The sequence below is a fragment of the Pan troglodytes genome, chromosome 6 (genome assembly GCF_028858775.2).
Source record: "Pan troglodytes isolate AG18354 chromosome 6, NHGRI_mPanTro3-v2.0_pri, whole genome shotgun sequence".
Classification (NCBI taxonomy): domain Eukaryota; kingdom Metazoa; phylum Chordata; class Mammalia; order Primates; family Hominidae; genus Pan; species Pan troglodytes.
The window spans coordinates 102,808,109-103,096,466 of record NC_072404.2 but is presented as its reverse complement, the minus strand read 5'-3'; the positions used below and the strand labels follow the sequence as shown (position 1 = coordinate 103,096,466).

Sequence of the window (288,358 nt, the reverse complement as noted above, 5' to 3'; positions counted from 1 at the left end):
TAATTTCAATATTGTTTCTCAGGGAATAAGGAGGCCTGGGAAGAAGGAGAGAGATGGAGGAATGGCTGCTCAGTGGAACAGTCAGAACACACACAACATTTATAGATTGTGTGCCATCATTATGGACACAATTTGTGCTGTCCCAAAACAATTACAAGAGTAACATCAAACATCATTAATCATGGATCATCATAGCAGATATAATAATAATAATAAAGTTTGAAATGTGTGAGAATTAACAAATGTGACACAGACACAAAGTGAGCACATGCTGTTGAAAAAACAGCACCTATAGGCATGCTTGACACAGTGTTACCACAGACCTTCAATTTGTGAAAAATGCAATATCTGCAAAGTACAATAAAGCAAAGGACAATGAAAAAAGGTATGCTTGCATTTTTCTCTAGATCTATCCACTGGAAATATTTCAGGATATTTTCTTCTAGATTTCTTTTAAAATATGTATAAATAACTTTCAATACACAATTAGAATTATGCTACTTTTTTTGTTCTTTTTAACCAGAAAATTTTCACCTAACACTTTACACTTTAAATTCTAAGTATTTTCTAATGTTAGCATTGCTTTAAGTCTTTATCTAATAACTCAAGTCTAATAAAAATAATAACACTTATCTAGCAATTACTATGTGCCTAGCACTATTCTAAGCACTTCACATCGGTTATCCCATTAAATCCTCAAAATCCAGGTGACGTGGACACTGTGTTTTTCCATATTTAAAATCTTAGAAATGGAAGGAGAGAGCTGTTAACTAACTTGTTCAGGATAACACCACTAGCAAATTCTAAAGTTGGGATTTGAGTCCAGAAGACCAGCTTCAGAGTTTGTGCAACGAATTATTACATAAGCCCCGCTTTGTTTATGTTTCCCATGGTTTCTACGTCAGAAATTTCCTCTCATAAAGATAAATTCAACACATAGCTTGTAGATTTGTACGCTATTCTTTAAAAATTAATCCCTTAATGCATCTGGAATTTATTTTGTTGTAAGGCATGAGATTAAGTATTTCCTTCAAACCATTTGGTAACTAATTTATTCATTCCACATTAAGTTGTTGCCATAAGTCAACATGTGTCTGTTTATTAATTTCCCTGCCCAGAATTGTGTAAAGCTCATATTCTTTTAAAACTTTTAATTCTACAAATGTTTAAATCTATTGTCGAGGAAGTTGACTAATCATTCTTCATTTTTAACATTTTCTTAGGTCTTTTCATCACTTTATTCTACAAAATAGATTTGGAATTATGTTGTCTACATCCAAAATAGGTCTTTGATTATAATTTCATTAAAACTATGAATTACTTGGGAAGAATTAATACCTTTAGACTATTCAGTGTTTTTACTAAAGAAGATGCCATAATTTATTTATTTACATCTCTAATTTTTCCAATAGGACTTTAGTAGATTTTAACAACTCACAAATTATAAAATCTTCAATATGTAGATGAAGAAAATAGGGTAAGAGGAGAAAATAAAACATAAACTATAATTATAAATGAGGTCAATACACAAAATGCACTCCAACTGATTCTGCATACTTAGTGGAAGGACCCACAAATCTGTATGTAAGCATTGACAAACATGTCACAGAGAGGAGCTCAACAGTTTCCCTAAGATTTTTTAAAGTATCTAAAGTGAGAGAGCAATTTCTCCCATAGCAGGACTGAAGAGGTCCCTGAGTTGTAATGAACAGCATCTTCAAAGACATCTTTAGTACACTTTTGCACAATATTTGATTGGCTATTGACTGTAGTGGAAACAATTCTGAAGCCTCACTGAAGCTTAATGAAAAGGGGTCTGAGATCACTTAATGATATCCAGTTCAGGGGTGAGTAAGTGAGCCCTTACTTTACCTGATAAGAGGAATAAATTTATGCACAGTTTTTTTAAAAACTCTTCCATAGAAATTATTTTATAAAATATAAAAATTTACAGACTCAAGAAGCTAGGCAAACCCCAAACAAGATAATTCCAAGAAAACCAAACGTAGACAGTTCACAATCAAAATAAGACCAAAAAAGTATGGAAAGTAGCCATGGGGGAGGTGTTGGAAGAAAGAAAGAGATATTCTCAGATGAAGAAAATTATGAGAATTTGTCTCCATGGTTCTTCCCTAAAAGAAATACTAAATAAAAATTTTCAAGTGAAGAAAATAATACCAGAGGAAAACACGGAACTTCAGGTATGATGGAGGAGCAACACACGTGGTAAACATATTGGAAAATGTAATATATTTTTCCTTACATTTAAAAAAATATATTTCATGGTTATAATGAAAAATTATAACATTATCTAGGGAGAGGGTTTCATGTACATAGATATAACAAACTTGGAAATTATAGGACAAAAGAGAAGTTAAGAGGCCTATGAGGTTGTAAGACCTCTATGTTTTAGATGAAGTGGTAAAATATTAATTCTAAGAAGACTATTAAAACTTAGGCATGTATATTTTAATTCCTAGAGAAACCATTAGAAAGCAATACAAAGTGGTATTAGCCAAAAATCAATTAATAAGTAAAATGTAATGCTTCTAAAAATTCAAATACCCAAAAGAAGAGTGGGAAGGGGAGAACAGAGAAATAAAAATCCTAGAAACAAAAATGGAAAAGTAATAAAATGGTTGATTTAACCTGACAATAAAATAATTACATTAATGTAAGTAGTCTAAACACACCAATTACAATACAGATTGTCAAAATGAATTTTAAAAATTCAACCACAAGCTACCTACAAAAAGATATCTTAAATAAAATGACATAGATTGATTAAAAGTAAAAAAGAAAAGATACAGGCCGGGCATTGTGGCTCACGCCTGTAATCCCAGCACTTTGGGAGGCCGAGGCAGGCGGATCACGAGGTCAGGAGATCGAGACCATCCTGGCTAACACGGTGAAACCCCGTCTCTACTAAAAACACAAAAAATTAGCCGGGCGTGGTGGTGGGCACCTGTAGTCCCAGCTACTCGGGAGGCTGAGGCAGGAGAATGGCGTGAAGCCCGGAGGCAGAGCTTGCAGTGAGCCAAGATCATGCCACTGCACTCCAGCCTGAGCGACAGAGGAAGACTCCGTCTCAAAAAAAAAAAGAAAGAAAAAAGAAAAAGAAGAAAAAGAAAAGATATAAAATTTATATGGACAATTAAAGGAACTAGAATAGTCAGTAATTAGAAAAGAAAGACAAATTCAGAGAATTCACAGTATCTGATTTAAATTTCATTATGAAACTACAGTAATGAAGACAGTGTGGAATTACCAAAAGAATGGGCACATAAATCAATGGAACAGACTAGAGAGTCAAGTTATAGACCTATACACAAAAGTGCAACTGATTTTTTAGAAAAATGCAAAACCAATTCAATAGAGAAAGAAGAATCTTTTCCGCAAATGGTACTGGGTCATTTATTCATCCATATTCAAAAGATTAAACCTTAACATGCGCTGTGTACTTTATACAAAAGTTGACTCAAAAGGGACCACCTAAATGTAAAATGTAAAACTAATGCAAAACGATAGGACAAAATCTTTGAGATCTTGGATTAAGCGATGACTGCTTAGACACAATACTAAACACATAATGCATAAAAGAAAAATAGGATTAAATGGCTTTATGAAAGTTAAAAATATTTGGTTTATGGAAAACATTAAGAAAATAAAAAGACAAGCCACAACAAACTCAGAGAAAAGGTTTGCAAATGAAGAAGCCGCAAAACTTAACAATAAGAAAACCCAATAAAAATAAGCAAAAGATTTGAATAAACACTCCACCAAGGAAAATATACAGATGGGAAATACACACGTGAAAATATGCTCAACATCATTAGTCATTAAGGAAATACAAATTAAAAGCAGAATAGTATTCCACTACTCATCTATTAGAATGATGAAAACACACACAACAACAAAAATATATGTGTTAATACCAAGTGTTGACAATGATGCAGAAGAACAGCTAGGACTGTCATATATGACCAGTGTAAATGCAAAGTGGTATCGCCACTAAGAAAAATGTCTTGACAGTTTCTTACAAAGTTAACATATAATTACTTTCTACCCAGAAATTCACTCAGAGGTATTTCAGTGAAATAAAAATGTATGTTCACAGAACAACATTTTGACAAATGTATGTTCACAGAACAACATTTTGACAAATGTATGTTCACAGAACAACATTTTGACAAATGTATGTTCACAGAACAACATTTTGACAAATGTATGTTCACAGAACAACATTTTGACAAATGTATGTTCACAGAACAACATTTTGACAAATGTATGTTCACAGAACAACATTTTGACAAATGTATGTTCACAGAACAACATTTTGACAAATGTATGTTCACAGAACAACATTTTGACAAATGTATGTTCACAGAACAACATTTTGACAAATGTATGTTCACAGAACAACATTTTGACAAATGTATGTTCACAGAACAACATTTTGACAAATGTATGTTCACAGAACAACATTTTGACAAATGTATGTTCACAGAACAACATTTTGACAAATGTATGTTCACAGAACAACATTTTGACAAATGTATGTTCACAGAACAACATTTTGACAAATGTTTATACAGCTTCACTTACCGAAAATTAGAAGCTATCCAAACATTCCTCATCTGTGGAATGAATAATCAAATTGTGTCGATTTTATTTTTAATTTTATTTTAGGTTCCAGTATACATGTGCAGGATGTGCAGGTTGTTTGCATAGGTAAACGTATGTCATGATGGTTTGCTGCACCTATCAACCTACCACCTAGATATTAAGTCCTGCATGCATTAGCTATTTATCCTGATGCTCTCCCTTCCCCCCGCACCCCAACACAGGCCCCAGAGTGTGTTGTTCTTCTCCCTGTGTCCATGTGTTCTCATTGTTCAGCTCCTACTTATAAGTGAGAACCTGCGGTGTTTGGTTTTCTGTTGCTGTGTTAGTTTGCTGAGGATAATGGCTTCAGCTCCATTCATGTCCGTATAAAGGACATGATCTCACTCCTTTTTATGGCTGCATAGTATTCCATGGCGTATGTGTGTATTTTTTTATCTAGTCTGTCATTGATAGGCATTTGGGTTGATTCCATGTCTTTGCTATTGTGAATAGTGCTGCAATGAACACACATATGCATGTATCTTTATAATAGAATGATTTATATTCCTTTGAGTATATACCCAGTAAAGGGATTGCTGGGTCAAATGATATTTCTGCTTCTAGGTTTTTGAGGAATCGCCACACTGTCTTCTACAATGGTCGAACTGATTTACATTCCCACAACAGTGTAAAGGCATTCCAAAAAGGTATGAACTACTTATGCCCACCACAACATGCAAGTATTTCAGTACATTATGCTGGCTAAAGGAAGTCAGACTCAAAAGTCTACATGTGTGTAATTTCTTTTATTTGATATTCTAGAAAAGGCAACACCATAGGGATGGAAAACAGTTCAGTGATACCAAGCGTTAAGGAAGTTGGCCTGACAATTAAGTGGCAGCCATGGACAACTTTTTGAAGTGGGGGAGATTTGATGAAACTGTTCTGTACCTTGCTTATGGTAGTCATTACATGACTCTGCATATTTGTCAAATCTCACATAACTACGCAACAAAAAGATTGAATTTTATCGTATATAACTTAAAAATGTATGTTTTAAAATTTAAAATATCCCCCAAACTTTCTATTTGAGTTAGGAAACTGAAGGCAGATTAATATGTAGTGCTTTTTACTTAAAAGAGAATGAAAAATTCACTATCTTTAGCTCTCTTCATTATCCTAACATTTCATCTTACCAAAGTAAAGGAATAGAATTGTTGCCTTCCTATTATAAGGACATCAATATACTCAGTAGTGTTGCTAAAATGCTCTGTCAAAGGGATGGGAGGTAAAAAGGAAGAGAAAATATGCTCTTTGACAGATAATTGCTCCTACATCTGTGGTTGTTCTATAAGTAAGGGAGTTGCTATCTTGGTAGTTTTCCAAATAGAATTGTCTGACAGCAAGAATCCATGAAGCCACTGACTGATTAATGAGCATGAAAACACAGGAGGCTACTGTCTTTATTAATAGTGAAAAATATAGGCTCTATGAATAAACTGAGCAAAAGACACATATTGTGTGACTCATTTTCTCTATCTCCACTTTATTGTTTGCAACAACTGCATAGTAATGAAAAATAAACTTTCACAAATAACATATAGGTTTTTGTGTTTGTTTTTGTTTATTTGTTTTGGTGGGAAATATGGATGTAGCGTTGTGGGATCAGCTTGATTCAATCCTATAAAACCATTTATAAATCATTTAACTCAAGATGGATTAAAGACTTAAATGTAAAACCTAAAACCATAAAAACCCTAGAAGAAAACCTAGGCAATACCATTCAGGATATAGGGATGGCAAATACTTCATGACTAAAACACAAAAAGCAACGGCAACAAAAGCCAAAATAGAAACATGGCATCTAATTAAACTAAAGAGCTTCTGCACAGCAAAAGAAACTACCAGCAGAGTGAACAGGCAATGTACAGAAGGGGGGAAAATTTTTGCAATCTACCCATCTGACAAAGGGCTAATATCCAGAATCTATAAAGAACTTAAACAAATTTACAAGAAAAAAACAACCCCATCAAAAAGTGGGCAAAGGATATGAACAGACACTTTACAAAAGAAGACATTTATGCAGCCAACAGACACATGAAAAAATGCTCATCATCACTGGTCATCAGAGAAATGCAAATCAAAACCACAGCGAGATACCATCTCACGCCAGTTAGAATGGTGATCATTAAAAAGTCAGGAAACAACAGATGCTGGATTACACTGTTGGTGGGAGTGAAAACTAGTTCAACCATTGTGGAGGACAGTGTGGCGATTACTCAAGGATCTAGAACCAGAAATACCATTTGACCCAGCAATCCCATTACTGGGTATACACCCAAAGGATTATAAATCATGCTACTATAAAGACACGTGCACATGTATGTTTATTGCAGCACTATTCACAATAGCAAAGACTTGGAACCAACCTAAATGTCCATCAATGATAGACTGGATTAAGAAAATGTAGCACATATACGCCATAGAATACTATGCAGCCATAAAAAAGAATGAGTTCATGTCCTTTGTAGGGACATGGATGAAGCTGGAAACCATCATTCTGAGCAAACTATCACAAGGGCAGAAAACCAAACACCGCATGTTCTCACTCATAGGTGGGAACTGAACAATGAGAACACTTGGACACAGGGCGGGGAACATCACATACTGGGGTGTGTCATGGTGTTGGGGGCGGGGTGTAGGGATAGCATTAGGAGAAATACCTAATGTAAATGACGAGTTAATGGGGGCAGCAAACCGACATAGCATATGTATACTTATGTAACAAACCTGCATGTTGTGCACATGTACCCTAGAACTTAAAGTATAATAAAATAAACAAATAAAAAATCCTATAAACAATATCTGAAGTAGTTAACGTCAGTCTTTAACTTCTCAGCATTTCTTTTCCTGAACCGTCGTTACTTACCTTACTCCACATCTGCCTCTCTTTATTCTGTCCATTAGAAGAAAATAAAATGTTTTTTACTCTAGATGTGTTATGGATTTTGCCAATTCCTCCCTAACACTTTTAGTCTTAGTGGAACTGGCAACTCCACCAGGTTCTTAACCACATTGACAGCTGTTCCTAAAACTAGCTAGTCAAATGGAAAAAATATCCAAGTAGATATATAGAAATTATATGCAACTGTTTTCTTATAATTAATTTTCAGTCCTCAATCTTTGCTGCTCTTATTCCCCCATGCCCAGGTTACATTGTTCTGGTGGTCATGGAAATAGTAGAGACCAAGAGAGTTAATAGAACAATACTTAAAACATAGAACTTATATGTAAATATAGGTTCAGATGCATAATTATTTTACTCTGTATCAGATCATTCTTTGTTAATTTCACATCTCTCCATTTAAACAGAAGTTCTCTAAAGAAAAAAGACAAATGTTCTAATTTGAATAATTTTCTGAGTGTCTAAGTGTTGATCTCTAAATTAACTGTTGATGAATAAATACGAGGATTTATTAAAACTTAAAAAACATACCACTTTCTTCCTCTGCTCAATTTACTGAGATGTGCCCCAGATATATTAAAAAACCAATGTTTACAATGAGTGTCAGTGTTTAGGATCCAGAGATCAGGAATGAAAGGTGTGTGGACAACACAGGAGGGAAATATAAGAGACAATGACCATGAAATGGGAAAACAGGTCAATCCTTGAGACCTTTAGAAAAAAATAAATGGGGAGATTGAGTGGCCAGTGTTTTCTACAGTGTCACCCTAGTAGGAAACTCCAGTAAACAACTCCTTTGTCTCTACTTCTGGAATTTCCCCAGCCTCCTGCTTATTCCATAGTAGCCATCTCCTCCCCTCATGTCCCGTAATCTTGTCCCCATCCCCTATCAAGTTCAATTTCCCTGTATCAGATCATTATCAGAGGCTTAGATCTCAAGGAGTCTCTGCTTTAACTACTCAGAACGTGGTTTGTTAATGGAAAGGAGTCTAATATTTCTCTAATAGAATAAAATGTTTCTTTGAAATACAACTATAAATATATGTCTCCCAGACAAACACTATAGTATAGTTATATTAATACAATACTATACCTCAGGTATATTTGGATTTGATGGAATCACCAAGAGACACAAGATCCTATATAATATTTTATCCCAAAGGAAAATGTCTTCCAGCTTCTGAACAACTGATTTATAATCAAACTTTTGGAACAAATACCAATGGGCAGCAATTTCAGATAGATGTATTTGTATCTGCTTTGCCTTCTTCATTACTAAAACTTTCTGGACACTAGGAACAAGGCTAAATCATTTACTAGATTAATAAGGAAGATAGGCAATCTACTTTGTTCCATAAGCCAGGCTCTAGATAAGAGGAAATTAATCACCATCAGTGTGTCTTTTATATAGAAATTTGGCTGTGCTCTATGCTTGGCCATTTCAAAAGAAACTAAACAGATCTACTTTCTTCCCTCTGGGATCTTAAAATCAAATATAGGCCATTTTAATGAAGCCATAGAGATCCAGGAAACACATAAATGAAATGAGAAGTATTTATCAGTCAAGAAATAAATTGACTTAAATGAAAGCTAATCTTCTTAAAAGGATAATCCTCGAAGCACTCTGAATGACTACAATGCATCCCTTTGCAACAGAGTGATGGGCTGCAGCATCGGTGTTGGTCTCGCTGAAGCACCTTGCTTTCCCATCTCTCAAACTATGGAGGCCTTTTCCCTGCATCCAGAGCATCATTGTCACCAGGGATCCACTCTCAGACTTAACACTGCACCTGTAAGGAGATATTTTTTTTGAGACGGAGTCTTGCTCCGTCGCCAGGCTGGAGTGCAGTGGCCTGTAAGGAGACTTTAAAAACTAATCAGACTCTCTTGAGTCCCTCTAGTCATTCCAGACCTGAAGCTTTATCTTCCATTTTGAAAATAATGAATTCCTTTATTGTGGTATGTTGATTTGGTTAAAGAACATTAAGAAAATCTGGCCTCATATAAATTGGAAAATGGAGGAGTGTTTTAATAACCTTTTTAAGATAATGTGATACTGTGCTAGAACCTGATAAATGGTAGTTTCTCATAGGTTATGTGCAATATGAAATCTGAAATCAATAAACTTTATATACTCTCACATTAAGTTGATTTGTCTATTTTGAAATTTTGAATAAAACTTTTATTTATGAAGATTTGGAAACATCGCGCATTGGTCATTTAGAAAATACTGGATCACTGAGTTATACAGAGCTTCTAAATGTTGATATATTTTATTATACAATATAAAAACTTACACTTGTTAATATATCTAGTAATCTTTTTAGAAAAGTCTTTATGTATTAGGAAGCTGAGAGGCTCATGCTCGTGGATACAGGTTTTCTTACATTCTAATTTTTACTTTTGCTTTCTAGCTGCATGCAGTGGCTCATGCCTGTAATCCTAGCACTTTGGGAGGCTGAAGCAGGAGGATCAGTTAAGCCTAGGAGGTCAAGGCTGAATTAGCCATGATCATACCACTGCACTCCAGCCTGGATGACAGAGTAAGACCCGACTTCAAAGAATAAAAAAAAAGATTTCTAATTGCAGTATTTTCAGAAGTGTGCTATGGTTGATTTGCAATGACTTATGCAACCTTATTATTTTTTCCCTGCTCTGTGTTTAATGACATTAAATGTTTGATAGCTTGAAATAGTCAGGCCAGGAGTATTTACACCACAACAATTGGCTACAAATCTACAAATTACGCTTTTTTTCCCCCCATAGAGCTAGTTGTTAAACATTTTTCAGCATAGAACTGTTTGTTTCCTTGAAATGACAGGCTTACATGTTATTGAAAAGATATTTTCTACCAAATACCCTATATTTGAATAAATATGTTTGTCTGAAAGCTGTCTTTAAAAAATGAAAATATTTTATGAAAAAGCAGTTAATTAATATTACAATTCAAACTATTAGACAAGTGCTTCTCCTCAGGAAAATCAATATACTTTTTAGTATACAGTATGCTTTATGTATATTTCCCTTTCCTTGAAATAGAATAATAAGAAAGACATTTCAAATGTCAAAATGTAATAAAATTCATAATTTTTTACTCTTTCATCAAAACATTCCTAAAGAGCTCAAAGTTTTACCCACCATTTCTTTTCAAAACTAGCATAAATGTCAATATGGTGGAAAATGCAAATGGCATTTTAGCATATATATGCAAATATTTTTTTGAATCCTCTGAAAGTATCTCAGGATCTCCAAGTTTCTATAGTCTACACTTTGAAAATCACTGTTTTAGACAGCAAATACCTAAAAAAAATGTTACCACAATACTCTCACTTAAAGAGTCTTAAAAAATGCCTAAATAAGGACAATGTTATCAGCAGGAGAATTTGAGATGCAATTCAAGAAAGAATAATGAAAAAGTGGGCGTGAAATAAATGAAAATTCATATGAAATAATTAGTGTGAAATAACAAGAATGGATATATTGAGGGGTTAAATAAGCAAGAGGGAACTAAAACAGTAAGCAATAAAAGCTTTTAATTCAGGAGATAAGACAATTAAAAACAAGATATTTGAAATTCTTGATTTGTTTCAGAAGAGAGACAATATATTAACTTTTAACTATGGTAAATCTAATATGAATGCTAAAATTTTCCATGGAACCAGTAAAATATTTTTAAAATCTATATATCCTACATTATCTTATGCATAGACAGAAGAAAAATTAAAAGAAAAGTGTAAAGAGGGAAAAAGTACTGAAAAAGGTCAAAACAATGTTCCTAAATATATATGTAATTAAAACTAACAAAAGATCAATTAACTTACTTCGTTGAAAGGAAAGATTGAGGATTTCCACCTTTGTGTGTGATAACGGTAGTTTGTAAAAGACTAGCCTTCCATTGAGAATAATTGCTGGTTGTACAAAAATGAATCAACAAACACCTGAATACATCAAAGAGCAGCAGATGCAAGCAGAGCTTGAGAAGCCTAGATTCCTGAGAGAATGAAAATTCAGTGAGGTGACCATGTCATTCTCTGCCCCTTTTTTCCTTGAAGCATTTGCTAATAACATTGTTATTAACCTAGAGATGTAGCAGAAAGCAGCAGTCTTGATTCTCATTCTCACAACACTGTGGAAAGAAATATCAGAGTTAAAAGCTATCAAGAGAGCAAAATCTGTGACAGAGTGAGACTCCATCTGGAAAAAAAAAAAAAAAAAAGAGAGAGAGAGAGAGCAAGAGCTGGAGGGACCAAGATCCACAGAGAATAAGTCCAATAGTCTGAATTGCTTTTTCTCTTGACACATTTTCTAAGTCGTATGTGGGGTGAGATAAGAGATTTAAAAGCTGAGAAACAGTTCTCTTGTGAAATTCTATACTTTGACATTGATTTTCTTGACCCTATGAATAACAATTGTTTTAATGTCCACATATGATGCTTCCAAAATCTAGTTCATCTGTGGACCTGTTTCTATTATCTGCTTTCTGCTTTGTTTTTGATCATTTTTGTATTTTTATTTGAATACTGAAAACAATGTATGTGATGTAGTAGATTATCTGTTTGTTGCCATCTTTGCCCAGAAGTGATTTAATTTTCTTCTGCCTGTCAGTTAGAATAGGACAGTACCTTACTTGTGCGATAGGAACATTTGCATATTGACTTTTTTTTTTTTTTTTTTTTTTTTTGAGAAGGAGTCTCACTCTGTCGCCAGGCTGAAGTGCAGTGGCGCAACCTCGGCTCCCTGCAACCTCCGCCTCCTGGGTTCAAGCGATTGTCCTGCCTCAGCCTCCCGAGTAGCTGGGACTACAGGTGTGCGCCACCATGCCCAGCTAATTTTTATATTTTTAGTAGAGATGGAGTTTCACGAGGTTGGCCAGGATGGTCTCCATCTCTTGATCTCGTGATCTGCCAGCCTTGGCCTCCCAAACTGCTGCAATTACAGGTGTGAACCACCTCACCCAGGCAATAAACTTTTTAATCAAAAGAAATATATCATAATTCTAAACTTATTTATACTCAATGGCATAGTTTTAAAATTTATCAAGCAGAAAATAAGCAGAACAACAAATAAAATAAACAATTCCACCATTTAACACATCTTTTTCAGTAATCTATAAATCCAAAACACAATCCCCAGTAAAGGCATATATTGAACAATAAGATGGATAAATTTGAACTAATGAAATGTGAACACTACGTTAATAATTAAGTTGTATACATTTTTAAGTTAACCAAGAATGTTTACTAAAATTGGCCAGGCATTAGGCCATTAATCAAGTCAATATATTTTAATCTAACAGATTATTTTCTCTGACCAAAGTGTAATTTAAATAGAAATCAATCACAAAATATATCTTTAAAAACAATATATATTTGGCTATTTAAACACTCTCATAAATAATTCATAGACAAATATTATATCAAAAATTAGAAAATATCCAGAATTAAATAATAAGGAAACTAGAGCATCTCAAAACATGTAGGATGTATCCAAAAAAATATAAGGAGGAAATTTTATACACTTAAAATATCATGTTTAGAAAAAGAAGACTAAAAGTGAATGAGCTAAGCTTTCAATTTAAGTTTGGAAAAGTCTAGCAGAATAAACCTAGGGAATGTAGAAGGAATAAATATAAATGACCTAAGCAAGCATTACACACCTATTAAAATGGTCAAAGCTGAGAACACTGACACTAAGTGCTGGAAAAGATAAGAAGCAACAGAAACTCTCATTCATTGCAGTATATTGGAGGTGTTAGAAAGTTCAAAATTATAAGAGGGCAGACATGGAAAAGAAATAGAAGAGCAGCAAGACTAAATTATTTACAGTTTATATGAGTTGTCTATATATAAAATCCAAAAGAATGCATAAACAAATATCAGGATGAATAAACCAAGTCAGCAGTGTCACTGGATATAAGATCAATATGTGAAAATCAATTGCATTCCTGTACACCAATATCAAGGAGTTAGAAGATGTAATTACAATGAAAGATATCATGTTCAATAGCAGCAAAGGCTACAAGGTGTCTCAAGTACCTAGTAGTAAACCTAACAATGATATTATAAAACACTTCTGGAAGACATTCCAAAAGAGCTACGTAAAATAACAGCCAGCATAAACAAGGAGCTGACAAAAGATGAGGCTGGAAATGTAGTTAGGGTCAGATCATGATGGGTATTTGAGGTCCTATTAAGTGGTTAGAAATACTTCTGAGAGCAATGAGTAGCTATTGACGGGGTTTAAGTAGTGTATAAACATGAACTACATTAAACCGTGATCATTCTGCCAATGGTATGGTAAATAAAGAGGGGCAACATTTGAGATAAAGTAACAAACTAGGAGGTTATTTGAGTTTTCCTGGTGTGATTGAAGGTGACCTGAACTACAGTGGATGCCCAAAATGTTATTTGTGGTCTGATCCCTGTCTACCTCTCCAGCCCCATCCTTTATCAATCCCACCTTGTACTCTATGTCCTGGATATTCTTGTAATTCAGTGAAATCTACATGGCTTCTTATACCTCCAGACCTGTTGTGTAACTGTCTGGTGGGACATCTCCAGGCTCCTCTTCCCTGATTTTGCTCTGGATAGTATATATATCAAAATAGTTTTTATGAATCCTCTGAAAGTACCTCAGGACCCCCCAAGGTTCTATAGTCTATCTATACTTTGAGAACCACTGCTTTAGACAGCGAAAACCTAAAAAAAAAATTACTGCCATTATACTCTCACTTAAAGAGTCTAAAAAATATTGCCTGAAGAAGGAAGATGTTATCAGCAGAAGAATTTGAGATGCAATTCAAAAAGAATAATGAAAAAGTAAACATTAATTAAATGAAAATTCATATGAAATAATTAGTATAATTTGTATAATATTTTTAAATCCTAAGTATGGGATTTTAAAATATTGGTTAAGAAATAGAAAGGAGAGGGGAGGAGAGGGAAGATAATTTTACCCATTGTTTAATATTTCAAAGCCTTTTCAGATTCCAAACATAAGACCAATGATCACTTGTTTAGTGTCACTGTGAAGCTTTAGTCTGTCTGGAAAACGTAGCTCATTAAGATTTCTACTTGCATAACCTTAACTTTGAGTGGAGGAAGTGGTGATTGTTGCCCTCAACAAGGGTATAAAGCAGGAGCTGGTCAACTGTGGCTTGTAGGCCAGGCATGGTGGTACACGCCTGCAATCCCAGCACTTTGGGAGGCCAAGGCAGGCGGATCACCTGAGGTTGGGAATTCGAGACCAGTCTGACCAACATGGAGAAACCCTGTCTCTAATAAAAATATAAAATTAGCCTGGCGTGGTGATGCATGCCTGTAATCCCAGCTACTCGGGAGGCTGAGGTGGGAGAATCACTTGAACCCAGGAGGCGGAGGTTGCTGTGAGCAGAGATCTTGCATTGCACTCCAGCCTGGGCAACGAGGACGAAACTCCATCTCAAAAACAAAACAAAAGAAAAAACAAAAAAACAAAAACTATGGCCTGTAGAACATATCTGGCCTTTTATTCTGTTTTGTAAAGATATATTGGAACACAATGGTGTTTATTCATTACATAGTATCTATGACTGCTTTCATTCTACAACATGAGAGCTAAATAGTTGTGATGTAGACGATATGGCCCATAATGTCCAAAATACTGACTACCTGGCCTTTTATCAAAAAACTTTGACAACTCCTGGTATAAGAAGCCAGAGCTCTCATGATCAGCTGGGAGTGCAATCAAGGCTATCTCCTGAGGACAGAATAACACAATGGAACCTCTGTTTATTCCTTGGTGTAGTAGATTGTGTTAGGCAAGATAACAAGGCACCTTGGGGCAATAGAATCATTGTGCACACACACACACAAAACAAAGTAAAAGTGACAGACTAAAAGAGAGAAGGAAAGAGAGAGAGAGCCACTCACAAGAGTTAATGGCTGAATAGTGTCAGACATAATCATCATACCAAGCCTAGGCTTTTCCCTTGTTATTTTAAAATTAAATCTCATGCTTATGAAAGATATGAGGCTGATAGTCTCGGAGGCTGCTCTGTTTTTATTTTAAGAAATAAATAGCTTATCTGAGGCTATGAAGCTCTTATTATCAATGTGTTTCCTTTTACAAAGATGAAGTTAAAACCACTATGAAATATTACCTCATATCTGTCAGAATGGCTATTATCAAAAAGATAAAAGATAACAAGTGTTGGTGAGGGTGTGGAGAAAAGGGAAACCTTGGACACCATTGGTTGGGAAAGTTAATATAGTCATTGTAGAAAACAATATGGAGGTTCCTCAGAAAATTAAAATGAGAGCTACCATATGATCTAGCAATCCCACTTCTGGAGATATATCCAAAGGAAATGAAATCAGTATGTTGAGGAGATATTTGCACTCACAGGTTTATTGCAGTATTATTCATAATAGGCAAGATACGAAATCAAAGATTTTTTACCTTTTGGGGCAATGACACATTTGTATCAACTACAGTTATTTCTTCAGGAGGGCTTTTTTGTTGTTTTTTGTTTTGTTTAGAGACCAGGTCTCACTCTGTCACCCAGGCTGAAATGTAGTGGCACAGTCAAAGTTTACTGCAGCCTCAAACTCTGGGGAGCAAGTAATCTGCCTCTAGACTCAGCCTCCTGATTATCTAGGACTACAGGCGTGCACCACCATGCCTGGCTAATTTTTATTTTTTAATTTTTATAAAGAGGTGTGGTTGCCCAGGCTGGTCCAGGAAAGCTTCATTATGTAGATTATTTTTAGGGATCTTGATTTAATCTAAACCAAAGGGCACACCGATAATTTACATAATTTATTATGGCTATGTTATCATTTTCAAGAATTCATATAAAAGCCTAAGACCATTTTAATATTGGAAAAATCATACTTAGTACCCATTTGTCAAAGAATGAAAAGTGATGACTCTTAAAATATCATACTGATTAGTTTTACTTGGATGCTTCAAAGAATAATTAAACAAACCATCAATTAATCATTTTGCAATTACATAAAAAATAACTCCCTGAGACAAATGTTAACATAGTTTTGTGACAAGCTATTTTTTTATCTGCTCTTATAGGGCGGCAAAATTATGTCTTTCAGTATTTCAAGCAAATATTGGTACATTTGTTCTTTATCGAGCAGTGTTTACTTCACTACACATTTATCTTTTATATGTCTTAAGATCTTCTTAAAAAGGTGTGTGTTAACATAAGTCCTAGTAACATATGTCAAGAACATGTGTTTTTTTAATAGTACAAATCCAGATAAAACCCTAGCCCTTTAATTGTATTTTCTTTTTAAATTACTTTATCTCTCTAAATTTTAGTTTTTTACCTAAAAAATGAAGATAATGACAGTACTTATCTCACAGGTTTATTGTGAGGATTAAATGAGTTAATAAATGTAAAGCTATATCACATTTTCTGACATATCGTAAGTACTCAAAAATATTAGTTATTATTTTAATGCTACCGATATTGGAGAAGCTAACTATGGGTTTTACCACACGTAACAGCTTTTTGGTGAAATCAGTTGTTATACTAATAAGCTTTCCTCTAATTGATTTGAGTTTTGGTTTTTGTGTTTGTATTTGCGGGTTTTGTCTCTTTTGTTTTCTTGTTTTTAGTAAATTGGTTTTTCTTCAATGTATTTTCTTAAAGTAGTCTAGCTTTACCCAGTTTCCTTGGCAAATTGAAATTTGGACCACAATTACTTGGCAATATCTTTTAATAGACATGGCAAACCTATAGCACACATGCCACCACTTCACTCTCCCACTCCAGGAAAAACATCATTAATCAATGACAGCACTTCTTTTCCAACAGTTCTAATGCAGGCTCAGAATCCTTCTCAATATATCACTTCTGGAAGGCAAGAGCAGCAGATCAAAGATAATATATGAGCTGAAATCTGGTTGGCATCCCCGATTTAGGGGTTCGTGCCTGTTGAATTCTCATTCTCTAATCTTTTCTCTTTCAGTACCTTCCATTCCTTTTAGTTCTTCTATTCAACACATACCTTTTTATCTGCCTGAGTTTATCAGTGATTTTTATCTACCAGCGATTGCCACCCACCCATCATATCTAAGATCCACTACTAACACAGACACTAAGATGTTCCTTATAAAATTTCTACACTACAAGGAGCTGTTCTTACGGAGTTTACAGTCTAGTAGATTATATACACATTAACATAGGGTCACACTTAAACTTTTTAAATTATAGTTAAATTAAATGCTGTGAAAAGAAAGTATATAATGGGGGTCCTGACTAAATCTAGTGAATCAGAAAAGGCTTCCTTAAAGTAGTGGTGTTTTTGCTGAAATGTAAAAGATGAATAGCACTCAAATAGATGCAGGAGTCAGTGAGAGGTAAGAGTACTCCAGACAGAGAGGTCAGTCTGACTGATGGCTGAGAGATGAAGGGAGTTCAGTATGAGCAGGTCAGTGGTAGGAACTTAGATTGAGGGTAGTAAGACATGTGGCCAAATCAGCTAAGGGCATTGTGAGCACATTAAATATTTGTGATTTTATCATAAGAACTAGTTGAAACCTTTAAAAGGATTAAGCAAGAGAGTGAAATAATCAGATTTGTGTTTTTAAAGATTATTCTGGGCACCATATGATAGACCGATTAAAGAGGAATAAGAATTGTATACACAAAATCTAAATGGGAAGTTATTAGAGTAGTCAAGTAAGAAATGATAGTAACAGATAACGGAGAGAAGTAGAGAAAGGAAAGTTATTTAAGAGATAAAATCAACAAAACATTACAATGTATTGCATATGATAGCTAAGGAAAAGGGAGGTCATGGATGATTTCTGGATTTTGGCTTGTAAAATTGGGGGCATGTGATGCTACTCACTGAGTTAAGAAATGCTGTATAAGGATCGTGCTTGAGTGGAAGAACATGTGCTCAGTGTTAGCCAATCTTAGGTGGCTACATATTTGAAATATCCACACAGTGACAAGTATGCAGTTCAATACATAGCTCTGAAACTCAACTAAATTTATTTAGAAGGCCCCACTCCTCCAGAAACACAAAAGCATTTCCTCTTTCTCCATAATAGATTATCTAGGGCAATTTTGGAAAGAGGTGATAGGAAAATTGGAGAATAAGTTACAGGCAATATGCAGATGCCCATGACCACTTAGCCAGGATGTCAGCTAGAGTGACTACTAGAGCTCAAAGGGGAGCTCTGACACAGACACATAAATTTGGTATTCATTGATGTATAGTGATCACTTAAGTTATGTGTGTGGATAATAGTATACAAAGAGATAGATAGTTAAAATAGTGATGAGAAATGGCCCTAGAACTCAAGTTTGAGATCTCTGATATTTAGAGGTCAGGTAGATAAAAAGAAACCTACAGAAGAGGAGAAGTGCTTAAGGAATAGAAAGACAAATAGGAAAGAAACCAGAAAAAAACAATATAGTGTCATGGAAACCAAGAAGAGAACGTATTTAAGAAAACAGGGCAAAGTAAAGAGCATCAAGTGTTGCTGATCAAGTCAAGGTGAGGTTTACATTTCAACATAGAGGTCACTGGGAGATCCTACATGGGAGCTAATGGTGGGGTTTGAAACTAGATGAGAACTAACTGAAGACTGATGTGAGAGGGGATGGCAACTGGAAGCACAAAGGAGAGGAAAATCACTGGGAGGAGGAAGATACCAGGGAAGCTTGGTTTGTTGTTTTAGATGGGAAAGATTTGAGCATATTCATATTCATTAAATAGACCCTGTGTAAAAGGAACATTGGAAAAGAAGCAGAAATAAGAGGTATTGGATAGCTAAAGGCTCCTGGGAAGGACAAGGTGATGTGGAAGTCAGAGCACAAGTGATGGCGTTAGTCACAGGTACCTCCTCTCACGTGACGGGAGAGGAGAAGCAGAGAATAGGGCAGGCGGAGGTACGTGTGGGAGTCACATTTTGAGAGAGTTACTCAAAAGTCAGATAGTGTACACATGTGGGATTGTCCTCACATGAACAGCTTGAGGCTTATGTGAAATAAGTCTAAATTTCTGCTCTAGAGATGATTAATATCCAACACTCCTCCCCTGACCTCTATATATTTTTAAATAATCAGCAGACTCTTTCTAATGTGCTCTTAAGAAATTAGAAGAAAGCAGGAGTCACAGGGTTCTAAAATGTTCTGGTCACTTTAAAACATCCACAAGGTGCTCTTTTAAAATCATAAAGAAACTGAATCCTCTTCAAATTGGCAGAAACAGGAAAACCGTTGGTGTAACTCTGCCTTCCCTTGTCAGTGGGCATAAAAAGTTTTGCTCCTTCAAGCAATATGGCTTGGCCTCAAAGATTTTCTTGTTACAGTAGGTAGCTAGTCAGACATGAGCAGGGCAGGAGAGGTCCCTGGACCTCACTACCACCAGAAATGTCGGGCAACCATCAGGTGATGGTCAGGCAGTTATTAAACTATCTCTCTAAAATAATAATGCTCACAATAAAATAATAATAATTAGTCACAGCTGGCTTCAGGGGAAGGCGGTCCCCCAACAGATAGAAGCACCTGAAACTGGTGATCAGCATCTTCCCAATTAGATCTCAGGAGCTGGGTGAGTAGCATGTGTACTAAGAGACAAAAGGGCAGAATCAGGCTGGTGGATCACTTGAGGTCAGGAGTTTGAGATCAACCTGGCCAATGTAGCTAGAAATACTAAAATGTCTCTGCTAAAAATACAAAAATTTAGCCAGGAGTGTTGGTGCACGCCTGTAAGCCCAGCTACTGGGGAGGCTGTGATATGAGAATCACTTGGCAGCGATTGCAATGAGCTGAGATCATGCTACTGCACTTTGGCCCAGGCAACAGAGGGAGACTCCATCTCAAAAAAAGTAATGTAGGGAAACTGAGTCATAACACCACTCTTTAGCTGTTGTGCCAATGCAGTACTGGCCTTGATGAGAAGCTTCTGCACCAACTGGGATTTCACCAGCTCCTTCATGTCCTGTTTCCTATCTCATCTCAAAATAACGACCACAGTGAGTTCCAACTAGAACTAACTTCGGTGATCTCACTAACAACCCATTTTCTGTAATAAAAATAGCCAGAAATTGTGTAAAAGAACAATAGGTACTAAATGTGGGCAAATAGTTCAATATATTTTCTGGGTCAAACAGACTCATGCATGAATTTGGGTCACAAGTTTCTGCTTTGTTGCCTCTGGTCATGGTGTTTTTGAAGAAGAGCCAATTCTGACACTGGGTGGCTGAGGCTTGGAGGCATTTAGGACAAAGCCATACTGGCGCAATTATATTTCTGAGAAACGCAACTGAGCACAGAGATAACCAAAAGGGTTGCAATTCATCCTGCACATGGTAGGACCAGCAAGGGCCTCACCACACCGTGGAAAAGTGTCCATTGGGCTTTATAGGTTCAAGCTTCAACAGGGGCTCTGCATGGTTACAATATGAAGCATGAGAGTAAATTGGTCAGTCTTTCTGTCTTTGATTTACTTGGTCCTGGGAAAGAGGTCTGATTACTCCTTCACTTCCTGCTTTTGGTGCCCTGAATTATCCTCTCATGTGTCTGGGAAATTGAGGAAGATTGTTATCTTCAAGAGAGTAATACTAGGCTAGTACTCTAAGATGGGATTTTTAAATTTTTTTTAGAAACTAAGTTTGACTGTATTTGTACCCAAATTAGTGAAAATAAATCAATAGTAAAAACCAAATTACTGTCACCAGATTACTGTCAAACTCATAAATTCAGGGTCTTTTGTTAGCCATATGTTGTGCAAGTCAGGACCTTTCAGAACACCACTATGATGTTAGAACCCACGTGAAGCTCCACTTTTATCATGTGTTAATGTTTAGAATGAATTCCTTAATATTTTGCAACTCAGGTAAGAGATAGACTTTAATAAGTAAAGGAGAATTTACAAAACTAAGGTCACATACATACTTCAACCACCCATCGCCATCTTACAGAGGGGCAAATGGGAGCCTGAGCAATCTGCTGGAACTCCAGATGAATCCAAGTTAGAGCAGAGAAGAAATGTCTCCTGGCCATCTCTCTCATTTCTTGTAGGGCAAGCATGAGAACAACCTTCCCAGCCAGTCGAGACTAGAGTGCCAAGTATTTACAGCAGCCATCTGGGAATAGTATCTGCCCAGCATTTTTATAGGACTGCACAAATCTCCACTGCAGGGCAAAGAAATCCAATGTCCCAGCTAGCTCATTTTCAGGAAACTCAGACTGAGAGCCTGAGGTCATTTTTGGACATAATGCTCCTTGCATCACACCAGAGAAGTGTCACCTTCCTTCACTATAATCGGCCCTCTGAAAAGCAAATACATATATCTTATAGAAGTATGCAGACATTGGGCACTGTATGCATCCAAATTTCATAACAAGAGATGAGAAGTGCCAAGGTAATTAAAACACACATGCAATCTCAAAACTCCACTTATGATTTACAAACGTTTTTTTTACTACACCTGCTAAAAGATGTATAGTTCATTTGTTTGATCTAAGTTTTAGGTATTTTACCCCCATGAGTCTGCCTTGGAAGTGGAAATGTGTCATGGGATAGTTCAAGTGCAGAGAGATCCTGGATAGTGCCTGGGTAACTAGTGGACTTACCATGCGGAGGGAGCACCCAGCATGCCTCTCCAAGAAAACACTCAAGACCTTAAAAGAGAAGTGGGGATATTCCTTTGGCAAAAGTGTATGGAACTAGCTTTCTTTTGGTTAACATAGAAATTATCATGGGTTAAACTTAGAAAATCCAAAGATGATTTCTGAATTGATGTCTCTGTCCTGTGATGATACTGGAGTAGGCTCTATACGAGGTTCTTATGTGACTTAAACACGCTACTGTCCTGAGCCTGCTTTGTGGAACTATTGAGCTCTGGACCAATTCATCAGAAGGTGTATTCTTCAGCCCCACAAGCATCTGTCTCTCTGCAGCTTCCTGCCCCAGCCTTGAGACCTCAAGAGGGTGTGATATTCCTTTAGCCATCTGCCAGGACCAATAACTTTTCACATAAAATTGGAAGAACCCAATGTTGATTCTCTTTATATTCTAGTGCATCATAATGGCGGTGATAAGCTAAGTAAATGTGCAGAATTCTATGCTGGCTGATTTTTCTTAGACTCATGTTACCAGTCAGGGATGCAGGAGAAAACAAATGGCATAGTGGAATTATACTAATTTAGGATCACTTGATGAGTTTAATAAAAGGACTTTTTCATAAATATAGCCAGTATATAGAGAAATGAGACGGTATAGTCCAAGACCTTGGGGCTAGAAAGGGGGAGGAAGATTTACCACCCTAAATCTGAAAAGAGATAGAGAGAGAACATGACTCAGATTTGGACGGAGCTAAGAAATGACAGCCACTTGTCAGAAGCTGAAGCTTTAGATGGAAGGCCTCACCCAGCCCTCACAAACCTCACAGGAAAGAGCAAAGGGGACAAATATCCTGACCTCCCTTTATGCCCTCTCCTCCTTCCTTCTGACCTCCTGCTGGTGTTTCTGAATGGCCCAATCCAATGCTTAATCTGAGTCTAGAAGACAATGGCATATTGGAGAGGCAAGAAAAGATATTCAGCACACTCACTTACTAAGAGGAAGGGATGCAAGGCACCTTACTCCTGAGGGTCAGAGAAAAGCAAGAAAGCAAGACCAAAATTATAATGCTTGAAGTGCCTCAGAGCATTGACAGTCAAATCAAAACTGTCAAGCAAGATGAAACCACATGTGATCTGCTTGTGCTTTCTCCGTAGAAAAGCCTCCCGAAAACTGAGGTTTTCCTTTTGCTTTTGCCAAATGACTCTTTTAATTGATATTGGACACTGATATTATCTGAACCTCATTAATCAGCACACAATGGTGACATGTTGGATGGTACTTGGCAATAAGAGGAATACTCAAAGGAAGCTATGGTACTTGACAATAAGAGGAATACTTATTTTCCTCACATGGATAATCAGAAAAAGAAAGAAAGAAAGAAAGAAAAAAATCAGGTTGACAGCCAGTGTGTGACTTCATGACTATGGGTAGTCACATATGTTCTAACTTACCTGTTTCTTTCACTCATCATTCCATTGCTTATGATTACTAATAAGTTTCACAACTTTATTCTTTTATAAATAATTATCTAATTTTGAGGATGCTGGTTATTTTCAAAACGTTTTATCTTTCCTTTATTCTTTATCTCCTGTATATCTGGGGTAAACAACAACAACAAAAAAGTTCCCTCAATTTCTCTCTTCAGATAAAATAGTGCAGGCCAGGGCTGCCTGACCTTAGAAATTCTGAGAGTGTTCCTTTTCCATCTCATAATACTCTCTTACCTAACCTCTCAGAGTTCTTAAAGAATACAATAACATATGAATCATTTTTAAAAATATTCTGTTTTACCCTTGTGCTTCTTTTTGAAGGTTTCTGTATCTTCTCACTATTTCTTCAGTGAATTGACTAATTCCTATTTGATTTGTATCTGTAGGTGAAGAACTAATTTCTTGTATTATCTCATCTATTTTCATTGTTATAAAAGACCCACACACATAAGTGTGTGCTAACACACATACAGACATAAGTGCATATATACATTCCCAGAGAAAAATGTGCAGCCTTTTCTATTCTTTCTGAATGTTCAGGCTTGAAATTTATTGGAAACAAAGCCAATGAATTCACACCTAGAAACTGTGTTGAGAAATATGGCCAATGCCACCTTTAAGAAAAAAAAATGTAGCTTGGTAGTAAGTTCTCCTTAGGAAAGTAGTGCTTTCCTTGCATTATTTCACTAATGTTATTCATGAAGAGTCTAAGAGTGTTTTTCTAAGTGTTGCTTTTCCTCCCTACTATAAAAAGTATAGCTATTTTAGAGAATTTGAAATTAATTATCTATAATCCCATTTAAAAATATAAGTAGCTTTTAAATATATCATTTCACTGCGTGTGTTATCTGTGTAGTAATAGAAGGGGATAATATACACTGAGTTCACATTAATGGGATTGTTAACTATACTATTGTCATGTCATTCACCCAGACAAATTAACATTTATTAAGGGATGACACTTACACTTTATGCCTAATATGAGCACCTATGCCTAATTTTGACCTACAGTGGCAGAATTTATCTGCCAAATTCGGAAATCTCCCTATATAATAATATATGGAGAGGCTCTTTCCCTGGAATTCTTACAGTCTGCATCACTGAACCCACACTCTGAAAAAAGACTTATAATTACTTTTCTCTACATTTTGCACAACTATATTTTGTATTTAAAATGATGTTTTGATATAAACTTTCTATTCTTTCTTACCAGGGAATGGTAAAACCCCTGTATTTTAAAAGTATAGTAACTTTTCTGAAAAATTAAGAATTCTTGTTCATGTAGACACTACTGATACCCCCCCCCCCATTTTCTCTGCTGAGTTTTTCTTAGAATATTGTCTTTTTATATCTGATACCAATACCATCTGAATTAAGTTTTTAATCATTGCTTAGGTACTTCCCCAAAGCCCTCTTTCAGTACAGAAACTTCACAACTTAACTATTAAGGAGGTATTACTTTCTTCCATTGCATTCAAAACTTATGCTTCTTATCACCTATTACCCTAGGAATGACTAGTGCCTTTGTGACACACTAGTGCTGTCTTTCTCTTTTTCCCTTTGAACAATTTGCATCCTAATCTATTTGAATTTTCAAATATGGCTGGGCATGGTGGCACACACCTGTAATTTCAGCACTTTGGGAGACCAAGGCAGGCAGATCTTTTGAGGCCAGGAGTTTGAGACCAGACTGGCCAACATGGTGAAACTCCATCTCTACTAAAAATACAAAAAATTTGCTGGGCGTGGTGGCATACATATGTTGTCCCAGCTACTGGGGAGACTGAGGCACAAGAATCGCTTGAATCTGGGAGGCGAAGGTTGCAGTGAGCCGAGATTACACCATTGTACTCCCTCCTGGGCGACAGAGTGAGACTCTGTCTAAAGAAATAAAAATAAATAAATAAAATCAAATATTCTGTTGAAATATCTAATTAAAAATGGATCTTCACCTCACCTTTATCCTTGTGTAATTGGTCAGAATTGTGGATATGTCCAGCACTTGACACACAAACTCTTGCTATAGTGTTTCTGAGAGGTGTTAGAGTTTAAAATTTATACATCTAATATTAAATAAGTGAAATTTTAAAAATACGTGAAATAACTGTATTTTCTCTTCTGTATCCAAGGCACACATTTCCAATTGACCACAGCATTTTTTCTGTTGGACTCAAATGTCAACTGATCAGAGCTAGTGTGAGATGAAACCCACCTGCCTCCCACATATAAAGGATACATTATCTGCCATGAGAATATCATGTATATGGCAAAGTATAAAACAGAAAGATAATCCATGTTGCTGAAAATAGTATCATAAGGAAAATAATTCATCTGAAATAAAAGTATTGGGAAGGATAAAGGCAGGAAAAAAGATTCACTTCTATCATCCCAATATGTCTGATACTGAAGGACACCATTTCCTTCAGGCTAAAAGTGTTACTGTAATTTAACTTGATGGGTCACTAATTTTTGTCTAAAAATTGTTTTACTATAAGGTACCTAAAGAAATCTTATAACTCACAACTCTTTATGTCCAGCACGTAGCATAGTACCTTATGGAGTATATTTGTCAACCATTATCATCACCTATGAAGTGACTGTCTTTCCATGTCCCTGATTATCTCATGTTGTAAACTGTAATCCTCTCCTATCTCAAGCCTCTTCTGATTAAAACATGGCTTCTCCTGGAATTTAGAAACACATTAAAGATACAGGAGTTATAGGTTGGCCCAGAGACCTGCTATGTCACAATTTTTTCTTCAGGAGGTTTTAGAGGACAAGGTAGAGGAAGCATATTTTTCATTTTAAAATATTTTATTGATAGCATCATTAAATTAAGAAATTATAAATTTTATTTTATTTATTTGATTTTTGGCACCATTTAAGCTACTTAAATGAAGTAGCTTGTGGTTGGCAGAGCAGTAATTATCAGAAACAGCTAGAAGAGAAAGACAAAATACAAAAACTATCCATGTGAAGCTATGAGTAACCTGCTAGAACTGAAGGAATATAGATCTAGGATAGAAAAAAAAATTAAATGTAAACTGATATCTTAAGATCTACTTTTCTACATGATCTTAAAAAGCAAGACCCAAATGATCAGTTAACTTCACTCCAGAAAACAATTTTAAGAATATTTATAGGAATACAAAAATTATCTAGCATTCATGATCGTAGTTCAAATTATCTGCATTCAACCAAATGAAAATAATAAACCCATAGATTCAAGTAGCTCAACAAACCCAAAGCCCAAGAAACATAGAGAAAATTAACCCCAATATATCATAAATAAATTTCTCAAAACTGGTGGTAAAGAAAAAAAGCTATAACAATGAGGATAAATGGATACCACATTTACCCTGATGTGATTATTACACACTGTATGCCTATATCAAAATATCACATGTGCCCCATAAATAGATATACCTACTATGTACCCATAGAAATTAAAAATAAAATTTGTAAATGGAAAAAAAGACATGTTAGTAGGGAGGAGTAAAGGTAGGGAGAGTAGTAGATTTCTCAATGGTAGAAATGCAAACAAGAAGTCAGTGGAAGAATGTCCATAACAATTGAAAGGAAAATAAAACACTGCCAATCTAGAATTTTTTACCTGCTTAGCACATTTTTCAAATATAAAAGGCAAAATTAAATACCTTTTCAGACAATGACGGTTAAAAGAATGTACTCTTAGTAGAACTACACTGCAAGAAATATTAAAGGTAATCCTTTAGGGAGAAAATAAAAGATACCAGATGAGAAAAAGGGAAAAAGAGCACCGCACCAGAGATGTCATACTCATAAGTAAATATATAATGTTATTTCTAATTTTTATTTATTTATTTATTTAGATGGAGTCTCGCTCTGTTGCCCAGGCTGGAGTGAAGTGGCGCGATCTTGGCTCACTGCAACCTCTGCCTTCCAGGTTCAAAGAATCCTTTCTCCTTAGCCTCTCGAGTAGCTGAGACTACAGGAGTATGCCACCACGCCCTGCTAATTTTTTGTATTTTATAGTTGCAATGGGTATATTTTGTGGTATGTAAATTATATCTCATCAAAATTGTTCTTTTTTTAAAAGAAAGCAACAAGTGGTCAGGACTGAGAATTTGGATGAAACAAACTTGGTACTGTATTTATAATTGTTGGTGCTGAGTGATTGGTAACATGTGTCTATTGTACTACTCCTTTTACTTTTCTGTGTGTTTTAAAGTTCTCAGAATAAAAAGTAAAAACAAAAAGACAATAAAAGATCCATATTTTGATCTAATGTGTAACTTATTTCACACAGGCTGCCTGGTGCACTATTAGCAAATGCTATTCATTCCCCCAAGCACCTACATTCATTTCCAACCAATAACTATGTTGATTTAAACTTCCTAATATTTTTTATCTCAGTCATTTATCATTCTTAATAAGTCTAGAGAACCACTTTCAATTCAAATTCTCTCTTCAATTATGAATGAACCAAATGCCTGATTTTCATGTATCTCCACATTTCAGCAATCTCATTCAATACACTATGAGATTACTGAGAGTGCTCTGTGCCAGTGAGGGACTGGAAGGCAGGAAACTGCTTCTAATAATGCCTTGGTGTTCTCTTACTCTTATTTTAGCCATTGATTAATAGCTCCCTATGAAATAGTCATATGCCTTAAATTATTTTATAAGTTTTCCCAGAAGGAAAGTTTGAACACTTGAAGTTAATGCCATTTTCCCAGCTGCTACATTGGGAGTTTCTGTGAAAAAGTGGTTTGTTTCTTTCTCAGTTCTGCCAACACCATGAGCATCTTGGACAAGAAACAATTTAACTTCTCTTTATCTGAGTTATCTCTAATATTAGGACCACAGTTCTTCCACTATACTTTCCTTGCCTTAGGGATGGAACCCCAATCAATTTTTCTGGAGATCTGACATGCATATTCAGGCTAATTGTCACCTCCCTTTTGAAGCCCTGTTTCTTCCCCTGCTATTGGAATTCATTTTTTTCTGAGTTTTAATATTACTTTGATTATTATGCACCCTCAACATTTATCATAGTGTAACTTGTATTACTGGAAGATGATTTCATGCCTGTCTCTCCACAAAGGGTGTGAACTCTTTGAAATATGTGACTTTGGACAAACTATATTCAATTAATCTTTGTATCCCAGAGGCTAGTGCAGTTATCTCTCAACATGTTTGTTGATTTGAATTGAATTAGAGGTTGTCTTGTCCTATGTCTACATTTTATAGGTAAAGAAACTCAAGCCTAGATTGATCAATGTCTCCTCATCCTTTTAACTTCATGGAACACACAGAAAATATTAACATTTGTAGAGTACACTAAAGCAATTGAGTGAGACTGTTCCGAGGGACATGCTACTTCCCTGAAAGCTCCAGCAGACCAAAGAATGTCCTCTCCCAGTCCTTCCCTGACCAACTCAAAGGCTAAGTGGATCATTATCCCAACCTAGCTATCAACAGGCATTCCATGAGAGACAGGTATACCTTGACATAAAAGCATACCATGAGAGATGAAAGTTCTGGCAGTGTATCTGTCTCAGGGTCATCCAGCTTTCTGGCTTCAAATACTTTCCTTGTACAATTGTGATTAAATTTATATGGCAAAAAAAACTTATTACTGATAAAACACTCTGTCCTTCAGTTCCACAGATGGTAGCCAACTCCTCCTGGCTTATTTTTATACAAAAGTCTATAAGCAAAATTATCTTAAGAGCATTATTTATGCTCTCACATGCAAGTGGGATATTTTGAATGAATATTGGTTTTGTTTTCTGCATTCCCAGATGCAACAGTTCTAATTATCCTAGTTTCCAGGGCCCCATAATGACTTCTATGAACCCTGAACAGTTTTGCCTTCATGGGCCCTTTCCTTCCTTTAAAAAACAAATAAAATTTATATTTTATGGCTCTGTTGCCATAAAGATGAATAGAGTCCAAAGCTAGATTCATGATCACATATTATTATTATATGAGTTTTCTCATTTAAAAGATTAATAATAAAATATTCTCTTGGGCCCTGGGCACTGTGCCTACTAAAAAATTGATTCTGCCTCATCCATTATTGATTTCTGGCTTTGAAGTTGACCCACATAGGACCCTTAGTTAATCGTCCCATGGACTAAATTTCTGGATATCTTCAGTGGCAGAACAATTGGTCTTATTAATGGTTGCATAGAAAGGTAGCAAGAGTCTAATGTATAAGCAAAGACTGAAAACAGTATATTCTAATCCCTACTCTAGAGCACATTAATAAGTGACCTTGGGCAAGTCCATCAAACTTAGCTTAATTATCATTCTTCACTAAAAAATAACTCATGGGGGGCTAAATTAGAACACTTGAATCATTATATAAGACTTAATATGGTGAATGAAAAGTTGCCTACCTGACCATTACTGGGTAATTTATTCCTGCCACAAAAACTGAATACAAAATCTGAACTCACAGAATGCATAGAACATGATCAATCTCTCATGCTTCCTAGGTCCTGATTACCTTCAACTGAAAAAGGCTGTTTTGTTTTCCAGAGAGCAAGTGGTCCTGAATTAGTGTAAGACACAATAGATAAAGAAGAACAGAGTAAGTGGCTGAAGAGATTATATAATTCATAAAAGCATCATGAAAGATCAATTGTTCTTAGTTCCTACTCTTTGTGTAACATGAAGGCAGAAGGACGTTCCATGCATTTTCCTTTCCTATGGATTTTATTGAGAACTCTTTCTCACTAGTGTGGCCAAGTAAAAGCTGATGTTAGGTGAGGATTTTTTTTTTTTTTTTTACCTTCACTTAAATTCCAGTCTGAAATGAATCATTTCCAGGTGAGCTCAGATCTGGTCAAGAAAATAAATCTGGGCCCATGATAGCTCTCTTTTCTGCAGTCTTTGATATGTATAATAAAATAAGTCCCAAACTACTGCTGCTAGTTTCATAAAGCACCAACTACCACGAGGAATCTGATAACTGCCAACCCTCATTCTGGGAAGACTTAGGCATTTTATACCAACTCTTATCCCATTCATTTCATTTATCGCAGACAACAAAACTGCTTTCCTCAGAGAACTTGGAACCACATCACTGTTGAGACCTCAGATTAGGGGCTGACTACCAGGAAGGGATCTTTCTCCCTTAAGGCTCCTCAGGAACTTTGTATTTACTTTCTTTACAATGGCTACATTAGGTTGTTCAGGTAGCATATCTGCATTCAGACCATCATTAGAACTGCAATCTCCTCTCACTGATCTAGCATCTGAGAGTGGAAGTGGGGGTAGAATTGGTAAGAGAGAAGCATCTATTGTATTTGTGGATTTTAATTTGTTCACTCAAAACATATTTACCAAATGACAAGTACCAGATTCTAATAGGCAAAGATGGAAGACAGCATCTGTTCTAAGAGGGTTCACACAATCTGAGGGAAGAGATGGTAAGAAACAACCCTCACATTGGAGATAAACACTATGATTGATATAATTAGAAAAATATCTCATATATTCCCTACAATAAAAAAGTATTAATATTAAGATGGTGACAGCTTATGGTTAACACCAGATACATTCAGATTATTTCTTTTTTTAAAAAAATTTATTATTATACTTTAAATTTTAGGGTACATGTGCACAACGTGCAGGTTTGTTACATATGTATACATGTGCCATGTTGGTGTGCTGCACCCATTACCTCGTCATTTAGCATTAGGTATATCTCCTAATGCTATCCCTCTCCCTTCCCCCCACCCCACAACAGTCCCCGGTATGTGATGTTCCCCTTCCTGTGTCCATGTGTTCTCATTGTTCAATTCCCACCTATGAGTGAGAACATGCGGTGTTTGGTTTTTTGTCCTTGCGATAGTTTGCTGAGAATGATGATTTCCAGCTTCATCCACGTCCCTACAAAGGACATGAACTAATCATTTTTTATGGCTGCATAGTATTCCGTGGTGTATATGTTTCTTTATTTAAGTTTACTGTGTTTTCTCTACCTCATGGTTTCTACAGGGGTAGGTACTATTCTCTGTTTCCTGCTATTTTATTCTTTTTTTTTTTTTTTTTTTTTTGAGACGGCGTCTGGCTCTGTTGCCCCGGCTGGAGTGCAGTGGTGCGATCTCAGCTCACTGCAAGCTCCGCCTTCCGGGTTCACGCCATTCTCCTGCCTCAGGCTCCCGAGTAGCTGGGACTACAGGCGCCCATCGCCATGCCCGGCTAATTTTTTGTATTTTTAGTAGAGACAGGGTTTCACCGTGTTAACCAGGATGGTCTCAATCTCCTACCTCGTGATCAGCCCGCCTTGGCCTCTCAAAGTGCTGGGATTAACAGGCGTGAGCTACCATGCCTGGCCTATTTTATTCTTAATATTACCTGGGCTTCTGAATTCTTTTCATGTTAAAATTCATCTTTCTCCAACACTATTTTCTTTCTTTTTTTTTTTTTTTTTTTTTTTTTGAGTGGGAGTCTTGCTCTGTCACCCAGGCTGGAGTACAGTGGCGCGATCTCCGCTCTCTGCAAGCTCTGCCTCCCGGGTTCACGCCATTCTGCCTCAGCCTCCCGAGTAGCTGGGACTATAGGCACCTGCCACCACACCCGGCTAATTTTTTGTATTTTCAGTAGAGATGGGATTTCACCGTGTTAGCCAGGATGGTCTCTATCTCCTGACCTCGTGATCCGCCCACCTCAGCCTCCCAAAGTGCTGGGATTACAGGCATAAGCCACCGTGCCCGGCCCTCCAACATTATTTTCTTGTATTTCTCCCAGATTTTCCTCCAAAGAGACAAAACATTCACTTTTAAAATTAAACAGAAAAAAATAAACTTTCAAAATGCAGATACAGGATATTGTATTAGTTTACTAAGGCTACTATAACAAACTACCACAAATTTGATGGCTTAAAACAACACAGATATGTATTCTCTACAGTTCTGAAGCCTAGAAATCTAAAATCAGATTCACTGGGTTAAAGTAAAGGTGTCAATAGGGCGGTGCTCCTCTGTAGACTCTAGGGGAGAATTTCTTTCCTTGTCTTTCACAGCTGCTAGATGCCATCTCGATCCTTGCTTATGGTCTCTTCCTCTATGGTCAAAGTTCATCACTCGAACCTCTACTTCCAATGTCCCACTACCTTCTCTCTGACTCTGATTCATCCTTCACCCTTCTTTTTATGATATATGCTTCACTCTGGATAGTCTGATGACCCTTACTTACATCAACAAATTTCCACTTACAAAATAAGATATTTATAGGTTTCAGAGATTAGGATATGGGCATATTTGGGGACCATTATTCAGCCTACCACAGGTATTTTGAGCCCCAGTGAATTCACGAATACACTCCCAGCTTATATTTCTGGGTGGCACATTCTATGCCATCACCATATATTTCTTCACTCCTCAGTCCACTCTTGGGCCTCAATTATATATGCAAAAATCAATCACCCACTTAAAAGTGGTTATTCTTGTTAATGTTTCCCAATGTGAACATATGGCAACTTTTTTCCCCATTAAAAAAAAATGTTCATGAACATTTTTTTAAAATGCAATTGGGTAATTCTGGCTTATTGACATTTAACTTATCTAAAAATTTTACTTGGGAAAGTGCTCAGGCTTACAAAAAACTGAAGATGTTTCTCCCTCATTTCATGGTCTTAAAAAGAAACATACAGTTCCCAGTGTTTTGTTTCTGTGAGACTGGCTTTTGTTCTAATTTTACATTTAGCTAGTCCTCAGTGAGGAATTTTTTTTCTGAATCAAAATTCTCTCAGAGTCAGTAAAAGAAGAGGGTTTGGTTTCGTCTTGTTCAAATGAAGACAAAACACCTCTCAGGTTTTCACTGAGCAGTTGCCCATGAGGATATGACTTTCACCTGCATTGATAGCACCAACAGTGCTAGACTATTTCAGCTTTCTCCCTCCAGCCTCAAAGTAGCCTTGCAATGGAGAGATCAAGTTATGCAAAACAGTTCAGCTCTCGGACATTTGCTTCATTCTCATTTTGATATCATTTCTTATTTATTGATAAGAACAATCAAAAGTGCTGAGTACTTTTGGAAACCAAACTGTTTATTTCATACCACAGATTATAGAGAAATCTTAGTGATTTTTATAATCAGTATATTTGTAAAGATTGAGATAATCAAATGCAGACAAAAGCACCTAATAATTAGAGTTAAAAATGACAAATACGTTGTGATTCCTTTGGAAAAATCTGTTCCTTATACTGCATATACTTAGCGTTTCTGTTAGGAGATCCATCAATATCCACTGTTTATCAAATATTGATAGTTTTTGGAAATTTTTGGGCTTTAATCAAAATTGTTGCTATGAAAATCTTAATTTTGGTCATTTTCCTTCTTATATTTCAAATCTAATTTTTAGGAAGGCAAGACTGGAAGGCTGCAAAAGCAAAAATTAGGAGACTGGATGCTGTCCTCAGCTTACCTGACAGCATTTGGCAAATTGTTCAGTACACACACTACAAATCCTTTTTGCTTCCAACATCACAATGCCTCGTGAGATACTAGTCCCAGCAGGCTTTGAATACTTGGTGATAAAGGCCCTACATAAATACCAAGTGCCTGTATTTGTACCTAATTATCATACTTACTTTATTTAACGTTTATTCTATTTTACATTCATATAAATATATATGAGTGATTTGTATAGGCCTTGTATATTTTGAAAAGAAATACAGCCAGCAAAGGTTGTATGGGTCACATTTGGCTTCATATTTGACTCATCAAATCCTCAATTGAATTGATACCAGGCTTTACTTTATTTTATGTAATCAATTTTAGATGAAAAACAATAAAATCACCTTGATTTCAGATATGAAGCCACAATTACCATTTCCATCCTCAGTATAATTTCACTATAGCTATCTGTATCCTAGAAAACTATCAACACAACATTAAAATGCTGTAAAAGAGATTATGAGTCCTCTGTTTTCATACAAGTCTTATCAGTTCTATGGCCACCCCTACATCCCACAAATCCTGTTGATAGGGTGATTTCTCCATCATTAATTTCACTGGTCAGGTGAAAATAATTATCATATATATCTGTCTTTCATTTTTCTAGTTTCTTGGTTAATTCTAGTTTTAACATAGATTTTATAATTGATTAAGATGTTTATTCAAACATACAACTAAGGCTTCTTTCTTGTTTGGAGAGAAAAATCTCATCCCATTCAATTCCCTCCTTAAGCAAATATCTTTATATTATTAATGTGAATATTAAAATATGCTAAGATATAAGACTAATTTAATCATGAGAGAAACTTATGTTCACAGAATCAAACATACATAATGCAGAAAGTTACTTAATTTCTGAGATTTGGTTTTTCATATATAGCATGGGAATGATATCTAACTTATAGAATTGCTTTGAAGATGAGATAAAATATATTTAATGTCTTATTATAGTGCCTGGCACAGAGCCAATCCCTCAAGAATGATAACTCTGGTTATTAATAGTAGCAGCTGTATTATCAAAATCATTGTTATGTCACAGTCCTTCTTAAGTAAATGAGTAAAATGAATCCTATAGAGATTGAAATGTGTTCTCTTCAAGTCTTTAGAGAATAATTCTGATTTGCAATAAAATGTCTTGAAGTCAGAAATCTACATAACTACATGTACCACTGCTCCTTGCTCCTGTAAAAATTCAGACAGTTTCCTCCAGATGCTGGGTACAATGGACTCAGAACCCTAAATACACTAGTGTCTAAATAATTAAAGTGAACACTATGTTATAATACCTCTACTAAGGGAACTGCAAGCCAGTGTGTCATTTTGTCTTTTGTGGCTGTTTTGTCTCCTTTGTTTTTTACGTAGTGCCTGGAGAAGGGTACTTTCAATTTCAATCACTTATAATTCTGCAGTAATTACTGACACATTAATAGAAACATGTTCCAGGAATTAAAATACAAGTGTGACTGAAGAAAGCAAATAAGGGCATGTTAAAACTCTTTTGGTTATGAGTGACAGAAACTCAAATCAAACAAGTTCGTTTTTGTTTTTGTTTTTTTTGTTTCTTTTGTTTGTTTGTTTGTTTTTAGATAATTTATTGGCTTTCTTAACTGGAAAATTTAACAACTGAGTTTTGCAGGTGAGGTTGTTATGGAAGAGAGAAAATTCTTATCAGGATTAAAAATGTGTATGAGAACCTGCATTAATATTGAAAAATAATTATAAGCTAGTAAAAGTTTTCTGCTAAAGCAAGTAGGGTGCTCAAATTTGCAGGATATTTTCCACTAAGGAAACAGTGCATTTATTCAACAAATTTTTATTATGCACATGGAAAGAGTGCATTTATTCGACAAATTTTTATTATGCACATGGATAGACATTATCTGGTTGCCTGTCCAGACAGACCTTCTGCCTTCTTCACCCTGCTATGTACTTCAAGACTGACACATGAACTGGGCTCCCTTATCCTGTCTTCCAGCTTCTGATTTCTTCAGACAAGTTTAGGCACTGTCTGAAAGCTTAAGGGCAGGATGAAAGAGTTCAGGGTACTTACTCTTTCTGTTCATGTTTGCTATGCCTTGAGTTGGCTAAAGCTATGTTCCTCTACCAAAACTACAGCTTCTTTCAGATGGGTCTCTCTTGTAGCCAGAAGTTTTCCAGTAAATAATCTCCTTGTCCTTTCAAGCCTATAGATGACGGCAACTTTCTGGTTTTGCCAGCCCTTGGGTGTTTTGCCACCTATTGAGTATCCTGAAACCTGGCCACAACTTTGTAATAACTGATTTAGTAAAATGTTTTCAAAAACCCTTTATGACTTTGCTATCTTTTTCTTGCTGATTTTCTGTCTGATACAGTAATTTATATTAGGTCTAGTCCCTGAAAAAGACCTTCAAAAGGTAATTCTGTAATTGGGTTGCTCTCATGTTGGATGAGTATGCTAACCTTTTTACAGGGGTGGGAAAATGTAGCACTGTTATCCTATGGCTTCCAGTGGCATCCTAATTACTCCAATGAACACCAAGGAGGCATGGGATGAAATCCTGATGAAGTGCAAAGCAATGAGAGATCAAGTGGTTATTGCATTTAAACACTACAGTGATGATGGCGCTTACAAAGATTTTGGCACCGGGTGGTTTGCTTCTGCTGGCCTCTGAGATCTTATACAAAGATCTCTGGTATATTGCAAGAATTCTTCTCGTTTTAGTACCCATACAATTTCAATGTGCCTTTATAGCACTTCCACCACAGAGGTGATCTATTACTCCTCTGTTTAACTCTGGGCTTGTCTTGTGGCTTTCTCTGCCCAATGGAATGCCGTAGATGTAATGTTATGGCACTTCTAAGCCCAGTCTTTAGAGACTCTGCACACATCTATTGTGTTCTCATAACCCGGCCAGTCTTCAAGCAATTTGGCCTGGGCCAGCCTAAATTTTGAAAAGAAAACCTCTTTCCCTCATCTTAGCTAACAGCCAATCAGTTGCCAAACATGTGAATAAATTCACTCCACTTGTCAACTGGCTGCAAAAAGCATCCACCATAAAGAGTGACCAATAAATTTAACTCCATTAAAATTAAAAATGTCTAGCTCTAAATATTATAAAGGGAAAACAAGTCATTTTAGAAAAAAATATAAGAATAGATTAAAAGCAATGGCCTTTATTTGGAAATACAAGAAAACTCTTACATATTAAAAAAATGTTGGCCAGGCGTGGTGGCTCACGCCTGTAATCCCAGCACTTTGGGAGGCCAAGGCGGGCAGATCACGAGATCAGGAGTTCAAGACAAGCCTGGCCAACATGGTGAAACCACGTCTCTACTAAAAATACAAAAAAATTAGCTGGACATGGTGGAGCGTGCCTATAATCCCAGCTACTTGGGAGGCTGAGGCAGGAGAATTGCTTGAAATGAGACCTGGGAGGCGGAGGTTGCAGTGAGCCGAGATCATGCCACTGCACTCCAGCCTGGGCTATAGAGCGAGACTCTGCCTCAAAAAAAAAAAAAAAAAAAAAAAAAATTTTAAATGTAGGTGACTCAATAGGAAAATAGGCTGATTACTTCAACAGGCACATTATAAAAAGAAATGTACCTGAATCATACACATATAAAAATGTGCTTAATCTCTTTAGAATTGAAAATGTGCAAAATAATAATATAACAGGATATCATAACTCACTCAAAATATTGCCAAATATATAAAAGTTAGAAAATACCAACTGTGTTAAATTGAGTGATTGGTTTCAATTCTTCATCTCCCTATAAAAAGATTATGCAGCTATACCCCTGCTTGTCATGGACTCAAGGCAGGCAGAGTGAAATCCTTCACCCCTTTATGAAAGCAGATTATGCTTCAAAGCACAGACTGATCACTGCTGAAAGCACAGACTGATCACTGCTGGAACCACAGTGGTTTTGTGATTACATGTTTATAATTTTAGATCAAAGTTAGTAGTATCACAGATCCTGCCTACCCCCCTCAACCTTCAGTAAGGCTTTAAACTCTATGAGATACTAATAGAATAATTATTCTTAGCAATCAGTTTCACAAACAAGAAATAAAGAATTAAATAACTGCCTTTTCGCTTTGAGGAGAGTACTAAGTACTCAAAGCAAGAAGAAATTTTTCAATAATCAATTTTATAGGAAAATTGAATAAACTGAGTTAGCAAGTGTCTCATGAAATTTTTTTTATTATTATACTTGAAGTTCTAGGGTATATGTGCACAACGTGCAGGTTTGTTACATACATATACATGTGCCATGTTGGTGTGCTGCACCTGTTAACTCGACATTTACTTTAGGTATATCTCCTAATGCTATCCCTCCCCCTTCCCCCCACCCCATGACAGGTACTGGTGTGTGATGTTCCCCACCCTGTGTCCAAGTGTTCTTATTGTTCAATTCCCACCTATGAGTGAGAACATGCGGTGTTTGGTTTTCTGTCCTTGTGATAGTTTGCTGAGAATGATGGTTTCCAGCTACTTCCATGTCCCTACAAAGGACATGAACTCATCCTTTTTATGGCTGCATAGTATTCCATGGTGTATATATGCCACATTTTCTTAATCCAGTCTATCATTGATGGACATTTGGGTTGGTTCCAAGTCTTTGCTATTTTGAACAGTGCCTCAATGAACATACGTGTGCATGTGTCTTCATAGTAGCATGATTTATAATCCCTTGGGTATATACCCAGCAAGGGAATCACTGGGTCAAATGGTATTTCTAGTTCTAGATCCTTGAGGAATTGCCACACTGTCTTCCACAATGGTTGAACTAGTTTACAGTCCCACTAACAGTGTAAAAGTGTTCGTATTTCTCCACATCCTCTCCAGCACCTGTTGTTTCCTGACTTTTTAATGATCGCCATTCTAACTGGTGTGAGATGGTATCTCACTGTGGTTTTGATTTGCATTTCTCTGATGGCCAGTGATAATAAGCATTTTTTCATGTGGCTGTTGGCTACATAAATGTCTTCTTTTGAAAAGTGTCTGTTCATATCCTTTACCCACTTTTTGATGGGGTCGTTTGATTTTTTCTTGTAAATTTGTTTAAGTTCTTTATAGATTCTGGATATTAGCCCTTTGTCAGATGGGTAGATTGTAAAAATTTTCTCCCATTCTGTAGGTTGCCTGTTCACTCTGATGGTAGTTTCTTTTGCTATGCAGAAGATCTTTAGTTTAATTAGATCCCATTTGTCAATTTTGGATTTTGTTGCCATTGCTTTTGGTGTTTTAGTCATGACATGCTTGCCCGTGCCTATGTCCTGAATGGTATTGCCTAGATTTTCCTCTAGGGTTTTTATGGTTTTAGGTCTAACATGTAAGTCTTTAATCCATCTTGAATTAATTTTTGTATAAGGTGTAAGGAAGTTTCAGCTTTGTACATATGACTAGCCAGTTTTCCCAGCACCATTTATTAAATAGGGAATCCTTTCCCCATTTCTTGTTTTTGTGAGGTTTGTCAAAGATCAGCTAGTTGTAGATGTGTGGTATTATTTCCAATGGCTCTGTTCTGTTCCATTGGTCTATATCTCTGTTTTGTTACCAGTACCATGCTGTTTTGGTTACAGAAAAGAGAGAAGAACCAAATTGATGCAATAAAAAATGATAAAGGGGATATCACCACCGATCCCACAGAAATACAAACTACTATCAGAGAGTACTATAAACACCTCTATGCAAATAAACTAGAAAATCTAGAAGAAATTTTAGACCAATATCCCTGATGAACATTGATGCAAAAATCCTCAATAAAATACTGGCAAACCAAAATCAGCAGCACATCAAAAAGCTTAACCACCAAGATCAAGTTGGCTTCATCCCTGGGATGCAAGGCTGGTTCAACATAGGCAAATCAATAAACGTAATGCATCACATAAACAGAACCAAAGACAAAAACCACATGATCATCTCAATAGATGCAGAAAAGGCCTTTGACAAAATTCGACAGCCCTTCATGCTAAAAACTCTTAATAAACTAGATATTGATGGAATGTATCTCAAAATAATAAGAGCTATCTATGACAAACCCACAGCCAATATCATACTGAATGGGTAAAAACTGGAAGCATTCCCTTTGAAAACTGGCACAAGACGGGGATGCCCTCTCTCACCACTCCTATTCAACATAGTGTTGGAAGTTCTGGCCAGGGCAATCAGGCAGGAGAAAGAAATAAAGGGTATTCAATTAGGAAAAGAGGAAGTCAAATTGTCCCTGTTTGCAGATGACATGATTGCGTATTTAGAAAACCCCATCGTCTCAGCCCAAAATCTCCTTAAGCTGATAAACAACTTCAGCAAAGTCTCAGGATACAAAATCAAGTGCAAAAATCACAAGCATTTCTACACTCCAATAACAGAGAGCCAAATCACGAGTGAACTCCCATTCACAATTGCTTCAAAGAGAATAAAATATCTAGGAATCCAACTTACAAGGGATGTGAAGGACCTCTTCAAGGAGAACTACAAACCACTGCTCAACGAAATAAAAGAGGACACAAACAAATGGAAGAACATTCCATGCTCATGGATAGGAAGAATCAATATCATGAAAATGGCCATACTTCCCAAGGTAATTTATAGATTCAATGCCATTCCCATCAAGCTACCAATGACTTTCTTCACATAATTGGAAAAAATTACTTTAAAGTTCGCATGGAACCAAAAACGAGCCCGCATTGCCAAGACTATCCTAAGCAAAAAGAACAAAGCTGGAGGCATCACGCTGTCTGACGAAATATTTATACACTTTTCTGGTAATGAGAGAACAGTGATGTGAAGTGGGGAAATATCCCTAAATCAAGCATAATGTCAACTTTGTTAGAATCCTCACCTTAACATTTAATAACATTTCTATGGGCAAATCACTTAATCTGTCTCATATCAATTTATCTTTTTAAACTGAGATTTTAAGGGACCTAGAGTTTCCTTCTACATTTCACATTTCAAATCTCTAAGACAATTGTTAATTTTTTTGAAATTTCTGCCTTCTCAGTGATGAGGTCTTCCAGACCTCAGTAACTTGGTCAAGTCAATCAGAACTTTAAACACAATGTTCCAAGTAGGAAATGATATATAAACACCGGCTGAGTATTTCAGTGACCTTTGAAATAGTGGCACCATGCTGGTTACAAAGTAATATCATATCACAGCACTGTCAAAACCATAAACAAGACATTTTAAACTAAATACCAACAAACACAAAAAGAAGAAGAAGAGGAAGCATACCAATGAATAGTATCCTGAATTGCATTCCACTCAGAATCTAAATAGAAACTTTTGGTAATTCCAACCTTCTCTCAAGCAATTTCAATCTCATGCACAGAGGAAGTATAAACAATGTTTTGGTAGGATCAGAGAAAAGTAAAACATTTCCTTCAGCATCCAAGTAGCTCCCAACATCATTGGAAAACTTATCTGGGCTAACAGAGACAAGGCTGCAAAAACATAGGAAAGGCTAAGAGAACTATGACCAGGCAGGAGTGCTGACCTTCATTTGCAACAGGATGTGCCAACCTCCCTTTATCAATGGGATGGCTTGTTAGGGCAAGTGCATTGACCATCTGGGAAGGTGTTTTCTTCCCAAAAGTTAAAATGCATGGAGCTGAGCGACCAAACGGATTATAATGGCAAAGGGGGCTTGAATTGAACATCAGGTGCCAAGATACAGGCAAAAATGGAGGCCAGAGAATCAGGAAAACAGGAATGAGAAATACTGGGCTAAAATGGAGGAAAGAGCAGGAAATGTGAACAGATTCTGGTGCTAGAAGGCCATTGTTTATTGTTTTTGCTGGAAATTTTAGACACTGCCAGCATGTGTGTGCAGAACTCAGGGGTGGAGGAAAGCAAAAAGCAATAACGATCACACCTCTTCACTTTTCAGGTTCTGAAGTAGTTGATAAATAAAATAAACAGTAATTATCGAGGGTAAACAATCACTTCACTAACCAGTGGCTAGGTTGGAGGACCTAGCTTTAGGTGCCATAGAAAAGTAGGATTGCCAGTATTGGACCCCTGGATCAGACAGACTCAGGCACCCAATTGTAGGTTGTGCCACACCAAGGAAGGCCTCTGTGCATCAAGGAAGTCTACGCAGGCAGGACTTACAGTGCAAACAAGTAGAGGAGAGCTTGTCTTGTAAGCCAGCTTGATCTCAGAGCCAAGTGGTGCTAAGCCAAGCCTGTCCAGTTATCCTACCCAAGTTAACCACTCAGATAAATTATTCTGCTTCCTCAGCACAGAACCAGTAAAGCAGAGAAGAAAGATTTAGGTTATAGGTTATATAGATTGAATTCCACTCATAGAAAGGAAACATAAGGAAGAGGAAAGGCACCTGACCCGCTACTAGGAAATGGCCTATCTTGGACAGGTAGGCTGAGACCAGGGTGGAAGGTGTCAGATAGGTATAGAAGTGTCAGCCATGGAAGGCAGAAGTTACAGTGCTGTACTTTAGGAGCTGAAATTAAGCAGTGGCCATTCCAATCCAACCTCTATGTAACTGATTCTTTTTAAGAGCTTTGAATACTGAATGAAGGTGAAAGGAAAAAGGAATTCATTAGCCAGCACTTTCATCACTATATTCCAATTATCTGTTTGTGTTCCAACATTTCCCTACAGCTGCTTGGCACTTTATGTTTTTCAAGATACTTCCACATATTATCATTTTATTTATTGTTATAATCATCATCTTTAAAAAGACAAAACTGTCATTATCATTTCTATTTTATAGAAAATTATAGAGAGCCAAAATATCATTTTCTTAGAAGCTGTTTAGTAGAAGAACTAAAACAAAAGCATAGGTTTCCTAAAACTTTTACTACTAAAATATGAAACTTAATTTATTTGGTGGTAGAAGCAGAAACTAGCAAAGAAAGCTAAGATATGTTTCTTAACATATTGGCATTATTTTCAGAATATAAAATTCAAATATCTGGCAAAGTTATCATTAACCATCTTATGTTGAAATCTTTGGCCTATTTAGTCTATAAGCTAAAGCTTTAAGTATTACCATGTAGAGGAAAATCTGTTTTGTTTTCTTTAAACACGTCTATTAAAGGTAGGCCTACAGATATTTTGTTTGTTGTTGGTTTATTTTTTTGTTTGGTTTTTGGTTTTTGCTAAACTCACAGTAATACAGGAAAACTACTCTAACTATTCTAACCATTGTGCACAAGCTATTCACTCATTTACTTATGCTGAGTGAACAACAAGTGCTGACCTTTATGCTTTGTACTGTAAAGAAGTAAAAGATCCTTTCCGGCAGTGACGACCTACCCACACGAGAACATGCCTCTCGCAAAGGATCTCCTTCATCCCTCTCCAGAAGAGGAGAAGAGGAAACACAAGAAGAAACGCCTGGTGCAGAGCCCCAATTCCTACTTCATGGATGTGAAATGCCCAGGATGCTATAAAATCACCACGGTCTTTAGCCATGCACAAACGGTAGTTTCGTGTGTTGGCTGCTCCACTGTCCTCTGCCAGCCTACAGGAGGAAAAGCAAGGCTTACAGAAGGATGTTCCTTCAGGAGAAAGCAGCACTAAAAGCACTCTGAGTCAAGATGAGTGGGAAACCATCTCAATAAACACATTTTGGACAAAAAAAAAAAAAAAAAGAAGTAAAAGATTTGGTCCTTGTTTATGTGAGTATATTCAAGCCAGGGAAACGGATACATAATGCATGTAATAAACTACTGCTCTGAAATGATGGGACATATAGCCTGCAATGAGATCACAAAGGATAAAATAAAGTGAATTTGTTTTAAAGTTTAAACTTTTAGAACTTTTCTTGGAGATTTTATAAAATATCATTTTACTTTATAACCTTATGGAGCTGGGTTAACTCAGCGCAGCTTGTAAATAAAAATGATTTATCTTTGCTATTCATAATATTCTATTAAAAAGAAAGTATAAGTGATAGGTATTAATTATCATTACAGGAATGATCACTTTAGAATTTCTCTGGTTATCACAGTATCTTGAGGTGGGGATTAGGAAAGAACAACTCTTGGATCCCAGAGCAGTAGAATAATATAAGGACTGAATGCTGTGTTTCTAAAAGATAACATGTTCCATTATCCTAGCTGAGAAGCGAATGACAAGTCTCTATAGAATCTCTGGACTGACCTGGCAATAAGCTAATAATTTAATGAATCCACAGAAAGGACCTACTTTTATGATTTTCTTGGTGCCTACTGGGGCATTTTCAATGAAATACAATATGTCCCCAATCACATAGGATTCCATGAAAACGACTGATGCTGTGACTGAAATATTGAGCTATAGTTTTATAAAGTGAAAATATTTCTGGTAGTATTTACAAGAAGCTTCATCTGTGAAAAGTTATTTAGAAAAGCTTGTTCTGGATGGGAAAATGGGCCTGTGTTAGTTTTTCTGATGAAGCATTCTAAATCTCCCCTGTCAATTGAACAATTCACTCCATTAAAGTGGAGAAGATCCCATGGGGTCTTGTGTGTTCCTATCATGGGAACATAAACCATAGTTACAACACAAATGCCCAATTTTGAAGCACTCAGTTCTAAAAATATTCACCTTTTTAAATAGGGGACCCACCTGAGAGGGCACAACTGGTGCAAGGGTCCACACTTCTCAAAGGGCTTTCTTATTATGATTGATTTTCCTTGTCCCAAATGGGTTTTTACTCCATCTTTTTCTTCTTGAAATGAGAAGACTACCTAATTATGTGTTTCTCAGAGACAACTGATATAGAAACAGCAATTAATTCATCTATTTGATTTCCTGAGTTGGGTAAATTTCTTGAGACAGCCTCTGGCCTTTGAGCTAACAAATATCCTACAATATAGAGCATGAGATTGCAGCAAGCCCCAGTGAGGTCATGGGTGGCCTCACAAAGCCTGTTTGGGAAATATCTGTGCTACAAAGTCATAAGACAGCATTTCTAGAAATGACAGGCCATTTGTCATTTAGTAAAGAATAAACAGCCTCAGTCTATAGACATAAAACTGGGGGCTGAAATGCAGAAGTCCAAGAAAGGGTAGATGAAGAGGTAAGAAGGAATTGAGCTCAAGGTTTGACTTTGGGCATTCACTAACAGTCAATCTGATAAGGGCAAGCTGCATAGTACCCAAATAAGGGAATTTAAAATAAGTAGATACTTAATCAATGTGAGTTGATGATGATAATAAGCTTTGAGGACAGAACCAGCCACAAGGCTGAACTACATGGCTCAAATTAAAGCATTATATACTATAGAGAGTAATGAGGTTAATTCTGAAGGTCCCAGAAATGGAATCTCTAAGTCAAGAAGAGGGTCAAGAGCAAGATCAGCACGTGTTATGGACAAGATTCATGTGTCTCCCCCAAAATGTATACGTTGAAGTCCTAACCCCCAGTGTGGCTGTATTTGGAATAAGGAGGTAATTAAGGTCATAAAAGTTGGTACCTGATCTAACAGGATTAGTGTCCTTATAAGAGACACCAAAGAGTTCACTCTCTCTCTCCAAGTACACACAGCACACCAAGAAAAGGCCATTGATAACACAGTGAGAAAGTGGCCATCTGCAACCCAAGAGAGGGGCCCTCACCAGACACGAAACCTGCTGGCACTTTGATCTTGACTTCCAGCCTCCAGAACTATGAGAAAACGAGTGTATGTTATTTAAGCCACCCAGTCAGGAGTATTTTGTTATGGCAGCCCTAGCAGACTAATACAGCAAGCATTGGCAAACAGAGAACTTGGAAAGGGAGTTATATGATTTTAGGTTTTCGTAAGACCCATGAATTGATAAATTTGATGTTACAGCATTAGATTTTATATTTCACAATACAGTGTAAGCTGCAGGAGATCAGGTACTTAGTCATTCACTGCTATATCCTCAATTCATAGAACTTAGCAGTTGCTCAATAAATATTGGTTGAATGAATTCTATCCTAGAAAGACTGGCCAGAGACCTGCAGGGAGGGCAACTGGAAACAAAAGCAGAGAGGAAAACAGCTCCCACAGCAGCATTTTGCATACAAAAGACACTGGACTGATATTATATCCCAAAACAGAGAAAATTGCAGAAGCAATCACAATAGGCTTTCCAACATTTCAGAGTGAAGTCATTTCTCTAGACTACTATACAAATGCTCAATGAGCCAACTTGGTTGTCTTTCAAAAGGCAAGAGGTAGAAAATGCTGTTAATAAAAAGGCAACTAATTCAGGTTGAACATAATGGAATTCCTTACTTTTCTAAGAAAATAGCCATTGAGTGTCATGACCCAAAATTGAAAATAAACTTGGAAACAAGATGCAAGGGCCAAAAGTGTGTGCGTGTGTGTGTGTGTGTATATATATGTATATTTATGAAACATCTCATAATTTTCAGATTACTCACCAACAAAGAAAATTCAATCAATACAAAGATCATTAATATTGTGAATATTATATGCTGTAAGTACATGTATAGGAATTTTATACGTAATGATATACGAGAGTTTAGGAGAAAGCCCCATGGTAAAAAAATAATCTAAGCCACTGCTTCTTTCATGTACACTTATATTCCATCAGCCAAAGCAAATCCTAAATAACAAGCCCAAAGTCAAGAGGAATGATGTTCATTTTATACACCAGGGGACCACAACAAGGATACGCATACATAATTTTGTTATAGAGAAATAAAGTATTGGAACTAATAATTTAATCTAACACATTGGTATTTTCTTACTTTTAAAACTTGAAATTCTTTAGTGTTTATAGTGTTATGTTATTATGTTATTATTTTGCATATCTTGATATTAAAGAGGTGAAACACATTTTCATGCATTTTTTTTGCCAGATGAATTTTATTTAAAAAGTATGTGGGAGTGTTATGTATATATTCCAAATTTAAGTCAATTGTCTATTATCTTTTGCACATATCTTCTTTCGCATCTTTCGAAGTCTCTTGTCTTCACTTTCTTCTAATACTCTGAGGACCTGAATATTTCACTTTAATATAGTTAAATTATCTATTACTTTAATGGTGAATGCTTTTTAGTATTTTTTAAAGAAGTTTTCCCTACTTCAAAAATCACAAAATCATTTTGCTATATTAATTTCTTTAAATGAGTAGTTTTCCCTTAAACAATTAGGTCTTTAATACACCTGGGATTTAGGGAAGGAGTAGAGTATGACGTAGTGGTGGTCTGATTTCGTTTTTTTAAACATGAATTACAATTGTCTCCTCACCTTTAGTTGAAAACCCTGCATTTCTCCACTTATCTGTTATGCCATCTCTCTCATATGTCAAACACCCATTTAGACATTATTTTTTGAGGGGTGCTATTTTTCCTGCCCATTGTTCTATATTTCTCTTACTGAAGCATGGTGTTTTATTTACTAAAAAATAATAATAATCTTGATATCTAGTAGGAAAAGTCCACCCACCTCAAGAGTAGGGAAAGTTAAAATGCCACAAAATGTACTCTTCTTGCTTCAGTAAGATTTGTTTGTTTTTCTTTTCTTCCTAGATAAATGCACCCCAGATCATTGCAAGCCTTTAGTTAATTTTCAGACTTCTGGAAAACTTGATTATAAGACTATATGCCAGCATTCTATTGTTTTTATAAATGAAATGATTTGTAGAGGTACTTATTGTGCCATTCCTGCTGACATTGCTCTGATAAGTAATTTTTTAATATTGAATTTTTTGTCTCTTTTTTTTTTTTTTTTGGAGACAGAGTCTCCCTCTGTCACCTAGGCTGGAGTGCAGTGGCGCAATCTTGGCTCACTGCAAGCTCTACCTCCCGGGTTCATGTCATTCTCCTGCCTCAGCCTCCCGAGTAGCTGGGACTACAGGCACCCACCACCACACCTGGCAAAATTTTTTTTTTGCATTTTTAGTAGAGACCAGGGTTTCACTGTGTTAGCCAGGATGGTCTCAATCTCCTGACCTCGTGATCCACCCACCTGGCCTCCCAAAGTGCTGGAATTATAGGCGTGAGCCACCGCGCCTGGCCTTATTTTTTGTGTTATTAGCATTGTCTACAATGCTTAGTAGAAGTAGTAAAAATAAACTTAAACTTTCTTTTCTTATTGGTAATCTCAAAGCAAAGGTTTCTATGTTGTCATTGTTGAGTATAGTGCTGCTATAGATATTTTATATGACCTCTACCAGATTAAGAAACCATGTTTGTCAGTTTTCTAAGATTTCTGTCTAATTGGAATGTTACATTTTCTGCACATATTGAATAATATAATTATTCTCCTCTAAACCCTTAATGTCATAAATTACATTAATTGCTTTTGTAATATTAAACTGAACTTGGTTTTCTTAGATAAGTTCAACATGGCCATAATTTCTTATCCTTTTATGTTTTGTTGGAGCATATTTGTTAATATTTTGTTTAGGATTTTTCACCACAATTCATGACTGAAATTGGCCTGTAATATTCTTCTTCATACTATACTTTTCAGATATTGGTGATGTCAATATCATACCAGACTCATAACGACTTAAGAAGTTATTTCATATTAACTGTGAGATGTTGTGTAAGACTAGAATGAATTCTACCCTGAGAGTTTCATAATACTCACTTGTGAACCATGGATTTCCCCTAATACCTAGTGGTATTTTTAATTTAAATATTTTTCCTCAATGCATTTAAAATGTGTTTATATTTTATTCAATATTTTAAGTATTTTTCAAGCACAGATTTAATATAAATAACTTGGCCCAACATTTTGCCAGAAGTAGAAGTCAATATTTCTCTTCTATTGCTAGAAATATCGATGTGTTCTTGCCTTATCCTACCTTATAATTGTTAAAATTATAGAGTTTTATATCTTTCTCCAACTTGTCTTTATTTTCCCAATGCCTCCTTGGTTTCAGTAACACTATTTTCTCTCTCTGAAATGTAAACCTATTGTTCTTCTCTTATCCTGTACGGTAGACTTTTCTTCTGATAAATTTTATTCAGTAGCATGACTCTTTAAGATTATTGCATAAAGGTCAGAAGGTAGTTTCAGATTTCCTTGTACACTCAAATTAATTTAATATGTACAAATACTTTCTAATTCTTACATCTCATTTTATTAATTCACATCATCTTTACTATGAGACTTATTTAATTTGATATATAGAGCTTCCTAGTTTCTTCTTATTATTCAGATTTATCAAGTCACATGAGACTATAATGCTTACCATAACACTTAACATCAACACAAAATGAACGGGACAAGTTTTAAAATCATACAGAGTTAAAGAAACACAAATGGGCTTCTGGTTCCAAGACCAGAACAGCTCCAGTCTGCGGCTCCCAGCGTGATCGACGCAGAAGATGGGTGATTTCTGCATTTCCAACTGAGGTACCTGGTTCACCTCACTGGGACTGGTCAGAAAGTGGGGGCAGCCCACAGCCCACAGAGGGCAAGCTGAAGCAGGGCGGGGCATCACCTCACTGGGGAAACACAAGGGGTTGGGGGATTTCCCTTTCCTAGCCAAGGGAAGCCATGACAGATTGTACTGGAAAAATCGGGACACTGCCACCTAAACACTGTGCTTTTCCAATGGTCTTAGCAAATAGCACACCAGGAGATTATATCCCACACATGGCTCAGTGGATCCCACGTCCACGGAGCCTTGCTCACTGCTGTCCAAGATCGAACTGCGAGGTGGCAAGCCTGGCTGGGGGAGGGGCGTCCACCATTGCTGGGGCTTGAGTAGGTAAACAAAGTGTCCTGGAAGCTTGAACTCAGTGGAGCCCACCGCAGCTCAACAAGGCCTGCCTACCACTGTAGACTCCACCTCTGGAGGCAGGACATGGCTCAACAAAAGGCAGCAGAAACATCTGCAGACTTAAACTTCCCTGTCTGACAACTCTGAAGAGAGCAGTGGTTCTCCCAGCATGGTATTTGAGCTCTGAGAACAGACAGACTGCCTCCTCAAGTGAGTCCCTGACCCCCATGTAGCCTAACTTGGAGACACCGCACAGTAGGGACTGATGGACACCTCATATAGGCAGGTGCCCCTCTGAGACGAAGCTTCCAGAGGAAGGATGAGGCAGCAATATTTGCTGTTCTGCAATATTTGCTGTTCTGCAGCCTCTGCTGGTGATACCCAGGCAAACAGCGTCTGGAATGGACCTCCAGCAAACTCCAACAGACCTGCATCTGAGGGACCTGTTAGAAGAAAAACTAACGAACAGAAAGGAATAGCATCAACATCAACAAAAAGGACATCCATACCAAAACCCCATCTGTAGGTCACCATCATCAAAGACCAAAGGTAAATAAAACCACAAAGATGGGGAGAAACCCGAGCAGAAAAGCTGAAAATTCTAAAAACCAGAATGCCCCTTCTCCTCCAAAGGATCGTAGCTCCTCGCCAGCAACGGAACAAAGCAGGACAGAGAACGACTTTGATGAGTTGACAGAAGTAGGCTTCAGAAAGTTGGTAATAACAAACGTCTCCGAGCTAAAGGAGGATATTTGAACTCATCGCAAGGAAGCTAAAAACCTTGAAAAAAAGATTAGACAAAAGTCTAACTAGAATAAACAGTGTAGAGAAGAACTTAAATGACCTGATAAAGCTGAAAACCATGGCACGAGAACTATGTGATGAATGCACAAGCTTCTGTAGCTGATTCAATCAACTAGAAGAAAGGGTATCAGTGATTGAAGATCAAATTAATGAAATGAAGCAAGAAGAGAAGTTTAGAGAAAAAAGAGTAAAAAGAAATGAACAAAGCCTCCAAGAAATATGGGACTATGTGAAAAGACCAAATATAGGTATGATTGGTGTACCTGAAAGTGATGGGGAGAATGGAACCAAGCTGGAAAACACTCTGCAGGATATTATCCAAGAGAACCTCCCCAACATAGCAAGGCAGGCCAACATTCAAATTCAGGAAATACAGAAAACAACACAAAGATATGCCCCGAGAAGAGGAACTCCAAGACACATAATTGTCAGATTCACCAAGGTTGAAATGAAGGAAAAAATGCTAAGCGCAGCCAGAGAGAAAGGTCGGGTTACCCACAAAGGAAAGCCCATCAGACTAACAGCAGATCTCTCAGCAGAAACCCTGCAAGCCAGAAGAGAGTGGGGGCCAATATTCAACATTCTTAAGGAAAAGAATTTTCAACCCAGAGTTTCATATCCAGCCAAATTAAGCTTCATAAGTGAAGGAGAAATAAAATCCTTTAGAGACAAGGAAACACAGAGATTTTGTCACCACCAGGCCTGCCTTACAAGAGCTCCTAAAGGAAGCACTAAACATGGAAAGGAACAGTCGGTACCAGCCACTGCAAAAACATGCCAAATTGTAAAGACCATCGACGCTAGGAAGAAACTGCATCAACTAATGGGCAAAATAACCAGCTAACATCATAATGACAGGATCAAATTCACACATAACAATATTAACCTTAAATGTAAATGGGCTAAATGCCCCAATTAAAAGACACAGACTGGCAAATTGGATAAAGAGTCAAGACCCATCAGTGTGCTGTACCCATCTCACATGCAGAGACACACGTAGGCTCAAAATAAAGGGATGGAGGAAGATCTACCAAGCTAAAGGAAAGCAAAAAAAAAGCAGGGGTTGCAATCCTAGTCTCTGATAAAACAGACTTTAAACCAACAAAGATCAAAAGAGACAAAAAAGGCCATCACAAAATAGTAAAGGGATCAATTCAACGAGAAGAGCTAACTATCCTAAATATATATGCAGCCAATGCAGGAGCACCCAGATTCATAAAGCAAGTCCCGAAAGACCTAAAAAGAGACATAGACCCCCACACAATAATAATGGGACACTTTAACACTCCACTGTCAATATTAGACAGATCAATAAGAGAGAAGGATATCCAGGACTTGAACTCAGCTCTGCACCAAGCAGACCTAATAGACATCTACAGAACTGTCCACCACAAATCAACAGAATATACATTCTTCTAAGCACCACATCACACTTATTCCAAAATTGACCACATAGCTGGAAGTAAAGCCCCCCTCAGCAAATGTAAAAGAACAGAAATCACAACAAACTGTCTTTCAGACCATAGTGCAATCAAATTACAACTCAGGATTAAGAAACTCACTCAAAACTGCACAACTGCATGGAAACTGAACAACCTGCTCCTGAATGACTACTGAGTACATAACGAAATGAAGGCAGAAATAAAGATGTTCTTTGAAAACAATGAGAACAAAGACACGACATACCAGAATCTCTGGGACACATTCAAAGCAGTGTGTAGAGGAAAATTTATAGCACTAAATGCCCACAAGAGAAAGCAGTAAGATCTAAAATCGACACCCTACCATCACAATTAAAAGAACTAGAGAAGCAAGAGCAAACACATTCAAAAGCTAGCAGAAGACAAGAAATAACTAAGATCAGAGCAGAACTGAAGGAGATAGAGACACAAAAATCCCTTCAAAAAATCAATCAATCCAGGAGCTGGTTTTTTGAAAAGATCAACAAAATTGATAGAGCACTAGCAAGACTAATAAAGAAGGAAAGAGAGAAGAATCAAATAGATGCAATAAAAAATGATAAAGGGGATATTACCACTGATCCCACAGAAATACAAACTACCATCAGAGAATAGTATAAACACCTCTACGCAAACAAACTAGAAAGTCTAGAAGAAATGGAAAAATTCCTGGACACATACACCCTTCCAAGACTAAACCAGGAACAAGTTGAATTGCTGAATAGACCAATAACAGGCTCTGAAATTGAGGCAATAATTAATAGCCTACCAACCAAAAAAAGTCCAGGACCAGATGGATTCACAGCCGAATTCTGTAACAGGTACAAAGAGAAGCTGGTACCATTCCTTCTGAAACTATTCCAATCAATAGAAAAAGAGGGAATCCTCCCTAACTCATTTTATGAGGCCAGCATCATCCTGATACCAAAGCCTGGCAGAGACACAACAAAAAAAAAAGAGAATTTTAGACCAATATCCCTGATGAACATTGATGCAAAAATCCTCAATAAAATACTGGCAAACCAAAATCAGCAGCACATCAAAAAGCTTATCCACCAAGATCAAGTTGGCTTCATCCCTGGGATGCAAGGCTGGTTCAACATAGGCAAAACAATAAACATAATCCACCATGTAAACAGAACCAAAGACAAAAACCACATGATCATCTCAATAGATGCAGAAAAGGCCTTTGACAAAATTCAACAGCCCTTCATGCTAAAAACTCTCAATAAACAAAGTATTGATGTAACGTATCTCAAAATAATAAGAGCTATTTATGACAAACCCACAGCCAATATCATACTGAATGGGCAAAACCTGGAAGCATTCCCTTTGAAAACTGGCACAAGACAGGGATGCCCTCTCTCACCACTCTTATTCAACATAGTGTTGGAAGTTCTGGCCAGGGCAATCAGGCATGAGAAAGAAATAAAGGCTATTCAATTAGGAAAAGAGGAAGTCAAATTGCCCCTGTTTGCAGATGACATTATTGTATATTTAGAAAACCCCATCATTTCAGCCCAAAATCTCCTTAAGCTGATAAGCAACTTCAGCAAAGTCTCAGGATGCAAAATCAATGTGCAAAAATCACAAGTATTCTTATACACCAACAACAGACAAACTGAGAGCCAAATCATGAGTGAACTCCCATTCACAACTGCTTCAAAGAGAATAAAATACCTAGGAATCCAACATACGAAGGATGTGAAGGACCTCTTCAAGGAGAGCTACAAACCACTGCTCAACGAAATAAAAGACGACACAAACAAATGGAAGAACATTCCATGCTCATGGATAGGAAGAATCAATATCATGAAAATAACCATACTGCCCAAGGTAATTTATAGATTCAATGCCATCCCCATCAAGCTACCAATGACTTTCTTCACAGAATTGGAAAAAAACTACTTTAAAGTTCATATGGAACCAAAAAAGAGCCCACATTGCCAAGACAATCCTCAGCAAAAAGAACAAAGCTGGAGGCATCACGCTACCTGACTTCAAACTATACTGCAAGGCTGCAGTAACCAAAACAGCATGTTACTGGTACCAAAGCAGAGATATAAACCAATGGAACAGAACAGAGGCCTCAGAAATAACGCCACACATCTACAACCATCTGATTTTTGACAAATCTGACAAAAACAAGAAATGGGGAAAGGATTCCCTATTTAACAAATGGTGCTGGGAAAACTGGCTAGCCATATGTAGAGGGCTCAAACTGGATCCGTTCCTTATACCTTATACAAAAATTAATTCAAGATGGATTAAAGACTTAAATATTAGACCTAAAACCATAAAAACCCTAGAAGAAAACCTAGGCAATACTATTCAGGACATAGGCATGGGCAATGACTTCATGACTAAAACACCAAAAGCAATGGCAACAAAAGCCAAAATAGAAACACATGATCTAATTAAACTAAAGAGCTTCTGCACAGCAAAAGAAACTACCATCAGAGTGAACAGGCAACCTACAGAATGGGAGAAAATTTTTGCAATCTACCCATCTGGCAAAGGTCTAATATCCAGAATCTACAAAGAACTTAAACAAATTTACAAGAAAAAAATCAAACAACCCCATCAAAAAGTGGGCAAAGAATATGAACAGACACTTTTCAAAAGAAGACATTTATGCAGCCAACAGACACATGAAAAAGTGCTCATCATCACTGGTCATCAGAGAAATGCAAATCAAAACCACAGTGAGATACCATCTCACACCAGTTAGAATGGCAATCATTAAAAAATCAGGTAACAACAGGTGCTGGAGAGGCTGTGGAGAAATAGGAACACTTTTACACTATTAGTGGGAGTGTAAACTAGTTCAACCATTGTGGAAGACATTGTGGCAATTCCTGAAGGATCTAGAACTAGAAATACCATTTGACCCAGCAATCCCATTGCTGGGTATATACCCAAAGGATTATAAATCATGCTACTATAAGGACACATGCACACGTATGTTTATTGTGGCACTATTCACAATAGCAAAGACTTGGAACCAACCCAAATGTCCGTCAGTGATAGACTGGATTAAGAAAATTTGGCACATATATACCATGGAATACTATGCAGCCATAAAAAAGGATGAGTTCATGTCCTTTGCAGCAACATGGATGTAGCTGGAAGCCATCATTCTCAGCAAACTATCGCAAGGATAGAAAACCAAACACCGCTTGTTCTCACTCATAGGTGGGAACTGAACAATGAGAACACTTGGACACAGGGCGGGGATGAACACATCACACACTGGGGTCTGTTGTGGGGTGGGGGGATGGGGGAGGGATAGCATTAGGAGAAATACCTAGTGTAAATGACAAGTTAATGGGTACAGCAAACCAACATGGCACATGTATACATATGAAACAAACCTGCATGTTGTGCACATGTACCCTAGAACTGAAAGTATAATAAAAAAAAGAAAAAAAAAGAAACACAAATGAATTAAACTATGACAAGTGACAAGACATTTATATTCTTAGAATACTAATGAGAGGATGAAGAATATGCCATAAAAGAGATAAGGAAAACAACTGAAATTGTCCTAAAAAAAAAAGCTGGGCTATAGATGTTACCACCTGCCAGTTATTCCCCTGAGCTCTTCACCAAATATTCAGCAATATTACACTAATCTCCAGAGTCAGAGAAGGAAGTTCAGGGAAATTCTCCCTCAGGTGTGAAGGGTTTCCTGTATATTCAAGGCAGCAACATTAGCAGGTGGGACATCAAGAAAAGAAAGCTAAAAAAAAAAAAAATGTTATCAGTAACTTTAGGCTTTCAAACATGAAAGACTGTGAACACACTAGTAGAATTGAAAGAAACACATCCGGGGCATTCTAGACCTTCATACAGTGAAGAGCATTTGCTCTCTGAATGCCTTGAGGAGACCTCAGCGCTCAAAAAAGATATACTATGGCCCAGTAAGCAAGGGGTAGGACTGGAAAGCAAAAACAAAACAAAAAACTCCACAGCTGCTCCAAATTCTAGCAGCTCGGATAGAAAGTAGAAAAATATTTCTCACATTTACAAAAATTGGTAGCGTGACTATAAACTAGGTAAACTTCCAGAATGTTGTTAGTGCACATATCCTAGATCTCACTAAAAGGAATGTCCTGTTCCCAACCTAAAAGTGCTTAAAGTCAGTGGTAAAATAAATTAAAGCCACAACAAACTTCAGATCCAATACATCTGCACATTAGAATAACTTCGACACCTCTCCAGCAGTCTGAAAAAGGTGGTGTGCCCTTTCTGAAGGTAAGCATTATTTACTTCTATCTCTACTGATATTTATACAAACTTATCAGTATACAATAAAACATTGTAGGACACATGTAAAAGTAACAAAATGAGACCCTTGCTCAGAAGAAACAGTTAACAAATGCAGACCCAGATATTTTCAAGACAATGAAATTATTGATGTGGGCTTTAAAACGATTGTGACTAAAATACTAGAGGTTCCAGAAGAAAAGTTTAATGAAATGTGTAAAGAGGTGGGGAAATTTATCAGAGAGATAAAAGCTATAGCAAAAAAATAGGACAGACCCAGTGGCTTATGCCTATAATCCCAGCACTTCGGGAGACCGAATGGGTGCATTGCTTAAGCCCAGGAGTTTGAGACCAGCCTGGGACACATGGCAAAACGCCATCTCTACAAAAAAAAAAAAAAAAAAAATACAAAAATTAGCCAAGTGTGGTGGTGCACGCCTGTGTTCCCAGCTACTCAGGAAGCTAAGGTGGGAGGGTTGTTTGAGCCCAGGAGGCAGAGGTTGCAGTGAGCCATGATGGAACCATTGCACTCCAGCCTGGGTGACAGAGTGAGACCCTGTCTCAAACAAAAAGGAAATAAAATGAAAAGTGCCAAGTCCAAAATAAAAAATTGATTTAATGACTTAACAGTAAACTATCAGAAAACTTGAACAGCAGTTAAATAGGAAGAATCCCAACTAAAACTCAGAATGAAAAAAGTGAACATAACAAAACAGTCATGTGTATTGTAGTCCCCTCAAAAAGAGAGAGGATGAGGCAGAATGATGAGATAATGAATAACATGTTAAAAAACTAGGAACAGACATCAACCCACTGGTCCAAAATGCTCAGCAACGAAAACAGGATAAATACCAAGAAAACTATGCCTATCTGCAGAATAATCAAGTTCCTGGAAATCAAGATAAATAGCAATTTGTAAAAATAGCCAGAGAACAAAAGACTCATTACATACAGGAAAAAAATAATATAAATGGTGGCTACCATTTTATCAGAATAATAAAAGCCAGATGCATATAGAATAACTTTAAAGTGCTAAGCATAAATAAATAAATACTGTCAAATCTAGCATGCTATCTCCAGTGAAAATATCTTTAAACTATGGAAGCAGTAGAGATATTATCAGATAGCCAAAAGTTAAGAGTTTGTCTCCAACAAATCTACACTTCAATAAATTAATACAGAGTAAATAAATAAATAGAAAAATAAGTTATTTAAGTTGAAAGAAAGGTGGACAAGAGGAAACCAAATTCTTTGCAAATGCACGAAGCTATCAGAAAAAGTAAATAACTAAGTAAACATAAAAGACTTAAAATTACCTTGATTATGTTTTTTATATTTTGTTACATTTATAAATTTTAAGGGACTTGTTTTTTATTTAAAAAATAGTAAAAAAAAGAGAGCATATCTGTAAGTAAATTATGATAACCCAAGAAACAAAGAATAGGGAAAATAAATGGAATTATAGTGTTATAACTTTTATAAGGTTCTTATGCAGACTGTGAGGTCATATGTTATTTTTATTTAAAGGTAGACTGTAATGACTTCATAATTTTTATTGTAATTTCTAAAGCAACCAATTTAAAAAGAGATATAACTAAAATGTCAATACAAGAGATAAAATAAAATACTCCCCACCCCCTGCAAAAAAATGTGATTTACCAAACAGAAGACATGAAAGGAAGAACAGGAAAAAAAAAAAGTATAAAGAGGACAAATAATTAATACCAAAATGGAACACCGAAACAAACATGTCAATAATTACGTACTATGTAAATGGGATAACCATTCCAATTAAAAGAGCTTACTATACCGAATAACAAAACAAGACCCAAATATATGCTGTTTACAAAAAGCATCCTTGATATAAAGACACAGATGGATTCAAATTAAAAGTGTAGAAAATATTCTTGTGAAAACAGTAAGCATAAGAAAACTTGCATAGCTATACTAATGTCAGACAAAGAAGATTTCAAGACAAGAGTACTACTAGAAAGAAAAGAGCGTGTGTTATGTCAAAACAAACAAGTCATCAAGAAAACATAAAATCCCAAGCATGTATGTGCTTAATTATTACAGAGTTTGAAAAGACATTAATCAAATTTGACAAAACTAATGGAAAAAACAGATAAATCCATAATTGTAGTTGGAGATTTTAGCAAACCTTTCTAACTAACTATTAGAATAAGTAGACAAAATTCAGTGAAAATATAGATTTTAAATACACTATCAATCTGACCCAATTGGCACACGTAGGATATTACTTCTAACTGCAGAATATATATTTTTTTGAAGTGACCTAAAATATTCACTAAGATAGACCACATCGTGGGTCTTAAACAAATTGCAATACATATCAAATAATCATAATCATACAGAATTATTCTCAGGCTGCAATGATATCATATTAGAAATTAATAAATATATCTAGCAATATACTTAGCATGTATAGAAATTATAGAAGTTTTAATATATATTTGAATAAATATAAAATAGATACATAAAATGAATATAGTAACTATATATGTATAAGTATAGAGAAATTGTAAATATGTAGAAAATCTAGAAATTAAAGTATGCCCAAATAGCTCATAGTTCAAAGAAAATATACAGGAAAATTAGAGAATACATTGGAGTAAATAATAAAAACACAGTGCATAAAAATAAAGGATGCAGTTATGCCAAAAGAAAAATTTTTAGCTTGAAATGAAAGTTTTTAAAAAGAATAAAAGTCTAAAATAATAACCTAAGAGTCCACTTGAACATGCTAGAAAAAGAATAGCAAATTATATGCAAATGAGAAGAAACAATTAAAAATAAAAGTAGAAACCAGTGAAATAGAAGTTGAACAAAAAATTGAGAAAATGAAGAGGTGAATAATTGATTTTTTTGAAAAGATTAATCTAGCTAAAATGATCAAAAAATATAGAGGAAACACAAATTAACATCATGAATAAAGCTTTTAAATGATAAGGTATGTTATAACAAATAAATTTTATTATAAATGTTATTTTTGAACAATATAGATCTCCTAAAATATAGATCATTATACAAGACCCAGCAAATGGATCAATTTCAAAAATAATGTGTTAAATAAGACAGACATGGAAGAATATTTATTCAATAATTCCATTTATAGGAAGTCCAAGAACAGATAAATAGTTACAGATATTAAAAAGTCATAGAAGCTGTGATGGGGAGGAAAATAAATTTTTGAAAATGTGCATGAGGGAAATTTCTGGTGTGTTGGAAAAGGTCTATATTTTGCTTTCTTTGGTGTTTAGACAGGAGCTATACAATTGTTACCCGAACGATTAAGATGTGTATTTTATTTCATGTTACTTACTTCTCAATTATTTAAAAAAAAAACTTGTAAAGTTTCATTCTATGCTTGGAAGAGAGGCTGAACCCTATCATTGCCTTATTTTTGACATCTTCAATGACCTGATAGTCGTCTTTTTACTTAGCTTTCTCTCAATCCACTGGCCCCATACATCTCTTGCGAGTGTTTTTCCCTCCTTGTAAGCCTTTCTCACGACTATTTGTACTTTCTAGAATAATACCCTCCTTAACCTATCCAAATTCTACTGATCCTTCAAAGCCCAGTTCTAGTCTCCCCTGTCTTGCCCATCTATTCTTGCAATTATTAGTAGTAACATTAATATTATTATGAATAATAACTACCATTCATTGACGATAGTACATTCTGTACCCTGTATTGCTTCATGTGTTTAATCACTTCTTATAACCACTCCATGAAATAGATAATATCTCTATCCCTATTACAATAAACAAAGACTCCTAAAGCAATTTGCAAAACATTGCAAAACTAAATATAAACAGTTAACATTGTCTGACTATGAAAACTGTGCTCTTAAGCCCATATTATTACATTTAATCTTATTCTTTCTTTTGGCCAGTACAACTAAATAATTTAATATATTCGTTTTTGTTGTTACTCTCTCTTAAAGATGAAAACCAGGGCTGTCATTTCTCTCACTCCTCCTAAAATTCTTAACATATTTGTAGTCACATAGACAGGAAAATTGTTGTTGACTGACTGAAAATAAGGTTATTGTCTCCATGTCTCTGGGTCTAGATCTTTGCCTAAGTAAATAAAGGCAACAGCCACATAATTATGGCTAAAATAATGGGAGTTTTGTTGATTTATGACTAAATTGTTGTGAATACTATCACTTGTCTGACATGCCCTACATAGATTATACTGTAATAATGTTTACAGCAAATCTCTTAAACATTGACATGAATACACACAGTATGTTTACTGCAGCACTATTTACAATAGGAAAGACTTGGAACCAGCCCAAATGCCCATCAATGATAGACTGGATAAAGATAATGTGGCACATATGCACCCTGGAATACTTTGCAGCCATGAAACAGGATGAGTTCATGTCCTTTGCAGGGACATGGATGAAGCTGGAAACCATCATTCTCAGCAAACTAACACAGGAACAGAAAACTAAACACCGCATGTTCTCACTCATATGTGGGAGTTGAACAATGAGAACACAGGGACACAGGGAGGGAAACATCATACACTGGGGCCTGTCAGGGGGTGGGGGGCTAGGGGAGGGATAGCATTAGGAGAGATACCTAATGTACATGATGGGTTCATGGGTGCAGTAAACCACCATGGCACGTGTATACCTATGTAACAAACCTGCATGTTCTGCACATGTATCCCAGAACTTAAATTGTAATAAATAAATAAAATAAAATAAAAATAAAACATTGGCATGAATATAGAGACATAGTTATTATGTGTACAAATATTTAGTATTCAACAGATATATAATGAAAGCAAGGTTAAGTCATTTGTATAAAACCTTTTAACACAAAATTAAAGCTAGAGATGTTTTATTTTACCCCCTTGTTTTTCTAAAAGACCAAGTGACAAATGTTGCATGTTGTAATTTGAGTTGTCATTGTTAAGTTTTGGAAATTTCCTGTCATCCTTTGTTTCTTTTATGAAAATATAAATATTATCCTTTTGAATATATCAAGGTATTCTTATTTTATATCAATGAATACTCATTGTGAAAGTGTTCTCCACCCTTACCACTTCTCTTGCTCTTCTGAATATCACAGGTAATGACATTTATTTGTCTCCCTTGTCTTCTGACTTTCAACTAGACATGACCATTAGTAGCCATGGCAAAATTTGGAGGGTGAGAGCAGGGTAAAAAAATTCAATGTATTTCTATCCTTCTCTTTCTACTTCTGGTGACATCTCTGGCAGGGATCAAGTATCCTGCTGGTCCAAACTTCCATCATGCAGCTTCCCAACTGCCCCCACAATTGTAACTCCCATAGGAGGACCTACCTTCTGGTCTCTGATAACACCATCCCTTTATCTCAACTCTCCAGCCCTCATATATGGTGCTGTCCTGCTGCTGCTAAGCTGTAGGTTGCTTCACCTTCTGCTTTTTTTATGCCTCAGCTGTTCTCTCTTTTAAAATAAAATAGATAGCAATTTCCAGTAATTGCCCTTTGTAGTAAATCTCGCCTCTTTGAAAGACCTGAAAAGGTGTCTATTTTCTTATTTGGACCTTGACTGATATACCCATTAACTATCCTCTTTTAAATTAATCAGCAAGTACAACCCAATGTTCATATGTTACAGTAATGTACTTTCAAAAGCTTCAAATCCAGTAGTAAAACCTTCTCAGAAAACAAGTAAGCAATTTATGAAAATCCTTTTATTATCCTTTATTATTATCTCATTGAAGTTGTGATGACAACAATTGTAGCACAATGGAAGTTACATTGCCCTATTCTTGTTGATAATATAAAGCTGCAAGTCACACTGATGATCATGAACACTAATTTCTGTTTTGGTCAGTGTTTCCTCCTTATTTAAATTTGTAAGTCATGTTTTGATTTCTGATTGGATTTGTCAGGAAATTGAACTGGAATGCCTAGCATAAATTATCAGTTAATTAGTAGCCCGTGGAAAACTTCCACTAAATAAAATGAAATAGACATATGTTCCCACCTAAAGATGACAAGCATCTCAAGTAGCATTTCAAAAGAGGAGTAGTCATACTTTTGAAAGGTAAGAAGACTAAGGCAACATATTTTATTCCTATGGATTTATTACTGAATTAGCAAATTCTGCAAATTTATCTCATTTTTTACATCATGAATATATAATATTAAAATTTAATGCCTTTCTAAAATACTGTGTAATTGCTCTGTCTTGAGATAAATCAGAACATACTCTGTTAAACCCATTGAAACTCAGGATTCAATAGGTTTACTCTAGAGCCTCACACCGAGATGAGCCCCTAAGCCCCTGACACAGCCATCTGAAACTGCATTACGTGATGTTGTTGACTGTGCCCTAGATATACATCTGGGAAACTCAAAATTAGAGCTTCCTATATCAGGAATAGCAAACTAAAATGTGTTCTTTGTTTCTACTGTCCTGATATGCATAAAGACAGGAATAACTTCATGCTCTACCAAGGCAGGCACATTCTTTGATAATCTGCCAATGTTTTGCAGTGTTGTTAATCCAATAACAAATTAAATGTCTACAACTTGGGTCAGTGGAAAAAAGGCCTGAATCCACTGCTGCTATCACTTACTGCCATCAATGTCCTCTACTAATACCACCACCAACAAAGAGTAGATAGTCTACTGTATATGTAAGTGATGATTTGGAAACAGGATTTAATGTCACTTAATGATGTGCAATCTTGGGAGGCATGCTTCATCCTTTGGATTTTAGCTTACTCATCTATAAAGCAAAGAGTCCATATGACTGACCTCCAAATCTCTTTTACCTCTAATATTCCTTGACTTGGAATCTCAATCTCCCTTTGTTTTGGCAATATTGTCTCCTTCTTAACTTGGCTAGATGTGCAAGGGAACACTGGAAACAAGACTCCCAAAGAACTGTGATATGGATAAATAAAATTATAGAAAAGCTAGCACTCATATTATTTTTTTTAAACCTATAGAAAAAATGCTAAACTATGTAGAAAAGCTACTGACCATCAACAAGTAAGACTGACTGATGTGAAAGTCAAAGTTGGATAACTCAACTAGAGCAGAAATAAAAAGAAAGTACCGAAGAGAGAAAAATTCAGTAGAAGAAATCATAATTTTCTTGTGCATTCCCTAAAGTTCGAGGGACAGTAAAGCCACTTACTTCATATTCACTCTTCTGAGATAATTAGAAATACATGTACATAAAACAATGATCTTTTAAACCAAAACTTACAGTAGCACAAACAATGTGGAAATGCTCCCTTTCCAATTTGATAGGTATATACCCTGAGCTAGGAAGCATTTTCTTTTCGGCCTAGAAGAAAGGAATTACTTAAGCATCTGACAAAGAGAATCTCTAAAAAAATTTCTAACTTCTTTTTCTTTCCTTTTTCATTTTACCTCATTCTCAGGCAACTGGAAATTAAACAAAAGGAAAGTCCATTCTGTGATGCAGTTTCATTTAAAAACAGAAAACAGTTTATCAAGTCAAGTAGGTATCTTTGTGCATTTTTACTCTATGAACAATTTATTCTTGAGTATTTGAGATGTAACGGGTGAAAGAATATCACATAATAGAGACATATTTCTGTGTTTGGAGAAGAATTTGCTTTGCAGTAGTGAAGGAAAATTGAGTTGCTCAATATGGTTGTCAATGCATATAATCACAAGGAGTGTAATGAAAAAAATCAAATAGCTCCCCAATTTTCCAATATAAACTCAAAGTTTAATCTGTAAAATCTTTTGTGTGTTTTCAGAACTGGTTGCCCACAGAGTTTGGAGGTTTTATAACTCATCATAGGTTAAGACAGGTAATCCAGGTTTTTTTTTTTTTTTTGTACACAAATGGAGAGCTCAGTACTTTGATAATAAAACAGAGCTTCAAGGTTTCATTAGTAAATTGTGTGCCCTCACCGCATATGATCACAAAGACCATATGAGCACTATATAGAATCATGTATGTTCTTCCCACCACAGACTCCCCTATCTCCTGACCAATCTACCAACTCCGAATAAAGAAGGGAAAAAAACTCATCCTTTTAGAATCTGCTTCCGAAAGTTTACAGCACTAGATAGTCTTTTGGGGTCAGGAATTATTAATCCTAGACATGATCATCAAAATAATAAAAATAGCAACAAAAGCATTAATAATAATAATAATAGTTGTCATAATATTGAATACTTACGTAAGGATTTACATACATTGCCTAATTTGATTTTCACAACCCTGCTAAAGTATGTATTATTATGTTATGCATTTTATAAATGAAGAAGGCAAGACTTGGAGAAGTTATATCAGCTAACTAATATATATACAGCTAATTAATGAAAGATTTGAGATGTGTCTGCTCTATGATGGACCGCTTTCAGGAGCCAGCGGATTCTGCTTTTCTTCTTCCCATTTCTCACAACTGGAATCCCTCAGTACCTATTCCTGGAGATCAAAAGCAGTAAAGCAGAAACTATTGCAAGCCATTTTTTAAATATAAAAAACTATTATTTTTAAAAAATAAGCTTTATCAATTTATCACAGAGTGACCTCTCTTGAACTAGAAAGGAAAAAGTTCACTAAGAAATATCGAGGTATAGTTGCTAGTTAATTCCTTTCAGGTCTTATCCACTAGTATTGCTAGATATTTTATCAATTATATTATCCTGAAAATTATTTCATATGCTTAATTTAATGTTGTCTCTTAGAGGAGAAGTTTCTAAGCCTATGCAGCAAATTCTTGATTGATGTTAGAATGGTTCACAAAGGTTTTTGTGAGTGTTTGTGATGTTAAAACAATGCAGTATTTTCATTTTTTAATATGAGTAGTATTTAAACTTTGTTTTAAGAGGTTGCAAGTTGTGTTGAGCACATATAAGTAGAGATAGGCTGAATATATTAATAACTTAGTTAACATTTGTTTTAAAATTCAACTGCAAGTTACCAGCCTCCATAGTGCTTGTTTTTTTTAAACAGCTTCATTGAGCTACAATTCACATATCACACAGTATACCCATTTGAAGTGTATAATTCAATGTTTTTAGTATATTCACTGGGCTGTGAAATGAGCATCTCAATTTATTTCAAAATGTTTTGTCTCTTCTAAAAGAAATGTCATGCCCCACAGTAAATACCCATCCCACTCCACCCCTCTCCCCAACCACCGTCAGCCCTGAGAAACCACAAATCTGCTTCTTGTCTCTGAGTTTTCCTATACTAGGCATTTTATATAAATGTGACTATTTAATCTATCCCTTTTTGTGACTAGATTTTTTTCACTGAGAATATTGTTTTAAAGATCCAACCATCTTGTAACTTGTATCAGTATTTCATTTCTTTTTATTGCAGAATAATATTCTATTTAATGCATATACAATACTATATTTATCCATTCATCAGTTGATGAATATTTGGGTTGTTTTCACTATTTGGCTATTATGAATAATGCTACGGTGAACATTGTGCATTGGGCTCAAGTGGACACAAAAATTTTATTTCTCTGAGGCAAATACCTAGGAGCAGAATTGCTGGGGTTTCTGGTTAACTTTATTTTTAACTTTTTGAGGAAGTGTCAAATTGACCTCCTCAGCAACTGCCCTATTTTATATTCCACCAGCAATGCATAAGGGTTGCAAATTATTTACATCCCCTCCAACCGTTATTATCTGTCTTTTTTATTGTAGATACCCTAGTGTGTGTAAAGTAGTATCACATTCTGTTTTTGATTTGCATTCCCCTAATGACTACTGATGCTGATAATATCTTTTAATATGCTTAGCCATTTATACATCTTCTTTGGAGAAACGTCTATTCAAATCCTTTTCTTTTCTTTTTTTTTTTTTTTTTTTTTTTTTTTTGACACGGAGTTTCGCTTTTGTTGCCCAGGCTGGAGTGCACTGGCACAATCTCAGCTCACTGCAACCTCCGTCTCCTGGGTTCAAGTGATTCTCCTGCTTCAGCCTCCTTTCAGCCTCCTGAGTAGCTGGGAATATAGACGCCCACCACCATGCCCAGCTAATTATTTTATTTTTAGTAGAGATGGGGTTTCACTATGTTGGCCAGGCTGGTCTTGAACTCCTGACCTCAGGCAATCCACCCGCCTCGGCCTCCCAAAGTGCTGGGATTATAGGCATGAGCCAACATGCCCGGCCCCCTTTTCTGATTTTTAAAATTGTTACTGTTTTTTATTAAGGTAAAACTCATATAACACGAAATTAATCATTTTAAAGTGTACAACACAGTAAAATCATTTTAAAGCATTTAGTACTTTCACAATGTAACACCACTATTTCCTCTATCTGATTTCAAAATTACCTGTTGGTGCTCAATATAAATCACATTATTTGTGAGAAATCTAGACAAACTGTTAAAGTATGGTGCAAAGCCCCTAAGCATGCAAAACACTCTTAACAGTCAGAGCATTCCATGAGTTCAATTCCCAGTAGCTGGTCAAAAGCTTGTGATGAAAACAGGCCCTTCTTGGGAATACACAAGGTTTGAGCAACTCAAGACTGCTAGGTTAACCCTTTTCCCTACAACCTGTATTGAGAATATATAAATAGCTTTTAAAACTCAATAATAAGGCAAGCAAAGAAATAAAAATGGTAGAAATACTTTTTTAAAAAACTTCACTAAAGAAGATATATAAATGGCCAAAAAGCACTTAGAAAAGATTCTCAACATCTTTCCTCATCAGGGAAATGAAAATTAAACAATGAGATACCACTAGACATAAGTATAATAGGATAGAATTAAGAAGATTGACAATACCATATGTTGGCTTCAATGTAGAGCAACTTGAAGTCTCATATATTGTTGGTGAGGTTGTGAAATGGCATAGACACTTTGGAAAATAAACATACACTTACCATAAAATTCAGCAATGCCCAAGAAAATGAAAATATATGCCAACACAGACTTATATTCAAATGTTCATAACAGTTCTATTAATAATAGCCCAAATTGGAAACAATCCAAATTCCCTCAACAGGTGAATGGATTTACAAACTGTGGTGTATTCTTGCAATGTAATACTACTTGGAAATGTAAAAGCATGAACTTCAAATACACACACTACTGATACATACAATCACCTAAATATGTCTCAAAAATGTGATGCTGAGCAAAAGAAGCCAGACGTGACTGACGATTTATGGAATTCTGCAAAAAGAAAACTAGTTTGTAAAGTTGGAAATCAGATAAGTGACTGCCAAGGGATACAGATGGGGGTGGGGGGGGAGGGTTGACCACAAAAATCACAGAAGAATTTGGGGGAGTGAAGAAAATGTTTAATCTTAATTAGGATTGTGGTTGCATATGTTTGTCAGAACTCATCAAACAGAACTATTAAAACAGGTGTATTTGTTGTGTGAAAATTATCCCTCACAGAGGAAGATGTGTAAAAAGTGAAGCTGGGGGCACCACATTAATACTCAACTGCATTTTATCACTTATCTTCCAGTTATGTGAGTAAATAAAGCTCCTTTCCATTAAATCAATTTTGATTGATTTTTTGTTACTTGCTTACAAAAGCATCCACACTGATGTATCTCATAAATCATAAACAATCTGTAATATATACAGACAAACCAGTTGATTATTTTATGCATAAAATTCATGTATTGCAAATAATTAGGTTTTCACTCGCGTCCCTGTGAAGAGACCACCAAACAGGCTTTGTGTGAGCAATAAAGCTGTTTATTTCACCTGGGTGCAGGTGGGCTGAGTCCCAAAAGAGAGTCAGTGAAGGGAGATAAGGGTGGGGCCATTTCATAGGATTTGGGTAAAGGAAAATTACAGTCAAAGGGGGGTTGTTCTCTGGCGGGCAGAGTGGGGGGTCACAAGGTGCTCAGTAGGGGAGCTTTTGAGCCAGGATGAGCCAGCAGAAGGAATTTCACAAGACAATGTCATCAGTTAAGGCAGGAACAGGCCATTTTCACTTCTTTTGTGGTGGAATGTCAGCCGTTAAGGCAGGAACCGGCCATCTGGATGTGTACGTGCAGGTCACAGGGGATATGATGGCTTAGCTTGGGCTCAGAGGCCTGACATTCCTGTCTTCTTATATTAATAAGAAAAATAAAACAAAATAGTGGTAAAGTGTTGGGACGGTGAAAATTTTTGGGGGTGGTATGGAGAGACAATGGGCAATGTTTCTCAGGGCTGCTTCTAGCAGGATTAGGGGCAGCATGGGAACCTAGAGTGGGAGAGATTAAGCTGAAGGAAGATTTTGTGGTAAGGGGTGATATTGTGGGACTGTTAGAAGAAACATTTGTCATTTAGAATTATTGGTGATGGCCTGGATACGGTTTTGTATGAATTGAAAAACTAAACCGAGTAAGAGAAGGAGAAAAACAGGTATAAAAGGTCTAAGAATTGGGAGGACCTAGGACATCTATAAGAGTGCCTAAGGAAATTCAGCATAGTCCTGTCAGCAAAGATTATTTATTTACTTCAAGAGTTAAGAGTGGCAGTTTGGGGATAGCACCAGGAGATATCAGCTGTGATGGCTTGGAGAAACAGTGTAAACTGGCAGTGTAAACAAGAGCACGGCATGTATGAGTAGTTGAGAACGGTGAATAAGAGTATGACTAGACAGAGATAGTAGGGATGACAAGTTTTTTGGGGCACAGTCTAAGTTGGTCTGGTGTCGAATGAGACTGGGGCCTAATAAAAAGGAGCATCTATTCAGGAGCTCAAATGGGCTGTACCCTGTAGCATTCTGAGGACAGGTCTGACTTCTGAGAAGGGAAAGTGGTAAAATATTGTCCAGTCCTTTTTAAGTTGGTGGCTGAGCTTGGTGAGGTGTGTTTTTAAAAGACCTTTAGTCCGTTCTACTTTTCCTGAAGATGGAGGACCGTAAGGGATATAAAGGTTTCACTGAATACTAAGAGCCTGAAAAACTGCTTGGCTGATTTCACTAATAAAGGCTGGTCTGTTATCAGACTGTATAGAGGTGGGAAGGCTAAACTGAGGAATTATGTCTGACAGAAGGGAAGAAATGACTGCGGTGGCCTTCTCAGACCCTGTAGGAAAGGCCTCTACCTGTCTAGTGAAAATGTCTACATAGACTAAGAGGTATTTTAGTTTTTGTGACTTGGGGCATGTTGAGTAAAGCTAATTTGCCAGTCCTGGGCAGGGGCAAATCCTTGAGCTTGATGTGTAGAGAAGGGAGGGGGCCTGAATAATCCCTGAGGAGTAGTAGAATAGCAGATGGACAACTGAGAAGTTATTTCCTTGAGGACAGATTTCCAGGATGGAAAGGAAATGAGAGGTTCTAAGAGGCGGGCTAGTGGCTTGTACTATAGCATAGCCTGGCTTTGCTGGTGTGTGGCAATTAGGCCGGGTGGAACTGCCATCAATAAATCAAGCGTGATCAGGGTGAGGAACAGGAAAGAAGGAAATATAGGGAAATGGGGTGAATGTCAGATGGATCAGAGAGATACAGTCATGGAGGTCAGATGTGGTATCAGGAATAACGTGGGAGGCGAGATTGAAGTACGGGCCAGGAACAATGGTAATAGTGGGACTTAACAAAGAGTAGGTACAGCTGAAGGAGCCGGGGAACAGAAAGTATATGCATCAGGTATGAGGAAGAAAATAGATTTTGGAAGTTATGAGAAATGTAGAGAGTGAGTTGAGCATAGTTTGTGATTTTGAGGGCCTCTAAAAGTATTAGGGTGGCAGCAGCCGCTGCACGGAGACACGATGGCTAGGCTAAAACAGTAAGGTCAAGTTGTTTACAGAAAGGCTACAGGGTGCAGTCCTGGCTCTTGTGTAAGAATTCTGACCACACTAACCATGCCTAGGAAGGAAAGGAGTTGTTGTTTTGTAAGGGATTGAGGTTTGGGAGATTAATCGGACACGATCAGCAGGGAGAGCACGTGTGTTCTTATGAGAATTACGCTGAGATAGGTAACAGATGAGGATGAAATTTGGGCTTGACTGAAGTAATGGGGGCTGTCTGTGAAGCCTTGCAGCAGTACAGCCCAGGTAATTTGCTGAGCCTAATGGGTGTCAGGGTCAGTCTAAGTGAAAGCAAAGAGAGGCTGGGATGAAGGGTGCAAAGGAATAGTAAAGAAAGTATGTTTGAAATCCAGTACAGAATAATGGTTTGTAGAGGGAGGTATTAAGGATAGGAGAGTATATGGGTTTGGCACCACGGGGTGGATAGGCAAAACAATTTGGTTGATAAGGTGCAGATCCTGAACTAACCTGTAAGCCTTGTCTGGTTTTAGGACAGGTAAAATGGGGGAATTGTAAGGAGAGTTTATAGGCTTTAAAAGGCCATGCTCTAGCAGGCAAGTGATAATAGGCTTTAATCCTTTCAAAGTATGCAGTGGGATGGGATCTTGGCACTGAGCAGGGTAAGGGTGATTAGATTTTAATGAGATGGTAAGGGGTGCATGATTGGCCACCAAGGAGGGAGTAGAGGTGTCTTATACTTGTGGGTTAAGGTGGGGAGATACAAAGGGAGGATGTGAAGGAGGCTTTGAACTGGAGAAAAAGGTGGCAATGAGGTGTGGCTGTAGCCTAGGAATAGTCAGGGAAGCAGATAATTTAGTTAAAGTGTCTCGGCCTAATAAGGGAACTGGGCAGGTGGGGATAACTAAAAAGGAGTGCTTAAAAGAGTATTGTCTAAGTTGGCACCAGAGTTGGGGAGTTTTAAGAGGTTTAGAAGCCTGGCCGTCAATACCTACAACAGTTACGGAAGCAAGGGAAACAGGCCCTTGAAAAGAAGGTAATGTGGAGTGAGTAGCCTCCGTATTGATTAAGAAGGGGACAGACTTACCCTCCACTGTAAGAGTTACCTAGAGCATCTGTGATGGTCCTGTAGGCTTCTAAGGCGATCGGGCAGTGTCAGTCTTCAGCTGCTAAGCCGCGAAGATCTGGGAAGGAGTCAGTCAGAGAGCCTTGGACCGGAGTTCCAGGGGCTCTGGAAGTGGCTGCCAGGTGAGTTGAACAGTCCAATTTTCAGTGGGGTCCCACACAGATGGGACACGGCTTAGGAGGAATCCTGGGCTGTGGGCATTCCTTAGCCCAGTGGCCAGATTTCTGGCACTTGCAGCAAGCTCCTGGGGGAGGAGGTTCTGGAGGAATGCCTGGCCACTGCGATTCAGGCGTTTGGAAGTTCTTATGTGCTGGAGATGTGGCTGGGGTTTGTCTCACAGTGGAGGCAAGGAATTGCAACTTTTTTCTATTATTGTACACCTTGAAGGCAAGGTTAATTAAATCCTGTTGTGGGGTTTGAGGGTCAGAATTTAATTTTTGGAGTTTTATTTAATGTCGGGAGCAGATTGGGTAATAAAATATATTTTGAGAATAAGACGGCCTTTTGAACTTTTAGGGTCTAGGGCTGTAAAGTGCCTCAGGGTTGCTGCCAAACGAGTCATGAACTGGGCTGGATTTTTATATTTGATGAAAAAGAGCCTAAACGCTATCTGATTTGGGATAAAGAAAAAGGACTATTAACCTTGACTATGCCTTTAGCTCCAGCCACCTTTTCAAGAGTAAATTCCTGGCCAGGTGGGGGAGGGCTAGTCACGGAACGAAACTGTAAGCCGGACCAGGTGTGAGGAGGGGAGGTGATAAAAAGATTATAGGGTGGAGACAGGCTGAGGAAGAATTGGAACCTAGCTCGGCCTGGCGAGGAGCAGCCTGGGGAGGAGGGGAGAGGTTAGGTGGGTCTGTAGAAAAGGAAGATTAGAAAGACTCAGTGACGCTTGGGGTTGGGACTGAGGGGACAGGCAGGAGGGAAAGAAGGAAGATTTGGGACGAGTCCCACTGGGCACAGAGACTAGGGAGGGACCGATTTGTAAAAGAATGCCTGGACGTCAGGCACCTCAGACCATTTGCCTATTTTTCAACAAAAAATTATTTAGGTCTTGTAGGATGGAGAAATTGAAAGTGCCGTTTTCTGGCCATTTAGAACAACTGTCGAGTTTGCATTGGGGTCAAGCGGCATTGCAGAAGAAAATAAGATGCTTAGATTTTAGGTCAGGTGAGAGTTGAAGAGGTTTTAAGTTCTTAAGAATACAGGCTAAGGGAGAAGGAGGAGGAATGGAGGATGGAAGGTTGCCCATAGTGAAGGAGGCAAGCCCAGAGAAAAGAGAGAGTAGAGACACGGAGGGAAGGGGTTCACGGGTTCTTACCCTCCAGAAAAGTGGGAAAGGGGTCAGGGCACAGAGATACGAGGTTGGGGCATGGAAATAAGGGATTGGGGCACAGAGATATAAGAGACTGGGGTACTTGCCCCTTCCCTAGAAAAGTGGGACTTGCTGCTAAGGGTGAAGGAGAAGGGGTTGGGGGTTCCTTGCCCCCTAGAAAGGTGGAGAAGGGGTAGAAACATGGAGAGAAGGGGTTGGGGTACTTTCCCCTCCCACAGAAAAGCGGGACTTGCTGCTAAGGGTGAAGGACGGAGGCAGGCATCCCTGAGTGGTGTGACACCTCTGAAATGTGGGTAAATAATCAGAGAGGTGTCCCTGCAATGATTAAACACCAAGGGAAGTCTGTCTTCCCAGTCTGTGACCGGCGCCGGAGTTTTGGGTCCACGGATAGAACGTGTCTCCTTTGTCTCTACCAGAAAATGAAAGGAATTGAAATTAAAAGAAGGGAGAGATTGAAGTGTGGCGCCAAGATTGAAAGGAGAAAGATGTTGAAGGATAGTGAGGGAGGTTGGAGAAGAGAGTAAAAAGAGGCTGCTTACCGGATTTGAAATTGGGGAGATGTTTCTTGGCTGGTTGGTCTGAGGACCTGAGGTTGTAGGTGGATCTTTCTCATGGAGCAAAGAGCAGGAGGACAGGGGATTGATCTCCCAAGGGAGGTCCCCCGATCCAAGTCACGGCACCAAATTTCACTTGCGTTCGTGTGAAGAGACCATCAAACAGGCTTTGAGTCAGCAATAAAACTGTTTATTTCACCTGGGTGCAGGTGGACTGAGTCCGAAAAGAGAGTCAGCGAAGGGACATAGGGGTGGGGCCATTTTATAGGATTTGGGTAGGTAAAGGAAAATTACATTTAAAGGGGGTTCTCTGGCGGGCAGAGTGGGGGTCACAAGGTGCTCAGTAGGGGAGCTTTTGAGCCAGAATGAGCCAGGAGAAGGAATTTCACAAGACAATGTCATCAGTTAAGGCAGGAACGGCCATTTTCACTTCTTGTGTGGTGGAATGTCATCAGTTAAGGCAGGAACCGACCATGTGGATGTGTATGTGCAGGTCACAGGGGATATGATGGCATAGCTTGGGCTCAGAGGCCTGACATAGGTTATAAAACTAGTTTTCATATATTTTCATAGTTTCTACTATAGTTATCTTTTAATCTACATTTGAACATATATTTAGTTCCCTACCAAAAATCATACATGTCAGTATTATGTTTTTCCCCCAAAATGAAATTTAAGCTAAACTAAAATTCATAGTTGTTACATGATACATATGAAATTTGCTTTTAAGTAAATATTACTAAATGTTTCATTCAAATATACATACATATAAAAATATGTCATGAATTTTATGACATTTAGATCTGAAATTATATAACACAGAGTAGATTAAAATATAAATTTTAAAATACATTTTTAAAAAATTTCCAATATGTAAGATATTTGGGGTAAATAAATGACATAGAGATGGACAGATATTTACAGTAAGTTCATTCTAAATTTGAGAAGTGCTAATTTATCATATTAGAAATTAGAAAAGTCACATTCATGGGTTACTAAATATCATTATAGTTTTTTTCTCTTCCTTGGTTGTTAGTAAGTGACAAAATGTAATTACTAAAGCTCTCTAACTTTTCAGACTTTTGTGTATTCTTTTCTATCAATGGACAGCTTAAAAAAATATATAAAATGGACCATAAAACACAGATTGCATAAGTATTCCAGAAATGATTAACACATAAAGGATTTCCATTTATTTCTAAATTGTGCACATTATCCTTGCCTTTCTTTCTCTGCATGTTTTCCTAAAAAAACCATACTCTGGGGGATAGTAAAAAGGCTTCTGTTTTGTTATTTCTTTTGGATTGGATACCCGCTTACATTTTAGCAATGTGTTAAATCACTTTTCAAACTAATCTTAGAACCGCTTTCTGAGGTGACCCTATTTTTATCTGGCCAACTTTGGGATCATTTTATGTCCTGAAACCAAAGTTGATTATTTATTAATGAATAGACTTTTTTATTAATGAATAGACTAAGCAGATACTCATGCCTGTCTAAACTAAGTTGCTGTATAGTCTTCTTGCATGATGTAGCAATGATGATGTTGAGTTCTAATTCAGTTGATGAGGATATTTGCACATGAATTTCCTTTTGCAGTACCTTTATGATAGCGCTATCTACATAAATTCCGTCTATGCAAAATAAATAATTGATTTTGCTCTGTGGCCTCATTCTTTCTTCAATAGAATAAGGAAGAAAATTTTGAAATATTGAGTAAAAACTTCTGAAAGATGAATTCTGATGAGAATCTTGCTAAATAAATATTTAATTAGTATTACATAGAGAAGACAGTGGTCAAAACAACTTTCATCTTTCAGAAGAAGTTTTTACTCAATATTTCAAAATTTTCTTCCTTATTCTATTGAAGAAAGAATGAGGCCACAGAGCAAAAAAAGTTTCCAGTTAGTAGTAGTGTCATCAGTTCAAAAAAAGTTTCCAGTTAGTAGTAGTGTCACCATGGAGATATTTCATCCCTTTAAGCTTTAGTTTCCTAATCTATTAAATAAACAAATTAGGATGGACAAAATTAAATTACAAATAAGAAAGTAAAAATATACTTAGCAAAGTGAATGACACAAATAAATGGTCAATAACTTTTATTTTTAAAAACTGTTACTGTTATTTTTATCATTATTTTTGCCTAATAATTACATTTTTTTCTTTATTTGCTAAACTATTGAAGTACAAAGATAAATGAAGGCATCAGAAATGGTCTTGTTCATTTCATAGTCTATCATTACGAACAAGACATGCTAACAGATGGTTTAATACAGCGAGATGATCTCTATCATGATATGAAAAATGTGCTGTGGTATTTCAAGGGAAGAAGACATTAAAGATTAGTTCTACCTCAGAGTGGGAGAAGGTAAAGGCTGACAGCTGCTGGAAAGATGACAAGAAAATCTTCATTAATGTTATGACATTTAGGCTTCCTCATAGCCTGTCTAGGTCAATTCAGTTGAGTCCCCCATTTTCCACAAGGACTATTTCAGACTTTATCCACCCCTCTTCACATTTATAATGCCCACTCTCCTCCCCATACTCTTAACAGATGACAGTGCTTTTCAAACAAGTTTTGGAAGAAAAAGAAGCCATCAGACTGGACCTCTATTAATTTCATTTTTTCCTAATATGTAAACCTATTTGTACAAGATAGGTATACCCATCAATGTCCTTTTGTTCCTGTTATACTAAAGGAACTTAAATCTCTATGTGTACTTTGGATCTTATCTCCTTCACCTTCTCAGAAAACTTTATTTCTTCCTCCTCCTCTCTTGTATATTTAACAACTTCTGAACTGATTCCTTCTAGTTGGCTTTTAAATATGTTGTCTCCCACAGAAAATAAAATAAAAAAAAACACTTTGATATGGTTTGGCTCTGTGTCCGCACCCAAATCTCATCTTGAATTGTAGTTCCCATAATCCCCATGTGTCATGAGAGGAACCTGGTGGGAGATAATTGAATCATAAAGGCAGTTTCCACCAGACTGTTCTCATGATAGTGAGTGAGTACTCACAAGATGTGATGGTTTTATAAGGGCTTTCCCCCTTCACTTGGCACTCATTCTCTCTCCTGCTGCCCTGCAAAGAGGTGCCTTTCACCATGATTATAAGTTTCCTGAGGCCTCCCCAGCCATGCTGAACTGTGTGTCAATTAAACCTCTTTCCTTTATGAATTACCCAATTTCAGGCAGTTCTTTACAGCAGTATGAGAACAGACTAATATACATCTCCAGCTACTTCCTGGTCTTCTCCTCTTTATAAGCAAACTTCTTTAGAGTTGTCTGTACTTAAGTATTTTGTTTTCATTTCCTCACCTTCACTCTTTATCTCATTCCAGTCTGGTTTCTGTCCACATCCCTTCATGGAAACGACTTTTACTAAGGTAACCAGTAAACACCATTTTACTAACCCCCCTGCCAAAATATTTCTTACTTGACATCTCAGGAGCACCTGTTACATTGCCCATGTTCTTTTTCTTGAAATACTGTTCTCTTGACTTCCATGACACAACACAGTTTTTACTTACACACTAATTGCTTGTTTACTTACACACTAATAAGCCCATAAGAGATTATGGGCTTATTTGCCTCCACCTGGCTACTAAATATTAAGAATCTTAAAGTTCTGTTCTCTTCTCATGCCACATCCTTCATCAGTGATGTCATCTATGCCAAGGACTTCAATTATCACCAGCATGCTATAAAATAAAAATAAAATTCTAAGCTCCCCAACCAATTGAACAGGCCCCTCCTCTCAGCCAAGGGCATTCCTAAGTTAACCTGAAAAACTAGTTCAGGCCATGATGGGAAGAGAAGGTCAGACATGCCTTCTTATACTCTATTCCCTTTGGAATTCAGGCATACTGGCCATCATTTAACATTAAAACAGACTGACAAAGCAGACTCTTCACAGCAATAAGATACCAACATGACAGATAGCAGGCCCTAAATGGAAATGGCCTTCAAAGCTGTATCTCCTGATCCAGGAGAGAATTAACTAAGAGTCTGGCACATTTTAAAGTCTGATAAGAACATTTACAATGTATTCTCTCAAGCCTGCAACCTGGAGGACTCATCTGCATAATAAAAACCTTGGTCCCCACAACCCCTTATCTCAACTCAAACATTACCTCCTAATGATTTCAGGTCTTCCTATAAATTCTTTCAACCAATTGCCAATAAGGAAATCTTTGAATCCACCTACTACCTGGAAGTTTTCCACTTCAAGTTGTCCTGCCTTTATGGACTGAATCAGTGTCCATCTTACATGTATTGACTGATGTCTTCTGTCTCCCTAAAACATATAAAACCAAGCTGTAGTCCAGCCACCTTGGGGACATATTCTCAGGACCTCCTGAGGCTGTGTCACAGGCAGGTCCCTAACCTTGGTGAAATAAACTTCTAAATTAATTGAGACTTCTCCCAGATATTTTTTGATTTATAATACCAATGACTCATATCCAACTGCCAATTGATGGCTCCTGTTAAGTGTCTCAAGGCACTTCAATCTCTACGTATCTAAACCCAATTAATATTCTCCAACTCTTACCACTACCCAATAATTCACTTAGCACAGTAGTCTTCTGATGTGAAAAACTATGCATGGTGAAAAACCAGACACATGTTTTAACTAATCTGTCTCCTTTATCCCCCCATCTGTCACATAGTCATATCAATTTTATCCCTGAATATCTCAGTTCTGTTTTTTTTCTATTTCCATATCCATAGCCATAGTCCAAGCTGCCATTGTCCCTCATTCCAATAACTGCAGTGTCCTCTGTATTAGTTTTCTACTACCAAGTAACAAATTGCCACAAACTTAGTGGCTTAAAACAACACCAGTGTATTATCTCACAGTTCTGAAAGTTAAAAGTCTTGCATGGAGCATGGCATAGCTAGATTCTCTACTCAGGGCATCACAAAGCTAAAACCAAGTTTTCACATAAACTGAGTTCTTATCAGTAGGCTCTGAAGAAAAATTCATTTGTAAGGTCATCCTTGCTGTTGGACAAATTAAGTTTCTTGCAGCTGTAGGACTGAGATCCCCATTTCCTTGCTGTCTGCCAGCCAGGAATTGCTCTCAGCTCCCAGAGGCTGCCCGCATTCCTTTCCATGTATCTCCCCTCACTCAAGCCATCATTGGTGCAACAAATCCTTCTTGTGCTTCAGATTTCTAACCTCCTCTTCTGTGATATGCTAAAGTGGGAGTTCAACAATGAGAACATATGGGCACAGGGATGGGAACATCACACAATGGGGCTTGTCAGTGGGTGGAGGGCAAGGGGAGGGATAGCATTAGGAGAAACACCTAACGTAGATGACAGGTTGATGGGTGCAGCAAACCACCATGGCACATATATACCTATGTAACAAACCTGCAAGTTCTGCACATGTATCCCAGAACTTAAAGTATAATTTAAAAAAAAAGAAAAGAAAATTCTCTACTCTTAAGTGGCTCATGTGATTAGGTCAAGTCAGATCCACATAAATTATCTGCCTATGTTTACATTAACAGATTTGCCACCTTAATCTCATCTGCAAATTATTTTCACAGGAGACCTAGATTAATATTTGATTGAACAACTGTGCAAAGGTGTGTGTACACCTGAGAAAAGGAGTGTTGGGGGCCATCTTAAAATTCTGCCTACCACAGTCTCTATGCTTATTCTTATCCCCTACTACAGTTAATTCATGCTTCAGCCCAAGCAATCATCCCACACCCCATCCTAATACTGAACATACTCTCTGACTTTTTTGTTAGTGTATATATTGGACACAATGGAAAGTAAACATCTGAGTATTTGTATAATTTTGATCAAAGAAGCGTAATACAATTTACACATAGTTAGAAGATAATCATTTAGCATAAATGTTATCAGTAAGGAAGAATGATATATCACCCAAATAAAATGGCCCCAAATACTCACATATTAGGCTACTTTTATAATGACATAATAGTTCAATTATCTGAATTATTTAAGCATCTAATTTGAGCATCTAAATTGACAATTCTGGAGGTCACCTTGGGGGACAGTTTGTGTAGACAACCCAGTGAAAATTGAATCAAACCCTGGTGGAATAATAATAATAGTAAATCAAACAAAGAAAGGGTTGGAGTTTGGTATAAATATGCAAATTCTAATATGCATATTTAGAACTCTGTTATACTAAAGACCTATTTCTTCTCCCACTGACACAGTTGTCCATGTCAGTGTAAGTAAATTATGTTTTCATATTTTTATTGGTTGAACCACTAACAAACTGGTATGCTACAAAGATAGCTTTTTAGAGGAGGAAGTTTGCTTCCTTGGGAGAAAAATGAATTGAAACGGGACGGTTGTGTTGCAGATAGCTAAAAGCTCTACAGAACTGTTCTATCTAATTATTATGATGACCAGTGAGGATATAACTATTTAGCATATGAGCTAGAGAAGATATTGTCAAGAGAAGTCATGAAGGTATAGATGTGCAGAGGATGGGAGGAATAGCAAAAAGCTTGGGATACAATGGAACAAAGCATGAAAATTGGGAGGCTAGAAAGCCAGATATAAAGTATATGGTGAAGAATCTTATTTTCCTGAAATACTGCAAAGGGTTTGGTACAGGCTGAAACTCATGGGCAGGAAGGCAATGACTTTAAGAATTTCCTGTCTTCCAGCATCCTATGGCATCCCTGGGGAGAGGATACAGCCAGACACGCCATGTGGCTGTGCTTCAGCAGAGAAACCACACCACCCCCTCCCTGCTTACTTTCAAAATGACTTTCATTTTTTATGGAGCAACCTTGAGCTAGTCTTCATAGGGTTATGGGCTTAAATAAACTGCTTTATTGTCAAAAAGTCTGAGCTTAAGTGGCAGCTGCTCAAAAGGGTACTAGTAAAGCCAGGTGCCATTCAACTGAAGATATTGTCTGTCTCTCCCATTTAATGTAGGAGACCTTAGTTGGGCAACCCAGAAAAATTATCTGACATTATTTATCCGAGAAATTCTAACTGAATTTCTCTAGGCCGTGCTAACAAGATTGCACTTTGTTCTCCATGGAGGGGGAACCATCGGAGATTTCCAAACAGGTGACAGACATGATCAGTGTTTAAAAGGATTGACCAACAATATGGGGGATAGAGTTGGTAAAAGAATATTCAGAAAAAGGTGGAAAGACCATTAATAAAGCTATAAAATAGACCATGCTATGCAAAGTAGGCAAGTGTTCTGGAAGAAGAGGAATAGATTTCAGCAACATTCTGGATATCTGACAAAACTTTAACTCAATCACCTTGATTTTCATTAAGCTATCACTCAGTCGTTCAATAGGTATCTCATTATACACTCTTTTTGGAATTACATTTAAAGCTTTTTCCTAGGATACTGTCATCATCAAAGACCCCAGTAATCTGAAATTCTTCCACTCTTAATTTCTTAGATATCAGCCTAGCCAAGAAATATGAATACAATAGAGGTTTGGTTTCATATAAAATCAACACCTAACCAAAATATATAAGGTAAAGCATTCTGAAAACTATAAAGTATTGAAAAATGTAACAAATTTCTGATGCCTAATGTTCCCTAGGGGAGATTCAACTCCACTCTCATCTGGTCCCTGGACCTTGCAAATCCTAGGGAATAAGATTAGTCTACTCAGGGTCTGTCGACTTTCATGAGTATCAGGATGGTCTTTGAGATAGCTCAGTATTTTTATTTGAATGATACTCTAATCAGAAATCTTATCTTGTTCACTTCTACTTTCTCAGTAACAAAGATCTTACCACTCTTTCAGATCTATTGGCAGCCTCTCATGCACCTGGTAGAATTACAGAAACATTTGATTCAATTCAAATAATTTTTACTAAGATTCTATTATCTATGCAGCATGAGAGTAGACACCATAAGAGAAGTCAATGCTGAGTAAGCAATTGTTATAATCCTCAAGTAATCCATAATCCAGTAGATGGGATAAACATGTAATCAATTAAAATATATTACTGAAAGTTAAATATATGTTATCAAAAGTACATATAATATGCCATAGCATAGGTGCCCCATAGGGCAGAGCTGGTATCAAATTGTTACTCTATTTTTTCCTATAGTAATTTTCCAAGAAGCCTTGCTAAAACTTGATATCTGGATTTATTTTCAAAGGGATCTTATACTGAAATGAAAGAAATGGAAATAAACAGCTTAAGGTTAGTTATTCCTAATATTATCAAAAGTCAAAATTTCCAGGTATTTCTATTTAAGAGTAGTTAGACTTTAATTGTACATTGATTGGAAAACTCAGAATGACAAAATCTTTTCTGAACTTAAAAACATTAAAAATTAATTATTTTAATTTTGCTGATCACAGGAGCATTAACATATATTTGAAAAAGTGAAGTGCATACATATGAATCACTTTTAGTCTCCAGAAAATATTTGATATATATATAAGAATTTACAGTGTCTTTATAACTGCAACAACTCCATGGGTTCTCAAAGGTTTGAAGTACATAATTTGAGAGTCACTGGGCGAAGTGGCCCACAGCTCAGAAAAAGAATAAGCACAGTTTGGATCTCTGGGGCATTGAGAAAGAATTAGAAAGTGTGTGGGGAGCTAGACTGGAGCTGAGAAAAATGGTAAGTGTTTTACAATCAGTAGGTCTGAGTAGGTGTCCAATACAATGTTAAAATTAGTGGAGATGCTAGCGATTTTCTATTTATATTAGTGATTCTTCTCTTTGCATGAGAAATCAAAACCAGAGAAGTTAAAATAAGGGTTACCAAGCAATATAACTGAAAGTATGACCCAGGTATCTTAAATCTTAGTACATAGCTTTATCCAATCCATTAAATTAAAGGAAATCTCATTAAAAAGATTTTTCACAGTGCATTTTTTTCTAATACATATATGAAAATTTTAATTGGTGATTTATTGAATAAGTTAAAGGCAAGTTTTGATGTTAATTGTACAGAAAAGACAAATTATAAAGAATATAAAGCCTATATTGATTGTAATTTATATACAGATAAGTTCGATTTGAAACTTAAAAATACAAATTGAAATATTTTCCTTTCCAAGACTGGGAGCCCAAATAAAAAACAAGCAAATTAAAATTGTTTTCTTCAATAAGTATTTGTGCTTGTAGCATATTGATCATTCTAGGTCAGAATAATTATACAGAAGAAGAACTATTGGACAATACAGGACAGGCACTTCATCCTTATTCCCACAATAATTACTTGGCTTCATTTCCTAAAGTCTTAGATGAGGAGTTAGTTTCCTTTCTCTTGCTCTGGCTATCAATGAGATTGTCATTTGCTTCTGTTAAACTCTGATTAAAAGTAATAATCACTTAAGTATGACTATTTAGTCTAGATTTGATCAAAGCATCTGTCACTACCAGTAATATAATGTAAAACATGTACTATATGTATATTATATTTATCCTTGATTGTATGTGTGGTTAAAACAAGGAAAGTCCTACTTTGCGTCTCTTTAAGATTACTCATATTCTTTTACAAAAAGGACCGATGCTGCATTTTGTTACCAAGAGGCTTGTGGTTCAAAACCTCATGAGGGATAAGGCTTTTGCACCATGCAAAAATGGACATTAGAAATGAGGGCCCTGAATACACAAGTCATGTGTCACAAAAACATTGAGATAAGATCCTCCCTACCTAGTCCATCAGACATTGTAACTGTTTAGTTGAGATTACAAAAATAAATATTTAAGGTATACTAAAGGTAGAAAATAGAAATTGAAACAGGGAAAGAGAAAAAAAGTAACAAAAGTTAAAAATATAATGTAAAGTTAAACCACCAATACATACAACTGAAATAAGAGTTATTAAATTGGAAGCTAAATATTAAATTAGTCACAAAAATAGAAAAGAAGAATTAAGAAATATAGAATATATTTTAAAAACCATTGTAAGTTAATAGGCATTCCGGAGAGACAAAGATGTGAAGAAAAAATACTTGAAAAGAATAACTTAGAATTTCCAGAATTTATAAAAACCACGAGTACTCAGAATCAGCTTCAGAAATCATGAACAGGTTCTGAACAGAATAAATTGTAATTAATCTACAATATAGTAAATCTATAATATAGTAAATATTACAATATAGTAAAAAAAAAGAGCACATTATACAGAATGCTAAAGAAGAGAACTTAAAAGCAACCAGAGCTATACTACCTAAAGAAAATAACAGTCAACCTAAAATCCTATATTGACCTAACTTTACCATTCAATGTGACAACAAAATAGTAACATTTTAAGAAAAAAAGTAAGAGATTGTAATAATAATAAATCCTCACTGAAGGAACTACTAGAAGATACAAGTCAGAAAAAAACAGATGTAAATTCTAAGGAGGTAAGAACAAAAACGATTATATAAAATAATAAGAAAAATATTTAATAATTTGGGGGTACAAAAAGCAAGTTTAGAAAAGTCGAGACCTAACTTCCAGTACCTATAAAGGATAATTTTCGTTGCACACTAATTTCCCACAGTTAACAATGATAACAATTGTATAATTGAAAAAATATTTAAAGACATTGGAAAATATCCAAAAGTAGACAGAAGCTGGGGGAGCATTTAATCTAAAAATCCTGTAACTGGAAGACATAGAAATTCTGAGTTTGGAAATAGCTGATCTAAAGACATTGCCCAGTGCCAGTGGCTAGAACTATGAAAAATGGCAGTGGGAAAAACATCCACAGCCCTACCATGTAAAAGTTCCAAAAATTAGAGTTCAGATCTGAGAAAAAAGCTGGTAATATAAGGGAGAAGTTGTGGCAGTGCAAGAAACAAAAGAAAAAAAACAAGAGTGACCAAAATTCAGAGTATGAACAGCTCAACTCACTGCTGACAACTACATGATAAATGTATGAGGGAGATCCCAGTGAACAAAAAGGAAAGGCTAACAGAGACCACGAGGAAATCTACTCTTGCAAGATAGAGTAATATGGAACCAGATCTGTGAGTTGGATGCTCTTCTTGGCTGAGTGCCAGATCCAAGAACATCAACAAACTCCAACCAAGATAAAAATAAAAAATAACTCTTCTAGACACATCATACTAAAATTGCTGAAAGTCAAAGATAGACAGAAAATCTGAAAAGCAGCTAGAGAAAAATGGCATGTGATATACAGAATAACAATGATTAAATAACAGATGACTTCTTATCAGAAACTCTGCAAACCAGAAGATAAGAAATGATGTATTTATAAGGCTAAAAGAAAAAAGTTGTCAACTAAGAATTCTACATCCAGTGAAGAAAACTCCAAAGATAAAAGTGAAATGAATAAATTTTTATATAAACAAAAACTGAGAAATTGTATTGTCCAAAGATCTGCACTACAAGAAATGTTAAAGAAAAAAAAACACTCTAGAGGGAAATTTCGATCTACAGAAAGAAATATAAAACAGTAAAAAATGGCAAAGGTGTAAATATATGTAAGTAAAGATATAGACGATTGGACTGACATTAATTACATTAACCTAATTGCCAATTATATCAGCACTACACCCAACAAGTGAAGAAGCATATGTTTTTCAAGTGATCATAAAAGGTACATGAAGATAGAACATAGGATGGAAAATAAATCTTAAAAATTTGAAATGAAATTTTACATAATATGTTATGGAATTTAAAAGGGAATTTAATTACAAATAGCAAAAATAATATGTCTAGAAAAGACCCATATATCTGGGAATTAAACAACTTACATTTAAATAAGTCATGGGCCAAATAAAAAAAAATCACCAAATAAATATAGAAAATATTTTGAACTAATGATAATAAGCAAAAGACATCAACATTTTCTGTATACAATTAAAGCAAAATTTAGAAGGAAATTTTAGTTTTTAAGTGCTAATATAGAAAAAGAATCTCTAAAATCAATGATCTAATTGTCTCCATTAGAAACTAGAAAAAGAACAGCTAATTACACTCAAAGCAAACAGAAAGAAGGAAATACTACATATAAAGGCAGAAATCAATGAAAATGGAATCCAAAAACTAACAAATGTAAATCTATGAAACTAAAGTCTGTTTTTTTAAAAGACCAATAAAATAAAAAATCATTAGTAAGACTGGTCAAAAAAAAACATGAATTATCAGTACAAGGCATGCAAAATAAAAATCATTACGGATCTTACAGAAATTGTAAACAGCTTAATGCCATAATTTATAAAACTTAGATTAAATTAACAAATCCATTGAAAGACCCAAATTACCAAAGCTCACTAAAAAATACTGCATAACCTGAATAAATCTCTACCTATAAGAGAATAGATCCATACTTGAAAATCTTCTTACAAAAATCCTTCAGACCCGAATAGCTTCATTGGTTAATTATAGAATATACTTAAGAAAGAAAAACCAATTTTGCATACAATCTACCAGAAACAAGTATCAACTTATTTTATGAGGCTGGCCTTGTTGTGATACCAAAAAACAGGCAAACACATCACAGTAAAAGAGAACTAAAGAACAGTATTACTCAAAAATACACATGTGAAAAATAAATATGAGATATAAAGGTTCTTGAGAAAATATACCATCAGACACATAGCCAGTGTATTAGTCAGGGGTCTCTAGAGGGACAGAACTAATAGGATAGATGATTATATGAAGGGGAGTTTATTAAGGAGTATTGACTCACACAATCACAAGGTGAAGTCTCACAGTAGACAGTCTGCAAGCTGAGGAACAAGAAAACCAGTCCGAGACCCGAAACCTCAAAAGTAGGGAAGCCAACAGTGCAGCCTTCAGTCAGTGGCCAAAGACCCAAGAGCCTCTGGCAAACCACTGGTGGAAGTCTAAGAGTCCAAAAGCTGAAGAACCTGGAGTCTGATGTTTGAGGGCAGGAAGCATCCAGCATGGGAGAAAGATGAAAGCCAGAAGACTCAGCAAGTCTGTTCTTTCCAACTTCTGCTGCTTTATTCTAGCTGTGCTGGCAGCACATTAGATGGTGCCCACCCAGATTGAGAGTGGGTCTGCCTCTCCCAGTCCACTGACTCAAATGTTAATCTCCTTTGGCAACACTCAGGAACGATACTTTGCCTCCTTCAATCCAATCAAGTTGACACTCAATATTAACCATCACAGTTAGCTTGGATTAAAACGATCAGAGAGAATACAACATGACAAAGAAGGTTGCTAGATGTACATTATACTTTTGAAAGGAAGCATGTTGATAAAATTACTCAAGTGTATGCACATATTATCTTTCATGAAAAAGAAAAGGAAACATGACTAAAGGAGAATGAAACCAAGAGCAGAAAGATCATAGCCAAGACCTATCAGGGCTCAAATGAGAGCTCAGAGACAGAGAAAAGAGCCATAAAAGATTATCCTCAAGCTTTGAAACCTAATCAAGCAATTCAGGTTAGATTCAGCCTGGCTAAATTTCAGAATTGCTTTGGACCAGTTATTCCTTTTTACCACCCATTTTTACCTTTTTTGAATTGGAATGCCTATAACTATTAGCCAATGCTTGTTCTGCCCTTGTGTGTAGGAAGTACTGAGGTCATGTAAATCGTCTCTTTAGTTTCACAGATCCATACGTAAACAGTAATTGTGCCCTAGGAGTTGCACTTAATGAATTATACCCAGGAACATTCTCTGCATGTGATTTTGATGATTTAAATGTTGACAGTCCAAACTCTGAGCTAATGAGATTTAAATAAGAACCTGCATTTGAGCCAATACTGTAATGTGGTACATAAGACCCTGGAAATGCTTGAGAGGGAGAGAATGGGATGTCCATTTGGCAGGGACTTGAACCTTTGAGGGCCAAATAGCAGACTGTGGTAGGAAGAATTCTAAGATAGCCCCCAAGAATTACCATACCCCTCATGCACACCCTGCATCATTCCTGGGACCTTTAAAATGATATATTTTATTTCAGTGGTTAGGATATGTTGTAGGCAGAGTTGACCTTAAGATAAGAAGATAATCCAGGTGGGTCTTACCAAATTGCATGAGCCTTTAAAAGTAGAGATTTTTCCCCAGCTGGTCATAGATGCAATCAGATTTCTAGGATATAAGAAGAATTTGACATGTTATTGCTAGCTTGAAGATTGAGGGGACTATGTATAAAGAAATGAGTGTAGCTTCTAATTGCTGAAACCATCCACACACTGATAGTCAGCAAGGAAACAAGGATCTCAACCTTACAAATGTAAGGAACAAAATTTTTCTAACAACCTGAAAGAAATCTGAAGCAGATTTTTCTTCAGAGCCTTTCAACAAGAACTTAGTTAATTTCTTACAAAAAGACAAAGAAAATTCAATGAAGTATTTTCAAGAAATTATAATGTTTCTCTATATTAAACATAAACCTCAACTTTTAACTCACACTACACTCAAGAGGTTAATTTAAAATTGTTAATTAACCTAAATGTAAAGGCTAATACTAAAATACTTTTAGAAGAAAACAAAGAAAAAATGTTCGTGGCCTTGGGATGGATAAAGAATTTGTAGGCAGACTATGAAAAGCACAAACCACAAAGAAAAATGACAAACTGGACTTAACCAAAATTAACTTCTGCTCCTGAAAGACACCATTAAGAAAATGAAAAGGCAAGCCACAGACTAGAAGAAAACATTCTCAATACATATATTGAACAAGAACTTGAATCCAGAAGATATAAAGAATTACTTAAACTCAATAGTAAGAAAGCAAACTGGATGCCCAGTTTACCTTGGTGTGATTCTTACACATTGTATACCTGTTATCTAAATATCCCATATACCCCATAAATATATATATGTGCTAAGTACCCACAAAAGTTAAAAATGAAAAAAAATTAAAATAAAATATAATTGGACAAAAGATTTAAACTGACACTTTACAAAGGAAAACATGTAACTATCTAAGAAGTACATAAAATATGTTCAATATCATTATTCATCAGGAGTTTGCAAATTAATACTAAAATAAGATACTTGTACTCACTAGCAGAATGGCTGAAAGGAGACACAGGAAATATTTTGGGGTAAAGGAAATGTTCTATATTATAATTTTGGTGATTGTTACACAGTATTTTTATATTGGTCAAAACTCATCAACTCTACTTTTAAAATGGATGCATTTACTGTAGATATAATTCAATAATATAAATAAAAATAAAATATAACAAAATAATTAGCATATAACATATATAATAATTTAATATAGTAAAAGAATTAATAAAAGTTAATGAAAAAGGGCATATGGAATTATATTTAGTACAGAGTCAAATATTTAAATACATTTGAGGTTATTAACATGCCTTACCTTGAGTGATAGAAGATAGAAACGGAAGTGATGAGGAAGTAGGAGAAGAGGGAAAATTGTCTATGATACAATTACATGTAAAATTATTAATATGTGTATATGAGTGGGTGAATGCCCAAGAATTGCACTGAAAGATGCACTGAAATGTTAGTGGCAGTTATTTACGAATAGTGAAATTACAAGAGATCTTAATTTTAATATCTGTTTATGTATCATTAAACTATTTTAATGGAGAGGTGTATTATTTATTTAATACAGAATAAAATAAAGCTGTTTTCATGTAAGAAAAATACATTTTAAATACACTTGTTTAAAAAAATACAACAAAGCACACACAAATAAAATAACTTTGATATCAGAAATAACAAGGTAATATTAGAGGATTAGGGTGGTTAAGGTTGGGGGAGAAATATTCTTCAAATCAAAGAAACAAGGTTGTGCAACCAAAGATTAAAAATTAGCAAATAATAGCAACAAAAATTTTTAAAAAGTAAAACCCAATAGCAAATAAGCATAGGGAAACACACTGGTAATAATATAAATGTAAATTAAACCACAAAAAAATACCATCTCATTCTCCTAGACTGGCAAATAAAATAAAGTTGAATAATACTAAGTGTTGATGACATTGTGGAATAATACAAACTGTCTTATAAATGAATAGAGGAAGTGTAAATTGAAGAATGACTTGGGGATATCTGATAAATTTGAAGACACTTTTTTTATCTACTGTTAGGGACTCTTTCACACACTGCACAAGAAGACATGTACACAAATGTTCATTGCAGCACTGTTTGTAATAGAAACAGATTGTAAACAACCTAAATGCTCTTCAACTGAAGGATGGATAAATAATTTCCACTACTCTCATCTATATAATAGCTGTATCAACATAGATATATCTCACAAAATTTAAATTAAATGAAAATCAACTTGAAGGAAACAATGAGTATGAGACCATTTATTATAAAACAAGACAGGATAAAAACTTTCATGGCAAGCTAAACACCAAATTCTGGAGGATGATTGAAAAAGGATAAATAGAAATGTGATCAGGATGATACATGTAGGGATTTCCAGCAACGATTTCTTCTGAAAAATAACAAGGATCAAAGCAATATGACAAAATGTGACGATCAACAAACCTGAGGGAAGAATGTATGTGGTGATAGATAGATAGATAGATAGATAGATAGATAGATAGATAGATAGATAGATAGATAGATAATAGATAGATGAATGCAGCACAAATTTTTCATAATGTAAAAAAAAGGTGAAATGTTATGCAAATATATCTTCCCAACTTCTACTAATAATAATTCTTCAATAGAAATGTATCTAAAATTATCTGTTACATATTGAGTAATAAAGCCTCACCTTATTTTACTGATTTAGGATAATCTATTACTAAGCTGTCAAAGTTCTATTTGGGGTAATTTGTTTGATCAAATTTTCATGAGGACCAGAACTTTTAGACTGGATCTATACCCAAGAATTGATCAAACGGTGGAACCAGTCATGCTAACTCTCTTAAAGATCAATACAGATCACTACAATATTGATTGGTCTACAAGGCCAGATATGGATTGTGACGCTCCAGGAAAGGATTGGCTGTACCTAATTCTATAGCCAGTATAGAAGTGGCCCAGGGAAAGTGAAACAGCAAAAGCCTTCCGATGTATCAGATGAATTAAACTAATTTAGAATTCTACCCTTCAACTTTGCTTTGGTTATCGGTTCTCAACTTTACTTCCTGAAAGGGGCTCAGAAATGACTACATTATTTCTGAAGATTTCCTGTACCCATTTTCCAAAGAGCTGTTTTCAATATTTTGACAAAACAATAGTGGGGCTAGGGCTCCCCCTATGCCAAATTAAAAGTCAGAATGTAAAATCCAGAGAAGGAAAACTGGTAAACTCAGATTGCTGCATGAGAAGAGACAAGACTGTAATATATTGAAATTTGTTGAAATTTTATAAATTATAATATTATTATCTAATATACATCTTCCTGAAACGTGAAATAATGAATGGATGCCTTTAAATACCATGTGGCATATGAAATGTTTATTTATTTTCATATGATTATGATTCATTACTAGAGTTGGAACCCATCAAAAGCATAACTGTGATATACTAATGGGAAGACTCTGCATTTGTGGGCATTTAAAATGCAGTAGGCAAATGTATTATTCAGGTGTCTTTTATTATCTGTAAGCCAGTTTCCACATTGACACATGGAATTGTGGGATGTAGTCATTGGTAGTCAGCTAAGATGAGTGAAATAATATAATCTGGGTACTCAATGTAGCCGAATTCTGAATATTCAGCAAAGCAAATGACTCTAATCGTCTGCTTACAAGTAATGCCATTGGACTCATGTAGAGTTATATATAATATCTGCTGCTAGATACAAAGTGTTGGAGGAAGCCCTCAGAATTACGAAGGCAAAATTATATTTGAAAACTTTTTGTTTCTCCTAAGTAAGGGAAAGATGCCGATTATTTCTATAGAACTCTCAGCATCTAAGCCACGACACAGCAGCGTGGGAGAGGTGATCTGATGACGCTTGCAAGGGAAAAGATGTAGATCACATTATTCATGGATACCACCTGCTGGTAGCCATGCGGCGTTGCTACACAGAGAAGGGCACAGAGGGGAAATACACAAAGAAACAGAAAAGCCAGAGTACATGGAATAGAGAAACACAATATTTAGAAACGAGTGAATGAAAACGAGTAGACTTGAGAGCAAGCTGACGACATCTCATTCTTCCAAGAACTTTGCTAACACATTTCTTATTTTGATTTTGAAATGTCTGTGGTAGTAGTGACATGAAGCAATTAGCTCCACTTTATAAGCTTGAAGCAAATAATAATTGCACATAAATCCAAGCTTTATAAGCAGAAGAGGTACAATTTTGCCCCAACCCGAGCGGAAATTTGGCTTTGTCTGGAGACATTTTTAGTTGTCACAACTGGGGAGGTGCTACTGACATCTAGTGGGTAGAGACCAGGGGTGCTGCTAAACATCCTACAGTGTACAGTACAGCCTTCATAATGAAGTACAGTATGGCCCAAAATGAAAATCGTGTCAAACCTGAGAAATGCTGGCCTAAAGGAAACAATTCAAAGCTAAAAATACACAATACTAAAGTTAAGCTACAACACTTATACCTTCTGGCACTTATGTATTTGATAAAGGGTTATGTAATGCTTACTATATGTTCATTGCTCTTCTAAGAGCTTTAAAAACATTAACACATGTGATTCTCATAACAGCTCTAAGAGGTCTATATTATTAATAGGCCCATTTTTAAAATGGTGAACAAAGAGGTTAAATAGCTTAGGCAAGATGTCAAAACTAGCAAGTGGAGAAGCTGTAATTTGAACCCAGGAAAACTAGCTCCATGGTTTATTCCATAAACTATGGAACTATACAATTTGCCTTTTAGTATACCTATTCTTTTAATCCAGGGAAACATCCAAAGTAGGATTGACATTTCAATAATTTCCTTGCCCATATTGGTGTCTTCTGCCAGAAATCCAGGAAGTCAACGTATTGCCAATCACTGCTTGCCTTGGTCTCCCTGTTTCAAGTGGCTAGATTAGCTTAGCGGGGAAAAATAAACCTGTTTTGGAATTCAAATAATTTGAGTACAAACTCTACCCTTCCCCTTTAACTCTGTGGTTTTCACCAACTTTTTGAGCTTAAAGTTTCCTTCTTGTAAAAAAGTTATTAGTACTTGTAGACTTGTTACAAGGAATGAAAATAAGGCACGAGGCATGCCTAGCACATAGAAGGCATTAAAGGCCATAATAGCCAATAAAAATGGCCACCATTATTATTATATTTAATAGACTGGAATTTCTTACCAATATCCAACTGGGTCCACATTCCCTTTTCCTTGTATTTCTCTACCTCACTGCCCACTGAAGTCTGAATAGCTAGCTCTAAAAGATCCTTCCCCTTCCAGTCTGCCCCAGTAAATGAAATTCATTCTTCCATTTATCTGTGAAATGAGTAAAGTCACCAGAATAGTATATATAGAAATATATCTTTTTGTGGTTGTGGTTTGGGTCTCTTGAAAAAATATTTTCCTATTCACCTTGTTGCTATGTTGATGCCTTTATCTTATCAGTTCAGATGTAAATTCCTGTCTTCCTGTCTCCTATATTAAGCTTTTATCTAAAGCAAGGCAATTTCCTGGTCTCAGATAGAATAACATTGTAAATGATTTGATTTGTGTTTACAACATCAAATTTAGCTCATTAGATTGCCAGTAGTAGAAGACCAACTCATGTTACCTTGGAAAGAAAAGTGGATTATGTATTAATTCACACCAATGGGAAGTTTGGAAATACAGTCAGGCTCTGGGGTTTGAAGCATGGCTAGATAGAGGACATTGCCTCTCTGGCCACCTCTTAGAAACCTCTGTCCCCTGCAGCTTTCTTTTTGACTACTTCAGAATAGACAAGATGATCAGTGGTTACCCCAGCAAATCCAAACACCTATGTCACCCTTACTCAGCTCTTCTTTTTTTATACATATCATGGCACCTACAATGGCTAGATTAATAAAGGAAAACCTACAATATAGAGACCAAGATTATGAAGAGGGTCTTTTGTAATGTAGCCCAGGATGGACTAGGAGTCATTCTTTTAACATAAGAGGACACAAGAGAATAACTTCTTAGGGGAACATAAATTTGTAAATGCTGTATTACCAGCTCTTTTATTGATCAACATAGTGAATTTATAAATATTCTAGAATAAATTTAAAAATTAATAAAAATCATCTTTTGCAATAATAAAAGAACACTGGTTTTTCAGATTCTCTACTTCAAGATAATGCCATCCTGGGAGCTTCTACTCCTCCCTATTTTACTTTCAAGATCCTACTCTTGTATTCAATAACAGAATAAGAAGTGACTAATAATGACTAACAACACAGGAGAGAAGACTGACTTTTCTAGGGACTGGCAGAAAGAAAGGGTGGGATAAAGAGAGTATGGAACTAAGAATTGAAGCCCCAGGACAAAAACATGAGAAAAAGTAGAATGAGTGAGAGAAACCAGTCATTCATCCATTACCCTGTGGACTATGTGTGTGCTGGAATATAACATTTGAAGCTGAATTCAAAGACTACTTGGACATTCTAAGGATCCCTTGAGTGTGCTTAGCCAAGAGTAAGTAAGATGGTTTTGTGGTGGATTTCACCGTGCTTCCTTCTATAATTAGGGAACATAGAGCTAGGTTGACACATTCATTTGAAAAAGTTTATTGAAAACTTTCTATATGCTAGAATCTGTGTCATCATCTCTAAGAATATACAATTAGTAGAGTATATTCCCTGACAGAAGATAGTGATAAGTTCTGTAACAGTAAAATGAACAAAATTGTATGGGAATAAAGAAAGAGAAGATGAGACAGCAGAGAGAAATATATTAGTTAAAGATCCTGGACAAGAAGAGAAAGGCAATTGGAAAGGAAAATACACGGGCCCTGTCTTTTAGGAGCTGGGAAACTGGGAAGGAATTAAAGTAAGAACTTAAGCAATTGGAAATAAGAATTTATTATAAACAGATGTTCAATATCTAAGAACAAAGCAGAGGCCCGGGTATTAGAACTATGGAACCAAAGTCAAATCAAATTGACTTGATCTTTAGTGTTCTAGGCAAAGATCTGTATTTCCTGAAATCTCTTTCCTGATAAGATTAGGCAGGTCTCAGAACCAAGAGGTCGGGAATGGATTCATAGGAGATGATGGTACCAGATGCAGGAGGAATACAGTTGTAGAGTTACTAAGCAGTCTTTTATGACTGAAGAGTAAATAAATGTACACTCATTTGGGTTCTTCTCCTCTGATCCTCTCTATCTAGGATATCAGCAATTTTTAAATATTGGCGCTAGTGAGCATTGGGCTGAAATGAATCAAATTCTTAAACAAATTCCTTTTTTCCTTAGAACATCACTTCTAAAGTGTTTCAATGGAATTAATACAAATGGCAGAGGATATATAGGTGCCCTTTGTTGGTTCTGATGGCCCAGCCCAAAGCAGCTCTTCTTAGCCATGAGAATTTTGTATCCCAGTTATTTATTTATTCACATTTGTCTTGTATCATTATTAAAATGTTTACCCCAAAACATTTTACTAACAGATAATATAAAATGTACAGTTTATTAAGCAGCTTTGGAGCCAAGGAAATTGGCTCAATTTGAAAAGCTCCTTTTTAGAGCAAGAGAAAATAATGATTTGATCTCCAAGGAAGTGGTGCAATGGCTAAAGTTGGATAAAATTACTCCATTATTCTCCCTCTCACCCCTCCTCCTCCACATCCTATGAGCATTCTGACTATTTTTTGGAAATTCATGTCATGTATACATGTCCAATGTAGTGGACATTGATTCCACTGCTTTCAACTGGTTCCTTCTCAACGGGCCTTTGAATCTATCCTGAAAAATTAGAAAACTTTTTCTCTTAGAGTCATTCTGCAAATTTAAAGTATAATTTCCAGTGTTTAAAAAAACAGCTTTCTTATATTTTTTGAAAGACATACAGTTCTTTTCAGACAAATCTGAGGAAGCTTTTGAGGGAAAAATGTCAAATTTGTTCTTGCCAATTATTAATTCACAGAATTGACTTCCATCTTGTATGCCAGACTATGTAAGGAGGACTGTGATACATACTGGCTAATCAAGGCACCCTGCCTTCAAACTCTGAATACATCATAATGCTTGGCTTTTACTGTCATGTTTATAATCAAGTTTCCTTAAAGCCAAAACATGAGAACTATTTTGACAGATGCTGGACTTTGTTGTAAAAAATGTTGAATGGAACATTCTCTCAAGGTGGTCCTACCTTTTGCAAAATCTGTCCTTCACTTTCTTGACTCTTCCAAATTGGAGACTAAGATACAACAATAGATCCTAAGTAATTCCCATTAATGGAAGTTTTGAACAATTATGAAAATATATTATGCATGTAGCCATACTCTTAGCAGCTTACTGATTTCACTTACTAAATTTGTTTCTCTGAGCAAAGATTCATGGAGTTGGTATAATGGACTCCTTTAATAATGTAATCATTTTATTACAAGCCCTGGTCATGAGAAACACTAGGACATGGGATTCATAATATGACGAACTTCTCAAGGATAGTCGAGGCATTTCTCTTCTTATATTTGCTTTAGAAATATAGACCCTTCTGTCACAGAGCCATGAAAAGCAAGGATGAAAATTTTAATTTTCATCATTGTACAGTATGCTCCAGTTCCAGATAGAGAATGTCTTCAATTAAGATATTTGCATTGCCAATTGTTTTTCAGTTCTTATTTTCTTAAAGAATTCTGTTAAGCTCAACACAAAATGGAGATGCAGGAGCAGTTGTAGCAGTAGAGGCTGAGGCCAGTTTTAACTCTGAAGTTTTACTTTAGCTATAAGTGTTCTGCCACCTACTCTCTCATTCCAGTGTCAGAAGCATACAGTGATCCTGTGGCCTGGTACCAGATACTCAAGCCTGCTATCATTAAAGTGTTCTCTCATAACTACCTTTGGCATTTTGTATGTTTAATTAAACAACATTTTAAGAGGTATTGTATGAACTGTTAAGGAACTCTGGATTTATGTCATGTAGGTTTAAGTCTAGCTCTGTCACTTACTACCTATATGCGTTGTTCCAGCAAATTACTACATAACTTCCCTTCCATTTTTTGGCCTGTAGAGTAAGTATAATAACTTTTTCTACTAATAGAAAATTGTGAGTATAAAATTAGATAATGCTTGTGGAGCCTCAGTAATAGCAACTGCCATTTCATAAGAAAATGTTAGTTTTACATAAATACCTTGCATTTCATTGTAATTTATTCTTACTTTTATGTCACTTGAGCCTGGGGGAAATATTTTATTTTCCCCACTAGGTTTGTTTATTCTCTTTAGCTAATATTGACAGTCCATTTTACTTTTTATTAAAATAAGTTAATATGTTTGGCAGAATGACAAAATCGAGAATCGTGACTGCTAAGATTCTTATGAAAGTGTAAAACACATTTAATAGGCAAAGGTCTCTTTATCTCTTTATCCCACACAGATACATCTTTGTTTTTTGTTTTCATTTGCATTTGATTTTGTTATGTTTTAATTAAATAGTACAACTATAAATTGGGATTAATCCAATAACTACAATTTAAATAGCGGTAATTGTCCATTCTTTAGTGATCCTAAGATCTCAGTGGACCTCAATGAGCAGAGTCATTGTGTATTATTGTAGCAGTTGTGCTGTACATTATGTCAAGAGAGTTATTCATATTGTAATCTAAGTGAATGGCACCCCTGGAATAGTGCAATGCACAACGTGTGAAGCTGTACATGACAAGTTTAACACAGCCATAAACATTTATACATCTTCTTGTCCTTCCAACATGGGGATGAAAGTAGTTATGATAGAGAAATCTCATGAACTGAATGTTCTTTTGTATACACCAGAGATATTTTCTTTTCCTGTTTTAAGTTATAAGTAAAACAAAATATTTTATTTTAAAAAATTTTTACAAATACATAATAGTTATACATATTTATGGAGTACATGGCGATATCTTGACACAGGCGTATTATGTGTAATGATAAAATCCGGGAAATTGGGATATCATCACCTCAAACATTTATCATACTTGGTGTTGGGAACATTCCAAACCTACTCTTCTAAGTACTTTGAAATATACAATAAATTATTGTTGGCTATAGTTGCTCTATTGTGCTGTGGAGCTTATAATAAGTAGGATGTTTTTAACAGACATTAATTTCTGTGAGAGTCACCTGAGGAGACTCCTAGAAATTACAGTAAAGAGTTCCAACCCTCAGAAGCCACTTAAAGGCTTAACCATGTGAATCTCTGAAATAGCCATTTCTCTGATTTATGGAAAAACTACATTGAAGAGTTGCAATTGCTAATGCTTTATTTTCCTTGTACCATGATAAGACTTATGAATACAAGCTTTAGAATTAGATTTTTCCAGCGCTTTTTTATTATGAAAAATAGACACTTTTCAAATAGAAGGAAATATCAATAAACACATTGATTCAGGTTATTGAGCTTTCAGAAACATGAAATAGGCTGTTCATACGAAGAAATAAGTTTTTGTTTGTGAATAACTTCCATTTTTATAGCCATCATACATCCACATATTGTCAATTTGGCTTTGTTAATTCTAAAAAATAAAGTTGATCTTTTTTTTTTTAATTTTCAAAGGCAGAAATCAGGAAGTTCTTTGAAACTAATGAGAACAAAGATAGACTGTACCAGAAACTCTGGCACACAGCTAAGGCAGTATTATGAGGGAAATTTATAGCACTAAATGCCCACATTAAAAAGATAGAAAAATCTCAAGTTAACAACCTAACATCACATCTAGCTCTCTAAAAATAAAACTGGGGAACCAAAAGCAAACAGCAAGGCCAGCATAAGACAAGAAACAACCAAAATCAGAGCTGAACCAAAGGAGATGACACAAAAAAACTATTCAAAAGATCAACGAATCCAGGAGCTGTTTGTTTTTTGTTTTTTGTTTTTTGAAAAAATAAATAAATAAAATAGACTACTAGCTAGACTAATAAAGAAAAAAGGGGGATATTACCACTGACCTCACGCTGGTCATTCAACTTCAGAAGTATTGTAGAAGATCAAGGGGATTGTTGAAGTAAAAAATAGTATTTTCTCAGTTACTTACAGCCCTATTACATGGTACAGTAGACTAGAAGTTAGAAGTCAGAAGACCCAGCTCTGGTCTTGGCACTGCCCGTAGATAGCTGTATTTGTTTAAATGAGCCACTTTCTCTTTAAAATAGTTTCTTCCTCTAATAAAATATTCTTTTCTGAACAAAAATATAAGTTTTGCTCACCTCACTCATTTGTTCTATACATAAATGAGATAATGTTTTGGGAGCACCTTATAAATTGTTACATACAATGCCATTACAACATAAGTTATTATAGAATATGGTTAAGTGCAGCCTCTCATGTCTTTTTCATATAGCTACTTCCTAGCTATATGACCTTGGACAAATTTTTTAACTGCTCTAACATTTAATTTCCTCCCTGTAAAAGGTTTAAAAAGAGTTTAATAATAGAACTGACTTCCTAGAATTTTTGCTCACTTTATATGAGATAACATTTGTATTGTTTGAGTTTCCTCAAAGGCAGATCTTGAGAGCATTCGAGTGCAAGTAACTTAATGGGAGATAGGGAAGGGAGACACAGAAGGGAAAGAAGCAATAAAAGGTGCATTAACAGGCAAATTACCACTCTGGGTTACTGGAGCATACTTTTGAGGAACTCTAAGAAGTGCCATAGAAATTATATCTCAGGGGTGTGTGTGTGTGTGTGTGTGAAAGAGTGCGTGTGTGTGTGAAAGAGTGTGTGTGTGTGAAAGAGAGAGAGTGTGTGTGTGTGTATATTTGCTCCATTTGGACAATTTCTATTAACCATCTTCAAGTTCACTCTCATTTCTCTTGTTCAGTCAAACGATCACTGAGTTCTTATTTCTGATATTCTATTTTTCACTTCTAGAATTTCCACCTGATTCTTTTTTATAGTTTAATTTCTGTGCTGAAATCCACCATCTGTTCTCTACTTGTTCTGGTTACCATTGAGGCACAATAAATTACTCACATTCTTAACAGTTGAAAATAGCCATTCTATTGCTCATGATTTTGTGGTAATTCAGGAAAGACTCGCACTTTGTTGTCTTTCATGTCGTTGCAGTAAGATGTAAGCTGGGGCTACAGTCATCTGAAGGCTTAACTCATCTGAATATCAAGTTGTCTCAACCCATAGTAGACCATTGACACTGGCTGTCACCTGGAAACTCAGCTAGGGCTATTGGTCCAAGTAGCTACATATGTCCTCTCCAGAATGGCAATCTGAAAGGAGTCAAACTTCTTATCTGACATCTGGCTTCTCTCAGAGGAAACATCCCAATAAGACAAGAAAAAAAGCTGCATGTTATCTTTAAATAAAGGCCCAGAAGACATATAGGATCACAGATGAAAGTCATATTAGATTGCAGATAAAAGCCTATCTATATTTAAGGGGAGGTAAAATAAATATCACCTCTCAACAAAGAGTGTCAAGGAATTGGAGGACTATGTTTCCAAATAACCATACCACTTTTAACTTTAAATTATGTAATATATTTATCATAGTTCTTTTAAAGATCTTTTCAGCTAATTCCAACATCTATGTTATCTGTAAGTCTGCTTCCACTAACTCTTTCTTCTCTGAATGTGGGTGACTTATCCGGCATCTTTATATGCTCTGCAATTACCCTGCAAAATGACAAATACTGTGTCTAAAAGAACAGCAGAGAGTAAATTAATGTAGATAAAATTACCCTAGGAAATAACATGCTTCTTCCTCAGACCACTAGATTGGGCTGCTGAGTGAGTATTACCTAGAGTTGTATACTCTGTCTTGGCTTTATTGAATTTTTAGTTGGATCCAATTCCCCACTGGATTTACTATTTTGATGGTGAGATTAGGTCTTTCCTGAATACGGAAAGATGTCTAAGATCTCTTTCTACCATCCAACTGGCAGCGTTATGGATCAATTTTCTTTGGAGCATTTTCTTTGCTTTCTAACTCTCTACCCTTCTTTGTAGGCCCTAGTTTTCCAAGGTACAAACTTATTTTCCAAGTATAAACTTGGTGAAGGTTGTATCCACCTCAAGGTGATCTCTCTGAGCTCTCCTGCTCCACCCTCAGCCTATAGCAGCTGGCTGCCTTGCACTTAATAAGGGCTCTGTACACCTTGGGGGTATGCCCCTTAACTTTATTTCCCTCTACCTATCCTTTACAAAGTGCTGTTGTGCATTCAGTGAAAATACCATGAAATAGAATTTTTCGGCTGTGCGTACTTGCTTTATGACTAGGATTATCAGGAATCTAATCATTCATTGTCCTCTAGGTATAGCTATTCAAAGTTCATTAAAAAGTTGCAACTTTCTCCTTGCCCCTATCTATTCAAAGGTTTTTCCCTTCTTCCATCATGCCCCATGATGACAGAAGGTATGGGTATCTTCTCTCCTAAAAAGGGCTAATTCCTTTTTGGAATTTAGCTTGCTTGGATTCCTTTATATTGTCAGCTCTTTGAAGAGTTTCTGAGAGACTATAACTTTATAGTAGCTTATATGACCTATTTTTGTTGTTAGGATTGGAGATGATGGTCTTTTTCATTGCTCTATATCAGGAACTGATTTTGAATGAAAAACAGCTCCCTGCTAGTATAGCATGACCTTACTCCACAATGCTAAGATTCTGCAATGAAGTGGTTCTATTGAGGTTCTCTAGAGACTCTATACATTATATAACTTGACAACATATTCCTGGCACAACGCCATGAATGTCTGCTTTTTGTCATCCCAAATGAAGGTGAACTGCTTCTTACCTCCTTTTCTGATGAGAATTGAAAGAAACACTCATGTCATATCAATAGCCTCATGCCATGTGCCAGAAACTATATTATCTGTTCTAGTAAAGATATCACATATGGCACAGAAGTTGTAACTGGAGCTACCAATTTTTAAAATTTTCAGAAGTGCACCATTACCCACCATGGTACATCTTGTTTTTGCAGGGGCAATATCAACATTCTTTAGTTTTTGAATGTAGCCATTCAATCTCTACCATTCTACCTATGATGCCTCTGATGTACTATCTTGCATGGTGCAATGAAGCTTGAGGGGCTTTCTGATGGCCTTTCCCACTGTAATGGCTATTATTCCAAAGGTCAAGGAATCTACGTGAGTTCCATTACTGGCTAAATATATCCATCCTTTTAAGCACATAGGTATTAAAGAAATAAGCTCATTAATCCATAGACCCACTGAATCTACTGTCAGCTAGGCTTGACCATATGACTCTATTTTGCACCTGGCTTCAGTACACCTTCATGCTAACAAGAGAGTTATCATACCACTGATGTGTCAGAGATAATCTCCAGACAATGTGAATTGGTTATCTACTTCAGTAAAACAAATTATTCCAAAATATTAGCCATTTTAAACAGCAAACATTTGTTATCTCACATAACTTCTGAGAGTCAGAAATCCAGAAGCAGCTTAACTATTTGATTCTGAATTAGGGCCTCTTTGAGGTTTCAGCCAAAGTGTTGGTTGAGATAGAGTCATTTGAAGTTATGATTGGGGCAGGTAATCTGCTTCCATGGTGGCTGACTCACATGGCTGTTGGTAGGAGGCCACAGTTCCTTGCCACGTAGACTTCTCTACAGAGCTACTTGAGCATTTACACAACATGGCAGCTAGCATCCTGTAGAACAAGTGACCCAAGAGAGACAGCAAGGAGTAACCCACGATGTCTGTTAATCCCAAACACAAATTATAATTTCCACCATATTCTATTGATTAGAAACTAGTCACTAAGTCTCAGTGAATTAAAGCAGGGAATTTTTCCTGAAACAGAGGATAACTAATAGTGGTGAACATAGCTAATGATGATTACAGCTCTTAAGAATTAAAGCCTAGCCCTGAAGGAAGCAGGGCCTAGGGGTTTTGCCACAACAATAGATTGGTGAATTAATGACAGACAGTGAGAGTCCTCTGGGGCTGGTCTTGAGGGAAAAGGGGTGATAAAGTGTAAACTTGGAGGTCACAGGGCCTGAGAGGAAAACAGTAGACCTAGGGGTTTCCCTATCCCTTTGTCACCTTTACCAGTGAGTCAAGAAGGCCTGATCCAACACCTATAGATTGATCACCATGCTAGAACTCATTTCATATTTCCCATATGATTAGCCACATTATCTATTCATATCACCAATTTGTAAGGCCCTTCATCCACAGCTGCCTGCACTTTTCCTATAGAAGAAGCAATGCCTAAAACCCTGCCCAGTCTTTTCTGAGATCTCCATGAATGTATCAATTTTCTATCACCAAGGGTGAATCCTTGATACTTGTAAAGGAAGTGATAGTGAGGAAAGGAAGAGCCCCCAGCCATTGTTCTTGGAAAGGATCAGGCAGTGATTAAAAAATTGTCCCTCTTATTCACTACCATTTTGTTTATTGGTTACCCTTCTGTTAACCAAAACTGGTTAATGAAATTATCAGTTTCCCCTGTCATGCTAGATATTTGAAAATATATTAGATTGAAGAAATAAGTGTGTTAAGCTTCTAATAACTCCATTTTTATCAGTACCAGTAGAATATCTTTCAAATGAAATGTGAAGGGAATCTCCAGACCTTCTGTGATCATTAGAGATTTCATTAAACTTCCCATGAGATTGACATTGCTAACCCTACTACCTTGTTCATTCAAATAAAAGTAATTATATTCCATCTTAGTCAACTTTTTGAATTTATAGCCTCAGAGGGAAAACTATTTTTTTCGACATATGGGGCTATAATTTTATGCATTTTTAGAGAGTTTCTAAGTTTATCAAACACTTCAAATTTTACATGGAAGTTTTGATTTTTAACCAAGAACCAAAAAAGATGGAAAACATTTTTTTCAAGAAACCATCATTAACAGTGTTGCCAAATTACATCAGCATACCTGGCATTGAGTTTCTGTGGGAATAGATGGATGCTACCAGTCTCCACATTCCCATAGAAATAATCAAAATTCAGTGAAATATTCAAGCTTCTTGGAATATTATTTAAAGACCTGCAATGTCCAGGGAAGATATTCCTCTAATAAAAATAGAATAAACTTTTTAAGACAGAGTAATGGGACCAGGCAGAAAACAGGTGCTTTTTAACTGATTCTACTTCTGGACTTACCTCAGAGTTTTTAGATTTTATCTAAACAAAAATTTTCTACTAAGAGAAAGTTTCTTTCTGAGAAAGTAAAATTCACATCAATCCCAACTCTCCCTGTTATTCTTCACACTATTATTAAATTTTTCAATATTATTCATCACATTTAGCGGTGGTATTCTATGTCTTAGTTCATGGTGTATGGCACAGAAGGAAGAGATATTGAAAGTATGGATATTAGATATTAACCACAGAAAATTTTCCCTCATATGTCATTAAATTCACCTTTTATCTACATTTCATTAATAAGGCATCTCTTTTCTTTGTGTTTCCTGCAAGCCTTCTGGAGAGTATAACTGTTTAGAAAGGTAATTTGGTGACATGTGTCTAAAATTGACTCTAGAGCCCCTGCTGAAAGTATTGTGAATATTCTTTGCATGGGTCAACATACTTTTCAAAAAGTTAGTAGTGAGAGTGAAAGTATAAGAAGAGAAGATACTGAAAATATATGGTAAACAACATAGCCTTGGCTCCAACCAATCAGAATGGATATTATGACTAATAAGAACACTGTCCACAATTAGCACATCTTTATCTGTGCCTAATGCAGGACTGTGCAACCTGAAGATGGAGATCACCAGGATAGATTTTAGAATGTAGGAATAATGATGAAAGCATGTGTGTATTTCTTTAAACATAACAGAAAAGTTAGCATAATGTAAAATTTTAAAGTATGGTAACTGATTTTACCATCCTCATTCTCCTGCCCCCCCACACACAAAAAAAATGAAAATGAAAACAGAGAAACAATGTTAAGCTATTAATATACATGACTTATTTGAATGTAGAAAAATGTTATATAAATGCTAACATGGAAAATAGAAGCCTTTTTTATTTTTCTTTAAATTTATATTAAAATATTTTATATGCAATGCATACACGAATAAATTCATGCCCCACACTAGTAATCATTTCTCTATCAGATAACAGAATTTGCATAAAGATGAGTTTCATGTGAAAACTGTTTTTGGCATATTGTTAGCAATAGATAATTTGGTGAAGTCTCCAACTGTGCAAAGGAGCCACCCATGATGAAAGGGGCTCATTAATGCCCCCTGACAGTGCATGGGATGCTGAGCAATTCTAAGAAACTGTCCAAATTTCAAAATAAAAAAAAATTAGGGTGACCATGGAGGAAGAAGATGTATTTTGAAGTTATTTCAGAAGGGTAAATGCCTAAGCTTTCTTTTGTGTCCTCAAAATAAAAAGAATTCTATAGAATTTTTAAAGCTTTCATTGCATGAAAACAAGATTGCAAAGGAAAAATGGACAAGACATGAAAATAATCACTCAGTGAACCACTGACAGTTTAAATTCTTGTTTGAGAAAGTAGAAAACTTTTTTGACTGTCTGTCACTCCTGGTCACTCTTTAGATGCCTACAAGAGAACGTGTTTTATCTAAAACAAACTTTCTCTTTCTGAGATCCTAAACAACACTTTTGTAACCAATAGGCCTTTAGGAGACTGAGGAGTATGTATTCAGAATAATGCATATTTTCTTTTCCCCTTACTGTTAACTTTGATAACACTCTTTGGTGTATCAAACTCTTTCCAAATAGGAAATTAATATTTACAACTCTCTTGCTACATAGATGTGCTTCTATCCATAAAGATGGCAATTTCCTTGAGTTGAATCATTGAACCTTTTGTAAAGCATAACATTTATGAAATTATATTGTTATACATGACTACTTTTTTCAAGTATTTTTCATCAAAATTCAGTTTAAAAATACATTTTTTTCCACCATGGCCCAGTAAACATATTCATATGCTTACATATATATGTAATTGAAATGAAGACCTTTACTATGCAGTGAAGGCTGATATCCTCTATTCTGACATAGTTGCGTCACTCTTAACCCGCTATATTTTGTGTTTTAATCATAATTGGTTGTCTAGGCCTATTAAATCAATATCACAACCGATTTATAAGTTGTATTTTTCAACTTGGAAAACACTGCTGTAAAGATCTCAAAATATTATTCTCTGATCCAAATGGGAAGAAATTCAAGAAATGGGGCTTTCTCCTAGAGACAATAAATTGTCTACAAACAAACAAACAAACCCTCCTTCCTCTGGAAGACGAAGACAAGTGAGATAGGAAACTGTTTCAGGCATAAGGATCTGTCTTACTAAATGCGTTTAAACAATCGCTAAAGCTTGATGGTAAAAGCCCAAAATCTCACAACATTGTGGGAAATCTACAGTACTACGTTTGAATTCACCCTGTAGCTCCCCGTCATTGCTTCCAGAGATGGAGTTATGCATTAAATGTGGAAGCACCAAAGGAGCGAGTTGTCTCTTTGTTTGGAATAAGGTCATGAGGGAGAACAAGAGGGCATCTTAAGGACTGTGAGAAGTCAGTGTGAACCTGATATTGCAACATTATTTTCAGCATAGTGATAGTATATCAATGTCAAATAGGGTAGGCATTACGATAGATGGCTAATGAAGGTAAATACCACACAAAATGGTCCCACAGTTCTATAAGCCTACCAGGATATATTTAGTATCTTTATTACAAAAAAAGTGTTGAGGCATTTTCCTAATGCCTAAAATTAGTTAGCGTTTATTTCATTTAAATTTGCATTTGCTTTTAAAAAATGTTCTGCAGTTTTCTTAAATCACAAGTTCCCAGGCACACTTCTTCTGTTTTAATCATATACATATATGATTTTATATATATATATATATATATATATATTCTTTTTAATTACACATTAAAGTGTATGGCCCCTGAAGCTCGTTAAAAGAAAAAACCTACACAGCAGACAATGTTATTGTTCTCTTACTAAACAAAAGGCAACAAAACAGCACGACTAGAAGATTTTTCCTCATTTAAAATATTTTTTCTGGGAAAATATTATTTGTAGGGTCAGTGTAAGAACCTAGTGGCATGCCTTACTCGATAGAGTCCATTATCTGGCATTATTCATTATCTCTGACTATGGATTATATTCTAGTAAAAAGGTGGTAAATCACTTTTTAGAACCACATTATCTTATTCAGGCTTTTGAAGTGTCTATGCATATTGAAGAGCTTAGGATCCCCAAAGATTTAATGCACCCATATTAAATAAAGAAGAGAGTCTCTTTTTCCCAGTCAACCTAATATGGGAAGAAGAAAGACCAAGAGACAAGAAAAAAAATTCAATAAACAGGCTACACTAAATTTAATACAAACAAGTCCAGTTATTCCAAACAAATACATTTGATACACCTTAAAATTCTAATCTACTGAAAACATTTACACAAACAACGGTCATCTTATTGCATGAAGTTTTATGTTCTCTTTGGCACAAAATGGGAAAGTATAAAAAAAAGACATACATAGAGATAGGGTATAAATCTACCCTCATTTCTCAACAAGATGCAAAAAAAAGCTCATTTTGCTGTTTTTAAAAGAATTGTAAAAGACTACCTCAGCTAGAAGTGTGATTTATTTGTGACTAAAATTTTATGTTCAATAGAGTATAATTTGGTCAAATCTGCCCACAACACATTTTCAATAATTACTTATTCAACAAGTAACACGATATTTATCTTATATCCTCTTACATTCAAATGTTTATTACATATTTAAATAAAAGCTACTTGATAGTCTAATAATATTGGGTTTGTTTAGGTATGTAAGTATTTCTTCTAGCAACAAATACTTATGTAAAATTAACCTGAATAGGAAAAATATGTATTTGATGTGAATGGAACTCTAAATATATATTCTATTGTAATGTGTGTATGTGTATGCTTATGGTGGCACTATTATTTTTCTTTTTAGCATAAAATAAGCAATATTTATTTAAATATAGCATTAGCAATTCTAATATTGCTGAAGTTAAATCTTCACAATAGTAATATTAAGAGTCTTAAAATTAGCTAGATATTGAAAAAAACTTAATTACTTTAGTCTTAAAAGAGACTCTACATAATTTCTCACAAAGACACATCATGTCATGTGTGACTTGGTTCCAAATACTATAGGTCTATATTATTAATCTTTGAGTGCTAGACCAAAAATGAGGATTAAAAGCCTTCCAACTGAAAATCTTTATCTTTAATCATTAGCAAATATTTGCATTACAAGCTTGTTAGAAAACCTGAGTTTGCTCTTTGTTGTTACAACAGGTTTTTTTTTTTTAATTTAACTATGGAATTTCTGCTCACTTTCATAGACTATATAAACCATACTGTTTTAGTGTCATGAGAAGGCATCCACTGAGTGGACAGGAAGCATTAATAAAAATATGTCATTTGCTGGGAGAAAATTTTTGCAAACTATGCATCTGACAAAGGTCTAATATACAACATTTATAAGGAACTTAAACAAATATTCAAGTAAACAACAACCCCATTAAAAAGCAGGGAAAAGGACATGAGTAGACACTTCTCAAAAGATGACATACATATGGCCAACAACTATTTGAGAAAAAGCTCAACATCACTGATAATTAGAGAAATGCAAATCAAAACCACAATGAGATACCATCTCACACCAGTCAGAACAGCTATTAATTTAAAAAGTCATAAAGTAACAACTACTGTTGAGGTTGCAGAGAAAAAGGAATGCTTATGCACTGTTGGTGGGAGCGTAAATTAGTTTAACCATTGTGGAAGACAGAAATACCATTTGACCCAGCAATCCTATTACTGAGTATATACTCAAAGGAATATAAATTGTTCTATCATAAAGTCACATGCACACATATGTTCACTGCAGCACTTTTTATAATACCAAACACGTTAGGTTGATTAAGAATCAACCTAAATGTCCATCAATGATAGACTGGATAAAGAAAATATGTTACATATATACCATGGAATACTATGCAGCCATAAAAAAAAAAGATTATGTCCTTTACAGGAACATGGATGGAGCTGGAGGACATTATCTTTAGCAAACTAATACAGGAACAGAAAACCAAATATCACATGTTCTCACTTATGAGTAGGAGCTAAATGATGAGAACACATGGACACATAGAGGGGAAAAACACACACTGGGGCCCATCAGAGGGTCATATCTCACTGGAATCATTAACATAATATGTCACAGTTGTGGTGAGAATAATCCCTCTGTAGTAATACCAAAATCTATATTAGTTCTGTACAAAATAGCATGGGCTAAACACACACATGCACACACAAAGGCACTCTGTCACTGAGTGAAACTTTTTAGGTAGGGCCAAACAGAATAAGAAGAAATGTTAAAGAGTAAACTTTTGAATTTTAATTCCACTATAAGGAAAAAAGAGTGACCCATTTGTGAGCCAGTAATTAAGAAAAGTAAGTTGCCTTTTTCAGTGGAAATAAACATTTTATTGATAATTAAAGGGGTTTAATTGCATTAATTGGTCTATAGGGTTTTTTTGGGGTTTTTTTGTTTTTTTTCTTGAGACGGAGTCTCGCTCTGTCACCCAGGATGGAGTGCAGTGGCACGATGTCGGCTCACTGCAAGCTACGCCTCCTGGGTTCACGCCATTCTCCTGCCTCAGCCTCCGGAGTAGCTGGGACTACAGGTGCCCGCCACCACTCCCGGCTAATTTTTTGTATTTTTAGTAGAGACGGGGTTTCACTGTGGTCTCGATCTCCTGACCTCGTGATCCACCCGCCTCGGCCTCCCAAAGTGCTGGGATTACAGGCGTGAGCCACCACGCCCGGCCTAATTGGTCTATAGTTCTATCCATTTCAGTGTATAACACTGTTTGGTGAGTGCAATTGGATAAAAAGAAGGAGGAGTATTTAAGATAGGGAATAAAAGAGATGGCAAATCGTTGACTTGGTGTGGCCTTAGATAGCATTAATTAATGTTTTATCTCGACCGTTTGTGGAAGCTCCTAGTGGGTTTATAAAAGATTTGAGGATGGCACAGCTTTTAAATACATCCACAAATTCTTTGATACCCTTTCTTTCAAGTGGCAATGTTTTATTTCCTGCCTCTTGAGTGTGGGCTGGATTTAACAACTCACTTCTAATGAATAGTGTGTCACAGAAGTGATAGTTATGGCAAACAAGATTAGGACATAAAAGATATTTCGCCCTTCTCCTTGGTCTCTCCTCTTGGATTGCACTCTCCCAAGGAAGCAGCTCCAATGTCATAAGGACACTCAAGGAGCTCCAGAGAGAGGTCCATTGGAAGGACTGAGGCTTCCAGACAACAGCCTTGTGAGTGAGCCATCATGGAAGCAAATTCTCCAATCCAATCAAACCTTCCAACAATTGGAGTACCAGCTGACACCTTATGGACCACCTCATGAGAAACTCAGAACCAGAACCACCCAGAATAGCCATTTCTAGATAATAAACATTTGTTGTTTTAAGTTGCTAAGTTTTAGAGTAATGTGTTACCCTGTAATAGATAGCAAGAACAGAGGAGCTGAACTGCTTGTGTCATTAATACCAGATGTACAAAACAGAGTGCTGAAAGTGCCCAAGAAAACCACTCCAGTGGTGCAGGGAGGACTTACTGATGTCTGCAGACATCTTCCCTCAGAAGGAACAGCCTCACCCTTAGCTGATCATAGACCTGACATTTCACTCCATTTAATCAAGAGAAGAAAGAACAAAATTAGTCCAATTTTGGTCTATGGAGAAAGAAACTAAAACTCCTTCCTTCAACTCCTCTCCCTCTTACTGTACCTCAAGGAGGAACAAGAATCTGGTGAAAAACATTCTAACACCAAGGAAGAGCATACACTACATTAAATTTCTTGGGGAGGAGCTATGGGTTAACAAGTCTGGTCACATTTAGCAACTCTCATGAAGCCTAGATGGTAAAGACTCTGAGGTTCCCACTATAAAGTAAGTCTATACAATCTTCTTTTTTCCTACCTTTTTCCTCTTCTATCCACAAGTCTGCTAGAAAAGCCCAGAATTTGTTTTCTCAAAAAAACACTGGCTGTTTCTTTCTCTCTTCTCTTCTCCTTCCTGGGAGCTAGGACTAGACTTTTGGAGCATACAACTTAATACAGTTCCATTTTGGGCAACAGAGGCAAATTCTCTCTCTCTCTCTCTCTCTCTGATAGATAGTTAGATCTGTATCTATATCTGTATCTTTATCTCTTTCTGATAGATGTAGATAGATATAGATAAATAGATCTGTATCTTTATCTCTCTATCTCTCTCCTTCTTTTACTACTTTTTCTCAAACATTAGCACAGGTGTCGCCATCCCGCCATCCATAGTTTAGATTCTAGATTCACATAGGGGTCTTGAAGGGAAGTAGCCTACCACATACACAGAAAAAGAGCCTTTCCTTGAAGATCAGCCTACCTGTTAGAGCTTTATACTGGGTTCCAGAGCAAAAATTCAATCCCAAAATGAAATGTCCTTTGCCTTCTTTGTGCTTCTTCGTGTGTGTGTGTGCATGTGTGTATGTATGTGTATGTGTATGTGTATGTGTGTGTGTATGTCTTTGGAGCTTTCAGGAAAAGAGGGCAACTGGGCTAAAACAGTGTTCAGATGTTTGTTCTAAGTGTCCACTGTTTATTTGTTGTTGTTCTTTTTAATATTCAATTATTATGGGAATTGTCTGCTTGTGTTAATTGTTAACAAAGTTATTAAATAGATACAATGGCATCAGCCTAGGCTATCTGATTGTCAAATTGTCAGTCAAGCCATGCTCTGTAAAATGCGAGGAAATGCAAAATTATTCCAAGCAATAATTGGGTACTGTAATACCAGGCAAAATTCCATAGTATCAGGCTCAAAATAAGGCACATTGGAAGTATCAATTTAACATCCTTTGCCCTGGTTTTGTAGCTTCTGTACCAAACTCCCGTTATTTGAGAAGGCAGTTTTGCCTGAGTATGAACTGTGGAATTGGATCATAGCTGATATACTGTGAAATAATTTAACCACCATGAGAAGGAAGAAAAAAAATTTCCAAGAGTCATCATTGTCATGACAGATTAACAAATTCCGTTTGGTGTGAAAAGAACCTTACAAAGCAAAACTTTAGTTAGTCTAAATAAGTGAATATTATATATTAAAAACATGCATTGAGTGCTGGTATACACCAAATTTATCATATGATTATCTTAATTTTTCTTAAAAATGCCTGTCAGGGCAGTGCTATTATCATCTCTATTTTACAGATAGGGAAACTGAGGCTTAAGGAAGTTAAATGTGTTGTTCATGATCATACAAAGAGTCAGGAGGCAAACACAGGTAGGCTGGCCTCACAATGTCCATTTATAACCACCTCACTGTAGTATCCCTAACAGGAAAGGACCCTGAAAATAGTGAAGTATTATTAAATACCATCATATTCTGATACAGGATTATGAGCTCTCACTCATATAAACATGTGAACCCTGATTATTGCAAAGGCGAAAAATGAAAAATGTTTACCTATTATGTCTTTTCCTGGCTATCACTGTCAGCCTAGTAATATTATAGTTTCTCTTTCTTCATATCCCCTTTCTTTCTCTTCCTTTATTATTTCTGTCTCTCTCTCTCTCTCTCATTTGAATATCACAGGAATTTCCAGTTCTATCTCTCCAACTCATATCTGGGTATCTAGAAGATATTCTTTATATAGCTCAAAATTGCCACCTTCTTCCATACTCTAAACACAGCCTAATCAGTCCCGGGTCACTGTACCAAACAGTGCCCAGCATCCTAAAGAAAAATCTATGTGCTGCTCCCTCACTGTTGCCCAGTGAAGCCATTGTAAAATGTTCCTCTGTTACCTGCATCATTGAACAGATGGCTTTCCTATCCACCTCAACTCTCCTGATGCCGTATCCACAGAGAGCACTGCTCTGAGCCCTCGGCTTTGTACAGGAATATTGGCGACACCTGCTGTTTGACTCTGTATTGTCTCCCCCTCACTTTAGAACTCTGGCATTGAGCCTAAGGGAGCTGAGCTGGACAATCTGAGTATCAGTTTACCATGACTAAATGAAAGTGTGCTCTCCTCATGACATAAATAAAATGTCATGAAGACATTTCTCCCCCCGGGCCTTTTGCTAACCAGGGTTAGTTGAGCAGGACTAGCTGTCAGCCCCAAGACCTGCCCTTGTTTTCTCTCCGTCGGGCTCCAATGGCTCCTCATAAAAATGGCTCCTGGCAGCTCTGCTAGTCAACCTTCAAAACAGGACCAGATGAATCTGAATCTACAAGACACAGGGTTTAGGCATCATTTTAGCATTCTGTATACATTGTCAGAAACCCATCATCACTTAGCATTAGGATATCCGACATATTAAAACCTACTCAAACAAGTATCAATTTTTTTTTTTTTTTTTTGAGATGGAGTCTTGCTCTTGTTGCCCAGGCTGGAGTACAATGGCACGATCTCGGCTCACTGCAACCTCTGCCTCCCAAGTTCAAGCAATTCTCCTGCCTCACCCTCCCAAGTAGCTGGGATTACAGGCGCGTGCCACCACGCCCAGCTAATTTTTGTATTTTTAGTAGAGATGGGGTTTTGCCATGTTGGCCAGGCTGGTCTCGAATTCCTGACCTCAGGTGATCCACCTGCCTCAGCCTCCCAAAGTGCTGGGATAACAGGCATGAGCCACTGTGCCCAGCCTAAGTATCAATTTTTGAAATGCATGCTCTAGCTGGAGCTTAAATAGTTTGTGAAAACATTGGTAAGTACTTTATTTATAATTAAACTAGAAACTCAACAATTCTATGTAACTTACAATCCTTAGATTTTGGAAAACTTCCAATTTCAATGCACTATCAATATGTTATAAAATATATTTCAATATATCTGTTTGTCAATTGAGGTATAAAAGCATGTCTAATAATAGAGGCAGCATTGATAAGGTCCTGATAAGTTCTTGGTTCAGAAAAAAAAAAAGCCGCTAGAATAAACTTTTGTTACGAAAATTAAGATAACAATTAGGCTTAATTTTTCAGGGCAAGTTCTTGTGACAATACTGTAAAATAACCTTTTGTGAATCAATCCAGGCTGTCTTTTCTGACATCCATTGTATGTAAAGCTCATCATGGGAAGAATGGACAAAAAGCCTAAGAAACCTAACACCTTTCGGGAAAAAACTTGAGAGCCTAACCTCTGCTTTCCAAAGCTCTAAATTAAGGAAACATTGTAGAACAGACTGATTTGCACTCTCTAAGGTCTACTGGCAGAAGTGGATTCTAAGATTGGAACCATGATATCTTGATACCAGTGTCATGTCTTGATCTACTAACTTAGATATGCCCCTAGGTACAAGCATGCACATTGCAATGAGATGTAACAATAGGAAGTTCCTTCATACATCATTTGTGAAGACCCCACTCTGTTTCCAGAAAATCTCCCAGAGAGTCATTACATAGACATTGTACCTGCTCTGAAGACAATTATAGTGATAGTTGGGATAGAGTAATATTGGACAACTAAATTTTCATGTGGTATCCTGGTTAATTTTCTCAGCAACCCAATGAAGTAGACATGTTCTTTATAATTTTCCAGATGAGGAAAACTAGGCTGAAAGAAATTAATCTACTTATCTGTAGTCACAGGAGTAAATGATAAAGCTGAGATTTGGACCTAGATCTGCCTGATACTAAATTTCATACTTCTCCAGAGTTTGAGATGTTGGAAATGAGATCACAAATTCTAAAACACATTCAGGTGAATACAAACCTCTGTAGAGTGAAGATTGAGAACTTCGGAACTGAAGAGATAAGAAACTGATAATAGCAGGAGATTAGGAAATAGATAATGAAAATCCAGAGGATAAAGGCCGCAGTTGTCATGTAAGTCAGCAGAGGTGGGTCAAGTACTAGTTATTAAAAGCACAGAGATCAGGGATGGGTCTGTGTGAAAGAAGGTGGAGTATGTAATCAGGAAAAATTAATTAGGTTGGGAGGAGGGTGAAAAGTGAAGAATTACCTATTGGGTACAATGTCCACTATTCAGGCGATGGGTACAATAAAGCCCAGACTTCATCACTACATAATGTATCATGTAATAAAAATGCACTTGTACCCCCTAAATCTATTTTAAAAATTAAAATTTTTAAAAAGAAAAAATCAATACAGGCAGTCAGGCTTAGCAGATGGTTTCATAAGTTAATAGTGAGATTTGAAAGAGGAATTAATTTTCTCAACGTCTGACATCAAAAGAGTTAGAGATTTCTCACCACATGACATTTAATAAATGCCCTATTTTCTGAATTAAATGGCCTTATAGATTATACTACACTGAGTTTCTGCCATTGGGAAACCAGAATCTATGTTATTTTATAAATTTAAATCTAAAAGGATGAGTTGGAAAAGAGAATGTTATAAATTTCCATCACTGGGCTTAGATATTAACCTAGTAAGTTTTAAAATATTTTATATTAAAACAACATTGTGACATTGTACTGACTGTAATAGGATAACTTACTGTCTTCCCCCAAATCCATTCTTCATTCACCATCATAATAAAACTCAATTTTATTTGGGTGAGGGATGCCAGCTAAAAGACTACATTTCGCAGATTTTCTTGTGTAATGGCACAGCTTCAGTCAATGAGATGTGAGCAGAAGATTTGTGTAAGAGTTCTAAGAAAGGATAGGTTGCCTTTGAAAACTCTAAAGATGGTAGAGCAGCAAGATAAAGGGAGATGGCATCTCTGATAACCCTGGAGCCATCAACACCAAAGACTGCCTACCTCTGGACTTCCCTAGGAGTGAGTGAAGACTTTCCTTGTGTGTTAACACATTACTTGGGTTTTCCCATTTTATTTGGTCAAATCTGATCCTACCTCTAGGAGTGAGTGAAGACTTTCCTTGTGTGTTAACCTTTTACTTTGGGTTTTCCCATTTTATTTAGTCAAATCTGATCCTAACCAATACAGGACTATTTGGATTGAATGATCATTGCCTTAGGATGTTGTTAAATGCTAGATATTCTTAAATTAAAATAGATGTAAATTTATCTATTTATCAAATAAATAATTCAAATAATTTAAAATTTATACATGAAGTTTTAGCTAAGTTAGGTCCATAAGTATCAAATATGATAATTATTTGAACACTGATTTAGGAGGAATTAGTCAGAGTTAGATGGTAACAGGTAAAAATTGTCGAATTTTTCCCACATTTCTAGTATTTCACAGAAAGTAGGCAACTAAGACAACAAAGTTGTTGAACCATTTCCATACATAATTAATGTCCTATAATAAAAAGGAAAATGTTAAAATGCAACAGAAATGCAGGAATTGATTTTAATCTCCCATTTCACTGAAATATATATACTTTTCTACTGTTATATTGTTAAAGAAAATGTGCTATTTAAAAGTAACATGATTCTTATGTCTAAATCTTATGATACTCTGTTACACATAAAATTAGTAATAAAAGAAATAACAGATTGTGGAAGGGTCATGCTAGAAGGTCTTCCCAAAAGTTTGCTATAATTTGGCTTCCTTACCTACCTGGCTAACTATAGGCCAATAAAAGCCATTGGGAAATTAATCACAGGATTGGGGGTTTCCAGAAGTAAGGAAAGAAAGGAAGGGCCATGAAACAGTACTAAGTAGGGCACCATGCATCCTTTAAAAATCTTCTTGTTAATTGGAAAATTTTTAGAAAAATAATAATTAATGAGAGATAAAATGTCAATAATCAAGCCAAATTTCTGTCAGGGAATGAAAAGAAAAACTTCAAATAGCAATTTTCTTGCTTCAAAAAGGAAAATACGTTTAAGGTATCACACCAATCAGAAAGTTTTACATATATGCTCATTTTATCTCGTTTTATGCTTTATTATTGAATAATTTACCTAACTCCACAGCCTCAGTCATCACTTATTTACAAATGAATCACAAATGTCCATCTCTTGGCCTCACTTCTGCCCTGAATTCTAGACCTGAATGCTGTTATCCTCACATGAATGTCAAATCAGCATGAATAACCCAAAGACATCAAACATGAAAAATAAATACCTGTATCTTCCCCTTACCTGTTCCTAATTCACATGCTCTCTACCTTGGTAATGTCAATACCCATTCTCTCTCTCTCTCTCTCTCTCTCTCTGTCTCTCTCTCTCTCTCTCTCTCCTTTCTCTCTCTCTCTCTGCGTGTGTGTGTATGTGTGTTTGTGTGTGTGTGTGTATGTGTCTTTCTCTCTTTCTGTCTTTCTCCTGGTCATCACCAAATGGATTTACTTCTGCAAGTTTCCTTTTATGTATACCCTCTTTTTCATTGTCTTTGCTAATGATTTAAATCAGCCATCCTGACTCCCATCTCTCACCCTGACCATTGGATATCCTTATAAAGGTCTTCACCCTTTTCATCCTTCCCTTTTACTTCCCCTTCAACTGATGATGATCTGTTTTCAAAAACCCAGATCTGACCATACTTAACTTCTTCCTTAAAAGCCTTCGATGAAAATCTGTCCCTAACCACCTTTATATTTTCACCTCTGGTCATTTATTTCCCATAAACTTGCATTCTGGCAAGATGAAGAAATTCACATTTCTTCAAACAAGGTATGCACTTTGTGCCTGTGACTTTCCTGATGTTCTTTCCTCTGCATGAGATGCCTTCTCTACTTCCCTCTCTGCCTGTTTATGTTATCTATATGTGTACATCTGTGGTACCATCTGTGTCCTTCCTATCAGAATGAATTCTCTCTCTCCTTGGTACTCTTAAAGCATTTGTAGCACACCTCTATTAAAACATTTATCTACTGTATGGTACTTACATTTCTAATCCTCATTCTACCACTAGTCAGTTAGTTCTCAGAGAGACCATATTTTACCCATTTTTTATATCTTCAGTATGTAACACTCTGCCTTGTACAAAGTAAGTGCTTGCTTTTTGAGAATTGATGTAAAATGTACTGTCATGTTATCCAAATAAAGGTTGTTTCTTGTTTTATACATTTTTTCCTTTTCCTTAAAAATTATCCATTGCTTTAGTTTTATTCTCAAAAGATAATGACTTAAAATGAGTAGGAAATCAAACTTGGAAGATATTCGCACTAGTGTTTACACAACACATTTTAAGTGCACCATAATGCTTAATAATCACCCTAATTATTTATTAAAATTTAATTTTTTTCCAGTTAATTAAACTTGCATTTGGTAAAGCTGTCCAATTTTTGGCAGATGAGCAGCTTTCTTATGATTATGTATGTTGCTCAAGGCTGACTGGATACAATTTTACAGTACTAACGGTTTTTAAATTTCTCTTCTTACTTAAATACATGGCAACATTACTTCTTTAATATAGAAAGGTTCAATCTATTGTAAGATAATCTATTGTCTCTAAGGAGCAAATCTTAAATAATTGAGAGTTGTTATTTTTTCTTATATATCTACATGCTTATAGGTTACAAGTACCCATTTAAAAAAACTTAAATATTAAATGAGTCTATATAATGGCTTTTGGTCTTCCTAAATACTTTATCCTACTATGAGTAAATGATCTAGATTTTATGCCAACAAAAAATAGAGAGCTCTTAGTACTTCAAACCTTCCCATCTCAGAAATGTACTAATTCTAACACAGTCTGTTACTTTTCTAGGAGACATTTGCCTTCTTTTCTGGTTTTGTATGCAGGTGCTCTTTTTGTAGTACACAAGCAGAGGTGTAAAATGTGTAGCACACATTTTACAGATGTGAAGAGTCTCAGGAACTGCTGATATGATTCTGGAGGTTCAATCACAAAAAATATCACACTCCAGGCACATGTATACATATGTAGCAAATCTGCATGTTGTGCACACGTACCCTAGAACTTAAAGTATAATAAAATACATATATATATATATATATATATCACACTCCAATGGGAGTCAACCTTCTCCACACACCATTCTGTAAGGAGCTTCCTCTGGACATCCAAACTGGAATGGCCTTGAAACTTAACTACAGCTCTTTTTTTGTTTTTAAGGGAACCATAATCATCTCTCTTTTAAACTTTTTTAAATTATTTAATTATAGAAGTTTTAAACATACCAAAGAAATACAGAAATAACAGACTTCCACATGCCCCATCACCAATATTTAACAGGTGCTAATATTTTGCCACAATTTACTTCAGAATTTTTTAAGAAATAAATCTGTATTATTTTAAGTCTCACTCCCCATCCTTTCTTCCTCTTTCTTATCCGAGTAATAATATACAAAATAGTATTAAATCTTATTTTTTGATGCATCCAAATGTAATACAAATTTATAGAAATCATTTTTTTCAAACTAGAAACCTGACAATTACAAAAAAATGGATTAATTCAAAATTTGTGAAACCATATTCTCAATTTCAGAGCATGAGTTGGCAAATTTTTTCTGTAAAAGATGAGATAGCGAATATTTGAGGTCTTTGTTGCAACTACTCAATGCTGCTTTCACACTACGAAAGCAATGAGAAATTGCTTTCCTGCTGCTGGAAATGTGGTTTCAGTCACTGGAACTCTATCTTTTTTCATGAGGACTCGGGCCTCACCCAAAAAATGGAGGAGCAGTGAGCTGGAAGGAGTCCAGGTCTTCAGGGACTCAGTAGAGATAGACCCTATTAGCCATATTATCTCTCAAATATCTACCTCCATCAACTTTTTGAAAAGAGAAATAAACTTCCATATTATTAAACTGCAATGGGCTTTTTAGTTCCTCTGTTACTGTCAGTCATACCTAATTCATACTGACATAACTCTTAGGCCTCACTCAGTAGGCAATAGGCAAACACTCAGGTCCACCCAACATCAATATTCTGGTCTAGTAGAATCTCCTCCCTCCTCATCCACATTCTGCATTGCTCACTTGTGTTCATCATGGGACCTTCTGGGGAATTAACTATTATTTACTTTCATTAGGAAGGTTATACAAAATGTAAAGAAGTATCAATCTTCTGTCTACAACTGTTCAAAGTATAAACCTAAAATACTATACAGAGACTTTATCCCGTGCATTCCCCTAATTCTAGTTGAAAAGTTCAATGTGCTTTGTTCTAAATGCTGATGCCTATTACCCTGGAGAATGGATTCTCTTTAGCTATACTGCCAAATGTTGTCTCTACACAGGTGCCACCACAATAGCAGTTTCAGTTGTTATTTGTGCTGCTATAGTTGCAGCTAGAAGTAAACAGATTTCAGACTGGGAAATATCTGAAAAGAGTTACCCCAATGCATGGAAACGAAGTATTCTATATTTCTTTGAACTTCTTACCTTATATGCCCTTAGATATAACATCTTGGGTTTGAAGTAATTCATTTCACACTGTTTTTATGTATAGCACTTTTATTAATTAGATTCTAGATGATTAATAGAAAAGGTAAGTTGTAAAAGAAATTACAATCTCAATTTAAATCTTATTTAAAATAAGAGAAAGAGAAGCAGATACAATTAATATTTCCAACATGACAAAATTACCAGGAACAGCCAGAATGTTAATGTTGCTTATCTCTAAGTTATGAGTGATTTCTTTCTTTCATTTTCTAAATATTCTACAACAAACATTTATTACTTTTGAAAACAGAAAAAAAAATGTATAACTCAAGTTCCTGAAACACTTGATTGAATAAAGAAAACACATATGAGAATAAAAAATATTAGGAAAATCGACATGGTGTTGAAATTAAGAGCAAATAATAGACCAAAAGTTCTTATTTATCTGTGCTCACAGAAGCCAACAAAGGCATAGCTATCCCAAAGAGCAAATGACTCAATGATCCATTTTGCTTTGGTTGGTTTTGAAACACCTGTGTAATTAACCTTCCAGTCATTTCCTCTCTGAACCTTTAAACCTCATTTGCCTCCTCTGTAAAATTGTACCCATCCCTTAGAGCTGCCGAGAAGACTGAAAATTGATGTGAAAGCACCTCAATTTCAATTTCTAGCAGATGAATAATCAGTTCATATTATTGTAATAGCAGATGTTCAATCAATTCATGAAATTCTATGTGAGTGCACATTTGTGGGCATCAATATTGTGTAGAAAACAAAGATGAATGAGAAAGCCACCCTGCATGTAAGGACCTCACAATTGAGTTTGAGTGATAAGACACATATTCAAATAGTTATAATGCAATGTTCCTCGTAAGAGAGAAACAAAGAACAAGAATGTTCAGAGGCAAGATAGAAAGGTTTTACAAGGCAGAATAGTGTAGTGTAAAAATGTAAAGAAACATTCTGTTACAGGAAGTGAAAATTCTGAATTCCAGAGTTGGCTGTCCCACCAAATATGTGACCTAGGACAGGTTTACAAACCTTCTCTGAGTTTCAGATTTATCATTTTTCCAATTAAGAGGATTTTCTCAGATATCTAAGATAACTTCTGCTTTTATAACAAACACTGACATAATACTTGGTACATGAACTGTTCTAAATTCTTCATAGGTACAGCTATAGATAAAGATTGAATGTATATATGTGTGTGTGCACACGTGTTTACATGTGTATAGCATCTATTATAAGAATCTGTGTATATTTATTCCTTATATCAACTCTATCATACAAATACAATTATTATCATTTCTAACTTTTAGCCAAGAAATTGAAGCACATAGAGATAAAGTTCTCCAAAATATCACAACTAGAATTCAAACCCAAGCAGTCAGTACTATTTGACTGGACCCTTAAAAGATTTTTAGTATTTTACAGAACAAATAGAGGAAGGAGTGCTTTCCAGAATGGAAGCTCACCATGAGCAAAGGCACAGAAGTAGGTGAGCAAGAGAGCTCTAAAGAGACAGCACATGATCCTGGAAAGAGTAAACTCTAAATACTGGAGTTGGAATCCTTATTTATTTTGTGACTGTAATAAAATTACTTAAGTACTCTAAGCTTTAATTGTCTATAAAGTGAGGATAACAACACGATCCTTGCTAGGTTGAAAACCAAATAAGACACTGCATGAAAATGTTAAACACAGCATCTAGCACATGGTAGGTACCTCATAAATTAAAGTTATTTCTACTTATGGGGGAAAAGCCTAGTTTGGCCAAAACATAAGTTAGGATAAAGAGAAAACTGGGCAGAAACTAGCTACAGAGATTGTCAGAATACATCTTGGGAAGGTCTTGAATGTCTAGCCAGCAAGTTTGGATTTTCTATGGAGTCACTGAAAGTTTTCAAGGAGGGGATTTTACATGGCTTTTTTGAATTTCTTGAGCACTCACTTGGTGAGCAGGAGGAAGATGGAACTGTGGGAGGATCACAGGCAATATAAAAATGTAGGGAAAGTCACCCACATTCATTTACAAAGACACTGTCTCTGACCTCCCAGTTCATGGGATTGCTGAAATTTCTGGATAGAAAAAAAATACATTATTAAATTCTGGAAGTATCAATTTCTAAAAGGCTGAAGTTACATAAAGAAATCTTAAAATAGGATAGTGATTGAACTGCCTTTATTCATTTTACCATCAAAGGTCAATATGAAATCTATGACTTCTCATTCTGAGCAAATGAGAATGTGTCCAGAAAAAAAAGAAAGAAAGCATAAACTAAATCAAAAGAAAAACATCCGAATCCACACTTGTTGGACACTTACAAGTTAAGAATGATGAGTCATAGAAGGCCCAATCCACGAGAGAAATGAGCAGTCTGGTTTATGGGAAGAATCCAGTGCAAGAAGGCATTTACATGTAGCTAAATCACTGATCTTGAGAGGTCAAGGAAGATAGAAACCTTATTTAATGACAAGGTAACGAAAACAGAAATAATACTTTTTAAATTATTTTTAAAATCTTACTTGTGGAGGAGCCAAGATGGCCGAATGGGAACAGCTCCGGTCTACAGCTCCCAGCGCGAGCGACGCAGAAGACGGTGATTTCTGCATTTCCATCTGAGGTACCGAGTTCATCTCACTAGGGAGTGCCAGACAGTGGGCGCAGGTCAGTGGGTGCGCGCACCGTGCGCGCGAGCTGAAGCAAGGCGAGGCATTGCCTCACTGGGGAAGCGCAAGGGGTCAGGGAGTTCCCTTTATGAGTCAAAGAAAGGGGTGACAGACGACACCTGGAAAATCGGGTCACTCCCACCCGAATACTGCGCTTTTCCGACGGGCTTGAAAAACGGCGCATCACGAGATTATATCTCTCACCTGGCTCGGAGGGTCCTACGCCCACGGAGTCTCACTGATTGCTAGCACAGCAGTCTGAGATCAAACTGCAACGCGGCAGCGAGGCTGGGGGAGGGGCGCCCGCCATTGCCCAGGCTTGCGTAGGTAAACAAAGCAGCCGGGAAGCTCCAACTGGGTGGAGCCCACCACAGCTCAAGGAGGCCTACCTGCCTCTGTAGGCTCCACCTCTGGGGGCAGGGCACAGACAAACAAAAAGACAGCAGTAACCTCTGCAGACTTAAATGTCCCTGTCTGACAGCTTTGAAGAGAGCAGTGGTTCTCCCAGCACGCAGCTGGAGATCTGAGAACGGGCAGACTGCCTCCTCAAGTGGGTCCCTGACCCCTGATCCCCGAGCAGCCTAACTGGGAGGCACCCCCCAGCAGGGGCACACTGACACCTCACACGGCAGGGTATTCCAACAGACCTGCAGCTGAGGGTCCTGTCTGTTAGAAGGAAAACTAACAAACAGAAAGGACATCCACACCAAAAACCCATCTCTACATCACCATCATCAAAGACCAAAAGTAGATAAAACCACAAAGATGGGGAAAAAACAGAACAGAAAAACTGGAAACTCTGAAAAGCAGAGCGCCTCTCCTCCTCCAAAGGAACGCAGTTCCTCACCAGCAACGGAACAAAGCTGGATGGAGCATGATTTTGACAAGCTGAGAGAAGAAGGCTTCAGACGATCAAATTACTCTGAGCTACAGGAGGACATTCAAACAAAAGTCAAAGAAGTTGAAAACTTTGAAAAAAATTTAGAAGAATGTATAACTAGAATAACCAATACAGAGAAGTGCTTAAAGGAGCTGATGGAGCTGAAAACCAAGGCTCGAGAACTACGTGAAGAATGCAGAGGCCTCAGGAGCCGATGCGATCAACTGGAAGAAAGGGTATCACCGATGGAAGATGAAATGAATGAAATGAAGGGAGAAGGGAAGTTTAGAGAAAAAAGAATAAAAAGAAATGAGCAAAGCCTCCAAGAAATATGGGACTATGTGAAAAGACCAAATCTACGTCTGATTGGGGTACCTGAAAGCGATGGGGAGAATGGAACCAAGTTGGAAAACACTCTGCAGGATATTATCCAGGAGAACTTCCCCAATCTAGCAATGCAGGCCAACATTCAGATTCAGGAAATACAGAGAATGCCACAAAGATACTCCTCGAGAAGAGCAACTCCAAGACACATAATTGTCAGATTCACCAAAGTTGAAATGAAGGAAAAAATGTTAAGGGCAGCCAGAGAGAAAGGTCGGGTTACCCTCAAAGGGAAGCCCATCAGACTAACAGCGGATCTCTCGGCAGAAACCCTACAAGCCAGAAGAGAGTGGGGGCCAATATTCAACATTCTTAAAGAAAAGAATTTTCAACCCAGAATTTCATATCCAGCCAAACTAAGCTTCATTAGCGAAGGAGAAATAAAATACTTTACAGAAAAGCAAATGCTGAGAGATTTTGACACCACCAGGCCTGCCCTAAAAGAGCTCCTGAAGGAAGGGCTAAACATGGAAAGGAACAACCGGTACCAGCCGCTGCAAAATCATGCCAAATTGTAAAGACCATCAAGACTAGGAAGAAACTGCATCAACTAACGAGCAAAATAACCAGCCAACATCATAATGACAGGATCAAATTCACACATAACAATATTAACTTTAAATGTAAATGGACTAAATGCTCCAATTAAAAGACACAGACTGGCAAATTGGATAAAGAGTCAAGACACATCAGTGTGCTGTATTCAGGAAACCCATCTCATGTGCAGAGACACACATAGGCTCAAAATAAAAGGATGGAGGAAGATCTACCAAGCAAATGGAAAGCAAAAAAAGGCAGGGGTTGCAATCCTAGTCTCTGATAAAACAGACTTTAAACCAACAAAGATCAAAAGAGACGAAGAAGGCCATTACCTAATGGTAAAGGGATCAATTCAACAAGAAGAGCTAACTATCCTAAATATATATGCACCCAATACAGGAGCACCCAGATTCATAAAGCAAGTCCTGAGTGACCTACAAAGAGACTTACACTCCCACACATTAATAATGGGAGACTTTAACACCCCACTGTCAACATTAGACAGATCAACGAGACAGAAAGTCAACAAGGATACCCAGGAATTGAACTCAGCTCTGCACCAAGCGGACCTAATAGACATCTACAGAACTCTCCACCCCAAATCAACACAATATACATTTTTTTCAGCACCACACCACACCTATTCCAAAATTGACCACATACTTGGAAGTAAAGCTCTCCTCAGCAAATGTAAAAAACAGAAATTATAACAAACTATCTCTCAGACCACAGTGCAATCAAACTAGAACTCAGGATTAAGAATCTCACTCAAAACCGCTCAACTACATGGAAACTGAACAACCTGCTCCTGAATGACTACTGGGTACATAATGAAATGAAGGCATAAATAAAGATGTTCTTTGAAACTGATGAGAACAAAGACACAGCATACCAGAATCTCTGGAATGCATTCAAAGCAGTGTGTAGAGGGAAATTTATAGCACTAAATGCCCACAAGAGAAAGCAGGAAAGATCCAAAATTGACACCCTAACATCACAATTAAAACAACTAGAAAAGCAAGAGCAAACACATTCAAAAGCTAGCAGAAGGCAAGAACTAACTAAAATCAGAGCAGAACTGAAGGAAATAGAGACACAAAAAACCCTTCAAAAAATTAATGAATCCAGGAGCTGGTTTTTTGAAAGGATCAACAAAATTGATAGACCGCTGGCAAGACTAATAAAGAAAAAAAGAAGAATCAAATAGATGCAATAAAAAATGATAAAGGGGATATCACCACCGATCCCACAGAAATACAAACTACCATCAGAGAATACTACAAACACCTCTACGCAAATAAACTAGAAAATCTAGAAGAAATGGATACATTCCTCGACACATACACTCTCCCAAGACTAAACCAGGAAGAAGTTGAATCTCTGAATAGACTAATAACAGGCTCTGAAATTGTGGCAATAATCAATAGCTTACCAACCAAAAAGAGTCCAGGAGCAGATGGATTGACAGCCAAATTCTACCAGAGGTACAAGGAGGAACTGGTACCATTCCTTCTGAAACTATTCCAATCAATAGAAAAAGAGGGAATCCTCCCTAACTCTTTTTATGAGGCCAGCATCATTCTGATACCAAAGCCAGGCAGAGACACAACCAAAAAAGAGAATTTTCGACCAATATCCTTGATGAACATTGATGCAAAAATCCTCAATAAAATACGGCAAAACGAATCCAGCAGCACATCAAAAAGCTTATCCACCATGATCAAGTGGGCTTCATCCCTGGGATGCAAGGCTGGTTCAATATACGCAAATCAATAAATGTAATCCAGCATATAAACAGAGCCAAAGACAAAAACCACACGATTCCCTCAATAGATGCAGAAAAGGCCTTTGACAAAATTCAACAACCCTTCATGCTAAAAACTCTCAATAAATTAGGTATTGATGGGACGTATCTCAAAATAATAAGAGCTATCTATGATAAACCCACAGCCAATATCATACTGAATGGGCAAAAACTGGAAGCATTCCCTTTGAAAACTGGCACAAGACAGGGATGCCCTCTCTCACCACTCCTATTCAACATAGTGTTGGAAGTTCTGGCCAGGGCAATTAGGCAGGAGAAGGAAATAAAGAGTATTCAATTAGGAAAAGAGGAAGTCAAATTGTCCCTGTTTGCAGACGACATGATTGTATATCTAGAAAACCCCATTGTCTCAGCCCAAAATCTCCTTAAGCTGATGAGCAACTTCAGCAAAGTCTCAGGATACAAAATCAATGTACAAAAATCACAAGCATTCTTATACACCAACAACAGACAAACAGAGAGCCAAATCATGAGTGAACTCCCATTCACAATTGCTTCAAAGAGAATAAAATACCTAGGAATCCAACTTACAAGGGATGTGAAGCACCTCTTCAAGGAGAACTACAAACCACTGCTCAATGAAATAAAAGAGGGTACAAACAAATGGAAGAACATTCCACGCTCATGGGTAGGAAGAATCAATATTGTGAAAATGGCCATACTGCCCAAGGTAATTTACAGATTCAATGCCATCCCCATCAAGCTACCAATGCCTTTCTTCACAGAATTGGAAAAAACTACTTTAAAGTTCATATGGAACCAAAAATTAGCCCGCATCGCCAAGTCAATCCTAAGCCAAAAGAACAAAGCTGGAGGCATCACACTACCTGACTGCAAACTATACTACAAGGCTACAGTAACCAAAACAGCATGGTACTGGTACCAAAACAGACATATAGATCAATGGAACAGAACAGAGCCCTCAGAAATAACGCCGCGTATCTACAACTATCTGATCTTTGACAAACCTGAGAAAAACAAGCAATGGGGAAAGGATTCCCTATTTAATAAATGGTGCTGGGAAAACTGGCCAGCCATAAGTAGAAAGCTGAAACTGGATCCCTTCCTTACACCTTATACAAAAATCAATTCAAGATGGATTAAAGACTTAAACATTAGACCTAAAACCATAAAAACCCTAGAAGAAAACCTAGGCTTTACCATTCAGGACATAGGCATGGGCAAGGACTTCATGTCTAAAACACCAAAAGCAATGGCAACAAAAGACAAAATTGACAAATGGGATCTAATTAAACTAAAGAGCTTCTGCACAGCAAAAGAAACTGCCATCAGAGTGAACAGGCAACCTACAAAATGGGAGAAAATTTTCGCAACCTACTCATCTGACAAAGGGCTAATATCCAGAATCTGCAATGAACTCAAACAAATTTACAAGAAAAAAAACAAACAACCCCATCAAAAAGTGGGCAAAGGACATGAACAGACACTTCTCAAAAGAAGACATTTATGCAGCCAAAAAACACATGAAAAAATGCTCATCATCACTGGCCATCAGAGAAATGCAAATCAAAACCACAATGAGATACCATCTCACACCAGTTAGAATGGCAATCATTAAAAAGTCAGGAAACAGCGGGTGCTGGAGAAGATGTGGAGAAATAGGAACACTTTTACACCGTTGGTGGGACTGTAAACTAGTTCAACCATTGTGGAAGTCAGTGTGGTGATTCCTCAGGGATCTAGAACTGGAAGTACCATTTGACCCAGCCATCCCATTACTGGGTATATACCCAAAGGACTATAAATCATGCTGCTATAAAGACACATGCACACGTATGTTTATTGCAGCATTATTCACAATAGCAAAGACTTGGAACCAACCCAAATGTCCAACAATGATAGACTGGATTAAGAAAATGTGGCACATATACACCATGGAATACTACGCAGCCATAAAAAAGGATGAGTTCATGTCCTTTGTAGGGACATGGATGAAATTGGAAGTCATCATTCTCAGTAAACTATAGCAAGAACAAAAAACCAAACACCACATATTCTCACTCATAGGTGGGAATTGAACAATGAAATCACATGGACACAGGAAGGGGAATATCACACTCTGGGGACTGTTGTGGGGTGGGGGGAGGGGGGAGGGATAGCATTGGGAGATATACCTAATGCTAGATGACGAGTTGGTGGGTGCAGCGCATCAGCATGGCACATGTATACATATGTAACTAACCTGCACAATGTGCACATGTACCCTAAAACTTTAATAAAAAATAATATTAAATAAAATAAAATAAAACCTTACTTGTGATGCAAAAAAAAAAAAAAAGAATGATAGGCCAGGAGCAGTGGCTCATGCCTGTAATTCTAGCAATCGGGGAGGCCAAGGCAGGTGGATCCCTTGAGCTTACTTGTTCAAGATCAGTCTAGGAAAAATGGTGAAACCCCGTCTCTACTAAAAAAATACAAAAATTATCCAGGCATAGTGGCATGCTCCTGTAATCCCAGCTACTCCAGAGGCTGAGGTGGAAGGATCTCTTGAGCCCAGGAGGCTGAGGTTGCAGTGAGCTGAAATGGCACCACTGCACTCCAGCCTGGGTGACACAGTGAGACGCTGTCTCCAAAAAAAAAGTGAATATGGAGTCAGGCAATTTCACCAATAAATAATCATCATTTATTGATAGGACTTTTTTTAACTTTGCTAAGAGCTTCACATACTTTATTTCATTTAATCCCCATAGCATACTCATAGTTGTGTGTGTGTGTGTGTGTGTGTGTGTGTGTGTGTTTAGACTGGGTCTCATTCTGTCACCCAGGCTTGAGTGCAGTTTAATCCCCATAGCATACTCATAGTTAAGGTGTGTGTGTGTGTGTGTGTGTGTGTGTGTGTGTGTGTGTGTTTAGACTAGGTCTCATTCTGTCACCCAGGCTTGAGTGCAGTGGTATGAACATGGCTCATTGCAGCCTTGACTTCCTGGGCTCAGGTGATACTCACAACTGATAATTTTCCTCACCTTGGAGACAGAGTCCCACTCTGTTGCCCAGGCTGGAGTGCCATGACACCATCTCAGCTCACTACAACTTCCGCCTTCGTGGGCTCAAGCGATCCTCCTGCTTCAGCCTCCCGAGTAGCTGGGATTACAGGCATGCGCCACCATGCCCAGTTACTTTTTGTATTTTTAGTAGAGAAAGAGTTTTGCCATGTTGGCTAGGCTTGTCTCGAACTCCTAACCTCAGGTCATCCACTTGCCTTGGCCACACAAAGTGCTGGGATTACAGGCGTGAGCCACCACACCAGGCCCCACCTCAGAATTTTTAGCAGTATTTTTTTAGATGAGAAAACTGAGGCTCAGAGACAAACAATTTGCCAAAGTATAGAAAAATGGGAGATGACTCACAGCAGGATTGAAAACCCATCTGCTCTATTATTTAGTGTAAATTGATAATACCACTATCACTACCACTAATGCCACAACTACCACCTCTACCCACATCTCAAGAATCACTGCCACCATCACAACCATTAGCACTACCACCATTACTTTATGATTAGTACAACCACAGTCTCCAACACTATTACCCCTACCATGACTATCAGCATGACCACCACCAGCACCATCAAATCACCGCAAACATCAATACTACCACCTGCAGCTTCATCACTATCACTATCACCACCACTGCTACCATTATGTCTGCTACCACCACTGTCATCATCCCACCAACAGCAATACCAGAACAACCACACGACCACCACCATCACTATCTTACTAGGAACAATCACCATCAAATCATCACTACTTCCACTACCGGTACTGCCATTGCTGCCAGCACCACAACCATCTCCACTGCCACCATTGCACCACCACCATCACCATAACTAACACCACAACCACCATCACCACCACACCACTTTTTCCACTACTACCACCACCACCATCAACATTACCACCTGTGCACCACTACCACCAATCTCACCACTAATGCCAACCATCTCCACCACCAATACTCCCTTCTGTCTCTCAGGGATATTAGTTCTTTTAAAATCAAATCTCCTTCCAGGAAAAATAAAGCACACCCATAAAATCCCCCACAAATTAATTTATTTCCCAACTTCATACATCACAAGGGGCATGTCCACCTCTCTCCCAGTACATGGAATGTCCCAGTACATGTCCACCATATTCCCAGTACAGATAGTTGAGAAGATATTTCTGAGAGAAAGAAAACCAGAATTAGTCCTACTTTCCATGGTCATGCAGTAACGTATTTTATAGACTAAAGTATATTTCCAAATTTTAAAAGAATAAAGTTTAAAAGATGATATGCATATTTGCAGAGAATGATTCTAAAGCCTTGTTACTTAAAAGAGGACCCATGAACATTTCACCAGCATGACAGCTCATTAGAAATGCGGAATCTCAGGCCCCACTCTTGACATGAAAATCAGAATCTGCATTTTAGCAAGATCCCTAGGTCATTTGCAGCACATTAAAACATCACCTTAAATCCCTTAACCAAATCTATCATTCTGCATATCACAGTGGGTGATTTTGGTTTGGCCATTTTTATGAAGATTTCAACTCAGACTCATGATAAAGATAAAAATATTTCCTTTTAAATAATATTTTACTATAGAGCTGCTTTCAAAAAGCTGAGAATCTAGGTGGCTCATCACTGAGTAATAAAAAAGAAAACAGGTATTTTTTAGAAGGGTGAAGGCAGGCTGCATCAAGTATGAGGACAGATTTTGAGTATATGGGAAAAGAATATCAGAAAGGGTTAAATGACAACGTAAAATATGAAGAGATATTTGAAAGAAACAATAACAGAGAGAAAACATTCTTTAAATAGAGCAGGAATACAGAGGACATGGGAAAATGCTGCCCCCCTTTGAAGTAGAGAAGAGAAAGCTGGTAAAAGCTGAAGCTAAAGTGATAGAGGCAGTTAGTGAGCTTCTGAAGATATGATTTTCACTTCCTTCCCCACAATATATATAGTAATCTGTAATCAATTTAGTGCTTTGTAATCAACTTTTAAGAATGACAACCTCAGTGACCAGGGGAGTTTAAGAATCACCCCAGGGATAAAATACAGCATCTCTTCCACTTCCTTTCTGCTCTCCAACCCTTCCCTCGTTCCTGGTCATTTCTTTCTTTTTATGGTGAAAGATTCCTTTTCTCTTTTCAGTTTCTATCTTTGAAACATTTGTGCACCCTCATCGTCTTCCTTTCTGAGTAATATATGCAATTAAACTTAATTTCTGAAGTATTTATAAATGCCTATCATGGGCCTATTCTTCAGTCATTTAGAATCATAGGATTTTTGAAAACTAGAGAAGCCTACAAAAAGTAGAGCAGCTCATCTGATTTCATAGCCTTTAAGGGCTTAAACTTAATCGCTGTGTTCTCTCTTTCCTTCTTCTCCTGCCAGCCAGGACTGGTGTTGATGGGACAGCAGATCCCAAATTCTGCAGCATTTTCATCTGTTTTCGGCCTCCAATTTAGCAATTGGGTTGTTAAACTTCCTGTTTTCTTTTGCCTTAAAAGTATCTTTTCTCAGTGTTTTGTACTGATTTCATTTTCTTTTCTATGCAATAAATGCCCCAGCCATGCAAATTGTCACCCAAATAACATTTCTGTTTCAACTAAGGAGTGGAAAGAATCTGTGATAAACGTTTAAATGCAATATCCAAAGAAAAGTTGGGTGGACAACATATTCCACTGTTACACAATTTCATTCACATATATTTACTATGTAATTTTAAATGTCACCTCTTATAGTAAAAAAGGAAAAGTCCATTTCTGGAGCATGTGTAGCTCTGTGTTCCTAACACTCACTCACACCAGAATCTGTTAGTGCTGGTGTATTAGATTTCAGAGAGACGATAACTAGTGAAAGCAAATATCTTCCCGGCAGAATTAATCCCCTCCGTTTTGAGCTCCCAGGGCACTGGGAAATACTTCTGCTGCAGATGTTTGAATTTTATTTATTAATTGTCTAAATGGCTTGCCTTCTCCATTAGCCTATACTCAGGTGAAAAGACAAAACTCTCTGCTATTCAGATGGCTAGGTGTTCAGTTTGTGACTGAATTGGAAATTATTTGTTTGAAAGATTTGTGTTTGGTTGTCATTTAAAAATATGTGAATACGTATAGAATTGCCTAGTAAAATAATCTTATGCCTGGCTATTTTTTACCTATAAGTAGACTTACATCTGTTAGTAACTGAACAAGGATTAGCTGAATATGTATTAATATATATGTTAGACTGCCTGTGTTAGAATCTTGAATCCTTTGTCAAATCATTTATTGTGCTGTCTTTGCATCTGTACAATGCAAAATAATAATTGTGCCTACCTCATAGAGTTAAAATAAGAAAATGCATTAAGATGCTTAATAAAATGCTCAGCACATAGTAGATGTTCAGTAAGGTAAAATTAATAGAACTGTTGATTTGTAATCAGAAAACAGAAAAGTAAGACTTGTAGCCATTAAAGACAAGTTTTGCTTTAGGTCTGGGGGAAGTTCCATATTTCTTTGCATTTTAGCATGTTGCAAACATATCCTGAGACAATCTAAGCTAAAAAGTTAGTGCCATGTGAGGGTTCTTTCCTAATTTAACTTTATGTAGACCAACACAGAAGTACAGAAAAATTATCATTAACTATCTCATGCCTCTCATCTAGATTCCTGAGCACTGACTAAATAGAAATAAATTACAAAGAGCGTTTTACAAAGACACACGTGTGCATACACACACACACAATATCACAATCCCAAAAGAGTAGATTCCTGACCCAAATGTTATTTATTTTTATTTAAAGGGAGGTGAAGCAGCACTTTATGAGAATTTTACTATGGAACTCATGATGACTGGCTTCTCATTTACATCTCAGCTCAAATAGAGCTTTTCCTGGCCATCCTAGAATAGCATTACCCCATGCCTGCCTCTCAGTTCCCTGTTAATGATCTTTTAACATTGTCAGTATCTGAAATTAACAATTTACTTCTTATTTTGTTTGTTACCTAACTCCCTCTTCCCACTAGAATATAAGCTTTGAGGCCGCAATTTTTCATTATTTGTTGAATGAATTAATGAATGAATGTCTGCGTACATTTGCTTCTGCAGTATTTTTTCTGGCTCCTGGGTTTCCCTTTAGAATTTTATTTAAAATATAAGAAAGGGATATTTCTGAACTTCATCAGAGATGGAGCAATTAGTTTCCACTGCTGCTTTATGGTGTAAGTCCCTGCCATCTCCTCCTACTCTGAGTTATTTACACATTAAGTTAACAGTTAACCAAAGTGAAGTTTATATAAGTACAATCTGGAAAGACACTTCCTAGTTCAAGTGGAATTTGTTTTTTCCATGCCAAAAGACACGTTCTCTAGAGAAACACAACCGTGTCACACCCTTGGAAAGATGAGGAGAGAAGAGAGACTTACAAGTACCCCAGCTCCTGTTTCTGAAAGACAGGTGGAAAATCGAAGCAGGACACTTCCTTCAAGAGAGCATGATTTATCAGGTCGAAGTTCGAATTGTTTTCAAAGGAAAACATTTATTTTTCACTAAGGCAAATTATTATTTGCCCTGTCATGATGAGGCCTGTAAATCTAGGAAGAGTAATTATATAAAGAATAATTACCAGCTGTTGTCTATTTGGAAGGAGACTACAAGAGGAAGAAACAAATGTTCTTGAATAGACTGTGGGCTTCTTGAGGGTAGGAGCTGCATATTGTGCTTTTTGGGTCCCCCATAAGTGGCTAGCCAAGGGTGTTGTGACATTATGTGGTGTTAAATATGTACTAAATTACCAACACATAAGCATAACAGATTGAGCTGGATTTCAATGTAAGGAAAACTTTGCTGATAGGGAGCTATTCAAGTTAACCATTGGATTCCTGACAGAGTCCAGAAATTTTTTCTCTAAATTCCTGTTAAAAAAAGAATAAACTCTATTTAACCTTATAACAATTTTTTTCCAAGAAGAACTAAATGACTTTTTTCAGTCTCTACAAAGTGTGACCTCCCTCACATTAACCATATTTAACAGGAATAGGTATTAATAGAGCTAGTCTTTAATAATGGGCAATCTTCCCTCCATTCACTGAAATTCAAAACTTTAGTGATTTTTAAGGAAAAGTCACTGAATTCTCGAACCATAAGTGTCCAGAAAGTGGTATGTATGGTTCAAACTCTGGCAAACCTTGCTTGGAAAGACAGAGTTGAGAGGTCAGATAATCCTTTGCTAGTGGCAGAACTTCACACCCTCAGCAATGTAGACGGAGGGTTTCATAATTGAAGTGGAGTTTGCATTGAAAAGTCTGTAGACAAGATCCACAGAATACTTCTCCCTAAATTAGTAACTGTCCAAAGGGGAAATTTTCTAAAGAGGAAGAGGGACAGAGAGAAAGGGGCAAAGTATCATAAAGACAGGGGATTTTAAAATAAATAATCAATAAAAGTACCAGGAATGTGTGACTACCACATTTTAAGATGCTTATTTTATGAATGCCCCTTTGATGAACTAATTTCATTTGAAAGCTTATTTGCAAATATAAGGTATTCCACTTGAAGAATAGCTTATTCTAACCAAGTGTCTTTAGGTATTTTTGTGATCTACAGAAAGAAATACATTTTACTTTGCAATTTCATACACAGAGATAGAGAGAGAGAAATACGACAAGTTTCAAGAAACCACTCTTGTGCTTTCAAATGGCGATGAACTCTGATATTTTCTATCCTATTCCACTTCATTTTTTAAATGTTACTTATGCCCACTAACTTGATTTCAAGATCCAGTAATGGGTCTCATAACATTTTCAAAACAATGCCAATTCCCCTTATCAGACCATCCCCATGTTAACATCCACCCTCCAAAAACTTACCACACTGTGTCCATGTAGGAAATACTGTGATAATATAAAGAAAGCAGTAGACTTAAATTTCTGTAAAATCCAAGTGTTTCCAACAGGTACATAACCCCTTTGGTGTTCAATAAATATCTGTTACTGACAAAGTCAATTTAATCTTCTTAGGGGACAAGAGAGCTTCATCCCTGATCTTGCTTCTGCTGTGTCACCTTCCCTGAAATATTCTGCCTACAGAGAACTCTCATTGTTTCCCCCAATATTGTATCTAACACAGTTCACACTTTAATCAGCTGAGGTTGCTTATGCTTAGACCACAAACAGTTTAAAGTTTTATGATACACCCATGCCATTTTTCTCAATAACTTTTAGACTTTGTTTACATTATGGTTAAGGGCTGCATCCTACATATGTTCATTAGATTTATAGAATCAAGCCCATCCTGCTCTCAGAATACTGGTTATCAATATCAGGTAGGCTGCCCTAGGATTTAACCTCCAGCAGAAAAATCTCCTTGTACTTGTTCTATCACACAATGCCGAGGGCGGCAACACTTTCTACTCAGCAATAGTCTCCCTGAATCATTGTTATTTCAGTGACTTGGGCTACAACCTGAGAAATTCTCAATGTTTGGCCCCAGCAGTTGACCATAGGAGACTCTCAAACAACTTTAATATTTCTCTGCTGTTTGCACCAAAAGAAGGTAATTAATATTCCAAACGAGAATTCTTAAAGGAGGTCATGGTCAAGTGTTGGCTGGTCAGGAGCAGTTGGAAAGCAGGGAGCTATTGAACTCAAGACAGATTGAACCCAACCCAGCACGGAGTGAAGATTCCTATCTAAGTTCTGAATTCGGAAGGGTTTCTTATACAGGCTTTGTTTAAGTTACTGTGTGTGTGTGTGTGTGTGTGTGTGTGTGTGTGTGTGTGTTCCTTTCAAAGCCTCCTTGTCTCCCAGTTGCCCAGCCTCCTTTCCTAGTCACATTTCTTACTGCTAACAACATCATTCTCACTTATCCTGGGAATGAAGGGACTGTACAATCTTCCTCTGCAGTGAGGCAGTGCCTTAGGGTTTGAATGCACAGTGAGTCACACACAGCCCTCTGGGTCACCAGACTGGAGGTGACAGGGAAGGGGGGAGTATATAGAGGAGGGAGCCTGGAAAAACAAAATCCCTGGAATGTTGGGTGGGAGAGCTGATCTGATCCTTGAGTCTGTCCTCCACTGGATCTCCTGAAAGCCTCAACCACACAAATTAGGGGTCCCTGTTGTCTCTCTGGGGTGGGGTATGAGGATTCAAAATAAAACAGGAGCATGCAAAATAAAACGGGCACATCTTTTGCCTACAGTCACTGATGTTTCCATGGAAGAGCTCCAAGGATGGTTGGGTGAGGGCTGCAGTTCCATTCACAGGACACCTCCTTCTCTGTCACCCGGTGTTGTCCCGTGTGCTTATGAGAACCTAAGATCACCAGGGAAAGTGTGCTGTTGCCGTCTGGCTTTCTTCCCCTCCCATTAAATGATTGCTATTATTTCTTTTGCCAAGGAGACAGTGTTTAGTAACCTCGACGGTGCACGGCCACCTTGTGGTCCCGGGACGCACCGGATGCTGTTTTCTTAGTCCAACACCGCCTAAACAGAGTTAGGGAAAAAAGTGTTGGCTCCTGCCTTGCTCCACCCAGCTGTGGGCTAAAAGAGGTTGAGGGTGACTCGTCCTTGGAATCAACTTGCCTGCCTCCCAGGGCGTGCCTGCCAGCCTCCGCTGCCCCCCGCCTGGTATTGGATTGTCCCGGACTCCTGCTGACATCGAGGGCTTTAGGGGGAAAGAAGAGGAGTCGCAGTGTCCGGCACCAAGTCAGGCACCCCATATCCCCGTCTTCCCTCGCCGTCCTCTCTGTTTTCATTCACCCTAAAACACTGTGCCCACCAGCAGTCCCCTACACGGAGGGCACTCTTTCTCCAAATCCAAGTTATGCCTCCAGCCTACAGCTGCCCAACTCCGGACGCTTTCCCAGGGCTTGCCTGACCCCCAAGGTGTCTCTTCTCATCTCCTTCCTCTCAGCACTTTTTTCCTTTTAGCACCCCAGCTCTTAGCCAGCCGTCTTCCCACGTCCTCACCCCACTTTCACTACCTAGCCCACTACCGACCCTCCCTCCACAGGCTCCCTGGTGCTGTCCCCGGAGTGGCGGCTGAAGAAGCCAGGGTCACAATGTCTCTGGGATAAGGTTCTTGTGGAAACTCACCTCCCTCCGGAATTTGCATTCTCCGGGGAGGGGACAGGGCTCCCAGAAAGCTGTCTCCCAGTCCAGACTGTCGCCCCCCTCTCCCTCCCTACTCAAGGTCTAACTCGGGTCCCTCGCCTGCTTCCTGTGTTTACGCGGCGCTTTAGTCTCCCGGACTCGCAGGGTGAGCCCCAGCCCTGACTGGAGCGAGACAGCAGCCGCGAGCGCAGCCCCACTCGCGGGCCGGGGCGACTGGGGCTGGCGCGAGGCGCACGGAGCTCACCAGCTCGCCCCTCCCTCTCCTGGGACAGGAGGGGGCTGACTGGGGTGGCGGGGTCCGGGAAGGGGGGCTGGCTCTCATCAATTCTGCTGCCACCTCGTCTGCCGCCTGTCGGGAGGCGGGCGGGGGTGGGGCGGGAGCGCAGGCTAGGATTGAGACTCTTAAGTCAGGAGAAGTTTGCGCACAGCTTCACAGCTGGGAGAGCGCAGGAAGGCGCCGGGAAGGTGAGCCTCCTGGACTCTGGGGAGATGGAAAGCAAGCCAGGGGAAAGAACAGTTGTCTTTTAGCTGATAATACAACCTAGACTTGGGTCTGAACCACCTAAGACAGATTTAAAGTGTCAGAAAACCAGGAGAGGGGCGGAGAGGGAGGACTGAGACTAACGCAGTTTGCTCTCGCATCAAACTAGGAAAGCCAGCCCACCAGCGTCTGGGTGGGCTGCGCCGCGCGGCTGGCGGACCTTCCCGGGTTGGAGAAGTGCGCACGTCCGCACCTCACCCTGCGGCTGACATCTCCTGCCCAGGAGATGGGCGCTGAAGCTTGAGCGCCTGAGTCCCTGGAGCCACACCTGCGAACACCCTTTGCTTCTATTGAGCTGTGCCCAGCCGCCCAGTGACAGAATTCCAGGTAAGGAGCGTTTGGAAATGAGCGGGACTTAACGATTTGGGGTGTCCAAGGGATGTTTAACAGTGCAGGTGCTATAGGCACCTTGCTTTTTGATTATAGAAATGTGGTTCGATTGCGGTGCTTGTGGTTCTCATGTAGGGTCAGCTAGGTCTTAGATGCTTTACTTTACCCTTGTCAAAGAAAAAAGAAAAATAGGTGTCCTGGGAAGAGCCAACAACTTATGGTTTCGTATTGAAGAGTCGTTTGATTTCTTGTGACTTTTACTATGTTGTTCATATCAATTTTCCCTCAAAAGTTTTATTCTCCAACTTATTGGGTAGGAAAATTACGGAGGTTAAAGTTGTGAATTTTCCCAAAGGGTGTTTATTAACTGACAAACATATAATATCGGCATCTATAAGATGTGTCATGGTTGTTCTGGATATTGGAAATGAGCACAGTAGTGAATGGAGTTGCTTGTTAAGTCATGTTTTACAGAGAATAGTTTTCCAACAATCATTTATGCATAGCAGCCATTCTTCACACCTATTAGGAAAAATATGTTGTGTGCATAGTTTCCAAAAGAGTACTCTTTTTCATGATGCTCTTCCCAAGCCTGGGTGAAAGACATCAAGAAAAGCTGTAACAAATTAATTCCTTTTCTCAAAACATTCATTTTCCTTGAGGTCCAAGTCAAAAATCAACAATACAATTGAGATTAGTAAACTATCATACAGACTTTATTTAGCAAATCTACCTAAGAAAAGTTTCATATGAAAGCTTTAACCTAATACTATGTGATATATGCAAGAAGAGAACGCAGGGTTTCACTTGCCGATCTTAAGGAGACCCTGACTATTTCCAGGCTGTGGTTAACCGGAATCAAGTTATCTATGTAAGGCTATTTGTTGAAATTATTCGGTGATTGAAGGTGAAATGTTCAAAATAAGTCAAAGTTTTACAATGTAGTTCTTAAAGCTAATCTTTAAATTACAGAGTGTCCGAGTTTGAGTCTGTCTTAAATGATCATAGAAAGCAAATATTTTATGTATTTGGGCCAGTTGACTTACCATTAAGGACAAAGTAGGAATGCTTTTAGTATTATGGAATTTATAAAGTGTAATTTCTAATAGGATATTGCTAGCCTATGAGTTCAGTAGTAAAATAACTCAGCTTTAAAAAGTTGAGATTGCTGGTTATACACCAGTATTATGAGAGAAACTAAGATGATTAGATTTGTAAAACCTTTACAGTTTAAGTTGGTATTCTCAGTGGATACTCATTTCTACTCAATATTTTAACATAACTCAAAACATCCATCAGCCAGGATTTGTTCTGGTTCAATGCCTCCAACCTGTAGTTTATTTTATGAACTATAGCCCAAGAATAATATCTGGTCATATTATAAAATGTTCTAAGTTTATTCATTGGCTACATCAACACAATAAGTAAACAAGAAATCTTCATTATAACCAGTTTATAAGAACACATAGATAATCTTGGAGTTGTTTTGTTTCATGATTCTCAAAGTTAAAAAGAAATAGCTGATATAAATACGTCTTCTGTTTCTCATTTTGAAACTGGAGGTAATGATTGATGGTGGATGGAGAGCATTTGCTCTAATCAGTTGAAGAAAGGGAGCTAACTATTAGTTTAGTTGTGCCATGGCAATTCTGTTCTTGATGAACCTCTCAGACTCTGTCAATGTTAACATGAATGAAAATATTATCTACTGTTGGTTTTTATTAGAGTCCTAGTGAAATGGAAATAGGAGACCGGTAATGGTTTCAATGATAATCTAAACCAGTATTCTCAACTCGGGCTGCAAATTAGGGTTAATAGGAGAACTTTCAAAAAATACGGATGCTCAGCCTTACCCCAATTCAGTCAAATCAGAATATCTGTGGAAAGGGTCTGCAATTTGATGTATTTCTTTAGGTGATTGTAATATGCAACCAGGATTGAGAGCCACTGACCAAGAGGGTTTCCACCAGACTTGGTAGAACTCATTGATGTGGGAGGCTTTTGATAAAAATAAATGTTGTTTGTTATATTGCTGGTCAAATAGTTTTTTCTTTAAAAAAAAGAAACATATATGTATAAACATACATATATATGTATAACTTGATCTTACAATTAGAAGAAAAATATTTTAATATTTGATGTTAGATATTTAGACCATAACAGCTTCTCGGAAAAACATTTTTTATCCAGAAAACAAGCTATTGAGTTTGAAATTGATCTGCCCATCCAGAAAATGCTTTAGTAAATGAACTCCAGCTTTAAGAGATGTTGAAAATAATACTTGATGAAACATACAATTTCATCTCCTTTTGCTTAAGACCTGTATAATGTGTAAAGTACAAATACGTACCCTTTTGAAAGAGGAGAAAGAGGAAAATAGCATCATTCCCCTTGGCACACTAACTACCATATACCTGGTGCCAATGATAATCTAGTACTTTTACAAAAAATATGTTTTAAGCTAAGAGTAGCCTTGTGAGTTACAAGCTATTATCATTATTTTATGTATGAGGAAATTGAGGACCCATTAGATTAATGAACTCGCTCAAAGCCACGAACCAAGTAAATTAAAAATATATTTGAACCCAGGTCTTTTTAAGTTCAATGATGGATTACATTATATATTTATTTACATATTTGTATTTTTTACAACTTAACAGCAGCATTTATTTAGAGATAATATAAGTTAAGAGTACAAATTCTGGCACAGCTCTACTTGAGTTTGACTTCTGGCTCCATAACTTTCTATCTGTGTGATTTGGGCACATAATGTAACTTCTCGGTACCTTAATTTTCTTTGTAGAATAAGAATTAAATGAGTTAATATTTGTAAAGCATTTGGGTAGGTGTCTGGTACATGGTAAGTTCTATGTGTTATATATTTTTAAATGTCATTCATTCAAAAAAAATTTTATTGTTCTATGCCAAGCATTGCACTAAGCCTGAATTTACATAGACAAATAAGTCATATCCCTATCCTCAAGGATGTCGTGTCTAGTAGAGAATGACAAGTACATAAGTAATCATCCCAATCAGGTATGGATCTTTTACTTAATTAAAAGCATCATTTCTTGACAACTGTGTGCTTTTCCATGTGAATGTGATCTTCCAGAGCTTCATATAATGAGTGTTATAAAACCAAGTGATAAGATTTTGTGTTTTCATAATGATACTAACTTGTTTTCAATTCTAGTATCAAAACACAGAAAATCATATTAACATATGTTTCTGGCTTCCCTTATACATTTAGAAAACCAGCAATATAGAGAGGTTTGAGATCTTTAAAATTTTATATTAAAAGTGAATCATGAAGATAGAACATTGGAGAAGAATCAGTAGAAAAAATGTTATCAGTATCTGTTCCTCAATACTTCTAACAGTAATTTTCTTGAATTGGCTTTTCAAAAACAGTTTTGTCTGATTAGAATGTAGTTTTGGTTTTGTTTTTAAGAAAAAAAATGTTTCAGGGAAGAAAGAGTGGATCACAGGATACAGAAAAATGTCCCTAATACAAGTTGGCAAGGCAACATATACCTCATTGAAGCTGGCAGCACTTCCTAGTCTATGCCTGCAGCTCTGCACAGCTGCCTGGTACCTCCAGGGTACCAGTGGATACCTGAGGTATAAGATTCTGTCTTTGTTAAAAATTAAAGTCCCTGTTTATTTTTTTAAAATAGCATATAAATTGGTATTCTTTGTACCAGAATAACACAGATAATCTAAACTCAAGGAGTTATTTCTCAAAGAAATAAAGTACCTGGTTCAGTGAAATATTTAACTATTCCATTTCACTAAAATTTATGTTTAACTATTTCAGTAAAATTTATGTCTTTCCTCTCTCTTATCAAGTCTCAGACTACCTCCAGTTTTTCCCACGGATGCTACATTTTTCTTCCTCTAAGTATCGCTGCCACACCTCTAGTTTAAATTTTTATTATCATTAATAAAATATTTATTCTCCTAATATTCAGTCACATTAAGTTTCTACGTGCTGAATTCAGTGTTATAGAACATGGTTAGACTTGTTTTCTAATCTCTAATTTCTCCCCCTCTGTTCATAATTATTCAGTAATGGTCCAAGGACTGCAAGACTTAGAACCCCTCTTCAGCCTGGTATTTAAGATGTTTCATGGTATAATCCTAGTTTAGCTTTCCTATCCAAGTCAGGTAGAAAACCTCCACAGCTCCTTAATTTTAGTTCTGAAGCTGTAGTTACACCAGAAAAATTGACTCCTGATTTGGAGTCCATTCTTCACTTTTAACCCTGTGCCCTTGCATGTCAACCTCAGTCTATATTCTTCTGCCTCAAAATTGAAGTGTGTGTGTGTGTGTGTGTGTGTGTGTGTGTGTGTCCCTTTACATCAATGGTTCCATTGTAGAGCTGCTTTTCTTTGGTTTTCATGTCTCGATGCAACCCTAGTCTCACTCCCTGCCCTTTATTTGTCCGGTGGTTCAGAATTCAACATTTCAAATCTTACCTTCCTTCATCCTTAAAATGTATTAATCATTCTCCCATAACACATCTAACAAATTTCCATCCTATAGCTTTGCTCATATTTTAAAACTGAATAAATATGTACTAAGTGCCTATTATGTCCTAGTCAGGGGATATTGTGACAGATTACAGATCCTGATTTCATGGGGAATGGAAAAGACAGACAAACCAACAAACATTATACAGCCCTGTGGTATGTATTCCAATAGAGAAATGCCATGAGGGTGCCTAGCCGGACAACTAACCCGGACATCAGGGAAATTTTCTAGGGAGGTTACCCTAAAGGGCATATGATTCAGCATTGAAATGACAGAACAGAATGAGCTAGATAAAGAGGGGAAGAAATGAAGTGTTACAGGCAGGACACCAGATTGTGGCTTGAAACAACATGGTGACTTGGGGAAACCACAGGTATTTTTGTTGCCCCAGCAGGGTTAAAGGACACAGATTATACACAAAGAAGCTTGCATGCCTACCATACTAAAGGGTTTGCATTTTATCAGGAAGATAGTGGGGGGTCCTTGAAGGAGTTAATATAGGTTACTGAAATAATCAGATTTGCCATTTTGGTAGATCTCTCTGGTGGAAAATAAGAGGCATATTAGATAGAAAAAAAGGATGGATACAGATTAACTGGACACACGCAGCCTTACTGCAGTGACAGAGGGAAGAATCAATTAGGGCCTCCTTGTTGGAGACAGAAAAGAAAAAAAAAAACAAGAAATTATTTTAAAGGTAGATTTTGTAGGATTTGGTGAACGATAGAAATTAGAGGTGAGATGAAAGAGAAAAATTGTATGATGAATTCCAGGCCTCTTTCATGGATAATAAGAGAGATGTGATGTCATTCACCAAGTCGGGACAAGGAATATTTTGGACAGGCAAGATAAATAGTTGAATTTGGAGGAAAAAAAAATAATGTCTTTGGCTCATCCATGTGATGATGTTAAGTAGAAGTGCATATAGAAATTAGTGCCTCAAGAGAGAATTTGGTACTAGAAATATAAATTTAAGAGACATAGTGAATCTATTTCAGCTGACAGCATAGGAATAAAGCATATTATCTCTGGAGAAGTAAAAACAGGGAATAAAGAAAGAAAACATAGAGGAAAAAATTAAAGGTAGAAAATTAAAAGAAAAGTAAAACATCTTAGAATCCTGGAAAACACCAATATTTAAAGGGAAATGGAAAACAATCCTGCAAAAAAAAGACAGAGATGAAAGACTACAGGAGAGAGACAGAGACAGAGAGAGAGAGAGAGAGAGAGAGAGAGAGAAAGTAATTTTATGGAAACCAGGAAGGAGAAAGCGAGCACTCATGCAGGATGTTACCAGTAGATCAAGTGGGATAAGGATTGAGAGCTCGCAATTGGATTTAATTGAGAGCAATTTTAGTCGTGAGTTGGGTGTGGGTTGAGAAATAAATGTGAAATGAGGAAATGGAGACACTGATTGTACACAATAATTTCAATCAGTTTGAGACGCCTGCCTTACTTTATTTTCCCTTTTTGAAAGGTGCAGTCTCCTAAAGCTTAACTTACATGCTGCTTCCTTCTTTTTAGCCTTTCCTGGACAGCGTTTAATCCCCCCAACAAAGATGTCATATCACATCATGATTGATATCCCTTGTTTTAGAGTTTCCAGAGGTCCCATGCATGTGAGCTGTGTGCGTTTGCGTGTGTATGAATATATAGGTATATATTAAATACCCATGTAGTATGTAAAGTATTTTTCTCTGTTGCCATGCATTCATTGAAATAATTTTCTTAATCTCTTTATTATGATAGTGTATGGGGAGAAAAATGAGTTTATAAGCCCCTGCCCTCAATAATAATGATCTGGAAATTCTAGGATTTCTGCATATACCAAATATTTTCCAGACTGCTTGTGTACTTAATAGTTGCATAGAGCAGGATGAGTTCATGGCCTTTGCAGGGACATGGATGAAGCTGGAAACCGTCATTCTCAGCAAACTATCACAAGGACAGTGGCATGTTCTCACTCATAGGTGGGAATTGAACAATGAGAACACTTGGACACAGGGCAGGGAACATCACACACTGGGGCCTGTTGGGGGGCAGGGGGCTGGGGGAGGGATAGCATCAGAAGAAATACCTAATGTAAATGACGAGTTGATGAGTGCAGCAAACCAACATGGCACATGTATACCTATGTAACAAACCTGCACGTTGTGCACATGTACCCTAGAACTTAAAGTATAATTTTAAAAAAAAACTTTTTATAAAAAAAATTTGCATAGATAAATTTTTCAGGCCAAATATAGCAATTTTTGAATCACAAATTATACCATTTTATACTTGTTTTATGGTGGTTTAATCTCCCTTTTGTATTATTTTCTTATTTCTCTATCAGATTACAAAAGACAGGGTCATCATTATTTCTTTGTCCCAGCACATCCAGGAGACCCTCTCTTCTCTTAGAGAAATTAGTTAAGACTTCCCTAAATGTGTCCATAAATAAAGTGTTTTTTATTTCTCCTGCACACTGAGGCTTAAAGTTTTCTTGTTTTAAGTTATCAACTAGCTGTTTCCCCAGAGCTTTCAGCTATTCATCTGTAGTACTTCCTCCAAACCAATAATTCATTCATATTCTTAACATCCATTCTTCTATTTTGGGTTTGAGTTGGTTTTCTTTAGTGAGCATTTAAAACATAGCACACATATTCAGAACATAGCATTCAGTTTAATCATGCAGAACTGTTTCCCAACAGCCCTCTGCCCTCTTAATCACAAAGTCATACCTCTATTTCTCCTCTGCTTCTTGCACTAGGCTGGAGCTACTTAGGTGGTATTTATACCTCTTATAGGCAAGAAAAACAAAACTAAACTAAACATTTTTCCTTCTCATTTTCCTAATGTGGATCCAAGCCCTGAAAGCAATTAATCCTAAATTGTTTGAGTAGCTGATTTTCCGCAAGTTAATATTAATACCTCCTAGATTTCCCAGGTATAACTAAAAATAGAAAACAAAAACAAAAACAAAAAACAGCTACTATTCATTGAGCCCTTACTGTGTGCAGGATACAATGATACTCAGTGACTTCCTAAGACAATCATATGGTATATTATCAAGCCCATTCCACAGGTAAGGAAATAGGGCAGAAAACTTACAGGGACCCAGCAAGGTTCATACATCTCTGAGTGGCAGAGCTGGAACTCAAACCTAAGTTCGCCTAAAACCAAAAGACTATGCTCTCTCTGCTGCTGTACTCAAATGGAATTTTGAAGGCGACTTAGACATCTCTTTATTTTAATATAATTGGTATATTAATTGTCTTAGATGATCAGAGCCTGTAAGTAACAGAATTAGGAGCCTCTCTCAATGGATATTTCAGCCGATCTCTTATAGGCTTTAAACTCAGCTCTCCAACTCAATCAGGCCACCGGAACTGTGACTATACCTATAACCAAATTCCAGCCTTTTGGTATAACCTGGAATAGTTCAGGATCACACTTCATATTAAGTTTACATTCCAGATAGCTAAGTATACAAACATAACATTACTGCACAGAAAAAAAAAGTGAAATGTGATATAGTTCTTCTAGGATTTCATAGGTTTTTATTGTCTGTCCCAAATCTGTCTATTAAGTAGGCAGACATCAAGTAAATTTAATTGCAAATGGATTTTAGTTTGGTGTCAGCTCTTAATAAATATGAAAATTATATTTATTGTATTATAGGAAAAAAATCTCTTTAATAATAATAATTTTTAAAGAAAAGCTTTGCTTTTTGAGATTTCCTCTCTAGTGAGGTGTTCATAAAGTCAATGCAGGCAACAAGGGAAAAAGAAAGGAAAATTGTACTGCTGCCAAATTTAAATTTTAAATTGACTTGACTCATCCATTAATTAACCCAACTTCCAGCATAATTATTTGTTTCTAACCTTAAGTCTGACAGATAGAATTCTTTCAAGTATGAGGATGTATCATAGAAAACATTGGTGTTTATGGACATTGGAATGGAATTTCTTTAGCCCAAGATTCACAGAAGTTCATGGCACAGGGTACATAATAATGCAAATTGCTTTAGCACCTTCTTCACTGGGCCTTCTACAAGACTGAAAGGTCAGGGTATTAGACCACTTTTTCATTACTAACATCACATAGACTGCAAAGGTGGCACTAAGGCAAAATCCCAGCAAAGTGGTGAATGATCCTTGCTCGAGGGCCAATTTAGAAAAAAATAAAAATTTACTGGGTGGCTTCTTTTCCCATTCAAAATGAAAACAATTGTATTGCATCCCATGAGGAAAATATATATTCTTCAAATTAGATGTGTTATTTTAGTGAATACAAGGTCAATGAGAAACTTAGCATTTCTTCTCAGCTACTAAAATATTAATATCTGGGCATATTTGAAGAGTAGCAATGTGGAGTCCACAAATATCGAAACTGGAAGTTATGGTCTGCATTTTAATTTGTTAAAGAGGCATCTCTAGCATTTGAAGTAATGCTATATATCTTCTTGATAACTAATATTTTACCCTTATTATTATTTAGGAGCCCAGTGCATTCTTTAAAGAGGAGACCATAGCAGAGATGACATATTTTCCAACCAGGAGGTAATAGTTCTGCCATGAAAACTCCAGCCTTCTGACTCCACATCTAGTGCTCTCCCTAAAGGAACTGCAAAGTTGCAGGGAACCATAAGCAAATGCAGAAAAATATGTGCATTAATGTACTTATAGATGACCTCAAAGACAGTTAAACACATGAATAAGAGTGGCTCTGCATTACATTGTATAAGAGGCAGAACCTGTCTCTCATGTCCCCTCCCCTTCTGCTAGTTTGTCCCGCACCTACCATTCATATAGTATTCTCATTTATTCTAGAAGCCGGCCTTCCTAAGGAAAAGCCTCACTGTTTGAGTCTTTCCACAATATCTCTCTAAACTCCCTTTGTCCCTACTTCAAAATTAATTACTATTATTTTGCCCTATTCCTACAACGCCTGCTTTCTGCAAAGTATGACAGTGAAGTAAACACGGGCTACCTTCAGGAAAAAAAAAAAATTGGCTGGGTGCGGTGGCCCACTCCTGTAATCCCAGTATTTTGGGAGGCTGAGGCAGGTGGATCACATGAGGTCAGGAATTCAAGGCCAGCCTGGCCAACATAGCGAAACCCCGTCTCTACTAAAAATACAAAAAATTAGCTGAGGGTAGTGGTGTGCGCCTGTAATCCCAGCTACTTGGGAGGCTGAGGCAGGAGAATCACTTGAACCCGGGAGGCAGAGGTTGCAGTGAGCCGAGATAGTGCCATTGCACTCCAGCCTGGGCAACAAGAGCAAAACTCCATTTTTTTTTTTAAAAAAGTGTAGTATCAATGTTAATGATGTGTTCTTTGATCAAATGTGTTTGAGTCTTTATTCCCAACCTTGAAGAGGCTTTATACTAAACTTAAGCATGTTAAAAGCTTAATATCCACTGCCTCTAAGGTAGCCAGACCAGTGTCATCTATCACTTGGACCACTCCAACAACCTTCCATCTGACCTGCCCACCAGAACTCTGTCCCTCCCCACACATTCACCACTTCGTTCCCAAAGTACTCTCTTTCTGGTAGATTCTTGGAAATTAAATGATAGTGTTGGCACTGATTGGATTATAATCTAAACAGAGACAAGTGTGAAACTTTGATCAATCCCTGATTCCCAGAAATGTGTAATTTCTACTTTCTAAAAAAAAAGTAGGCTGTGAAAACTTTCAAGAAAACTGGGATATGAAATAGACATTGAAATATTTCAATAATAACAATAATGGTAATAATAGCTAACACATAGTACTTACTATGAGCCAGTAATTTTCTATGCCTTTTATCGATTTTAATGTATTTAAATTTCGCAGCCACCCTCTAAGGTAGGTACTATTTCACACTCTTACTCATAAGGAAACTGAAGAACAGAGAGGTAAGTATCCTACTGAAGAACACACAGCTAATATGATGGATTCGGAAATGAACCAAGGAGGTCTAGCTCCAGTATGTAAGTAAATCAGAAAAGGGAAGTGTGCTCGTTATAAATGCATGACAGCCAAAGCTCTGTCGTTAGGATATAAAATGTCTTTCAGTTTTACATTTTGTGTGCCTTTGAGCAGCAGATCCATGGGTAGAAAGTCAAGAGAATTAAATAGTGATTTTTCTTATTTATTCTAAATATTAACCTCTACAGCTGTCATGGGATGTACTCAGGCTTATAGTATTCCACTCTGCATTGTGATTTACACAAAAGGGAAATTGTGCTTTGCCAGGTTGACATCTCATTCATAAAAATTAGAATCAAATGCAAAAACCTAATCTGCTTTACTCTTTTAAAGGTGTGATTTCTACTAACAAAATGCAAAATACAACTCTTAGCAAAACATGGCTCTAAATAGAATTTCAAAACTATACATTGATTACTTACATGAAAATTAGTCAGAAACCCATGGTATGTATGGTTTTAATGATGTGGAGAGAAAAAGAGTGGTCTAAAAATGGCAAGTAAAAAATACATTGAATTTTAATTAGGCTAAAAATAGTCAAGTTTCCTATTCACTCACTTGGAAATGATAAACTTTCCAAGATCTATTTTGGAGCATGGCAACTCTTTTCCATGTGTTCTAAATGGTCTCATTTCCCTATATGATGACTACCTTGGCACTCTGTGTACTTGTGCAATGGGAGGGATTTGTTCTGATACTGAAAGGAAACTGTGTGTGTACTTCCATGTTCAGGCTACACAGCCTTTTGCAAGTGACTTTTATTTACTATTTCTGATATTTTTAAATTTATTTACCATATTTGAGGTTATTTTCTTTTCTAATGTAATTTTAGCTCTTTTATTTACTGTTTTTAAATTTTTCATACGTTCTATATTTGAACATGCTTTAGTCCAAAGCTTTTTCCCTTTCATTGCTCCAGCTCATTTTAAAAATAATAAAAGAGAGAATATTGATCTCAAACCTTAACTGCTTACATTAGATTATCCAATTTCCCCATGAATTAGAAAATTGTTAGGATATTCTTTATTGAAGAGCCAAGATTATAGTAATGCAGGCTGATTTTATCTGTTTGTTTTACTCCATCACTGTCCAGAATCTTCCAGCTGGCCAGATTTTGCCCCACATTAAATAAAAGAAAGGGTTAGGTTCCAGATATAATCACAATGATGACTAGTGGGCAACAGGTGTGGGAGATAAATGCACCATGGGTGATTCCTTGAGTTGTCCAGGACACCTGAAAATATAAGCTTATGCAGGAAAGAAAGCAAGTATGTCTGGTCTTACCATCATACTCATCTTACTCATATCCAAGCTGGAGGTGTTTTATTAATTATAATGTCTTCATTGTTTTTTTTTTTGTTGTTGTTGTTGTTGTTCCTTTTTATAATACTTGTTAAGTAGAGCTCCTGAATAGATATTGCTCAGTCTTTAAGTGAAAATCATGCATATGTTTTGCTTTTAACACTATTATCAGGCTTGTTGATACATACCAAGCTATGTACAAACATGCATTACCTCATTTAGGCTCCACAGCAACTCTGAAAACTAGGGACTTTATCTCTCCAATTTACAGATACGAAGACTGAAAATCAAAGAAGCTAAATAAATTAATAATCATAAGAAATAAGAATAAAAATAATTACTATTATTACTAATAATAGTGTTAATAAGTTAAATTTAAAACTAACATTTATTGAGGGCTTAATATAAAGATTCTTGGATGAATCATTCCATTTAATTCTCATAATAATCATATTATTATGAGACTTACATGATTTATTGTTATACCCATTTTAACTCCAGGAAATGATGAGGCTTAGAGACATAGAGATCGTATAACCAGAAGCAGAGGCAGGATTTAAACCTAAAATACCTAACTACAGAGCTCACGGTCTGAATCGCCGTCCTGTACTCCTACTGAAGGCAGAGCACACATTTTTACCCAGGGCCTGTTTGCTGAACAGCCTGTGATTTTTCAGGGTCTCACACAGCTTTTAATCTAAAACAGTGTTTCTCAAATGTGGTCTAATGATCCATGCTGATCCATGACAGGGTTTCAGGGTTTCACTGTCTGGCAGCAAAATAAAAAGATAGAAGATAATTTTAAGAGTTTTTCTTACCATTAAGTATGTTCAATTTAAAGAATCACACTTTGTTCTGGGATTATATCCTTTCTCTTCTGGATCAAAAATATCCCTCCTTTTTATCTAATGATGGTGATAGTTGATGATAGTATTTTTTTAAACTCTTTTAATTAAAAATTATAAATTTCTTAACCCTATGTCCCCTGCCTCACACTGGAAAAGGAATTGTATTTATTTATCTGGAAAATTTTAAAATCTGGGCTCTTTTGAAAAAGCAAAAATGCTATTAGGGAATGAAGGGTGGTACCCAAAGCAACTTCTGTAAGAGTGTCCAAGATTAAGCCTTATGCTAGGCAGTAGCATTTTATGGTTTTTAAAGAATTTTCAAGGATGCAGGCTACACTTGAAAAAAAATGATGTTATTAGTGTGTGAATATATTTTTATAGAATAGCACTGTTCAGATACAAAACACTTAAACTTTGACTGAGTCATGTGCATGCAACCTACTAAGTGCTTACACATTCAGCGTCTCATTTGATCTGCACCCAACACTCCGTGACACAGTGCTACTGTAACAGGAAATACAACAGGATATACTTCTTATTTGTATTATTCAGCCTCTCTTAGCCTCAGTTTCCTTTTAGGAAGGAACTGTTTCTATCTTAAAGGATTATTTCGTGGATTGTAAATAATGTAGGAAAAAATTTGGTCATGGCACAAGGCATATAGCAGTCAATAACTGCTATCTATTGTTGTAATGATTATGATCCTCATTTTACAACTGAGAAAACTACAACTCAGATTAAAGCATGAGTTAAAGTAGTTCATCGGGTTAAGTGATGAAGTTGGAGCTTGAGACAAATTCTATCTGCATCCCCCAAGTTTCTTTTGGTTATCCCTCACCCACAATTCTATATGCATCCCAAACCTTATCTTCACTATCCCACACCACAATTTTAGTAATGGTTAGAAGCTGAGAAATGCCACTGATTTAAATGTGCCTCCACCATTCTGTAGATATGTGTCTTTGATGTCTTTGTCCACATGGTCACAGCAAATAAACTTTTCAGTAGAAAAATCAAATAAAATTTAAAATGATTCATTGTACATATCAAGCCAATAAAAGTTGTATTAGAACAAATAGTATAAATTAAAATTGTGAAGATTTTCAGATGATCTGAAAAGTAGGATCCTACAGTGCATAAAGGAGGCTGTGGCTGAAGGTCACCAGTTTAAGGGGAAGGTAAAATTTGAAGGTATCTGTAAAAGATACCTCATTGTATAATAGGTGCATACCAGCAGATATATTTTTCAAAATTATAGATACCAATAGTCAGTGTGCTTATTTATGTTTATTTTGTTTTTGGTTTAAATTACCTAGAGAGTGACATCATCTCTCTAGGGTAGAGCATTGTTTTAATTGTCAATGGAATATTAGAAAAAGTGGGTGTGTCACTGATTCCTTAGTAAAAAGCTTTATTTTCATCATAATTCTAAAGAATAAAGAGTTTCTGTCTTTTTAAAGAGAAAGCAGAAGTATGACATAGTTCAGTCCTCAAAGGGAGAAAATGAGGAAGGAAAAACAGTTTCTTTTCCTTTCTTTCAGAGGGCTTTGTTTTTCTCTTACTGTAACATACTCATTAGGGTCCCATCTCTTGTTTTGAGCTCATCAGAGAGTTGGATTTTAAATAGCTGTTTCTAATATATTCAGAGACAAGTAAATACTGAATATACACTGTGTTGTGAGAATGAGTATCACAAACTTAAAAGATTTAACAGTTATTAAGTTTCATATCTTCCTGTGATTTAGGGTGGAAATTTGCAGCAGAGAGATTATTACATGTTATGTAAGCCACCAGACAGAAAGGACAACAAAGTCCCAATCTCCAAAGGGAAGTTGAGTTATAAGAGACAGGAATACCAGTGAGAAGTATGAGAGAGTGGGTGGGAGATAATGTTTAGAATCTCTTTTGCTGCCCGCAATTTATGAAAATGGCTTGAAAATATTTATGGTCAAAGACCGAAATATTTCTTCAAAGAAGATTAGCTTTGCTCCATTAAAAGTAATGAGTAGAAATGTTAAAAAAAAAAAAAAGTTTTAAGTACCTGAGTATCTTGCCAGCAACTGACCACCACTGCTAAAAGTGAGGAGAGACACAGCTTTCATCATTGGGACTGCAGTTTATTTCAGGTAATGGAAATATTTTGGATGAAATAATAGATTGACTAATGACACAAATAAATCATTCTGCTAAGCCACAAAAGGACAAAGGTCTTGGTACATAACCCAGGAGGGTGTGAAAGTCACTTTTTAATAGGCAAGCTGCAGAAAACCAGATTGGCCTGGTTCTGCTGAACAGCAATCATGGAAACTGATTTGTTGTGTCTTAGGGACTGAGGGGAGGGGGTGGAAAAGTTTTGGCTCCTCAGTATCTAATTAAGCAGGACTGTGCTTTGGACAGCCTGGTTTGTGTGTATGAATCTGGGTAAGAAAGAGGTGTGGTAGAAGCTTGCCTAATGTGCCTACTAATTTTTAAAGTTACAATTTGCTGCCAGTCTTACCATATTTTCTCAAATAATTTTTCAAACTTCCCTTTTATCCTCATGACATGGAAGTTGATGACAGGGACAAGGATTTTTTTTTTGTTGTTATTTGACAGATTTTTAAACCTCCCATGTCATCCCAACACACTGCTCTCCTTGCTGCACTCAAGTGGTGATTTTCTCACTTTAATCAGCAATTGAATCACCCGAAGGGCTTGTCAAAACAGATTGCTGGCCCCACTCCCAGAGTTTCTGATTCAGTCTAAGGTGAGGCCCAAGGATTTGCATTTCTAGTAAGTTCTCAGGTCATTTTGTTGCTGTTGGTCAAGCTATCAAGCTCACATTCCTTCCCAGGGATCTCATTTGACATACTCTCTTCCCCATCGTTTCCACAGTTCAAGAGGTTTTGAGTGAAGCATTTCAGATTCTTTGCTTCATCACTACCCATGTTTCTAATATTTTCTTTTCTTCCAGTAATTTCTTTCCAATATTCCAAATTTATATGAGAAAGAACTGTGTAAATAAGAAAAAAAAGGTTTTTTTAATTCCAGTTAAATGATGATAAATATAATAAGAGTATTTAAAAGACTATCAAGAACAGCAAGACATGTGAAACCTACCTTTTTCCTCTCAATATCTCTACTGATTCTTTGAGAAATACAGAGAAACAATGAATCTCTGTTTACTTCAAATGGCATTCTTCTAACTCACTAAAGGTGAAAGTTCCAGGAAATATTTTTTCTTTCTAAAACAAATAGCAGAGTAAATAATGTCATTTTAAGTAGTATAAATAAATAAACATTATCAAACCATGGTATACAAAGAAATAAAGATTCTACCAATATAACTTCTTTGAAAGCTACTGCTACTGGAAGAATAATTTTATAAAGCACAAGAATTGTTTTATTTCTTTCTAAAAATTGTATACAAGGCAGTAGGTAGAAGGATATTTATATTTTTGTTTTATATTGTTTTCTGTATTCATGATTAATTTCATCAGTAAGAATTTTTAAGAAACAGTAAAAAAAAAGGTGTTAAAAAAGACTACGAGATTTAAGTTTGTTTATTCAACTCACCTATATTGAGTGCCTAGTCTGAGCTAAGTATTATTTTAGGCAATTATAATAAAGACAAGGCGACATTTCCCTGAAAGCCTCTAAATCACAAACTAGGTAATAAGCAAATAAACAAATATAACTAAAAGATTAAAAAGAGTTAGGGTCTTGCTTTTTCAAGGGTCAAAACATACCATGAAGCTGAAATAGCTAAAGTACTACAGTACTGACACAGAAAAGGATAAATAGATTAAGGAAACAAAATGGAGTCTAGGAACATATTGGAATTTAGTATATGATAACATTGGCATTTTAAATCAGTGGCAAAATGACAGAAAATCCAAAGCAGATATCTACCTTCTATCATACTCAGAAACAAATATTGATACACTAGGAGAAACACAAGATGATACATTTGTTATAATCTAGGTGTTATAATCATAAACATAACACAAAACCCAAAAGCCAAAAGATAAAGAGAGAATGAAAGACTTGACTATATCTAAATATAAAATTTCTATATGGTGATAATTTCTGAAAATAATAATATGTCAACTAACAGCATGGAAAAAGTATTCACAATCAACTAACAGCATGGAAAAAGTATTCACAATGTATAGAACAAATAATATTCATTGAACATATATTCTGTACCAAGCACCATACTAAAAATTTACAATCACCATGTTATTTTTAAGACTTAAAAACTATCATTTTTTTCTTGTATATGTTAATTAGCTTGATTTAGCCATTCCACAATGTATACATATATCAAAACATAAAGTTGCATACCATAAATATATATATAATATTAATTTGTCAATTTTTAAATTTTTTAAAGAAATAAAAACTATCAGATGTGTACTCTTACTATCTTCATTTTATACATAAGCAGTCTGAGATTGGAGACATTTGGTAAAGTGCCAGTCATCTAGCAAGAAAGAGGCAAAACTGGGATTCAAATTCAGATGTCTCTGACTCCAAAGTTATTAAACACTGAGGTAAAAAGAGTTTCTATAAATTCAAAATAAAAAGGACAAAATGTAGGAAGTCATGGGAGATGAACCAAATGGCCAAGGTAGTTATGATAAGACATTTAGCCTCACTAATAATCAAAGAGAAGCAGAAAATTTAGTATTACTTGTGAAAATTACAAATCCCATATGCTTTGGCCCAGCATTTCTACATATTTTCTACCCTACAGAAATGCGAGTCTTTCTGTACATATCTTTAGGTGCATCTAGAATGTTCTTTGCAATATCATTTGTAGTATTTCAAAGACGGATATTGCCTAAATGCCAATCAATAGGGAAATACTCAAATGTATTATGCCATACACCTATTTCAAAAGAATGAGGCAGATCTATATGTACTGACATGAAAATATGGTCATCATATATTAAGTAAAAAGAAAGTTTCAGGAAAATATATATATAGATAGATAAAAAAGATCCTGTTGTGTAAAATTATACATTCTTCACATGCCTATGTGCACAGAAAAATGTCTAGAATGGTAAACCTGAAATTATTAACTGTTTCTACTTCTGAGAAGTTATGTTGGAGAAGTAGAATGGGTATGAGGGAAAACTTTTACACATAAAATAAATTACAAAACAAAAGTTATCTCCAGTTTAGATTTCATAATTTAAAATATGTATTTTGTTAAAGGCAATCAGAAAAAAATATAATGGAAAATATTTTAGAGCAAATTTTAATGAAAAATTGAAAGACATTTAAAGACATTTGAACTCAAACAGTGTAGACCAGTTGTTCTTGAAGAGGATCTCAGAAATCCAGGAAAATACTTCTCACTTATATCTGACTGAAGAATATCAGTGCCCTTTAGTGTCAGGCTTTGCTTTCATGCCGATATCAGGCCACTGATAATAAGGTCTGTCCAAATTCCATTTCTGTTTTCATCCTCCATCCCTAGTCTACTGTTTTAAAGCAAACAGTTGCCCTGGAGAAAAAAATTCAAGTATCCCCAAGTATCTTGATGACTTAAGGATAACCTCAATGGATTCAGAAATAATTCCATGGCCATGTTCATTTAGGAACTCTTTGCAGGATGCAGTATTTGGTTAAGGGAAGCCCTACAGTGTGAAATATCTGTCCCAAGCAATTGCTATTTGAGTCACCTCTGTATTACAGAAGAGTTTTACTCTTTTCATTATTGTTCTAAAAGATCTCAATGGACATGACTGTTTTCATTAAAATAAAAATAGAGCAGAAAAACTTGTTCATTCATAAATGCGATAAATATCTCTCCACTGATCAGCCCAAGTCTAGTTTCCTTCCTATCAAGTTCTTGTTTATTAAGACCTGTTTTTAAAAATATGATTTCAGATTATATGTTAGCTTTATGCTTCTACCCGTTTTAATAAACATATGATAAACTCAGTGCTGTGCTTAATCTATGCCACTTTGATATAATTACTGGACTGTACCAATAAACTATTTACCAAGTTTGGAATTCAATGTTTCCCATTTGATAAATGTTTGAAATGGTAAATCCTTTCAAAACAACTGGAAGGTAGACATCATTCAAAATGCTTAGGGTTTTTGTTGTTGTTGTTGTTTCCTTCTCCATAAATGACTTTTTGCAGTTTAAACCACTATCAAATTTATTTGGGCTGCTAACCCTAGTCCTTTCCTGTCTATTCCAGATGACCCCAGGAGTATGCAGGCTTGTTATTTCTTCCCCATAGCTAGTTTGAGAGTAATGAGTCAGCCTTTTTCTAGCACATCCATAGTCCCTCAGGACCCTGCATTAACTGTATCCACACTGTTTTCAAGCACAGAAATGATGGGGCATTGCTGGAGCATGATCAGATAAAAGTCCCCTTCCAACTATCAAACCCTGACCTCCTTTTATTCATCCGAGGAGTTCTCCAGTGCTCTGCAGAGTACTGACACATGATTAGTATGCCTGTTTGACATCCCCTCTCATCTGGCTGGGACCTGCTTACACAGAAGTTCCCAGCAGCCCTCAAGCCCAAGGGAGATGGAACCTAGCAATTCCCTGTAACCAGCACTGCCTGTCCCCTCAGTGGGGTCAGTACCCAGACTCTGGAGTCAGAGATTCTAAGATCAAGTCTTGGTCTTGCTAGTTACTGCCAATATGGCCTACAAAAAACAATTTAATTTTCTCATGCTTCAATTTTCTCACATAATCAATAGGGATGATCCTAGCTCTCAGATTTACTGTGTCAATAAAGACTGAATGATTAAGGTTCTCAGCACATGACTAGTGCAGAATAAGTGCTCAAGTAGTGATATTGTGTACTTTCTAAAATGACATGTACATATAATATATATATACATGGCCTGGCAATTTGAACATCTATCATCTTTGCTTTCAGAATTCTGCATTTATCCTAACCTGGGAAATGGGACTTCCCTTTGGAACGTAGTGCTTAGATTAAACTGGAAATAAGCCTGCTAATGGGTCTTAAACTTTCTGCTCTTCCCAATGTGCTATTGCTGGACTCTGTATTGCTATAGTCCTTTCTCATCCCTGCCTCCCGTAGGTTTAGCTACCTTGTTCTCATGACCAGAAAGGGTAAAAGATCAGTATAAATCCCTTGTTGGAAATGAATTATGACAGGGTTAACTTTAATCATTGAGGTCACTTGTGCTGTCTAACTTCTATCTTCTTTGATCTCTTTCCTTTCTTTAAGGAAAATTTGCATATGTAAGATGGTTCTTATTCTATAAGGAATAGAAACAGATATATTCTAGCAAGTGTTGAAAACCTTACTTGCCAAACTCTAGGAAATAGAATTTCGTGAGAAATAAATATATTGTCTAACACATGACTTGTAATAGAAATGATGTTTCCAACAAAGCATATTTTATACACTAATTTTCATGATGGCTTATTAAAAATGTACAACTTCTCATATAAAAAACAAACAGATAAAAGCAGTCTTGTGGTAATTTGACAAATCCATGTGAAAATGTCACACTAAAGCAAAAACTGGAGTACATATAGCAATGGAAGGTTTAATCTCTGACCCTGACAAGTTTTACAGTTAAAGTATAAATCCAGATTTCTTAAACAAACTAACAAAAGCAGAAATGACAAATAGGTTTCTTTTCATTTGTCTGCTCTAGATCTCTGCTTTGAGAAGGATGCTGAGGTCACATCTAGGTGCAGTGGGATTTAGTGACGTGTTAGAAGGCAATATCTATCATGGCAATAGAGTGGGATAGCATAGGATTTGTACCATGTAGTTACCATCCCTGCTTGCTTTTGGATCACACAGACATCCTTTTGTATAGTCAAATATGATATAATTTTGTGGAGAAGAAGACACTAACATTTGGTGGAAGAGTACAGAAGATTAATCTGAACCAAGTGCTTTTCAAAGCACTTCGCATGTACTCACTCATAGAATCATCATAACAACACTATAAATATATGCTGTTATTAGCCCCATTTTCCAAATGAGGACATTGAGGCACAGAAACCGTCAGTAACTTGCCCAAGCGATACAGCTAATAATGAGTAGAGCTTATTGACAGAGCTGTCAGGAAGTCTGACCCCACTCTGTGTCTTTACCATTTGTATTAATCTGCCTCCAAAATTTGTTGTGCAAAAAAAAAGGGTAAGTTTTCATTAACATCTTTCTATGGCATGCATTTTGTAAACCTAGCACCACAGAACGTTCATGTAACAAGTGATCTTGATCATTATCTGGACCAAACTTCTGTCTGTTAAAGGATCCTATCCTTAATACCCAGTACCTCCTCAGGATCTCCCAGCTCTTCCCTTGTTGAGCAGCTCTGGAAACTCTTTGACATATTGAACCAAAATCTCCCTACCTCTGATTTGCACCTTTGATGGAGCAACACAAACCAATCTACACTGTCTTCCACAGAATGACAATCAACATCTTGTCGGTGAAATATCTCCACCATGGGTGAAATTCGATGAGAAAAGAGATAGCAGATTTTTAAAATAACCCATAATTGGATAAAAGTCATTTTATTTGAAAACTTTTTCCCTCTAAAATAACGTGATATATTTTGAAAGAAGAAGGTGTGAGGTCAGGTGTCCATTATGTAGCCAGACAGATGGATACGTTGTTGTTTTACCATTGCCATAGAAACAAGTGCTATGTTTATCTCATTCAGTGAGGAAGAATTTCTCGGGTCTTTCCCAAAAGCTGTGATGTGTGCTACACTGAATATGGCCCACCATGTCTATCTGGACAAAATAAATCCCCTTTTTAACGGGGAGGAGTGCTACACAGGGAAGAGGGGAACTCTACTTGAGCATTTCTTCCTATGAGCTCTGTCAATTTCTTGTTATTTGAGATTCACAAATTCTCTTTAATATAACAATCTATTAATGTGCTATATTCATGTTTGGAGATAATGCTAATTGTCAAAGAAATTAGGCTTCTAGTTCTAACCTCTAGAGAACATGGGAAAAGACCAAAGAGGAGTAATTACAGAGATGTGGTTTAATATAAAGGTTTTATATCAAACCGGATTCAGCCATACTCTAGGCCATGAAAGTGGCTTTTGTAAAGACGGTGCTGAATAAAATATAGCCTATCAATGGGTTCACAAAGATCAGTATTTAACCTTAGTTTTAGTTGAAATCATATTTGTAGGCCCATTCATTTGCATACCAATAAAGCTGAATCTTAGCTTTAAATGACTTAGTGTAAGACCTGAAACAGTGTGGCCTTGGAAGGGGCATCACATAAACTATTAGGACACCCGAGTTCCATCTCCAGCTCTGCCAACAGGTTTTGTGACTTTGGTAAGCTCATAATATTTACTGAGCAACTGTTTGGTTTTGAGAACTTGAGCTGGGCATTTTACCTTATTTAATTTTCATAGCCACTTTGTAAGTTAGGTAATACATTTACCTTGTACAGATGAGAAAATTTAGTCTGAAGGGCTAATGAACAATGCCCAAGATCACTCAGCTGATAAATGGCAAGGCTAGAATGTGATGACTCAAGCTTTTCTCTGCATTAAACTATTCCTATCACTTCACCTCCTGAGTTTTAGTGTGTATCTTTGTAGCCACGAGGTCGACATGCTCTGCACATTCTTTGCCACATTGACATCCTTTGATTTCAGGGTAAATATTTCAGTATAATGTCCTGTTCTTTTTATTATGATTATCCATTTCACTGACTGCTGACAGACCTTTTTCTTAATTTGTGTCATCTATATTGAAAATATATCTCAATCATATTTACCAAAATATGAAATCTCTACTTAAATGGGCTTAACACACTGTATCAGCAGGATATAATTTCACATTTGTGTTATCTGTAAAATAAAGCAAAATACTGCAGAATTTGACTCCTACAGTCCAAAACTACAGATACCTTTGCTGACAGTAGAGGTCACTGGCACCTTCCATCCTCTCCATCCAGGAGATGCTCCCCACAAAGGGTGGTTCTTAAATTTGTTTCCCAAAGGGTCAGGGAATGGTAGACCAGAAGCTCCTACAAGATTTTACCAAATTCCTCTTTACTTTTCCTGTCACTTTTGACCTGGTGCCTACAAATAAAGTTACTATCGTATTTGTGGAAATGGATCCCAAAATAACTGGCACTAAAAAAACCTGTAAAGAAGTTGTTGTTATGGTTGTTTGAACATTTAAGAATTGATTATGAGCATGTGAATCATGTAATCAAAAAGTCCTCGGTAATAAATAGGGACATCGCTTGTCAAATGAGTTGGAAAAGTTTTGCCTGCATATATCCAGAGCTTCATCCCTGACAAAGGCTCTTAGAACCCTCCCTGATGAAATACACGTTTCAAGTTCTTGAGCGCATTTCTTAGGAGTTGACAAGTTCTCCATTAGGTGGCGCAGTGTTAACACTCTGTTAATGGCTTTTTGCCTTTTTTAAAAAGAATTTTCTTCAACTTGTTTGAAAAATCTCAGGATGGACTTGCTTTTATACATAGTGTTTTCACATACACTCAGCATATTTACTCCATTTGTAGAAATATATTTTGAAATTAAGTAATTTTCAAGCTTTTATATCTTATTTTGTGTTGGTTTGCTAATTTTAGACTCACTCATAATGGCTTCTTCCTTCAAATATTTAAATTATACATGTCTAATCATTTTTTCCTCCTCAGAGATAAGTAGAAGCAGGTATAAATTAAAAATTTACCTTTAAATATTACAGATGTTTTTAGTAAACTTCTTGGAAGTGAAAATTTGCAGAATCAAGATTATTGGTGTTGGATTGCTAGGAGCTGGTATCACAGGTGCACTCTTTGCAGCTGAACCATAGTAGTAGCTAAGTAAACAACAAGAAGGTCACATGTGCAAATTATGCAGATGATTCAGACAAAAACATCAATGCATTTTAGTTATTTGAATATATCAAGTAGGTGTTTTGCCATCGCATTCAGATATTGTTCTTGTCTGATACCCTTTAGCAATTGTCACAAAACTCTGTCTCTCGTGTGTGTGTGTGTGTGTGTGTGTGTGTGTGTGTGTGTGTTTAGCCCAAATGGAAATGCTTGGTTATAATTATTGTGAATTCTAAAAATACTGAAGTGGCCAACATTGACCAAATTGACAAGACCTTTTTTTTTTTTTTTTTTTTGAGACGGAGTTTTACTCTTGTTGCCCAGGCTGGAGTGCAATGGCATGATCTCGGCTCACTGCAATCTCTGCCTCCCGGGTTCAAGCGATTCTGCCTCAGCTTCCTGAGTAGCTGGGATTATAGGCATGCGCCACCAGGCCCGGCTAATTTTTTGTATTTTTAGCAGAGACGGGATTTCACCATGTTGGCCAGGCTGCTCTTGAACTCCTGACCTCAGGTGATTTACCTGCCTCAGCCTCCCAACTTGCTGGGATTACAGGCGTGAGCCACCACACCTGGCCTAAATTGACAATTCTTTTCACTAATTTTTCTTTAAAGGGAAAACAAAACCATATACATAGAATATGTAGTAAATGCTGTCTAACCAAGTCATTATTTTTCAAAATAAAGCTGATTAAATATTCTATTCTAAATAAAAAAAGATTCCACCTCATATTTTGATATATTGTTGTATTTAGCTAAAGTGCAACAAATGATGAACTCTATCATTTATGTTCTGAAGCAAATTATTGCATTTAATTATATTGCCAGTCTGATCTCTTCAGAAGATGAGATTTTTAGTGATTGAAACTGAATTGCCTATTTGTGCTGTTTAAAGCACTGCTCTATCAGCAGCATGTGGTCATTTTGGATAGGTTAGTTCCTGGATAGCATCTCTTGAATGTACTTATCATGGTAATATTTAAACACTGTTCATGGTGTTTACATCTCAATTAGGTTATAAAGATACATAGCTGCATTGGCTTTGCATTTTCCATTAACTTTATTTAATAAGGTCTTCGTCAAGCCCTAAACCCTAATAGAGGAGGTTTATCTGGTCAGATTGTCTGAATGAATTTTAAAATCAAAGTCTCAATTTTTTGCTTTGATGTTTTCATTTTTGATACCTTAACCACAAATCCTAACCTAAAATTATTCTCCTAGAAAACTTTCTATGGAAAATAATGATTAACTTCATCTCTTAGTCTCCAGGGTAATTGTCTTTGTTATTTAACAACTTCCTAAGCTGAGTATTTTAAATGGTTTACAAATTCAGAATGCTCAGGAAACTGGAAAATTCAGTAGTTGAGAGGACCTCATTCTCCCTTTTCTATCAGATATCCCTTTTTTCTCTCTACCTTCCCTAGTTGAGAAAAGGGAATAGACTTTAGAACTAAGATAGTCATTTGAAAAATATGTTATTGCCCTTAGTTACAAAAAAAATTGGTCTAAGAATACTTTCTCATCATTCAGATTTTAAGATTCCATCTGAATAAAGAGTTCAGCAGCTAAAATAATAAATGGTGATTATCCAACCCCTCCACTGTAAACATGAGAACATGAAGTCACAAAAAGCTAAATGATCAACTAGACATCCTTCATTGAATAATTGGCAGAAATGTAACAATTAGAAATTCTGTATCTTTTTTGTCATATGCTTTAACTATATTTCCATTTCCCTTCCCAAAAATAAGGAAATAACTTAAATCCAACGTAATACCTCTTTACTTGAGAATTTTTATAATCACAGCATTACAATTCTCAGGGGAAAAAAATGGTATAAAAATGTAAATCTTAATAAAAGTCCCAGGGAGTAAAACTTGAAATTCATACACACACACAGACACAGACACACACACACACACACACACACACACACTTCTTCTGGATTGAATTATTGCAATTATTATCAACTCACAATTGGCCAAGACAACATAACTACATTATGAATTCTAATAATTCCTAAGTAGTTAAAGTAAAGCTTTTTTTTTTGGCAAATGCTTCTCTTAATGAGATGAATGAAGTATTTTGTTTTGGGTTTTTTTTTTTCTGTTTTTCTTTATTTTAACTAGTTCATGTATCCATGCTCAAAGATTCTATTTTGCAAGAAATACACAACTATCACCCTCACTTCTATTCATAATTTTGTTTTTTCTGACCTCATTGCTGAAAAAACATGTTTATATTTAAAAGTAGGTGAAATTGGAGTTTTATTATAGTTATTTCCCTCGGTTCTATAAATTCCTCCCTAGTTATATGTCAAAAATCACATGATGATTGATCATTAAGAATTATGTGTAATTTTTCAGCTTAACAACTTATTTAGATCCTCCTACAATGTTGTTGAAAGCAAAGAACTGGAAACCACCAGACTTGCAAAAAGCTTTGTTAACTGGTCATTAGAGTCATTTGCTTTGCCAACAAGTCCTAGTGTTTGGAGCCAAGAGGTTCTTTATATCCCCAAAAGATGCTCTATCCAAGATGAGTGAGAGGTGGGCTTTTGTTTTGTTTGTTCTTTTGTAAAGTGGGAGAAGGGTGTTTATGAACAGGAGTTAGAGAAAAGAGAGCTCCGCATACCTCAGACAAGTTGTAAGACAGATCAGTCTTAGAAAAGAGAATATACAGAGATTAAGAACTCGATAATTGACACTCAAAACTACTTATATGCCCATCCCTTAGAAAGTATTTCCATAGACAAGGTTATGTGTACACCCACTTGAAAACCACTGTCTTAGGGAAGTCTCAGGGAAGCAATGTTCTGAAGCATGAGGAATGTGGCCTTGAAATAAACATCTGTTCTCATGCTTAAGCAATCAGCACAGTCCCATAAGCTCCTTTTTTAGGGGCAAACTACCACCCGTACAATGTTCTGAGGCCTTTGATGAGATGGCACAGCTGAAAGTCCATGATACAGAGGTCAAGTGAATTCAGAAACAGCCCATTAAGTTACTGGGAAAGTAAGTTACTGGGACCAATTACTTGCTTTGAATACTCAGGTGTGACTTTCCAAATGTGAGGAAACATAATTGCGTGGGATTATCTATTGCTGTGATTGAGCTGGGAGCACCTGCATTCTAATTCAAACCCCACATGGTTGACCTGTGTGGACTTCTAGTAGATCACCCATATCTCTGCTTTCCTGTCCATAAAACAGAGGAGCAAATTAGGTATGGCCTGCTTCAAATTCTCTGTTGAATGAGTATTAGTACAAATGTGGTTTTCATGGACAAAGCCACCTACAAAAATTATTCACATTAAATAGTATGCTTCTAATTTTTAAGGCATCGGAAATTTTAAGTAACAAAAAAGTAAATTTGTTAGCATGATAATAACTGACACTTGAAGTGCAATTTCAAGTACTTTTCATTATTTGTTTATATATCCCCCAAAGTTTTCTGCATTCAGAAATTAGAAATCAATAAACTGCAGTGCTATCTATAGCATTATGTATAACATAAACTATAAAGGGGACTGTGATCTATAAATTAACATAATGTTTTTTGTGACCCTAACTACCAGCTAAAATATGCACTCTCTAGCTTTGATCCAGATCTACCAAGAGTAGAGTTCCCACAAGTCAGATAACCTGTCCTAAGAGGTCCGTACCATGAGATCAAGGGTCTTTTTCCTTGCTTTTTGGCATTTGCTAGAGTCAGGTGAGAAAATTTCTGTCTCCATTCTGCACTTTGATCTCAGTGCCTTCTGAGAGCTTGTCCCTTCATATACTCACATAATTCCTTTACCCGACTGTGGGAGGATAAAGATGAGAATGAAGGCATACACAGCAGTTTATCTTGAGGAAGAGAACCCAAGTCTGCATCCAGTTTCTCCTCCAATCTAATAACATCCTTTGAATTAGAAGTCATGCAGGGTGTGGTGGCTCACGCCTGTAATCCCAGCACTTTGGGAGGCCAAGGCAGGTGGATCACTTGAGCCCAGGAGTTCAAGACCAGCCTGGGCAACATGGCAAAACCACATCTCTACCAAAAAAAAAAATACAAAAATTATCCAAGTGTGGTCATGCGTGCCTGTTGTCTCAAGCTACTCAGGAGGCTGAGGTGGGAGGATCACTTGAGCCAGAAAGGTCGAGGCTGCAGTGAGCTGTGATCCCACCACTGCACTCCACCCTGTCTAAAAAAAAAAAGAAAAGAAAAGAAAAAGAAAACAAAAAGTCACTCACTCATGGGCCCAGCTTCAGGACAAATGTTGGGAAGCCACCATTTCAGGCTCTGCAGCCAGACGGTCTGGGTTTGACTTCCAGCTACTGCCACTTAAAAACTGTGTGGCTTTAAATACATTATTTAACCTTTATGTAAATCAGTTTCTCAATGAGGATCATAATAATAGCGTCTTTGTCACAGTTCTCTTTAAGATAAAGGGTAATCAGTCACATAAAAATAGTATAACCATACAAATTGTCATTCAAACTGGTATGCTTCTGTGAGTGAACAGGGATGTTATTAAAATTATATCAGGACAACAGGTGTGAGCTAGTACTTTCTTGGGAAATACAGGATGTAGGGGTTTGCTCTATAATAAAACACCTGGCATGATACCTGGACTTTGCATGATACCTGGACCTTGTTAGAGTTAATGGGCTATTAACATCCTATTAATAAAATACTAATATTGCCTATGGGATTATGGTAAAAAAAATTTCTTAGAATATGGCATTCTCTTTCATATTAGCATTTTCTGAATTTGTTAATTTGCAACAGTATTTTTTTTTGTTATTTTCTTTCAGTAAGGGGAGAGAGTACTCAAATATATATGTGTAGGAGAGCTTCTTACCACTATTTCACTTGTTTAGCCCCTACTTTAATCCCTAATTAGGCTTAGTTGCTAGAGAAAACTCACTTTGTCCAACAGAAACCTAAGCATGGAGTGTAGTGAGGAGATTCCTTGCTTTTGCTCCAATCTCCACCCTTGTCAGATGATGAAAAAGGGGTGATATGAGGTCGATCCCATGGTAGTAGCAGGACTAAAGTTTAACTTCAGGAAGTTGACAACTATTTTTGTTTAGATTAAAAAAATTTAATACTGTGTCAAAAATCCAGCAAAAATAATTGGTAATTCAGAAGTCCCATGAAGTAATCTCTATACTTCTTGCCAGCATAGGGTCTTTTTAAAACATGTTCTCAGGGTCCTGGCTAGCCTAGCATCAGCTGCCCCAAAAATGGGGCTTCCATCATTTTTTGGCAAAATATCATCAAAGTCCAGCAGGCAAGGTCGTTTGACCTGGATCTTTTAATTCAACATAATCCTAATATGAGGACATACCACGTTAAATTTCTGTTAAATACAACTTCTTAACCAGAATTCACTTTGTTTGAGCCTGTCTATCTAGAGGCAGAAATTACACTGGATAGTTGAAATTCTTTTAATATTTATTGCCCTTCTAAGTCTAAATTTAACAAAACCAGCACTCTACAGCCAGAGGACAGGATTTTTAATCTATGTAACATGAAAAGCAACAGCATATGTGAAAGTCATATTTTATTCAGGAGCCGACTAAGTTCCTTTATTCCTGATAATAATATCAACTGGAATAGCATTTGTGTAAGGCCTCTGTGTTTACAAAGTAGGCCAAGATACATATATCACATGAGTACCTTATCCTTCCCATCCCACCAACTTAACATGCAGCAGGCCCAACCTTATCCATGAAGCAGCCTAACGAAAAAGTCCAAGCAGTAGTACCATAGAGCATGTTTTCTGCCCTTCTCCACAGTCTGGGGAAAGCGTGAGACAGCTCCAGAAAAGATGAGTTCATATTTAGCCTGGGAAAGCTGCACAGTGGCCTTTCCTGCTGCTCAGCATGAAATGAGCCATGAGCAGCATGAAATCACTGACCACAGGTGTAGAGATTCACAGTGACATAAATATCTTTGCTGTTGAGCAGTTGGAGGAAAGCTGTGGGAAGATTTGCCATAAGCTCCTCCTGGCCAAATCTGCCTTTATAAAGAAATGGTCATTTAGGTCACACTGTTGCTGAGAAGCTTGGTAAGTCCCATTCCAACTTCCAATTAAAAGACCTACGGAGAATTAGAAAAACATGTAGATGAGTCTATATCTCAGACCATTTGAAGGAGAAAAGCAAAATACCACACAGTGAAAAACTAAAATCTTTTATGTGTGAAAAAAAACCTTCATAAACAAAATTTACGAAGAAAAATAAAGGCAAAATCACAATCTATATAATAGATGTTATTAAAAATACATCTAAGATGTTTTAAAATTCTTTCAAAAATGACAAACTAATATGAAAATATGCAAAGAAAATAGAAAGCAAATACCAAGGGGAGCAAAAACATATGAAAAATGTTCAAATTTACTAATGATGAGAGATGTAAATTAATGTAATTAGTACCATATTTGCCTACAAACTGGAAGACTTTTTAAAAAATTGTGAACACCCAGCCTTAGCTAGTATATGGAAACTCTATCCCTCTTGATTTTAATTTTTTAACCCTTCTTCCATTTTATTAATATTTGGTATCAGAAGAAATTTTGTTTTTCTTTTATTCATTAATTTTGGCATTATTTGTTTTAGTTTCTTATCAATGTAAGCAGGATATAGTTTTTTTAAACAAAATTAAAAGTTACTATCTCTTAATGGAAGAGTGTATTCCAACTACATTTATGGTCATAATTGTCGTGATTGGTCTTAAGTTATGCTGCAAATTTTTCAATTTCTATTCTGCTTTTTTATTTTGTTTGTATGTTAAGCAGTTTATGTCTTGTTTACTTTTAATTTCTACTGAAATATAAAAGGCAGAAGTACTGTAGCAATTATTATCACATACAAATATACCCTAAGTACTAATTGTAATAATTACTGAGGCCAGTAACAGAAGAAAAAATACAATTAAACAATAATTTAAAATATTAAATGTGATAGCTTTAACAATTTGATAGACTAATGTGTGTTATAATTTTGGTTTAAAAAAAATTGGACCTGAAAAAAAACTCATTGGAAAAAAATCTTAGCCAAAAAAACTAGTTACAGTATGATCCCAAATGCACAATAACTGTACATTCTTAGGTGTGTGTGTGTGTGTGTATATATATATATAATCATGGGCCATACAATGACATTTAAGTCAAATATGGACTGCATATACAACAGTGGTCCCATAAGATTATAATGGAGCTGAAGAATTCTTATCATCTAGTGATGCCATTGCCATGCTCACATCGTAGCCTTACTTTCCATGCTTGTGGTGATGCTGGTGTAAATGAACCTACTGCACTGCCAGTTGTATAAAAGTGTAACATACACAGGCCACGCACGGTGACTCATGCCTGTAATCCCAGCACTTTGGGAGGCTGAGGTGGGCAGATCACTTAAGATCAGGAGTTCGAGACCAGCCTGACCAGCACGGTGAAACCCGGTCTCTACTAAAAGTACAAAAATTAGCCAGTTGCCATGGTGGGCACCTGTAATCTCAGCTGCTCTGGAGGCTGAGGCATGAGAATCACTTGAACCTGAGAGGTGGAGGTTGCACTGAACAGAGATCGTGCGACTGCACACCAGCCTGGTATGTATAACTATAGTCCTATATACAACTATAACTATAGCCCCAGAGCAAGACCCTATCTCAAAACAAAAAACAAAAACAAAAAACAAACAAAAAATGTGGCATATACAATTATGTGCATTACATAATATGTAACAATAAATGAATATGTTACTGGTTTATGTATTACTATACCATACCTTTTATTATTATTTTAGAATGTACTCCTCCTACTTACTTAAAAAAAAAATCAGTGAACTGCAAAACCATCTCAGGCAGGTCCTTCAGGAAGTATTCCAGAGACAACATTGTTATCATTGGAGATGACAACTCCATGTGTTTTATTGCCCCTGACGACTTTCCAGTGGAATAAGATATGAAGGTAGAAAACAGTGTATTGATGATCCTGACCCTGTGGGCTTAGGCTAATGTGTGGGTTTGTGTCTTAGTTTTTAACAAAAAAGTTTAAAAAGAAAAAGATTAATTTAAAAAATCTTATAAAAGAAAGAAATAAAATATTTTTGTACAAATGTACAATTTGTGTTTTAAGCTGTTTTGTTAAAAAAGAGCCAAAAAGTTCAAAAGATTTAAAAGTTCATAAATTTTAAAAGTTACAGTTAGCTAAATATAAATTATTGGAGAAAGAAAAATTTTTTTCATAAGTTTTGTGTAGGCTAAGTGTACAGTGTTTATAAAGTCTACATAGTGTGCAGTAATGTCCTAGGCCTTCACATTCACTCACCACTCACTCATTGACTCACCCAGAGCAACTTCCAGTCCTGTAAGCTCCATTTATAAGTGCCCTACACAGGTATACCATTTTAAAAATCTTTTAAACTATATTTCTACTGTATCTTTTCTATGCTGTGATATGTTTAGATACACAAACACTTGCCATCATGTTACAGTTGTCTACAGTACCCATTATAGTAACATGCTGTATAGGTTTGTAGCCTAGGAGCAATAGGGTATCCCATCCAACCAAGGTGTGTAGTAAGCTATATCACCTAGGTTTGTGTAAGTACACTGTGTGATATTTGCACAATGACAAAATCACCCAAGGATGCATTTCTCAGAACTTATCTTTGTTGTTAAGCAACATATCACTGTATATATTTGTATTCATAGAAAAACAGACTGAGAGGTAAATATATCAAAATGGCAGCAAAGATTGTCACTTATTTATTAGTTTTTGGTGACTTTTTCTCTATGTATTTTTTTCTAATCTTCCAAATTTTATGTAATCAGCCATACTGTGTTTATATCCAAAAAAAAACCAGCTACTAATATGAATTTTAACATAATGCTTATCAATTAGTTTCTCAGAAAGTAAAAACAACACAGATTTGTCTAATGCCCTACAGCAGACTGTAGGGATTATTTAGAAGTCTGGAGATCCAGTTTACCGTGGATAGCCACAGACCAAACTCTTTAAGAAGGGTGAATAGTTCCAGCCACATAGCTCTTGAAATTTGCACATGGACAAATGGATAGGATGGAACTTGAATTGCACTCAGCAAAACTTTCTTTGTACGTTAGCACATAAGTCACAATCTTGTGGTGTCCTCTAGCCCATAGAATCATATGCCAAGAGAACATAAAACACCTCAGCAGCTGATTTTTTTAATAATAAAAGTATTCGGTATATTTTTCTGAAGTCAATAGGAATTTAATGCAAATATAGAAGTGAATGTATCTTCTCCCAGTTTCTAGCACTTAACTTCAATTATGTTGCTCTTTTACCATAAAGATAAAGGCCGGGTGCGGTGGCTCACTCCTGTAATCCCAGCACTTTGGGAGGCCGAGGCAGGCGGATCACCAGGTCAAGAGATAGAGACAACATAGTGAAACCGCATCTCTAATGAAAATACAAAAAAATAGCCAGGAGTGATGGTGGGTGCCTGTAATCCCAGCTACTCGGGAGGTTGAGGTGGGAGAATCGCTTGAACTTGGGAGGCAGAGGTTGCAGTGAGCCGAAATCGTGCCACTGCACTCCAGCCTGGCGACACAGTGAGACTCCATCTCAAATAATAATAATAATAAGTTTAGTGTTTCATTTACAAAGTCATAATTTGACTTTGATGCTTTGGGATTTATAATCCAATTTGTATGTCTTGTTCAGCCCAGTGGAGTGCATTTGCGTGGCAATCATATTTTACAAATTATAAACCAAAACATATCAGAATATTTTCAGTCTTTGTAAGGCTATAGTGAGTTCTCATGCCAAATCACTCATTTGTCATTTTTCTTAATGAAATTTAATTTTTTGCTATTAATATTGAACTATTTTCTACTGAATCCTGATTGATTATGAGTGGGCAAAGAGAGATGCTGAATTAAGTTGATTTACAGAGAAATGTTAATGTTTATATACTCCCATTCTCTGTTTCTACCACTTAAATATAATAAAGATGTATAACTTTTTCCTTAGAGCTGTCATAAAGTTTGAGCATATTTTAAAATTAGGACAGTTAGAGATAAAACAAATACAAATTATTTAAAAGGAATAAGAAAAGATAGAGTTTATTAGCCATTTAAAATATACTGATTACCATTGGGCACTAAATTTGTCTCCAATTTTGCTGTAAGTAAATGCAAATAAAGAAACACAGGGAGTTACATAAAGATCAAAATAGTTGGAAATTGTATAAATAAATGTAAACGTTTTATTGGATCTCAATTCAAACAAAATTTTATTACATGGTACCATGTATTTAAAATGTTGAGCATCAGCACAAAATAGTTTCAACTACAATTTTACCAAAAACAGAGTGACTGTATTCAAATGGGCCAATGTATTTACCTGCCATACATACGGAAAGAGTAGTATCCTACCCATTGACTGCTGTCTTCCTACTTAATATACACATGCAACTGTTTCACAGGCACTGAAAACTCACCAGGTCCAATATTGAATTACCTGCTTTTCAAGTCCTGCTGAATTAATCGGAGTTTTTGATTGCACATAAAAATTAATTCACAGTCATCGGGGCAACAAGTGTTCTGTTGGAAGAATCCTAGGGTGGCGAACAGAATCTGAAAGCAGCTACTCTCTTTCTTCTCCCCACAATTCCCCCAAGGGAATGGGACTAGGCATTAAAAGCCTAGTGGGAAACCAGGAAGTACTTTCTTATTCTCATCTCTGCTGCTGTATGCTCCTCTGCTTCATTTCACTGCAGACCTGGAGTATCTTCAACAGTGGACGGGGGCCCCACAAATCCCTACTTTGATGTGGGTTCTCCAGTTCAGGTCATACAAAGGCGTGAACTGCTTCTTTCTTCTTACTCTCTAGAATTGCATCAGAGGGAAGCGTCTTTAACTTCTTGGGGCACACCATGCTCTTTCCATCACAGCCTTTGCCATAGAATGCTCTGCCTTTCCCCATTCAGCAACCACCTTTTACATATGGAAAAACCAAGCCTTTCAGAGGCGTTAGGTAACTTGCACAAGAACACACAATAAATATCAGAGCTGGGATATAACCCTAGGTCATATATGCCTGATTCCAGGGACCTATACCATCTAGAAACGACTCTTTGGGTGTAATTGACCAAAGAATACATTGTCAGAGACTCATAAGGAGAGTCACTGATTTCAGAGGAACACTTCCTTGTAGAGCCATGCATTCATCAACCAACAATGATTTAGGTTTCTCAGTATTACTAGAACACTGGGCTGAGCAACTGGTAACTAAACAGATATATAATACTAGATCCTAAAAGCCCCTGATTGAAATGGCAGAAATGAGATAATCATCATACACCTACTCTAAATGGCAACCAAGATTTTGAATACATAAAACATGATATATTTACCAAACAAGTGATACAGTCAATAAATGTAGATCATCATATGCTACAAAATTCACAAGAAGCCTCAGAGGAGAGATGAGCCTTTGATTTAAGTGATTGGGATTTCATAAATCCTTACCCCAGGGATTTTAATGGACTTTATATATAAAAAGAAGGAGAGTGAGAATAAAACTTCCTGGGGAGCTATTGTAACATATCAACATATTATAATGTCATATACCGAATAAAGCATATAAGATCTATGAGTTTAGATTCTTCTAAGAGATGAAAAATACAAAATCTGGAAGAAGAATAGAGTGGAAATTCTTCATCTGAGACTCTTAAACCCTAGAGGAGTCTGTTTCAGAATATAATACCATCCCCATATATCAGTGTCACCTAGAGTTTGTTAAAATACAGATTCTAGATCCTCCTCAGTTGTATTCAACTAATATCTCAGGGGATTGGTCTCAGGAATCCACTGTTTAAATAATCATCTGAGCAGATTATTTTATTTTGACAACCTCTATTCCAGAGGGTGCATGTACAAGCTCTAGGAGGTACAGCACACATGAAAAGGTTCATGAAGTCTTGAGCATGTACACCTATCTGTCTAGAGAAAGGTCAGTGACTTTCATCAGATGCACAAAAGGGGTCTGCAATCCAAAACAAAAACAAAAACAAAAACAAAAAACAGGTTAAGTATCACCAGAATATAGGAAAGAAGGCCAAGGTATTTTAAAGATTGAGAAACAGAATGATTTCAGTATTAAGGGAATAAAAATTACCTAGCCCAGGATAGAAGCCCCAACCTGAGGGAAGATCTGAGCATGCAGTGATATTAAAAAGATGATAATTCCAAAAACTAAAAATAAGTATTTACCATCTCCACTGAAGGTGGAAGAAGAATAACTATCATAAAACTATAGCAGAAGAAATTGAGACAGGAAATAAATACTTCTTCACACTAAAAATGCTAGGAATACCCCAGAGGGTAGGAATAAACTAGATAATCATCTATCCAGGAAGTCAGACACACGAAAAGATATGTTATCCAGGCCTATCTGCTTTTTCAGCAGAACACATACTATGCATTCTTGGCTATTTTTGTTATTGTAATAACCACAAAGGTCCCAATAAAGATAGAGACTTTATGATATTTAAGGTATTTTGAGTGTGTAGCTTTATTAACAATTTAAGTTAGTCTCTTGTTATATGTTCTATGTTCTTCATTAATTTTCCATTATTTTAGCAAGATGATCACTACTACAGTTTAGTGATTTCTTTTAAAAGGCACATGTTGAACACATTATTTGGCTAATTTTCTACTGGAAAAATATGATAAATGTTTTATTTAGTAATACCCATTTTAAATAAACTAAGTTTGCATTTATGAATGGGATACCATAAAATACATTGTCTTGGGACCCGACTAAAACGACCCCATATAAACTAGTCAATTTCATTGATTTGGTCAGGAAAATACAAACATATCAAATATGTTGTTTAACTTTTTATAGGAAATTAAAATGTTGACTTTTCATCCAGATGGTTTATATATATATATGTATGTATGTATGTATGTGTGTGTGTGTGTGTGTGTGTGTGTGTATACACATGTATAATCAAAACAAGGATAGGAAGTTTGTAAAATGTGTTTCATGGAAAGCACTGTAACAAGCTAGTTAAGTAATTGACATAAAAATTATTTTTGTTAATTTTTGAAATACAATTGCAAAAACTGATTAAATAAGAAGCTAATTACTAAGGGCTAAATTTAAACTAATAATAACCATAAAAAACTGTATATTGAAGAGTTGAAAATGTATACTATAGAACTAAACTAATAAAAACATCTAATGCAACGTAGTGAAAGAAAAATAACATCGGGAGACATCAGTTCAGTTCCCATTTCAGCCACCAATATTTGTCTTAATCTGTTCTGATATACTGCAGTTCCATGGGGTAACCTAGCAAATGATACCTTCACTACCCAAAATATTGAACTATATTCTTCTCATCTGAAGTACTAAATTCACATTAGAAGATGGTGGCAATGAGGGAATTTCACTATAACCTAAAACTTGGAACATTGTATAAGAGAAAAAGACTTTATTACTTCACTAAACAATTTAATAAATGTTATATGAATGCTTATTTAAAATGAGGAAAATTGTCTCACAACTTTTTCTTTACATTGGTTTTTTTTCTTTTTGTTTTCATAGAATTTCAAGCTCACAAAAAAGTCACAAGAATAGTAACAAAAAATCCTGTATGTTCTTTATCCAGATTTACCAATCCATGTTCTTTATAATTTTTGATATTTATGTTTTTTCTAAATCACTTAATGGTAAGTTGGAAACATTGTGCTACTTTACCCTAAAATATTTTGTGTGTATTTTCTAAGAACAAGCATATTCTTTTACGTAACTACAGCTGAGTTCTCAAAATCAGGAAATTTAACAGTGATATAATACCATTATTTAATGCACAATTCATACTTAAGTTCCACCACTAATTTCTTATGTCAAGAATGACCCAAAAGAAAAAAAGCCAACAAGAGAAAAAATAAACTTCATGAGAAAATACAAAAAAATTCAGAAGTTACTGAACATATGAAAGAAACAAAAAGTTAGGGATAGCATTAGGAGATATACCTAATGCTAAATGATGAGTTAATGGGTGCAGCACACCAACATGGCACATGTATACATATGTAACAAACTTGCACGTTGTGCACATGTACCCTAAACTTAAAGTATAATAATGATAAAATTAAAAAATAAAATAAAAAGGTTTCCTCTTGGGGGAAAAGAAAAAGATGATGCAGTCCACTATTCTCTATAATTCTTAGAGGTTTTACTCTTTATATAAAATCAAAATAATTCAGAGTTTTCTGCAAAGTCTCTGGTTTTTCTTTCCAAAATTAGTCAATAGGACACATTAACATTTCTTAAACAGAAGTGAATGGCACTATGAGACAGATTTCTCTAAGCGGATCATTAGAGCACAAACACAATTAATGGCTAGGCCTAGTGACAAAGTATGCCATTCACTTCCATGAAATAGTGTGTGTCTGTCTAGGGGCAAGAGGCAGTTAGCATAGAAAACAGCTATCAGGATTTATTTCCCACTTTAAAAATGCTCTTACACTTGCTGCACACACAACTTAAAATCAATGACTGGAAGCAGGAAAGAACTGGACAGCTTCACCAGTTAAGTTACTCCTTTTCCTCCAAGACAGTAGCAAACTATTAACCTGAATGTATTATCTACACTAGTATAGACATACATACAGATAATAACATTAAGTAAATACATAAAGTTATTCAATGTGATACAGGTTAAGAAGGCTGAGATTTGAGTGGATGCAAAAAACTATTTCAAATATATTTTTAAATTGAAAATTCTGTTTTTAACTAGAGAACTTTACATATTATAGCATTAGCTGAGAGAGTTCAGTTTTGTTTGGTAATTCCAAAGGTCCCACAATATGGCTTAGTCAGCATCTAACTTCATAATGTGGTCACAGAAGTCATCACCATCTCTTAGGCCAAGGACAAGTCCATAAAGAGCATACACAGCCCTTGGTAAATAAGTTGAGGTTATTTATTTCTGGTTTTAAATATGAAATTATTTCAATTTTGACATTCTGTTGTAATTTTCTTTATCTCTCAAGTGAAAACTAGTGGACCAAGGAGAGATGCCCTATGGTCTCTATGAAAACATTATTCACTCATGCATTCAAAAACTGTGAGTTTATTCATAGAAGTAATAGTGTCATAACAATCATTATCTGTGTGTCCATTTTCAGTTCATAAGACTTTAGCATACATAATGTTATGTCATCCTCATACTTACTGGTGAAAGGTGTGCTTAAGTGCTAAAGAATAAAAAGTGAAGCAAGACAGGCCCATGTACTTAAGAAATTTAAGCTTACATGGAGAAATACCCAGCTAGGTGTAATTATTTTAGTGGGAAGAATAATATTTGCCCTTCAGCTTGTTTAGAATATATTATCCCATAGATTTCAGTTGTGTAATTACCTATGTCTCATATAAACTATGTCTTATTATTATAGGAAATGCTGATTGTACTTGGAGAACTAGAGCATAAGTATAAAACGAAAAATCGTAGGTCAGCAAGATTCAATAATAGTGAGTTTTACTTTCATTTTTCTGAGTATTCAAGTGAAGAATTATGGAAAGATTATTAATAGCCATGAAACAATTTGTAAATAATGTTGAGAGGCAATAGAGTTTACTGAGCTGGGAAGATTAGCATCACAGCTTAATTACTGACTAATTTAATTATCTTGGGCAAGTTTTTAATTCTCTAAACCTTAGTTTTCTCATCTGTAAGATGAAGGTAAGAATCAGTCTCTCTACTGGATTCTATATAGATTGAACACTACATAAAACACCTAGTATAACTCAATAAATGTTGTCTTTTGTATTTGAATAATTCCATATGGGATTATCTATATATTTCTAAACACTAGCTCTCTGGACTAGGATTAGAATAAATATTTCTTGTAACAGCTGTGTGTTTCTTCAGTAAAGCCTTGTGCTGCAATGATTTGACTGGAAAATGAAGGAGGAAGAGAAAAATGTAATGAAACTCCAGTTTCAGAAGAATATTTGTTGTCTTCAGTTCTATAATCACTGTTAGGTATGAGTTTAATACTCCCTCATTATCACTATTAGAAATAAAAATGCTTCCTAAGAATGGCCTCTTTTGATATTGTAATTAGTAAAAGTGGAATTTTGTTGGAAAGGGCACTGACATAGTTGAGATAATGTCTACTTACATTTATATCTTTATTCAAAAGCGTGACAATTATTTTTGAAGGAGTCAGGCTTACCATCTTGAGCAATTCTATGCACTCGTGACCAGAGAGACTATATCTTAAGAGGCAGCATTGTGTACAGGGAAATGAATGAGCTCTGGAGCAGGCTCTCCTACTTTACAAATCTCAGCTCATCCATTTACTTTCTGTGTGATTTTGGACTTGCTCCTTAATCATACTCAGCTTTACTTTCTACTTTTTAAACTGGAGATAATAATACATATCTTGTATTATATGTATAAGTACAATACATACTTCTTAGGGCTATTGTAAATATTAGACTGTTATGCAATTGTTGTCAAACACTTGATACATGGATAGTAAATCATGTTTCTTAGCTTTATATTTAGCTATTTGGATACAGAACTTTATGACATTGACAAAACCTTTATAGTCATATTTCTACTTTAGATCATTCTTTTTATAGTGGTATTTTCAAAATTATACTTCTGTTAGATAAAGGCATTGATCCTTTATTAACCAATGGTGGTCTGTTTTCTACTTTAAAATGTGGGATAAAGAGATGGTCTCTAGAGCAATAAGAGTTTCTATACAACTGCTAAACATTACGAAGGTAAAAGCAGGCTGCTACCAAACCCATGAGCAGTGACCTCCAGATTTACTTCCCAAAGAAATAACATTTATAGCAGAAGAAAACTGAGTACTTTTTTAATTTACTGGGAAAGGAGAAAAAAAAGCTTCTAAAACATTGATACTTTTTAGGTTTTAGATCTACTTACCTACTAACTTTCATGAGCTAAGAACCCCATCTGTATACTTCCTTTGAATCAGAGTAAATCCAGCCTTTCAGAGTGCTTCCCCACCTAAACCTTCCAGTACCTGTCTAAGCATCTAACAATGCCACATTTTTTTTTAAAAGTCTTTCCTTCAACCTCCTCTCCCATTGGAACCTTATCTCAATGCTTCATTAACACAGAAACCAATAGCAGTTTAGTGCTTCATCCCTCCTATTGGTCTTTGCACTTCAACAGAGGTCAAAGGCTGATAATTACATTGAAAAAATGAAGCGTAATTTGTAAAAAGTGTCAGGCTTCTGGAGGAAAGAGTTCTAGAACTTTTTGCAAAAATAAAATCATACTGGATGATTGGCGCCAAGCCATTTTGGGGGCATTTTAGCCAATACAGAAAAAATGAAAGTGTCTATCAGACATGCTTTTGGCTTATTCAAAATAAAAACCACATTAATTGAGTCCCATGAAAAAGGGAGTACAGTTAGTCCTCGCCTAATATTGTCGACATGTTCTTGGTAACTGTGACTTTAAGCAAAATGATGTATAATGAAACCATTATTACATATTTCAAATGTAATAATAAAATGAAGTTGAACAAAACTATGTTATTAGAGTATTTTTCAATTTAGATTACCAATTTCATTGAATAACAAGGATAAAAATGAGAAAATTGGCATCACCTTTATCCTCTAAAATGTTAGTCTTCAGGTTATTTTTAGAGAATTACCATCTTTAATCCCTCAAATGTGTTTCTAGGTATTTTCCCACTTCATACTTGTCACAATCCTGGAAGGCAAGTACTATTATCACCCTCATTTTGTGAAAGCTCATGAAAGAAAAGTAGTTAGGGTTGAGTAAGTATTTTTTTTTTTTTTTTTTTTTTTTTTTTTTTTTTTTGCTTTGGACATGAGGAATCAAGGCTATTATATGAGGTAGATTTGTATTGAATTCCTGCAGAAGTCCTCTTGGGTCTTTTGGCAAAGGATCACCCCTGCCATTTGTATTGTAAAGAATTGATTCCATAGGCCACAATCTGTCCACTCTTCCGAAACCTAACCAGGTGGGCTGTTAGTAAGTCTCTTCTAATTTAGGGAACCATTCCAGTGTCTGATATAAAGTGCTTTAATAATTTTGTTTCATGTATATCAGCCATTGACTGAGCTTTTGGCACACCATGAAGAGCAATTATGTAGCTTTCTCATTACTCTTATTATCCATCTGTAAAGAACCCTGTCAATAAACTACATTCCCTGCTGGTTGGGGTCTTTTTTAACCTAACCTCCTGAACTTTACTCTCCTCTGCCTAAGGCAAAAAGAGGAGCAGCAAACATCAGCACAAATATCAGGAGGACTTATAAAGTAGTGATAGAAGACAGTAGAAAAGACTGAATAACTAGCAAGAGTTCCCTTCCTGTCTTCAGCACTGTTACACTCTTGGAGCTAAACCTTTCAACACCAGATATACTGAAGATAGATTTTTATCATAGAGGTTGCACTTGCCTTTAGACAGACTTCATCATCTTTAGCAGTCTCTCTCCCAAAATTGAAAAAGAGGGAACTTTTGAAATGGTGAAAACTGATTTATTTTACCACTACTTTATTTTATTCATGTCATATATTTAGGAAAATTATTTCTTCATGGCTATCAATAGATAGTACTTTAGGGTATTTGATAGTGTTCATACTAGCAAAACACATATTCATCTTGCATTATAGTTGTTTTTTAAAATATCAGAAAGAATTACATTTTGACTTTGAGTATATGTTAATCACATTCATGATCATTGTTAATTTATTTATCTGGTATATGTACTAAGTATTTTTCAGATCAATGAATTTTAAAAAACCTTTATGATAATTCATTGATGATGACTTCATCATATTAAAATTTTAGTTGCTGCACATTGAATTTTGATTAAGATTTAGTTAACCCAATCTTTGGGTTATTTCAAGTATCCTAAGCTAGGGGACTTTTCTTTTTGTTTGTTTTTAAGCTTGCATTACAAGTAGCGTTCACAGTTGGCATTGTTGACATGGAAACTAGTATAAGGATGAACACAATTAAAGAAATCAGGGGTTAGAGAATGTAAATATAATTGCAAGATCACATATATCCATATTCCCATGGAATTGTGAAATTGCTTTGAGGAGTATATAAAAATAAATTCAAGCAAAAGAAATATATTCCATGTTAGCTCTCTAGATTGACAATTTGCTGATTTCTCCATCTTCCAATATGGCGTGTGATTTTCTGCTCTGTTTTGTAATATGTAAAGTTAATGTGTGATGCAAGGATACATTTCTGAAGTCACAGGGCATGGAGGATGGACATATGAGAAACCAAAGGTAGTAATTTAGTATCTCAAATCCCTGCCGGTATGCAAAGACTTTAGTAACAACTCAGCCCAGGTTCCGACTCAATAATTTCCATTCCCCCATTGCCTAGAGCAAATTCTTCTCCACCGAGTGAAGGCACATTTAGCATCCATATAGCGTTATGTTGAGAAATTCGTAATTAAATTACATTAATTCTAATGAATTCAAAATACAGACATTTCAAAAAGAATTTAACATCCTGTTTATGGTCAAATAATATTTTATAATTTAAATATAATAAAACTATAATAATAATTTAACTTGTACATTCCATTATAATCTCTGTGGAGAGCCTTTTCCCCAGGCACCTCCAAATAACTTATAGCAAAGATTCTCAAATTTTTGTTTACATGGGAATCATCTGGAAGGCTTATCAAAATTCTGATTGCTAGGCCTCACTACCAAAGTTTCTGGTTCAGTAGGTCTGGAGTGATGCCAGGGAATTTGCATTTCTGGCAAGCTCTCCAGTGATGCCTGTGCTGCTGGTCCAGGGACCACACTTGGAGAACTAGTAGCTTAAAGGACCCTCCATCCTGCTAGGATTGGATTTTCCAACAACCAGCCATTTTGAAAGTTTAAAAATGAGCAAAGAATTTATATAAGGATGTAATAAGGCTGGAGTATTGACAGGAAATGCTTTGAATGGCATTTAATATTACTCTTTGTTTCCAGAGACTTGAAAGTTCTTTTCATGGGTAATGCTGCTCTCCTCAGTCAAAGGAGTTAACCACCAGCATCTGTGTGACTAATTGCCATCTGTGCTCTCTGAAACCTTGCTAATAGAAGAGCATGTCAAAGATCTCTAATGAATTTTAAAATGTACCACTTGTGGATGATTTGAGATTATTTTTATGTAAAGGAAATTATAGACCTCCTGTCTAATATATTAATCAAAAAAATTGAGTGTTATGATTGAGTGATGCGGCATTAAAGTTAGATTAAAAGGTGGAAATAGTCACATAATCAATATAGCTTGTAGCATGTAAAACAAAACAAAACAAACGAAAACTGGTCCACCTGCTCAGTACCCACATAATCTATTGATGGTAGTTGGGAAAGGACTGGGCAGTCTGAATATTTCGATTTATAAATCAAATAAATTGTGATTTATAAATCAAAAAAATCACAACTTCTGACACTGACTTTCTGTGATGATCACTTAACTTCTCAAACACTATTTTCTCATTGCCACAATAAGGGTCAATTATGTTGACCTGCCCCATAAGTAAGTGAGAACAGTAATAATTGGAAGGAGCTCTTTTTAGAACTTGATTTTTAAAAATAATAGTCAAAATAGCTTTTAGTATACCTTTGTTCAATTTGGTTAACCAATTTACCTGAGAGATCATGCTATGAAACTGGAGTACAATAAAGAGCAATGAAAAAAGAGCTGTGTTTTACATATAGAAATGTAGAAATAGTGATATTTGTAAGGCTTTTGCTATTACAGGGAGGATATAAATTGGATTGTTACTCTAAACACAGACTTAAATTTTGCCTTCACATATATTAACATTCGTTTGATTTTCCAGTGACTATTCTAAGTATTTTAGAGTGGTAATCACTGACTTCATCCAAACCTTCATCATCTTTTCCTTTATTTATTTCTTCATTGAGTAAATACTAGTATCTGGTGTTCTTTTAAACTGTGCCTTGACCCAATATTTTAATCAAAGTTGTATGTCTCAGACACAAGATGTCCAAATATGAAATTAGAAGAAATAAAGACAAATGAAAAGCTACCTGACGTCTATAGGATACCTGATTTAAAAATAAATGACAAATAATAAAAATAAATACGTAGTTCTTGTGGTTCTTCACATTGTTGCTTTGCTTTGCAATTACATGAAATATATATGTATTAGTCTATTCTTACATTGCTGTAAAGAAATAACTGAGACTGAGTAATTCATAAAGAAAAGAGGTTTAATTAACTCATGGTTCTGCAGACTGTACAAGAAGCATGGTGGCTCCTGCTTCTGGGGAAGCCTCAGGAAGTTTCCAAGCATGGCAGAAGGCAAAGGGGGTGCAGGTATCTTACACGGTGGGAGCAGAAACAAGGAGAGAGTGGGGAGGTGCCACACACTTTTAAACAACCGGATCTCACAAGAACTCATCACTATCACTAGAACAGCACCGAGAGGATAGTGCTAAGCCAGAGAAATCTACACCCATGATCCAGTCACCTCCCACTAGGCCCCACCTTCAGCATTGGGGATTACAGTTCAACATAAGATTTGGGTGGAGACAAATATACAAACTATATCAACATCTTTGTTATGTATTTATCCTATGTCCAGATGTCATTCATTCATCCATGCATGAATGCATGCAATATGCATTCATATAAACTCATTTTCATGTAATCATATGCCTACAGCTATAGAGCACACCATTACTACAAAATAAATTGAAGACCAAGATTTCTTACAGAAATAAAGCCAAATTCCTGTCTCACAAAATTTTCGATAAAGTTGGTTAAATATTATCAGTATCAGGCTAAATTAGCAACTTGAATGGGGGTACATCAGAAGCCTTAATCAGGCCAAGTATCTTGTGGTCAAATAGAATATTAGTATTATGGAACTTCAACTTTAGGAAATTATAGTATGACCTTTCTTTAGTGTTTAACTTATTCTTTAAAGGCTACATGATGAATAACATATATTGCCAATTATCTATCAAAGTCCTTTAAGATTATATTACATTTTTGAATAAAATCTATTTTGATAAATTAGAGAATGATGCCTTAGGGCTTATTTATATTATACCGTAAAATTTTTAGAAACCATCATCCTCAGCAAACTATCGCAAGGACAAAAAACCAAACACGGCATGTTCTCACTCATAGGTGGGAATTGAACAATGAGAACACTTGGACACAGGATGGGGAACATCACACACCGGGGCCTGTTGTGGGCTGGGGGAAGAGGGGAGGGATAGCATTAGGAGATATACCTAATGTAAATGACGAGTTAATGGGTGCAGCACACCATCACGGCACATGTATACATATGTAACAAACCTGCACGTTGTGCACATGTACCCTAGAATTTAAAGTATAATAAAAAAATTTTAAATTTCTCAGAAATATTCCAAATACTTATTGAGCATGTACTTTGAACAGACATTGTTCTAGGCACTGGTAATGCATAAATGAGTGTAGTAAGCAATGGGCCTGAAAGTGTTCAGGCAGCATCAATCTTTGTTAGAAGTGTATGAAATTTATTTAAACATGCACTTACCTTTTGGACTAATCAAAGGTACCAGAACATTTTCTGAGCAGTTTTAGACTCTGAGGAAAAAATACAAATATTTCAGAGCTGTAGATAATGATATCTTACATTCTGAAACCTCAGATAAACCATTAGGTTACAATGCTTCTTGAATATACTTACCAATTAAATTTTTTGAGGCAAAAAATAACAAAAGTGTTCTTCCCTGTTATTAAAACTGAACAGGTCTGTGTCTTCTAAAGATGCTACAGCTTTAATCATTTTAACTCTGAAGATAATGTTTGCTTTCCCACTAAATCAAGCCTGCATAATGGAGCACAGAATTCTGCCCTGATGAAATGGGCCTCCATTGAGTAAAGTGCTTCTGTTGTTTATATTCATCTTTTATAATAGATTTGGACTACTGTTTTGTCTTAGAAGCTTATATGCAAGGCTATCCCTAGACAGCATTTTGAAGTGGGCAAAATTTATGTTGATTGTGCTGTTTCTAGAACCAGTCAGTTATTTGCTAAAATGGCTGCTAACTCGTAATTTGTCATTTACTCAGAGGTCCTAAAGCAAACTGAAATTTAAAAATTATTACTCAAAAATCACAAAACTAGTACAAAATAATTTAAGCAATTAAATTTCAAGCATTATTTTTATAAGTTTGTAGCAATTATAGTACGGAAGTAATTAAAGCTTAAAACTGTACTAAGCTTTTTGGGACAACTTGCATTATAGAAATATAGACAATATTTAGATATACCATTTAAATATACATTTATGCTTTTCAGTGAATAACATATAATATGTATTACATATTAAAAGTTATATGTCATATATACATTTGTATAAATATATTTTATGTTTATTTTAGTATAATGATATGTACATATTTCATAAACATAAATATACTATATATATATACAATTCCCTGAAATTCTTCCATTTGCCAAGACACCTATTAGAAAAATGAGAGAAAAAAGAAGATATGTTATTGAGTGAATCTGAAGTTCTACTAAAAACTTTAAAGCTACTTTTCATATATAAACATACCTTATAAAGAAAAATACATTTCATAATACAAATCCAAATTTGAGAGAAAGAGATCAGGTATGAAGAAAAAAATAGACTTTTCCCCAAAAAACTATTTTACTTTATAGTTTTATGTTCTTTGGAACAATTTGGTTCACTTTATATTATGATATAACTAACTTAATGCCATGTATTCATGGAATGCAGTGACCCAAAGCTAGAATTTTATTTTTAATTGGTCACAATCTCATGCTGTCAAACATAGACTCTCCTTTAAAAGAAAATGTTGAAGTCATAAGTAACTATGTTGTTGAATAAGCTTCTAAAATTTTTGTAGTTAAAAGTATGAATTAACATATTGGACTATCTGTCTATTGAATAAACACAGGATGTCATTTATTTCTTCTTGCAACAATTTGCTGTTTAAATGTTATGACCTGCCTTAATGGAATAAAATTTCATATATTATCACTTTACATTATTTCATATTCTCTAGCTTATCTCAAAAGTCTTATTAACATTCTTTATGACCACACTTAAATAAGTAACCCATATACAATTCTATATGAATCATAATATACATTATAAATTGCAATCTATATTTTTTCCTTTACCATATCTCTGAATCAGTATTGGTTATTCTCTGCCTTTTCCCCCCTTCTTTGCTATACTGTTTGAGTCAGTATTGGTAATTCTCTGCCTTTTCCCTCCTTCTTTGCTATACTATTCTAGAGAGAATATTGGCCATTTATCTCCAAAGGACAAGTAACAGTGTGATGTATTGGTAAGATAAAAGAATAGATGCCAAAGGAAATGGTATCTCATCCATGCTGTGTTACTGTTTAGCAGTGTCATCTTGGAGAAAATCACTTTATCACTTAGGGTCCAAGTTTCCTCACTTAAACAAACATACAAACAAAAATGATCCAGTTCACAAAGATGGACTCTAAAGCCCCTTTCTATATCTTACTGCCCATGAATCACTTTGATATAGTGGTTTCTAATCTTTATGTTGACTTCCTATCAGAACAGTTTATTGAGAAGTCTTGCAATATCCATTGATTCCAATCACATCTCATCTGTCCATGTCTATTTACTATTTTGCATCTCATGACTTTATAAAAATTAAATGTCTACAAGTGATAGTGAAAGCAAAAAGGTTAATAGCAAAGGTTAATAGTGCTCACGTGTTCCACTAGAATTAAACAATGATTCCCATGCCTCCTCCCCACAAAAGAAATTTTTTCCCAAAGTCAGTCACTTTTAAATTAACTTAATATAAAACAAATCTCTAAACTGCATAAAGAACATTAACTGAAGAAAAATATTTGAAGCCATTATTGAAATATTTTATATTCAAGGAAATCACAATTTAAGAATTAATCCTGACTGACTATTGTCAATCTGGTTTCTAACTGACTGTTAAACTTTTAAATTGACAAATTGACTGACTTAAATCTCTAGACTAACTCTCCATCCTTGATCTCAGTAAATATATGAACTGCAGTACTGTTAGCCAGAAAGAATACATTGTCCTCTGACAAAGTAGGTTTGAATTGAGTTCAAGGCCCCTTTGCTGTGTTCGACATACACACCATGACCTGCTCTGCTTCATATTTTGCTCTCTTCCTTAACCTCAACAATTCTCTGCCATTGATGGGATAAGTATTTCATGCTGTTAGTTTGAACATAGTACTGAGAAATCCAACCAGGTCACTTCTGAGATAGCCTGCAAGCCCCTAGTAGCCTAGCAACTTCTGTTACACCAAAGCCAGACTCTGTCAAAAAAATCTTTTTAATAATTGGAAAAAGTATAGCAGGGAGCTAGTATTAAAAGGTAATGTTTCCTAACATTTTTTTGCATTTGTCAAGTGGAAAGATAGGAATGTATAGAACCAAGGGAAGATAGGAATGTTTAAGTGACTTCTAAAATATTATTATGAAAAAGAAACTATTATCATTTTTTGTTTCCCTGAGTCTAGGAAAAGAAAAAATTTTAAGCCTCAAAATTTGGAATTAATGTTTTTGATCATAAGACTTTCCCAGTAAGAATAATTATAATTATGAAGTATTTTGTATCAATTAGATATTTTCTAAGCATGTTGCAGGCATGGATTCTTTTAATACTCCAAACAACCCAAAAAGGTAAATATTTATATGAGCCCTTTATTTTTAAAAATGAAGATACTGATGCTTAGAGGTTATGTGACTTGCCCTAAAAACTTTAGTTTTGTAGTAGAAACCAGTAGGGACACAACATTCACTTTATAGCATGCTTTATGATAAGTATCTTTGGGATTAATTTTCTGGAAAAGGTTGTGGAGTCTCATTATCTACTTGAGACAAAGGATTATAGATACAGATATTTATAAAAATTACACACATATACACATATGTACATTATTTTCATCTGTGAGAGCAATTACATATGTGAGCCTTCTGTGGGAAGAGAACATAATCAATAAGTATGGGACAACTTGGAGTTACATTCACTTACTTAGTACTAGAAAGCATTTTTCTCCTCAAGCAGAAATTAAGCTAATAATAAAATATATGAGATATAAGAATACTGTTACAATTTGAATATATATAACTTGGAAAAGAAAACCAGAAATGTATGTTTTAAAAAAACCAGGCTGGGCACGGTGTTTCACGCCTGTAATCCCAGCACTTTGGGAGGCTGAGGTGGGCGGATCACGAGGTCAGGAGATCAAGACCATCCTGGCTAACACGGTGAAACCCCGTCTCTACTAAAAATACCAAAAAATTAGCCAGGCGTGGTGGCAGGCGCCAGTAGTCCCAGCTACTCGGGAGGCTGAGGCAGGAGAATGGCGTGAACCAGGGAGGCGGAGCTTGCAGTGAGCTGAGATCATGCCACTGCACTCCAGCCTGGGCAACAGAGCGAAACCCTGTCTCAAAAAAAAAAAAAGAAAAGAAAAGAAATAGTAAATAAATTGACCAAAAATTAAGGGCATTTGGGGGTGGTAAGACTCTAGCCAACTTTTTATTTCTTTATATATTTTTCATTTTACTTAATGAGTAACATTACTACTAATATGATGAAACATATTTAAGGATGAAAGTAGGAAATGTAATTATATAGTGTTATAGTCAGAGTCTTAGAGTTATAAATACATTATCTGTAATTATTTCTAGGAAGTATGAGCACCCATTAGAGAAATTATTAGGCAGTAATATGCACATTTGTTAGATTTTGGATCTTAGAAAATCAGTGACTTCAAAAGGCAACTTATCTCATTATCAAAATATTAGATATTGGAATTAGATATCAAATGAATAATATAAAAATATTAGAAACTTTTTTATATTGACCCGAATTTTATTTCAATAGCATAGTTTATACTTATAAAAATAGAAAAAAATCCTAGACTTGAAAAAGCAATCCAAGGTGATGTTTGGCTTATTTACTAGTGCTTTTGAAGTGCTACTTTATTCATAGGATAATAAGAACTTATTTGAAGCTTACAGAGATCAATAGAATATGAGTTATTTTCTCAAAGAACTCTCAGACTAGGTAAAGACATTAGACATATACCTAAATAAAAGTCAGAAGAAATCATTGATTCATTCTTCAAGCAGTACTGAATATCTAGTAGATGACAGGAATACACTAGCGAATAAGACACAGTCTCTGCCCTCGATAACCTCACAGTCCAGGAGAGGAACTAAATAACAAATGTAGTGATTACAAGAACAATGTATATATGGATTCATTCTTTTATCACTAGTCTATTTCAAGGCTTTTATTAAGCACCTTCTGTGTTTCTACCAAAAAACGGGAGGAGACCGTGAGGGGTACAGAAGCATGTCAAAATTAAGTCCTTATGGAAAGGAATATACTATCCAGAATGAAGTAGGCAACTGTTTGTATTTGAAACTATTGCAGAGAAAATTCAAAGCAATTTTTCTAGATTCTAAGTGGTAAGGAAGGGAACAAATTAGCAACCTGATTAATCCAGGAACACATTCATGGATGAAGTGTTCTTGAGCATTCATTTTAACAAATAAATTTTAATTTACCATATTCTATTCTATTTCAAAGTGATCAGTATTGCTTCAAATGCTAATTTAAAACATTAACTTTAATAATGTAGTAGTAGAATCATCTCAATTTTCCTAACCTATTTTCAACAAACTGAAAAAAAGCAGGAAGTAATAAGCTAATTAAAAATAAATTGATTGTGCTTCATTCCTTGATTTTTGCTTCCAAAAGGTTTGCCAGTGGCATAACAGAACATGACTTTAAAAAATAATTAACTTAAATACTGGTCTTTTTTCTTAATTATATATATCTTCATGCTAACATGAGAGGAACTGTACAAAACAAGACAGCATGATGGAATTGAAGGAAGCCTGGAGCACAGATGGCATGCTGGGCTTTTCCTGACTGTGCCTTGAACTGGCTTTGTGATCTTGCAAAGACTACGAAGCTCTTTTTGACTCACTTAGATTCAAAATGGGAAGATTTGAAGGAAATTGTAGAAATAAATTATTGTAGAAATAATTTTACCCTGCAAGGCTGAAATACTTCATTTTTATAAGGTAAATCCTTGACACCTAAAAATTTGCATGAAAAGGACATGGTAGGTAGATGGATAGGTAGACAGGTAGGTACGTGAACACACCTATGTGCAAGTGCACTCAACCTCCAGTTCTGAAAGCCGTTGAAGGACCTAGAGGGCCAAAAACGAAGGAGATGGAGACATACTTCCTGTCCACAGAGCATCTAAAGCAAACAATCACATAATATTCAATTCAATGAATGATGATAAATCTTGAATATAAAAGAGAAATAGTTTCAAATGTCTTACAAATTGATAAATCAGTATCAGCACTGAGATATTTAAAGCCATTTTCTTTATATCTTTGCTAGATTTATCATCTAAAATATTGGATACTCAATTTTTAAGTTGATAAACTTAAAAATGGCTTTTTCTATGATGTGAGTGATATGCCTCATGCTGTGTTTAAAAAAATAATAAATCCCCGCTCAGACACTCATGCAAACATACACAAATTGTTTCATTTACATACTTATAATTATGGAAGTTATCTTTGAACTATTGTTCAAAAAAACAAAACAAAATATTGGGGAAAGGGAAACGGAATTCACTGAAGTTAAGAGCATTCAGAAATTTGTTGGTAGTTTTCTGATTTCTCCAAAATGATACTATAAAGCCATAGCTTGACCACATAACAAAAGTTAGCAATCAAAATGTTGTACCCCTTGGGATTTTGATAAAGAGAAATAATTATTTAATTCTTAATGCAGATTTGAATTATTTAATAAAGTATTTAATAGATATGTAATGGAATAAAATAGTATTAATAGATATGTAATACATATGGCAATATCTATGCATCTTCATATCATTAATTCTGCACAGTTCTGAATGGAAAGAGTCCCTAGCAATGAATTATATGGATACAAACGAATGGTTTGGAATTATGTGGCTACAAAAAGAATGGTTTAGAAAAATAAAATCTAGAATCTAGGATGAAAATTAAAGGGATCTTATAGCTCTGTAATTTTTACTTGTCAGCAGTAGATTCTCTTCCTAGCTTCCTGATTAGAGGATGTACTTTCTTGGTACCTTTGTTTTTTGTGCTTAGGGAAAAATATCTATTTGGGAAATATGAATGTACACACTTTAATATATGGCTTATTCCTTTGTATCTATAAAAATGAGGTTGTTCCTACTTGCCAGTAGGGTCTGGACAGTATACTATTTCTCATGCATAGAAGAGGTGGCCAACTGCTGCTATACCAGACATATCTTCCTACCAAGTGCCTTTGTATCCAGTGACCTCTGTGATCTGGGCCACTGAACAGAGGTACGGTCCACCCAGGCTGGCCCCAACTTTAGCCTTACTGGCAACAAATCAATCAATTGGAACTCTGAAGTACTAGAACTTATAGTCCCTAGAGCTATTTACTAAATATGATCTTAATGTGACAAATTGTTGGATTTGTTTTGAATAACATTAGATGTACCAGGGGAAGGGTTTGGACCTTTCACTGGCTGTGAAACATAGGGAAGGAAATATGCCACCTACACAGGGAGCCAACTGAGAAACACCAAATGTTTTATAGCTGTGGTTTCCTAATAAAACCCCTAATTTGCAGGAAGTCATGGTGACCTTTCTCGAATTGCATGTATTTGTTGCTAATGGTCTCCAACACCATTTAAAGTGGCCCTATAAAAAGTATAAATCTAAAAATCTCACCAAAATTTGGTCTTTGTTTCTTTAAATTCAATAGAACTCAAAGTAAAAGAGTTCATAAAAAAAATTGACCCCACTTTCAGGTAGGAAGTGCACCATGTACCATTTAAAATAAATAAAAATCAGACAATTTCTATAGAAGAAACCTGCATTTCTTGTCAGAATATTTGTAGCTATAGTTAGCTCTCTCCAAGGTAAATAAGCTAATTTTTGTAGAGTTGATATTTTTCTCTTTTTTATAGCTATACATGGAATTATTACAAATTAAGTAGGGTGGGAGGAATGCTATATCTTTGCTAGAAATAAAATAAATTTTCTAAATTCAGCAACATTTACTTATACAAATAAAAATGGCACAATAAGGAACAATGAGGACTGTAAAAAATAGTCAATAATGCTTCTTCCGATGCAACAAATTGAAAATATTCCATTTACTTTCTTAATGATTAAATCGTGGTATAAGTGAAATGTAGGGAAAACAGCTGGGTAAAATGCCACACATGTTGTTTACACATTACCTGTCAAGAAAGTAAAAATTAACTAATTGAACTAAGTTCTCATACACTGGTAATCTCATTCCCCACCATCAGGTTGAATGGCATTTACTTCCTCTTTGTGAACTCATTTGGCAATTTCAATTCAGGGTCTATCTTCATCTCACTTTCCTTCATTAATATCTACCAGCTATTTTCCATCTTTTTTTCATATTCCATTATTTCTGCTTGAGAAACTGAAAGTAATATTTGCAACTCTGATATTTTTCAACAAATGAAAAATAGTTGCTTCTTCTTCAAAAATAACAGCAATTTATTCTATATTTATGAACACATTTTGAAAAATGTTTATATTTGAAGATAGACTGTATCAGTTTATTTTCATACTGCTATAAAGAATTTCCCAAGACTGGGTAATTTATAAAGGAAAGAGGTTTAATTGACTCACCATTCCACATGGCTAGGGAGGCCTCAGGAAACCTACAATCATAGTCAAAGGTGAAGGAGAAGCAAGGAACTCCTTCACATGGCAGCAGGAGAGAAAAGAGTGAGCGAGCAGAGGGGAACTGCTCTTTAACCATCAGCTCTTATGAGACTTATTCACTGTCATGAGAATAGCATGGGGAGTATCGCCCCCATGATTTAATCACCTCCCACCAGGTCTCTCCCTTAACCTGGGGATAATAATTCAAAATAAGATTTGGGTGGGGACGCAGAGCCTAACCATATCACAGACTATATTGTAACAGAATTGAATTTGGAAATGTCTTTCAAAGGTATTTTAATAATAATATAGATAATGAAAATGCTCAACATATTTATTGAATACTATGTGCTGAGGACTGCTAAACATTTTATATGTATTAATCTATCTAATTCCCCAACTTCCCTATAATATAAAGACAGACTATCATTTACCTAATTGTACAAATGAGTAAACTGAGGCTAAGAGTGGTTAAGTAACTTTCCTAGGGTCACCCTACTAATAAATGAGAGAGCCAGTATGTAAATTTAGAAAGTCAAATCCTAGAATCACTACTCTATAAAATTATTGTAATTAAAACTATCATATTGATGCCACATATCAGTTTTCATTTAAGTTATGTTAAGCTAACCAGATAATTACAGCAATATAAGGAATTCTAGATATATGACAAACAAGTTTATAGAATTTAAATTCACACAACAGAAAAAAACAGGAGAAAACATTAGTATGTACGAGTGAAGACTGAACATCTTTGAGGTCTATAAGTTTAAAAAAGTGTTCATATAAGAACTCTTAAAAAATAGAAGATTATATACAGCAGTGTTAATAAGCATAATTCACTACTCAGTTAGCATGGCTTAAGCTTTTTATTACATAATTAACATGATCATTATGTAAGAGTTAAATAATACAAAAGATTTAGATAAAAAATTTTTTCTCTCAATCCTACAACTCATCTCCTCAGAGGAAACCACTTTAAACTGTTCCTTTTTTTTTATCATTCCAGATATATCTTGGTAAATGTAAATGTATGTTTATTAGAAACACGAATGGCCTAAAACTATAAATATTAATGTACAGTTTATTTTTAACTTAACAATGCTCCTTGAAGGTCTTTCCATATCATCCCATAGAGATTGATCTCATTCTTTTTAATAGTTACATAATATTCTATTTCATTTATGAAAAATCAGTATTCTAGATTGTTTCTAGTTTTTTGCTGTTTCTAAAACTGCTCCAATAAACATCTTTGTATACTCTCCACCTAATTGGTTGGGTTTAATTATTTTGTAGATATTGCCCTTCAAAAAGATTGATCTCTATGCTCCCACCAATAATGCAGAAGTACATTTTTCTTCGTATAAATACCAATGCTGGACAATAGAAGACAGTTTAGTCTTTGCTAAGCTAACAGGTGGGAAAACTCATGACATTAATTTGCACATATTTAAATATGAATAGAATTAGTTATAATAAAGTCAAGTATTTATGAGTAGAGTTTTTTCATATTTGAATAGGTCATTTGTGTTTTTTGTTCATTTTTATTGAGTTTTCATTTCATTGATTTGTTATTTGTTTTCATAGGAATTTAACTACTTTCTGTCACATATGTTGTGAATATTTTTCCCAGTTCTTGATTTTTTTATGTTTTGGAGTGTGTGTGTATGTGTGTGTGGTCTTGTAAATAAATTTTAAATTCCTATCTTGCCAGAATTATCAATCTTGGCTTTTATGCCTCCTAAATTTGATGTCACCCTTGGAAGTTCTTTTTCTATTCTGTGATTACAAAAATACACATATTTTTATCTACTGTTCTCAATGTTTCATGTTTTTACATTTACTTATTTTATCCACCTGAAATTTATTTAGATGTAGGGACTGAAGAAGGAACCCATTTTTTCCCAAAGGCTCTGCAGTTGTTCCAGTGCCATTTATTAAATAACCCATCTTGTCCCTACCAATATAAAATGTCACCTTTCCCTATAATAAATTCCTAAGGGGTGTTGGACTTATTTCTGGATTTTCTGTTTAGTTATATTGAACTAATCTCTTTCAAAGTTCTCCTTGTGTCAATATTTTACTCAACGAGATTTCCTTATCTTGGATTGCAAATGTATCCTCATTACAACCATGAGTTAGAAAGAAATGCTAAGAGGTCAATGAGCCACACTGTCTTCACAGTAACTATACACAAAGAAGTTCAGTGTGTTTTGTTTCATTTTTAATATTTCAGATCCTTAAAGTTTTGATAGCTTCAATGTAAGAATAATTAAAGTTTTGTTTTTCTTTCCATATAATTCACCTGCTTTTAGTTTTCAGTTATGTAATCTTCAAGAATTCTAAAAAGATAGCAGCGCTGTTATGGATTGTAATGCTATATTTAAAAGGCCTTTTGCAAAAATAGGTGTAGTAATAATTTATGGAAACAAATCATTGCTAGTTTATAATATATGATTATTTAATCTTTCCAACTATGTGAAGGAGCATTATTAATATCATCTAAATTTATAGGGTGGAAATCTGTCTCAGAAATGCAAGTCATTAGCCCAAGGCCATATGGCTAGCAAATTAAAAAAAAAAGTTCTCAAATCAAATTCTGACTTTTTTATAGTAATCCAAAGATCTTTCCACTACTTCAGATTTCCTGAGGTTAGAAGCATTTTCAAAGTTTGGACTTTGTGCCTGGCAGCATGATAAGTATTGGGTAGTAAAAACAGCTTCTGTTCTCACTCCCTATATTAAGATGGAATTACTTGTGAAGTCCATAATAGACTAGGCAGAAGCAAAACTGAAATTAGTGGTGAATCATGACATCCTCCTTGCAACCTTATGATACCTGCTTCTCAATGCCCAGCCATTTTATACTCTCATGGTTCTAATGTGCAAAAAGCCACCGCAATGTCCTACCCAAGTCTGTCTTCCTTTGACTTACTCTTATGCTCTAAACCGTAATTTCTTTTCACTTTCAACACTGTAAATTTACAGCTCTGGATCTTAAAGTGGTCTCCTAAAAACCCGTGATAATTTAAGAGTGATGCAACATCATCCTCTATTCTGGGCCATTTATATTTTATGGAGGACTTCTGACACTCTATTATTACTTTTTAATTATTAAAGAAATATATCGATCATTTTGGAAAATAAGTAGCATTATGGGAAAACTTCATCCATCATCTTATAATTAGAGATAATCTTTATGTATATACATGTAACATACTTCTCGACTCTCTTTGACATGCATGTATTTATTCTTTGAAGGGTTCTCCTGGCCATAATGGTTCCTAGCCTCCTTTTTGTTTGTTTTTTATTCTAGGATATGTTTACAACATCTTTTCATGATACTGAATTCTCTTCCAACATAATTTTAAATTGCTGCATAGCAATCCACAATATGTCCATCTCCCTGTTATGAGGCATTAGGCTGTTTTCATTGTTTGGTGTAATGATACTAGCCCCAAGGTTAGTATCCTTGCAGCAAAATCTTTATCCACATATGATTATTTTCTTAGAATAAATTCTGAGCAGTGAATTCATGAATCAAGGTGACACAAAATTTTGAAGCTTTATGAAATAACTTAGCCTAAAGAAACAACTTCCTAGTGGGGCATTCTGGTTCATCCAACTGTGCCATCTACTTATGCCAAATATTTGCTTATAAGTTTGGGATTATCATGGTTTTGAAGAGCCAAATTAAAACCATTTTATATGTGTAACAGAGGGTGATGTTAAACCTTTTACATTTTTTGAGGAAAATTTTAAGGTGAGACTTGTAAAAGAAAGGATAGGACTCTGGGATATGGTCACACTGGTTTTGAATAATAATGGAAATTATGCACACACATTATTTTATGTATCATTAAAAAGAAAATAAAATTCAGTTATACTATGACTCAATGCTTTCTTATATTTTTAATTTTTATTTTATGATTATTGAAAGAATTCTTTTAGATCCATTTATACATAGATTTTTACAATATATCAGTCTTGTGGAAACATTGAAATAAAAATAAAGAGATAAAAGCAAAATTGTTTAATGCAACCTAAAACTTTGCATTCAGATTTTGACATTTCTTAAATCACTTTTTGACTCAAAATTGTCCATGTCCATATTTTTCTACTCAGCTTTGAATTCTGATGCTCATTCTACAAATTTGAATGTGCATTGGTAAGAAAGGACAGACAGCTTTGTCATGACTACCTTCTGGCTGACAGCAATTATAAGATCCAAATCTACTTTTGAGATACTCGATTGTGAAAAATGTGCAAATGGTGTACGTGTATATATTTCATTAGAATCAATCAAACAAGAGTGTAGCAAAGGAAACATATATAAGCAGATATATTTGAGAAACATAAACACCAAAATAATAACAGCTAAAGTAATACTATTCATAATAATCACAATGATTTATTTTATTTGTGCCATTAATCATTACTAATCAGATGAGATTTTCCAAGCATGCATGCATTTTTGGTCAAAACGAAAGGTCCCTGCTTTGACATACCTCCTTTGCCACAAACATAATGAGTCAGGGAGATAGCAACTGATGATGCCTAGGAGTTCATCTCCCATAGGGTAATAACTTCATGCTGTTTGCTTCAGAACTCCTACAAATTTTCTGCTTATAAGTATTTTTTCCACACACAGGAATTCATATGTTAGAAATTTTTTTAGTCTTCCTTATAGCCATCCTTGAGAAAGGCTTGAAAGAAAGTGATTTACAATTATAAGAATCATGAATTGATCAGTGTAATTCAGTTTGCCAAAATGTATTTATCTAGAGGGTATGAAGAAAAAGGATTTTCTACTGATATCAGAAACACTTGAAGATGTATTTGAATCCAGAAGAAAAACATGTTAATGTTTTTAGAAAGGACATAGATGTTGCTGGAATCCACATGGCCTTGGAATATAATTAAGTGAGTGGTACAGTTTCAAGTTGCATGAGCATGAGATTACCTTTTCCATTAGATTTCTAAAAGTATTTCTAAATAACCTAGATTCACTACTTATTTGCTCTGCTACCATTTTTAATGGCTCATAATGCAGAGGCAAGCTATTGTCTCTGAATAATAGAACTTTTAGGATTATCTATTCGTCAATTGGTTGCATTCTTACAGAAAGAGAAAATAAAGTTTATTGGGAAAATGACATAGTACCTTTAAAATATGCACATGAAATCAAGTACCCCAAATCAGAACATTCTTAATGTTTTCAATAAGTAATTACTCTGAGTGCATTAGTACATTCACAGACATGATGCTGAATATAAGAAATTAAATTACCTTAGATTTGGTAGCAGCAATAGAGTGGCGTCAACTTTAGTGAGCTGCCATAATTCAGATTAGATTATTATATTAATAATATTGTATTATTATATTGAAAGTTTTACTTGTTTCTGATAACTTTATATGATATTCATAACAACAAATTATTTATCTTGAAGTATTGAAGCACTGACTGGAATTCCTCAGCATGGATCCTTCATATTTAGAGCTCAATATTAGCCCTTTACAAAAGTATTATAGCTACAAATGTTTAAAGACTCTAAATATGTGGCCAACCTCAGATTTAAAGGTGTCAATTATTACATATTATATAGTATTTTTTCTTTTCTGCTATAGCATATAGTAACCAAAATTGAACATGCAAAAACAAATTATTTTCTATTTCTTTGATGGTAAGCTTATCTCTTAATTGAGCATAGGAGTTATATTCAGCCTATGTCAGCACATAGACTACAAATTCACCACCTTAGCTCACCTTGTCCTTTGCTTTCTGCAGAGTATAGTAAGTGCTCTGAGGGTGAATGAAATTGTGATAAGCAAAGTTCTAATGATTGATTCAAACATAGAATGTCACCCTCTATGTTTCCTTATCTTGGATTGCAAATGTATCCTCATTACAGTTTATGCTGAATGAGAAAAGGAGCAGGCCCAGGTCACAATAAAATAAATATCTATATAATTTTTGGAAATGAAATAAATATTTATTTGTAAATGAAGTAAGTATCTATATATTTATTTGTAAATGAAATAAATATCTATATGTTTATTTGTAAATAAAAACAAATATCTATATATTTATTTATAAATAAAAACAAATATCTACATATTAAATACTTATTGCATGTCAACTGTTTTATGGACCTAACCTCCTTGAAGATCACATTAACACTGCAAGAGGGGCATTACAATCTCCATTTTTCAAATGAGAAAATGAAGTCTCAAAAAATTAACTTTTCCAAGGTCACACAACTTGTAAAGACCATAACAGAAATTCAGCTGTAGCTTACTCATTCCACGATGCCATCTGCAAAGTTTAAGTGGTTTTACTGAAAAGCCAACCTTCTAGAAAACATTACATTTTATAATACATACAGAAATATTAAGAATGAAACATGGGACTACTACTCAAATAAATGGAAATATAAAAAGAGAAGAAATAGCTTTTAAAACCAGCTATTCTGTGAGAAAGCAGTGGTTCTATACTGTAGTATTTAATAAGGTGTCCTAGTAAATAAACCTATATATACTTCTTTTAATAGCAGATATTATTAGAAAGATCTTTTTCATTTAAAACATTTATTACATAAATGATCTTCCTTTAAAATAATTTTTTTCACATTTTATGTGGAACATTTGGGGCTGCCAATTGTCATTTGAGATTACTCATAGGTACCCCAATTTCCTCTGAAACCAGTATTACGTGAAGACCATGCTAGAAGTGCACTGAGAGGCAAAGCAGTCAGGAATCACAAGGAAGTGGCGTTTCCAGGCTTTCTAGAGTGCAGAACAGTGTGGAGGCAGCAGCTCTGTGTCTGTATTTGGGCAATGGACATGTATTAGGAGAATGTTAATAGTTATTCCTAGCCTTCATGGGGTCTCTGGTTTACCTTAAATATTCTGTTTTGTTATATAACAGGCTTTACTGTCTTACTAATTAGATGCCAGCTCCTAAATACGATAATCATTTGTTGGAAGGAAAACAGTTATCATAAGTTATGTCAGTATTGCTGTTTATCAAGGAAAAAATTTTATGAGTGCTATTTAGAACCATAAAATTTTCCTTGGAATTATATGATACCCCTGCATGTGTAAGGGGCAGATGCAGCCAAATTGCATGGAGCTCTTCAAGAACTGCTGAAGAGCATCTTCCACTCTGCAAGAGAAATTGCCTTTTAATTAGCCTTTTCAGATTGTCTGTACAAGCCATAATAATTCATTTCATCAAAAAATATAATTATCTTAAATATTTTAGGATACTCAGCTGGATTTAATTAAGCAAGAGGATGTCCCTGTGTTTATACTCTTCAAATGGTTGCTGATTCCACGTAAACTTTACAAAAGTCTCATCTTATGTGCATTTTTTAAGGCCCTGAATTACTTTTATTACAAATTGTGATGCCATAAAAGAAAAGAAAGCCTTTTCTAAAAGAAGAAACCAGCCTGAGGCACTGGGAGAATGAAAACATGAGCTGTACAGTCAGAAAGACTTGGGTTTGAATTTAGATTCCACCTCTTGCTAAATGAAAGACCATGGGCAAGTATCTTAATCTCTCTGGGATGCACTTGAGTTGCTTCCTCAATAAAATGAAGATGCAACGTACCATACAGGGCTGTTATGTAAAGTAAATAGCATGATGCCTGGTCACTCCAGGTCTCCAAACGTTTTGAGGTCCTTTCTGTAATAGTCACAAAGCATACTCTGCCAGACATGTAGTAAGAAGATTGAACATTATTCTGCCTACCTTTCAGCCACCACTGAAGAGGCCATAGTTAATGGGAACTGCATTTTAGCTGGGGCTTAGTTGGCTCCTAAGGAAGAGCATTAAGCTTGGCTGGTTCTAAGTGAAAGAAGTATTCCAACTGGAGGAAATTAAAACTGGGCAGATTTATGGCTGGATTTAACTGTGGGATCTGATAATAACCTCCACCTCTCTACATTTACTTGTATGCCAATAGCGCATGCCTACCCAGAAAAGAAGATTCTTTCTTTTGCTGGGTCCAATCTGCTGCTAAGCCCATCCATTGCATTTTTATTTCAGATATAGGACTTTTTTATTGCTAGAATTTCCATTTGCTTCTTTATTAAATTTTTAAAATGTCTCCTGAAATTCCCTACTACTTCATCCACAATGGCCATCATTCACTACAGTTTCATCCACTGTGTTCATCATTTTCTGTAACTATTTAGTGTATGTTTAATAACTGTTTTAAAGTATTGGTCTGAAAAGTCCAACAACTGTATTGTCTAAGAATCTGCTATTTTTTTTTCCTATTCAAAAGGAATTACATTTTCCCACTTTTCACATATCTAGTAATTTTTTTATTGTGGATGATTCTCACCTCTGAGCATATACCAATATGTTCAATAAATTGTTGATAAAGTGATTATTATAAAACTCCATGTAAGCCTAGAGTTAGATCTCTCAACAATGGGAGATTTGTCTTAAACTCTCCCACATAACAATTTACTAAATTATATATTACTTAATTGTTTTTAAGGAATTTAGATTAAATTTTGAGTAGTTATGAAATATATATGACATAAAAATAATTGTATAATGAACACCCGTGTACTAGTTTAAGAAGATCTTTAGCAGTACGTGTGAATTCTTCTCCAATCTCATCCACCATTCACTCCTTCCCACTCAGAAGTAACTTGTTATTCTAGAATTTTTAGTTACTGTGTTTATGATTTATTTTCTTAATTACATATGTTTGTTTCCCTATGCTATATAGATATAGCATATATATGCATATGTGAATATATATATATAGAGAGAGAGAGAGAGAGGTTTTTTTTCACTAAGCATGTTTTTACACTTCTCTTTCTGCTCTCAATTCAAGGTCACCTTCTCTATGAAGTCTTCCCTAATCCCCCAGGCTCCATTCCCTAACTAGCTTTGCTTCCCGGCTTGCTCTTCCCCAACCCATTCTTCAAATAGAATTTCATCACTCTCCTAAATAATTTTTGTTTGTTTGTTTGTTGTTTGTTTGTTTGTTTTTGTAGAGACAAGGTCTCGCTCTGTTGTCCAGGCTGGATGGAGTGGCAGTGGTGCTATCATAGCTCACTGCAGCTTTGAACTCCTGGACTCAAGCAATCCTCCCACCTTGGCCTCTCCGGTAGCTGGGACTACAGACATGTGCCACTACACCTAGCTAATTTTAAAAAACTTTTATTTTGTAGAGACAGTGTGTCTTTATGTTGCCCAGGCTGGTCTCCAACTCCTGGCCTCAAGCAATTCTCCCAATTTAGCCTCCCAAAGCACTAGGATTATAAGCTTGAGCCACCTTACCCCACCCTCTTTAGAGACCCCTCATCTCTTTTTGTCCAGGCTTAGAAGTGAAGAATTTGGGGGATATACATGTGCAAGCTGCAGTGCTATTTGTAGTTTTAAATGTTCTCAAGTAACTAAAACTCCTTTGGGAAAGCTTTGCTACTCACTGATGGGTGCCTCCCTGGCCCACCAGATCAGATAGGAGTCTTCACCGGGCTGTCACAGAGAGACTTGGAGACTTTCTGACCTCCAGTGAAAGATGAACTCAGTGTCAATATTAACGAGGGACCTTTCCCCCATGGACATTGGACGGGTCCTAAGTAGCTCCTGATGTTACTCTGAACCAGAAAAACATGGAGTAGAGAAATGCCAGCCTACTCTGATTTTTAATAACAGCTTTTAGGAGAAGTCATAGTTTTATATAATCAATGTAAATAATTATCGAGTACCCACCACTCTACTCTGAGTTCTGCTTTGATCAATGAAATAATAAATAAATGTCCTTGCTCGTGACAAAGAAATTTATACAAAGAAAAAAAATCTCAAAAGTCTTTAGTAAGAGTTGTTTATTCTTTATAAAGATATAGATCACTCCAAATCATCTCTGAAAAATCCCTTCTAAATTAAAAAAGTATTAAAAGCATTATAAATGTAATGCCCAACTAACTTGATTGGAGGGAAGTTTTAGGTCAAACAAATGATGTAAGTAAATGGTATTTTATGTATTAATCCTATAAATATCCACTTTTTGGGATTCAACTTAAATATTCCTAATTTTACCATAGGAATTTTTCAGTTCTGTATTTAGATTTTCATAATATAGTATTGTCATATATATAATTTATTTGATTCTAAGTTCGTAGTCAGGGACACAGTCTACAAATGCAACATTATTCCTGGAATAAATAAGATTAGCCTGAGTGAATGATTTTATTGAGTAAATAAACTGGAAACTTCTATATTTGGCAGAAAGTTAATCTCCACATATGTGAATATTCCAAATGTTGCTTTGGCCAGAGATTTAGAAAGAAAATAAAGCTAGTTTCTGCTTTGAAAGCAGTTGGCCTCTAGAGTATTAGATTGATTCTAAATTGGAATTTTTTTGCTGAGTTGTCTTAAAAGTTTTTTCATTTTGTTTTGTTTTTGTCCTGTGTACTAAAGGGTCCAAAAAGATTTTGGGCTTCTGTTTATTTATATCATTTGACTTAGGAAGCCTATTAGTTCTTAAATGTCCTATTAGGATCTTTTCCTTTCCAGATAATATATTTCTAATACTTGAATTTTAGCGTTGCCTGCAACTCTAGGAGAAGGTGGCTCCTTAAATTAGATTTTCAGTAGTGAAAGGTAAGACTTCATCATTTCCTGTCTAAAACCCCATATTGTTGGGGGCAATTTAAAGAAATCTGGAGAAAAGAATTTTGCCTGGGAATCTTACGGGATCCCTCTCTGCCATGCTTTTACCTGAGCCAATATGGCACCATGCTTTTACCTGAGCCAATATGGCACCACAGTGTCTTGCTCTACTCAAATTCAAGAGGAGGGAACATACACCCCACCTCTCAATGGAAGAGTGTCCATTTCATCTTATAAGCAAATCACATGAGATGAGATAGAATAGCTAGGTAATTTAGTTTTAGTGCGGGAGTAGGAAAGAGAAACCCAAATTCTCAATTTTTAACACAGCGCTACAGAAATTACTCCTCTGAAATCAGGGAGACATTACTACAGGGGTACATTACTGCATGTACCTAGGGTCACTAGGTACATGGACAGTAAGATCTTACAGACCAAGTATAAATTCCAAATCTCCCACTTCCTCATCTGCAAACCTGCTTTTCTCTGAGGGTTGTTGAGAGTTAATTTAGGTAATGAAAGTAAAGGCCTTACACCACTCTTGGCACACAGCTATTATAACAAACAGATCACTACATGGATTTGCCAGAAATCTTAGCCTTCTACCTGTAATGCCTTGACTAATCTTCATTTCAAACAGGGTTAGTTAAAAATAATTCAATGACCCTACCCATTAGACCATTCAACTACTTTTTAAATTTGTAACTCTGCTTATTTGCTACATGAGAGTTCAACAATGGTAATAGAAGCAGAATTAGAATTAAGGCTTAAATTCAATAAAACTGCATATAAAAGTAATTCTATTTAATAGTTTGATTGAATTTTGTTAAAAATTTTTTAAAAATTTGTTTAAAAAAGAAGATCCACCCTCCTTTGTGAGTCCACATGCTCTCTGATAGCCACAGTTTTGAGAGTGTAGTATGCCCAACTGGAAAATATACTACTTTTTGCTTTGATTCATTTTCCCCTTTTCTTGACTAAGCACATTGAGGGGTTTTCTTTTGTTTTTGTTTTTGTTTGGTAAAATATCCAGTATATACATTAGAATTATCTTATGTCAACATTTGTGAAATAAGTGCACACTTATTTTTCTTTGGCTATATGCCAAATGGCAATATATGTGTGAATTGTATTTACTGCATATGTTTTCATATTCTCTGAGCATATCTTATGAAATATCATAAATTGGTTCTAGAACTTGTAAGTTAATCAGAAATTCTAGGTTTCAGGAAATTGGGTATATTAATTCTTAAAATGAAAATCAAAGAAAGGTTGTCTTCATCTTGGTCCATGTGAACAATTTTTTCTTTTTTTTTTTTCTTTTTTTTGAGATGGAGTCTCACTCTGTCACCCAGGATGGAGTGTAGTGGCGCGATCTCGGCTCACCGCAAGCTCTGCCTCCCGGGTTCATGCCATTCTCCTGCCTCAGCCTCCCAAGTAGCTGGGACTACAGGCGCCCGCCACCATGCCTGGCTAAATTTTTTTTTTTTTTTTTTTTTTTTGTATTTTTAGTAGAGACAGGGTTTCACCATGTTAGCCAGGATGGTCTCGATCTCCTGACCTCGTGATCCACCCACCTCGGCCTCCCAAAGTGTTGGGATTACAGGCATGAGACACTGCGCCTGACCTTCTTTTTTTTTTTTTAATGCAGACTTCATCAGCTTGATTTTAGTTCTGCACAAACAGTGGTGGAGGGAAAGGTTTCTTTGGTTTCTTCTGCTTTTCTTAGTCACTTTCTTTCCTTGGCACCTGATTCAACATCTAGGCTGTCTCGAAAACCCTACACTGAGGGTCCCTCATGGCAGCACCACTATTCTTTTCTGTCCTGGCTCCTTACCCTCCTCACTGCTCATTGCCCTGACAGCTGGCTCTCCCTTTGAAGTACTGCTCCTAAACTAATGTTTTCTCCATCAGGCATTAACTGACATATAACACTTGACTTGTCCTCCTGACCCCACTTCTTTTTAACCACTTTCTCACCTTATTAGTCTATTTACTCGTGTGTGTGTGTGTGTGTGTGTGTGTGTGTGTGTGTCTGTGTGTTCAACAAGGAAGTATTCTGGGCCTCCTTGTTACATTAAGGCTGCTTACTCTTCACTGACCCTAAATTAATTCTAATTTGGCCCTTTGGGACTTTATTCTTTCCTGATGTATTAGTCCATTCTCACACTGCTAATGAAGACATACCTGAGACTGGGTAATTTATAAAGAAAAAGATGCTTAATGAACTCACAGTTCCACATGGCTGGGGAGGCCTCACAATCATGGCGAAGCAGGAGCAAAGGCATGTCTTACATGGTGGCAGACAAGAGAGCATGTGCAAGGTAACTGCCCTTTATAAAACCATCAGATCTCATGAGACTTATTCACTATTATGAGAATCGCATGAGAAAAACCCACCCGCATGATTCAGTTACCTTTCACTGGCTCCTTCTCATAACAGGTGAGGATTGTGGGAACTACAATTCAAGATGAGATTTGGGTGGGGACACAGTCAAACCACATCACCTGATTATTAAGCCAACTTCCCAGAGGAAAAGTTCATGCATAGGAAAATAAGCTAGGAAGCTGAGAATCTGCTGGTCTTATGCCCCACAACCACCAAGTGAAGCCAAAAAAAAAAAAAAAAATCACAATCAACAACTGTTTGACCAAATAGTTCAACAAACAATTGAGCCATCTGGATATTTGGTAGCGTGTTATAACAACAGAATCCTGTTTGTTTTCTACAGGGCCATTTAGTAATTTTTGTCTGTAGTGAGGAGATTGTTGCTTTTTGCTTGTTTGAAGGACATTAAGGAAATACACTAAGTAGCATTAAACACTACCTCTGTGACTGCTCTTAAAGTCACTGTGAGTTGGTTATGAGGCCTCAAGTGTGCAAATGAGAAACACACCTGCAGGAGAATATGGATGAGAAACCATGAAATTGGTCTTTAATAAAAACAATGTCCTAAACTTATGAACCTCCCCAAAAAACCTAATCCTCCTTCAGTGTGCCCTATCTCAGCCAATCCCATCTGCATCAGTCATATTGTAAAAGCCAGAAACCTAGTGAAGCGGCATCATTTTCTGGGGTAAATAACTGGGGTTCGTCATCTCATACCAAGAAAACTAAGGACACAGACACACACAGAGAGTGAGTTTAGGAGTGATAGTTTAATAGGCAAAAGAAAGAGAAAGAACAGCTTTCTGTCTTTTGAGAGAGAGGGACACCTGAGTGGGACATTTGGCCTGAGGTGGAGTACACCGGATTTTAGAGACAGGCTTGACAAAGCAATATCTGATTTACATAGGGCCCAAAGATTGGTTGGACCAGGTGTGATGTTTACATAATATGTGGGGCCCCTAATCTTATTATGCAAATAGAGTCTTTGCCTAGCTGGCACCTTGTTACCTGCTCCTTCCTGTACACGGGGCTGGCAAAGAGAAGGGAAGGTGGAGCCGCCATTTTGAACATACCTAGTCCCAGGTGGCCTTTTAACCTGTATAAACTTCTAGCTAGAATGGGATGGTAAAAAGAAGTGTGTGCGCGTGATTTTGCCTCCTATTTTGCACGAGAGAGGTTCTCTTTTTATCCTATTTTGTAGACATGGCTTATCTACTTCTCTCTTGATTTAGTCTTTCTAACGTATTATAGTGGAGATAAGAAGTTTAGCAAAGTTCCCTGAAGGAAGGAGACAGGGTTGAGAAGACGGGAGAGAAAGACATAGTGAAATGTTCACAGAAGACCATCCAGCACATACCTGATTCCCATTGCTGTGTATACACTTTGTAAATTTGGACAAGTTCTTTCTCCTCCCTGAGTCTTGGTTTCTTCATTTTCAAATGAGGGTTTCATATTAGATAATCTCTAATGTCTGATTGTCTGACTCAAACATCTTTCGTGACTAAACTTTCCCGAATCTATCACACTAATTCATATCCTTCCACATGTCCCAAGTTAAAGTACAACTATTTTCACAACCAATGTATCAAACTCTTCCTGCTTTGACAAAAACAGATGCAACTGGATGTGCCAACTGATTCTTTGAAAAGGAAACTCAAACTATTTTTGGGGGGGAGTTCTGCAAAGAACATTGTGACGACTGAGTTTTTATAGGCTTTTTTTTTTCACTTAGCTATATCTAGTCTTATCTAGACATCAATGAAAATATGCTTGAATTGCAGGCCTTTTTCAGGTGTCCTTGAAATTACTCAGAACCGGTACCTTCCTTGACACTTCTTTTTATTAAATAGTACAGGTGGTGGGACTATATCAGGAGTGGCAGACATAAATTTCCATAGGGGCCCCACTGCTTATACTATAAAAGCTCTTTTTGCAGCAGCATCTTCAGAGAGGAGGTGAGATACCACATGGAAATATTGCTGCACCCCTAAGATTCTTGCATAAGTCTTGTATGGGTGCGTCTGCTTTAGAAAGAACTTGGAGATGTCAGTCACAATTATTACCAAAGTGAATAGATAACACTAACTCAGTCTTCCTAAGAGAATACCAGAAAAGATTAACTGGACAGATTTTACCTCATTCTTATGGCATGAAGTTATTTTATTTCAGGAAACTTAAATTCTTTGTTGTACTAAATTAAAAAAAAATACAGTTTTGCTTAGGGGGAAAAAGGAAAGAAAAGGAATAGTAGTTGAGGATATTGAACATTTTGAACACGTATCTCTCTTAGGTCTTAAAAACTTATGGATCATGGTAGACATATTTATGAGTACTATTTGAATGTCTGCCCAAGATGGCAGATCACAGGTTTTACATACGGTGGGAGAAAGAAAAAGACGCTGTTGAGCAGAGGAAATAATACATGGTTAAAGAATTTCTACCGGAATTCATTGAGCACCAAATATTGCTGAAGTTAGATATTGAAACTATCTCATGGTCTATTACTTTGCAGTCAGGGGTTTCCTTATTTCCAGCACAGAAATAACTATTTTTAGCTATACTTAAACAATATTACAATGATAGTGTTTTTAGGGAAGGCAAGTGTGAAATGTAAGATAGAATTTGTTGGTTTTTTTCCCTGTTGGGGGGAATTTCCAAAGAAGCCAAACAACAATAAGAATTAAAATGGGAAATGTGGACAATTTTCTATAATATCACTGAATGCTTTCTGTCTTTGTTTGTATATTGTTGGAAGCTGTATTTATGGGTCTATTATGACTATTCTTCATTGGCCACTGAGATTAATTTCCCTTTATAATTTTGTAATTACATTTGTGAAATACATTTTTTAACACCTAATCACCACCAGGGCACTCTTAAGAGATGTAATTAGAAAGCCCATCAGACATTCTGTCTTCAGTGTATTGCTAATTAGTGTTAATTCATTTTTTTATTGCAACTTGCTGTTGATATCATGAATGAAGCCTTCATTATAGAGAATAGTTCTCAGTGAAATGGCATTCCCATTGGTTTAAGAGCCTTCTTTTAATTTGAGGGTTGTTCCTTATTGGGGATTATTGTCAAACTTTTTAAAAAGTATATTTCCAGTTATCTGAAGACAGATTGAAAGCAGACCCAAGCAATTAAGGTGAGACAAGTATAACCTCCCTCTTTCCCCTACTATTTTCTTATTCTGTACTCCAAAGCTACACCATAGGGAACATTCCTATCAGCAACAGTGCACAAAACACAGAACAAGAACAAGACAGTTCATTTCCTCTTTTCTTTTTTTTCAAAAGCAATTCCCATCAATGTTGCAAAAATTAGAAAATGCAGGCAAGCAAAATCAAATCAAATCAAATCAATCACTTTCAATCCCACCATCTGGAGAGGTTCTAGTACCATCTTTGTCACCTTGCTGTGGAAACTTGTGCAATTTTCCTCTGTGTCATGTGTATGTGTATGTGTGTGTGTGTGTGTGTGTGTTTCTAATTATTTGCTTTCTCCTTCCTCAGAAAAAGCATATGTATTCATGATATGTTAACTTTGGCCTTAATGTTATAACTTGCTTAGGGCAATAGGGTGTGAGTAGTTATGTCTTACCTCTTCTGAGCAAAGCGTTGCTCCCCTAGCAGGACCATCCTCTGCCCTGAGAACAGCATATTCCAGACTGTTGCTCCATCAGCCCTGGTCACAGAGAGAAAATCATGTGGAGCAGATCCACAGAGGGTGCTTCAGCTGCCCCATAGTTATCATGTAACTTGAGGAAAAGAAAAAATCATTTCTTTTAAAAAACTGAGATTTGGAGGTTATTTTTTAAATAGCAAATCTAGTATTTTACCTAGCCTCTCTAAGACTCAGTTTTCATGGCTGCAAAATTACAGTAACAATAATAGTATCTACATGCGAAGGCTATTAAAAAGATTAAAGGAGGTAATACATGTATACTCATAGTGCCTGCTGCATAATATTATATTCTTCAAGCCTTTTTTCTATTCATATATAAATATATATTTACAAAAATCAGATTATGTCATACATTCAGTTTGTAGTCCCTTTTTAAAGTAATAACATACCAAAAACATCTATCTAGATAATTAAATATTCTAGTACACAATTTTTAATGGCTGCAGAGTATTCCATTAGTATAGGTGTGCCAAAGATTAACAAATTCATTATTTTGGACATTTAGATTACTTTCAAATTCCACTGCATTAGACAAAGTTATGATGGACATTTCTACAATCAAATCTGGACCAATTTATAATATCAGGAGGAAAAAAACCTTAGTCAAAGGGTCTGGATGTTTTAAGAATTTTGGCATGTAGAGTTGTTTACAGCTTACAAACTTATAATGTTAATACAGCGAAACTTAGCCAGAAGATAGTTATATAATCTTTAAGAGTAGATCAATTAAAGAAAAAAATCATTGACAACTTATTTTCAAACTTCATTATTTTCAATGGGCATGTTTATTTAAATACGTATGTTTCTAGAATCAGTGTGAAATGTGGAAAGAAAATAGATTTTGAAGTAAGAACTGTTTTCAAGTTCTGTCTCTGCCGCTTATTGACTGTGAGATCTTAATCAAGTTGCTTAACTTCTGTGAACCTTTATTTCCTTATATATAAAGTGGAGATTTAAATGCCTATTTGCATTTCATAGGAGGATAATGTAATGTGTATAAATTGCCTGGCTCCTATATGCATTCAGTTCATTTTAGTTCCTTCCTTCCTTTCCCACTAGTTATCCCCTACTCCCAACCCCTCTTCAAAAAAGGAGTCCATTTTAATGTTTTAATTTGACCAAAGACTACCATATATTCTTGTGTATCAGCCAAGAAGGATAACAGACAGAGTTTCTTGATAAACATTAGGTTTCATCTATATCTTTCCAAAGAATATCAGAATTTTCTCTCAGAACAGAGAACAAGATTGGAGCTCTGTTTCCTGTCACCCACCTGGCAGCAATTAGTTCAGGACCCAGAACCTGCACATTAGCAACAGCAGAGAAGCAGTGAACTTAAGTTAGAGTCAACTGGCAGTTGGAGAAGCTATTGCTAGTCAGGGTTCCTTTAGGAAAAGCGACAGATCCTGCTCAGATTAATTTAGTCAACTCAGTTATTTCAATTCAGCTCATTGACTTTGCATAAATTCTGGTTTAGTTCTGCACTGCGTTCTTTAGCTCCTATCACTGAATGCGTACCACCACCAGAGAGAGGTGAGGAGATACAAGATGTCTTAGAAATATGAGTCAGCTATCGGAAAAATATGAATCGGATTACCTATGGATCTAAGTCATGTAGATGCCTCTAGACACGTTCCGAAATAACTGAACTTCTCAGTTATTATCCCATCTGCATCCCCAAACAAAATCACATTAGTTAAGATTAATTCTTTGGTATTCCTGATTAAGTTTGTGGGGTTGATTAAACCCTGTTTTATGTGCTGTAATTTTTTATATACTTAATTTTTAAAAAGTGAACTGGTGATTTCATCATTGTACCTCATAAATTTGTAAAATTATAATGTGCCAATTTTTTAAACGTGAACTGGCAAGGTGAGTCATATGCAAGTTTCTCACAAGGACTAAGCTTTCTTGAATAAAGCAGGATGTTCAGTTCACCTGAAAAATTAAATTGCACATTGAAATTGACTTTAACATCATCATTTTAGATAAAGTTCGTCAGATCAGACCACTGATTCTTAGCTCTTAGGGTCATGGTGGGAAACAACTGCTATGATGAGAACTATTTGTATATCGTTGCTGACATTTAGAGATCCAACTTGGTTGGCCATCCCTTATATCATTAATCTCACTTAATTGCTCTGTTTTTCAAGGGAATCTAGACAATTTTACAGAACCTTTTGAACTACTTACACAGCTGTGAAGAAAGGATAATTTCCAAGGGCACTCAAATTTCAGGAAAATGGATTCTTAAATAATTTAATAGGAAGAAAAGGAAAGTTTGTAATGATTAAATTACATTTGATGGTGCTTTTCTTTATTAGTAAATATATGCACTGAAATTGGAAATGCAGGAGCAAGCTTGTCTTTTATAAGGTTCTAGATGAAATATCTTTGTATGAAATCCCATAAGTGGTGAGAGGATTGGGAGATATGTGTATTAAGGGGGTGCATGAGGATAGCTCCCATTCAAGCTTTCTCTGCAATACAGAAAGACTCCGTAAGAGCAAGTCCTGCATTTGGATTCAGTAAATATTTGATGAGTGAATTTATAAACACAATAAGTGCTCTGCTTCATTCTACCCCACCTCCATTTCTGCAAACACAAACATACAAAGATAAATGTATGTACAATGCATAGCAAGTTTATGGGGGAGAGGCATAAAATTAAGAACCCTAGACTGGTTTATTGCTAGTAAGTATTGGTACAACAGGGCCTGTGGCTAACAGCCAGCAATTGTTCTAATTGGTGGATGTTGCAGTGGCAACAATTGTTAAATACGTTGAACAACACCCCAGATGTCCTTTTCTTTAACCTCATTTTATTCAAGTCTAAGCGCATTCTTTCTTAAAATAGTCTTGATATCAGAACCAAACAGAATGTTAAAGGTGACTAAGAGAAATTAAACTGGGCAAGAGGATGAACTATTGTTATGGTTATTTCTGCCCCTACTAGACCAAGCTTTAGAACTTCACTGCAGAATATTGAAGCCAACTAGGAAAAATCTTTAATGCGAGACAGATTAGTAATTTAGAACATGAACTAGGTTGGACCCTATGATAGAGTTTTAATTAGAGCTCTTCCACTAACTTTCAAACAGATTTAAAATAAATCATTCAGTAGGTTTTCTTTTGCTCATCTATAGAGTGAGAAGTTGGGGATATTTGCATTCTAAGATCCCTTCCAGTTTCATCATTTAATAAAATCAGGTGTACTTTATTCTGAAAGAGGATTTTTTCAACAGTGTGTGTATAAGGACAAGATGATATTTTGTATAAGGACTATATCTTAATCCTACCATTTTAAATTCCTGTTGGTATTTATAGAATGGTTTCATATGTATGTGTCATTGACTTCTACATAAATATTTTAAAACTTGGCTTAAAAGAGTTTATAACTTATGGCAACCAATTTAGTTCCACTCAGTAAGTCTCCTGTGTAAGATATAATAGAAGGGTAATTCATCAGTATTTGTGAAAGTGGACTTTCAAAACCAAGCACCAACATATTTAACCAATCATATATTTACCAGAGTTTCACTTAGCCAAACAAGCATGGCAAAGTCCTGCAATTTATTTTCCAATATAATAAAGAAATGCTGATAAGTCTGCAACATTTACCTTTTACTGCAGCTTTTTCTGCTAATCAAGAGACCAACATACTTTTCATTCAGGAAATCAATGGAAGTGAATTATTACCCAGCCGTGGCCATCCATTCCTTGAATGTTCATTGCACGTTAATATTGGTAAATGTAATTAGAAATAACAGCTAATTTAAATGAATTTATTTAGAGGATCCATGGTTGCAGAATTTTGCAGAGCTTTTAATATCCTAACATACTTGCGAATTTCCAGAGAAAAGCACATGGTATTTCACATTTCACAAACTTTGTTCCAGTGGACTGCTCATTCCTCTTTTTGTTATTAATGAGTGTTCACAGAGATCATATTTTGTAAAATCAATGTGGAAATTCTGTTTTAGTTTATTTTCTATTACAATGTCAAGTAGAGTCAATATTTATCTATACATTGCTATCTTGTCTCTGTCTGCCAAATACATGTTTTGTATGTTAGTGATGGTTACATTAGAGCCTATCTTGGAGTGAAAAAGACCTTTAATTATAGTCCAGTTGTCTAATTTTATAAGTAATGAAATGCATGCCCAGAAAGATATAGTAACATGCTTAAGAGTCATGTGGTGAGTTTGAAGTTCTTCTGGGATTACAATATGGATCTCTTATTCCTTTGCCCACTATTTTTTTTCCATTATGCCATACTGACTTTTCTTCTAATATTTGCCATAGTTGATCTTAACAGAAGTTGAAAAGTTAACAAAGAAACCTTGAACATGCTAATTACAATCAGTTTCTCAAAATAGAAGACCCTTCTGATAATTCAATTTCCATTTGTCCAAAACTGAGTTTACTTTATTCTTCATGTATGACAGTCTATATGTAGTGACTAAGAACACAGATTTTGGAATTAGCCCACTTAAGATTTCTTCAGTATGCTTAGTGATTCCAGTATCTTCATGCTTATCCTTTAGATTGGATTATTTTTCTCCCAATCTCTCACATATCGAAGTTCAGCTTTATCTTAAGAAAGCATTGAAACACATCTAATAAATGCATGATGTATTTTTAATTAAATTGATTTGAATCAAACAGTTTCTATCTCCCCTTTATCATGGCTGTTATTGGAGTTCCAATACTATAAAGTATACGTGAGGTTACAATGCCTTTTTCTTAAATTAGTTTTAATTAGACAGATCACATCCAATTATCCATTAATAATAGCCATTTGAGTAATGGCACAATTCTGAACTGCACACAATTCTGAACCATTTCTCTAAGATCTCCTTGTTTATTAATGTTGCCTGACCAACTACTTAGATGTCATGTATCTGTTCATTCATTGAATGCTTATTGAGCACTTACTATGTGCAAGGCTTTGTGTTGAGTCTTGTATTTAACCACTCTGTTACACAGGATGTGGTACTCAAATTCGAAGTAAAGTCTACTTATTTTTGAAAACTTCCACCAAACTAGTATACATCATTGCTTCATTTTAAATCTTATATCATTGTTTTGTTTCCCATTAGCAAGTATAATTAAAGTCACTTAAGGAGATGGGTCTTAGAGTAGAAATTCTGACAAAAACGTGTCCAGTAACTTTTCAAAATTTGTCAAGTAGTTTACACCATTTCCACCAGGGTTAGGCTAGCATCTTGGAGTAGAAATGTGCTTTCTAGCCATTTCCCATTAATAGCTGGAAATATATATCCATGCTGGATTATTCCTACCAGGGATTTCTGGACTGTGGGCTTTTGGTCTTTAAACTTCTAGGCAGTGATAATAAAAACATCATCTATGTGCTTAAAAATAACAGTGAAAATAACATATGAGTTGATAAATAGATATAATAGAGATCAAGAGTGATTTGAGACTGGGTTCTCCATGGAAACTGAAAAGATATGAAGGACATGCTGTTAGATCTTCTCCTCATTTATACCCTCAAAAAACATGTATTGAACAAGTATGATATGGAAAGCCCTGGGCTGGTTGTAGTCAGGGATATTGTTAAAACAGAAATAGCTTGGTGGTTGGAGAGACCACTCTGAGGGCACAGGACTAGGAGTCAGAACACCTGATTTGTCCACTCAGTAACTTCATGACTGGAAACTAACCTAATCTCCTAATCTCCTTGAGCTTTGAGTTGCTCATCCACAAACTAAGTGTAAAAGGAGAATCTACAACATTTTGTCTTAAGAACTAAATCAAAGAACATGTATGTAAGAATCTAGCATGGTACTGAAAACACAGTAACTATTAAATGCTAATTAGATGATGTATACACATAATGCAAGCTACAAAGTGGTTAAGTTTATAAGAGCTCAATGTGCTCAATAAGAGCTAAGTTAGCATGATGTAAAAATACATAGCTGAGTCAGGTCATTGACATGAATAAAAGAAAAAGTCTTATTTCTTTCAATATGACATCATTTTTATTCTGTTTCCCCTATCATCTGAATTATTTCTCTTACATTGTGTGTCACGCTGTTTACCCAGAACAGCTCTCCAATGCAGAAAGTGCCAAGTCTTTCTACCAGCTAGACTTGGAGCCTGGATTTAGATAGACATTTTAAACTCATGAGGAGAGTAGGAAGGCACTCTGTTTTGCTTTATGTGGCAACATAAATTGGGTTTATGGCCATATTATGCCTTGGCAAGTTAGTTCCTGTAATAATGAAGAATGATTTTCAAATAGGTTATATAATCAAGGAGTTATCCAAACAGAAGGCTTTGCTGTGGCAACAAACCAGCCTATCCTGTGGTTTCACAAAATTCATTTGCTTATTCACTTAGACTGCATCTACAGAAACATATTAAATAGAATTGTCTAGAAAGAAATGCCAAATTTTATATTTGAAAAGATTCTAGGCCTTGGGTGACAACAGCTCATAGCTGTTTTGAGACAAGCCATGTTCCTTTTCACTACTCTTTGCCCACATTCCTCATCCTACTCCTTGTTCTCATAGCCAAGATATTGGTGGAAAGGTTCTTGACAAATACTGCTCCGAAGGAATAATCGCCTGTGAGATGCCCATTATAGTACTGGGCTTTGTACCAAGGCTAGAGAATGTTGAAGGCCTCAGAAATTCCACTTTTGCTTCATGAAGGGGAAAGAGAGAAAATTATAAGTGAAAGGGCAGCTCGTTCTCATGACTTGCAGGCTTAATCAACTAGAGTGGTTTAGAAATTGCCATTGAGCTAAAAGAGCATTTTCCAAAGGATATTCTATAGATGGGTTATTAATTGTTATCACACCATAAAAGTGTTTCATGGTCAATCAGGTTTGGGAAATGAAGAGTTAACATCAAAGGGGTCTTTTTCGTACAGAAAAATTAGAGTCTTTAAAGTGCTAATGTCTATAGTAAATCTCTGAGAGAATAGGAAAGACTTAATTTCCTAAACTTATTTGGCCATGGAAACTTTATTTTATGCTGCTTCTCATGGGATTGCTGCTCTTCTATGGAACATGCTTTTGGAAATGCTGATCTATAAGAATAGACACATTATTTTCAGACATTGACATTTTGTACTCTTTCCACAAAAAATAAAGATATTTAACTTTGCTTTTCAAGTAAATTTGTTCCCCTTACATGAAGACATTCTGTTCAATCATTATCATTGATTTACTGATTTTCATTTTATTTATTCACAGAATAAATGATTCCCACTGATCCACCCACTTTTGCCACCCCAGGATGCAATTTTCTGGAGAGAAGATTAGTGGCAAGTGCCCATTTGTGGATACAAACCAGTATAGATTCGGTTGTCCCACCAGTAACTGAACCTCTTACAATGGTTTCTTCATTTGCATGTTCTAAATCAGTCACAACAATCAGATTTTTAGGCTCCACATTGATCTGGTTTAGGGTCCGCATTGACTCTGGCAGGATGGGGCTCCTGTCCAGGTTTTTGTTTGAAAAAAGTGGTTAAAAGATATGTTGGAAATCATTACCCTAAGGAGCCAGATTACTGAGACAGGTCTTGTATACTTCTCCTATTCAAGGAGGGCATGACTAAGTAGTCATTCTATAGATAAGAACCTGGTATAAAAGTGAAGCTCTTTGTTCAAAAATAATAATAATAAAGGGAGAAGCAGAAATTAGAATTTTTTGGCTCCGCGAGTAGGGCACTTTAAGTAAAGAACAATGCTTCCTGTCTTACTAAATTATAGATTGACATTCCTTAGGTTCTGTCCCTAAATTATCCCTTAAACCAAGCAACCAACATTTACTAGCATTTACTATGTTCCAGGCTCTTCTCTAGGTTCTTGGTTTGCAAGAGTGAACAAAATCCTTGCTATGGAGATGGTAATTCATCAAGAAGCAAGTAAACAAATAATCTTATGTCAAAGTTAAACTTTGTTTTGATTTTCTTTGAGTGATCTTCCTGGTGTACCAGATGATTTTCTGGTTGCAGGTCTTCTGTATCGCCTATTTCCATTCCAATTTGAAAGTTCTCAAGGTGCATTTCATACCCACTAACTGCTGTTTGGTGATACTGTCCTTTCTACCTGGGTCCAGGTTTCACTCTCTAAGGCTCAGGTCAGCTATTCTCCTGAAGGTCACTGAACTGTGAACATAACAATATCACCTTGAATCTTGCCTGTTTTAAATCCTACACTAATCAGTCCCTAGATTCCACCCCCAATCTATCCATCCTTTCATTCTGTCTTTTAATCATCTCTTCAACTAAGCCATTGGCCTCTGTCAGTTCATCCCGGATTTTCCACAGTTATCACTCTCATTAACTCTCTCTCCCATTCTTTTCTTCCTTCTAATAATCTCAGGAAAGAGAAATTATCTCATTCTTCAGCCTGATTCTACTCTTCCTTGCCTGCTTTTCTCTCTGAAACTGATAAAGCACCTCCTTTCTTCACAGCTCTACCTGTATATGTTTTCTTCTCCCCTCCTCAGGAGTCACCATAAAGTGCTTTTTTTCAAAAAATCATATATCTACAAGGCATTGTTTAACCCAGGACAACTGCAGTGCAACTTTTCTGACTAGAGGCAGGGTTGGTGAGCAGAGATCTACTATAGTTTGGGCATGAGGCATTTGTTATGGTTCCAAATAATGCAAGTCTTTAAAATTAAGACCTCTTCAATTAATAGGCAAAACAAAAGAAATTGTTTCTTATCTAAATCCCCTCTGTTGTTTCCGAATATTCACTCTCAGATCTGTTTTCATACTATTTTTGTTCTCATAAGCTGTTTGTGATACATGTGTAAATGTCATGTGTGGGGCTTTAAGACCATGGGGGTCCCCTTTTCTACAGCAAGATGACTGTGCAGCCCATTCACCTTAAAGTGACAAGTCTCCCATTGCCTCCAATGCTCCTCATTTTAATAACACTGTTGAGTCAAACAGCAACTTCTACATTGCAAAATATCAATTACATGACATGGATGGTACCATGTACTATCAATTAACCATCCAATCACCACATATTCACCTTCATAAAGAAGCTGGTTTCTCGCCATATTAGTGCTCACATTTGGAATTAATGAGTAGGATCATGTCAAGAGGAGATTTGGCTTTTAATTCTGGCACCACCCGTGGTGTTCTACATATCCTTCTTCTCTCAGAGGCTACATTACAGGACAATCATGAGCAGTCACCTTTAGGAATTTAATGTATGTCTATGACTTCTTTGTACTTTGTAAAATGCAAGATGTAGACAAAGAAAACTGTGTCAGTTTCACAAGTGTGTATACATCTCAAAAACTCCAACTTTCACACCAGGAAATAAGTCTCACCCAATATATGGAGGTAGTATATTCCCAATCAACAAGAAAGATACAAATTAAAAGTTTGCCTCCTCCACCTACTTTCCTCTCCTGAATTTCTTATCTGTCCTTTTAGCAAGCCACAAATCTAAGAGACAATTTTAATTTTTCTCTATTTCTCTTCATGATCACACTGGTGCTTGTTACTTTAAGGGGGTCCTGTATTGTATTCCTAGCCAATGGTTCTTTGCACTTACTTAAAGTTTGTAGGGAATTGCTAAAGAAGAGTAAAATTGCACTCATTTTAATATAGAACACGAGTTGGAGGGATTACAACTTGAAGCAGGGAAACTGGTCTAGAGGCTGTTGCCAGGGAACTGAAGAGAAAGATGGTGACCTGCACTAAGGTAGTAGATAGGATGGACATGTTTGAAAAGATCCCAAAATGCAGATGGAACCAGAGAGTCCTAGAGACTAGAAGCTTGGAATGAAGAAGTGAGTGGAATCAGGAATGATCCCGACTTTCTCATTCATACAATTCATGGATAATTGTGGAAGTCACTGATATGAGAAATGCAAGAAAATGGACAGAGAAAATAATACATTTAGATTTGCCAATGTGGTGGTGTGGTAAGGATACAGTTGTAAAAAATCAGAATTCCATGTTTTATTTAACTCATTAGATCACAAGCCACCATCATTATCAATAATAATAAACGTGTATGCAATTTTGTGATGTGCCAGAGATATATAGCTATCTAAAAAATAATTCTTATCTGAAAGGGTTTAGCATTAGGTAAGGTTGTTAGGATGTGTATTTATGTAGATGAAAATACATAGAAATACACAGAATGCCAAATGGGTAGTTTGGGTAATGAATTTCCTAAGCACTCAAAACCTACTTTTTCAGCCCAATTTCCACTTCCTAAGAGGCTTTATTCTCCAGCTAAATTAAACTGTTATATTCATTATTCTTTAGTTATCCTAAGTTTTCCTAGATCCATATGTTGTTTTTATGTGCTTTCTCTGACTAGGAGGTCTTTGCTTTTCAAAACCCTATTCAGGTTTTCAAATTTTATCTCAAAATATAATTCCCTCCCTGATCCCCCAATCAAAAATTATATAACCATCTTATAAGGCCCTATATTTTTGCAATTTCATTGAACCTTTTACCCAGTCTGCATTTGAGTTATTTTGCCACATCTTATATCATTTATACCCTTCCCCACTCAGATGCTCAACTTCTTATACTGGAATCATATCTCATCCAGCTCATATTTACATTTCGTGTAGTGCCTCAGCACTTAATACGTGTGTGCGTGTACGCTTCTAATTTACTGAGTGGACTTGAAATAAATCAGAAACAATGAATAATGATCAACATATAAAATGATATTTCAAAATTATAATTTACATTCTCAATTTCCTGTTATGCCAATAGGTAAACTGAATAGAATTTACCCTTTTGGGGACAAGTATAATAGGCATACATTGTAGACAGTAATTTATATCTGGAAAAATCTGTAAATACTTTTTTTTTTACTATTTTTGTTTTTTAAAATATGTGAGTGCATATTTTATTTTTTTTCTTTTTAAAAAATAAAATTTTTACGCCTATTGACCTGTCCTCTAAGTTTCCTCCCTTTGCACCCCTCCCACCAACAGGCCTTGGTGTGTGTTGTTACCCTCTCTGTGTTCATGTGTTCTCATTGTTCAACTCCCACTTATGAGTGAGAACATGTGGTGTTTGGTTTTCTGTTCCTGTGTTAGTTTGCTGAGGATGATGGCTTTCAGCTTCATCCTTTGCAGGGATATGAGCTCATTCCTTTTTATGGCTGCATAGTATTCCATTGTGTATATGTACCACATTTTCTTTATACGATCTATCATTGATGGGCATTTGGGTTGGTTCCATGACATTGTTATTGTAAATAGTGCTGCAATAAACATACGTGTGCATGTATCTTTATAGTTGAATGATTTGCATTCCTTTGGGTATATACCCAGTAATGAGATTGCTGGGTCAAATGGTATTTCTGGTTCTAGATCCTTGAGGAATTGCCATACTATCTTCTACAATGATTGAACTAATTTACATTCCCACCAACAGTATAAAAGCATTCCTCATTCTCCACAGCCTCACCAGCATCTATGGTTTCTTGACTTTTTAATAATCACCATTCTGACCGGTGTGACATGGTATCTCACTGTGGTTTTGATTTACATTTCTGTAATGATCAGTGATGTTGAGCTTTATTTCATATGTTTGTTGGCTGTGTAAATGTCTTCTTTTGAGAAGTGTCCATATCCTTTGCCCACTTTTTGGTGGGGTTGTTTGCTTTCTTCTTGTAAATTTGTTTAAATTCCTTGTAAATTTTGGATATTAGACCTTTGTCAGGTAGATTGCAAAAATTTTCTCCCATTCTGTAGATTGCTGGTTCACTCTGATGATAGTTTCTTTTGCTGCGCAGAAGTTCTTTAGTTTAGTTAGATCCCATTTGTCAATTTTGGCTTTCGTTGCAATTGCTTTTGGCATTTTTGTCATGAAGTCTTTGCCCATGTCTATGTCCTGAATGGTATTGCCTAGGTTTTCTTCTAGAGTTTTTATGGTTTGTGGTTTTTATTTAAGAATTTAATCCATCTTGAGTTAATTTTTGTATAAGGTGTAAGGAAGAGGTCCATTTTTAGTTTTCTGCATATGGCTAGCTAGTTTTCCCAGCACCATTTATTGAATAGGAAATCCTTTCCCCATTGCTTGTATTTGTCAGGTTTGTTGAAGATCAGATAGTTGTAGATGTGTGGTGTTATTTCTGAGGTCTCTGTTCTGTTCCATTGGTCTATATGTCTGTTTTGGTACCAGTGCCATGCTGTTTTGGTTACTGTAGCCTTATAGCATAGTTTGAAGTCAGGTAGTGTGATGCTTCCAGCTTTGTTCTTTTTGCTTAGGACTGTCTTGGCTATACAGGTTCTTTTTTGATCCCATACGAAATTTAAAGTAGTTTTTTCTAATTCTCTGAAAAATGTCAATGGTAGTTTGATGGGAATAGCACTGAATCTATAAATTACTTTGAGCAGTATGGCCATTTTCATGATATCGATTCTTCCTATCCATGAGGATGGAATGTTTTTCCATTTGTTTGTGTAATCTCTTATTTCCTTGAGCAGTGATTTGTAGTTCTCCTTGAAGAGGTCCTTCACATCCCTCTTTAGCTGTATTCCTGGGTATTTTATTCTCTTTGTAATGATTGTGAATTGGAGTTCATTTGTGATTTGGCTCTCTGCTTGTCTATTGTTGGATTAAAGGAATGCTTGTAATTTTTGCACATTGATTTTGTATCCTGCGACTTTGCTGAAGTTACTTCTCAGCTTAAGGAGTTTTGGGGCTGAGATGATGGGGTATTCTAAATATAAAACCATGTTGTCTGCAAACACAGACAATTTGACTTCCTCTATTCCTATTTGAATACGCTTCATTTATTTCTCTTGCCTGATTATTGCCCTGGCCAGAATTTCCAATACCATGTTGAATAGGAGCAGTGAGAGAGGGTATTCTTGTCTATGCTGGTTTTCAAAGGGAATGCTTTCAATTATCCCCATTCAATGTGATATTGGCTGTGGATTTGTCATAAATAGCTCTTATTTTGAGATATGTTCCATCAATACCTAGTCTATTGAAGTTTTTAACATAAAGGGATGTTGCCTTTTATCAAAGGCCTTTTCTGCATCTATTGAGATAATCATGTAGTTTTTGTCTTGGGTTCTGTTTATGTGACGGATTACATTTATTGATTTGCGTATGTTGAACCAGACTTGCATCTCAGGATGAAGCCGCCTTGATCATGGTGGATACGTTTTTTGATGTCCTGCTGGATTCAGTTTGCCAGTATTTTATTGAGGATTTTTGCATCAATGCTCATCAGGGATATTGGCCTAAAGTGTTCTTCTTTTGTTGTGTCTCTGCCCAGATTTGGTATCAGGATGATGCTGGCTTCATAAAATGAATTAGGGAGGAGTCCCTCCTTTTCAATTCTTCAGAATAGTTTCAGAAGAAATGGTACCAGCTCCTCTTTGTAACTCTGGTAGAATTCAGCTGTGGATTCATTTGGTCCTGGACATTTTTTGGTTGGTAGGCCATTAATTACTGCCTCAATTTCAGAACTTGCTATTGGTCTATTCAGGGCTCCAACTTCTTCCTGGTTTAGTCTTGGGTGGTTACCAGGAATTTATCAATTTCTTCTAGATTTTCTAGTTTATTTGTGTAGAGGTGTTTACAGTATTCTCTGATGGTAATTTGTATTTCTGTGGGGTCAGTGATGATACCCCCCTTTTCATATTTTATTGTGTCTATTTGGTGCTTCTCTCTTTTCTTCTTTATTAGTCTAGCTAGTGGCTTATCTATTTTTTAAATTTTTTTTAAAAACCAGCTCCTGGTTTTATTGATTTTTTTGGAGGGTTTTTTGGGTTTCTATGTCCTTCAATTCTGCTCTGCTCTTAGTTATTTCTTGTTTTATGCTAGCTTTTGGATTAGTTTGCTTTTGCCTCTCTAGCTCTTTTAATTGTGATGTTAGGGTGTCGATTTGAGATCTTTGCAGCTTTGTGATGTGTGCATTTAGTGCTATAAATTTCCCTCTTAACACTGCTTTAACTGTGTCCCAGAGATTCTGGTACATTGTCTCTTTGTTCTCATTGGTTTCCAAGAACTTCTTGATTTCTGCCTGAATTTCATTATTTACCCAGGAGTCACTTGGGAGCAGGTTGTTCAGTTTCCATGTAATTGTGTGGTTTTGAATGTGTTTTTTAGTCCTGAGTTCTAATTTGATTGCATTGTGGTCTGAGAGACTGTTTGTTATGATTTTAGTTCTTTTGCTTTTGCTGAGGAATGTTTTACTTCCAATTATGTGGTTGATTTTAGAATAAGTTCCATGTGGCACTGAGAAGAATGTATATTCTGTTGATTTGGGTTGGAGAGTTCTGTAGATGTCTATTAGGTCCACTTGATACAGAGCTGAGTTCAAGCCCTGAATATCCTTGCTAATTTTCTGTCTCATTGATCTCTCTAATATTGGTAGTAGAATGTTAAAGTCTCCCACTATTATTGTGTGGGAGTCTGAGTATCTTTGTAAGTCTCTAAGAACTTATTTTATGAATCTGGGTGCTCCTGTATATGGTGCATATATATTTAGAGTAGTTAGCTCTTGTTGAACTGTTCCCTTTACCATTATGCAAGGCCTTCTTTGTCTTTTTTTTTTTTATCTTGTTGGTTTAAAGTCTGTTTTGTCAGAGACTAGGATTGCAACCCATGCTTTTTTTTTTTTTTTTTTGCTTTCCATTTGCTTGGCAAATTTTCCTCCATCCCTTTGTTTTGAACCTATGTGTGTCTTTGCACATGAAATGGATCTCCTGAATATAGCACATCAATGGGTCCTGACTTTTTATTCAATTTGCCAGTCTGTGTCTTTTAATTGGGGCATTTAGTCCATTTACATTTAAGGTTAGCATTCTTATGTGTGAATTTGATCCATCATCATGATGCTATCTGGTTATTTTGCACAACAGTTGATGCAGTTTCTTCATAGTGCCATTGGTTTTATATTTTGGTGTGTTTTTGCAGTGGCTGGTACTGGTTTTTCCTTTCCATATTTAGTGCTTCTTTCAGGAGCTCTTGCAAGGCAGACCAAATGGTAACAAAATCTCTCAGCATTTGCTTGCCCAGAAATGATTTTATTTCTTCTTTGCTTATGAAGCTTAGTTTGGCTGAATATTAAATTCTGGGTTGAAAATTCTTTTCTTTAAGAGTGTTGAATATTGGCGTCCAATCTCTTCTAGCTTGTAGAGTTTCTGTTGAGAGGTCTTCTGTTAGTCTGATGGGCTTTGCTTTGTAGGTTACTTTGCCTTTCTCTCTGGCTGCCCTTAATATTTTTTCATTCATTTCAACCTTGGAGAATCTGATGATTATGTATCTTGGGGTTGATCTTCTCATGAAATATCTTAGTGGTGTTCTCTGTATTTCCTGAATTTGCATGTTGGCCAGTCTTGCTATGTTGGGGAAGTTCTCCTGGATAAAGGATAGGTAAATTCTATAGGTAATACAGTAGATATAGTGCAACAGGAACTTACCAGTTAAGATACAATCATAACCACTCACCCTAGTTGGAATGTAGGTTTCACACAACTCCCACTGATGAAAAGAAATATATGTATATTTCAAATGTTTAACCCTTTGTTTTCTTGTGTAAAATTATCTGCAGAGCCATGAGAAACCATTTGATATTTGTGACTAAGCAGCCTGTTTGGATGATTATGCTCTTCAGTATGAATGGTGAGCTGTTAAATGACATGCTCAATCATTGCTATGGAAGAAATTTGTTCTTACTAGCAACTTGAAGCTTAAGGAAACATTTATAGGAAAGAAAATTACTCAAAGCTTTAAATAAGGCTACTTTTAGAGTTGGCCTTAGACTACCTAGAGGGCATGATGATTAATCTTTCACAAATTATAGATTTTATTTGTTCATGTCCAGTGAGGTGACTTCTTGGTGGACGTCTTCATTGCAATTTTCAGCAGCTCTATTAATGACACATGTTAATTGAAGCTGACATGGGTTGCTCTTGCTCTCTTGGAATGTCTTTATTTCTGTCCTAATATGCAAAGGTAGTGCCAGAATTTCTTAATAGGAGGGCCTCAGGTACAACAATCTAGTTGACAGGAAAAGCAATGGAATCTTCACTGCGTTTGCATCACAAGCATACTGTTTTTTCTTACGTGTGTTTTTTAGGGTGTCTTGGGATGTTGATCCTCTTTAAGTCAAATAGAAAAAATGAAAATGAAATGCCATAGCCAATATTAGAGATATATTAATTTTAGTCTTTGTTGCTTTTATATTTTTCTAGGACAAAGAGATCTTCAAAAACCAAAAATGAGGTTCACATTTACAAGCCGGTGCTTGGCACTGTTTCTTCTTCTAAATGTAAGTAAAACAAAAGTATTCAAAGCCATGCTAATGAAGAATGCTGAATAAGGAGGAATGTTTTGAGTGTGATTTAATTAGTATTTGCAAGGGTAGGCATTGGTCTCCAGAATCCAAAACTAAGTTCCTCAAAGCCATTATTTTGCTTAATATTTTGTTAACAAATCTCTCCTCTGAACTGTCTCTAATTTAAATTAGTGTTTATGGTCTACCCAGAAATTTGAGTTTTGTTTACAAAACTTTAGCATTAATTTTAGACATCTCCATATTATCTTAGAAATTAACATAGATGGTAAATAATATTCTCAGGTAAAATGTTTTCATGTTGAAAAAACTATGTTTTGAATCTTAGTTCAAAACTATGATTTGAATGATAGTTTCTGGGCTGTTCAATCCTTTTAAAACATCTGGGCTGTTCAATTCTTTTAAAACTTCTGAACTCTTTCAGTCTGGCTATTGATTTCAAATGTACTTTTCATCAAAAACTGACTACAGAAACTTCAAGTCTTTATATACCACTGTTATTCTATAACTTTTTCTCCAATCTTTTAAATTATGTTCAGTTTGTGTAATTCTATATTGTTTTATTCCTAAAAGATTTAGCAAGTAATTGGAAATATAATCATCTTAGAGAACACTATCAATGCCTATTATTTGTGTCAACATTGTTAACCTACCATCACATCAGCTTCAATAGCACATGAAAGGGAGATGAGTAAATTTTACGTAAATCAATGTGGAGCTGCCTTGCTTCTTATCCTTTCTATCACATCAGAGTAACATTTGCTAATAAATTACAGCTGGCAGCAAAGATCACTCAATATCTCATACTGTCATACTGACCCACACAAAGCTTGCATAGGGTTCGAGGATTTCCATTGTTTATTAATGTGTAGTTGTACGCCTACAAGTCTGTCTAAACTGTTTGTCTTTATATTATTCAAGAAAAAAATATTGCTAGTATTTCATAAATGTTAATTTAATTTGTAAGGCAATTTTTATTTTGTAATATTGTACATCAAATAAATGGTTTATGGGAATGACTATTAATGCAACCCTTTTGCACCTATTTGGATAATGAGTATAACTTATTTTATTGTCAGGTTGTCTTATCATTTTATCCTATTAAATATTTCTTTAGATAAATTACAGTAAAGTTTTCTAAAAGTAATTAGTATTTGGAAATGCAGGTTTCTTTATGTCACTGGAAATATAATAAAAACACTAAACAAGACTACTATGGAAACTAATAGAATATTTTAATTTGCCGGTAAATACCCAGGCCTTATGTGGTCTTCTATGGATGTAAAAATATTGCTATATATTATTGATATTGTTATTTTTCATAGCTCAAATGAAATCCTGAGTGATCTGGTATATGTGAATATTTTTGAATAATCATGTTTCATAAATAATTATATTGAACATGACAGAAGAAAAACGAAAGAAAGAACTAAATACTAACAAAATTGTTTGAAGATTATCTAATTACCTTTTTTATTACAAAGGCTTTAGAAAACTTGTAGTGTGTTCAAAAAGCAAAGTAGGTCATTTTTATTCAAAACTTTTACTAATGTAGTCTATAATTTAAATATTGAAAAAAATGCACATCTTTGCATGAGCCATGGACAGAAACATTTTATGGCTCGTGGGCACCTCTTGACCAGCAAGCATAACTGAACAGGGCACTTAAATGGGTTTGTGCTCTCTTTGCTGTGACAGAGAGAAATTTGCTTCTCTCTCTGTATTTGGATTATATATTTGATTTGGAGGATTTGTCCATAAAACAAAATTTGATATGTCCATTTTCTTCAAAACATTTATTGTGTTCACATTGACACTTCTCAGAGAAAAAAAATTTTAATGACAATGTTCCTAATTAATCCAAAATATTACTTTTTAGACAATAGATTGTTGTGAAAATACACTAACTATTGAACTCTATCAACTCGATTTCCATGTAGGTTTTAAAGTCTCAGTTTGGGTCACCACCTTCAATTAGCCTCTTTCCATTAACCATAACCACCCACTCAATTCCTCTCCCTCCTGCGAGGTATACAGTAAGCTTAGAACAGCGGTTGGTATACAGTAAGCTCTCAGAAAAAGATGCCAGTGACGATGCTGATGACAACAAAGCCAATGGTAATAACAAAGACATAAAAATTAGGTTCTTCAGAGCAGGTGTTATTGTTACTTGTTTACTTATCTATGTTCACCTATTTGCTTTGAATTTATGATATATGCAGTTTCGTTGTTTATATAATGTAAGTAGAATTACACAGTACACCAGCCAGGCATCTGATCCTACCTGGGAAAACCAGGGCTAACACTTTTTACAACAGTGTGCTTTGTCCTTTCTTATTTTGAAATGTGTAAGTAACTGAAAAGCAAAAATAATTATATACATTATCAACATTAAGGATGGTGACATGAAAATCTCATTGGTTGCATCAGTTTGTGGATTCTAGGTTTACATACTTTTTAGAGCAGTTTTGCATGTGGCAATCAATAGGAAGCTCTCCCTTCAGCACAGCAGCTTGGGTCCATACACTCAGTGGGTTGAACTATTGCAGAGATGGACCATTTCTCAAAGTTCCATGAAGAACAGCTCTGTAACTGTCTCTGTACTTCTAGAAACTGCCTATAACCCAAAAGCAAACTGACTGTCCTACATCACAGTAGGAATTGCATAAGCATATGACCATTTCAAATCAGATTCCTTTCCTGTGGATTCCATGATTAGTGTGGATAAAATCAAGAATGTAAGCTCTATGAGAGCAGGTGACTTGCCAGTTTGGTTCACTGCTGAATTTCCAGAACCTAGAAGAGTGCCTGACATGTGAGAGGCACTCAAAGTATTTGTCGACTGAAAAAAACTGATGATGTTTGGGCTGCTGACTACTGCTGTTGGTGGCAGCTTGGTGGTCGTATGTGTGACGCCATTTACTTGAACCTTTAGGAGTGACATCACATATACGGCAGCTAAACTGCTACATGGGACAACAATTAAGAGTTTTGTTTGTTTGCATGTTGAAAAATCATGTAAGATGGTTTATATGCAAAGCTTTGAAAACTGATGTTTATTCAGAAAAACAATATGCCCTTAATATCTCATTTCTATCTGAATATGACCATATAATCATATTTTTATTTAACCCCCTGAAATAAGTAGTATAGACATAACACTTATAATAAGTAAGATATTTTAAGTCTCTTACATTGCTTGGTAGTTTCATCCAATCACTACTGGTTTTATTTTGTCTCTGTATTGCTGAAAATGATACCACTTTCCCAGCAATTCTTATTTGTATAAAATTATCAGCAAAAGTTTAACATTTAATAAACTTTATGAAATTTGTATATGTGTTATTTTTAAGCAGTAGTAATTCCATGATTGTAATTATATATATAATATATATATAAAATTATACATATACATATATTTATATGTTTATATCTATCTGTCTATCTGTCTGTCTATCTATCTATCTATCTATCTATCTATCTATCTATCTATACAGTCAGCCCTCTGTATCCATGGGTTATACATCCATAGATTGAACCAATCTCGGATAGAAAATATTCAGGAAAAAATTGTATTGAAAACATACAGACTATTTTTCTTTTTATTATTTCCTAAATAATACAGTATAACAACTATTTACATCATATTTACATTGTACTAGGTATAAATAATCTGGGGATGATTTAAATAATACAGGAGGATGTACATAGGTTATATGCAAATACTACACCATTTTATATGAAGGACCTAAGCATCCTCAGATTTTGGTATCCACAGGAGGTCCTGCAACCAATCCCCTGAGTATACCAAGGGATGACTGTATGTATAAACGTAATGCCCCAATGGGTATGTTATTTTAGGAAGAAGGCCACTGAGACATTCATCTACTGTTGGGAAAATTCCATCTTCAGTGCTCATATGTGAACCAGACCAGGAACTGATGCAGATTATTACTGCTCATCTGACAACAGAGGTTCTAATTTTTCATTCCTTCAGTGTTGAAACAATCTCTACTGAACCAGCTTCAAACAAGTTCACTGGAGTTTGTTTCAATATTGCAAGAATGATAAGATGGAAGCTACTTTCATCAGCATGAATTATAACTACTCGTATACAGATTGTCGTATTTCCACTGTTACTGATGTTAAAACTGCATTAAAGCAAATAAAAATATAATTGAAAATACAAGCATAGGGTTTTCTACTTGTTATCCTTGGACATACTATTTGCCTATGGTTTCCATGAATTTCCAACTAGAGCAAGAAAATCTCTTGGTTGGTTGTCAGCCATATAAAAAGAGAATTCAGAATGTTACTTTTGGGAAGAAAGCCAGATTTAAACAAAATACTTCCTAGTGTTTAGCATATCTAATACAAGTGACAGATAAGATTTATATATGACATGATGTTCCATCTTCTAATTCGATTTGAAGATGGTGAGAAAATGGTCCAGAAATTAATAATACATCAAATGATCATTCTCATATTAACTGAAGATTTTAGAGCCATAAAAGAAGAATCTAAAATAAATGTATAAGTTGAACCAATAATTAATGTCTCTATTGTGAAGGCATCATGATCCATTCTTGTTTTGATGGTTACCTAATATGTAATTGAATTTTTAAAACACACATATTCATACAAATGTTGAGTAATAAACTAAAAAAAGAAACCTCGACATGGAATCCCTTCAAATTACTCTTTTTTAAAAATTTTGCAAATCGTGTTCCAATTCCATTAGGAATATCTAAGAATTTTATGACTGATGATTCTTTATTGTTCATAATTTCAAATATCAGAAATATATTTTATAGTGTTGGTCCATCTTGCCAGACTGTAAGCTCTATGAGAGCACAAGCTACACTTATTTTATTTTTATTCAGCACTGTATCCTCAGCATCTGGCACAATGTTGGGCTCATCAAGTTTGATCAATATTTGCTGACTGATCTGAAGACCAGTGGGGAAAGTGTCATATATCAAAAGAATTGTGTTCAGCTACACTGGTAAAGGATTTGCACAGTTATAATCATTTTTATGGGTTCATTACTTTCTCTTCTGACATAAATTCAAGAGACATTAAAATTAGAAATCAACAAAATGTTTAAAGAGTAGTGTCAACCTTATTCACAATTGGTGTCCATTTGAAGTTATCACAGTAATGTTATAATAATGATAAGTATTCACCCTCTTCTCTTTGCAAGCTATTTCCACTAGGATGGCTTGCTACTATCTCCAAATCTAACCCAAAATAGGACTTACTTACCAAGGGGGAGAAGTTCCCCCTAATAAGGTTTTCCTTTCCCAGCATCTTCCCTTTCTTGGGAACTATTTTTTTCCCCAAATATCTAGGCTAATTATCTGGGCTATTTGACTATTACTGTTTCCCATTCCTTGTATTCAAATATGCCTTCATGTTTTTATTATTGAGAAGGTGCTAAGAGTGGTACTTTCTTGTTCCAACATGGACTGATCTAGTCCAGCCAGGCCTTCAACTTCCTGGCTGCCCCCACCCCACCCCGCAACTTTAACCTGTGGACATCTGATGCCTGCTGCATGAATTTTACTAAAAATTCTCCTTTCACAACCTTCACTGATCAAAAATCTACAAAACATCTTTATCATATATATTATGTTATATACCATGTTTTAACAATATTAGCTAAAATGTTTTGAACCTTTCATGTCCCTGACACTTGGTGTTTATTGTCTTATTCATCCTCACAACATGACAGATGATAAATATTATTCTTACCGCTCTTCTTATTTTACTGTTTCCTAGGTTGAGGAAACAGATCTAGTGAGAGGTTGCTAACCTGCTCAAAGTGACAAAACAAGTTTTAACTCTTTTTTTGTTACCTGAAGATTCAGATAATGCAGTCTTGAAAGCAAAGTCCTGACCTTCTTACCCTCAAATATGCTCCCATTCAGGCAAGATGGTTTTCTCACAGTGGCTCATGCATGTCATTTCCAACCTCCAGACTTTTGTGGGAAAGGTCCCTCCATCCCAAAAGGCTTCTCGACCCCCCTTGTGCCTATGCAGAAACTTCCCACACTCAAGATTCAATTCAAATTCTACCTTGTATCTGTAGCCATCCTGAATGTTTTTGCTCCCTACTCTCTCCAAACTCTGAATTTTGATTGGATTCTGTGCTGGACAGCTTAGCAGTTAGTGATGTGCTGTCGTGTAGGACATATACAATGACACACATGGAAAACAGTGAGGATTCACCATGAAGAGCCAGGAATATACATGTCAACTTAATAGGGATGAGTTTTGTTTAGAAACTAGCACATATAGAAGAGTACATAACACCACTTCTGCCATCAGTACAATTGGAGAAACTTCAATCTTAGAATTGAAGTTTCAACGGGTATGATAGAAATTAAGCAGCATTCCTAAATTTAGAAAAAGGAAAGTCAGTGCAGGCTGATGTTTTTAGGTCTCCTCAAAAAAAGAAAAAAAATCTCTATGTAGAACATAGATATTAAAAATTCGCAGATTCCAACACCACTAAAAACATTGGTCATAGCCACAAAAGAAATTAAAATCTTTATAAACACAAGTTAGGAAGAACAGTGTGACAGAGTGATCTTTTCAAACACCCACATTACCTTTGAAAAAGAGAGGCTTGTGATGGTGATGATTAACTGAAACTGAAAAAAACTATTGTCAATCTGTACCAAAATGCAAATGTGCTGAGATAAATATCTAAGAAATACATTGATTTTTCATTAGTGAACATGAATCGCCCTGTACAGGTCATCTGCTGTTGAAACCAATTTAAGGAGATTATGGTCAACTATGAGGAGCAGAAAACATATTTTGTTTGTTCCATGGAATAGATGGGATAAATTTCTGGCAGTGTACACAGCACCAATAAAATTTAGCTGAAAGAATCAAATAAAAAAGCATATTTATTGAACTATGTCTATTTTTTAATAACATGATTCATGATTCTTAAGAGTAAGGCAAAGTTGATTTCATATTTGTATTTTTTGGAAATTAGATTATTTGTTTTGTTTACTTCTAAACTTTAGAATCATAAAAAAGTTAAAACAATCCTAGCTGATAAAGAGGTATATGAGTGTGTGTAGGTGTTATCCATTTTCAATAGTAAATGGAAACTAGTGCAAATATAAAATGTGCCAGTAGAATTTGTAGATGAAATGTAAAAACATTTTTTGTAATATATATGAAAAAAAACTGTACATAGAGACCATGAATAAGTATTGCTTAGAGAGCAAAAATAAATGTTTTCAAACTTTTTCATTGTCTCATTTATTTGTGCTCACCCATTCCTCCTGTCTATAAGTAACTGATTTTTCTTTTTAATACAGCACCCAACCCCAATTCTTCCTGCCTTTTCAAATCAAACCTATCCAACAATAGAGCCCGAGCCATTTCTTTACGTCGTAGGACGAAAGAAGATGATGGATGCACAGTACAAATGCTATGACCGAATGCAGCAGTTACCCGCATACCAAGGAGAAGGTAAAGAGAAGGATATATATGAACATATGTTTGAAACACCATTACAGACATTTTCTTTTGTGGTTAAATATGTGTTGAATAATTTTAATTTAATATGCCAGCAGTTTTCACAGCAGTTTTCACACTATGGTATGTTTGTGTATTTCATGCAGTGCATATGCCTAATTTCTTTGCCCAAGTTCATCTGACTGCAATTTGACTAACATCTGCCCTCATGATAAAATTACCACAATAATTCAGTATTCACACCTGGCGAGCCGGAACCATAAAGGACCGAGTGAGGGAGGGGATGTACAAAATGACAGGAAAGGGAATTGGAAAATAGAGGGCAGAGAATTTGCCTGAGGTGGACCCTATCAAACCCTATCTTGCTTGGATTAATTAGGTAGTATCTTCCCTTTAACTGTCAATTGGTTGGCAACCCATACTATTCTTCCACACTTTCTGGCCCCACTTTCCAGGAGAATTACAAAAAGGTACCTCCTAGCCAGACATTGTTTATCTACCAGCTTCTCTAGAATGGCTGTATGTGACTGCCCAGATATTTTCAGGTCTAAACATATTCTATTAGCTGTAGAGGACCCATAGAAAAACAAAAGGGGAGATGTGATGGGCAAGCTCATTGCAACATCCCTTTAAATTCTCCTACTTGTCCCCTGAGGCATTTGAAAAGATTCAATAAGATCTTTTACAATCTATATATATATATATATATATATATATATATATATATATATATATATATATGAGACAGGGTCTCACTCTCTTACCCAGGACGATCCTCCCACTTTAGCCTCCTGAGCAGTTGGGACTACAGGTGCATGCCACCATGCCCAGCAAATTTTTGTATTTTTTTGTAGAGATGGGGTTTTGCCATGTTGTCCATGCTGGTCTCCAACTCCTGGGCTCAGGAGAGGTTCCCAAAGTGCCAGGATTACAGGCGTGAGACACTGCATCTGGCCTACTACCATGTACATTTTAAGACAACCCAACATGGTAGGGAAAAAAATGGTAAAATATACTCTGTTACTGCACATTCTTTGCTTTCAAATAGTTCAAGTTTTAGTTTGTAGTTCTTATTTTTACCATTTTCCTTTAAACAAAAACATCAAGTCAACTGAAAGGCAGATACATATTATTCTTCTGTCTGCAGTAATTTCAGTGTTTATCAAGAACTGAACAGGCATTAGATATAACTCTGACCAAAGGAGAAACAATTTCGTTGAAGCCAGTGAGACAATAAAAACACAGAACTGATATTTTTGGGGTTTTCTGAGAGCTCTTTTCGTTTTTTAAATAATTTTTAAGAGCTTTCTTGAAAGCCTGGATCTGATTCTTTTGAATACATACCTTTATAGAAGTAAATCTTCATGGTTTTAGGTAGATTTTTTTTTTTTTTTTTTTTGAGAGAGGGTCTTGCAGTCTTTGGGGCATTTGCTTTTTTGATGCACTCAACTTTGGAACCTTTTACAAAGTAGAAATAGAACCCTGCTTGTCATCCAATGAGATAATTTGGTCACAGATATGCTAAGGCTATTTGAAACTTTATTTCCAAAATAAATGACTTGGCTTGTTTGAAATGTGGGTGGTTATGACTGGTGTAGTGAGCTCAGCTACATGTAATATCGTCTTGGGATCAATCTTCTCATTTAGTTAAATCCACAAGGCTTCAATATCAATTTCCTTCTAAATGGCCAGGTCCATATTGCAATCGCACCTGGGATGGATGGCTGTGCTGGGATGACACACCGGCTGGAGTATTGTCCTATCAGTTCTGCCCAGATTATTTTCCAGATTTTGATCCATCAGGTAGAGTGTTTATTTTCATTTTATGTTCTTGCTATGAAGCTTTTAGAGTTTTCATGGTTTTGAGAAGAAAATCAGATACAAAATGTACCCACCTAATCATACTCCACATTTTAGCAACTTCTGAAGTGTTTCCTTAATTGAAATACTTCTTAGTTGTACAAATATTACAAGCTGTCCTTTTTTTTAAGTCATGTTGCTGGTCAGTTATATGTGTTGGTATTAAATTCTGGTTTATAAAAATAGCTTTTCTAAAACTCTGTGAATAGTTTTATTTAAATGTGAGTTTTAAAAATTTTTCAATTGTCTCACTGAAAAAGGGGTAGAAATCTTAATTATGAAGAAGACCCAGAGGCTGAAACTAAATGGATTAGCTATGGGCACAACATATAGGTCCCTGTTAATGGGTGAAATTTGTTCCCAAGAGTAAAGTGAGCCTGAGCCTACCGGGGTTAAGTGGCTCTAGAATCCCAATTAAAGAAGAAAAATGAGTCTACCCCTGAAACAATGTTAGAAAAATGCTTTTTGTGCTTCCTTCAAGAGTAAAAGATCTAATCTGTCCCTGAAAACAAAATTTCACCTCAGTAAGGCAGAGATAATGGAAGTGGAATTGCAGAGGACCTCTTTTAAAACCAGTGCAGGCCAGCCACTTCTGGGAATTCCCATTGTGATGGAAAAGTTGGGATGTGAAGAAAGAAAGGGCTTTGTGCTGTGCCCTAAATCAGCTACATTCCTGGAATCTCTAACTAAATGCTATTTGATGATAATCCTTCAGGCCCTTATTGACTCTTCCCAATGAATGATGCTTCATTAATCTTGATTTGACAACTACATTAGAAGTAACTTGATTGGCACAAAGAGTTGTTGTGCAATTGAGGCTACTAGGCCAGTTCCAAAGTAACAATGGGGCTCTTGCCAAAGTGGATATAAATATTGACTACAAGGCAAGGTTTTGATCAAAAAATCAGAGATTTACAGGCATCGATCCATCTTTTCAGCCTGGTTCTTATACAGAAACCTCTCAGCTGCAGGATAAATTCATTTTAAAAGTGTATCTGAAATATATACATATATTCCAAACTTAAATTATAAACATATATATAACATAATATATATATACACATACACACACACACCAAACTTAAATTCTTTAGGATTTTCTTATTGACCTAAAGCTTACATCTTAATGATGTACAAAACACATTAATGAAATGCCAGAGGTTTGTTTCACTTTGGAAAAAGTCCTTGGTAAAAGATAGTGAAAGAGTGAAGAACTGTATTGAAATTCAAAAGAGGCTGACATTCTGAAGGAATATGCTGGAATGTAAAAAGCAAAATTTAACAAGGAAGCATTTACAGCCCTGCACTTGAAGACAAACAAACAATTTTAATGGCACAGAGCCAAGATGGTCCAAATATGGTTTGGGACGGTGATTCTCAACACAGATGCCCTTTCACAAAATGAAAAAAAAAAAATTGTGAGCTTACGAAAAATGCAGATGCTTGACCCCTGTCCAGATCAATAGAATTTGAATCTCTAGGGATAGGACCTCGGAATCTGCAAGTAGTTCCCCTGTGTGAATCTGGAGTGAGAGAAGCAAATTGTAGTTTTCATGGGTCAGTCCACACATAGAGTATTTTAGAGAGAAATATCAATTATCAAAGCACATGTGGAGAGTCTCCAGGCTGTTAGCGGAAAATCTGTGGGGAGTGAATAATGGGGGTGTTTGGTTTCTAAAGGGAAGTCCCAGAGTAAACATAATCCTTTCTTCAAATATTGAAAGACTCATCAGGTGAAGTAGGCCAAATTCTTGATAGTTATAACAGTTAAAACCAAGAAATGACTCGATCCAGACTTCAGTTAAAACAAAACAAAAAATACCATTTGCTATGGCCACATGAGTGGAATGACCTTCTTTAAGAGTAGTATCTCTCTGCATACAATATATTTTCCCATACCTGGCTGCATAACTTCATTGAAACCAAATTACATTCATTTTATTTAAAAAAAAAAAAAAACTACTTTCTGCAATCTAATAAATATAAATTGTGGCCACTTTTAAAAATTGCAAGTAAGCTTGGAAGGGTTGTCATTGACAAATAACATTAGCAAAATAATCGACAAATTTTCAACATCAATTTTTTGTGCTGATTAGTGCTAATCCTTTTTCACATGTTGTTAATGTCCAATGGAGATGCTTTAAATAGGGTTTGTCTAGTGGCTATCTCAGTAAATTTACAGTTTTAAGTTTTCTTATTTAACTTTGTAACAGATTTACATGAAGCAGTAATGATTCTAATAGGTTGCTTGAAAACATCTTTTGCTTGAAAAAATGTTTTTTCATCCATTTTAAATAAAAATTAAACATACAAATAACTCTATAACCTGCAGTTTAAATCTTGCATTTAGTTCAATAAGACCTGTTTTGGTCATACAATAAAAAATGATGAATTATATCTAAAAATTGCCAAGTTGAAAGGATTTTTTTACTAGCTCTTAGCAGATTGAGTAACCAAAACTACTAATAGAAAATTATTTTAAATATTATCAGATCTCAGTGATTTTTCAGCCAAATAAGTTTCTCTTTTCTTCAGTATGTTATTTCCTTAGCCTTTTAAACAATAGCAGTGTTCTTCAAATATTACCATATGATTCTGATTTCCACATCCTGTGCTAAAAAAGAACATAGCCATCTATAAAAGCATTATCTATACGTACAACAATGCTTTGCCTTTGTTAACATAGAAAAATGCTTCAAAAATATTTTCCCTGAGAAATGATCAAAGGTTAAAATTTTGTGAAGATTCCAAATACACTTGCAAAATCTCCCTGCATATTATACCAATCTAGGCTTGCTATTTGATCTCTCAGACAATAAACACATCGAATGGGTGCTTTGAAGAACTGGAGAGTATCTGAATAACTCAGATTAAATTTGGCAAGTACATTCATTTTAATGTTTACTTGTTCATTATTTCTATGTTATTTAATTCAACCTGATTTTTTCTTTCAGTTGCTTGGCCAATTCAGAGGTTAGAATTTAAATATTATCTTGTAGCTAACAACATTATCTAAAATTCTTTAGGTCACTGGAATGGAATGTAGATAACCTTGATCATTTATGAGATTTCACCTTCTAGAGTCCCAGTACCAAATTAAAATATTGTTGACCAGTATTATAATACAAAAGCGAGGTTTTTTTTAGACAATCCAGCCAAATTCTAATTTTATTTCAGTGCCATTTTAGTTGTTTGCTAACAATTATACTAGTTTTACAGTGTGTTTATCCTGCTGATAATAATGTCTTGATAAATATTATCTCACCATTCTGACCACTTTTTACTCCCAATATATATTGATGTGATTTCCCAGCCTCATGCACTTTACCCAGAATCTCAGATATATACTCAGTTAATAATTAAGCAAAATACAGAACAAAGAAGTTTTCTTATTTATTTTTAAGATGGAGCACTTGATGTAGGGTCTGGTATATTGTAAGTTATCAAATGTTATTTTAAAAAATTATTGTAGTTGCTATGGTGGCCTAATATTTTAGTGTGAATTTCAGCAAAGATAGGAGTCATCCCCATGAGAACTTATTATTTCTATCAAGTTTGGAACTTTACTTTGTACTGATACATATACACTGCCTAAAAAATTTAAAATAAAAAGAGCAGCAAGGCTTTATCATACTGTAACCAGCACTGAATATATCACACAAAAATAATTGAAAAAATAATAAGCCTGATGGGAACCAGCAGACACCACAAAGCAAGCACTTGGAAAAAGTTCTTTCTCAGGGCTCAAAGAAAATCTTCTTATCCTTTTCCTCCAAAATATTTTAGTGTAAGCAGAACTCTTAAGCTCAGTGGGCAGCCCCAGAATCACTGACCTGCTGGTTGGAGGGATAGTAAGATGTCAGGCTTTCCTCCTCTTTGCTAAGCATCAATTTCAAAAAAAAAAAAAAAAAAAAAAAAAGGGGGGCCAAACCAGTGTTATCTTTTATTTCTATGCCAAATCCAACTTCCAGGTACCATTTACATCATCTTATTTTCTCACCTACATCTGCATCTTAACAATAAGGGCTTGCCTGTTTTGTTTCCTCTGACCAGTTGGCACATTGCCACAGAAATAAAAGGCTTAATTAGTGCTTAATAGCTCTGCAATAGATTTGGAATCAAGTAGACTCGGATTTGATTCCTGACCTTTCTACCTGCTAGTTATGGAAAGGAAATTTACTTATATATAAAATGGGAAGAACAATAGTCACTTCAAAGACTCATTATTAACGTTAAAGAAGATAATTCTGCAAAGTGCTGAGCACAGTGCCTGGCACCCCCATAGCGAAGGTGGAGATCTTTAATATGCCAATCCAGCTGAGTTAGGGATTTCATTAACTAGCATCTATGAGATACTTTAAAAAGTCAACATTAAAGGCTGAAGCCTGGATCCCTATTTATTTTCTGTGGGATGAAGAGAGATGATTCAAATGAAATCTCTTGAGAGGCAGAAAAATGGCCTCTTGATATATCCCTTAGTTTTGGACTTCTTTGTTCTATTGGATTTAACTATATGGGATTGGGAAGATTTGAACATTTGATCCAAAAATTACTGTTTCATACAGTTAATCTAATGAAAAAACATTGCAAGTAAATAAAGAAAGGTATGTTCTTGTTCTTCTCTAGTAGTTTCCATCTATAATCAAAAGTTTAATGTCTGTTAAAAAATTATGAGGTAGAGTGTAGGTAGCACTTTGGAGTCTGACCGATATCCATGTCTTTGGGTCTAAATCCTGGTTCAATCTCAAGCTCCATGACTCCTCTCACTGTCTGCTTTGAATTTGTAAAATGAAGATGGCAATGCCTACTTCACATGGCTTTGCTAAAGATAAAATGAGACAATACATATTAATACACTTTGTATAGTACATGATTTGTGATAGTCTCTATTGACATACTCACATTCAAGTTCTATAAAGTGATTAATATGTTGGAATGGCTTTTAAGCTTTAATTTATTATTTTTCCTTGTTGGGATTTTGAGATATTAATGCAATAACTGTTATGTTTCCTTAACAGAAAAGGTTACAAAATACTGTGATGAAAAAGGTGTTTGGTTTAAACATCCTGAAAACAATCGAACCTGGTCCAACTATACTATGTGCAATGCTTTCACTCCTGAGAAACTGAAGGTAGGTTCTTTTTCACGTTTCAGTATTGAGTGAGAATGTCATTATTTGTACAAGGAAATGGACGCATAACTGTAAAATATCTGCCACAAAGAAGCCAACAGGTTTTGTGGAAAGAAATCATATGATAACTGGTAAGTTCTAGGAATCTCTAGAGTAGAATTAGAGAAAATGACATTTCACTTCTTGGTTGGCACTCAGAGTCAAGAGTCAATTGAAGTTCCGTGAGCATACAGAATCAGTCCATTTATGGCAGGGGGATAAGTGTCCATAGAGAAGATGAAAGGATTCCCAATGATGCCAGAAATTAGGCAACATTTCAAGGGACTCTCTAACATCTCTTTTCCTGGAAGAGTTTCAAAACTACAGATTTTTCCACAAGTCACAAGATAGCATGCTTCCCCTGTGTTAGCCACAACCTTAGTTTTGCAATAAAGCATAGAAAGAACTCCTAAAGTAGGGCATCTCATCAGTCCACTAATACAGATATGGCTGCTTAGATTATTTTCAGTGGAAGTTCATTCTCAATTGTTAGTACTTGCATTTTACTGTATGTTAAATATTTTCAATATTATCTCTGCTTAGAAACATTTATCTAAGCAAATGGTGGGTGGGGAACAGATGATCTTTCTTCCTCAAATGTATCAAAAATCTGAAAAATTCACCAAGTCTACAACCAGCCTCCTCACCCTACAGAACAAGGAGTTACAGTTGGTCAATGTTTAGCTGTGCAGGGCGTCTCAAAGCAACCCTGCTGACTCTAACATAAACCTATTATTTCTGTCAAAGATAGGCCTGTATACTAAATAATTATTCAGTTGAAAACTAAAAGCACATTAGTGTCTTTGTTTGCTGTTGAGATGCTTTCAGGGTGTAGAAAAGTTTTATTTTATTAAAAACAAAACAAATAACAAAACAAACGAGATGAACATATGGCTTAGGGACCAGTTGAATAGGAGGGACACCTCATCACAAGCACAAGCTAAGGGCACCACAGCCAGTTATCTCTACAAATGGTTTAGTCACCCTGAGAATCAGATGCATGTCTACATCCTAATGGAGAGCTGTTAATAAAGTCTGATTAATAAGCTATGTCACAGAGTAGTGAATTTTCCGAATGAGTGTTGATTATGATGTTACAGAGAAAAATTATACTCATGTTAACCAGATTGTTGTAAGTAGTGCAAGTCCAAATCATTCTTAGTGTTGTTTTTGGACTTCTCACGTACACTGGCCACATCTGAGAATGAAATAATTTAAAGAAGAAATGCTACTCTCTAGGCACTTAGTATAATGATTAAAATGCTTTTCACATTCTCAGTAAACTATCGCAAGAACAAAAAACCAAACACCGCATATTCTCACTCATAGGTGGGAATTGAACAATGAGAACACATGGACACAGGGCGGGGAACATCACACTCTGGGGACTGTTGTGGGGTTGGGGGAGGGGGGAGGGATGGCATTGGGAGATATACCTAATGTTAGATGACAAGTTAGTGGGTGCAGCGCACCAGCATGTCACATGTATACATATGTAACTAACCTGCACATTGTGCCTATGTACCCTAAAACTTAAAGTATAATAATTAAAAATAAAATAAAATATTGAAAAAATAAAAATAAAAATAAAAAAATAAAATGCTTTCCACAAATCTTCCATATAAATATAGTCACATTAAAATTTGAAGGAACCAACCTAGAATTCATTAAAAAAAAAGTCAACCTTGAGAATGACACAAGGATGGCAACTAAATTATGAGTTGTTGATTTAATCTTACACATTTAGACAACTATTTCAGAGGAACAAATGTTTTTAAAAGGAGTACTCTGGAAGCAACTGAAAAGAATATGAATTAAGTTATATAAATTTTTCTTAGAAATAAAGTATGCAAAGATTTTTTAAAAGACCGACAGAAGAGGGGGCGCAGATACATATCCAAATTAATTAAGGGGCAAGAGTGTTCTACATAGTAAACTATTTAGAAGGAAGAACTTTTAGAAAATGCCCCTCTTGATATTGTCTACAAGTGAAGTTAGAAAAATAGCCAGAAAATGAATTCCTGGGAGAAAAGATAGGTGAGTGTGTGTGTGTGTGTATAAGATTCCTAAATCCCTCCCAAGAAAGCTACCTGAAGATTTTATCAGCTCCAATTATAAACCAACTATTCTAACTTATTAACATTTCCTGTAAGAGTAAAATGTGCTATTAAGAGAGTGGTATCAACAATGAAAATGCCCCAAAAATATGGAATGCCTGGTCAAATGATGCAACAGGCACAACTTAGGAGAAGCTAATTAGTCCATTTTGAAATTCTAAGGCCTGGAAAAGGAATGTTCATTTCAGGATAACAATAATGCACATAACCAAGAAAGGGCTCTGAATAGTTTGGATGCATTTTAGCTGATTAGTGCTTCAATCCCAGACTCTTTCTGAGGAAATTGACAAGAATCAAAATGTTCAAGGATATATAAATGCTACATTTATTCCAGGAATTCAAAGAACTTCATAGAAGGTATTCATCCTATCTACACTGCATTTGCATTCATACCAAGACCCAACAAACTGTTGAAGGAACTTAAGACCAAAAGTCAAGAGATTAAAGTACAACTACAAAATAATACACAAATTATGCTTCACCAAGAAAAACAAGTGAAAACAAAATCCCTAGTTGCAAAAGATTCAAGTCTACTTCAATTACAGCTGATGAAATTGGCTAAATAGTGCAAAATGCAAAAGCTAGTGTCAAAATAGAGTGAAAGAGAGAGAAAGAGAGAGAGAGACCAGAAACACAGAAACAGATAAAGAGAAACAGAGAGACAGAGAAGACAGAGAGAGAGATGGGTGACTGGATCAACCTCTATTTTCTCTGTTGATAAAATTATATTATAAGGAAAGGAAAGATTGTGATGACTAGGAAAAAAAGATGCTATGACATTATGCATTTTATGAGAAGGACATTCTTCCGAGTCAACATAACATTATGGGAGAATAAATAAAAGTAACCATGATCGTGAAAAAAAAAAAAAGAATTATCAAATGGCTGCCAAGGGGAAAGGTTTCAGCTTCAACCAACTAAATACTAATGATATCATTTTAAACAAAGGCACAGAAACCTGCCCCCATACTCTCTGCACCCTCTGTATATGCTGAGAGTCAGGACAGCTTGGAAAGTCGATTACTGCTTTGCCAGTTCTGTGGTATAGAATTATGTATCCACTGTCTAAAAGATTCCAGAAGTTAAAAAACTACCAGGATTGCTTACTGGGCTTAGGGATGATAATTTTTAATGCATTTAAAGCTACTTCTGAAATATATTTTTGAATGAGGTACTTCATCTCAAGGAACTTTATTCTTTGAAAATGACAATTTATTTTCATAAAATGACATGAGTAAAGCTAAAAATTAATTTCATTATCTGAAATATTTGTTATAATTGTAGGTTTTTAAAAGGAGGAAAACATTTGTTGATTTACATATATTTAGAAATAGAAATGATTTTCTCTCTGATGAATCATTCATTCATTGTTTGTTTGTTTGTTTGTTTACTTTTTGTTGTTCCAGAATGCATATGTTCTGTACTATTTGGCTATCGTGGGTCATTCTTTGTCAATTTTCACTCTAGTGATTTCCCTGGGGATTTTCGTGTTTTTCAGGTAAGTACACTCACAGCATCTGCTCTTTATTTCCTCCTTTAAGTTACTGAAATGAATGGTGAATTCTGCAAGAGTGGAGGTGGGGAAGGGTCGTCAGCACATTACAAGCGACATGCAACATTAGGAGTCATGAAGTAGCAAGAAAAATGAAATGAATTTAAATATGCTTTTAATCCTGTCTTTGGGGAGAACAGGATAAATTTATATCATTTTCAAAAGTACTATATCTTGAGACTTCCCAAAATAAGACAGTCCTGTGAATCCATAAGTACACTGTTGTAATATGGTAAAGGTTCCATTTACCATGGGTAAGTTACCATTAAGGGTGGAGGAGAGGATTCTCCACCTTCTTTTACTCCCACTCTAATTTTTGGAGACCATAGCCACAAATCCATATATACCCTGCCTAATTATTTCTTGCTAGCATATGTAAGACTAAGGAATAAACAAGCACATCAGAGCATGTTTCTACAAAACCTAATTTAAGTAATGCTTGTCTTTAGGTTTTATGGTGCACAATTATGCTTGAAAGCAAAATATGAGAAAACATACAAGGAAAACTTGAATACTTTAAATTATCTTGTCATCTTACATGAATATAAAATAGGATCTTTACAGGAATGGTACATTTAAGTTAGAAACTGTTACATATGCTTTCATCACAACAAACTTTAGTGAAAATAAAGCACTCATAACATTGTCCTAAGCTGGCTTTCTCAAGTATGTTCACAAATGTAGATTCAGAGTAAACTGTATGTGTATTTTTTTTTTAGACACACCACGGTTCAGTAAAAATGTTAGAAACTGAAGTAAATTAGGTAAAAATGAAATAATACATGTAAGGTGCCTGGATTCATGTCTGACACATAATAAATGAAATATGTGTTTGATATCATTATTATTATTATTATTGGTAGTAATAATAGTCATGGTGGTATCACAGAAATGATAAAGAAAAGCCCTTTTGTAGACTCAGATGACCAACAATCATCCACACTTAAAAAATGTGGTATGTGATTAAATGTACAGTGATTCACATGTAGAATGAGGGGGGAGAAGAATATGTATGTATTTATCACTACTGAACTATATGTTTAAAATGGTAAAGATGGTAGATTATACATCTATACTTTACCTCAAAAAATAAATTTAAAACATAATAGAATCTTAATTTGATTTTTGTTAAAATATTGTCAGGATAGTACTAAGGAAAATTAAACCAAGGGGAGAATAATCACCTGTAAATACATCCTTAGTACAAGTACTATTTTTTTCCTTCATCATTTTTCAATCTTTGTCTATATCTTAGTCAAGATTCTTATATTGACTAAGCAATAGAGGTGAACAGCAATTTTTAACTGGATAGCAAGTGATAACATAAGCAAACAGACAATGAGCTCCTTCCATACATGGTTTAACAGGAGAAAGACTGATAAAGCAAAAAGACATGAAGTATTAATTACTCAAATTAGAATAGAAGAGTATTTTCAATGATAATGATCAGAATACAGTAATCACATAACATGATCAATCTTGGAATGTCTTCATTTTTCAATTGCACTTCATTATGGTAAATAAACACATCATCATGGTTCTCAAACAACTTTTATTTTAAAATATGCCACTAAAGCATATTTTTAAAGTTTTTAAAATATAATCATAAAAAAATTGAAAGAAAAATTCCCCAAATTTGTAATCATGCAACTAATTGTAGTCAGGACTTTAAAGATAATAATGTCAAAGGCATAGATCTTAATTCTTTATTTCTCCAGTCACTTAAATAAGTGAGGAGTTGTGAGAGCCAAATCAGCAAAGAAATTAAGAATTTTTTTTTCAACGATCATTTCTATATTAAGCTACTGAAGATGGGTGTGTTAAAGTGTGGCACGAGGGCAAAGTAGAATATTTCTCAACTCCAGTTAGTCCCAAAGCAAAATGATTCTGACCAAACCCTTGAGAGAGTGTGGGGGCAGATTGTCTAGAAAGTACCCAACTTTGCCCTACTGTCTCTCAGTTCTAAGAACCAACTAAACAGCAACTTAAATCTGGGGAAGAAAAACAAGTCTTATTGATTTATCATCTGAGCCTAATAATGAGAAGAAATGAACTGAAATAGCTGGTTCTTCAGAGCAGACACAACAAGAGACAAATGAGATATGAAAAGCACGTATGCTGAGATGCCAAATATTCAAACCAAAAAAAGCTGTATAAAATTTTTATACTTGTTTTCAATCATATCTTAAACCTTACCCGAACTAAAAATATAAAGGGCATCTGTCTTCTTAAAATTTAAGTATGATCCTGACCCTTTAATGTTTTTTATATTTGAATTTCAGAAACATTAAAAGTGATTGTGGAAGTAGAAAATAATACTGATCTATCATTGGAATTTATTTGTGAATTAGCAAATTTTTTCCAGAATTTTTTTTCAAATACTCTACATCACCATCACCTTTAAGATCTTTACTGCACATTACAATAGGTTTCATAATTTATGCACTTAAATGGGATCATCTGTGTGCAACCTGAGCAAAAAATATCATCACTCCCTTGCTTAATTCTATATTCGCAGGGTTGAGTAATTTTGCAAACTCCAAACAATTTTATAAAACTTTCAGGAAACCAGAGTGAAAAGTTACCCAGCTCCACTTCTGAGAGCTGACGCCCCATTCACAATCATTCCATTGAAATCTCACTGTAAAGCCCTCAGAACTCCTCAAATGTGTCTCATAAAAAGGAGGAACCCTGCAGCTGTCCTCCTCAAATGAGCAGGCCTAGGAGGCCTGCAGAGAAATTTAAAGTCACTGATCATACAAGAGGCTTTGGAACTGCCAATGCTTCACTAAAAACTTGGGATATTACTCAGAATTAGTTTATTAAAGCATGCCTTTAATCTTAATGTAATTTTATTCTGGGCATGCAGGGGAAGGTAAAAGGTGGAATTATGTAAACTTAAAGCAAATAGAAATCATGCTCCTTGTGCTGTTGGAAAATTAATGTATAAATGTATATAAAGTCTTCATTTTAATAGAAGAAAATTTATCTTCTATGCCTTCTTCCTAGAGAAAGACAAAATGTAGAAAAAACAGGGTTTTTCAGGTTTAATTCATGGAAAAGTCAGCATTAACGATCTTAACTGTTCAAAAGTTTGAATAATAGTCAAGATGATATGCAGGTCATTTCTGGTACACCAGTTAAAGATAGAAGACAGCATTATTAGGATGGTATTTAGTTTAAAACCTTCGCAGAAAAAATTGGAATGATATTATGGAAAGGGATTAAATATAAACATCAATTTAGTTCAGCAAGATTTCTTACTGCTAGATTCCAATAGTAAGTGTCAACAAGAGAGCTAAAATGAAGATACCCTTAGGGAAGACTGGTTTGGGAAAGACACATAAATGGACATTTATTTCAGTTTGATTCTTGACCATTTTCAGCAAATTTCCAATAAATTTACTTATCCATAAATTTCAATTACAATTTATCAATTTACTTTTCTGTGGAATAATCCTAAATATGTAAGCCTCTCATTGTATCACTTCATGAAAAGCATAACAGACCATTCATCAGCATTTATTTTGACTCATTGTTATCCATGTCTTTCTGATTGGTATTTTAAATATTATTCTTGCCTGAAAGCTGATAGAAATATAGGTTGGAAAACAGACGGTCTCTGCATTTTATTGTCTACATTACGTTACATTGGCCACATTGACAAAAAGCATATATAGGTAATCATGGAGGTCAACAAAAGTGGCTTCCAGTGGAACATACTGAGGGAAGACTGATTGCTCTACTACTTACTATTCTCTTTGTTCTACGTCACCTCTACATATTGGGTGGGTATGTGAATCTGTACCTTGTGTAGTATCCACCATTATACATCTCTAGCTGCCTTCCTGTTGCTCCAAGGAAACCATGAAATCAATGGTATCAAAGACGGCCTCCTTTCTTCCAACTCACCACTGGCAGGACAGACACCAAAGATAACTGTTGATCATACCACGGCATATTCTTCACCCATAGAATAGTAGTAATAGGAAAGGCAAGAATTTTGATTGAAAGAGAATTTATTAATGATAAGGATTTTGTGCTAAATCAAAAGGCATAAAGTCTCTTGTCAAATAGGGAAGATATATAATATATTGTATTTGAATTTTCCCAGGAGTTTTAATGCAATCCATTTTACTTCATTTTCTCTCTTCTTTTCAGTTCTCATGTTTATCATGAGTAACATATGATCCTAGGTAAATGAAAACTAAAAGTTACACTAGGAAGATATGACTTGGGCTTGTACCAATTACAGAAATGATTCCTAATTCATATTTTCCCATGCACCAGTAACTTCATAACAACTTTTACTTGTTTTCTTTTTGCTACTTTGTTTGCTTTGAATGTAACTATAATTACACTGTCTTATATAGGAGATATATAGGAGAAAATACTGCTGTTTCTCACCCTGTGATAGCAAACTGATTTAGTCAATCGGCAAAACTCAAGACCAATATCAAATGCCGTCTCATACAACTACAAGCTGCCAAAAAGTACACACTCTCACACACGTAGGGTACTAATAACTTGAAACAAATGTGAAAGATTTACACCAGATGAACTATAACCATGAAAATGACTTTTTGCTTTAGCCTTAAAATGTGACATCTTGAGATTCATACTCAAGTAAATCATTATCTCTTTCTCACATTTGAATGACACCTTGATTGGTAGATTATGTTGTAGAAGTAAATTATGTTGTCTCATCCTCCTACTACTGGAGAATTTATGGTACTTATGGTTTCCCATCACTCAAATAATAAGCAATGTTCTGTCCATCTAAATGTCTGTTTTTTTTCATAAAGGGAATAGAATATAGCCAGTGTCAAGTTGGTGCTATTTCTACCTAAGACATCTCAGATCTGACAAAAAAATGTTGTCGGCTTCTCTCATGTTCATTTAAGCGACGTATTTGTACTGAGGATTTTTAATGTTAAGTTCAATTAATTCTCTCTAGCATCCCACACCTCTTCTTCAGAACAATTATCACAGTAAAATTAAATTAAAAATGGCATAGTATATAAGGGCCCTGAAGGCAAGAGCGCCTGTTTGTCCTCTGTTATATTCCTGATATCTACCAGGTCTGGATCATAATGAGTGCACAATCATATATTTTGGATTATTGAATGAATTTTGAAAAATTTGCAATACCTTCGACTCACTTCAAAAAGATGACTGTAAATGTCATCAAGTTAGTATAATACAAATCTTAAAACTCAATGAGCAAAAATTATATTAAAACTTTCAAAAAACAGAAACTCATATATTAGTCATACTTCTCCTTTGGAGGCTAGCAGTTTATCTAGTTTTAAACTATCATTTTCTCTGTGTTTCCAATGAAAAATATATATATATTTATATAGAGAGATACAGTACTCTTTATATGTACTGTATCTATCTAAATATATATATACTGTTTGTATGCATATATGCTGTATGATATATTCATTTTTAACTAGTGTTGAACAACAGGATAATGTTCCATGTTAGCTAGTTAATACGAAACTGAAGAATTTGGCAAATGTTCAGTATGATATGAAGTATAAAGTAGGAAATCATCTAGCATTTAATGTAATTCTTTGGTGTACTGGAAAATTGCTTAGTGGTCACAGCTCAAAACAGAACATTTTTCTTAAATACATTTTTAAATTTAAAAAAAATGGGTATTAAGCCCAATGATGTGTCAGAGAGTGTTCTAGATGTATAAAATAAATTCCTTTAGCACTTTCATTTTAGTGGGAGGAAAGGAGAGAATAACAGGCAATAAATAAATATATACTGTGTCAGGAGGTGATAAGTGTTAAGAAGAAAAGTAGAGCAGGCACACAAAAGAGTAAGCTGGAGGTAGAGGAAGTATATTTTATTCAGGGTGGCTTGGGTTTACACAAGAGAATGAAGTTAATGAAGTCATTTAAGCTAATGTACAACAGCAGATTATTGAACACTCCCCAATCAAAAGAAAACCAGGCTTAAGAATGTCATCGCTGTATGATACATTCATTCATACTCCTTAGTTCTAGATAATGTCAATTATCATTGGTCTAAGCCAGGCTGAATTAAACAATGAATCCCATAATTAACCGCCAGTGAGAATTATAAATTGCTCTTGTGACTATGAAGGATGGCAGGTCACAGATTCAACTGTGCTGATTGCAGCAGTCACCAGAGGGAAGTTTATTCAGTATAAACGAGCATGAGGTTTCACATAAGTAATTTTTTTGTTTAAATTTAAATTTGCAACCTACCTTTAGTGCTATTATAAAACCAGTTGGGTTTGATTTATTTAACAGACTTCTGTACTGCTGAATAGAGTAGTCCACAGAAGCGTGTGTGTAAGAGAAAGCTCTTCTCTAAATCCTGTCTTTATCGGAGCCTGCCTCATGGATGTAAATTCTACATCCTATCCCTGTTTAACAAGTTAAATTTTTAAAAATATTATTTATTAATGAGTTACTATAATCGCTTCCCGAAAAGTTGAAAACTGTAGCTATAATAGTTAAAATATGCTCTAACGGCTGCCTTTATTACTTAAATTGCTTTTTATTGCAGAAAATTGACAACTATTTTTCCTTTGAATTGGAAATATAGGAAGGCATTGTAAGTAAACCCAGGCTATTTTTGTATTTCATCTTTCCCCAGAATTTCCTTTTCAAAATTCTTCATTTCTAACTTTATTCCATGAAGATATTTTTAGGAATAGTTAGTGTTATGAGTCATTGGCATGTTTTACACTTTCACATGGTGAATGACATTATACTAATATTTTTTGCCTTATCAAATATGATAAATATAAGATTTTCATTTGTCTAGAATAATCACCGCAATTTTGTTATAGCCATGATGTAGGCTCTCTCTATTGCATCAAAAAATGAAATAGGATATTCAAATTAATGTTTATTTATGTGAACATTCACACCAACACATATGTACAACTTTATGAACTGGAGAGAAAAGAATAAAAGCCCCAATAAATTGCTTAATACCCAAAAGGTGGGGAATGACTCTGCCAAGAAGCAGCAGCACTTGGATAGCTCTCATTGGATCCAAATCACAGTATGCCTCATAATGAGATTTCATTTGAGCCTATTAAGAATTCTCTGCCTGTGTCTGAGCTCCACCATCAGGAGGGTTGGAAAAGAGGAACTACAGTGATGATTCTAGTTGGAATATAAGATCTAAGAAGATGGTAACAGAAATGATGGAAGAGGAGGATGCCAGGAGACGTGAAGTGTGTGTATGCAATGGCTCAAGGACATAGATTCAGTACCTTGTCACAGGCAGCCTTGGTTCTGACTTCACGCTCTGTGACCTCACTGGCCACATATTTTCTTCCTGGTTGCAACAATGAACAGTAGGCTTTTCATTTGAAGCACACTGCAGACCCTAATAGTTGCTAATCTAAGAGTCCTTCTGTTAACTAATTTTACAACATTTGTTATAATTAAAAGAGATTTTATCACCCACTCTTTCAGTTATTTTATGAAGTCACCCTGAGGACTGAAAACTATGACCTGCTATGATTGGAAACATGTTTTTTAAAATCAGGCAGAAAAGTAGGAATAAATCTGAAAGAGGAGACCAGCCTTACTTTTTTCTATATGTTCTTTCATCTTTCTTTTAAAGAAAATATGAAAAATATTACCAAAATGTTTTTTTCCAGGTACTCCAACATTTTGGCACTGGTTAATGCTTTATGTTACTTTTTCTTCCAGGAGCCTTGGCTGCCAAAGGGTAACCCTGCACAAGAACATGTTTCTTACTTACATTCTGAATTCTATGATTATCATCATCCACCTGGTTGAAGTAGTACCCAATGGAGAGCTCGTGCGAAGGGACCCGGTAAGTACTGCATAGTTTTGTTTTTACTTTTATTTTAAAGGATATAGTACCTGTAAATAGTGAACATGGTGTTCATGTTGGACTTAAGCAGCTGTTTACATGTGTAATCATATTTACTTCTACCGTGGAGTTTTGCATTTTGTGACGCATATCATTTCTATGTAGTTTCTGTAAGAAATTATAGCAGATAAGAATCATACAACAAACCATATATATATATATATATATATATATATATATATATATATATATATATTTTTTTTTTTTTTTAGACAGAGTCTCACTCTGTTGCCCAGGCTGGAGTGCAGTGGTGGGATCTCAGCTCACTGCAACCTCCGCCTCCCAGGTTCAAGCAATTCTCCTGCCTCAGCCTCCTGAGTAGCTGGGATTACAGGCATGCGACACCATGCCCAGCTAATTTTTTTGTATTTTTAGTAGAAACGGGGTTTCACCATATTGGCCAGGCTGATCTTGAACTCCTGACTTCGTGATCTGCCTGCCACGGCCTCCCAAAGTGCTGGGATTACAGGTGTGAGCCACCACACCCGGCCCAAACCATGCATTTCTAAGACTAACCAGTAATTTATTAACATTTATGACAAATGTATTGAGCACATTTTGTGAACATAGATGATACTAGGTACACTAAGGCAGTGCTTCCCAGTGATCCTAGTGTGCCACAAATGGTTACAGGTGTGCCTAGATATTGATCCCCTCTTCATTCTGATGCCAAGTTGGGCTTGGCCCAGTCATCTCTCCTATGAGTAGCTATTCCCTTTTGCTAATGAACCATATAAATATGATCATGTTTTGTGTCATTATGCTTTGGAAAAGGTTTATAATGACACAGGAAATGCAAAAGTTAGGGCAACAGGACATACATCTCTGAAACTCATGCCCACATGCACAATTGCAACAAGCAAATATGGTGACTGTCCTCCTTCTATTTGAGTACTATAGAGAACAGGAGAGCTGAAATCATTTAGCTCCATTACTGAGAACCATTCTGGATTTCTTCTACCAGAATTGTCCTGAAAGTTGTTCAGAATAACCCATATTTGTCATCAGTCTTCTCTCTTTATACTCAAGAAACTGTTTTTCACAGTGATTTCCAATCCTGGCTGCACTTCAGAATCAACAGGGGAGATTTCATAAATATGAAATAGCTACTGTCCACATGGTACTAGAGAGTCAGTAGGTATGAGGTGGAGCCGAGGAATATACCCTGGATATTTCTTCTGTGCTGCCAAGTTTGGAAATCATCAGCCAACTACTGGATGAAGCAAATAAACTGGCAGGGGAGGACAGAGGAGGAGCACCTTGAGGCTCTGCTTTTTCATTGATATCAGTCCCTGGTATTACAAACTAACAAAAACCAGAACTAAAAAGGATTTTGGAGGTTATTTATCCCTGACTCCTCATTTTACATATCAGAAACTTGAGGATAAAAAGGCAAAGCGATTTGCCTCAAATCATATAACTGATTGGAGCGGGGAGCAGGCACTCAAATTCAGGTCTCCTTACTCTCAGTTTTTGTTCTTTCCTTTGCATTGTCACATGTGTCTCTGTAAATCAGTGAGGGCTTAGTAACACCAAACTGGTTGATTAGGTTTCCAAATCTACCAGATTAATTTTTTAAAAATCAAATCACTTTGGTGCTGTGATACCAAGTAACCATTTACTTTACAGAAATTTTTATTTATCAATCCAGTGTTTAAATAATTTATAATTGCAGCCTCTATTATTTAATAGTTATTTTGCCCTCAGTAAATATTTTCATCCCAAAAAGTCCCCAAGTACTTCTCTGCTTTCTCCTTTGCAAACCTGCTTTCCTTAACTTTAACAACAAATCTTTTCCTTATTTGTTAATGGACTGCACTTTAATTGAATGATTCAAAATAGTTTAATGATATAACTGTTTATTAGATTGAGTATGAAATTAGGAATATTTGATAATTTTTGTTCTGCAAAATTGGTGAATCCATATGTTTTATCCTAATGCAAATGTGGAGACAATATGCTGGAATCTAGTAACAGTAGGGACTATTATCACCCCAGGCCTGAATGGACAAGTGGAGGGAAAGGTATATGAACCCAAAGACAGAGAGGTGGTGTGGTAAAGGAGGCCCTGCGGAAACTGAAGACTTCTGTCTTAGGACACGGCCAGCCTATGGCAACCCCACAAAAGGAAGTGGAGAAATAAATATCCCTTGTTCACTCACTCTCATCTTCCAGTCTCTACTGATGGTCCCCATAGCTGAGCTCAACCAGAAACCAGAGGGCAAGGCAGCCCTGCTGGAGATGTACAGATTTATTTCTGTGGGCCCAGGGCAGTGGGAGCAGGATGGAAAGTGCATCTGGAAGCACAAATAGAAGCTATCTAGCTCACAGTGAAGGGCCAAGGGATATTTTCATTTTTGTTTCTCTGCTTAACTGTGTTATGCAAACATCTGTAGATAGCCTCATCTTTCAAAACTGGCTTTTGACAATTCTGCCAACCCAATAACTAAAATGCGTGAAATCTGCCCAGAGCATGCATCCTGTGTGACAGTGGCGTGGCATGGGAAAGCAGCTTAATTTGGCTTCTAATGGCTCCAGAGTGTTAATAATTTTTGCAGTATGAATATATGCAGAGAGACATTATAATCTATCTTTTAAAACCATGGCATCTGTTATCAGAGACAAAGTCCAGTCTTACCTGCAGAATAATGGGACCAAGTGTGTTTATCTTGATGAATTTTCCTTTTTAATGTCAATTGATTTAAAGAAAATTTATCTCTAATTTAATCTTTGCAATATCCGAGCAATGGATGGAATTATCCCCATTTTTAAAGCTGGGGAAACCGAGGCTCGGTGAGAGTAAGTATCCTCCGTAGCATGAGTACTTAGAGATGGGATTCAAATCCAGACCTATCTCACACAGGAGCCAACCTCTCTCTTCTTTACCACTTGGTGCTCTTGATTGTCTTTATTTATTGTCCTAGAAAGATGTCTTCTTAAAGAAATGGGCTCAGCCATTCCGAAGTGATCGCCGCCTATAACCAGACATGCCCACTACAGTTAATTAGGGAAGCTGAACCCCACTGAGGTGAAAACAGAGGTAGAAGCAATTAACTAAGAATCTCTCTGCAGAAAACAGTCACATTTTGGCTCTCCATTTCCCATTAAGAGTAGAAACCATAGGAAAGTTACTCTCTGTACGGAGCAGGCCAAGAAATGAGGCTTCCGTTTTTGAATAATCAACTACATTGATCTGGGAGCATGCTCAGTCACATTACGAAGTATCATAATTCTTGAATAGACTCTTTCTCTTCTTTTTTTGGGAGTCTCACACCCATATCTCCCTGTCTCCCATCTGTAAATGTAAAAGGGACTTCTTATCCACTGTGAGATCTTGTTCAACCTATCTTCCTGAAATAGTCAAAATTCAGGGTTTTTTCTGAGTTTGCTACTAAATTATAGAAACCATGTAGCTTTATGCATCTAATGAGAATAACAAAAACTGCTCTACTCACTTCCCAGCAGTTGTCCTGGAGCCCAAAGAAGCATAAAGCTTTTCAAAACCCCCAAGGGCCTAATATTACAAGTGATTGCTCACAAGGTTGCTGTCAACTCTCACCTTATGACTAACTCCCTAGGTCTCTGTACTTGACTTTTCCAACAAATCTGTTACTCTATTAATTGCTCTTGGCAGTCTCATTCATTGTCATTGCTAGATGTTTCCACTTTCGTAGGCTTTTTAGGGGTAGACATGCCCAGGGACTCTGCCAGCCACAGCACATAGGCTGTCCCCCAGCCACCACTAAGTCAAAACACATATGCCCTGCAGCTCCTGTATCGCCTAGTAACCTTTAATAAACCCCATAAGCAGGTGTCTAGGGACCTGGCTCTGCCACTAGGCACCTGATTTCCTAGGAGAATATGAGTGTGAGATTTAGGGAGCCAGAGAAATTAACAGGAAACTTTCTTCTGTGTATAGAGGAGTGAGATTGATTCACCCAAACACACTAGGCATTCTTAAAGTATGTTTGAAAGAAAGGAAAGAAGCTTATCTTTATGACATGACTAGCACCTGGTTCTTCCAATGTATTTTTAACCTAACAGACTTGCTGGTTTTAGCTATGTGAGAGCAAACTTCCTAAGGAAAAACGATAAAACAGTTTAAAGATAGAATTTTATCCCATCAATGAAGTACTTATTGACCACCAAAAATGTAACTTTTAGCCCTCAGGCTGAAATGAATTTATACTATTTTGGAAACATATCTGTGACATCCCCTTCATGATCCCTCGCAATGAGCCAAGTCTCACATGGAAATAGCTTTGTGAGTCTTGCAACCACACATATGGGGTTTGGTCACATTTTTACCTCTTTCAAACTGTATTTTTTCCACAGAAAACAAAGAGGCAAAAAATTTGGATATTTTTCTCTATATGCCTAAAAGAGCCCATTTCCCTCTGAAGTTAGACAAAATGAAAACAAGCCACCAATAACAAGCCACTTACAATGATCAATGGGGCAATATCATATGTGAGAACACACTGTGCCTCTTGCATATTTTCAAACGTCTGTTTCTTCCATAAGAGAAAATTTGGAAACACATGTCCCTCCTCAAATACATATAAACAGCATAGACTAAAACAAAATAACTACAATGACAAACTTAATTCATGTCTGTAGATTGTGAAGCATACACTTCACCCAGAGGAAATGAACTAGGCTATTTGTTTTTAAGCACTTTCTCTATTTTAACACAGTCGTTTTCCAATGAGAGTTTTGTTAGATCTCTTATCTAACCCTCCATATACAAGCAACATAGGGTTGCTCTCTCTAGGCATGGGAAAATCAGTTTAAGAAAGGGAAGGAAATAATTCTCAAGAAGACATGTTTTATACATTATTCATCCTTGAAACTGCTTACATGCCACCACCAACAGGAACACACATGGTGAAATTTGTATTGCATTTCACCTTGAAAATCCATATTCTGTCATAGAAGTCCAATTTCTTGAGTATCTTTTCTCATCCAAAAGATTATTAAAGTAGATTACAGTTGAAACTGTAAATTCAGGTATCATGAAAGCAGTTTTCCCCATTGTAATACATTTCATTATGAAGGGGATAAACAAGAACTAGAAAAGATTTTATTGCTATTTTCAAGACCCATCTTTTCTAGGATAGAATTCTTCACTTCTAAGGATACAGGCAAAATAGTATCCAAAGGCTGAGAATCATGTCATCGACATTACTAAGTCACATGCAGAATCATATATTTAAAATTACTTGAAATAAATTATTTTAAATACTGAATTTTTCTTGAAAAACTGACACTCTAGAATACATTAGATTAAGGTCCTCCCTAGCCAAGAAAAGTAGAGACAAGGGGAAAAAAAAGAAGAAGAAGAAGAAGAGACAAAGAAAAGCAGCCAAAAAAAAATTTGGGGAAAGAGAAGTTATTGAACATTGTCAATCTACAAATATTTATTGAAATTGCAACTAATATGAGAACGACAACCACAGTTATAAATAAAGAAAAGCGTATCTATCAGCATGTCATCTGTCAGTAATTCGGGCATATGTTTTCTTCAAAAAAAAACCCACAATACATAATTTTTAAAGACAGTTTGTTCTTAAGCAAACTAAAGACAGACAGAGGGGTGGGTTTTGTGTGTTTGTTGTTGTTGTTTGTTTGTTTTCATTTTGGACCAATTCAGGGTCACTGAATCAGCAATGATTTTCCTCACCAATGCCCATGGGGATATATTAAAAAGTTATTTTTTGAAGAGGAAGTTTGCCTTATCCCAAATGTTGTCACACTATTTCTATAAGGTTTTTCTTTGGTTATTATTTTTTTGAGGGTAAGGAAAACACACACACACACACACACACACACACACACAATGCCCTGTCCTCACTGTCAGTGGAGAATCCCTGTGGATTTATGGTCCTTTTCCCATTAAAGTAGTTTCTTCCCTGGGTAGTTTTTGGAAAGTTATATTATCTTCTGAACGGCCAAGGGTGAGAATCTTATTCCTTCCATGTTCTTTTTTTTAAAAAAAGTTAAACTCAAAATAACTCATGGCATAAAGAGGGGCTGAATACATCCTCAGTTTATTGAGTGATGTGAAAATTGCCCATTGTTATTTGTGTCATTTGAGCATTTCATTTCCATAATATCTGAAATGTTATTTTATTTTATTTTTTTTGTTCTATCTGCTCATTCGATGAGCTTCATGTAGAAAGTCAGGAGGCAGAATTAAAAGCATTGTTCTTGCTGCATCTAAAGGAAGCTAGCAGGATACTTGTCATTTTTTAGAAATAAATTTCTCTCTAATTTTTTTTATCTGGTTCTGAAAGGCACAATGCAGAGAGATTAGTTTTTACTGGAAACCTGAGCACTTTGCACCTCAGAAACTGAAACAATCGAGTCCTATTTTCTATAGCCTCTTATATAAGTAAAGTCAAATGAGTTCCAAGTTCTGGAAAGCAACATAAATGTCTTCTAACCTTTATTTTTTCAGAACAATTGAGCCACCAGGCTGTGTCGGAGCTTCTTCTTAGGTAGTCATAGGAAGATTAGCTTAGAATGGATGCTCAGAGCCAAGACGCTAGAGAAGACAAAACCCAGGGTGGAAACTGGACTCCTGCCCAACCCAAGGGAGGCTGGTGCAAGGGACAGTATGTAAATGTGACAGAGGTAACCGAGATAGCAGAGTTTTTGAGATGAGAGGTCAATGGTAAATAAAACCAGATTGAAATGATCTATTTCAGTAGCTTATGGAAAAAACTAGATTGGGAACGAAAGTGTATGATGTATTTGAAGGACAATGCAGAGACAGTAATGCCAAGATGTGGTAATGGAATGAAGTATCCTACCCTGGTCATCTATGCTACTTCAGTTTACTTACATGTCAAAACCAATAAATGGTCTTTTAACCAAGGTCACATGGTGCAGAAAAGTATAGAGGATTTCTTTATTCCTTTTTAAAGTTATTATTTATAATTGGATGCTTTCTCATACAGATTTGAAGGAGAATCTCTTCCTAAAGTGGATATAAACATATACCCAATCTCCAGTTTCTTTCATTTGGCCGATCTTGGTGGTACCTCTACACATGAAATCAGTGACTTACAAATGGTATCTTGTGACATGTTTTACACAGAAAGTCTTCATCTCAAAATTTGCAGTTAGCTTCCCCTGCTTTGAGAAGGCTGTCATGAACTTAGTGCAGAATTTGTTATATATTTGTTTTTATTGTCAAAGAGCTTCCAATTGAGTTGGTAGAGGTTTGCACACTCCGTTAGGGTATGTTGGATCATTGCTGGAATGTTGTGAAGTGACACTTGATTTGATATTTGTTGTGCTTAGCTGGATTACTCCAGATTACATCATTGTTCTTGCTGAACTTCAGGATCTAAATCCTCGCTCTTCTACTTAACAGATGAATCTTTAATATTGAGTAAGTTACTTAACCTAACTGTGCCTTGCTTTCCTAATGTATAAAATGGAGATCATAATAGTACCTTTCTCATAAAGCTGTCTGTGAAAAATAAGCTAATATGCCTAAAGTCCACAAAACGTCATCTGGCACACAACTCTCAAAAATCAGCTGTCATTATTTGTATTATCGTTGTTAGCTTTATCATTAGGGCTTTATCACCTGTCAATTACAAACTGTGGCACCTTGTTCATTTCTGTGTGGTACAGAGCAGGAGGTGTGAAACTCAGGGCACTTGTAAAACACTGCTTAAATCTAAAAGGGACTAAGCATAAAAGTAGAATACACATATGTAGAGGCTTGTAAATAACAAATAACCTGAAGGGCTGTTGTCTGAAAATATACAGCTAAATCAGTGGTGGCTTGAGCATCCCTAATGAAGAGTGATATAAGACTCTCACTATACCATATAGAGAAAAAACCCTAAGAGTACTAAGTGGTTAACTTTTATTCCCCTATCACATTTCTTTGTTGTTGTTGTTGTTGTTTTGTTTTTTAATCAGAATTGTGTAGAGCCTACACTTCTGTTTGCCCTGGTATTGTCTTCTTAATACTTCCAAAGTGCTTCCTTTGCCAATTTCAGGATCATCTCCTGCTGTATTTATCTCAGATGAGACTTTTTTCTCCAGTGTTTGTTTTTAATTCTTTTCCTAAACACACCAAATCACAACCACACAGTTCCATAAACTCAAACTCATTTTCTCTGAGACTTTATCAGGAATCATCTCAAGATTGCATAACAGACTCACTTTTAATTGAAAATGTTGCATCCTTAAATTCCTCTGGAGAAAGATTGCAGTATTTTCCTACAAAGCTGCTTACTGCTAGACTTTCTGATGAAGTTTCTACTTCATTCAGCTGGCTTTAAAGACTGTACAGGTTGACAGTTTTCCAGGTGAGCCGAGGGTCTTTTTGTCCCTTAGTTTATCAACTGAACTGGTATTTTGACAAAAAGTCCTGTAATTCCTCCTTATGAGGTTTTAAAATATATGTGAATCAAAGTCAGGATGTTTCTCATTGGGTTGTGAGTTTACTGCAACAGGAGTTTACAACAACAGGAGTTGCAGTAAATTCACTGCAACAAGTACTGAGGAGACTCTCTCTGAACCCTTAATTCTTCCAAGATGTGGTCTGCATCAGCATCACCCGGGCTTCGGTTAGAGATGCAGAATCTCATGTAGGCTTTTACATGGGCATCTTGCGTGGAGTTGAGGTTTGGGGTACAGGTCCTGTCACTCAGGTAGTGAGCATAGTACCCAATAACTGGTTTTTCAACACATACCTTCCTCTCTCCCTCTTGCCTCTAGTAGTCCCCAGTCCCTGTTGTTTCCATGTTTATGTCCTTGTGTGATCAATGTTCAACTCTCACTTGTAACAGAGAACATGTGATACATGTTTTCCTGTTCTTGCATTCATAAATTTAAGATAATGGCCTCCAGATGCATTTATGTTGCTGCAAAGGATATGATCTCATTCTTTCTTATGTCTGCATGGTATTCCATGGTGTATACGTATCTTCTGTATCTGTAATAAAAGGAGAAATTTTAAAAACTAAAAAATAAAATTAAAAGATTATTATGCTTAAATAAATAAATAAGAAATGCAGAATCTCAAGCCCCACACCACACCTTCTGAATCAGAGTCTCAAATTATTTCTCATGGACAAAGGCTGACTGGTGAAAAACGAAACTTGTGTGATGACCCCATGAAGTGGGACCCTTTCCATCATTTTTTTGTTTGTGTGTTTGTTTGTTTTCTCTGTAATTGCTCTTTTTCTGAGGAAATACAGTTTGGGATGGAGGGGTGGAAAGAAGGGACTCTGAGTATATTTGATTCAGACAAAACTTATTTTCTTTTAATTGAAATGATAAGGGGAGCAGAAAAGGACATGCTTTTAAATGAACCCCATGTAAAGATGGCCATTGCAGAAAAAGTATTCAATTGCATACATAAATAGGACTTCAGTGGCGAGCATCCTTCTTAGTGTCACATGTAATTGAATTTGGCTGATAAATAAGCCTTGCATCTCTTCTTTATGAGAAAAAGTGCTTATGGATTTTACATGTAATAGGTTCAAGGGTTTTGAAAAGTTCTGGATGATTTGCATGCAGTGTAAATAATTTAAAAATGTGAACTATTGTTACGAGGTGAAAGCAAGTATACTATCAAAATTTAACTACGATGTTTATAGGCAACTATATTTTTAAATATTTTATTTGAGGATTATCTCAAGACCAGAAAGGCATTAACATAAACTACAAATCATGAAGGCAGGAAGTGTCTCAACTAAATAGATAAACTAAATAGATAAATTGGGGGGAAAAGATTACTCCTGAAATGTAGATGGACTGTTATTGAGCTACATATCCTGTAATATCTGAATCATATAAGACCACTTTTTGAAGAAAATTGTTTTATTTAAATTTTCCCATATGATTATCCTACTACCATAATTTTCATGTGATGTTACAGGGTATATATTACAGTGGTTCATTATCTGAAATTGATTAAAAATAAAATGGTGATGGCTGAGTAGCTCCTGTCTGGCAAAAACCTCTCACAGATAACAACTACAATCCCTGAACAAAATATAAAAAGAAATTATCTGAAGACCCTGGAGAGAGACCAAGACAGGGAGATGCTAGAAGGAAGATGAGACTTTAAAATGGAGATAGTTGTGAGTGGAGTTCCCTCGGTTTTATCCCTTTCCAGGACAGGTAAAACTCTGATAGAAAACTCTCAATTTTACTGACTTGAATAATATAAGACAGAATTTAGGGCAGCTACAGCTCCCCAAAAGTGAAGGAAATAAATCTCAAAAAGAAAAGAGTCAGAGAAGAGGGGCCTCAGATTCTGTGTATATACTTGTGTGTGGTCTTTCACTGACCACATAACCATGTGAATGTGGAGTCCATGAGCACATCATACTTGTTTAATATGTATTATTTAGTGTATGAATGAAAAGATGATCTAACAGCCATACCCTTCATAGAGCATTCCAACAAGCTAGAATACCTCATAACAAATGTATTTACTTTAAGAGGTCTGACAGAGAAAAGAGAACATCTCAAGGTAGGATTAGGGCACCTTTACTAATCTTTAAAGGAGGTTCTTCCATTGTCCCTTGTTTGACATTTGGAAGTTGTTTAACACTTCAGTAATGAACCACAGTAAACTTTGTTCCAGATGAAAAGTGTTCTTTTATGTTGTAAAGTGAAAGGATAGATGGAAAAGGATAGCTTAAAGAATGCTACAAAATGGTGCAAATGGCCATGGAATATTCACATGCCCCTTGGGCAGCCTTTGCCTATACCCAAAGGCACATACGCATGCCCAGTCTGAAGACCATAGCGCAAAGGGAAACACCTGTTTGACCAAGACTGCAGGGGATAAATGACAGGGTATAGCAGACCTTAGGGACTGCCATCCTCTAAAGAACTCACACTGGAAACCTAGAAAAACTTGACAAAAATTTAAGATGCCCCCACAGGAATCCATCCAGCATGGTAAGTTTTCTATTGATGTCAGCAGCCTGACCGCTGCAGATATGTACTGATCTTTGTAGACATTTGCAAGAATTGTAGGGCTGTTAGGTAAAAAGTTCCCTGGAATTTATTTGTCAGATCATAGATAAGCAGCTCTTGTTTGGACACTTGATAAAATAATATTGAATTAGGAGTTAAAATGTTTTCAATCGAACAACATTATAAACACTACCCAAAGCCATATTCATTTTGATTTAATAAGCAACTGCTGCTCACTTTCTATATAAATATTATTGGGTTTAAGTCCTGAGGGTGGAGATGGAAGAGGCAGCAGAGACATAAAGATGATGAATCAGGTAGAAACATATTTAACAGCAATTACATATTCACTCAATATGTAGTCTAGATATACATTAAATAAAACTTAATAAAAAAATTAACCTGGCCAATTTAACCAACATAGACCACAAATCTTTATCATTCAGTCTCTCTTAAAATGTCTTTTCCTTCAGGTAAAATATTTAGAAATTGACTTATTGATTCTTCCTCACCTGTTCAAGTAAACATCACTTCACACTCTTCCCTCTGTGCTAAAGCAAACTGATAAGAAAACATTTTTTGAAGCTTCAGGGAAATGTAAATAACTATCTTTAATCATTAGAGATCATGCTGAACATATAGCAAAGTTTATTTCTGTTTTGAAACAAAACTTGGCAGAAATAAAATTGGCAGCTTTGATTCAGTGCAAAGTATTGTGGAGTTGGTACTATTTAGACCATTTCGAAATAATTTCTAAATATTTTATTTATTAATATGTTTGTATAGTGGGGAATGTGGTTTTAGTTGTTTGCTGTAAGTTTCCAAACATATTTATTTGGCCCTCTAGTAACTAAAGAAACAGAGAAGATACTCTTCAGGCTCTTCATTTTGCCTCAGTTTTGTCCATGCGAATTTGAAAAGTAAATCAACAGTCAGCCACCTCTTTTACTGTAAAGTAGCCTGTATTGCAGCCCGCCAAAAATAGAAAAGTTGGAATAAAGTAGAATGTGTTTGACTTTGGCAGAATCTGCTAATCTGTTCCTTGTAAATTTTCACACAAACTGGGTAGATTATTTAATATTAATAACACAAGCCCCACTAGTCTGATCCATTTTTTCTCCTCTGACTTAACTGAGAAGAGAATTTTTAACTGTCTTAAAATAGGCTACAAAAATTACTTTTTTTAGAAATCATTGTACATAGTGGCACTTATTTGTTTATGTATCTGTCTCCCCACTGGAAGGTAACTTCTTTGATTGCAAGCATTGAACTTTATCTTTGCAGCCCTAGCCCAGGATTGGACACAAAAATGCAAGCACAGTTACTGCATCAAACTTAGCCACTGTTTTGAAAAACCAAAAGAGCTTATCTAAAGTATGCATTTTAATCAAATCCTGGCAGAATATAGGAAACATATGGCTGTTATTTTTAATTCTCCTTTGCCAAATTTATTTTACAGCAAAACAAAACTAAAACATCTCACAAAATGTTCCTTAATGTGTTATTGTACCTAACCATATGAAATCAACACAGAAGCTGAATCTAATAGCCCAGTTTTACCAATGAGAGGGAGAAATTGCAGTCGTTTTTTTTGTGTGTGTGTGAAAGCTAAGAGTTTTTGTGCACACGAAATGTATCATGAGAATTAAGTATACCCTGAAAATGAAATATGCACAGGCTTGGCCTTGCCAAAGTTTTCAGAGCGCTTACTTTTGGCAACACTTCCCTGGGTCTTCTCTTTGTGAACCTGTGAAGACGGTGAGTTTCTTAGGAGTAGGGACTCTGTTTGACAACTTTGGATCTTCTAGCCTACTGCCTGCAATACAGTACAAGCTCAATAAATATTTGATAAACCACATTCCAAATCTGCATTCTCTGTGATCCCCCAGCCCCTCAATTTTCCTACTCTATGGTTTCAAAGAGTGATAGGACAAAATGTGTGTGTAGTCCCTTCCTGAGGTATTGGCATTTTAGTAAGGAAAACAGCTTTAAGCTAAAGAAATGAAACCATATGGCATGTCAGGCATTCTGAAGATGATGGAAGGCATTCTGAATGGCAAGATAGTATTCCTTAGCTCCCTGTTATACATGGTAATAGGCCTGTAGTGCAAATGATGCCAAGAATAGTTCATGGTGGATTTTCAATTGCTTAAAAGTAGGACATAGGCCATGATCATTGCTTTTCGTTGTTTCCACAGATCAGCTCTGGTCTCCTTTCTATTTCTCATACTTAAGGTCTTCCTCTATTTCTCATACTTAAGGTCTTCCTCTACCCCCACCACAACAGAAAAACACCTCAAAACATTGATTACCTATTATAAGGTTGGTCTTGTTTCTCAAAAACAAAAATTCCAAAGCAGTTTACATTTGGAGGCACTCTTTGCTATCGATGGTTCTTGAACATATTGCCACACAAGATTTCCTATGTTATGTAGATTAGAGGAATTTTCTTAAGTGTCCTTGAAAAATATAATAGGAAATAAATTCACTACTGAACATCTATCTTCTATGAAGTTTTGAGGTTGACTTGATTTATTAGACTAAGGAAAACCTGTGTTCTATAATTCTGATTCCATTTTTAATCAAATTATTATAAACGCCCTTTGGGGCATTTTGTGGAAAAGATAGATTAAATAGTGTACCCAATTAAAAAACTGAAGGATCCCTTCCACTTGAAAGTTACATACTGCTCAACAAACTGTATGTTTTATTAAAACATGAACTGGTAGTAAGGGCACTGAATAGTGATATGACTCATTGAAGCCAAAGTGGATAATATGGCTTTCACTTACATATCATTCACAGTGGCAATTATCTCTTTTTATATTAATGAAGAAAATAAAATAGAGTATAACTCACAAATTTTATCTATTTTTGGCTTCAAGTATTTCTTGTTTTACTTGGAAGTGATGCATTTATATTATTTGAGTGCAGATTTTTGTCTTGCAATTTGGGAGATCATACTACTTAAACAAAATTACACTGGTGTGACTTATCTTTAGAAAGCTAGTGGAAAGTTGCTTAGCTTATTTGATCTGATCTGAGTGACTTCCTTAATACCCCATGCTGCTAATTAAGAAACCATCTCAGAATGGAGGTAAGGACTAACCCTAATCAAGAGGCCCCATCATTTTGTTTAATGCCTGGTTTACTCCATCCTTGACAGAAAGGTTATAATTAAGTCAGGGGCTATATGACAATATCTTATTCATGTTGATACTCCCAGAGCTAGCTTAGTTCCTGGCTCATAGCAGGTGTTCCATAAATATTTGTTGAATGCAACTGAATTACCTTGAATATCTTGGGCACAGGATTCTTAATCAGGGGCCTAAATTAGAAATTCTGAAAAATAGTTTGAAAACAAAAAGACAGATGAGGTGTGGTTCTGTATATTTCTTAAAAAATTATCAGGTGACACTGATAAACCACCTTAGTTATGAAACATCGATCTAAGTGCTAAACTATTTTTGTGAAAAATTCCAATAGTCAGCTTGATCACCTAGATATTTCTAATTATTTTCATGAGGTGTTTCTTTTAAAAATGAATAGACTGGTGATTTTTAAAATTTGTGTGAGCTTTTGAGGCCTTTAGCCTCCAAGCAATATCTTGCGTCAAACCCAAATATGGTCAATTCTCATTTTTATTCATGAATTCCACCTTTGCAAATTTGTCTTTTCCTATAAATTATTTGTAACCCCCAAATCAATACTCCTAGAAGATTCGCTATCATTCACAGACATTCACAGAATGTCCAGAAATTGGAGCCACCTGATGTACAGCTCCCAGCTGAGGTTAAACAAGGCAATGCTCTCTGTGTCTTCTTGTTTCAGTTCTCATACTACGAACAAATGTCCTTTTTGTGGTCTATTTAGTGCCACAATTTTTACATTTTTATGAATTTGTAAATTGGTTGGTGATTTTATTGTTTTAAATAGCCCTTCAAGCATAGTACTGAAGTGCTGTATGATGTTCCTAAGCACAAGAAAGCTGTGATGTGGCTTACAGAGAATATGTGTGTGTTGGAGTTTTCTTCAGGTAGAAGTAATAGTGCTATTGGCTGAGAGTTCGGTGTGAATGAAGCAGCAACATATGTTAAATAAGGTGTCTTTAAACAAAACACATAAAATAAAGTTAGCTATCGATTGCTGGGTGAAAATGTTTGTGACCAGAGGCTTACAGGAACCTAACCATGTGTTTTCCCTAGAAGCAATGGCTCAGTATTTGCTATTTCAGTTTTTGAAGCAACTTTATAGACCATAACTACTGAAAATAACAATAATTAACTGTATATAAAACTGGAAGCCAAAATTGCTCTGGGTGACAAAGGCATAAGACCATCATCTTTGTTCTCTTCCCATCTCCTTCTCCCCAAGTGACAGCCTCCAAAACATATGCTTAATTTCTGGATCCAGAAAGAATAGGGCTTTTAAATAAGAATAGCCTTCCAAATGAATCCAGAGTAACAACTGAATTTCACATTTTATTTATATACTTGGGTGTTATGTAAATATAGCAAGTACTTGCTTAGAAAATACAAAACTAACATTATATTAAATAATCCCAGTTAGGAAGGTAATCAGATGGGGTGGAGGGAAGCCAGTGCTTTTCTGAGCCAAATATAAATTACTTTTAGATTACCTGGTGTTTTTAATTATCTGCACCACTGTACCACTTTGGTCAGAATCAGAGCTTGATTCTACCTCTGACAATGCCATATCTGCCTTCTCCTGGGCCCAGGGGGCTTTCAATAAACCTTGAAAGAAAAGGAAACACAATAGAATATCTGTTGGCTCAGCACAACAGGTTCTGAGTAAACGAATTACTACTCTTATGCATTAAATAAAATGTATGGTTCGGAAAAGGTGCTACAGTACTGAAAGTCACTTCATGGCTATCTTGCTTTTTAAGGAAAAGGCCTAAAATGCAGTCAAATTCAAAATAAAGTAAGAAGCAGCATAATGTAAAACAGAGTATTTGGTAAAATAATAATAATGCAAATAACCACTCCCTAATACCTAAGATTTTGAATGCTAAATTCCGTTGTCATTATTGTTGTTGTTAAGACATAAGCACAGCTAAGTACCCTCAGTCACGCATCCTCAACTGGGGACATTTTACTCCCCAGGGAAGACTGGGCAACATCTGGAGACATTTTTGATTGTCAAGAGTGTGTGGGAGATGCCACTAACATCTAGTGGATAGAAATTAGTTATACTGCTAAACTCCCAACAACATACAAGGCAGCCCCCGCAACAACAACAAAAATCTACTCCAAAATGCTAATGTACCAAGATGAAAAATCCTATTCCAGGAGTGACTAGTAAATAAAAGTATTCCATTATGCAGTACAAGCAATGGTTATTTCTATACAGACAACAATATTAATCTGACTCTTCCAAGGGTGTGGCTCCTACGTCTGCATTGAGTTCTCAGCAAGGATGTCATCCTAATCTCTGTGCCCAGAGAGCGCTTGATCCCAATATACAACCAAGGCTCCCATATGAAAACAAAAGCATAAACAGCAGCTAGGCTCAGCGTATCTCCTGGGTTTATATATGAAATTTATCACCTGACTCTCTCCTCTTTACTGCTAAAGGAACATCATCAACAAATCAGTGAATTTCAGAAGCAGCATTAAAAATATCTGCACTATTTGCTTCACTGGCCATAGAAAAGGGGCCATAAAAGTCATGCATCAAATCCTTAGACGGTGCCTAAGATTATGAGTCTGACAAATTGCAGGAAAATGAACCCATCTGTGTAAGTCCGCAGAATGCAACAAGGAAGAACATTTTGTGGACTAGTTTTCCACTGGCTTATTTGGCTATTTACATGTAATAGCAGTGATCTGTGCATTCACTCTGATTTGTGGGTATAGCAGGTGGCACATGTTTACAGATGCTTGGGAAACTGCCTTGCAAGCTGAATGCAGATACTTTGGCTTCTTTTCACATTTGCTCTGTGCTCACTGGCAGATCTTTACCTGTGTCTTTCTCTGAGTATCTTTCTTTCTTTCTGACAGGTGAGCTGCAAGATTTTGCATTTTTTCCACCAGTACATGATGGCCTGCAACTATTTCTGGATGCTCTGTGAAGGGATCTATCTTCATACACTCATTGTCGTGGCTGTGTTTACTGAGAAGCAACGCTTGCGGTGGTATTATCTCTTGGGCTGGGGTATGTATTTTCTGCAGCTAAGTTTTGAGTCACTTTCACCTCTGTCTGTATGCTTTCAGTCTTCTTCTAGTCTTGGTCTCAGAGAATAGAGTCAAGTCCCAGGTCCTTCAAGGAATGATGGAACACAGGTACTGGCAGGAGTTCAGTCTCCAAAAGACCTGTGGAAGCCCTTTAACAATCTCAGTCCAACTGTGCTGAACATGAGGGTCTGCACAGAGAAGGAAGATAAGGGTGACTTCCAAAGGGTAACTTCAGGAAACAAACCTAGCTAATGATGGACACAAAATGTTCCTGATTGAGAGAAGATCTGATTAGGCCTCCTTCTGCTTTATTCATCACATGTTTGTAGAGCAAAGGAGAATTTCACATTTTGAATTATGTACCTCCCCTACCCTGGCTTCATTTTCCTTCATCAAGAACATTTCTTCCTGTCAATCCATCAGCAGGATTCCTCCAGTGAAAGCTCAGGAAGTGGAGTACAGCTGAGAGGCAGATATAACCACGTGGGCTTCCAAGTAGAGCCTGTGTGACATCATAGCACATGGCATTGGCTCGGGAAAGCTTAGGGCTGGATTGTTTAAGCTGTGGCTGCTTCTGTACAAACTAAGGCAGGGTGCTAAAGTCCTTCAGGGATGCTCTAGAATTGCTCCCTTTCCCCCAGGGCTGCTGAAAGTCCAGCTCCCCCTGGTGGAAGGGAACTGAACAGAAGGTGAGGCAATGAAAGAAAATAAATGCTGCGATAAAAACACATGCTGCCTTATCAAAAAAAAAGTTTCAGCCTTACCTTGAAACTTCCATGCCAGAGGAGGAACTCGTGGGCCATCCCTCACTGACTATAGAGCCAAGGGCTTCTCTCACCACATCCACCCCACATGATGGGTGACTGTGACTCTGAGAGCAGAGGCTGTGGATGGCCTTCAACTAAGCTTGCCCTTTAATGCAGCAGGCTGGGGAGCCCCTACAAGTACTGGTAAGAGAGGAGAGGTGTAGTGAGGAGGGAGGATAATCCAAGGGATTTTTTTAAAAACATCACCTTTTGTATTTAAAGCCCTGCCCAACAGGCATTGTCGCCAACTTTATAGAATTGTGCTTGGGAAGTCATATAAGCAGCCTAGAGTCTTTCCTGCAGTCTGTAAACTGCAGAAAGGGGCTGGTGTTATGCCATACTGGTTTCCATAACACCCTTACATAACAGGGGTACATGGTTTTAACCAAATGCATTGCCCAAGCCCAATGGGATAATCCGATAATGGTGGGTCAATGGGGCAGATAGGCGGGATGCCTCAAAATTGAATTGATGATGCTACAATTATTTGGTTGCAAGCAACAGAGTAAGATGTTCTAACTTAAGCAAATACAGATAAGTTGTCAGAATCTAGTGTATCTCATGGAATCTAAGGGCAGAAATACAGCCAGGCAACTAAAAGGGCTGTAGCCTGGGAGCAGATAAGCCAGGAGCTCTCTCCCTCTGCCTTTTGTCTTTGTTTTTCCTCTGCGTATCTGTTTTTACCCTTCTCTTTCTTTACAGGCCATAGACCATAGGGTCTCTGCTCCCTCCAGTTTTCATAGTAAATACATCCTGCCCCAAAGTTTCCTGAGTACACGTTTCTGTTCCAGGCACTCACAGAAACTAAATGCCCATCTTTAAGTTCCAATTCTGAATAGCAGGACAAGAAAATCTGATTGATCCAACTGAAGGCAGGTAGCCTACCCTGGTTCAATAAACTGTGGCCAAGAAAATTGAGGGGGATGTTATCACATACTGTGAACATGTCTAGGGATTGTGAACCCTCCAGCAAAGGACTGAGAAAGGGGTCTTTGTGAACTGTACAGGCTGTCTAGGATATTCACCAGATCACCTCATCTGCATGGCTGCTCCCTTATAAGGAGAGCAGTGCTGCACCCTGTTTCCTTAACCATCCAGTGAGGTTAGAAATCAGGCTATCACTATCCTGCTGGTTCCACATCAGGTAACAGGTTCTCCTGCTCTTTCCTGTCCTAAAACAGGTCAAAATTTACTCAAAATGGTCTTTTACTATTTTTTTTTCTCTTTTAGCCCCAGCCTTCCACAGAGACTAATCTTTCCTTTCCCTGGCCTTCTCATCCGTATGTACACCCTCTCAACAATTTCTAGATTTCCAAATCTGGTCATGCTAAGAATAGACTGGATACAATTTAATCACTCCAATGGCAATTCTGATCATCACAATCATAATAATTGGTGTTGATCAAATGCCTTCCAGTCAAAGACCTGAAAATAACATTCCACCCCAAACACACACACAAACACACACATACTTTCTGCCAGATTTATTTCCTTTGAAATAAAATCTGTGGTATATTTCTTTTACCAGTTTTGATTGTTCAAAACATCTATCTGCCATACTCAGAAAATTTTTCATGGGAAAAAAAGGCTGTACATGTATTCTTGTCGGTGACATTCAGCAGAGACAAGGGCACCCTGGAAGGAACAATTTATACTGCTCTTGGAGTATACTGATGCATTGTGAATTAGTTATAAAACTTTTTGGCATCATCATAGAGAGCTCAATGAAGATATCTGCTTAAAACACATAAACAATTCAAAGGAAAAAAGGAACAAGCTGCTCAGCTGTATCAAAAACAAAGGCAATGATAATAAGTAAATTGTTTATGTGATACCTTAAGCTTCTGTAATCAACAACAATTCGAATGATTCAAGTAGAATCCCAAAGAACATTACACTTAGTAACGTAAGCACAGAACGGGGAGTTGCTAATCAATGGTTATACAGATTAAGTAATGCAAGATGAGTAAATTTTAGGTATCTGCTGTACAACATTGTGCCTATAGGTAACAATTTTGTACTATGCACTTAAAAATCTGTTTAGAGGGCAGACCTGATGTTAATTGTTCTTGCCAGAATAATATAAAAATTTAAATTAAAAAAAGAACTAGAGGGATTTGCACTTCCGTAGATGGACTTTTGGAAAGATAGTCAACCAAATAGTTCTAAAATGTAATGTTTTTAGCATGCCAAAGCTAAGACTATCTTTCTACATGCACACACACCAAAATTCCACCAAACTCATTACCACTGAAAAATCACATTGCCAAATCTGAACTCTGAGAACAAAATTGACATATTTTAAAGCAGTGGCTCCTTTCTTAGAACTTTAAGCAAGCATTATCTTTGGATGGGAGGAAAATGGGTGAAATTAATACCAATTAATTTCTCAAGAAAAAATAGTTTCACAGAAACTTTATAAAGTTTAATGGGGCAAGAGAATAAGTCTCTTCTGGATAATATTTTTATTGTCCTTTGAAAATTTTTTTCACATGAAGACAGTATGATAGGTTCTAAATTTTACAATGCCAGAAAAGAAGCAAAACCTACATACTTTTAAAAGATTCTTGAAAGTTAGACTGCAGAAAATATGGCCCAAAAAAGCCCAGTTGTATTATAGCACCTAATTTGTTTGCAGGTGATGCAAAGCCCATTCATTTAATTCAGCTGTGAATAATGTTTCCAATTCTAGGATTTGAAATGAATCTCAAAGAATGATAAGAGATATTGTAAACATTAGCCACTGGGTGAACAAGTGGCTGGTGGTGAAATTCTCCCCAACAGAAAATCAAAGAATGGTTCTTTCAGTAGTTACTCCCTTCCAAGTCTGCATGGCACCACTTAGTAGTCGATTTCTCTCCAATTGAAGTAACTTCAAATACTGAAGTTTAGTTCTCAGGAAGATCACTTATTTTGCAGCCCTCTCCAGGCTGTTTCTTTGCCTTGCCTTGCTGGTTTTCCCCTTGTTAGAAATCAAAGGAAGGAAATTTCCCCCATGGACTTCTATATTGAACAAATAGAATTTGTTAAATCCCTCCTAAAAAATGAATCCTACACAGACAGGATTATTCTGAATCTCATCATCTTTGGTGGGAAGAATGGGTTGTTATGGATCTTGGGACGTTGGGGAGAAGAGAAAGAAAAAAGAAAAAAAAAAAAAACAGAAAAAGAAAACTACCTAAAAGGAGGCATCATAGCTAGAAGAAGGCAAAGAGCCCTGGGCGTTAAAAGGTGTGGGGTATATACTCGTCTCCAGATGAAGTAGAAAGCACTTTCCTTTCTACAAAATGATGAGGTGGGATTCAGTTTTCCATATACTTCTTTTTCTCTCTAATTCTAAAATATCCATCTCAAAATAAATCCAGAGACTTTGTTTCTCTTTCTGAGCCCAAGTGGGAAAATGGTATGTTAGAACTGCTGTGAATAACACAATCATGTTTTGTGTAAGCAAACTCAAAATTATTTCAGGCCAAACATTAAATCTGTGGTCCTATTGAAAATATGCTTCCTGGGTTTAAAAGCCGAGGTTGTTCTTAGGTGAAAATTCAATATTTTGAGACCCCTTTTTGTATATAACTCACAGAAAATAAAAATGCATTGATTTAATTCTTTCCTAAGACACATTTCTTAATCTGATGACAATAACAAAACCTCTTTCTACAGATGTCTCAATCAAATCAAACAATATTCTACTGTTGTACATCTGAGTAAAAAGACTTATTTTTTCTTTTTTAATGAAAATTACAACTTTAGGTTATACTACAGAATAAAAATTGATTTAAAAAATTATAATCTGGAAGGACGTATTGCAATAACTGTGTCCATTTTTCTGTTTATAAATTTAAAAGTTTTTTTTTTTTAATAGCACTTTGAGTTTAGTCAAGGAGGTACAGTAAGCTGCCTTCATAAAGTTTCTCTAGCCAGAACCTACAGAAGGTAGGGAATGTACTGGCTTCTCTGAAGTATTCATATTAAAAGGAAACAATCACTGCATGAAATATAAACAGACAGAAAAACAAAAAAGCCTAGAAGAAAGAATGTGAACATCAGCTAAGGCTTTAGGAGCAATCAGACTATTGCTTTCATACACCGTCCCAGGTCACATCCCTCCGGGGTGACCCAGCTCCTCTCCATAAGAGAGGCCAGTTCACCTACAATGAAAGGCTTTCTGGTCTCAGTTAATAGTCATCATTATAAACATAACAATGGTAAAAATAGTCATAGTGTACCTGCTACATTCAGCAATTTGTAAAAGGCTTTTAATTATTTGGATGCTCTTAACTAAACTCTCCGGAAGCACATGATGTTCTAACTGGGAGCATTTTGACTGGCTTGACCAAAGATGATTTTTGTGAAAATATCAGAGGAACATCTTGACAGATGCACTCAATTTGCCAGTATTTTTGCAAGTACACTACCATTTTCCATGCAGCTGTACTTAAAGGTTATGACCAAGAAACCAAGTGTGATTTGTACTTTTCACATTTGTAGGGTTCCCGCTGGTGCCAACCACTATCCATGCTATTACCAGGGCCGTGTACTTCAATGACAAGTAAGTATTATGGTGATGTTTAAGATAACATATTCATAAACAAAATGTATTTGTGTATTAATTGTCCCCTTGCCCTTTTTCAGCTGCTGGCTGAGTGTGGAAACCCATTTGCTTTACATAATCCATGGACCTGTCATGGCGGCACTTGTGGTGAGAATTAGTTTTTTACTGCAATATTAGTAGTATTATCTCTTAGTTGAGATTTCTGTGTATATAGTTCTATGTATCATATGTTTTATAACTTCAAAATGAAGCTAATTTGACGGTATTCTGTAGTAAAAAAAGCAATTTGATTTTAGACTCTTCAAAAAAATGCGTTTTACTCACACATGGAGGGGTTATCATGAGCTCATTTTCATTACAGACTCACACTATAAATGCAATGTAGCTCATATTTTAAGATTTTTATAACTAGATTCTCCTAGGTAAAGGTGAGAGGCCAAGGGGCTGCAAGAAGTTTGTTTGTGTTATGAACATCCAGGGTCTTTGAAAACTTTGACATTCCAGAGCTCTAAAAGTCTTTGGTTCTGTGAACTTAAGGTCCAGAAATTCAAATATTCAACACAAGCTCAATTAGTGAGTTAGTAATAAATAGCGGACTCCCAGCCAAATGTCAGATTCTTACTGAGGATGCTACGGTTCTTACTTACCTAGGATTCAGTAGACTTGGCCTCATGTCTTAACTCTATCATCTACCAGCTTTGAAAATTTAGATAAATCAATTAACCTAAAAATGTCCCCTGATTTTTTTAAGGAAAAACTTAGATTAAATAATCTTTCAGGTACTTTTGGAAGATAATCTCTAACTCTAGGTCATTAAAACTTAGTACTGCTCCATATCTTTATCTGTTAAAAATAACAAAAATAATAATAGCTACTCATAAATTCATGATTATAAAATATCTCCTAATAAAATAATAAAGTAAAATGAAGTAAAAACTTTAGCAATTATTCTTATATTTAAAATTCTAAAATACGTATTTCTTGCCTTAATTATCTAGAAATTTTTAAGGAAATGCGGATTCTAGGATCCAAATTAGAAATGTGTATCTGAGTTGAGTATATGCATACTTCACTGTGAATGACGATAAATTAACAGAAATTGATATATTTGGAATTCTTATTAATTTCATGACTAAAGGAAATGCACATTAATGCATTTCAAAACTAAAAAAAAAGATTCAACAATTAACAAGGTGAATCATTTATACCCTAATAGTTGATTTTTCTCATTTTGAAAGAGCTGCCCGTGCAAATATGGGCACTTGATTTATGACAGCAGCACTTTTGGGCAGAGGAAGGAGATGGTCAATAAGATATACATACAGAAAAAATATCAAACATGTATTTAGTAACTGCATATGTGTGGGGAAAAAGTAAATTCTGATTCCTTCCACAACCAGACACAAAAAAAATGTGTTTTTAGTGAACTGTAGGTTTAAATGTGAAAGACAAAACAATAGAGGCCCCCCAAAAAGACACATTATGTTGAGTATCTTCATGAGCTTCAGATACAGAAAGATTTCTAAAGCAGGATACAAAAGGCACTTAAGGAAGAGATTGATAAATCAACTACATTAAAATGAAGACAACATTTAAAGACTGAAAAGACAAAACTTAGAGTCCAAGAAGGTATCTGCAATGTTTCAAATAAAGACTAATAAATTTATGAAAAAGTGTTCAGCTCATGTATCATCAGGAAAATGCAGATTAAAACAAGAATGAGGTAATACTACACCCCTCCACCACCCCCGCCGTAGAAAGGCTCATATTAAAAAGAGTGTTCATACCAAGTGTTGGCAAGGGTGATGAGCAACTGGAACTGTTTTATATACTGCTGGAGGGAACATAAAATTAAACCACTTCTCTAGAGCCCTAGAAATGCTGAGCCAATTGTGCTACCTCTCAGGTAGACTCTCATGTTCTATGTAGGTAACATTTATTGCTCACACTAGATAAACAAGAATTGAGAACAGTGCGTATTCTTAAGTGATACTTTTCTGTATGATTTGCTCATAACACCGTATATTTGCAGGTCAATTTCTTCTTTTTGCTCAACATTGTCCGGGTGCTTGTGACCAAAATGAGGGAAACCCATGAGGCGGAATCCCACATGTACCTGAAGGCTGTGAAGGCCACCATGATCCTTGTGCCCCTGCTGGGAATCCAGTTTGTTGTCTTTCCCTGGAGACCTTCCAACAAGATGCTTGGGAAGATATATGATTACGTGATGCACTCTCTGATTCATTTCCAGGTAAGGAAGCCAAAGGTGTATTTATTCAACTACTGTGCTTATTCAGCTAGCTGATTTTAACTCTAAAGCCCATGATCTTTTATTATTATTTTACTTATTTGTTTATTTATTTATTTATTTATTATTTTATTTTATTTTATTTTTTTGAGACAGAGTCTCGCTCTGTCCACCAGGCTGGAGTGCAGTGGCATGATCTCAACTCACTGCAACCTCCATCTCCCGGGCTCAAGCAATTCTCCCACCTCAGCCTCCTGAGTAGCTGGGATTACAGGTGTGCGCTACCACGCCTGGCTAATTTTTGTATTTTTAGTAGACGGGGTTTCACCATGTTGGCCAGGCTGGTATCAAACTCCTGACCTCAGGTATTCTGCCCGCCTCGGCCTGGGATTACAGGCGTGAGCCACTGCGCACGCCTGACAAGCCCATGATCTTCAATGTCATAACATTTAAGCCTCCAATTCAATAAGCCCAGCCAAAATTCTGAAGGACACCAGTTTTTTTTGAGGCTCTTTGTTGCTGTTTCTTTCTGTGCCTGCTTTCCTGTCATTCCCAGGGCCCACAGCTGGTCCCATCCAGGCATGTTCTCCTTGGTCATAGATACAGAAATTGTCAGATCTTCCTTTATAAATAAGTGCTGGCTCTGGGGTAATGAGGAATTTGCACAAGGCTGTCCATGCCTCCTGCTCTATCACTCTCCATTTGTCAGGTGAATGTTAGGAATCCATTCATGACGGTTCAGTGCTATAAAGGGAAGTTGCATCCAGGCCTCCCCTCATGTAAGAGAGAATGCAGTGGGCTCTCAGGGGCTGTCCTGGGCTGTCCAGTGTCTGCCGCACTGGATAGGAGAATGGCTGCCCTAGTTCCATTCACCTTTACCCAGATCTAAAGCCCCATTGAAAGCATAATGCTGTATTTGGATAGCAAGATAGGATGTGGGAGTCCTTGGCAGGAGTAATTCTATCACAGGCTCTTAGGCCAGAGTTTTGCTGTCTCTATTACAAATTTCAAAATAGTTTTATTTTCTATATTAGGCTTAATGTGAGGAGGAGGTCAAAATTAATAGGGCCAGAAAGAAAGTTTAGGGATCGTTTGAATAGTTCGAACTGTTCTTTTGGCCATAATCAAAACTTGGGCACAAGAAATCTTCAAGCAGTGACCAGGACTCAGGCAGTTTCTTAGTCCATGTCCTTATCTGAGCGATGAACTTGGCGGTGGGTACAGTATTGCACTAGTTCACCATGACAACATAGGACACAGACCCACAGCCTCCCACTATGACACTTGTCTTGTAAAAGATCCCTCTACTGAATTCTGCAAGGTCTCCATTTTTAAATTTTCTAAGTGTAGTTTTTTTTTTCAAATTCACCATAATCAGCATATGCTGCTATAAATCTCCATGTTAAAGGGAGCAAAATATTAATTAGATTAGCAAAATATTAATCCGTCCTTTTAGCCAAACGATGGAATCCTAACAAGAAAAATATATTTCTAAGGGAATATTCTTATAGTGCAGCACTGACTATGAATGGTAGATAATTCTTTTTCTTGCTTTTTTTTTTTTTCATCAGGCCTTCTCTGGGCAGTCTATTATATTGTTTACTAAACAACATAATGCACACAAAAATAACTTCAACTGTATTTTTCCTTCCCTTTTTAGGGCTTCTTTGTTGCGACCATCTACTGCTTCTGCAACAATGAGGTAAGCATGCATTTCATATAATACTATCACTTGTTTATGTAAAGGCAGCATTTTTTCCAAAGGGCCTCCATACAAATTTCATTTCATCTCACTTCTACAGTTGACCTCATAGGGTTTTGTGATTAGCAACATGATGTTTTTTCCACTACTCCAAGCTGAATCTTATCCATGGATGTGTAGTACAATGGCAAATATGATTCAGACAGGCAGTTAATTTCCTTGGGTTGCATCTTGAACAGATCAGCACCCTCAGGAGCAATAGTGAAAGCTATTCTGGATGCCATCACAAAGAGAAGTCATATTCCTATTCCCTTTGGAAGACCCAAGCCCTCACTAGGGCAGAGACAATCTCCATTCGGTTCGTACTAGTTCCTCACCTTCTTTTCCAGTTGCTTGGTGCTAACGCCCTACTACTTACTCAGCGTTTTGAAAATCACGCTGAAGTGAAGATTCAAAAAGGATTCTCAAATAATCTACAATGTGAATATTTAGATCAGTAAAATCTAGAGAGCCATATGGCTGATCCGTTCTGTTCTCAGGGTGTTTTTAGCCAGAGTTACCCTTTCTTCCAACCAAATCTTGCCTGGGAGCCAAATCTATAAAACATAAAAATGGAGCTTCTATAGCTCCAGACATCCTTCCAAAGAACTTCCAGGGTTTTAGGGAACATGATTCAAAATCTTCCTCATTTTTCAGGGAAGAAATCTGAACTCCAGAAAGATCATGTGATTTACCCAATGTCACAAATGCACTTATGGCTATAATCCAGACTGGAACTCAGATTTCCTGTTTTTCAATTAAATTGACCAACTCCCAATTAACTTATCTATATCTATAATTCCTTCCTGGAGCTATGTTAGTATGTTTTTTCTAGGACCACACAACTTTTAACGTCAAAGCATTTTTGAACATTTTAAATCAATTCCTATTAAGAATAATTCCATACAAGGCAAATCACATTTTGCCAAGACATCAATATATTACTTTCCTATTAGTAATTAGAAACATTTCTAGCCATTGTCAGTTGCTAATTTATTCTCTATCTTTTTACTAAGTTAAATAATATTTAGTGAGCACCTACAATATTTTGCTATTCTGTGACCTGTTCATACCCGTTTCCAACCCCAACATGACAAAGTTTTTATTGTTCCTATTCTCCATTTTAGTTATTACATTTTATTCCTTCCTTTCTTCATCCATTCACCTACCAACTCATTCCTTCATTCAACAAAAATACATTGTGCATTTACTATTGCTAAGGGCTAGACTAAGGGCCTAGAATAGAAATGAAAAGACATCCTTCCATTGCCCGCTGTTAGAGTGGCAATATTTTTAGAATTTTAATATTTTTTAGAATGATAAAAACGAATAAATGAGTAGGGCGTAAGTCACCCCGTATTTATATCAATTTCTGTGAATGTATATCCATGCCTTTTGGGTTGTTTCAGGTGGCATGCAAAATAAATTTTTTGTCTAAAATAATATCAAAATAGAGCTAATATGAGAAATCAGGCTCAGTGGGGCATACCTGGAAAAACACAAGAGGATTGCATGCATTCGTAAAAATACCACAATATTTATTGTGTCTTATCTATGATACTGTCATTGGAAGTGCCAGACATAGAAAGCAAACCCAGGGGTACCCTAGCAATTGAATGTCTCGAGTTCATTTGAGTATATGTTATCTCTGATTTTGAAGTAAAGAAACCATTTCCATTTTCATTAAGATCCCGTTACTGGGGGAAGGTAAAAGTGTGACATTTCTAATAATATAGAATTGTGTACTGTGCCAGATGTAATATCACAGACCCATGGATTTTAGGCATCTGGGTCTCAGCTGGGCATTCTGCGAATGCATCACCTTACAATATTGAACACAGGCAGGGCACTCACACATGCAGGAAGTTATTTCCAGCTGCATCTAAGATAGGGCTGTGATGGGATGATGCCTGGCTGAATACTGAGTTTTAGCAGAAATCTAGGGGGCTAACTCAACATAATAATGAGATCACATCACATTGTGTTATGTGCAATTTAATTTTGATTATGATTGGTATGTTATCAGTGAAATTATTATTTCATTTTTGAATTTTGATTCATTATTGGTATGTTATCAGTGAAATGATCATTATGAAAATGAATTATATAGAGAGTCAGTGGGTAGACTAGAAGCAGGAAAGGAACTTGAAGAATTAAAGTAATAGAAATCAGGAGAGGACCATGAGAGCATGCTTATGTATCAAGCATTTCCTACAATCACTCTTCCAAGTGAGTGGACATTGATTATCCAAACATATCAGTAAATTATTAGGTACCTAAGAGACCTGAAAAAGATGATTGCAGCTATAAAAATGCACAATTTGTTTCCAAGAAGTAGCATAGAAATGAAAGTTCTAACAACACACTAGATTTTCTCCCTTTTCTTGTGTCTTTCTATTCTCCGTACATCGTGGATAAAAGAGTTTATAGAAGGAAGTAGCATGATCAGAAACATCTCCATTTAACTGTCACAAATTGGAGTGTGCAAAAGCTAAAATTTTGTTTATTTCCTGTAGCTTATCTTGCTTTCAAGAGACTATTCCACCAGCCTCTAGTGGTTTACAGCAGTCTCTTTATAGAAAATATTCAGTCAATTCAAAAAGCCTTTGTCCAAAAGAGCAACTGGCTACCAAGTTATAATGCCAGCACCTGCTGTTGAAGTTCACACTGGTTCCCCTTACTACTAAGCCCTCGAGAAGTCTTTTCACCTGTGGCCTCCTTGATGAAGCCACAGCCCTATTCTGATTCACAAGTTCTTTCCGCCAAGCCACCCGAGGAGCCTGGAACTCCAGCTCCTTTCTTCACACCACATAGAGCCTGTGAATCTATCTTCAGCACATGCCATAGCCATTGCTGCTCCGCTGTTGGACATGGTGCCAGGGGCAAATGTGGAGTTTCTTTTCAGGGCTGGCTATTTTCAGGACTGTGCTCTCGAAACAAAAGGAAAAACTTGATGTAATGGAGGGTTCCTAAGAAAGCAAATGATCTTTTGCTTGATTTCTTCTGCCCATTTTCCCAGGTACTCCCACCACGAAGGGAAATGCAAGGCCATTTGTGTGTCTTTCTCTCCTCTTCCTCTCAGGCCTCTTGGGGCTGTGCACTCACCACTTCCCCTTCCTGTCTGTGAGGGTCTCTACCTATATCATATTCTACATGTTCTCTACCCTGTAGCTTTTAGTAAAACACTATCTGCAGACCAGTAAGATTTTCACAACATATGCAAAGAGAAGTTTTTTCTGTTTAGAAATTCTCCCACTCAATAAAGCCTGATTTTCAATACAATGTCTTTCTAGAGACATAAGAAAGCCAGCTTTGAGACTCAGTCTCAATGCTAAGCAATAATTTTCCTTGTTCTAAACCAGTATTCTCAAACTTGAGTGTACATCAGAATCACCTGGAAGATTTGTGAAACCAGGGATTGCTTGGCCCCAGCAGCAGTTTCCTATTCAGTAGGTCTGGGGTGGGGTTTGAGAATTTGCATTTCTAACCAAGTTCCCAGGTGATACTGATGCTGCTGACCCAGAGACTTCACTTTAAGAACCACTATTCTAGACACAATCACACTTGTTCTTCAAGCAGTGGATGACCTTGACTTAATGAACTGGGGAGATGTAGGAAATTTTATTTAAGAAAATTAAGAAATACAATGGCTAAATGTTTTCAAAAAGTTTAACTTTATCATAAATGATACTTATGTATTGTTATCCTTTAGAGCAAGGAATCTTCCCCAAACATAAGAAAAGAGATAATGAATGGGAATCAGAAAGCTCTGATTCTATAATCAACTCAACTCAAATTATAGAGCATATAAATTTTGTAAGATAAAATCAGAGACCAGTAGAGATATTGCTGCTATGGCCTCCAAAAGACTGAAAAGAATGTTGACAACAACTTTGTAAATAATATTCACAAGTATCCCTTAGCATCTAATTAATAGGGCTTAATACGAATCTAGCTTTCAGAAGTTGTATAAAACCACCTAGGCCAGGCGTGGTGGCTCACGCCTGTAATCCCAGCACTTTGGGAGGCCAAGGTGTCTGGATCACAAGGTCAGGAGATTGAGACCATCCTGGCTAACACAGTGAAGCCCCGTGTCTACTAAAAATACAAAAAAAAAATTAGCCGGGCTTGGTGGCAGGCGCTTGTAGTTCCAGCTACTTGGGAGGCTGAGGCAGAAGAATGGGGTGAACCCGGGAGGTGGAGCTTGCAGTGAGCCGAGATTGCGCCACTGCACTCCAGCCTGGGAGACAGCAAGACTCTGTCTCAAAAAAAAAAAAAAAAAAAACCGTCTAAAGTGTGCAATTACTTTTTAACTTCTAGGGAATTTAAAGTGTTTTTTTTTTAATCATGATTTTTAAATGTCAAGCTCAGGTTGCAGCAGGTCTGTTAGATTGTGGTGACAGTGTGAAGGAGTGGGCGTTACAATCTTTGCATTCATTGGATCAAAACGGCAGAGGTAAACCTCACCTTCTATTCCGCAGTACATAACTATAGTAGGTACTTAGAATGAACTCAGGAAAAGAAAGGCGAAAGACAAAAACATTCAAATCCAACCATGAAGACTCTAACCTTATTTTGTTTTGTACAAATGTAGGAACTGAGGCCTAAATATACAAAGGCCAAATATTACAAAGCTTATTAATAGAGCCAAGTATAATAGTTAAGTCTTCAAACTGTGAGGCCAGGGCTCTATTTTTATAAGTTGGCAATACATAAATAGATATAATCAGGAAAAAAAGTAAAGTGAATAGTGTGTATTGCTTTTTTAGTGAGTGATGAATTTATATAATTCAAATCTTTTTGTTGTTGTTACATTTATCCCATTTACAACTGAAAACATTTATTTTCAGGAGCAACAAAACTCTCCCTGTTTTGTTTTGTTTTGTTTTTCAGATTAAATGCCCTTATTCTTGTCATCAGAGCAGCATCAGACTTAACCTGTGATATTGTAGGAGATAATTGCCCTTATTAGTCTATAATTTTTTAAGTGTCTTTATATGCTGCTAAGGGCCTGTTATTATATGAATAGTTTACAAATCAAAGCACATTGCCATCTCCACACAAAAGGATGGGTTACAATTTTGGACGCAATTAGAGAAGGCCGTGAACCTTTCTGTAATAATAACTTTTAAAAATTAAAATAGAAATCAAACCATTTGGCCCCATGCTGGGCTGTATACTTTGTTAATATAAATGGATACTCTATTGGGAGTTATTTTAAAAGGACAGGTGAGAAATAAAAGACCTCTTTTTCATGCTGCATACTTTTGCAAACTAACTCTAAACTCATAACTGCCTGCTTGGATACTTGTAAATATCTGTGTAAGTTTCAGCTACAAGGATAATCTTGGTATTTAAGAGATGCTGAATCCGTGGAAATTATCAGCTTCCTTTTTTTTTTTTTTTTTTTTTTTTTTTTTTTTTTTTTTTTTTTTTGAGACGGAGTCTCGCTCTGTTCCCCAGACTGGAGTGCAGTGGCATGATCTCGGCTCACTGCAAGCTCCGCCTCCCAGGTTCACGCCATTCTCCTGCCTCAGCCTCCTGAGTAGCTGGGACTACAGGCGCCGGCTAATTCTTAGTATTTTTAGTAGAAACAGGGTTTCACTGTGTTAGCCAGGATGGTCTCGATCTCCTGATCTCATGATCCGCCCGCCTCGGCCTCCCAAAGTGCTGGGATTACAGGCATGAGCCACCACAACCGGCCTATCAGCTTCCTTTGACTGGAGACATTGCTTCTCCAAAAATGTTCTGAACCTGTATATTTCCCAGTTTCTCAATGCGGCATTTGATGGTTCCTAGATTATAACCCTGGCATTTAAAGCTACGGTAATAGTACCACCCAAATAAAGCCAGGCTCTGTTTGGTACTGTGGCTTTGCCACATTCTAGCTATATGATTTTGGACACATTGCATAACCTCAGTGCCCCATCCGTAAAGTGAAGATAGTAGTGCCCTTCCCATAGGGCTGTTGTGAGGATTAAATAAGTTAATACAAATCACATACTTATGATACGGTACGTAGTAAACACTCAATAAACAGCTGAAACTTGTTATTCTATCTTTTGTTCTTGCGTGGCTTTTTTCAATACAACTTTCAGCTGCATGGTCCACCTTATTCCTTAGCACTTAAAGTTTTTGTCTTTGTCCGTTTTAAATCACTTTAGATATAAAGTACCCTGCATGCAAGCACTCATTAACCCCAAAACAAAATAAAACAAAACTCAGGATGTGTTGCCTCCATAATCTGAAAAGTCTAATATTCCAAATTATCAGATTGCTAAATAATTCTGATTGCCATTTGTCACCTCGAACCTTACGGTTGCTTTGCTTTAGTTGCTTTTTGAGGAATCATTTGACTTTGTCTTTCCCTGAGTAAAATCTTTAAAAATATATGAACAATACTAATTATTCTCAGAGGAGATTATTACTCTACTAGATACAGAAAAAAAATGTATATTTGCCACAGAACCATTCAGCCTTATATTATACATACAGTTTTATAACATTAATCAGTTTTGCTGTCATTTTTCTCATCTTTCAGATTTGTACAAATGTAAAGTAGATAAAATGATTCTCCATGATCAAGTAGTTACATGATTTAGTTCACATTATATATTCCCCAGGTTCTCTCTCATGTGTTTAGCTGTCATATGTGAGTTTGGCAGCCGAATGAACTAAGGATGTATCATAAATTGATGCAAATATTTTTATGTAAGCTTGTCGTATGTACTGAGCAATAGAAACTCAGAAATACAGAATAGAGATTATTGCAATAATCTCTTTTTTAGTTTTGTTCAGCTATAGAGAAAAGCAAGAAGTTTGGAGACAACAGGAAGGAGGAACTTAACTACTAAATTGAATTCGTTTCCATAAAAAGCAGAGCTAGACAAGCAAATTCACTGTCTGTGGTACTGTTTTCAGTTGTGATTATTGTAGTTTTCCTATTTAGAGCTTTCTGATATTAGCATCTTTGCCTATTGTTTTCAATATATAATTTATCGTATTTATAAAACAAGTCTGGCAAGTTTGTTTACATTTTAGAAGTCTTTCAAAAGAAAGAGAAAATCTTATTCTTAAAAAGTTGTCATGGCATTAACCAGAGATGTATCTGGCATACCCCATCTCAAGTCATGTCGGACAAGGAAAAGTTCACTGTACGAGGCCATTATCATAAAATCCAGAACTGTGCTATGGTTTACATATATATTTTTCATGTGCACACTTAAATTAAAAACTTCTGCCTTATCGGGGATGGTAGCATATAAAAAGTTTCGTCAACCTTTCTCCCTATTATGACATGTATACCACATTACCTGTGAAACCAAATCAACTTTTATTCATTGGATATGAAAGCTAAAGAAACCTTTTCTTAAAACTAGCAAACAACCTTGCCAGGGGTAATTTAAGCAAGTAACTCAGTTCTTCCATTTGCAAATTCTTCTTCCAAGTTGATATATTCTGTGGCCACAGCATACACAGCCCAGCCCTTTAGATCAGAATTACGATTTAACTTTCTTTAAATCTGATAAGCTCTAAGAACGATGTTCGTACACTTTGCATGGATCATTTCTGACTATCATATAAAAACAAGGCTCCTTTTTCTCTTCCAGGTCCAAACCACCGTGAAGCGCCAATGGACCCAATTCAAAATTCAATGGAACCAGCGTTGGGGGAGGCGCCCCTCCAACCGCTCTGCTCGCGCTGCAGCCGCTGCTGCAGAGGCTGGCGACATCCCAATTTACATCTGCCATCAGGAGCCGAGGAATGAACCAGCCAACAACCAAGGCGAGGAGAGTGCTGAGATCATCCCTTTGAATATCATAGAGCAAGAGTCATCTGCTTGAATGTGAAGCAAACACAGCATCGTGATCACTGAGCCATCATTTCCTGGGAGAAAGACCATGCATTTAAAGTGTTCTCCATCCTCCCAGGAACCAAACATATCATTTGTGAAGAATTATTCAGTGAATTTGTCCATTGTAAATCTGAAGAAAGTTATTCTTGGTACTATTGCTTTGGGAGACAGTCTAGGAATGGAGTCTCCCACTGCAACTTGTGAACTCCATTATTCATCCAGGACTGAGATGCAAATGTCACAGTAATGCAAGCAAAGTATCAAAGAAAAACAATGAAATTGACCTAGTTCAGATACAGGGTGCTCCTTGTCGATACTGAGCCATTTATACCTTTGAAATATTAAAATCACTGTCAATATTTTTATTTTTATCTCTGGATTTTGAATTAATTAGAATATTTCTGTATTTGGCTATGGATCTGATTTTTAATTTTTTTTAATTTCAGTCAATTCTGATGTGACTGAGATGTTTTACCATCCTTACAACGTAAACCACATGAACTACGTGACCTCTGCAAGACAAAGCGGCTTTCTAATAGAGAGATTAGTAAATATGTGAAGAAAAAGACCTGCATTTGGCAGGAAGATGTATGCTTTGAATGCAAAAGAAATTTAGAGTCAATTTGCTGAAAACATTACATGCTCAGCTTGGTTTTGGACAAGCCTGTCCATTGGGCAGGACCTAGCTGTTGTAAAGAATTGGTCTTAATGTTGAATGTATTTTGGTTGCTGATGTTTATAAACTGAGAGGTCACAAAGAATCTATCACTAAAAATTTTTACAAAACTGCCAAAAATATAATTCTCAGTGGAAGACAATACTCCCTTTAAAGAGAGTTTGCCACTTCCCTAAACTCCAGGATTTATAAAGCAAATTACTCCAAGGTTTATAAAGCAGATTACCTCTTGCCCTTGGGTGCTATCTAGCAGTAAAAGATAAATTTGTTGAATATTGGTAATTAAAAGACTCCACATAAGTCCATTAACTGCTTTCCACCCAGCTTCAAAGCTTAAAAAGAGCTCAGTCTTTTCCAGGAAGATCCAGGAGGGCTAATTAGAAATCAATTTGTGGTTGACCTCTTGTTTCTTGTTATTACCAAAACAGGAGGGGAAAAAATTAACTGCTCCAAATTTAACCATAAATCAATTCATGTTTAACGTTTCTCATTAAAATCCAGTATTATATTCTCATATCTCTCTTTACTTCCCAGTATAAGATTTTTGAAAATCCTGAATAAACGAGTATCATTACTGGCACCTGAAATTAATTTGTGAATTTGCAACAGTAATCAGAGTTACCATTATTTAATTTGTATACTAAATGAGGAGGTACATTGAAACCCTCCAAATCTCCAGTCTCATCTATGTCATATTTTGCCACTGCCTTTCAGAAGTGATTTAGTTGTGGAAAGATAATAAATTGATTTGTTACGGTTACGTATTTAGCGCACCCAGAGAAAATTAATTATATTTCTACAGAGAAAATGAATTTGGGATACTAAAGTAGTTTAAGTCTCCTTTACTGAATGTAAGGGGGGGGGATCAAAAAGAAGGTATTTTTCCAATCACAGTGTTATGTAGTATTGTTCTATTTTTGTTTACAAACATGGAAAACAGAGTATTTCTGGCAGCTGTGGTACAAATGTGATAATATATTGCTAAAATATTTTAGATGTTATTATGCTAATATAGTAGGGGGCTGAAGAAAACAAAATAGCTTATTATAGAAATGCACATAGTTCTGCCCAAATTATGTGAAATGCTTATGCTTGTGTATATGTATAAATTAATACAGAGTATGTTAAAAGCAAAAAGATGTATATTTGCATATTTTTCTAAAGAAATATATTATTCATCTTTTCATTCATTCATCTCGTCTCCTGCTCATTCCATGCTGTTTTTCATTTCAGCCATGGGCTGCTACCATCCCATCTCATTTGTACTGTAGGAGTGGGAAAGATAATCTAAAAGCATAGGTTAGAAACCATACACAAAAATATCAAGGTTATTATCTTTATTAGTACAAACATCTTTAGTCTCAATTTGATTGTAAATTCAGTGACACTGTTCTCATGCTCTTGATAACACAAAACCACACACCAGTGTCAATCAATATTGCATAGGTTTAGGAAGCACAGCAAAGAAATCAAGTGTAAGAACGTATTATATCCTTTTATTGTTCTTGTTTTTTTATTCATTATTCTGGGACCAGACTTGATCTGTCCAATATCACATCAGATCCTTAGAATTGTTACAATCATTGGCTTTTAATATAGTTTGGAAGAGAGACTAAGGCTAGACGAAAGCCAACCAATTAACTATCATTAGAATGCATAAAGCCCACCATTGGAAGGATTTTCAGATCTGGAAAGCATGAAATGGAAAAAATGAGGATTAAATGAGAACTCTGATGGACTAAAAAGGGGAAGAGGAGCAATTTGTAGATTCTTCTCATTACGTGAGAACATCCAAAATTGTGGCCTCATGAGATCTGGGAAACTTCTTCCAAAAGGATATGTAAGGATTACATCTTTCCCTTACATTCCACGGGGAATACAGATAGATATTATCATTGTGATCTTGAGGAACAAAAACAATTTCGCATCATACCATAAAACATGATTCCTCAAGAGATAAGTTTGTACTCAGACGGTCAGCTTCCCTTTTGCTTTGACTCCTATTTTTTGATTCAAAACAGGCCTTTAGGTGCAAATGAATATTACAGTTACTGCAGGGGAAAATGTTGGAAAAAACATGACAAAAATGTTATCATCCTTGAGCTACAATCATTCTCATTCATTACTTCATTCATTAAACATTAATTCAACAGATGTTTCATATGCCTTCCATCCTGCTATATAACAAATATTTATTAATGGTAGTTATCAAGGCAAACCTTCTTTACAGTAGGGACTGCTTCTTTTTGGTGCAGGGGTAAAAATCAAAACCTGCTAAGTGAACCATTACCCTAAAACCACAACCACTGATATCTTGGGGGTGGAAGAGCAAAGTGACACATGTGGCTGGAGGTGGTAGCTGAGTGTGATCTTCCCTCCTCATTAACACTGGACATAAGAGCTCTAGTTGTAAGAAACA

At 35.9% G+C, this 288,358-nt stretch overlaps 1 protein-coding gene, 2 non-coding genes and 1 pseudogene across 3 annotated transcripts; all 4 read left to right on the top strand.

Annotated features, from left to right (window-relative positions):
- LOC463539 (ribosomal protein S27 pseudogene) lies at positions 43,348-43,689 on the top strand (annotated as a pseudogene).
- Positions 137,010-287,129, top strand: CALCR (calcitonin receptor). The gene is made up of 14 exons (XM_001168038.6): positions 137,010-137,097; positions 137,283-137,500; positions 224,701-224,777; positions 232,142-232,295; positions 233,994-234,104; positions 239,180-239,292; positions 242,855-242,946; positions 250,713-250,839; positions 267,885-268,038; positions 273,356-273,416; positions 273,500-273,566; positions 275,452-275,670; positions 277,328-277,369; positions 285,019-287,129. Exons 3-14 carry the CDS (start codon positions 224,727-224,729, stop codon positions 285,250-285,252), a joined length of 1,425 nt encoding a protein of 474 aa, XP_001168038.2. The 5' UTR covers positions 137,010-137,097; positions 137,283-137,500; positions 224,701-224,726; the 3' UTR covers positions 285,253-287,129.
- On the top strand, positions 227,688-227,770 carry MIR489 (microRNA mir-489). The gene has a single exon (NR_035818.1). It is a non-coding gene; the product is annotated as a microRNA mir-489 (primary transcript).
- Positions 228,786-228,880, top strand: MIR653 (microRNA mir-653). Its single transcript, NR_035970.1, has one exon. It is a non-coding gene; the product is annotated as a microRNA mir-653 (primary transcript).
- Positions 287,130-288,358: the final 1,229 nt, after the last annotated feature.

What these genes read in the sequence shown, in the direction of transcription:
- CALCR (XM_001168038.6), top strand. Translation starts at nt 224,727, where the DNA reads ATGAGGTTCACATTTACAAGCCGGTGCTTGGCACTGTTTCTTCTTCTA. An exon ending in AGCTCGTGCGAAGGGACCCG is followed by an intron (nt 250,840 to 267,884) that starts GTAAGTACTGCA and finishes TCTTTCTGACAG; the next exon opens with GTGAGCTGCAAGATTTTGCA. An exon ending in GCCGTGTACTTCAATGACAA is followed by an intron (nt 273,417 to 273,499) that starts GTAAGTATTATG and finishes GCCCTTTTTCAG; the next exon opens with CTGCTGGCTGAGTGTGGAAA.